Genomic DNA, 288,358 nt, shown 5'->3' on the forward strand with positions numbered 1-288,358 from the left:
GGCAAAATAGGTTTACAGCTGTGAGTATGTGAAATAGTTTATTCCTATATTATTATTTATTAATTGCTGTATTATTTTTCATATGAACAACTGTGACCCTATTTTTGCTCCACACCACATATGTATAATTCTAGAGGATGTCTTAGTGCCATTTGGACTGCTATAACAAAATATCATAGCTCAGATCAGTGATTTTAAATCTTTTCATCTTATGGCAAAGGTAAACTAATTATTAAAGTTATGTGGCACACCAAAAAAATATATTTTTTGCCAGTCTGACAAAATAATAGGTATAATTTTGATTTATTCAGACTGGATGGCCATTGTTGTATTGGCTGTTGTCATTTTTTTTTTTTTTACAAATATATTTTTATTGATTTCAGAGAGGAAGAGAGAGAGAGGGAGAAATATCAATGATGAGAGAATCATTGATCAGCTGCTTCCTGCACACCCCACACTGGGGATCGAGCTCGCAACCTGAGCATGTGCCCTGACCAGGAATTGAATCGTGACCTCCTGGTTCATAGGTCGACGCTCACCCACTGAGCCACATCAGCCAGGTTGTTGTCATTTTTTAATTTGATAATCTAAGGAAAAAGAGGCCAGAGCCCTGAAAAAAATAGTCAGTTACTAAGTGTTGGAAGAGTTGAACTTTGAATCGATCTGAGCTTGAGTGCTGACTGTTTCCTAGCCGGGCAGCCTTAGGAGGTTACTCAGCACAATTCCTTGCGTGTGATGACATGAACTGAGACAACCTTTGCATTGTTGTGATGAGTAAAGAAGGCAGGTTAAGAAATGTGGTAATAGCCTGGTGTCTGTGTTTGTTCTTCCCTTAGTCCATAGAGCTCTTTTCTATGTGAGCCTGAATTTAGCTCTCAGTTTCCTGGAAGCTAAGACAGAAACAAAAACAAATAAGTACCCACTTTTAAAAAGGTCAATATCCAATACGAGATCAAATAATTGTTCCCAAACACCTTGGCTTTGAACTCTAGAAAAACTGGCCTCATAGTTCCTTATATAAGAATACAAATGGATAATGTAATGGGCACCTACTATTAATATAGATTTATGGAAGACAAATTTGATAATTTCTCATATCGACCCTCTTTAAAAGCTGAGGGCATCACATTAAATCTTAATTCAGTGAAGGCGTTTCTAAAGGAAGCTGAGATAATTTACTCTGAATACATTGCTTCTCAACAGCACCACCTAATACAGGAATAAAATTAGAAATTCCAAAAATTGTGGATATTTAAAATCACCTTTAATTTTGTCTTGTATATTAGTTGTCTCAGTTTATCATTTTTTATTTTATTCTTTTCCATTTTTTAAATTAAGGTATTATATGTGTACATATCTTCCCATTGCCCCCCCCCACCCCACTCCCATACATGCCCTCACCCCCCAGTGTTTTGCGTCCATTGGTTATGCTTATATGTATGCATACAAGTCCTTCGGTTGATCTCTTATCTCCCCCACCCCTCCCTCAGTTTATCATTTTTTTAAAAATATATATATTTTATTGATTTTTTTTACAGAGGAAGGGAGAGGGATAGAGAGTTAGAAACATCGATGAGAGAGAAACATCAATCAGCTGCCTCCTGCACACCTCCTACTGGGGATGTGCCCACAACCAAGGTACATGCCCTTGACCGGAATCGAACCTGGGACCCATGAGTCTGCAGACTGACGCTCTATCCACTGAGCCAAACCGGTTAGGGCTCAGTTTATCATTTTTAAAGAGAGATCCACAGGCTCTCTGTGTCACAATCCTTTTGAAAACTTGTCAAAAGGCAGATTCCTGAGTCCATCATTTTTACTGGGTTATAATTTTTGAGGCAAGTCCAACAATAAAATGGTTCTCGTGTACATTACAATCTGAGCCTGGCTAGGCAGCATGGCTAGTTCAGGTGCATAAGTGAGCTGCGCGTAGGAGGAGGGGCTATAGGTGAGGGGAGGTATGTTTTTGATAGAGGTTTGAGTTGCTCAGTAAGTCGTTGTCCTGTTGTGTTCTTTATGAAGATTATATATAGAAACTATTTACAGTTGTAGGCTGCATTTGGCTGTAATCGCAAGGAGTGGGAGGTGTCTCTGGCTGGTTAGCTGAAAATGCAGTGGGGCTATTGCAGCCGTGGCAGAAGGGGAGAGGAGGTGCCTATGTTCACTTAGAAGCAAGTAGAGGGGAGGCCATGGAACCAGGCGGGGCCACATTTGGTTTATATGCAGCAACTGGCGCCCTGCCCAGTGAGGGGCACCAAACTCCACTCAGTCAAAACAGCTCACACATCCCAAGGGAGGGAGTTTGGGACCCTCATGGAAGGTGACCTGAGGAAGCAGCCCAGCTCCCAAAGTGGGCAGACACCCTTTTCATATTAAGGGCCACTGACATTGAACTTGGAAGGTCTTGTCAATCGCCAACTCTTGGCACTTCCTTGGAAATAACTTTGCATTTGTAGGGGCAGCTGTCTCCCCTGGTCACCATCATTCTAATTTCCTTATAAAACCAGACACACTGTGCTTTTTAGATTATTAACTACAAAAGCAGGTCTACATCTCAGCCCACAACTTCATGTACCAAATTTTAATTTTCCCCATTTTTTCTAACTCAACTGAGAAGTGTTCTGAGCCTCCATGCTGCCAGGTGCTGGCTCACCTGCTCCTCTTACGCCACGAGGTGTGGAGATCTTTCTGCGACCCTGAGACAGGCCTGCCTCTTCTAGGCTCTTACAGTCGTGGCAGTTCAGAGGTCCTCCCTGGCCTGCAGCCTTTCTGCTAGTGAACTTTCTCTCCTTCCAGCCCTGGGATTTCAGTTCTAGTCAAAGGAATTATTTCCTTCATGTTTCTACCCTAGAGAGCTTGTCTACACCCGCCCTATTGTAGGTACCCTTCCCTCAAAACCCACATAAAATAAAAAGAAACAGCCCTAACCAGTTTGGCTCAGTGGATAGAGCGTTGGCCTGCAGACTGAAGGGTCCCAGGTTCGATTCTGGTCAAGGGCATGTACCTTGGTTGCAGGCACATCCCCAGTAGGGGGTGTGCAGGAGGCAGCTGATGTTTCCCTCTCGTCGATGTTTCTAGCTCTCTATCCTTCTCCCTTCCTCTCTGTAAAAAATCAGTAAACTATATTTTAAAAAAGGAAAAGAAAAAAAGAAACAACACACAATAGTGTGTGTGTGTGTGTGTGTGTGTGTGTGTGCATGCGCACGCGCATGTGTGTAACTTAGGCTTTTGGCATATAAGAACTAGAGAATGTGACAGGCAATTTTTGGGTCATCCTGTCCCATCATATCCCTTCCTTGACACAGTGCACCCGAGAGCCAACTACCTACTTGAGTAAGGAGAAAGAAATGGGAAAAATACTTGGAGAAAAATAGGACATAGATTAATATCTCATGTACTTTTCAGCCATAGAAGTCTACTTAATGCTTTTGAGGAAACACTTGTACTGAAGAAAGATGGCCTGGTAGCATTCATCTCCCATCTCTGGGCCAGGGAGCTGGTCCTGGTCATTCATATTTGTGCCCATTCCTGAATATTGGCCAATCACATTTTCATGGAAGAGACAATGCTGGTTTTTCTGATAATTCTCGAATCCTGTGCATCTTTCCATGGCAGCCTCGACAACAACTCTGTGATTGTGCTAACCCCTTTCCACTGGATGCCTTGGAGGAGCAGGAGCAGGGAAGGGGTCACTCACTGATGTGCTCAGCAGAGTGGTGGGGGCAGGGAGGGCTGCTGCCTGGCTAAGGGCCGCAGGGGCTGACAGAGCCTCCTGGGAAGTAGGAGACATTATCTTCATTCCCATCCCACGCTCTAATCCCCAAAGGTTTTACAGACTTTTTTCTCCCAATGGAATAAATGCTCATTAAATCATATTTATCAATTCACCAATGTAAAATTTAACTCTGTAAATCTGTACTAATGTACATGGTGTCTGTGTCTCCAGCTGGGAGGGTTTAGAACAGATGTCAGATATGCTCAGAAATATGCCCAGTTTCCCATGAAGCCCATTTCTAAATGGTGTTGATCTGAGAGTCCGTAATAATATATATTCCTCCCATTTAAAATATAAATCTATTCTAAGCTACAGAAGGATGCTATTTTTGTAATCCACTGCTATATTAGAAAATCCATCAAGTATTTATAGTAGTGATTCGAAGGCCATCCTAGGAGTAGACTAAAACAAACCTTGGAGTATTGAACTTTTAGCTGTAATTGAACTTTTAGCCAAGAGTATCTTTTCCTTTGCAATTGGTGAGTTAATTTCAATATTCATATTTCTTTTCAAGTTGAGTTATAATGGAGCCTTCTGCATCACATTTAACATTTATTTTCTTGAAGGTTATTCTCTTCTAGAGATACTGGCAAAGAATGTTTGACTTCCTTACACCATTTGTACCATTTACAATAGCTCAGTATAGCGATTACCTGGGAGGCATTGTGGGTTCAGTTCCGAACACTGCAGTAAAGCGAATACTGTCGAAATAAAGCGAGCTGTAATCTTCTTGCTGGTGGAGGGTCTTGCCTTCAATTAGTAAAAACGAAATATCTGTGAAGCTTAGTAAAGTGAAGCACAATAAAATGAGGTATTGATATCAGGGAGACAAGGAAACTATATCTAATTCAACTGGAGTTCAGTACTTCAGTTCTCAGCTCTAAACTGTCGTGAATTTGATCCCTTCATGTTGAAATAGCACTTTTTTTATTAGTTGGAAAGTGCTTATAAACTTCGCTGGGATTTAATTATGTTGTTGCCATCTCTGAGTTCCGATGAGATCATTAAGCTGGGTAGTTTGTTTCTCTGACAACAAAACATTTTGTGCAACCAGATTAAGTTAACAGGGCAGGCTCAGGGCACCGATGGCTGGATGTTGTAACTAGGAATCTATAAATAAAAACAAACGAGGAAGAGATAAAAGGTATGCTTAGAGTGCCCTTTCAAAGGCTTGAGATAATGGGAATGTTGGTCAATATGTGAAAGCCACAATATTGCATTATGCTTCCATTTTATTTTCACTTGCTTATTGAACCTAGCTTTAAGCCAGATGGGAAAGTGAATTTTCTAATGAGTGATATGAAATATTTATCAAAGCTGAAATATAATGCAAGTTTTGATCATAAGCCAAACAATTAAAATGTGTTGTCTCTTCTTTAAAGAAATACATATAGCTTTAAGCACATATTATATTCATTGCTGGATATTAATATTGGAAGAATTGGCTATTGCCATAGATTTCCAAAATGTTTGCTTAAACTGATATGCATCTGAGCTGCTGACCTCCTAATATAAGATCTGCACTCCCCTGGCCGGCACGGCTCGATGGGTTGGAGCATTTCACATATGCCCAAGGGTCGTGGGCTCCATTCCCCATCAGGGCACAAACCTAGGTTGCGTGTTCCATCCTGGTCAGGGTGCCTACAGGAGGCAACCAACTGATGTTTCTCTCTCACAATGATGTTTCTCTCTCTTTCCCCCTCTTTCTTCCTTTCTCTAAAAATCAGTTTAAAAAATGATTGGTACCAAATGTTAAGCTTTCTGTGTTATAGTACATTCATGGATATGAATGTCAAGGATATGTATGCATTAGATCTCCACTATAAATCATCTTGCAAAATAGTGGGGCTATTTATGAAATGGGTTATCCATGGTAGCTAGCATTTATTAGGCACTAGCATGTACAAAGCACTGTAACATCGGGGCTCTCAGGTTACTTAACAACCCGCTGAGAGTTTAGATTCATTTTGCAGAGCAGGAACCTTGAGCTCTGTTCTCAAGGGTTGTCTGGGTTCCCCACTCCCAGGCAGGAGCAAAGCTTGGGATGTGCACTCTGCTTTTCTGGCAAAGGCCCCTGTCCTCTCTAGTCTGCACAGCTGTCTCCATCCATGAATGTGATTGGTCACTTATGTTTAGTAAGTTCGTGATGTGCTTATGAAAAGCATATTAGTGTCTATTTTAGTTTCATTTTGTCCACAAGATGTAAATGACTAAGTCTGAGTAATAGAACTGTGAGATTACCAATGTGTGATAGAATCACATCATTGTGATTTAAGGTCATATACACAGCGTCCATCTCTATGGTGTTTGTCTTTTATCCCTCTATTGGCCAAGCAGTAGTTTCCCACAATTTGGGCATGAGGATTCCTACGCTTATACTATTAATAGGCTTTTGAAACAGTTAATTTTAAACCAATAAAGTCATAAAGTTAAAAGTGGCTGTATTATATTCTGAATGTTCCCTTTTAATAATCATATTCCTATTAATTGAGTTAGTCATTTATGAACAAAAGATAATACTTGGTTTTTTAAATGAATTACATTAGTATTTATGATAATATGAATTTAATATCCATTCGTATGAAGACCAAAACAATATTGTAAAATAAGCCCTCTTTTTTTCAGAAAAGGAAACAACCACACACACACACACACACACACACACACACACACACACTTCTTCCAATGTATTTTCTAGGCATGTACCAAATTTTCATTCAGAGCTATGTAATGCCATGGAAAGGAACCTAGTTCTTTAGGCAGAATTCTGTAAACATAGTATATTTACATAAATTATTTTGATATATTTATTTGCTAAAAAAATTGTTCCACATATCAGAATTTTTAAATGCATTTGAATCTTTATTCTACAACACAAGCAACATAAATACAATATCTTTTAAAATATTTCTCTTTAGAATTTTCATTTTCACCTCAGATAAAATGTACACAAAATACACTTGCAAGCTTGCTTATAGAGACCTGTTAAACAATAGATTATATCAAATCAAACAGTTATATCAACATATAAAGGAGGGTAGCTTTCAGTTTTTTTTAATAAATGTGACCAAACTGACAAGATAAGAAGGCAAAACAAAACAAAAAACTGTACTTCCTTGACAAGTCCTTTGAAGTAAACGAAATGCTTCAAGGCTCCTGGTGAATAGAGTTGCAATGATGAATTCTGCATTTTGTAGATGAAATGGTACACTGACTCAAATCATTATGGCTATACCAAGCTTCATTTATTTATAATTTTCAATGAAAACAACTCGACTCTTTGGCATCATACAAGAAAGGATAAAAGGATCCTTACCACCCGTTGGCTTTGTTTAGAGTAGGGAAATGGTAGTAGGGGAATTGTTTATAATATAATTCACTTTTATTCCTTTAGAAAAGCATAAAAATAATATTGAATGATAATCGTTTGGCATGACTAGGGCAATATTTTTAGTTTCCTACCCCTACCCACCCACCAAAAACCAAATCAAGAAACATAAACAAAATCAGCCTTTCCCTCTAGGCACCTCCTCCTGCCCCTATCACGCCTTACCCGTATATTCTATCACCTGGTTTCAATTGAGGTGAAACCAGAATATCAAAAGCATTTCTCTTTGTACCATTTTGCCTATTTAGTGGGAAACTTGTTTTTATTAGAACCACTTCCAACAAAAGCCAGAAGAAAGAACAGAGGGAGGAATACAGACTCGCTTGCACATATTGTGAGGTAGCCATGGATGACCATGGGCGGGTGGTAGTGTCAGGGTTCGGAGCTTCCCTAACTTGAAGAGAAAACCTATTTTATGTGGTAGTTCAGAAGATCTCCCCTTTTGGCACCAGTTGGTAAAATAAATTGAAAACAAATTATTCCTAAAGATTAATTTTAAAATTTAATCTGAAAATAAATTATTATTAAAAGAATTAAATGCATGCATCATTTCCAGAAAAGGTTATAGAAAACAAAAGTAAAATTAAAAAAAACACCTTTATTTCTATCCACAGAGGCAAAGATTTGAATCCTTGATACTATTAACACTTTGATATACTTTCGGAACTCATTAATTCTAGTAAATATAGTCATTACTTTCTATACATACAAAAAGATAAAGTAATTTAAATGAAATCAGGGTATTTGAGAAGTATTTAGAGAAACTTTATTAAATCAATAAGAATTATGTGTAATTAAAATAGCTCACACACAGGTGATGATTTTAAGGTACTTAATTGTTTTCTCTTGAATTATTCCCTCTGTGTTCCTTCTTTCATGTAAAAAGAATTTCCAAGGCTAATTAATTTAATAAAGTCCTAAGAACTAAAATAAGGCCCAGCTATCTTTGAATTAACATGACATCACTGTATTCTCAATGCATATTGATGCATTTTTACATTTCTTTCATCATTTGGGAGATAATGAATATGGCCTCTATTGTACAGATATGAGTGCAAACCCAACATATTAACTGAGAAGTCTTTAAAACAGGCACATATACTGCTCAAAGGGGAGGTGGTTATGTTTGCAAATTTCCATGAAGCCATTTGGTAGACTGTTTGCAGGTCTACAGGAAATTAAAATATTAATTTACACCAGACACGTGAAAAATGAAGGCACATCAAGTAGTGTAATGTCATCTTGAAGTGCTGACATTTTGGTGACTAATGAGAGAGATAAAACTACTGGCAAGCAAGCAACTACTCAAAAACATCTGGAAGCCAGGAGCCAAGGTTATAATGGAGAAGACATGGAAACATTTCATTAAAACTGTATGGACAGAATAAAAACACAAACACCACATACTTTTAAACTTAAAATCACCTCAGTACAAGTCAAAGGGCCAACAGGATATAAATGATCGTCCACAGAATCAATGTTTCTAAATACAAAGACGAGAAGCTTATACTGATCTCACCGTTCCATAGAACTTATACATTCATTGTCCTCTAGCTTGTAAAAAAACACACAAAACAATTGTTGGTATAATAAACCATGGAAACTGGGAAGATTGAGCAGGAATGCTGTGGAGCAGGGGTGGGGAACCTTTTTTCTGCCAACGGCCATTTGGATCATCATTCTCGGGCGATACAAATTGATCAGCTTAAAAATTAGCCTGCTATATTTGGTCAAACACTTAAACCACCCATAATGCCTTGGCAGGACCAGACCAAATGATTTCTGGGGCCTCCTATGGCCCGAGGGCGAGACATTCTCCACCCCTGCTGTAGAGAATCCAATCCCAAGTTGTTTGCCAAGGTTAAGTTCAGTTTTCCTCTAGTGCTTGATAAGTCAAGCTGGTCTTAAAGGTAAGAGTTGGAGATTTTTTCAAGATAGTGGTTCTCAAAGTGTGGTCCCTAGACCAGCAGCATTGGGCTCCTCTAGGAACTTGTTAGAAATGCAGATTTGCAGCCCTACCCTGGGCCTGGCAATCTGTGTTTTAACCAGCCCTCCAGGTGATTCTGATGTGTGCCAATGTCTGAGAACCACTATTCTAAAGTCAGACGACACTAGACAACCATGACTTAAACCTTCAGGAGAGGAATGACAGTACAAATAATTCCCGGTGGTTGAACAGGCTGGAAGGACCATAACTGGATGGGATTCACCAACTGGTGAATCACGAAGATGTTCAACCAGTCTTTCCTCCCTGGAACCCCCTTGCATTAGTACACAGAGGGATGTTTTGCATGGTGCCAGAGGTGTGATAGTGGCTTTTCTTCAGTTACTAGTGGTGCCACTGTTTATAAAGAAATCGAGCATTGCTCTCAACTGAGTTTCTCTTAAACCATCCAGGAGATGTTTTTTTTTTTCTTTTTCTTTTCTTTTTTGGTCTGTCTTCCCTGAATAATTGTGTTTTGGAAATCTATATGGTGTTCTAGTCCAAAACTTTAATTATTAGTTCCACATCAAACATGAACATTACAATACAAGCACAGGAAGAAGATTTCACAGTTTTCTAGATTGGTCCACTAATGAACGAGGGAACACAGCTTGTTTTCTTGTTTTGTTTCTGATGAAGCATAATTATAAATGAGTTCTTTACCAATTTCATAAATCTTGCCCAAGAGCAGCTCATATTTCCAATAAAAAGTGCTTAAAATAGTCTCTTGTATTTTAAGGCCACACTAAAGCTCACTGGAATCACCTACGTGGAAGCCAAGCACATGTAAGTACTGAATCTGTCTTTTGCCGACAAAATAAGTAGGAATATTTAGGTTTATGGCACATGGTTACTGTGGATATTGACCTGATGCCCTCAGTACCTGGATCGTTAAACAATTTTGTCTAACCAGTACTTCCTCGTTAGAGTGCGCATTTGAAAGTGGTTATTTATTTTGTATATCCCCAAACTTAGATGAAGACCTACAGATTGAGTACAGTATACTTCCAGGCAAGCAAGCCGAGAGGCACTGTTGGCTGTGGTCATTAAAAAAGGCTCACAATTTGTGCATGTCGTTCCAGACGCAGACTGCCATGGTTTTCCTGCATAACAGCTGGCCATGAACAAGATTATTCCATCATTTCCACCTAATTGGCAAATTTTCTAAATTACCACTGAATGTCTGCTTTAAGATGGAAGTTTAGATTTTATTTCTGAACATTCAAAATGTTGTGTATGATCTTTCTGTATCGACCAGTAAACATGGTCCTTTTCTTTTTTAACCCTATTTAAAAATCCCCATAAAATTATGGATCCAGGACATCCATCAAGTATTTTTAACTCATTTTAACTGTAATTCCTTGAGACACTAAGGTGTTTACTTGGTGCATTTAGAGAATGGTGTAGTATAGAGAGCTCTTTTGCAACCAACTTTGCCATTTACTGGTTATTTTGGGCAAATTTCTTAACCTCTCTGGGTCTCTTCCTCATCTAAAAAAACGAGGAAAATACCTGTTTCACAAGGTTACTGTGAAAATAAAATATGGTAATGTAGATAAATGTACCTTGGCAGTAGCACTCAACAAATCTCACCTCCTCCTGCTGTTTATAACTTTCTTGCTGTTGTTACCAGCTCCAAACAAAGGTCTGTTCAGTTTGAAGGGACAGACATGCGTGAGCTTCCTTTCTGAGAAGTAGTATTGTGATGTATTTGGGGGAAGTCAAAGTTATCGCAGTTAAGGCTATATCACTCTCAACTGACTGTATAAGCCTTCTCCTTAAAACAAGAACAAAAAAACCTGGTGATGTTGTTATAAAGAAGTTTCCATTAAAGGTACTTTTGAATTCTACCACTCTGTCATGTCTGATTGAAAATACTTTAATTCGAATGTTGTGTATGCTAGCATCAGCCATGGCCAATCATGATATAGCATACAATGGTAAAAGGTGCCTAGTTTTGTGTTGATGGAGAAGGCTAGAGAATAACCTTAAGGAGAGAAAGAACAAGATGATATAGAGAGGCAGCCCAAGCATCTTTCAAAGCTGATCAGGAGAGGCAAGAACTAGGAGACCCTCCATCAAATCTGTGCCCTCCTGGCAAGGAGAAATCTGATGAAGACTGGGATATACTTGGCTGAGCTGTTCAGTCAGGAATTCTTTTACACTTTGAGTTTTTCAGGTGTTTATGATGTGCACTTTACCAAAAATATTAGAAAAAGAGAGTAACTCTCATCCTCAGGATAACACACATTTAGTAATAAATATCGGCAACTAAAAGTAACATGAAAAATCTTATTCTGCTTAGATCTGTAAGTATGTGGTAATAACCGTTTTAACTACGAAGGCTGCCGAGACCTTGGTCTATCAGTAACCTTGGGGAAAAGCAGAAACCGAGACACCAGGAAGAGTGTGAGGGACTCACTGGGCACTCTGGGAAGGGGCTCCTGTCTACCTCTACCACGGATTCCTAATTATCTCCTTTTCTTCCCCACCTGTGGGAGGATTCAACTGACTTTGTTGTGACTTGAAGTCTTGTTCATTAGAGAGATTGTTTGCATCAACTAATGTCATTTTTGAAAACTGCAAATACCTCTGGGAAATATTGCTGTGACAGTTAATTTTCTGGGTGAATTCTGATGTAGCTGCAGAGCAGAGTATGTAGGGAATGAAGGTGGGCTGAAGACCAGTGTGGGTCTCAGGTGGGCTACAGAAAGGGTGATGGGAAGGGACCAAAGCCTCTAACCAAATTATAAAGAGCTCTCTGTGTTCCCTCATCTCTTTATTCTTGGCACCCACAATCAGGTTAGTACTAGAGCAGTGTTTGGATAGAGTATGGGGTAAACCTATTTTCATAAACTAGCCTTGGATCCCATAATAGAGAATCTGTGGGGGAATGAATTCTTATTTCTAAATAATTAGTGGACATACTCTGGGCCATGGCATTGATAAACTGAAACTGGCTTCCTTTGCATTTTCATACTTTACAAAATGTTCATATGTAACAACCTTTTATAATTACTCTGATTTGATACTCTACTGAAGCACCCTTCCTCCCCTAACCCTCCCCCCCCGACCTCTCCAAGTAAATTTTATAGTACTCACTGGCTCACAAAAGAGAACTGAACTTAAGATAAGCTACAAAAAGAAAAAGAACAACCCTGATGTACTGTATTTGTTTAAAAAAAAAGTATCTACCTGATTTTCAATTCTACTTACAAATATAGAAATTCAAAAGCACTAACACAGCTCATTGCTATCCCAACAATTCATTGCTTGTTACAAATAGTTGATCTGTTTCTAAACTCAAATCATTAACTAATGAGTAAAAACTGAAGGCAAAGAGTGTGTTTTGGGTTTTGTGGAACTGAAAAAATGTCTTCTGGATTCCATGGTGATTTTTGGTGGCACACTGAACAATAAAAGTTCCTGCTTTTAGATTGCCTAAGTAAATCAGCTTTGTCTTTCTGGTAGCCTTGTGGATAAGTTTACATATACCAGCACTGAGAAAAGTTGTCAATTTCAAATCCTTATTTTAATATTGAAGAGTTGATGTTCTATTTTTAAAGATGGCACATTCAATTATGAATGCATTTTTAGGGGCTGGGAAAATTATAATGTATGTCATAGCAACTAACTCTACTAGAATATATATGAATGAGCATGACTGAGGAGTTTCAATCATTATTATAATTTAAGAAATATTAAATATATAATACATAATAAGATAAAGGTTCCAGATTAATTTTCTAGTAATATTTAAGAAAAATATTCACTTAAAATATTGGCCTAACTAAGAGGACCTCAGACATGGGGTAAATGGACTTGCCAGAGAGGAGAAATATTTTAAATTGAAAAAAACTAAATTTCCTAGACTTCATCCTGTGTCCCCTTCTCCTTTAGTTTTCTTCTGAGACTAGAGTTTGTGTAACAGAAGATTAAAATGATTTCATCATAATCTCCTTTCCCACCCCACCAGCTGTCTCCCTACCCCACACTGCCTGCCCCTTCCCTGAGAAGTCTGCTCACTGAATAGAGAACTCACTTCCTTTTCTCCAAGGGTGTAGATAGCAAATGAGTTGCATTTTAATGTTTTGTTTTCTTAAAAACCAAATGTTATACCTTATGTTGAGATAACTGTGGAGCATAGAAATGCCCGTGCAACAAGGGACTAAGGCACCATTTTTTCTTTTCTGCCTTGGGAGCAAAAGCAAAGACTAATGGGACCGCCAGGTGACTGGTCAGTCTTCTGAACCTTGGCAATATCTGTATCAGCAAATGTCACTGGGTACGGGGTGTCAAAGGCTGCCATGACACTGACTTAACACTCTGCCAGGAAATAATTTTCTTCCATTAGAAATAGGGAAATAAAGGCACAACAGTGCCTTATACAAAGAAGTTGGTGAGTACCAACCAGAAAATCTTGACAACTTGGGACAATTTTGAAATGTTGTGGAATATTTTACAGAGAAAGCCATCCTTTTCTTGATTATGACACCTAAGAATGTAACTTTCTAGCTGTTTTCTTCTCCACCAAATGCACAATCATGACACAAGTCTTTCTCCAATGACTAATGTTTGGTACTAGATATATGCATGTTTATACATCAGCTTGACTTACCAGCAAAAATACTATTTTCTTAGTAATTGCATTTAAAAAAAAATCAAATGGATCAATGTAGTTTTCAAAGGAGAGGTCTTTGAAAAGGGACCCATTTGGCAATAACATTGCAGGCAAAAACATTGGGAAATCAACTTCATGATTTAGGAATGTGTCAAGGAATGGAGAAACTTCTGAAATAAGGTGCAAAATCAGAGTATCAGTTGTCATCTTGATACAACCTTAGTATCCAGAATGGCCCCAATGCGATTAGTTAGGGAGCAGCTGATTGTTCTCTGAGACACTAGAGTCAGTGGAGCTGGTGGTGGGGAAAATGCTGTCAGACTGGCAGGCTTACTCTAACCCTCGCTACGGAATTTTTTCAATGTGAGTCTTCTACACAATGATGTCATAGACACGGCCCACTCTGCCGAGCCACTCTCTCACAGCCTGGCGAACTCTGATGTCCGTCACGTGACAGGTCAGCTGGCTGATGCATGGGAACACTGCTGGCTGGAGGGCTGTGAAGGTCGGGTCTGGAAGGATCTGAATCTGATTGAGAACTGTTAGCACCATGTTGGTCCACGCCTAAGAGAAAGGATTTAAGAGAATCATCAGCTTTCTCCTGTGGTTTCATTTGAACTCTCAGGTGGGGCTAAGCCCTGCCAATTTGCAAATGAGTTTTCTCAGGCTTTTAGGCTGTAAGAAATTAGTCTTTACTAATAAATTGTCATTTTAACTTCATATATACAGAGACTTATCTAACACTAGAGGCCCGGTGCACAAAATTTGTGCATGGGAGGGGGGTCCCCCTCAGCCAGACCTGCACCCTCTCCAATCCGGGACTCCTCAGGGGATGTCCGAAACTGGCAGTTGGACATCCCTCTCACAATCTGGGACCACTGGCTTCTAACTGCCCACCCCGAACCCTCCCTGCTGGCCTGGTCGCTCCATGCAGCCTGTTGTTCAGCTGTTTGGTCGTCCCTCACTAACCTCCCTGCCAGCCTGGTTGCCCCATGCAGCCTGCTGTTCATTTGGTCGTCCCTCATTAACCCCCCCCTGCTGGCCTTGTCTCCCCACACAGCCTGCTGTTCGATCGTTACAGTGACGGCATCCTTGACAATTTGCATATTCCTCTATTAGTATAGATTATGAATACCTTATTTTCAGCTTTCATAAACTATAAAAATCTTATTTAACCCTCAGTTTTAAAAACTCTCTTGCTTTTTCATAATGGGATTTCTATAGGCCATATAACACTTTTAATCAGCAGTCACTATAATGCCTAGAAAACGTGAAATAGATCTATTTTAATATAGGATAACTTTTAAAATCATAAGCAAATTTCCAAGACATGAAAAACAATAAGGTATGTTATTTGTCAAGAAGGTCATCTGTTAAAGAATAATCATACATCACAGTCTGACTGGACTTTTGCAAATCTAGTCTATGATTTTTGTGGATTCTGAGTTATGAAGTTGGGTTCAATATTCAAGGTACTTTAGTGGAAAATAACACATCTTACAAGAGATTCATACTAGTTCTAAATTTATGTTCATTCAAAGAATATATCTCTGTATAGGTTCATGAGATCCTAGGGCCCAAGATTGTCTAATTTATTATGCCCTTAGCAGGAGTCCACAATTTCAGGAAAACATCAGATTGTTTTTAAAGGGCTCTCTGTGACTCCAGATCCCCTCTACTTGTTTTCTCCCTCATCTCATCTATTCTTAAATTGAACAAAACGGAACCAACAATGTTTCCTTCTCAAGCTCATTTTTTTATGTATGATGGAATTACAAATATGCAATATATGAATGAGCAGGCACTCAGAGCCCTCTGAAGAATGAGAATTTTTATGTGCTCTGGATGGGTTAGGAAAACTTGAGATGAAAACAGTTCATCAGCATAACCACCTTTATATTATTCTTCCTAACTATGGAATTTCTTCAGTGCATCTTCAAATGATAAACTCAGGACTCCATACCAGCTAAAGTACACCCATTAAAAAACATATTTATTGTTGAAAGTATTACATAGGTCTCCTCTTTCCTCCATTAACCCCTTCTCGCCCATCACAGGCCTTCACCACACTATTGTCTGTGTCCACGGGTTATGCATAGATGCATACAAGTTCTTTGGTTGATCTCTTCCCACCTGCCTTCCCGCTGAGATTTGACAGTGTGTTGTATACTTTTATGTCTCTGGATCTATTTTGTTCATTATATTCCACATATGATTGAGATCATGTGGTATTTCTTTCTCTGACTGGCTTATTTCACTTCCGCCTGAAGTACACCCATTTTATAAGTTTTGGCTTCCATCTTCTCAATAATATCTGTTATAACCCATAAAAATAATTCCTGAAATTTTCTAATAATAAAACGTCAGTTTCACCATGACATCACTGATACAGACATATCCTAGTCTCAGCCTCGGCCAATCCCCTGCCTTTGGAGGGAAAGTGGGCCTCTTATACACTGTCCAAGATTTGAGGGACACCAATGAGTGCCCCGTGAGGGGGCGTGTGCATCGTTAGAAACCCAGCCTCCCCTGCATGGCTGGGGCAGTCCGCCCCGCACTGCCTGCCCTGCAGGGACCCACCTGGATCTGCGCCTCGGCGTCCCGCACGGACACGCTCAGGGAGCTCCCGGTGGAGCCGGAGCGGGGCCTCTTCTCCCGCAGCAGCTCGGGGCCTGCGCTGAAGGAATGCCGCATCTGCCCTTGGTCCATCAGGTGCTGGGGCCGCTGCAGCAGCGGGGAGTCCGGGCCCCGGGGGCCCAGGGCCTCTCCCTTCTTCTCCACTTTGACCTCTTTGGGGAAGGAGGGCAGGTTGTGCTGCTGTTTCCTCTTTTTGTACTCCGTCATCAGCTTGGAGATGGTTCTGTCGGCCGCCATGCTGTAGATTTTGTTGCCCGCGCTCTCCCACCACTCCTTCTTCCTGCCGGGGTCCTTCTTCTCCACCTTGGGGCTCGGGGGCAGCATCAGCGTCTCCCCGCTGCCGGCCCGCAGGCTCGGGGACTCGGCCCCGTGGTCCCGCGTCTGGCTGCGGTCGTCCTCGGAAGGCGTGTCCTTCCCCGAGAACCCGCCCGTGGACGGGGTGGAGGACTCGGACTGGAAGGAGGGCAGGATGAAGAACGGGTCGCTCTTGAGGGCGGGCGCCTCCTCCAGGCTGCTTTCCAGGTCCAGGTGCATCTGGATGTAGTGGTTGCACAGCTCCATGCACAGCTTGTGCAGCCGCTTGACCAGCCACACCCAGTCGGCGTTGCTGATGGGCTGCACGCTCAGCGAGGGCAGGCGGGCCCGCCACCGCCTCTTCTCCTTGCCCCTGGGCGGGCTCACCTGGGCAGTCTCCTCAAAGATGTCCTCGTCCTCGGAGGAGCACTGCTGGGAGGAGTCTGTGCTCCTCTCGTCGTCCTCGAAAAGGACTTTCTTCACCTGCTCGGCGGTGATGGTTTCTTGGTGGGTGAGCACTGCGCAGACCAGCGCGTGGAAGTAGATGTTGAAGCTCATGGCAGACTGGCGGTAGAGGTTGGCGGCGCCCCCAATGCCGGACACCTTCTTCAGCAGGCACTTCAGGCCCGGGCTGGTGTCAAACTCCCTGGCTGTCCGGTAGGAGTCCAGCAGCAGGTCGAAGATGACGGCCAGGTTCTGCATGGAGATGTAGCGGAGGAAGCCGGCCAGCTTGGTGTCGGGCACTTGGACGGTCTTCTCCTCTCCGGGAGAGGGGCCTTTGACGAACTCTTCCAACAAGATGTCATACAAGTTCTGGAGTAACACCTGATGAGACAGTAAGCTCACCACAATTTCCCTGAAAGAAACACTTCAAATGGAAAGAAAGGGACTGATGAGTAACCTCCTGCCTTGTATGAGATTTTAAAGGCATTACACATTTCAGAATGACATATGCAAAATCTAACTAAATTACTTGTATTTGAATGCCTTCTTTAAAAAAAAAGGGCATTACACAATAACCATTTTAATCATAATAATAAATGGAATTCCTGACACTTTTAAAATCTAGGAGCTATAGAACTAAGTTATGACACTAATTAACAATTATCTACAAGCCTTAGAAAAATAATAGAGTTTTATAACAACTGGTTTATATAGGCATAATTAGGACACATTTTATATCTGAGTAATGAACATATCAAATAAAAAATAGTTTCTGTTGCTTTATTAATTTTAACTGGAATTTTTTCTTAAACCCAATATTTTTAGCAATCTTATTGAAGTTTAGCTTTCTAAGGACCAAAACAGTTCAACTGTTAATACTTTAGATGTATATATGTAAAAAGTTCAGTGCTTCCAGCATGTGACATAGCCCAATATTTTCATTCTATTACTGTGAAAAATGCCATTGGGATTTTAATAGGGCTTGTATTGAATCTGTAGATTGCTTTAGGTAATATGAACATGGAATATCAATTTCTTTGTATCTCCTTCAATTTTTTCTTAAACAATATCTTCAGTTTTCAGAATACAGGTCTTTTACCTCCTTTGTTAAGTTTATTCCTAGGTATTTTATTCTTTTTGGTATGTTTGTAAATGGGCTTGTTTACTTCATTTCTCTTTCTGATAGCTTTTTTTTCTGATAGTCTTTAGGGTTTTCTGTATATAAAATCATTTAGTTAGCAAATAGTGACAGTTTTATTTCTTCCTTTCCAATTTAGATGCTTTTTATTTTTTACTTGCCTGGTTGCGGTGGCTAGGACTTCCAGTACTATGTTGAATAGAGTGGCAAGAGTGGGCATCCTTATCTTGGTCCTGATCTTAGAGGAAGAGCTTTTAGTTTTGCACCATTGAGTATGATGTTAGCTGTGGGTATGTAATATATGAACTTTATTATGTTGACGTACTATCCTTCTGAACCCATATTATCGAAAGTTTTTATAAATGGATGTTGTATCTTTTAAAATGCTTTTTCTAAATCTACTGAACAGATCATGATTTTTATCCTTTACTAGAGGCCCAGTGCATGAAAACTCATGCACTGGAGGGGGGGCGGTCCCTCAGCCCGGCCTGCCCCCTCTCACAATCTGGGAGCCCTCAGGGGCTGAGGGGACTGGGCGCTGCCATCTTTGATGGTGGGACAGTCAATTAGCATATTCCCTCCTTATTGGCTGTGGGTGCTGCCATCTTTGAGGGCGGGGCAGTCAATTAGCATATTCCTTCCTTATTGGCCGTGGGCGCCATCATCTTTGTGACGGTGTGAGTGTCAATTAGCTTATTCCCTCTTTATTAGATAGGATTCTGTCAATGTGGTATGTCACATTGATTTTCGGATGTTGAACCATACTTGAGCACCCCTGAAATGAATCCTGCTGGATGGTGGCGTATGATCCTTTTAACATATTGTTATATTTGATTTACTAGTGGTACACTTGAAAAATGAGTGACTGGGGGAAACCAGGCATAGAACTTGAGAGGAGCATGTGGGATATTGGTAAAGCTCTATTTCTGAAGGTGGGTGACAGGGTCATAGTTATATTTTGTATGTACCACACACTTGACTAAAAAAGTGTACCTGAAGTTTCACTGAATTGGTTGCATTAATCAAACTGCTGTATTAAGCATCTAACGTTTGGAAAAAATCACACACGCTCTCTAAAATGGAACTAGTTTTGATTCTGGCTCCATCACTTGGGAGAAGTGGCTCAGCCTCTCTGAATGTGTCCTCAGAGATGAATGGTAGTGGAAAGATCTAGCTACTGTCCTTCACATATTGTGCTCAAATATTTATCAGCATCACTTATAGTTTGTTGGAAGTTTAAATTGGAACACTTCAGTAGTTTCTTTCATCTTCAGAACAGTTGTTTTTAAGCAGGATGGTAGTACAGGCACTCCTCATTTTATTGCACTTCACAGAGCCTGTATTTAAAAAGATCAAGGTTCTCGTGGCAGGGCACATGTATTTTTTGTCTCCTGACAGCTGTGTTGCTCATAAGAACTTCATGTATTTCTCACTGATACAATATGAATCACACCTCAAAATTATTTTAAAAAAAGTTATATGTATTATGCTATAGACACACAGAGATGTGTCCCCAAAATCAGATGTTGAATCCTAACCTGCAGTACCTCAGAATGTGACTATCTTTGGAGAAAGGTCTTTAAATAAATAATTAGGTTAATAGATGAAGTCATTAGTGGGGACCCTAATCCACTAGGACTGGCATCCTTATAAGAATGGGAGATTAGGACACAGGCAGGTACAGAGAGAAGACATGTGAAGACGCAGGGAGGAAACATCCATCTAGGAACCTAGGAAAAAACCAAGCCAGGCGACACCTCAGTCTCCAACTCCAATTTCTGTTGTTTAAGCTACCCCATTGTGGCAGCCCTAGCAAATCTGAAATGTGGGAAAGTTAAAAGGCTAACAATTTTGTGTGAAAGCATTTGTTAAATGACTCTGCAAATATTTCAGTATTCCTAGAGAAAGCTTGGATTGTAATTAGCAAGGACTGGGTCTAAAGGAACTTCCCTATTTCTAAGACCCTAAGTGTTTAAGCTCCGCTGCTTACCTTTTCTTGGTGTGTCCGTTTGGCTTTTCATCAGGAGGCAGCTCAATAATGAGCTGACAGGACTGGGCGTGATCGAAGGTGTTTGGAGTCTTTGGTGAGCACTGGGTGTCCAACATAAACACCTGGAGGGCACACAAAGGCACAGTTCAGAGATCCACCTGACTCAAGAGATTAGCTGGCAAGTTGCTATTCTCTCTACCCATTTTCTCACCTATGAAATGAGGTTGATAATGGTTTCCTACCAGGTATATTTGTCAAGAGAATTAAATAAATTAACACATCTGTATTACATAAGAAAAATATTAGGTAAGAATAACAAATAAGAATAGCAAATATTCAATAAATGTTAGCTGCTGACACTAATAACACTACTACTTCTAGCACGTAATTCAACACTCTCCAAAGAGCCGGCACTGATGTTTAATATTAATTAAAAGTAAATAAAGGGGGGTGATGTTTGCAAAAGATCTTCTCTGCTTGTGACATCTGTTTGGTATCTTATTCTGTCCAATACAAAAAAAAACAAGTTAGGACTTCTCCGGCTGTCTAGTAGAGTAGTATGGCCACGTCGTTAGTCCTGACAGGAGAGAAGTAACTTCAGGACTAAGAGAAGGGTAACCACGTCCTACATTTTGACCCACGTGATTTCATTTTACATGATTTAACCTACTCCCTTTGAAAATATGAGTATTTTTAATGAACTTTTTCTTTCCAAAGTTTGTAAGCATTATCAGATTACTGGGTTATGTGAAGAGTGAATATAGGAGGAAGGTTTGGGACTGAAGAAGAAAGAAATATTATGAAGCGAAATGGTCTTGTCTGTTCTCCATGAATGATCTATTTCAGAACAGGATTCCATGGACACGTTCACTTCTTACTGTATGCACCTGGGAAAATTCTTTAGCTAGCTAGGTGTAACGGCTTTATATTTAGAGAAGCCACCCCTTTGGCTGCTCTAGTATTATAACTTTTGACATGTGCCAGAAGAAAAAGTCCATGGTGACACCTGCAAGGGTAAGTACAGCTTAACTTTACTGATCAGTTACGTTCAACTCTATTAAGAAAGAGAAAAATATCAAATAAGTGTGCCATCCTTAGGCACTCACAGTCTAGCAGTGACAAAAATACAACAAACAAGAGATGGTGGGGAGGACCATAAACGCTATCAATTGGATTCAAGTCATTTCTGGTGAAGAACCGTACTGGCACGAGGTCAAGGTCCCTAAGGGAGTGAAAGGCAGCTTGGGACTCCCAGCAATGCGTCAAGCTTCTAGAGCCACTGGGATCACGAGGCCCAGCCCTTGCCCTTACCTGCTGAGCCATGGCTCGGATGCGCCAGTACTCGGCTTCGGCACTGGGGGAGGAGGAGGGGGCTGCCACCCTCACCTGGCAGCCTTCCCCACTGAAGCCCTCGGTGCTGCTGCGGAAGCAGCCCAGCAGATCCTAGGGAGAAACGCAGCAGTCATTCACCGGCTGCCTCGGGGTTGATGGCACTAGGGTCTGACACTGTCACTGTGTCGGAGACCGCCTGCTACGAGAAAGGCAGAATCCAGGTGGCCAACTCGACAGGGAACTAAGTCGGACTGGACCCTGCTCTGGTTCTCTCCCAGCATTTTACCTTCACGGGCTTGAGTGTGGCAGAGAATGCGTCCTGCAGGGCACAGCAGGCCAGCCTCCACATCTCTTCCGTGAACACAGGGCCTGCTGTCACGAGAACGTACCTGCCAAAAGAAACCAGACGTCTTAAATCCATACATTTTACTGCTACACGACTTAGACCCTTACACACACACACACTTATTCCACGGTGTCCTTACAAGTTTTGCTATCTCATCACTCTTGCCTTCAGTCAATCTGGTGTTTCATGGTCATACTACTACTTCCAAAACCATTTCAATGTAAAAATATCAATGGATCCCTATTCCAAACAGGTCAATGTTTAAACTTAGGCTTGCATGCAAGAGTGTATACATTCAGTACTAATTTTTCCATCCTAGCCCTGTTGTCCATACTACTCCTTTACAAATAACAAACAAAACAAAATAAAAAACCCTTTTGTCACTTGTAATTCTTATCTCCATGCATTTGTTCATGCTGTTCTCCTGCCTGCAAAGTCCTGATCTGAGCCAGTATCATTACTAAAAGCCCCGTTGACCACCTGACTCCTGCCCTTTCTCAGCATTTATAGTTACTTCTTACTGTGATGATTCTTCACGGGACTCTCTGGTATGCCCTTTAGAATAGGCTCTCTGCTCCTCGAGGGCAGGGAACCTGTGTAATGCCTACATAATAAATATTTGCCAACTTAACACAGAAATGAAGAAATATTAGCATATAGTTATTTTTATAAAAAACAATCTAAAAAGTAGATTGTTACCACAAAGGATAATTAATTCCCTTGGATTTCATAATGAAAACTCCAGTTTTGTAGATAGCCAAGGAACCCTTTTCTCACCTAATGCAGGAGCAGCCCACTCTGGAGATGGTTTCCGTGGGCTTGGCCACACAGGCTACCAGTAACTCAAAGAGGTCCTTCAGCATGGTGTTGATCATGCTCTCATACCTAATGTCTGCAGGAAGAAGCACAGCAAGTTTCACTCAACACTATTGCAAAAGAAGGGGCTGCAAAGGAGGAAAGTCTGAGTGATAAGAAAATATCTGTGATAAAAATATATAACATCCATTTTTGATTTATCAAGATGAAATATGTGGTTTACTTCCATGTGCTCAAGAATATTTTTCATAGTTAAATATATCATTTATTTACTTAAGTAGAATATAATATACTAGAAGCCCGTTGCACGAAGATTTGTGCAATAGACCTTCATTCACCTGGCTGCCTGCACCAGTTTTCTGCCGGCACCGGGGACCCAGGCCTTGGCTCTGGCCATCGCCTTCCGCCTTCTTTCAGGGTCAGGGCTTGGCCCCGGGCGGCAGCGGCGGGAGGCCCCGGTGCCTCCCGCCAGCCCCGGTTCCCTCAGCAGCTCAGCGATGGGGGCCGCCATCTTTACTGGGTTAATTTGCATAGCGCCCTGATTGGCTGTGGGCATAGCGAAGGTATGGTCAATTAGCATATTACTGTTTTATTAGGTAGGATAGCCTGAATACTAGCTAGTAAAACATTTAAATTCTTAAAAAAGGCGGGGGTGAGGGTGGGTGGGGGGGGAGAGATAAAACACTTTCCTTACTGCTAATAGAATTAAATTGGATTAAAAGCTATTGATAAACAACAACAAAATCTCTCATCCTACCACTCCCTGAACCCATTGAGTCTGGTCTCCATTCTATCCCCAGGCTAAAGAAAATAAGACTTTCACAAATCACATTCTGTTTGCCCAGTTCAAGGAACACATCAGTATTCTTTTCTTCAAAGTCCTTGTGAGGCCACAGAAGCAGTTCTCAGTAGAATCCTCAAGGGCCCCATGCTGAACAAAGCAGCTGGTCAGGAGCAGCTACCCCTAGGGATACACTTGTCAGCCTACGTGTGCAAACACCCACTTCTTTTCTTTCTCAATTAAGTCCTCAAAGGGTAAATCTTTCTGCTAAGCTTAGTAGTGACACCTTCTTCTTACCTTTGCTTTTTGACTCTCCCTTGGGGTCAAGTTCTCATTCATTTCTCTAACCCCTCCTAAGAAGGGAGCCTCTCACACCTCTTCCTTTATACTTCTGCATGCCTTTCCCTTTTCTTTGCAACCACTAGAGCTAGCAGTGACATTCCTCCTCTCACATTTCCAGATCTTCCCTTAGCAAGAGTCATGAGCAAGAATCTATATTTCCCTAATGTTGCCTACTGGTACCACCGCAGTCAGATGTCCCCTGTGTCTGGCTCCCTCTCTACCTGCGGACTTCAACATACCCCACACTTCCAAGTCATTTTTCAAAGCCCCACAGATATTAAGAACCTTATTGTCACCCCTTAACCTGTTAAGCAACTTCTTGCCCATTATTTCAGCTTTTTCTAAAACCCTGCCTCCGTCACTTCGCCACCCCAGATGAAGCAGGACAGTAGAATGAACCCCTTCCTCACCTCCAGGCTGCAGGGATATTTCTCCCTTTTAAATGTATTGTATACTTGAACTTGCCTCCCCTCTCCTAATGCACAGATATCCTAGACCTTATTAGGTATCTTACCTTTGGTCGCACATATGTTTTAAGTATTCTGTTAGATAATTTTTAAAAATTAATTTATTGTCTAAAGTTTTACATATGTCTCCTTTTTTCCCCCGCTTGACTGCCCCCCCCTCGCCAGCCATTCCTGCCCCAGTGTCTGTGTCCACTGGTTATGCTAATATGCATGCATACCAGTCCTTTGGTTGCTTTCTAACCGCCCCCCGCCATTTGTCTCTCTGTTAGATAATTTTGTACAGGACACGTATGTAACAATTTTCTTTTTGACCGTTTACTATTAGAAGGCTGGCCTTGACCATGTAATTCTATGTTAATAATTCCCAGGACAAAAACCATGCTCTGGTGTTGCATTAGGGATTTAATAAGCTCTTTTAGACAGTGTTGCTGCCCGCTAGTGAAACATGCCATGCGAACTGCTCGGGCGCCACAGATACCTGAGTGTATAAAGCTCTGAATGTGCTCCACCACCAGCTCACAGGACAGACCGATGGCGTGCTTGAAGTTAGCCGAGGCCACATCCCAGTAAGAATGGTCTTTATGGCTCCGACGGAGCCAAAGGGACATCACAGGAAGGAGAAGATGAACAACGGCATAGATTCCAAACCCTGGTCCTGAAAAAGAAACGTCAGCATCAGAATCGTGATTTCAGCAACTCTCCTATAAAAAAGGAAGCTTTTGCCATCTCTCGGCATTGACGACCTCTTTTGAGGGAGCGCCCCATTCTCTGAGAAAGTGCAGGGAAAAACATTTACCACTGCTTACGGAATACAGATCTCCGACGGCAGTTTTCTTTTTTGTTTCTGCATGATTTTAGTTATGCAAGTAATACATGAATTCAAATAATCACTTGATCAACTACTTAGTCCCAAGATGTAAACATACAGATACATATATGCATATAAGAAAATACCCTTAAAATATAAGTATATGTATTTATATGAAACAGAAATATAGAGTTGTATTTGTTATTTATTACTTTTATATAAATGGGATAATGTAAACCTTGGTGTACATGTTGAATTTTTGCTCTTAATATGTGCTAGAGATCATTCTGTGTCAACAAATTTATGCAATCCTCATTTTTATTGCCACATACTATTATTCCATTGTATGTTTATGCAACAGTTTACTTATCCGTTCCCTTAAAATGGACACAGCTGCTGTTAGCTGCTCCAGCAGGATGATCCAGACTTCTATCAGACCTGGAATGCAAACGCCATTGAAGGCGTTTCTCTATTTTGCTTTATAGTCAATGCCATAATGAAAATCGGTGAGAAAGATGAATTGTAAAAATTCTGCTTACAAAAATGAGGCATCCTTTCTATAATCAACAGAGAAAACACATGAGAATACAAAGAAGAAAAAAGTACATTTTGAATGTATGTGTGTTTGGGGTGTATATATTTATAAATGTATAAAATTTCATAAAGTTGAGATTATATTTCATATTCTATATGTGTATATACACTGAGTGGCCAGATTATTATAATCTCTGAACACATAATAATCTGGCCACTCAGTGTACTTCTCTTGAGTACCTCATGTATTTGATATCAAAGATACTATAAATCGTGCACCTGCTCAGTTTTCCCCTTTGCACTGGCTGATAGAAAGCTCAGGGCAAATAGGTGGCTGATCTCCAGCAAAAGTCTAGAATACTTTTGGTACCCATTTGAGATACAAATACACTGAGTGGCCAGATTATGCGTTCAGAGATCATAATAATCTGACCACTCAGTGTATATTCTAACGTTATGCCTTATAAACAGTTATTCATGTCATTAAATATTATTCACAAATATTCATTTTAATGTCAATAGAATATATGCTTTTACCATACTTATTTTTTGTATTTAAGATGTTTTAGCATATATCATCATATATATGTTTTTGTCTTTATTACCGTTAATTTCCTTTGATGATAGATTTCTAGGAGTAGAATTACTGGGTTAAATTCACACACTTAGTAGCACTAAATGTGAAAGCAGAAAATGATAATGACCAATAAGAGAGATTTAGAAGCAGTGGCATATAATTCATTCTGTATAATACCTGCTTTGCCCTAGCCAGTTTGGCTCAGTGGATAGAGCATTGGCCTGCAGACTGAAGGGTCCCAGGTTCAACTCCAGCCAAGGGCACATGCCTGGGTTGCGGGCTCGATCCCCAGTAGGGAGCGTGCAGGAGGCAGACGATCAATGATTCTCATCATTGATGTTTCTATCTCTCTATCCCTCTCCCTTCCACTCTAAAATCAATAAAAATATATATTTTTAAAAAATGTTGACTAAAAAAAATACCTGCTTATTTTGGCATTTAACATTTTAACATGTGAGAGTAACTATTATGATTTTCTGGGGAAAAATTCCAATATAAAGTTTGCAATAGATTTAAAAACAGTATCAATTATCAAGTCTTCATCTGTTTATATTGAATACAAAACCCCTCTTCTTACTATAAACTAGTGGTTTCATTTGTGGTTATGATTCTGTTAATGAAAACTAAAATCTATAAAAATTTCTTTAATCTTAGGAAAATTTGGATAAGTGTATATACTAACCTTAATTCAGAATAAGAAATACATTTCTAAGGGACATTCTTTTCCTCTATCAGGGTACTAGGTGATCACTGTCATTTTACAAATCTAATTTCCTCTGACCTTTATACAATCAAGATGCTGCTGTCTTAATACTGCATATATGTTTGAACGGCTTGGTTATGTCAGCGGGAGACACTGTGAACCCTATCGACCGCTCTGGGGCCAATAACATGTGAGATACAAGGCTGGGTTTATGGAACAGAGTAAAGCCAGCTCGCTCACGGAGACATTGATACCACAGCCTGATTATTGTGGGGCTCCAACACATTCAACTAACTGGCCACCACACATTATTTGTAAATGGACTGGTGGGAAGATTTGTAAATAATCATAGGACATATCCTAAACATCATAGCCATTCCATAAATATTTATTGAGCATCTATTATGCTGTCTAGGGTTACAGCAGTAAAATAGGTAGGCCCTTTCTGATAAACATTATATGTATGACACCTGCCCCAAATGATAGACATAGAAATATTTACCAGGTGTTTTGGTGACATCTCTCAACAGCTCGAAGAGTAAATCCAAGGTTGGCGGCTGGTGCTGCCGTGGGCAGTTGGACACAGCTGCTGTTAGCTGCTCCAGCAGGATGATCCAGACTTCTATCAGACCTGGAATGCAAAACCAGACCTCTGTGACATTTGGTTAGACAGGATACAGAATCATTGCAAGGTCAACAGGTAAAGGAAGTCTCTTACTGGGAGGCATCCCCCAGTAAGGCAGCCCTCAGGGTCTACATATGGACAGATTATAATTTACATATTCTGACAAAGTCAAAGAAAAAAAGAACACTCAAATTTCTTCCTTATTCCTCTTCAGGAAGAAGGTGATGTGATTTGTAAATTCTATATGAAATGATTGTCATGTTTCTTGGGGGCTGATGATAGCAAAAGAATATAATGTCCTTTTAATTCTATCACCTTAGTCAATCATTAAGATATACATAAAAATGCAATTCTAACCATGTTTGTGTGTACAATTCAGTGGTACCAATTAAATGCACAGTGTTGTACAACCATCACTACTATCTATTTTCAAAACTTTTCATCACCTCAAACAGAAACTCTCTATAATCATTAAGCAATAACTCTCCATTCTCCCCTCACTCTAACACCTCCGGTAACCTCCGATCTACCTTCTGTCTCTCTTTGCCTCCTCTGGATATTTTGTGTAAGTAGAATCATAAAATATTTGCTGTTTTTGTGTCTGGCTTATTTTACTTAGCATAACACTTTCAAGGCACATCCATGTTGTAGCAGGTATCAAAATTTTGTTACTTTTTATGGATAAATAATATTCCATTGTATGTATATACCACATTTTGTCCATCATGTTGGACACGTGTTGTTTCTACCTTTTGGTTATTGTGAATAAGGCTGCAATGAACACTGGAGAATATGTTTGAGTCCCTCCTTTCAATTCTTTTAGTACATACGTAAGAGTGGCTTTCTATGGTAATTTTATTTAGTGTTTTGGAGAACTACCAAATTGTTTTCCATAAACAATTTTACATTCCCATGAGGGTTCCAATTTATCCACATCCTTCCTTACACTTATTTTCTTTTGTTTTTTTAACCTATAGCCATCCTATGAAGTGTAACTAATATTTCATCATGCTTTTGATTTACATTTTTCTAATGACTAGTATTACTGGGATTCTTTTCATACACTTACTGGTACTTATAGGCCATCTGTATATCTTTTATTTATTTTTGAGAAATAGCTATTCCTGTTCCTTGCCCATTTTTACAGTGGGTTATCTTTTTGTTGTTGAGTTTTAGGAATTATTTATAGATTCTGGATATTAAAACCATCCCAGATATATATGATTTACAAATATGTGCTCCCATTCTTTAGGTTGTCTTTTCACTTTCTTGATAATGTCCTTTGATGCACAAAAGTTTTCAATTTTGAAGTCTAAGTTATCTGTTTTTTCTCTCTTGTTGCTTGTGATAGTCTATCTTTGCTCTTCTTAGTGCCCCATTTTTTTCCAAAGGCCATTCATCTTTGTTTTCTTTTTTTTCTTTTTGTAATCTATAAATTATTTTAAATTTACCTGTCCACACGGTAAATTTAAAATAATTTATTTTAAAATAAACACAGTTTGCAATTCTGGCACCTTCTCACTCCTGTGTACATACAAATCACTGTGTATATTACTCATAGCTGGGAGAATGATGTTCCCAGTGTCAGTAGGTTCATCTGCCCTCAGTACACAACTCTCCTCTTTCTTCTCTTCTCAGAGTTTCACTTTTAAAATAACATACTAACTCTTAGTGCTGCTTATTACTAGGTGAGAGGAAAAAAATGAAATTTTTACTCGGTCCAAATAATTTTAGTTCTGTCATTTATGCAAGCACTGTATGAGCCAACATTTCAGCATATCACTGTCTGGAAATATGTGGACCTATAGCTCAGAAAGCTGTGCAGAAAATGACTAGAGTAGAATATAAAAAACAGTCCACTCTACATTTTAATTTCAACACTTCAAATTTTCCTACAAAATAAAACTGCATCAGAAGATGGCACTTCAAGAATGTTTCCATTGCCCTAGCTGGTTTGACTCAGTGGATAGAGCATTGGCCTGTGGACTGAAGGATCCCAGGTTTGATTCTAGTGAAGGACATATGCCTGGATTGTGGGATCGATCCCCAGTAGGGGGCATGCAGGAGGCAGCCAGTCAATGGATTCTCTCTCATCATTGATGTTTCTATCTCTCTTTCTCTCTCCCTTCCTCTCTTTGAAATCAATAAAAATGTATTTTAAAAAGTGTTTCCATTAAAAAAACCTATTTCCCCAGTTTTAAATATCCCTATTAATAGGAAGCAAAACCAAAATCATGGACAATAAAACTAGGTGACAAGAAATTCTTATGAACCTCAAAATATAGGTTGGGGCAAAAATAGATTTACAGTTGTGAGTACGTGCAACATGGAATTTATTCTTGTATTATTATTTATTACTAGAGGCCGGGTGCATGAATTTTGTGCATGGGTAGGGTCCCTAGGCCTGGCCGGCGATCAGGGCCAATCTGTGGGGCGACCAGTGGGGCCCCTGCTGGCACCCGTCTTGGCTGGCCTGGGGCCTGCAGGCAGCTCCTGCGTTGAGCGTCTTCCCCCTGGTGGTCAGTGCACGTCATAGCAACTGGTCATTCTGCCATTTGGTCGATTTGCATATTAGGCTTTTATTATATAGGATTGCATTTTTTCCCATATAAACAACTGTAAACCTACTCTTGCCCCACCCTGTAAGAGCAGGTGTGGACAAGCTAATTTATAGGAAATTCAGAGGACAGAAAAACATGTTACACAGCACTATGGGAAACTCTATAGGACAAAGTACCTCACTTCTTCAGCAAATAAATTGAAAAGGGGTTAAATAAAGTTGGAGAAGAAATCTATAGATTGAAAAGGATTTAAGAGACATGTCAGCCAAACATATAGTATGGATCTTATGTGAATCCTAAAAGTTAACTGACATCTATAAGACAATTGGAAAATTTTACACAATAGATATTTGATGTTAGTAAAGAGTGATAATTTTTAGGTGTGATAATAACTTTATGGTTGTTATCTTTAAAGAAAACATACTAATGTCTCAGGTTTGCTTTAAAATAATATGGAAAGGAGGGTAGGGGTGAGGGAGATGGAGAGGGAACATGTGTGTGTGTTTACATTATATGAGGCTGGCTATAAGTTTATATTTGAAGCTGGGTGATTGGTATAGTGAACCTTCATATACCTTTCTGTCTAATTTTATATATGTCTATGAAATTTCCATAGGGGGAAAATAATTATTTGCCTTTGAAAACTAGAGAAATATCTCAGAATATATATATGGTAAGAATTGCTAATACTAACTTAAAGCTTTTACTTTTATCCCTTTCTCTGATTTAGCTATATTTCCTATATAATTATAACTTTAAAACCCTCAATAAATTTATACTGTGGGAAACTTTATGTGGGTGCTTGGCTAAACTTTATCCATAAGAAGATGGACTGCCTAGAAAAACACAATGGACTAATGATTTGCATACATGGAAAGGGAATGCCCACTGTTACATACAGATGTCCCCCTCAAAATGTATAAATACTTTAATGCTGATAGCTCAATTTTGAAAATAAATGTATTTTAATAAAAACTGCCTTTATAATTAATTATTAAAAGTGGTGTATACATTTTTGGGACACCCTGAATACAAACTGTATTAAAGACTATATATATTATAGATAAGCAACATGAGCTTTTGCCTACAATTCTCTGATTTTGGAGGTTTACAATGCTAATCTAACCATTAAAATGAAACCTCTATTAAGCAACATGTAGCCAATTTCCAGTATTTTAATTTTTCCTTTACATCAGTTATTCCTATAGTTCTTTCTCATAAATAGCCTGAACTAGTGAGGTTTTATAATCTCTATGGAAAATTGTAAATCTTCTAGCTACCCCCATAACTGAATTTGTAATAGAACAATAAAACAAGAGAAAAATGTAAAACAAACACAAAAGCAAATTTAAGAAGCCTCCCCTAAAAAGTCTTTTGTGTGGGTTTGAAACAACCCATTCACAGATATCAGACCCCTTTAAGGATATCATTTCCATTTCTACATCCAGGACAGGGTCATCAAGTTGGAGCATGAGTTAGCCGTTCTGAAAATAAACCAAAGTTACTAGACGGAACTCCAATTCACAGAAAATTACATGGGAACTAATTTGGAACACATTCTTTAAAATTATTCTCTTAATGAGTCCTCTCTTCAGTAATGGCTTAATTTCCCCAGTCTCTAACCAAATAGTCCTTCAGGAAGTAATTATATAATGATTGTGCTTCCTAGAAGGAATTAAAGACAAATTACCAGCCAATTTTAGTACCAATGCAACCACATTCCAATGTGCTAAATTCAAGAGAGTCAAAGTTAGAAATTATATTTAGCAGAATCTGTACTGTTTTTAGATGGAGGCATCAACCGTGAAATGTGTTTGGAGAACGCATAGAAACTTTTAGGTAGACTTGTTAGAATCATAAACAGTAACAACATAAATGGATGATCATTCAAGATCTATAAGCTACTTAATTCATGGCTTAAACTTCTGAGAATACGTACATAGCCAATAACCTGATTTAGTCTAATCGATGAGCTTACCCGTGTCATCATCAAAATCAGACAGGACAGACTCAATGCCATCCTCACTGCTCGCTGACTGCTCCTGAAGTCTTCGAGGCAAGCTAGCAAGTCGCCCACTAAGGAATATTGGCTTCATCGGCATTTTGTAGATTTTGGCCAATAACTAAATAAAAAAACCAAATTTCAGTTATATATTGGAAAAAGCTACACTCTGGGCTTTAAAGAACAATAAAACTATATACTAGCTATAGAAAGGGGAGAGAAAACCAGAGAGGCTGCCACTGTATGAAAGGTTTAAAGCTGAGTGGTTGTGATTTGGCTTCATAAGCTAGCTCGCAGGAGGCATTTATCGCAGGGAGCAAATGAAATAGCATTCAATGGCAACAAAAAGGTAGAGGGGGGAAAACACAATGAATACTTTCCAGCATCTCAACTGCCTATGAGTTTTATAGATTCGTATGAACCTACTCAGGGAACCATGTCACATGTCAAGAATTTTTGCCTGTGGGAGAAGGTGTTCTGTGGGCATCGCTGAGAAGAGAGTCTGCAGGCAAATCAGATACCAGACTCCGATTTCCCCCTCACGTGACCCCACATCAAAGACACGGGGGGGGGGGGGGTGGCGGAGAGGGGCAATGGGGAAACGAGGAAACTCTGGGCAAGGTCAGCGACAGAAGACACGGCCCTGGGCTCTTTATTCCCCTCTCTCCACGAGAGCCCGGTCCCCTAGGGGGTCTCTGCTATGGAAACAAACTGCCAAGGATCCTTTATACCTTCACAAATTACAATCCGGCCTGCTGTGACCATCGTGCTCTAGAAACCAGGGAAACAGTTGTGAGAAAGATAGACAAAATTCCTTTCCTATGGGTCTTACAGACAAGAATCTTTGCAGAAATAATTAATAAAAAGTCTGGCGTAAATGTTATGGAGACATTAGACAGGTGTTACTACAGAGAGCGACCAAGGTGTGTGGGGCACATTGGCAGGGAGTCGGTAGATACCAAAGGCCTGGTTTCTCTGACAAGCGATGTTTCCGATGAGATCTGGAAGATAGGGGGTGTCATACAGAGATCTGAGGAGGAAACATTCTGGGCAGGGAGAGCAGCAAGGCCCTGGGTGTAATCAGTGGGGTGTATGTGAGGGGCAGAGGGGGAGAGTGGTTGGAGCACAGTGAGTGAGGGGAGGGGTTCTGAGGTGGAAATAGAGCTGGAGTCATGTCACGTGGGGCCTTGGGGACAGAAGCTGAGAAGACGGGAGAAAATCTGAGAGAGGTGTCACCGGAGCCCAGAGGAGGACGGGCTCAAGGACAGCGTGCCGTCTTGTTCCACAGGCACTGGGCATGGGTAAGGACAGAGCGTTATTGAACTGAGCAAAATTAAGGTCACTGCCCATATGACAGGTGATGTTTTACTGATTTGCCTTCTAGCCCTTGACTGAATACATCCCTATTACTTTTTCTGTGTCTCTCCTCACTGGCTGCACCCCCACTTTCCCCGTTTTGGTGTATAAGGAAGAACTCCCGGGACCTCATGGCTCCACCCTCTACAGCCTGACAAATACAGAGATGAGGGTAGTTCATCTGAGAATAAATGAGAAGCGCCAGAGATCTCGGGGTCCAGCTGTGTTCTAGTACACGGTTATTACTTTTTCTCTCTCCTTCGTGGAACGGGTGGGGACAAACATGTATGCTCCAAATGTTAAGTCCCAATAGCCTCAGAGACAGAAGACAGGGCTTCTCCTGGGCCTCAGCCAAAGACACCCACACGTGTCTTTTGACACAAGCATCTCCCGAGGCAGGTCCCAGGGCCTGGGACGTGGCGTGAGCAACCCCGTACCTGAGAGCAGCGCCTGAGGTAATCCAGGGCAGGGAGGCACAGGTCGGGGGCGGTGGCTCCTGGTCCGGGGACACAGTCTCCAATCTCCTTACAGTCCACCTCCCCTGGGGGACAGAGACAAAGTTACCCTTGTGTATGCCCTTACAGCAGAAGACCTGTTTACTCGCACAGCATTAACTCACCCAATAGCTACTAACACAGACCAAAAAATAAAATAAAGTTACTTAACGTGTACCTGAGAAAAATCCTTTCACTCATTCTGTCCCCTGCATGTATGTGTACATGTTAAACACAGCTGGGATCATACCGCACATCTTATGGGGTTGAGATTATTTTGTAACTCCCCTTTTTACTACACAATGGGCATTTTCTCTCTAGCCTGCCAGAGGACTGGCAGTGGCCCAACAGTGTTCTCTTGTCCCTGGGCACACGGACTCACTCCCTCGGCCCCGCTGCTGATGGTGCGACTTCTGAAGCTCTGATAAGGATGATCCCGGAGGCCAGCCGGGTGCTGGGCTGCGTGAAGCACCAGGCCTCTCTCCATTGGAAAAGGACCTCACGTTGCTGCCGGTGCTCAGCACTAAATAGCGATGATGAATGAAGCTCTGGGAAGATGTTGAACATCTGGGGTTTGGGGGTAGAGGCTATGTAACTGAGTTGAAATACAATTCTTATTTTTATTTTTTTTTACAGATCTGTAGAGGGTTTCTAGATTTTCTATAGGCAAACAATAGTTGAGAATGAATTTTCTTCTCATGTAATGAACCTATTTCTCGACTTTTAATAAAATCATTGCACAGTACTGTAATTGTTTCTAATTGTCTATAATTGTAGCAACTGGCACCCTCCCCTGTGAGTAAACAGACATAATTACTAGGCATTAGTTAAAATTCAGATGCAGACAAAGAGGCATGTTCTTCTTAGAAAAGACAAACATTTCTTCCGTTTTGGATATTGGCAAACGTTTTTGTACGGGGCCAGACAGGAAATACTCCAGGCTTTGCAGGTCAGACTGTCTTGGCTGCAGCTTCTCAACCCTGCCCCTGCTGCATAGAAACAGCCACAGACGAATGACCGTGGCCCGGCTCCAACAAAACTGTATTTGTAACAACTATCGGTGACTGGATTTGGCCTGTGGGCCAGAGTCTGCAAACTCCTGGTTTAGATGAACGCACCTCCCAGTATAAAAACACAGACTAGGTCAAATTCCTGTTGCAATAACCAAGTGGGAATTAAAAATAAATTCACTTCCTAGTTTGTTGATCACAGTGAGTATTTCAAAGTTGAAGGCTATACAGATGGCGCCCCCTGGAGCCGGGGGCAGTACCCAGCCAACATGCTGGGGGCTCAGACGGTCCTAGTACCCCCAAGCTCAATACTAGTAATTCCACCTTGTAATTCACAGAAAGAACTAGGACCTATCTGTTTTAAATATTCTCCATGTGCACACTGCTAATCCTGCATCTCTATTTTCAGGTCTCAACTCCCTAAGCTAAAATCTCAAATTTCTAACATGCAGAGAAGCATCTGCACTCGAATGTTTCACTGCAAGTCAACATGTCCAAATGTCCAGAGACAGACTTCATTACTTAGTCCTGTCCTCCACACCTGACCTGCTCTCCTCCTGGACATCCAGTTCTGGGTAACATCAGTCCTTGTAAGAAACTTGGAGCATGCCCAGTTCCTCCTCTCAGCTGCCTGTTCATTTCAGCTTAAATGGCTTTTATTTTTTTCTTTACGAGCCTCTGTGAAAGTATTCGTCTCACTAAACTGTAATTATTGATTTATGTGTCTGCTTCCCAGGGCGTCTCCTAGGCAGGAAGCATGTTTTATTCATCGTTATATCCCACAGTATGAACAGGCCGCCATGCCCAGGGAGCAGGCACTCCCCTCTTTACTGAACAATAGAATACCAAAACTAGAGCTTCTTAAATAAAACAGTGGTCTGTGAAGTAATAGGAAACATACTTCATTACAAGATTATTCCACGAACACAATGAAAAATGTCAGCCGTGGACAAAGTCACACACACCATCTGCTCCTGTCCCAGGTTGCTGGCTTGCTCCAGGCAGTCAGAGGGCCTGTCCCCGGGGCTTTCCATACAAGGCCAAGCAGGAAAGGGTCCCCAGCTGTCACCAGGCACGAAAGGAGGACTCCACTTACCCAGTCCTTTGACAAACTTCATAAGGCACATGATGTAACTAGTGGCTGCATTAGCAAAGACCTGGATGTTGTCGGTATTGAGAAAAGCTTCAAATACATCAAACACTGGAGCTTGGCCTTTTCCTGAGGGAGGAAGATGATAGAATTTTAAGGGAGTGAAGTCTCTACCCTTCAGGTAGCCCTTCCCCCCGCACCTTCCCCAGGGCCTTAGAAAACATCTGAAGAAAAGCCAGTGCCTTTTGAATGGACACCTGGCCTGGCTCCAATGCTGTGCTTCTTAGCGTTGCCTGCAGGGGGAGCTGCAGGAAAGCTACAAAGACAGCCCAGGGGAGAGAGGGGGCAAAGCGGGCTTTATGCAGGGCTGAGGCAATGTGCAGGTCTATAGGACAGTGAAACGTGGGCCCCTGCACATGCAATTATAGAGAAGGGAAGGTTTAGATAAACCCCCGACGGAGTATACTACTTTATTCATACCTGTGCAGAAAAGAATTAACATAGGAGGCCCGAGACTGCTGTCCTTTAAGGCCTGCTTGCAAGCTTGGCCCTTGGCTAAAGTCTGGGAACTTGATTCTCAGATTATTCCTGGGCAACACTTAACGAATAAAGGCAGTTCACTGTGCCTAGACAGTGCAAACAATGTGGTTTATTCTGAACACCTGCTCCCCTTCAGGGAGTCGGGGATTTTGGTGTATGCTAGGTGGAAGGTACCTCCGGGACCACCCTCAGCTGGGTTTCTAATGCACTTTCCTGGGCTGAAGCACTAGATCATATTGCTGCATTTTTCACTGTTGGGGTAAAAGTGTGCTCCGTGGGACCCCTCATGGGAGGGTGAGAGCCTGACAGGGGTTTCCCCAGATCCGGTCTGTCTTTCCCCCTTATAATCTGGCTTATCCTTCCTATGCTGCCATCCTGCTTCTTAGCTGTGAACAATGGAATAAATCTGGGCCATGTACTAAATCTCAGCATGATTATTTGCTGAGTCCTGCTGGTGGGTCTCTGAATGTGGGGGTGGTCTCAGGGACCCTGACACAATACCCCTGGTTGCTGGGCATGCCCTCGGGGTGCCCATCCATTTCCATCCAGACCCAGCCTCCTGGATTTGGCTTTGCCTGTGTTATGATAGTTTTCTGCTTCTTCCTAGCAAGTGGATAACATTTTTCTTTTTGGCTTTAGGCATTAGCTCAATACAGACCTGTTAAAGTGAAAACAATAGGAGTCTCTAGGTCTTTCATTCAACCTGCAAGAGCAGGGCCTGACAATGCTCGGGGCTCTCACCTGCTGGCAGATCTCAGAACTCGTGTCCCTGCAACACCCGTTTATTTCCTGCTGATACAGCACGGCTGAATGCCGGGCTTCCCTATTGTTCACTTTGCTTTGATAGCATGAAACTGGGCTTAGAGAACGAATGCTCTATAGCAAACGTCAGCCCCACATCCTTCCCACTATCACCACTCCTGCTCAAGTCCTCTCCAGAGCAATCAGGCAAGAAAGAGAAATAAAGGGCACCCAAATTGGAAAGGAAGAGGTAAAATTCTGTCTGCAGATGTCATGGTCTTCTATACAGAAAGTCTTAAAAGACTCGAACAAACGTTTGTTAGAACTAATAAAGGAATTCAGTAAAGTTTCAGGATATAATACCCACACACTATCTTACCCATGGAGTAATCGCCAACTAGGTACTCCTTCACCTCGGACTTGTTCCCGCTGTGCACCGTCTCCAGGGCACTGAACAAGGGCCTCCAGCCTGACTGGATTTGGGTGGAACACACTTCAACCAGCTCACCAATGGATGTGACGACCTGGCAGAGGCAAAGGAGGTGGCACATAAAACCCTTCTCTTAAAAGAAGCAGGAGAATTTCTGGGAAGGGTGATGTATGTCTGCTCTCTATTTCTGGGTTAATGTTAGTGAAAGAGAAAGAACAGAACCCAGGCAAACTCATGCAAAAATCACCTAAATAAGCAGTCATATTACATTAATGGGCATTTTACTAATGATTCATGTTGCTGAGCAACTTTTCACGAGCTTATTATTAGCCATTTATAAATATTTTACTGTGTTTTTTTTTAGATTGGGTCTGTGTCTTCTTACCCTTGTCTTTTTTTATTATTTTTAGAATTCTTTATGTATTCTAGATTCAGATCCTTCCTGAGGTCTATAATTTGCAAATACCTTTTCATAGCCTCGGGCTTGTCTTTATTTTTCAATGATGTTAGAAGAGCAAAAGTTTTAAGTTTTAATGAAGCCCAACTCATCAAAATTACTTTTGTATGTGTATCTGTGTTAATCGGCAAAGGGTGGTAAGGATGCTTGGGAACTGCACAAAACATGGACAGTTCCATGAATTTGCATGTCATCCTTGCGCAGGGGCTGTGCTAACCTTCTCTGTATTGTTGTAGTTTTCATATGTGCTGCTGCAGTGAACATCATCACATTTTCTTTTTTTTTTTTTTTTTTTTTAAAATACATTTTTATTGATTTTTACAGAGAGGAAGGGAGGGGGATAGAGAGTTAGAAACATCGATCAGCTGCCTCCTGCACACCTCCTACTGGGGATGTGCCCGCAACCAAGGTACATGCCCTTGACCGGAATCGAACCTGGGACCCTTCAGTCCGCAGGTCGGCGCTCTATCCACTGAACCAAACCGGTTAGGGCACACATTTTCTTTTTATGGATGATGCTGGTATCATTTCTAAGAAATCTTTGCCTAATCCAAGGTCTCAAAGATCATCTCCTACACTTTCTCCTAGAAATATTTATAGTTTTTGCTCTTACAGTTAAGCCTATTATCCATATTGAGATATTTTTTTGTATATGTTGAGGTAAAAGTGTACATTATTTTTATTGCATATGTTCAAACACTATTTGTTGAAAATAACATCCTCTCCATCGAATTCCAGTGGCATATTTGTAAAAAATTAATTGAATATAAATGTGAGATTTTTTTCTGTGCTCTATTAAGTTCCATCATTCTATAAGTCTATCCTTATACCAATAACACACTGTGTTGACTACTAAGGTTTCGAAATCGGGTAGTGTAAATTCTTCAAATTTGTTCTTCTTTTTCAAATCTGTTTTCCTTTAGTCCCGATCCCTTGAATATGCATATAAATTTAAGAATCATCTAGCCAATATCTTTAAAAAGCCTGCTTGGATTTTGATGGGAATTGCTCTGTACAGTGCCTGTGCAAAGTTTCTCTGACCACCAGGGGGTGCAATTTCACGCACTGACCCCCACAGAGTGGCTGGCTTGTGGTTTTAATCCTGGAGAGTTATTTTTTAATCTTTACTAAGTGCCAGTGTTAGAAACAGGCTGATCTTATCTTCAGGGAGGTTGGGTTCATTTCTAATGCAACCTTGGTCTGAATGAACACCAGTTTTAAAGATTTGCATTAAACATTTTTTTTTTTTCTGTTCTTGTGGCCTCAAGAATGTGATAGCAGAACTTAGTTTCACCTAGTGACAAATTCTGTCGAGGCAAACCCAGTCTTAGAGCTCTGCTCACTTCTGTGGCTCCCAGTTGTTACTTAGTTGTGGGCTCAGTATTAGTATTCTTATTAGTATTAGTATTAGTATCTAGTCTAGTATTAATATTAGTCTAGTATTAGTATTAGTATTAGTATTAGTATTAGTCTAGTATTAGTATTAGTATTAGTCTAGTATTAGTATTAGTATTAGTCTAGTATTAGTATTAGTCTAGTATTAGTATTAATATCTAGTCTAGTATTAGTATTAGTATTAGTCTAGTATTAGTATTAGTATTATTATTAGTATTAGTCTCAGTATTAGTATTAGTATTAGTATTCTCAGAATCTTAGTATTCTTCACTTTCTTGCCAGAGTGTCAATGTCTTTAAAAACAATTTTAAATCTTGCATCTTTTTTTTTTCTTTGTTTTTAATCCTCACCCGAGGGTATTTTCCATTGATTTTTTAGAAAGAGTGGAAGAGAGAGGGAAAGACTGAAAGAAATATTGCTGTGAGAGATACACATCGATTGGTTGCCTCCTGCAACCAGGACTCCGGCTGGGGAGGAGCCTGCAATCGAGGTACGTGCCTTTGACTGGAATCGAACCCGGACCCTTCAGTCTGCAGGCGGACACTCTATCCACTGAGCCAAATAGGCTAGGGCTTAAATCTTTATTTAACATATTTAGATTTCAAAGAGACAATCCATGTAGACTAGGTACAAGAGCATAGACCAGTATAGCCCGATTGCGTAGGTTCGAGTCCCACTTCCACCAAGCACTAACAATGTATCCTCAGCTAAATGGATTCACCTTTCTTTGTCACTGATTCCACATAGGATTAGTGGAAAGGTGAACATGCTAAGTTCATAGAACAATGCCTGCTAGTGCACTCAGTAAGAGCTAGCCACAATGATGATGGCAAAGCTGATTATCGGGACACGCTGACCTGGTCTTGGACATCCTCGTCACACAGCTCCAGCTGCATAATCCGCTCAAAGGGTCGGAAGAGGGCTTCATTGAAGTGGAAATGAGGTGGCTCGTTCCAGTCCGTGAGGACCTCTGTCAGTATGTCATGGATGAAGGAGACAGCCTTCTGGGACACATGTCTTTCCTTGTGGCAGGCAGCCTGCAAATTCACGAGAGAAGAGAACACCATCAGAACTCCAGGCAAGTACGAATCTGGTTTCCAAAGGGTTTCCTAACTCACCTCATTGCAGGGAGGTAGAGGCAGCAATTCTGTCACAGTAAAAAACATTTCAAGGGCCACGGACAGATGAACAGCACACTAAATTGTATTTTTAATAATTTAACGAACTGCTTAAACACAACTCCAATGTCACTAAAATGTTTCTAGGAAACTGAGAGTATCTAGTAATTTCTTCTTTTTTTAGGTAACGGGACAGTTTGCTCGGTGATGTAGAACATGCTGACTTTAAAGGCACCAGAGCTGCCCATGGGCTCATTGTTAGCTGTGCCCCAAACACATAAAGATCAGAGGAATCATCTGTCCCTCAGTGAGGGGGCCCAACTGCACCAATAATGCTCTAATTGGTCCAGAGCCCCTTGCATCGAGGCCCTGTAGTAGTCTCCTCCCTGTGCCCCCTGGGCTTGGATGTGTGGCTTGCTTTGAACAATATCAGATCTTTTACGAGTGGAGAGCTGTAAAAGATTTGATATTGTGATTTGGGATTTGCCCTCTTGCTTTCCTTGGGAATTCTAAAAAATGCCATGATGAGGCTAGTCCTCTGGAGGAGGAGAGAGCCCATTGTCCAGCCGTCCCAGTCAAGGCCATCACGGACCAGCTGGCCACAGGTGACATGTGAGGCCAGCTGAGATCTGCCCAGCCTGGCTGAGACCGGAGAAGCGCCAGCTGAGCCCAGCTCACAGATCTGACGCAGGGGATCCCGAGTTAACTAAATGGCTATTGTTTTAAGTCACTCGGTTTTGGGGATGCTTTATTAAAGTGTAATAGATAACTGAGGTACTGCTTCGCCATAACTAAGCTATTATTCTCTACTCCCTTCTCCTTACCAGAATGTTCTCAGGTTAATGAATTAAGCTCCCAAAATATCTCTACCAGATAAGACACCTCTACCAGATAGGCACTAAAGAGCTACTAAGAATAGTTATTATAAAACAGGGCAACATTTTTTCCCACCAACTTAGCAGAAGCCAGTCATCATGTACTGAGACGGTGAGTTGCCATAAAATGTATCACCTGAACTGCTTTCCTTTGGAGAGTGAAGGGGGTCCCAGTGTTAATTTTGTTGGAAAACTAGGTATGGTTCTCCTACCTAGAGGGTACTGCCCAGAATATAGTTAGCTATTAGAAGAGACTGACAGGAACAAAAGGCATTGTTATAGTCGTGTATAAAAATAAAGCTTCAGACTCAGGTCGACACCAGGTCGTAAAGAATGAAAGCTGGCTGTGTGAGGCACCTCGCCAAATGGTAAAGAGGGTCAGGATGAGTCCAGGGCAGTGCTGCCCTTTGGGGCGATTCTTCAGATGCCATGAGGTATAATCACAGAACTATGATGCTGTGACCAGAAGATCGGAGCCTTCTTATTGTGCTGTGGCCACAGCGCTCTGTGCCCCACACTGACTGGCGACCCCTGTGCTGGCTCTGCTGCAGGAGTCCCTGAGCTGCCCACTTCCCTGGCACTCACCTCCACCAGGTGCGGGGCCACCAGGCTCCAGCAGCGCATCACGTGGAGCAGCGGCCTGGACTTGCTGCGCACGATCCTCAGCATGGCGTCCCCGAGGCGGAACAGGTGGAGGGCACTTTTTCGGTCTTGGGTGGATTTCACTTCTCCTACGAGAAGAGAAGGCCATCGGAGCCATAAAGCCCAAACTCAGAAAGAGTTTGACTGTTCAAGCCCAGAGAGAGGGTGAAAAGGAAAGAACTGGACTCGGGCCAGCAGGAGTGTGCGGCGAGTGCTAGCCAAGAGAGGAGAGGAGCCTGGATGCCAGAGAGATGGAGGAGGTTCACTCCACCAACCCCGGGCGCACCTCTCCTGCTCACCGCTACCTTCCCAGTGCCGGCCATGACCGTGTGAGCAGTGCTTGTCGATTAGGGAGAATGACGTAGTGGGTGAGGATGAGGCTTGGGGAGTCAGGCTGCCTGGGCTCAAATCTTCTCTTCACCATTTAGTAGTTGGGTTACATTGGACCAGTGACTTATGTCTCCAGTCCACAGTTTCTCATTGTAGAAGTGGTGATAAAAGAACCTGTTTCTTAAGGTTATTTTAAGGATTAAAAGTAACAATACTCATAAAGTGCTAAATACAGACACATACCACCTGACCCACACTCATACCACCTGACCCACACTCTTGGCTATTCTCATGACTGTTGTGATCGTCCTTCTTCATGGTCATCGTTCACTTGGCCGACCCTTCGTGGCAACTCCGAAGCCCTTGCCAAGCAAGTCAGGCCCCTTGGCCACCCAACAACGTGCTGCGTAGCCTGTGTTTCACTTCAGTACCGTCCTTGCCCACTCTGATCGCTTGCTACTTCTTTGCCAGTTACCTTAGTCTTCCCCACGCCCTTCTTGCTCATGTCCTGTTGCTTCCCCTTTACTGCCTACAGAATGCCCATTATCAGGCTCTTCCAACCAAAATGCTTCTAATTAAGTCTTGCCATATCAAATAAACTTCAAAATGAGAGTAATAATAATCACTGACACTTATGGAATGCTTACTCTGCCTCAGACTTTGTGTTGGTTCGCTGCCTCTTTAACCATTTTAATTTTGAAAGCAAACCTCAAGCAGTAAATGGAATTACTGACATTTTACAGATTAGTAAACTGATGCCAGAAAGATGAGCTGACTTTTCTAAGGCGATGCATCTGATAAATAACGAAGGCAGCATTTGGACTTACATCTGATTGATTTAAAGGCCAGTGCTTCCTCTGCCTGGGTCAGCTGCCTCTTCCTGACCCTGCTCATTGCTTTTCGTAGGCTCAGTCTGCTGGTTTCTCCAAGGCAAAGGACTCAGAAGGTTTGCTCTGGAGGTCTGAGGTTCTAAAGATTTGTCACTTGTACAGCTAAGGTTTTCAAGTCTATAAAAAAACTAGTGGGGAAAGGATGGAGGTTCTCAAATTAGAATCTGCAGTAAGGATCAAAAGGCCAAATATATTACACTCAGAACGTCAGATTCCTAAAGAAGGAAGGGGCCTGAGGTTGTGCAGTCCAATCTGCCACAGGGCTCGGTGCCTCTGCCTGGACTCATCAGGACAAGGTGCTCGCTGTTTCAGCTCAACCACCCGGCCGCTGATGGACAGCTGTACTTAGGAGCAGCCTGCCAGCCATTTGAGACCAGGGGCCAATTCAGTGCCATTCTATCCCCTCTGCCACAGGTTGGCCTTCATCTGGTCTCTCCTGCGTGAAGACTGACAGCGACCCATCATTCAAAGGGTGTGCCCTGAGAGAGTTTTCCTAGGAGTGGTACGATGCTGCTGCTGATCCCTCTAGTTTCCTCTCCCACCGTCCAGTATGGAATCGGCAGTGGCTTCTGCACGTTGCCTGGATTGAGGCGAGTGGTGCGGTTTGTGATATGGAAAAGGGTTCCCACCCTCATGAGAGCTATCTGCACTCTGACTAGCCATATAATTTATCATCACAAGCCCAAAACTTAGCAGAACAACCCAGCCAGGTCCAGTGGCAATACCTGTAACAGCGGCAGCAGCGACACTGATATTCACAAAGAATAATCCCACCCGTCACTCACACACACACACATATCATGCCTTCATACTAGACGACAAGTTAGCCAGGTGGCCATGTGCTAAGGGACTGTGGAGTCATGTCTGCAGGCAGGGTGCTGGTATCAGAGGTCTGGGCTGTCTCCGGCTTATCTCGTGGCACAGTTTCCTCGGGGAAAGAATTACCTGGCATTGCCAGCGAGTAATCAACTGTGTCCGTCACAGAATGGAAAAGCTGGGACTGCGATGCTTTCTTCAGCTGGTAAAGAAAACCTCCCAAAGCCATGAGGTTCAACTTATCTATAGCATCTTCAAAGAGCCTGGGTGAAACAAAGAAACAAAAGGATTTGTCACTTGGAAACAGTCCGGCAACGCCTTTATGGCAGAATGATTATGGTAATTTTGTTAGATGTGATTAATAAAATGTGTGCTATTTTATTAATGACCGTGTACAAGTATGCTCTAACTCTGAGAGTTTAATTTGAAGGGCACAGAGCATATTTAAAAAAGAATCTTGGTACCCAAGGCATAGTTCAGACATCGGCAAGAAGTTGAAAGATGGCCAAGTATGGCTCCCAGAAAATGAACAACTGGGGATGGAATCCTTAGAATTAGCTTCAAGCTCATAAGCTCTGTTAAAGAAAAACCCAGCAAATGAATTAAGGCTTTTGATGGACTACCTTGATGAGTATAACACTGGGCATGGCTCCGAGGATACAAGAGGAGAAGATCCCTTCCTGTAAGCTCCCTGAGCGCAGGGACTGTCCTCATCCCCTCCAACTCAGACACCGGGGCCCAGGACACGGTGGGAGCTCCAGTATCACCTGGGATAATGAATATTCCCTAACATAACGGACCTTGAAGGCTCTCTTGTTTTCCACTCAGCCGGGCACAGACATTCCAGTTGGGGAGGAGGGGTGAACGCAGGCAGCAGGGCTGAGAGGAGGATCACTGATGATCGGAATGTTAGGACCAAATTCGGTCTGTGTGGCCACATGAAGAATGAGGCGAGCTGGCCTTCCACTGCACTGGGTCCCCCAATGCATACACTCCAATCCTGCGGTGACACCAGAGGGCAAGCAGCCACGTGGGGTGCCACGTGCTGGGTAAGGGACAGTGTCTCTAAGAGAAACCAAATAACAAGCCCCCTTTGAAGGAGTAATATGAGACACAAATCAGTGACTTCATCATTCACAAATCATTGTAGCAAACACTTTCCTCGCTGTTTTGTGATTCCAGTTTTAATACCATTTACGTTTTGTATCTCATGAACCACTTCTTTCTTTGTAAGAAACAACCGCGGTGAATGTTATATCCCACCTGACACCTGTATCCAGACCCCAAAATACTTGCACAGCCACCTTGTCGGATAAACAGGAAAAAGGGGGACTATTGTACTGAGTTAGTACATGTACTGGGTTAGCAGATGAAGTGGGAAATGGAGTCTCAGTGCAACTGTTTAGACAGGCATGACCTTGCAGTTGGTTGGTGTCAGGAAAGACCGGGGTGTTCGGAGCCCCAGCCAGTGGGTGCACTTCTCCCCTTCCACCCTCTTGCTGTCTGTCCTCACCCGATAAACCCCACTGCACCTGTACTGGTAGTCTGGGCACAACCACCACGTCTGGAGAGTGAAGTGAGGCGGTAGAACATGTGACTGGTGACCTAAAGCACTTTCAACATCAAAGTGTCAACACACAGTTGGACTTACTGTTGATTTTTCCCTCTCAAACTTAATGTGGTTTTTGGGCATCACTTAATAATATATCACACTCTGGGTGTGAGATTTTAAAATATTAATTATCATAAAAATAGTGGATTTTTACTATTTGCCAAGCTCTGTCCTCAGTGCTTCAAGTGTCCTGATTAATTGAACCTCGCGGCTACCCTGTGAGAGAGCTACTTCATGACCCGATTCCAAGATGAAGAGGTGAAGTTGCCTGGAGTCAGGGAGTCCGGGCAGCCTGCCTCCAGAGCCTCCAAGTAGTCATTAGACAGACAACAGTTCATTCTAAGTGTGGGGCGTGGCAGGAGACAGAAGCTATGTTTGGAAAAAAAAATTAAGAGGTTTAAATGACTGGTGAACAAATCAGGTTGTCCCGCGAGTGATTCTGAGACCAGAAGAGATGGATGTGATGTTGCCAGCAGCCTTTCTGGGGTGTGGTGAGGAGGGGTGTGCACACACCTGTCGGCCTGCGTGGACAGCGTGAGCACAGCCTTGGCGGCGCTGCTCCTGGTCATGAGGCTGCCCCCGCGGAAGTCGGAGGCCCGGCCGCGGCTGCCTTCCCTGATGAGTTCTTGGATGGAGAGGGGCTGGATGACCGGGGCGGTGCTCAGGGAGCTCTCCTGCTCCAGGCTCTGCTCCGGGGGCGAGCCTTCACACTCCAGGTCCCCAAGGAGTCCAGAGCCCCCGGGGGCCTTCTGAGGCTGGCTGATGGTCAGGGGGGGCTGAGAGGTGCCATCACGGAAGTGGGTGTGCTCCAGCGTGCCCACATACTCACACACCCTAGAGAATCACACACAAGCAGCTGGTAAAAGTCACAGCTCAACCGGACCAGCTCTGCAAATCCCACACTGAGACACCAAGGAAATTCAGCTAGTATTATAGTGCTCCCCAATTTCCTCCTTCCTCTGGGGATAGCCATCTCCCTGCCTCTCTCCCCTCTTGCATTTTGTGTCTCCATGTAAGCTATCCAACATCCTTCTTTAAATGGAGAAGACATTAACAAACATGCAGCAATGTTATATTGCTGACATATGACCATCTTTTAGATCCACATAGTATTCATTAACTGACATGGCTTTTATCATCTACTATTTAAGGAATTGGTTTTTCTTCCTCTGTAAAACACATTTGCCTCCCCTAGACAATGTCAATAATCTATTCACTATCTCCTGAATCCTATCACTTTGTTCCCTATGACATACATTCAATTGGGCCCCTAGTCCCTCTTCTCTTTTTAATCTCTCACTTGGGGTTTATCCAAACTCTGAACTATTCCCTCTGTTTAAGTGCTGCATACCCTGGAGTTTACCCCTTCCATCACCCCCAGGATCCCATGGCAGGGTGGGTGCCATGCAGGGTGGGGATCCCGCCATGCACCTGAACACGTGTGGCCAGCAGTCCGGGTTGTGACTTCCCATCTCCAGGCCTACACTGAGGATGGCGTCCATGCACAAGACGTGGGCTGTGTGCAGCCACACCCCCTGCAGCTTCCCGATCTGCTCCAGTTTCTGCTCCACTTTTAGTTTCACTGTGCCAGAAAGACATTCATTAAAATAGCATTCTGAGTGAGGGAGACAGAAAGGGAGAGAGAATGGATGGAGAGGAAGAAATGTGCTATCATGCAAGGGCAAAGGGAAACAGTAGACAACATCGGCAGCAAGTTCCTCAATGGCAGGTCCCTGTGGTTCATCATGCAAACTCCCTAACCCTCGGGCCCCACAGACACTGCAGACTCCAGCTCTGTGACATCAGAAGTTGGATGGAATCTGAGCTGGTAGGTGCAGTTCCTCCAGGCCCACACCTGGGCTCTGGATCAGGCACAGCAGTGGGGACAGGCTTCATGTGCTGACCCCAGCTAAAGCCATCTGAGCCCAGACCCTTCCCTGCCCCCGTGGACTCAAAGTAATAACACAGGAGAATTCTTGATGTTCTGCAAGTTCTGAGATTTAATGTTATGCCTTCATGATGATCACCTAAAACAACCTATGTGTTATACTCTGAATATCACGATGACTGCTTTATAACTGAAAATTACCATAGCATTTCATTCCCTGAGTTTACATTTATATTTGTGACCTTCAAGTAATAATTTTTTTATTGTAGAACATTAATGAGAAAGGATGCAGAAGGTGACTTAGAAGTCAATTATGCAAATGCTAAGACAAGGTCAAATGATGACATTCTCCATGAATAAGTGTGTCAAATTGTTGGAAGACAGCCCTGGTGGGACAATAAGTGATGAGCCAGAACCCAGAAATACAGCATGCTCACGTCAGAGGAAGACAAACAGTATTCCTGCTGCAAGGAGCAAATTGACTTTTAGCAAAGCATCATTCGTCACATGGATCTGATATTGATTTTTTATTTGTATATAATTTTAATATTAGTTTTCATTTTATAGTTGTAAAACTTTAAATGTAAGGATTTTTATATAATTTATGGTTGAACATATTAAGTACAATTGTGATACCCTTTTTCAGTTAATACTGGGATCTATGAGCACTGCTTTGCTTTCATATGGGTCTATATATAACGTTCAAGTTTGAGGAACAGTGCCCAGCCTGTTTTTCTCAGCTTTTAAAAATGTGCCCAATGTTCCTGTCACTAGCTTATTTTATATACCTGTTACATAGCATTTGCATACATTGGACCAAGCTTCCCATTTTTCCTTCTGTTGGCTGGTTGCCATTTATCTTTCTCATTAGGAAGGTCATCCTCTTTCCTTAGCCTATATAATAAAAGCTTAATATGCTAAGTGTCCGGTCATCCGGTCTTCCATTCAACCAATCAAAGAGTAATATGCTAATGATACGCTAAGGCCGCTCAACTGCTTGCTATGACGTGCACTGACCACCAGGGGGCACACTCTCTGACCGGTAGGTTAGCTTGCTGCTGGGGTCTGGCTGATTGGGACTGAGAGAGATGGGCTGGACACACCATGGAACCCTCTGTGCATCGGTGCGGCCCCTCGGCCTGGCCTGCACCCTCTCAAAATTCAGGACCCCTTGGGGAATGTCGGAGAGCTGGTTTCGGCCGATCCCGCAGGCCAGGCCGAGGGACCCACTGGTGCATGAATTCGTGCATCAGGCCTCTAGTACTTAGATAATCACCCACTTCATTAACTAACTGATTAAATAAAAAACAACTCTCTTCTGAGTTCACAAAGCTCAAGTTTTTCTCAAAAAAGCAGTCTTCGTGTGCCTCCTCTCAGGGAGTTCCTCCATCAGTTTAATTTCCCCCTTTAGGAAACTGGCCACTCCGCCGTAACCTACAGTGTCCTCAAATGTACACTCTGTGACGTGCCAAAGCCAGTGGCCAGATGATGATAGAGGTTTTACTAGCTCAGCTGGTGGACCTCTGGTGTCTTATGCAACACCTGTGAGCAGACAAGTGAACTTTCCTGATTTCCAGAGGCCATTATCTTTGGTATTCAGAGGGATCTCTGTAAGCCAGGGGTGGGGAACCTATTTTATGCCAAGGGCCATTTGGATATTTATAACATCATTCATGGGCCATACAAAATTATCAGCTTAAAAATTAGCCTGATATATTTGGTCATTTAATTAACTCACCCCTTTGGCCAGACCAAAGGACTTCGTGGGCCTTATACAGCCTGCCGGCCAGACGTTCCCCACCTCTGCTGTAAGCAGTCTGTTAGATCTGCTAAAACAGACTCAAGCCTACGACCCAGTGGGATCTCATGATTAGTGGTAAACCTATGCCATGTATCACACACGGAATGGGCACAGTGCCTGCTCTTGCACGTGCATGTGTGTGCACACTGCACGTAAGACACCAGGTGAACTCTGGCCTGTCAGCTGTTACCTTGTGCTATGGCATCACTGGGTTCTTGGACTTCCTTGTCCTCTTTCTCTTCCTGGACACAGGAGGCAGCTGCCATTTGGGCAAGGGCCGAGGCGCAGTTAGCTGCAACTCCTTTAGAGGAAACAAACAAGTTACCCCTTAATTGAGTCTGTTCTCTAGCCATCCACCTGGCAGAACTCCCCTAAAAGACTTGTTTCCCACTAGGCCATTTCCAATGTGTTCCACAGGTACACCCCTCAGGCCGTGGGTCACAAATTCTCCTCCCGCCAGTACCTAGAGCACAGCTCAGCCGCGCCGCTTTCCGCAGCCCATCCAGGCTCATGCAGATGGCATCGCGTTCTTTCTGGTTCTGCTCTTTGATGCCTTCAGCTCCTAGAATGAAGGCCAGCCCTTTGGAGCTCCCCGCCATGCGGCCAGTCAGGGGGGTTGATAAAGTATCGATCAAGTTCTTCCAGCAGCCAACCAGAATATAGCGAGCAAATGCCACACCTAGAATGTGAAGGGGAATGGGTCACTTTTTGGAGACAAAAACAACCTGGCAATGAATGACAGCACGGAATTCTTTGACCATCAAGATAGCAATGCTGAGCTGTGTGCGATTCTACTACAGGAAATAGAGTTTAATGGATTGCACTTTGTGTTTATAAATAATGAATGCTCCATCGTCAGCTGGATGATGCTAAGTAACTTCCACCAGGCACTTGTTCTGCAAAGACAAAACCTTAATTCATTTATGTCAGCACTGGAAACTACCAATAATGATTTAATTGCTAGTGCCACATGTGATGTATGTATATTCATAAACTCAAGGCCCTTACCTGCTACTGTGGAGTCATCGATCCTCCTGCTCTGGGTGAAAGGAGACTCTGTAGAAGCGGAGGCCATCAGCTGGCCCCCAATCGCGCTGCTCTCTAAGCCATCAATATCTGCCAAGGAAAAACAGCAACATTTTCCTTGAATAGCACAGTCCAGTCAAAAACAAGCGGCCACCACAATATTTATTTTTTTCCCCAATAAACATCCCTTGGATCTGTTATGTAACAAGTATGCAGCAACCTTTTATCAAAATATTAAAAATTTTGTTTCATTCAGTATAGTTTTCTTTCATTGCCAGAGCATTCTTCTTTAGGACGCTGTATATTTTTTTAGTTGAAAAGAAAAAAGATAGACTGCTATTTCTGTTGTTAAGAATTTATTTTTTTAGAATAGTATGATCTTTGAATATTTATATTCAAAACATTGGTATTATCCCCAAGTTTTATATATACATGATACCTCAACATGGATTTGTCTTTCAGAGCTTCCTCATAAATATGAATAATAAAATAAACCTCTTTGGTGAGATGATTGAATAACCTGATTTTATAGTACTATAATAACATCTTAACAATAATAATACTTTACAATTTTCAAAGTGTGAGGACGCAACATTTTTTTCATTAGATTTTTCCAACAACTTCAGGTATATGGGCAGAGTAGGTATTGCTTTTCCTATGTCAAAGAGGAGGAAATAAATACTCAAAGTAGATAAATTGCCCAAGCCAGGAGGCTGGTCAAGGAAGGATTTAGGTTCAGCAGTCACATCTTCTGACTCCCATCTAGGCCTCTTTCCATGACACCACACTCCAGCTCAATATGGGATCCTAATGCACCTTGTTTAAATTTTTGTTAAACTCTCATCTACAAAATCAGCTCAAAGAACCAATCCCTAACATGCTGGCAAGAAGAAACTGGCTTGGGATTGAGAATGCTGGGCTTCAGCCTTGGCTCTGAATTAAGTTAGCCTGGTAGCCTGGAGTCAGGTACTCCGTTCTCAGGGCCCCAAGTTCCTCAGTCAACAGGAAGTAAGCACTGGGGAAGTGACCGTGGAGTGGAAGCATATGTACCTGAATACAACTAACACAGCTGAACGCAATGGGAAAAGAGAGTAGCATAGGTTTATTCCTGGACTTCACCCTCAACCCAACAGGATGGTGTTTGAAAATGATTTAATTATATTTTTGAGTCTTACAGTGACTCCAAGAAGCCTACAGACTTCTGGCAACAAATCTCTTTGAAAGTTGCTAAGAGGGTAGATCTTAAAAGTTTCCATCACAAGAAAAAAAAAACTGTAACTGCATGAGGTGACTGATGTAAACTAAATTTATTACGGTGATCACTGTACAATATACACATATATCAAATCATTATGTGTACATCTTGGACTAATCCAGTATCATATGTGAATTATATCTCAATAAAATCAGGAGAGGAAGGCAGGGAAAAATCTACATTACAATCTAAGTGGGAACATACCAGTTTCACTGAAATTAATATGACGTGTGGTCAGTCTAATGACATTCACCAGAAATGGCCATTTATTAAAGTTACCATGTTTCCAATGTGCTAGGTAAAGGACTGATGAATTCAAGTAATGCCAAGTTGATCTGATCACCAAGATTCCACAATTATATAGGACACTTTGACATGACATCAGGAATGGCCACAGTTAGGACAGTGTTGATGATCAGATGGCTGCTACGGTAACCAAACTCTAGGTTAATTGCTGAATTCACTTGTCATTTTATAACTGGAATTTGCTACAAAGAATCACAGAGCCTAATTTTGTCTAATTCTTATGAAAAGTGCTTTTCTGTCATTAATCTAAGTTAGATAACTTTCCTATGGACATAGCAATTAAGCTTACTGTTCTATTATAAAAGAGATGGCTGATTAACAGTGATGACTGATGAATACAGTGACTATGAATAGCTTGTTATTTGTTCATTTCTACATCTGCTGAATGACTTCTTTTATTAAGGTTCAGGTAAGAGATTAATTTTGGCACAAACTATGGTCTTTTAAAATTAAACCTGGCAGGCTTAGGATCCCCACCCAAATTCCAAGGCACTTCTAAGCTCTGGGCAGTACATTTAATCCCCGCTGAAGGGAGTTTATGAAGCAGATGGAAACCAAGGACTGCTTATGGGTAGAATGAATAAATGTCTCACATATTGAAGATTTTGTATTTTTCAAGTGGATGTAAATGTTATCATGATTAATAAAACATAAATTGCTCCAGTGATCCTGAGCCTCATGGCTTAGGACCTAGCCTTGCTTCCCCCAAATTCCATCCTAGTTCTGGAATCAAAGTTCCAAATACCAGACAATGACCAGGACTCTGCTTGCTGCAGAGAGACCTCACTCTATGCTTTGATTCCCTAATTCCTAAATAGCCCCCAGATTTCTCATTGCTGGATTTCACCTGCCAGTAGTCAACTCCGCCACCTTTGTGAGAGCCTCCAATACCAACCACAGGCAACATAACACACACTTTAGACAACAGATCCTGCCTCCTAGCTGGACCGTGCTGCCCCAGCCCAGTCCTGCTCCTTCCTGTCAGTGTGCCCTGCCCGGTGCATAGCTACGGGAAGCTGTGTGAGGACATGTGGCACTACAGAGAGGGCAGGAAGGTGTCTATGTGGGGCCACACTCTACATAACCTATCAGCTGGAGCCAGGATGGCATCGCTCAGCTCAGAAACCAGTCTGGCAACTCAGGTCAAATATAGGACAAGCCTGGAGAGCCAATTTATCAAGGCTACTAAGGACTAGACCAAACTTTTGAGCCCTCCCTGACCTTTACCTGACATCATGGTCAGGCCATGCAATGACATGAATGGCTGCTTTTGCCAAAAATTTTCCTTATGACCATACCTCGCGATGCTCTCATGTGAAATTCCTGATAGTTAAGTAGGGTTTTAAAAACTCTGGACACTGAAGACAAAGATGCTGGGCAACTACCTGACATTAAATTTTTTTAAATCCTCACCCAAGGATATGTCTTACTGACTTTAGAGAGAGAGGAAGGGAGAAAGAGAGAGAGAAACATCTATGTGAGAGAAACATCAATCAGTTGCCTCCCATGTGTACCCCGCCCCAACTGGGGATCAAGCCCACAACCTTTTGGTGCACAGGACAATGCTTCAACCAACTGAGCCACTCCGGCCAGGGTACTTGACATTATTTTTAATTCTGGTACCATTGGGAAAAGAGGGGAGGACCTCTGATATGGACAAGAAATGGGAATGAAGCCAAGTTTAAAATCAATCATTTTACATTACTGGCAAATTTCCAGGAGCACTGAAGGATACAGCATAATACAGATAATAGTATCTACTAGTACATGAGAATTTCCAGGAATAATTCTGGGCTTTGTGCCCACAAAATATTTCATATCCCAGAAGAGGCCTATAGTTTCTCACCAACAGGCATAGGTGCTAAGTAAGTCCGTATCTAGAGTGGCACAGTGAGCTCCGCAGAGTCCCACATGGAAAGAGGACAGTACACTCTTGCGAGGTGAATTCATGACCCTTCTCTCAAACTGTCACCCTCTGCCCGGGCAGTCTTGTGGGTGCCATCTTAAGGTCTGATTGAATCAAACACCATTACTGCTCTGAAAGGGGATTTGAAGAGTGAGCCCTCCCACCCGAGTGGCATGGAGCTGTGTGAGGGGCCACTGACCGGTCAGCATGGTGATGAGCGGGAGGCTGTTGTCCTCGGGGCTGCCCCAGTAGCCAGCTTCTCCCAGCATGTTTCTGTCGAGCACCTGATGGTAGAGTTCCTCGATCCAGGCCTGGGAGAAGATCATCAGCACCCCGCTGGTCTGGACCTGCTTCATGAACTCCTTCTACAGAGAAGATCACAGGAGAAAATGACCAAATTGGACCCCCTTTAAGCAAACAGGCTCCTCCGCTGTCTCTTCACTCCCCACGTCCCCTGAACCAATGCTTTTGGAAAAACAAAGCCTTGTTGATTGAAGGTAGGAGACGGAGAAGTCCCAAACTTCATGAAGTTCCTTTCATTTGTATCTTTTTAAGAAAGCCTGTTGAAGGATTAGGAACACCGCATTTTATATTTTTCACTCTCTGATGTGTGGGAGGATGAGAAACTGCACAGAACAGGGCTTCTTCTTGCTGCCCAACAGCAGCAGCTGAGCTGGAATGAGCCCCCTGAAGATTCATGGGTGTTTCAACAGATACTTACACGCATGAAGCCACCACTGATCCTTGGGAACCTACACTTAATCAAGCAGACAAACGACCACTGATACCGTTCACACAGCTCCATGGATTAGGCTTAGGAACTGACATTAGGGTACACCACAGAGTGGCTTGCTGGGGCAGGAGATCCGACCACAGGATAAGCACCATCCTTCTCCCCCATACCTTACGGGAGGGGCTTTGTTGTTGACAATGAGTAAGCTTAGCTCCGGATCACCCGAGGAGGTCTAGGCACATTTTGGAAGACAATGAAAAGTTTTTGTAAAAGACATCTTCATTTTCTGACTTTAGAGAAAGTCAGCAAAGGGGACCATTCCCTGCACATCTTCTGCTGCTACTTAACCTGCTGATCATGTGTTTTGGAACATGTCTTATGTGTGTGTTGAATAGTGCCACCAGATGAAATTACCGGGCCACTGGCAGGCAGCTGTTTCCAGGCACTTGGGGTCCTGCACTCTCCGGAGCAAGGGGGTGCGTCTGCGCTCACTGCACTGTACAAACCTTCACATCGTTTTCTGCCCTCCACAGCGCCATCCCTCACAGGGCACTGGCGCTCGGCATTCCAGCCCAGAGGCCACTGCTTGTCCTCGCAGGGTCAGGGTGGACAGAGCACACTCACCATCATGCCAGGCGCCAGGGCTGGCCGCTTCCGGTAGTAGTCGCCATGGGAGAGCTTCAGGTTGAGGAGCAGAGCGCAGTGCGCTGCCGTGTACAGGCTGTCCGCGTTCATCAGCATCTGCAGGCTGAGGCTGCTGTTCCCGTCAAATCCGGGGGAGTGCATCATGCCTAAGGGAGAGGACCAAGAGACCTTAGGGGCTGCAAGCAGTGCACTTGCAAGCCTTGCTTACAGCCAGCCAGGAAGCAATCCTAGTGACAGGCACATGTATCGCGTAGGACATGTCTGTAAAACAATGACACCCAGCAAGGCATATTTCTGGGAACATTACATGCCCCAGCCTGGTGGGGCAGAGCATACAGTCTGGAGTCCATCTACCTGGGCAAATCTTTATGGGCTCCTCACCAGCTACTTTGGTAAAATCACTAAGACCCTCTAAATCTCAACTTTTTACCCAGAAATGGTCAGAGTATTTGACTACATGTAGCTCCTGCTCAAAGCCTTCAATGGCTTCCCATCACAATAAAATAAAACCCAACTTCCCTCTCCCCTCTCCCTCTACTCACTACAGCCACGCTGACCTGTGTTCCTTGACCTCACCAAGCCTGGGCTGGCCTCAGGGCCTTTGCATTTGTTTTCCCACCTCCCAGATTTGTCTCCCCACATCTCTAGATGACTTGCTCCCTCAGGTTTCAGAGACCTTCCCTTTCAACTCCATCTATAATAACAACTCCTCCACCTACTTCTCCCTGCAATATTCTTCCTCCTCACCCAGAATTTTTTTCAATGCCTCAATGGCATTTATTCTACCCAGCATTATATTAATATATAATTTGTTTATTGTCTGCCACCACTAGTGTTATCTACTGTTATGTAAGATCTGTGAGAGGGTGGGACTTTGTTAGTTTTGTTCACTAGAGAATGAATCTCCAGTGCCTAGAACAGCACCTGGCATATAGTAGAGCCTCAAAAATATTCACTGAATGAATGAATAAGAATGAATGAATAAGTTTGCTATGAGAACTAGATGCAATAATGCATGGAGGATGCTTAGTGCAGTAACTCATAATTATATACTTTTCTAAAAGTAATAGTAGTCCTCAAATTTGGGGTGACAAACTATAGGAACTACAACTTTCAGTTTATTCTGGCTATTGTTTTTTCCATTGTTCTATAAAGTTCATTCTCTCACTCCGTCATTCAGACATTCTTTACAAAAAGGGCTGAAAGGATGAAATAACTTTTAGTACTTCTGCAAGGGTATCTGTGGGATAAATTCCTAAGAACAGAATAAAGACATATATTGATAGATATGGACAACATACCTCCCAAATAGTTTTATACCAATCTTTTCTCCTACCCACTATGCATAAGAATATTCTTCTACCCACTCAACATACTGGGAACAATCAATTTTTTAAACCTTTGTAATCACATTATATGATTTTCTTGAGAACAAATTTCTTTAAGTCTATGATTCTAATTTTCTGATGATAAAAGTAATAAGAAAAATTTTTTTTTAGTTCTTTGGAAAAAGATACAAAGAAGAAAACGAAAATCATCTATAAAATACCATTCTGAGATAAAAATTAACATTTGATATTAATTTTGAATTCTTTAAAAAATTATATTATGAGCCGAAACCGGTTTGGCTCAGTGGATAGAGCATCGATCTGCGGACTGAAAGGTCCCAGGTTCGATTCCGGTCAAGGGCATGTACATTGGTTGCGGGCACATCCCCTGTGGGGGGTGTGCAGGAGGCAGCTGGTCGATGTATCTCTCTCATCGATGTTTCTAGCTCTCTATCCCTCTCCTTTTCTCTCTGTGAAAAATCAATAAAATATATTTTAAAAAATTATATTATGAGCATTATCCATATCATTAAATATTATTTGAAAACATAATTTTTAATGGCTACATAATATAAATGGGTGTACCCATTTAATTTTTCCCTTATTTGGGGGCATTTAGATTATTCCTAACATTTCTGCTGTGAAATGATACTATCATATACATTTTGGTATACCAGTCTCTACTGGAGTTTGTTTCTTTAGTGTAGATTTCCAGGGATCAATGACATGCTGGCTTCCCATGTGTACCCATCTGTCAGGACTTGGAAAACCATCTCACATTGGGTGAGCTACAGTTTTTCAGTCTGTGATTGATATTTCACCAGGACAAATCAACTGCAGAGGTTTTTGTGTTCTTAAACAGCATCTTTGATTTACCCAGCCATTCATCCACCCCTCCATCCACCCACGCTCCCTGGTGTGATACATGTGATGAGTAAGAGCATGGTCTCTGGAACCAGACTGTTGATATCCTGGTATCCCCACTTAGCAGCTATGTATCTTGGGTAACTTACCACTTAACCTCCCTCTGCCTCAGTTTTCTCATCTGTAAAATGAGGATAATACAACCTACCCTTTGGAGCTATTATAAGCACTACATTAATTAATACATGTAAAACTCTTAACATGGTGCATTCAGGAAGTGCTATGTTAGTGTGAGTTATTATTATTGCAGATACACATAAATGCTGGAAAATGACTCCAAGAAAGGACACCAATAGATTTCAGAGATAATCTCTGGATGTGTATTTTTTGGTTTTTAGTTTGTCTTTAGTTTGGTTTTTAGTTTATCATATTCTCCAAACTTCATATTCCACAAATGCCAGTGTGTTGGATGAAAATTTTGTTAGACTACTTATTCCCTAACCCTGCATCCAAAATATGCTCTTCCTTCCTTTACTAAAGCAAACATACAGACCCTTGAGGCTCATACCATCTGGCCATATGCCCACTCTCCCTTAAAACTCTCATTTGTGACATGCCAGACACAGCCTTAGTCACTGATGACTTTGATTTCTTCTTCACCCTGAAACTTCTTGCCAATATCCTGCACAACTTTAGCATCTAGATGGATAACTCACCCAACCACAGGTGCTCTTACACCCTTGATAATGGTTATCCATCATTCTGTCCCATAATTGATTCTCACAGTAATACTGTCTGAATCAAGTCACCCCACCCAATGTTCTACGACTCTGACAGCACTAGCTCAGATGGCCCACTCTCTGACTGGATCTTCCCACATGTACTACTGCCTTTAATCTTCAGAATACACAAGGTAAGTATCCCCATCATCCTGACATTACCGCTAGGGAATCTGATGCATAGAGAGTGTAAGGACTCGCCCTTGCTCACAGAGCTGTTAACTGGTACAGATGGAATCTGATGTCAGATGATGACTTCAGAGCCGGGGACTCAGGGAGACTCTTTGCCTTCTCCCCTTTTCTCCTCTTTTCACTTTCATAACTTTCTCTTGGGTGAACAAAGGAAATCTGTCATCTCCCTTGTCTCAAATGGGTACAGATGTTTCTTGCTTACGAATCTTCCATCTTGGAGGTGACACTTGCAAGGGGAGGGAGAGCACTGCCTCAGTTCAGAGGAGCACCAGGCTTTGGCTGACCCACAGTGCCAGTCAATGTGACCCATTAAACCACAGTGGGCACTGAGGAGCATTAGCCTATTGGCAGCAGGACCACAGAGTGATGAGTCTGTAATTTGGAAACAGACCAACTCCTAACGTGAAAACACTGTGGAGGTCACTACAGTTAAAAGACAAGTGACTAACATAGTTACAGACAATTACGAAAAACTCTATTTGCAAACAACCAGACTATTCTGATGTCTCTTTCCAATGTATTGATTTCTATGTATAAAAATTAATGTCACAACATATTGGGTGTGATGGGACATTTGGATAGGCCTCTAAAATTTGAGCAGTTTGCGACATGTATGGGACTACATTCTGGCCACAAAACTATTCACTCAAGCCCAGTTTTGCATGTACTGAAAGTATTGATTTGAAAGGCACAAAAACACAAATATAAAGATTTGCTCTGGCTTCACCTCAGTATTCTATGATCAAGGGACCCTTGAATTTTAGGGGGAGGTAGAGTTGACCACCCTGGGGTTGGACAATCCTTTATTTCTGCCATAACATTTTTGCCCCCTAATTGCTTTCTTTCTGTACTACCCTGAGATAATAGAAAATATATTGATTGGTCTTTGCCCACACTTCCTGGCACAGAGCTCCTAAAACCCTTGTATTTCCTAAGTGAGAAGAATACCAGGAGCTCCCTTATTCTAATACTTGTCGTTGATCCCCTCCTTGCCACAGGGCTCCTGAAACCCTTGTCAATTTCTAAGTGATAAGAGAACCAAGAGCATCTTTTGTTTAATGAGGTGACTCTGGCTGGATTCCTTGGTGGGGGGTGGCCACCATAAAGACCAAGACATAATCAGAAGCTTGGGATTTTCCATTCCACCCACTCCCCCATACTCCAGAAAGGGGCCAGGGGCCAGTATGCTCTGAATGTTCCTGGTGACTCTATAGCGAACATTGCTTACCAACCTGAGCAGAAGGTAGAGGCAAAGTCCTGGAGGGCCGAGTCCACCTCCTCCACGCTGGGCAGGGCCAGGAGGCGAGGAAGGAGGCCCTCAAGAGACTGCACAAACAGCCTGGCGCTGTGCTGGTCGGCCTCCTGGTTCTTCAACAGTTTGAGAGACAGAGCAGCCGTCCGCAGGGACCTGTGGCCCAGGCAATCCCGCGGGGTCTGCTCCTCATCGGCCAGTGAGCAGTTGTCCGACCCAATGTCCGACACGTCAGACCGCCCCGAGTCCTTTTCCGCGGCCATCGAGTACTGGTCGCAGGAATCAAATTCCGTCCTAGAGAGATCCTGGTCATCCACGCTAAAATTGCTCTCACTGTATCTAGATCCGTAGGACCTCATCCTGCAGTCCACTGACAGGAAGTTCGTGATGTCAGGGTAAGCGACCGTGTGGCTTCTCTGAACAACGTCTGGTTGGTCTACCGCTTCTGGTTCTGACACTTTGCTCAGCGTCTCCTTGCTCTCCTGGATGGCTGGGGACTTGAGGCTATTCTTGTGGTTTTCGGAGTGGTCCTCAGGTGTGGTCTGACCCAACTCTCCCTCCAAAGTGGTCTGGCCCGTGTCCGTGGTCACACTGATGCTGATGTCGGGGCTCCTCTCATTCCCCGACTCCCACGGCGTATGTTCCGAGGACAGGACTCGCCGCTGCCAGCGGAAGTCGGCCTCGTTGATCTCCATGGAGTCCCTGCTTGACTCGGCCCCGTCCTTCAGCTCCTCCAGGCGCTGGAGCAGCAGCTGGACCTGACCTTCACTCAAGCCCTTGCCCTGGCTGAGCTCGTCTAGGGCCCCGAGTAAGGTGCAGACGCAGGACACGGCGGCATAGCAAGCTTCGATGCCACCCTTGATGCACGCTTCGGTCATGCCATCCATGATGCTAAAAGTGTTCAAAGGAGAAAGCGGGATCAATACATGAAGCATGGAAAAATGCTCCAAAATGAACAAGGACTGTTGGACCGGTGAACAGTATAGTATTCAAAATATGTGCTCTAATTTACCCGAAATTAAACTGACACAAACATGCTCAAGATGGCAGGTGAAAACCTCCAGGTAAAGCAGCCTACCTTGAATCTCGCTCTCAAGGCAGCTGATTTACTTGGGTACAAGCAAAATTCCAGATGGGAATTTGTCAGTTTCATAGTGACAGACAATGAATAATCTCACTATTGTATTAGGTTCAGTTTTCAAACAGAAAATGGTTATAATGGCTATGATTATGATAGTGCGCACATCTTCTATAAAGTAAACATATTCCTGAGTAGATACATGTAAATATAGTTATTAGAAATCATATACTTTTTCGTTTTGTAGGGGGAAAAGGAAATCATCTCTAGCTCAAAGGAATCCTCAAGGAGAAATCCTATAGCCACTGTAATTAATTGAAAAAGATTTTCCTTAAAATAACCCCAATAAATAATGTTTGTACATTTCATTTTGTACACTGGGTTAAGTAAATATAAAATTATGGAAAGTTATAGTTATAATAAATTGGGATAAGAGTTCTCATATTGTCTGTGGATATGTTATTAAATAGTCACACTTCATATAGTGTACAATCATAAAATTTCAGGGATTTCAAAACAAGGTCAAGAGCAGTCAGAGAAGCAGGCTTTGCCAACCAATAGAGACCTAAAAAGGAGAATGTGTCATACAGTTTGAGAAGATCCAGATGAGACTTTCTTTTTGAAATTGATCTTTTTCTGGATTCGGGTTCAGTGGAGCTGGGTCCTGCCAAATCACAGAGACGCTGTGGGCTCCCAAGTAGCTAGAATAAAAAAAGTGGGGGGGGGGGGGGTGGAATAACAGAAAAGTGAATAACATAAAAAACGTTTTTAAAACTGTGAGATCAAATGAACATGTACTTTCTCTACTGAGTGAAACAGCCTAAGGAGAAGCACCACTATTTGGAAGTCAAATCTTCGAAGAAGTGATCTGGGTGTTCTTAACGTAGAGGGCACATGGATTCCCAGCTCCTCAGTTCAGGACTGGCTTAGACCAAGAAAATGCTTAAGGATTGTTTCAAGTTTTTTACAGCACAGAACAGTTCAGGACTGGCTTAGACCAAGAAAATGCTTAAGGATTGTTTCAAGTTTTTTACAGCACAGAACTAGAAAGCACTTGCATCAATGTTCTTTAGAGAGATTGGCCTGTAATTCAACTGTCCTATTCTCTCTTGGTCTTATTTTGCTATCATGTTGGCGAGCTTTAAAAACTGGGTTGAGCAGTACTCCATCTCTCTACTCTCTGGAAAAGTCCATGGATTAGAATTACCTGTTCCTTGAATGTTTCCAAAGCTGTATGCAGCCAGTAATTTTTTTCTAAATGGAATGATTTTAACTACTGATTCAACTACTTTAAAGATAATAGGACTATTTAGGTCCTCAATTTCTTCATGAGCCAACATTTAAAAAAAAATATATATATATCCTATATAATAAAAGCCTAATATGCTAAGTGTCCAGTCATCCGGTTGGCCATTCAACCAATCAAGGAGTAATATGCTAAGGCCACTCAACCGCTCGCTATGACATGCACTGACCACCAGGGGGCTGACGCTCAATGCAGGAGCTGCCCCCTGGTGGTCAGTGCGCTCCCACAGGGGAAGCGCTGCTCAGCCAGAAGCCGTGAGCCATGGTGAGCGCAGCATGGGTGGCAGGAGTCTCTCTTGCTTCCACAGCAGTGCTAAGGATGTCTGACTGACGGTTTAGGAGCAGGCCTAAGCCGGCAGTCAGACATCCCCCGAGGGCTCCCAGACTGTGAGAGGGTGCATGGCAGGCTGAGTGACCCCCCCCCCCCCGAGTGCACAAATTTTGTGCACCAGGCCTCTAATATATATATAATTGATTTCAGTGAGGGAGAGAGATAGAAACATCAATGATGAGAGAGAATCATTGATTGGCTGCCTCCTGTGCACTCCCTACTGGGGATCGGGCCCACAACCCAGGTATGTGCCTTTGACTGGAATCGAACCCAGGACCCTTCAGACCATAGGTGGACACTCTATCCACTGAGCCAAATCAGCTAGGGCATGAGCCAACTTTTCAAAGATTGAGTTGTTTCTTAGAAATTTATCGATTTTATCTAAGTTATCAAATGTAGTGTCCTAAGGTGTCTTAATACCTTCTTTAATGTTTACAACATCTATAGTTATGAGCATTTTTTTCATTCTTTTTTTTTTTTTTTAATTTCTTTATTGATTAAGGTGTCACATATTTGTCCTCATCCCCCCATTCCCATCCCCCCCATCCCCACGCATGCCCCAACCCCCTGTTGAACTTAACCGTTGGATAGGCTCATATGCATGCATACAAGTCCTTTGGTTGAACTCTCCCCCTCCCCCCACCCTCCCCTATCCTCCCTCTGAGGCCCGATAGTCCGATCGATGCCTCCTTGCTTCTGGTTCTGTTCTTGTTCCTCAGTCTATGTTGTTCATCATTTCCCCTAGATGAGCGAGATCATATGTCACTAGATATATACTTATGAGAACTGAATGTGAGACGAGCAATAATAGTTATGCTGACAGGCAAATGAATCAGTCTGTAGTGAGTTTCTTTCTGGACCAACAGTTCTTTTGAGACCCAATTTCAATGTCCACCAGTTCCTTATGTGTACATGTCAGCGCTGACTCCTCAGCTCTGGATGGTGGACAAATGGTGGTAACGGAGGTCCGACTCCCTCTGGTTTGGTCTCGGCCGGACCCAGGGGCACGGCTTCACCTGGACTAAGGGGCATGTGGCCTCACCCGGATCTAGGGACACATGGTCTCACCCGGACCCAGGGACGCTTGGCCTCTCCCAGACCCAGGGGCACGTGGCCTCACCCGGGCCTCGGTGCACGAGGCCTCACCTGGATCCAGGGACACATGGTCTCACCCGGACCCAGGGACGCTTGGCCTCTCCCAGACCCAGGGGCACGTGGCCTCACCCGGGCCTAGGTGCACGAGGCCTCACCCGGATCCAGGGACACATGGTCTCACCCGGACCCAGGGACGCTTGGCCTCTCCCAGACCCAGGGGCACGTGGCCTCACCCGGGCCTAGGTGTACGAGGCCTCACCCGGATCCAGGGACACATGGTCTCACCCGGACCCAGGGACGCTTGGCCTCTCCCAGACCCAGGGGCACGTGGCCTCACCCGGGCCTAGGTGCACGAGGCCTCACCTGGATCCAGGGACACATGGTCTCGCCCGGACCCAGGGGTGCGTGGCCTCTCTCAGACCCAGGGGCACGTGGCCTCACCCGGGCCTAGGTGCACGAGGCCTCATCCGGATCCAGGGACACATGGTCTCACCCGGACCCATGCGCGCTTGGCCTCCTCCAGACCCAGGGGCACGTGACCTCACCCGGGCCTAGGTGCATGAGGCCTCACCCAGATCCAGGGACACATGGTCTCACCCGGACCCAGGGACGCTTGGCCTCTCCCAGCCCCAGGGGCACGTGGCCTCACCCGGGCCTAGGTGCACGAGGCCTCACCTGGATCCAGGGACACATGGTCTCGCCCGGACCCAGGGGTGCGTGGCCTCTCCCAGACCCAGGGGCACGTGGCCTCACCCGGGTCTAGGTGCACGAGGCCTCACTCGGATCCAGGGACACATGGTCTCGCCCGGACCCAGGGACGCTTGGCCTCTCCCAGACCCATGGGCACGTGGCCTCACCCGGGCCTAGGTACACGAGGCCTCACCCAGATCCAGGGACTCATGGTCTCACCCGGACCCAGGGACGCTTGGCCTCTCCCAGACCCAGGGGCACGTGGCCTCACCCGGGCCTAGGTGCAGGAGGCCTCACCCGGATCCAGGGACACACGGTCTCACCTGGACCCAGGGACGCCTGGCCTCCCCCAGACCCAGGGGCACGTGGCCTCACCCGGGCCTAGGCGCACGAGGCCTCACCCGGATCCAGGGACACACGGTCTCACCCGGACCCAGGGACGCCTGGCCTCCCCCAGACCCAGGGGCACGCGGCCCCACCCAGGCCTAGGTGCACGAGGCCCCACCCGGATCCAGGGACACATGGTCTCGCCAGGACCTAGGGGTGCGTGGCCTCTCCCAGACCCAGGGGCACGTGGCCTCACCTGGACCTAGGTGCACGAGGCCTCACCCGGATCCAGGGACACATGGCCTCACCCGGACCCGGGGGCGCGTGGCCTCTCACAGACCCAGGGGCGCTTGGCCTCACCCGGACCTAGATGCGCGAGGCCTCTCCCGGATCCAGGGACACATGGCCTCACCCGGACCCAGGGGCGCGTGGCCTCTCCCAGACCCAGGGGCGCGTGGCCTCACCCGGACCCAGGACTCAGCCTCACCCGGATCCAGGGACACATGGCCTCACCCGGACCCAGGGGCGCGTGGCCTCTCCCAAACCCAGGGACGCATGGCCTCACCCGGACCCGGGACCCAGCCTCACCCGGATCCAGGGGCACATGGCCTCACCCGGACCCGGGATCTAGCTTCACCTAGACCCAGGGGCACGTGGCCTCACCCGGACCCAGGGGCGCGTTACCTCTCTCAGACCCCTGGTCGCGTGGTCTCACCCGGATCCAGGGGTGCACGGCCTCACCCGGATTCGGGACCCAGCCTTACCCGGATCCTGGGGCCCACGGCCTCACCTGGACCCAGGGTTCAGATTCACCCGGACCCAGGGGCACATGGCCTCACCCGAACCCGGAATCCAGCTTCACCTGGACCCAGGGGCGTGAGGCCTCACCTAGACCCAGAGGCGTGTGACCACACCTGAGCCCAGAGGCTCGCAGCCTCGCCTGGACTCGGGTCTCAGCGGGGTTTCGTCTTCTTGATCCCAATTCCTGTTGGTCAATTCCCTCTCAGCAATTCCTTCGGTCATTTTCTCAGAGCTCCAGGGCGGCTGCCCCAGAACTCGTTGGGCGGTGGGCTCGGCGAGGCTCCGGTGTGCCCGGTGCGCGGCGGCGGGCTGGTCCGGTGTCGCTGCGTCGGCCCTTGGGTCTGCAGCGGTGGCCGGTCGCCGAGCGTGCGCACCTGGCCGCTTCAGGGCATTGAGATTCTTGAAGGACTCGGAGGTCAGCAAGCACGGAGTCTCCCACCCCATGTCTCCCAGGGGCTCGTCTGTCCGTGCTCGGCAGCGAGTGGAGCCGTCCCCTCAGCCGGAGACCGCCGGGGGAACTGCGCCGAGCACGTTCCAGGCCGCCATTGTGTCGCCTGAGCCATAGTTCTTAAAGTGTGGACTTTGGGTCACCGGCATCAGCATCATCCCGTGTACCCCTCTCTTTTATTCTAGTTGTAGAGCATCTGCTCAGCCAGCCCCCCGGTGGTTCTGGCTGGTGTCTGCTCTGCTCTCCCGTCGTAGTCTCAATATTGTTGTGGTAGGCAACGATCAGGCTGCCGCCCTATGTCTCCATCTTGGTCCTCCTTTGTACAGTTAAGTCTTGATTGTTGTTGGTGTCACTGGGAGGAATTGTCCTCCAGGCCAATTGGCCGTGAGGACCCTCTTTGTCTATATAGGAAGAGTTGCTGTGCAGGAGACATGTTTATGGGCTGGGTCTTGATGCAGCAATGCCTTGGCGCTCACTGAGTCTGCCTCTAGAATGCCTCCCTTATGCGAGTGGTTGAAATCTGGTGTCATCTCACACCAACCACTAGATGCCCTCGTTTCTGGGTCTCCAATGTAGTGTGGGTCAGCCACTACCTGAGGCACTCAGCAGGAAAAAGCTTCTGCTCAGCTTGGCTGGGGCGGAGCTACAGGGTGGAGCCTACAACTTTGGCTTCCTGTCAGCCCCGCCCTAAGAGGCTCCTGCCTCTGTGTCCCTCTGTATTCCTTGCAAACACCTCTGAGAGAAACACGCCCTGGAGTTTCGCCCACTGCCAAACAGTCCAGTCCCTCCCCTAATGAATCTGGACTCCCAGATTCTCGCCTGGAACTGGGTTTCAGTGTAGTTGGAACTGGGTCTCAGCACAGTCTGGCGCCCCTGTCTCCTTCCCAGCAGGGCCACCCAGTGGCGCAGGCAAAAGTCCGTCCTCTGCAGGCCTTCCCGTGCGCGCGTCTGGAGCCGCCGCTCCTCTGTGCCTGCGCCCCACAGCCCAGATTCATTCCCCCAGCCTGCGCCTGGCTTCCCAGGGTTTCGCCCGGAACTGGCGCTCAGTGCAGTTGGAGCCGGCGCTCAGCGCAATCCGGAGCCTTTATCTCCTTCCTGCCAGTGAACGCCGGCCAGGCCTTCAGCCGCCCCTTCCTCTCCGGCTCCATCCTCCCCGCAGGCGCGCGTGCTCGTGTCTCCGCCCGTTTCTCCATACCTCAGGCTTTTACGGCTCCCCCGATTGTCCCCAAGGCCTTCTCCTTCCCCCCAGCTGTGGGCATTTCAGTCCGCCAGCTCTCCTGTGGTTCTGGACGATGTCCGTTCTGACCTCTAGTTGTGCCTTTGAAATTGTTGTGCCTGGCTGCAGGTTAGGTGTTTAACCTATGCCGCCATCTTGGTTTCTCCTTTTCATTCTTATTTTTGTTTGTTTTTAATGATTCTGGAATTTTTTTTTACTGCTTTTTCCAGGAGTTTTTAAAATTTCTTAGTCTTTTCAGAGTCCTGGGATTTTTCACTCTATTGATCTCTATATTATGTTTCCTATTTATCACATTACTTTCTGCTTTTATCCTTATTTTCCCTCCTTTCTGCTTTCTTTTAATTTAATCTGCTTTTCTCCTAACTACCTAAGTTGGAAAATTAGAACACTAAGTTTAGGCTGTTTTTTAATATAAGCAATTGAAGCTATAAATATCCTTCTGTGCACTGCTTGGTCTGCATCCTACAAGTTTTCGTGTATAGAATTTTCGTAATTGTTCAATATTAATTTTATTTCCATATGGTAGAAGTCTATGGAATATTTCAATTTGAGGCTAAACTAATTCAAGAAAAGGCTGGTTAATTAAGTGTACTGGAACAGACATCTTATCCCATGTCTATTATTTTCAAAGTGAATTATATTTGCATTCCTGGTATATTAAATAGAAAAAGTTATATCCTAAGGGGCACTCTTCTTCCCCTGTCTCCCTATTTTTTTTTACCCTAGAAATTGGGAGCTTCTGCTCTCTTGGAAGCACAGAAATGAAACTTCTACTTTTTTCTCCACATTCTATTTCTTTGAGATTGAAATCACCGCCCCCCCCCCCCCACCCACACACAACTAGGCCTGCATTCAAGTGAAGTGGTTATGCATATGGGCCTCTAGCTGCCCCATTTCTTGCTAGAAGGGTAAGTCATTTCAGGAGCAATGGAGTGGGAAATATCCCTTTCTCTTGGGATCCATTACATTCTCTAATCTAGATTTATCAGTAATAAATTAGATTACATATATTAATTCCCACATTAATCTTATATTTATTACTCAGCTGTTTCCAAATCTGAAGGGAAAGGAGACTGAATAATTAGGCCTCTGAAGAACCCTCAGTATGTTTAATGTCAGCTTCTTCAGGTGGGAATGAGGAATATGAAATCAGTGGTTGGGTGTCACAGGTCTGATGAAGATTAGGGAACTCCTAAAGCTGAACCATGGGAGAGAGAGAAGGAAGCAAGGTGTACTTTTTTGGGGGAAAGTGGACACGGAAAAGAAAATATACTTGGAAAAACAAACTGTCCTGCATGTCTTTGATGAATATGTACAGGGGGCATATGGCAGAGCGATAAATTATGAAGAGAACAGGAAATAACACCCCAGGGTTCAAACTCCAAAAGGCTAAGCAAACATCCTGGGTGCCCAGTGGTTTTGTGTGCATAAACCCAGCACATTTTGGTTTCTAGGTGACCAGCCTTCCCCGATTGTTGGCGCTGTCATAGTAAGTGGGGGCACCCAGTTACTTTACAGAGCAACCTGTGCCACGTCAGCCTGCGGTGCCCATGCGGCAGCATGGCCTGGACACGCTACGCTGCCCAGATGCTGGGCTCTAATTCCGTGCTTGCCCTGCAAAATAACCTTGGGAAACCAGGACATCTATGAACAAGGGGGAAACATAACTAATTTCCTTTGTAGTACTCAAGACGTTATTTTAAACGCATTTAGACACCTACATACCCTGTAGGCAAAGTATTTTTAGCATTCAGGTATCAAGTGGCTCTACCATGTGTAGTAACAACTCCAGGGCCTGTCAATTCCGAGGTTGCTGCTGCTCACAAAATACCCTCTTTGCATATGGTCTGTTTTCAGGCCCATCTGTTACAGTCAAAAGATATTAAACGCTTATTCTGACTCAATCGCTGCAGTGTCAGGTACTAGGAGGAACATACAAAAGCAACACATACAAAAATATATTTAGGAGATAATGCCGAAACCGGTTTGGCTCAGTGAATAGAGCGTCGGCCTGCGGACTGAAGGGTCGCAGGTTCGATTCCAGTCAAGGGCATGTACCTTGGTTGCGGGCACATCCCCAGTAGGGGGTGTGCAAGAGGCAGCTGATCGATGTTTCTCTCTCATCGATGTTTCTAACTCTCTATCCCTCTCTCTTCCTCTCTGTAATAAAATCAATAAAATATATTTAAAAAAATATATATATAAAAATATATTTAGGAGATAAGAAGTTTGTTCCACACTGAACTATGAAACAATCAGTGTATTGCCACATATAATCAATTGTAAATAGTGGGATGGGGTTTTAAGCAGAGCAAAACCAGTGGTTTGAGGAAGCAAAGCCATAGAGGAGGAGGATTTTGACAGCAAAGAGGCAGCTGTATTTAGAACATCTGAGTTCATGTTTTAACTCCACAACACACGAGGACGTGGGGAAAATAGCAACTTCTCATGGAGCCTCAGTTCTCCATCTGGAAACTGGGCATATCATCTTCCTCAGGGAGACTGTAAGTAACCCAATGTGAGGTGCCAGCAGTGTCTAGCCTATTGTAATCAACCACTGAAGTGGCAGTGGCCAATAGGACCGGGGGAGTCTGAATAGAGGCAGGAAGGTGGGAATTGAACAGAACGGGGTTGGTCAGATGGAATAAGGGTGATCCTGGAAAAAGATGGGAAATGAGAATGAAAACAGAACAGTCTAGACATTTGGCAGAGGAATTCAGACTGGAGAGACGATAAGGAGTTATTTGAGAGTGGGAAAATTGTCAACAGTGGTGATTTTGAACCTAAGTTCAGAAAGACAAAATGAAGATGAGCAGGAGACAAAGAGACCAGTGGGTACACTACTCCGGGCAGGAGGTAATGAGGACCAGTATTCCCATTCTTCATGCTTTGTTTTTCTCTTCCTTAGGTTAGCAATAAGTGCACCAAATATTTGTTTAGCATTTTATGCTTGCAACGTACTTATACAAACTTGATCACATTTTGAACTCACACCCTTTGGAATATTACTACTATGAACAGGTGAAAAATTGTAAGTTCAGAATTAAATGATTTTGCTACTATAATGTGGCTGGTGAGTGGCAGAGAGGATTTGAACCCTGACTTTTAAACGTAGTATTATGAGAGGGTCACTGAGCCAGCTCCGGCAAAGGAGCTCCTAGAATAATTTGCATTGCAATATCAAAGTTAAGTCCAGTAGTAAGTGTGGTATAGTGATCATAGGTTTAGGCTCAGCTAGACCAGCGTTTGCACCATTTCTGTCTCTTGGTGACCTTGGGCAAATCATTTGACCATGTGAAGACTTAGTTTCTTGGTAGGAGAGAAAATCCTTTTTCTTGACATCATGTTTCTATGGGAGGAACATCCAGTGGAATAAAATTCTGGGCCCCTCTTCTCTCTTTCTCTCACTTCTTCCCGGTGGTGAATTCAGGAGGAGCTGAGCATGCATGGCTTTTCTTGAAGACCTGCTATTCAGAAAATGTCCACTTCTACTGCCCACATTACCAGCTTAACGGGCAGGGCTGGGTCTGCAGGTGAGGGCCACTGCAGTTTGGGTGGTGACGAAGTAGTCTAGCCTCCCAAACTGTATCGGACTCACCAACCTAGTATTGGCTGGTTATTAAAGCTGACCCTTTGATCTCCATTGCCTGAAGCAATGATCTTCAACACTTCAAAGTTATCATGAATATCAAAAGCTAATGTATGTGAAGTGCCTGACATACAGTAGGTAAGAAAAAGATGTGGTTATCACCGTGTGCTCATCGATTTTCTTAACCAGCTTCCTGGCTCACTTTTTCACTTCTAGAAACACAGGGTCAGAACTTGCCATCATTCATTACAGTCTACTCTCATTAAAACAACACCAAGAAGCATTTCAAATTAAGCTTTTTAGAAATGGTGAGTAACAAATATTGCTTAGAATAAATGAGTCATCAACAAGGGAATTTTGCTACTCTGCTGTTTTGGTGTTAGGTACCAAAAGGAAGTGCAACTTGACCTTCACAAGCAAGTTTGCAAATACAAAAAAGTTGATTGCTTTTCTTTTTGGTTAGTTGAGAGAAACCAGAGGAATTCTTGTTTCAAGTACCTTTAAAATAACCCCAATTTCTCCTCAAAACCATGAAGAAGCACGCTGGGATGGCTAGTATAAGCTGGACAACCTTTATGTTCTCGCCAGGATCATGATGTTTGGCCTAAGAAGGGATGGGGCAAAGGGTTTCCTATTACTAATCAGAGATTAGTAATGCTCTTTTTTGGATAATGTACAACCTGAGTATAAAATTTTGAAATCCAATTTTGGCAAAGATGAGTAAATACACATATCTGCACAAACAGCGCCTAAGGGAGCAGAATAGAATCTCAGCCCAGGGCCCAATCAAATGCATGCAGCTCAGATTATCAAATGGCTTTATATCAGTGAGCACTTATCACCCCTCCTGACCCCTGCTCCACATGCATGCACGCACGCACACGCATGCACGCACACGCACACACACACCCCCCCCCCCAACCCTAAAGAGACTGTCTGTTACTGGATAGACTATCTGTTACTGGTAGCAATGAAATCCTAGCAGGTGACTGGCAAACATTTTCCAAGTGCTTCTTGCTTAAATATACTGTGCTCAGTCCCTGGCATGCGCAGTGGCATTCTTTAGTGCATCCCTACCTCTTTCATTACTTTGATGGCTTCCACCCGGTGCTGGGGTGGGGGGTAGAGCAGCATGCGGTGATAGAGGGACTGGAGCACGGGCTTCATGGAGTCCACCGACCCCACCAGCCGGACCAGCTCGGCTGCAATGTAGTAGATGGTCCGAGCCACAGGACCGCTCAGGGCAGGGGCGGTGGAGGAACAGCCCGAGCCCCGGCCGTGGTCGGAAACGCCTGGGGACGCAGAGTCCGACTCCATGCTGGCACTCGCGCTGCTGCTGTGAGCAGAGGTGATGGTTTTGTCATGGATTGGATTCCCCAGGATCACGATGAGAGCAGGGCAAAGGTTTTTCCTGGGAAGAGATGGAGAGAAAAATGAGTTTCACTACAAGCCAAAGGATTAAATGTGAATACTATCCTGAGTACAAACACCAGATGCCACACAAATGACTATAGAGTTGGGTTCTTTATTGCTCCTTCTTTTTGGCTACATCCTGCCTCAGTTTTCCATGTCTCGCCATCATTTCTGAGTATAAGAATAAAATACTTTTTCTCATAAGTCAAGCTAGGGTAAAGTTTCCTTTTCCTATAAGTAACAAAATTATTTTGAGAAGTTTATTTAAAATTCTGACACATATCATTCATATTCCTCCCTGTGGATAAGCCCAGAAACCCAGAGCAACGAGCTGGCTGCCTCCAGGCCCTGTCACTTGTGTGAATCTCTGACTATGACTAAGTGACTAGTATTTGGGTTGAGATGGAAAAAGTACCAGGGTAGGGCTAAGAATAATGTTCAGTATTTCTTGTTCCTCCCCCGCCACCCCGCATAACTTTCCAGAGCCTTTATATGCTTTTAGAACAAATGAATAACCTAGAAAATAATTTCCTCGTTTCTGAGTCTCACGATCCTATGATGCAAACAATCTGTAAGTGGGCCTTAGAGGCCTATTCTGCTGCAGGAACCATCAGTTTCGCTCCGGTGCATGTAAGCAAAGCAACTTCCCCACTTTCCCCGAGAGAACATTTTCACAGATGAAAGGCCTGGCAGGTCATGGAGGCCGTGGGAAGGGACCCACGGGCACAGGTGGAAAGAGCAAGCCCTCGGGCTGGCGTGGGGGCGGGGGGCGCTCACCAGGTCAGGTCTGTGAAGCCCCTGTGCAGGTGCATGGAGGAGGAACAGCTGCTGAGCATGGACAGGATGCACTCCAGGTACAGCAGCTGCAGCTGCTGACTGTCGCTGCAGAACAAAACCAACACAGAGGCACACAAAACCAAGGCAAGGTTAGAGGGGATGTGTGGGAAACACTTGGAAAAATGGTAGGCATTACAGAAATGTCAGTTGGGGGAAGGGGTTAGTGTTATGGGCTGAATATGTCCTCCTCTCAGTTCATATGTTTAAGTCCTAACCCCCAATGCCCCAGAATGTGACCTTTTTGGAGATGGTTCTTTGTAAAGGCAAGCGAGTTAAAGTGAGGTCATTAGACTGGGTCCAGACCCAATGGGACTGGTGTCCTTATAAAAAGAAGAAATTTGGAGACAGGGATACACAGAGGCAGGATAATGTGAAGAGACATGGGAAGAAGGTGGCCATCTATAAGCCAAGAAGAGAGGCTTGGAATAGGTCCCTCTGCCCTGAGTAGGAACCAACTCTGTGACGATGCTCCAACCGATGGAGCCGCAAGGCCAGGCCTGGGATGCACATTCTCATACCCAGACTAAGTTTGCTGCCTAACCCACCAGAATTAGGTAAGGAAGAATTTAATGTTCAAGGACACATTTGCTACAAGTACATAATACATTTTAAAGACAATTCATTCAGAAATCCTGAGTGGAATGAAAATGTTCAGTAAAAGGAAAAACTTGTTTTAAAAAATAATTTTAGTTGTCTCTCTTTTCTCCTGATTTAAAGTGAAAATATGCCCAAAGGAAGCTTAATGCCTTTAACAGTTCAAATAACTTCCAGGAGAAGGGGGCAAAAGGAAAAGGCAAGACCAGTGACAGGCAGACTTGAAACTTAAGGAGACAGGAAGGAAGGGAAGTTAATACCAGACCTCCCTCCCTGCCAAAGCCCAGGTCACATCCACACAATGGCCAGACTGAGCAGCTGTCAGACAAAGGATCGGAAGAAGGGGCTGGGGACCCTCACTTAAGTGCTAGGTTAAATACCTCAGTGATACGGCTCGGTAAAACTGACATTATCCTTTAAAACCAGTTGGAAAGCTACAGCCTGAGGGAGAAATCCTGCCATGGCCTATGAACTAAAAAAGATTTTTACATTTTTGAAGGGTTGTAAAACAAAACCAAACCAAAAATGAACAGGATACAGAGATAGCACGTGGCCCTTTACAGAAAATGTTTGCTGACTCGCAGATCTCCCTTGTCAAGAGAGAACTGTACAGCGATAAAGGTAATGCGATGATTTTGAAAAGGGAATTCCACTCCTGTTTGGATGTACTCCACAAAACCCTCTGAGGGTGGAAGGAGACAGGGGTCAAGGCTGAGTCTCCTCAAAAATAATTATCCTTTGCCAAGTGGTGGCTAGGGAAGAGGAAGAAAGACAAGACATGATTAGCCACTCTTGGGCCAGGGATGGACTTCCCGTGTCTGTACACGCACACCCACGAGCTTCCCTACACTTTTGAACAAAACATAGTTCCTGACTGTAAGCAGCACATTCTTCATTTTTGTGAGTCTAGAGAGATAAGTACACAAAGCACAGTGCAGGAAGTGCCATAAAAGAATAATTTAACACAAGGTTCTATGAGAGCAGATAGGAGTGGCATCTGACCCTCCTTAGAAAGACCCAGAAAGAATTCCCAAAGGAAATGTATCTCACTAGAGCCCTAAAGTTCAAGTAGGAGCCTCTAGTGCGTTTTGGTGTTGGGGAGAGGGTGTGTGCAAAGTGTGGGGTGGATGGGGTGGTTTGTGGTTGGAGCACAGCGTGTGACGATGTCACCAGCAGGACCTGGGCTGGAGAGGTGGGCAGGGGACAGCCCAGGAAGGCTCCTGTAGGCCGTGCTAAGATGTCTGGACTTTATTCTGCAAGTTGAAGAGTGACATGACCAGATTCATATTTCAGAATGATCATTCTGGATGCTGTACGAATGAACAGATTGGAGAAGGCAACACAGAAGGGCCACCACAGCAATTATAAGCCACATTTTGAAAATCAGTTCTGAAAAGAACTGCCTTTGCTATACTCCCAGGCTAATCTTTTTTACCAATCACCTGATTCCATGTTAAGAAAAATAATTATTAAATACCCCAATTTGAAAGTGTCTCTTTATCCCTTAGCTGTTAGACTAGCATCACAAAATTAAAATAGTTATAGACAACAAGGATGCTCAATTTCTGGAATCACTAGAAATAAACCTATAGAGAAACTATGAGCAGTCCAGGTTCCTATGAGTGTCTGTGAAGTGGCTGTGGCAACCCCCAGGCATCAGACTGGATGACAGGGAGAATGCATTGCCAAGGTAACTGGCCTGGGAGTCTCCTTGGAGACCAAATGTGGCAGCTTTTCTGTGGGTTGCAGCACCTGGAAAAACAGGTGCTAATGACCTTACACGAATCATGTCATTAGAGGGGCTGTTTGAAATGTAAGCACTGTCCATGCATGCCCCTCACTACACACACATAGGCATGTGCACAGCGTGTGTATGTGTGCTTCACATTTGTCTGACTCTAGACGGAAAAATGTGTAGGATGCACAAGGCAGCCAGGAGCCTAGAAACCAGCCAACTCTTTCAAAACACACTAGGGAAAAATCTGCCTGCGCAGGAGCGTGTGAGTCACGTTGCCTGGTCTTTTGTTTGAGCATTTCAGGGCTGGCAGGCTGAGTGTCTGCTGGCCTCATTTTCTGCTCATCTCTGAATTTCTTGCAGGTGCAGGACCCATAGAGGACAAGTCTCCTGAGTGGACCAGGAGCCCCTGAGGGCTAAGCAGCTGCCTGTCCTGGCAGGACTCGTGCCAGGCAATCAGGCGGCACGTTCTGGACCGCAGAGTTTTATCTCGAACCATTCTGACTTTGCTTCCCTTAAAAACAGTTCAGATTTAGTTAGACAAAGGAGAGAGGGATTTAAGCAACTGTGTGAGCAGTGGAATGGAATTAGAACACACGAGATGAACACTGAGCCAGGCCCTCATGGATTCCAAGACTGCTTCGGTGCAGATTCTTCCCTGACATTCTGTGTGGGGCGGAGAGGGTGGTGGGAGACGAACAGGGAGAGAATGAATACATATATTCCTAAGCCCAATTATCCTTCCAAAAGTTCTTGGATTGAAACATCATGTAACTCAACTTGCCTAATATGGAATTCTATTAATACTGTATCTCCAAGGCATTCGAGTTATTCTGAGTACCTGAATGCATTCTCTGGATCTTCCTGAGAGAATGAACATGTCATGGATACATATCTCTACAGAGCTAAAGTCCTAGGAGGTATTTTGGAGATGGTTGTTGAGGAGAAGTACTGACCATAGCGTGATTTCAGAGAAAGAAGATATTTAGAAGGTAAGAGAGGTGTCAAGTTTAGCTAACAGAAACACACGGAGTTATGAAAATAGAATCATGATGGGAAAGATCAGATTCAAACAAGGTAAACAGTAGCCAGAGGCAAAAGTGCATTGAAAAACCAAGCAAGGAAACTATTAAGCTGAATATAACAATATGCCTAAAGTATCTTTGGTCCAATGTCCAATCAGAAACCCTAGAAAAACATATACATGTCACATGAGTTACTTTCCCCACTTAAAGCCAATTCTCTAGTCATATGGTTCAGAAACATTTTTTTTAGTAACTGACAGAAATCTATGACTTTTAGTTTCTAATCTGTACGCATTTGCAATGAAGGTTTGTGCCATATGTTTTCCTAGTAATCTACAGTCAAATTTATGATGTAAGAAACTCAATGTTCCAAATGCATCATAAGCTAGAATTAGCACTGGCAATGCTGCAAGTAAAAAGACCATTTTAGAGCTAATATTTGTCAAGCCGTTACTATATGCTAGGCACTGTGCAGTTGAAAAATTCCACTTACACCAGAACTTCTTAGAAGATAGCAGCACTGAATGTTTATAATAATTACAACAGGCATGAACTTGGACGGTCCCAGGTAAACCAGGTCATATGGTCACTCTACACATGGGGAGTCCCTGTAGCTTATGTTAGAGCTATCAGGTTTTAAAGAACCATGAACTGAAAGCCCTTCCTGGACCTAGGTGAAGACTCTTTCCTGACCAATCAACAAAGACACACTTTAAATTTATCATTTGTAGACACGCAGACTCATTCTGACTTATCCTGATGGCTAGTTTTGGGTTATTAATGGCATAATTACCATGAGTTCCCCAACTTTTGTAGCATTTAAAAGCTTTTAGAGTTTTCCCTTAGTAAACTACTCAGAAAAAACAAAGTTTAGCTTATTGGTTTTCCCTTGCCTGCAAAGTAGTGAACATAGCCTTTGTACTTTTCGAAGTTTTGGTAGTCTTTGTTTTATTTCCCTAATAATGCTAAGACAGGGGCAGAGGGTACAGAAGAAGCATCCTTGACAGCTGATTAAATTAAACTGGCATAAAAATGACAAGTATATAAAAGTCAGAGTAACATGTCCTTTTTAAAGATATGCATGTGAGCTCAGAGGCTCAGGAAATGTTCGATAAAACAGAAAAAGACCACACAGTCCAACTCTGCCTGTAACAGGGGAGAAAGGTGCAACAGTTTGATGAGACTCAGGGTCACACTGGGATATGTCCAGGTGAGGAGTAGCCTTCACAGCTACTAGCTCTCAGCCAACATTCTTTCCATTCAGATCCATGCTTGAGGGACTGACTCTTCCTTGCATTTTCTCATCAGAAAGTTATATCCATCAGTAATAGTACTGGGTAATGCAGGCTTGCCCAAGGTCACTGAAACTATTTCTCAGAAATTAATACCAATGGGAGGAGCCATCAACCCTATGCTCCGCCATTTTGCATACTGTTAAAGACAAAAGTCACTTTGGTAATAGACTGGTAGTGAATAAGAGCCCGAATCTGAAGGCACTTACTTGATGGCGGCTTGTAGCTTCTCACACAGAACAGTGAGCACAGAGACGAGGTCGTCACACAGGGCCTCTACGGTCGACCCTGCAAACAGAGGAGGTATTAGACATCGCAGCGGCACTCGAAGGTCCCTCAACAGTCCTTCCCATCCTCCTTTTTATGTTTTCAGGACTAAAACGATGATTTTCAGATGCTGACTTCCTTAGGCCACCAAAATATAATACATTTCAATGTAATAACTCCTTTCTAAAGTAAAACACTCAAAAGATAGTCCAAAAAGAAAACAATAGGTTGTTTCTTATGAAATCCATTCACACTTAATGAAAAGATATTTAGTTAAGAATCACCACAACTGACAATGATTTTCTCAATATTTAGGCCAGTAGACTATATGTGTGTCCCTTATTCTGACCTCTTGTTTTTCTGGGTTTTGTGAGCAGAACTGTATCCCAACGAGATAAAATATGGCAGCATTTAAGAAAGGTGAGCTTCTCAAACTAGGAAGCCAGAGAAAGAGGGCAAAACAATTTGGTCACCATCTTCACCACTTTATTTGTCCAGCATCCTCAGAGCACCGGTCTTAATAGAGCAACAGCAAATTTCAGAAAAAAATAATAAAACATGTCCAAGTCATGAAACTAGCAATAAAACTCCCACAGAAGCACTGGAGTGCACTGGAAAAAGGCTGAAATTTGGAATTGGCTTAAGTCTGGTCCACAATTTGCTGACTGTATAAACTTCGTAAGCATCAGTTTTTCTTTTGGTAAGATGAGATAATACCCATTACACCAAATAATTGGGCCAAGGAAAGTAACAAGTGGGTGCATTTGTGTGTTTTTTTAAAAAAATAAAAAGCTGTAAAGATCTATACAAATGTGACTAAGTATTTGACGAATGTATAAATAAATGAATGAATGACCATGAAGTCAAGGAAGACAGAGGAAAAAATGGCCAGAGTGTAAGAGAGATATAAAAGTAAAGTTGGAAGAGGGCAGGGGAAAGAGAAATGCTGATCCTTAGAATCTATGATGTTAAATTCAGGGGGAGATGAGAGGAGAGGGAGAGGAGAGGGAGAGGAGAGGAGGGAGGAGAGACAGAGGGGAGACCGAGGGGAGAAGGAGGGGAGCGGGGGAGGGAAGAGGAGAGGAGAGAAAGGTAAATGATAAAACATAGTTTCAAATAAATAAAACTGCCCAGCTGGTGTGGCTCAGTAGCTGAGCATTGACCTATGAACCAGGAGGTCATGGTTTGATTCGAGGTCATGGTTTGATTCCCGGTCAGGGCACATGCCCTGGTTTCTGGCTCCATCCCCAGTAGGGGGCATGCAGGAGGCAGCTGATCAATGATTCTCTCTCATCATTGATGTTTCTATTTCTCTCTCTCCCTCTTTCTTCCTCTCTCTGAAAACCAATAAAAACATTAAAAAAAATAAAACCCATAAGTAGTCCTTAAACTCAATTTTAGATAAATTTCAAATGAGTCCATCAATTTTGTACTAATATATTTTTAAAGATGTATCTTTGACTAAGAGGACTTTGAACTCCTTTCCGGTTTATAAAATCACTCTACAATAAAGTGAAGATTTTATGGGAACTGCAATTGCCAAAAGAGAAGAAACAGGGGTAGAAAATGTTGGAGCCCATCACTGGGAGCATTAAAGGGAGAAGAGATTCTGTAGCACTTCCAGTCCACAGCCTGACAACATAGCGAGACGTGGCTAAAACAACCACTCCAGCAATGACTTAGAAAATGACTTCAGATACTTTTCTCTCGTTTCTTTTATTTACTCTCCTTCTCCTCATTGTGGCTGTGTGTAGCTCTCTCCCCCTTTCATTCCCTCTTTTCTATCATCTCACTACTCCACCCCTTCTCCCTGTTAACTGTCAAAAATACCAAAAAAGGCAGTATTTCCAATATTTTTAAATCACTGAATAAAATCTGATATAAAATGTACATTACCCTTTTTTTTACGATAAGATGATCTGAATTTTCCATCTCTTTCCGAAAACAATACTACCAAACATTTTTTAAAAAATCAAACTGCTTATTAATTACATGTGGACCTCTGTTTTTTCTTTTTCCTGTGGGGTCAGAATGGAAGTTCCTTACCTTGATTCCTGTCCTTCTGCAAGATTCCTTATGAGATGACTCGTTTTTCATATAAAAAAACTGGTACTTCACAAACATACTTCGGGTGCAATAGCACTTTGTACCAATCAGCGTTCTACCACCCTCCATCCCATTCTCATTTTAACAATTAATACACCTGATTCATAAAGAAGGAAGTAACTAAAAAACCAGCCTCCAACAGGAAGGTCCATGAAGAGTTCATTTCCCTCTCACTGTTGGAACAGGACCAGGTGTGGCTGGCATGAGAGTGTAGGATCAGAAGGAAGACAACAGCTGGTTTAATCATACCACGTAAGGCAAAGCTAAACAGAAGCTCCAAGGAGAGTGGTGGACTCCCCTGCGAGCTCTACTCATCCCTACATCCCCAACACCAAGCACACGGGAGGCATTCTAATACCCATGTTTTAAACTGAGAACTAGCAAAAATCAAATTCAATACCTTGATTCCCGAATTCCTGTGGGACATCCGGGTTTTCAATTATCTAGTAAGGGAGACACATACAGGACAATTAGTAGATTCAGGCAAGAAAAATCCGGACTTAAACAATGGAAAATTCTTAGAAACAAGATGTCGTTTTGAGTGCTCTGGGCTCAGCTAACTCACCTAAGCTCACCCTCCAGGTGTTGATAGCATGTCATTATTCATGGTATTTAGGAAAACATATGTCTGGAACTGAGCTTATCAATTGCAAAAATAATTCATTCAAGAGTCCATAAACTTCCTGGGAGTTTAAGCCCTGTGATACGCTATCTCATTCCAGGGTGCTGAGCTATGACTGGGGGCAATACCCACCTAAACAGCTGAGTTGCCTTTGCAGGGATAATGATATTTCCCAAGGTCACAGACTACACTCTGATTGGCACCTGGAGAATACAGAGTCTTAGTCATAGAAGGATCTGTTTCTGGACTTCAAAATCCAAGTCCAGAGATGACTGCTGGTCAGAAGTACCAGTTTCCTACTTGATGGGTGGCATATTAATTTCCAACTGTCTGACCAGACCAACCAGTCTAGGCTATTGGTTGGTAGATCCGGAACTATCAAGGTAGAGACATAACCTTGACGGAAGGGAGAATAGGAAGGGGAAGTTATTTACAAATAGTTACACTGACTTCCATTGCAGGGAGAATTCCATGACTGCTGAGCAGAGAATAGGAAATAGGCTCTACAGTTTCCCCAACTCTTAGCACAGGGAGATAGTAAGAGGGCATTTTCATACTAATCACCTACAAGACATATAAATCATCCTATGGCACTGTTTGTTTTTAAACTTGTTATAGGAACATATTTCTAGTATTCTCTGTTCCCTAATTTGCAAGCTCAGCTGCTTCTACACATTCTTTGTGAAATGCTAACCTGTACTGGGAGGTGGCGTGGGATGCAGGCAGACATTAGGTTGAAGGCACAGTTCATATTAGTGCTTTTGGCATTCTAGATTGATTTTCTTTCCATAGCATTTAAGTCTTCCTGATTCTGAGATGGCCTGCAATGTCTTTCCAGTGATGGGCCACGCTGCACACCACATAGCTTCCCCAGGTAATGCTCAGTGTCCCGAGGGAGAACACACAGCCTCCTTGGACCATTCCCTTTAATGGCTTTTTAAAATAACCGTTCTTAGGTGGCAAGACTTAGTCTCTCTAGTAGACATCACAAATGCTCTGAATATTAGCATACTGAGCGCTGAGTCTTTCTGGGACATGAAAACATCTCCAGGGACCGCATGAGTAACAGAAAGGCAATAATAGGAAACATTAATTTTCTACCTAGTTTGGGATCTTGCCTCCGGTTGGAGTGAGTCCAGATGGTCAGTGATGAGCAGGACCAGAAGGCTGATTAGCCACACAGGACAGAGGCAAATAACCCTTGGGTTTTATCCAGCTCTTACCAAATACACCTGTCACCATTCTTACAAAAGAGCAACATGAGCTGTAAGGCTGAGTCATCTGACACCTAATGACCTCCTACTTAAAATTTTAAAATTAAGATTAAATGACTAATATAACTGAAATCACTTTGAAACTACAAAGTTGTATTGAAATATTCCATCTCAAAACATTAAGATATCATTACTCTTCTAATATTTCATCATGTGGCCATTTAGAAAAGATGGAATATGACTGACTATATATGAACATGATAATTCTCAACATCTTGGGTTTATTTCCATTAAAAATACTTTTTTCTCTTAATGTTTTCTATTTATAGATTTGAACTTACTTTAAATTAATATTGTCACACCACTACATTCAAATCCTAGCATACATGAAATTATTTTAACAAAGAGTAAGCTAATATAATAAAAATACTTAAAATTTGCCCTAGCTGATTTGGCTCAGCGTTGGCCTGTGGACTGAAGCGTCCTGGGTTGGATTCCGGTCAAGGGCACATGCCCAGGTTGCTGGCTCAATCCCCAGGAGGGGGCATGTAGGAGGCAGCCAATCAATGATTCTCTCATCATTGATGTTTCTCTCTCTCTTCCTCTTCTTCCCTCTCTGAAATCAATAAAAATATATTTTTAAAAATTTAAAATTAAAACGATTACTTTTTAAATAGAAACTTGGACTTTGGACAGAGAAAACACAAAAGAAAAATATCAATATTAGTTTTTATCTGATTAGTGTTTGTTTTTCTCAACACTGGCTGCCAGAGCTCCTATTAATAACCTGAGCTGGGACTCAGGAGAGCAGGGGTTAGTTCTGGCTCTCTCACTGGCAAGCTCATTAATTTTAGATTTCAATTTCACCTCTTTGGGCTTCATGTCCTCATCTGTTTTTATGAGGAATGAAAAAATTTGACCAGATAATCTCAAAAGTTCCACTCAAGTCCATGATCTTCTAAAAATTACATAGTAATTGAAGTTAAAAGTTAGCAATATTTGAAGTTAAACATAAAATCTTAAATTCTAAAATTAATTTCTGAGATATTTCAGACTATGACTGACATTTCCCATTCTAAAAAAACAATAAAGTGGTCACTTCAGAATACTTTTTGCAGATTTTAGAAGAACTTTAACCTGAGTTCTTACAGAGGCAGATTTAAAAGACAAAACAACACCAATTTTGAAGAGGAATCATCTCCTCATTAATATTCCCGGAAGATAATTTATGCAAGAAGCCAATTACATTTACGTTTTCCCTGGAACACTCATGTTACACAATCTGTTCAAGTTCAGAGCAAAAAGCTCTAGGGTGTTTTGATGACAGAAAGACGACAAGTCCAGCCTCACGCCGCGGTGCCCGCAGGCGAAGGAGACCGCCAGCCACAATTCTTTAGTTAGCGAGAAACCCACAGATACAAACCTCAAAGCGTGGAATTAACTGCTATTAATTTTGAATTTACTTCTGGTATTTGTTAATATGTTATAATACTTTTATATAACATTTTTAATCTGATAAGGTTTTTTTTAAAAAAAAGGATTACAAAAGAAAAGTGAATTTCAAAATAATGACTAAAATAACGACAGAAACTGTAAGGAAAACATTCCCAAAGCTTTGGAGTGAAACAGGCAAATACATATTTAGGAGCTTAATTTATATAAATAAATATTCTTCAAAACCAAGCCAGCCCTTCCATTGTTTCCGTAGGGAGCAGCCCTGGCAGAGTATGGGGGTGGGGAGCTTGTGGGGTGGGGGGATATGTGGGGTGGGGGACACATACATGCGGTTACACACAGAGACACTGGCAAGGCTGTGATGAACGTGTGGATATGGCAAGGCTCACCGTATTCTCCTGCCTTTGTCGTAACTGTAAAGTCAAGTCACTCAGCATCTGACTGAGAGTGGCCCGCACAGCAGTGTTTATACTACGCTGGTGACAGCTACATGTGTATGTCTCAATGCACACCTGGTAAAGAGATAAGACAGCAACATACACACTCCATAGATATCAGTGTATTATCAACATGCTTTGGAATTAACCAGAGAGGATATGAAATTGCTCTTAAACAGAAAGTCAGCCTGATTTAGAACTAGCTATCAGTGAGTCCTACATATATTTTAAATCCTTGAGCATTTATGTTTTAAGCATGTAGGAGAGGCAGCTGAATGATGTTTCTCTCTCACCGATGTTTCTAACTCTTTATCCCTCTTCCTTCCTCTCTGTAAAAAAATCAATATTTTAAAAAAAAGATATGCCCAATAATTCTGTCTGGGACAAACTCAGGTGGCTGGAAATGACCAGGAAAAGCTCCCTTCAGGGCAAAATAGAGCAGAGTTACTAACTCCTGAGTTACCAGGTGTGGGGAGAGGATAACTGAAGCCCTTTCTTCTGCTCTATAAACAAGCCTGACCTTGGGTTAACTCTCTCTCCGTGTTCTCCTGGAAACCTGATAAAGGTGGACATCAGCTGTGTTACTAGGCAGCAGGGCTTATGGTAAAATGTCCCCCTGATTACCAAGCTGTATCTGAATTGGGAAACGAACTTTAAAAATCTTAGTAAGGAGTCACAGGTTTGAGCATCCCTGAGTGGCCCTTGCCATAGCTCATGTCCTCTGAGGGAACTCGGCAAGCTCCGACTAGGGAGGTACAGAGATGTTGGTTCCTATATAAGGTCGACCCTGAACAACACAGGCTTGTACTGCCTGGGTTCATTTACACATGAATTTTTAAAAACTTATGGTATTGATAAATATAGCACAGAGCTGCAAATGTATTTTCTCTTCCCTACGATTTTTATTAAGAACTAGTGGCCCAGTGCACGAAATTCGTGCATGGGGGTGGGGGGTGGGGTGGGGGGTATCACTCAGCCTGGCCTGCACCCTCTCCAATCTGGGACCCCTCGGAGGATGTCTGACTGCCGGCTTAGGCCCAATCCCTGTGGGCCTAAACCGGCAGTCAGACATCCCTCGCAACCCAGGACCACTGGCTCCTAATGGCTCACCTGCCTGCCTGATCACTCTTAACCACTCTGCCTGCCGGCCTGCTCGCCCCCAACTGCCCCCCCTGCTGGCCTTCTCATCCCCAACTGCCCCCACCCTGCCGGCCTGCTCGTCCCCCAACTGCCCCCCTTGCTGGCCTGATAGCCCCCAACTGCCCCGCCCACTGGCCTGATCACCCCCAACTGCCCTCCCCTCCTAGCCTGATTGCCTCTAACCACCTCTGCCCCGCCACCATGGCTCTGTCCGGAAGGTGTCCTGGTCTAATTAGCATATTACCCTTTTATTAGTATAGATATTTTATTTTCTCTAGCTTACTTTATTGTAAGAATACAGTATATAACATTAACATATGTCAATCAGTTGTTTATGTCATTGAGAAGGCTACCAGTCCATGGCAGCCTATTGGTAGTTAAGTTTTGGGGGAGTCAAAAGTTACACCTGAATTACCTATTGCATGAGTGGTGGTGCCCCTATCTCCTGTGTTGTTCAAGGGTCAAATTCAGTTGAAACATGGGGCTCCTAGGCCAAGGTGACTGCACCCACAAGGTGCTCTTATCTTCTTGCTCCTAAGCTGACATCTGAGAGCCAGAGGCTACCCTCAGTATTGGTGTTAGGATGCCTAGGAAAGACAAACACCTGCCATTGACCTGTGTCTGCTCCCTGTCCTATATCCTGCCTAGAGAATATAATGCCAGTTGTGGCCTATTTGTGTCTTGTGGGTCTGTATGTCCAGGGGAACCTGAGGAGGCTCCCTGATGACTGCAGCATGGAGAAATCCCAATTTTGGGGGGTGGGGGGCGGAGAATCTCTCACTTGAAGATGCTTCTGCTCAATGTCATGACTTTTTAGATTTTATTGCCTCTAATTTCTCTGAAAGGTATAGGAATGAGCATAACAATAAATGCATACTTTAAATTGGTCCACTTTTTTTCTCCCTAATGTATGCAATCCTTTCCATTTTACCAAGCATATTTAGTCCTACGAAAAGAAAAAGGGATGTAGTATGCCTAAATTATTTTCCTAGGAATAATTCCAAGATTATCTACAGTGAAAACACTAGGTTCTCACCTAAATGGCAAATTTAATTTGATGATTGATAACTGAGATGGGAGAGAGACGAAATGTTAACCTTTGTTGCTGCAATGCTTAAGCTCGGATTTTCTGTCAGGCCTCTCTGTAATTGCCTTTTCGGTAAAATTAACTAAGTACAAGTAAATATTTTCTAACAGTTACATTTATCTCCTGTTAAATGCTTAATATTCCAAATGAGCATTTAAAACTCAAAAGTATATTTGGAAGTTGGCTTGGATTTATTCATATCATGTGAAAAAAGTAAGAGCAAGTTTCAAAATATTTATTTTTCAAACTACCATTTAGGGCACGTTAACTTCAAACTCATTTTCTCAGATGATCATGGATTGTAATGTACTCGAAGGTACTATTTATACATACTTAGAAAAAAAGGTGTTTTAGTCCTGAAAGGCCTTTATTTCTGCACATGATAAAATAGTTTAAAAGCCTTGAAAATACATCTAAATGAGTGCACTGGTTCACTTTGATGAAACTGAATTCTCTATAGTGTAATTAGGCACTCTGGTACTATTTATACCTCAGAATTCAAGTTTTCTTTAAATCTTATATATTTTCCCAAGAAATATTTATAACTGTTGATCCTTCAGATTGCTAAGCTTAAATTTAAAGAGAAATTTGAAGTCTCAGAAGCATTAAAGATGAAAGAGTAGCTATTTTGAAAGCTGAACTACATACTTTATATCAATATAAACACAATTCTACTGAATACTAAGAGCCATACCCACTATAAAACCTTCCTTAAAAAATTATATCAGTCACTTTAAACCAGTGAAAGAAAGCACACAGGAGGACCTGGATTTTAAGTAACACAAACAGCACTGTATGCAGAAGACTTCCCAGATACCAAATGTATTTCTTCAACTTTTAATGTCACCACCGTTTTCAGTGTTTAGAGGTATAACAGTGGAAATGACTTACTGCAGGAGGCATTTTATTAAGGGAAGAGGTAAGCATATTTACTCTGCTTTTTTAGAAAAAGGATTAATCAAAGAAGCTCATTCTGCCCACGTTGGGATTATAAATACTCATGTGACCAAAGGGTATCTTTTTAAATGTAAAAATGAGCATGTGTATGATAACTTGCTATCTTTAGATGCCCAGGAAGAAATGCTTTCAGCTATCCTGACATCTTCTAAAGAAAAGTTTCTTACATTTGCTATAATAATAATAATAAATTGGTAAAGTGGTAAGATTCATAGAACTAGGGTTTCCATGATAAACCTGACCACTATATTAAAAGCCAATGAGTTTTCACATTGTGAATGGGTTTTTTGTGTGTTTTTTCTACTATGGGGCAGTGCTAAAATGAGCACATTGAATCAGGGAAGCTAAGAGAATACCAAGTCCAAATGCAGGCTGAGTTTCTGAAAAAGGGCTCATCAATTTCCTCTCTTTGTATCTCCAATGTCACTTCTACGTCCCATGCCCTTTGCTTTCGTAGTGTAGGATTGACGCTTAAAAAGCCTCAGTTCTGGACCTCTGCCAGAGGCTCAAGGGACCAAGTCCAATACCTTGTGAAAAGCCACAGGCCCCTGATCACCAGGGAACGCACGAAGACACAGGGCAGTGAGGAGTTTCATAATGGACATTTTGATCATTTCATGCAATTGTGGACATCCAGGTTTACGGCATGCTAAACACAACTGAGAGCAAAAACAAACTGTTAGTGAAGCAAATTAAACCCCGACAGCAGAAGGAAAAACAAAACAAAACAAAACAAAAACAAAAACAAAGCCAAGTCTGCAAGCCATATATAGCAATACGAGTTTTATGTCATTGAGTAAGTAGACTGATAAATAACAGTACTAGGTTAAACCCGGGGTGGACTCACTATGATTAAATATGAAGCAGCAGAGTGGAATGTAGCAGATATTCAACATTGGCCAAAGTGATAAGTTTTTAAAAAGCTTCCACAATAGAAATTTGCTTAACTTTGCAAAATGCATATGAGCTTCACTATGTTGAATTGTGCACTTACCTTCTCTTTCCTATCTGAAGGATTAGTGGTGCAGCTTTGTCAAAACAGTGCGTGGTACTGAGTAAGAAGTCCCATTAAAGAGAAGAGCTAGCAGGTTTCCAATTGGAAAATTTTTATGGAGATAAAAATAACTTATGGTGATACAAATAAAAGGATCAGAGATTAAACGGCAAGAAAGCAGAAGAACTGTCTTTTATGCAGGGAAGACTATGAGTGCTTGTTGATCATGTTAGAAACTAAGAAAATTTTGATTAACACTACAAGTCTAAACTCCGTTGAATCACATGGACAAGTCAGTGACCAGGCTGTTTCCAGCTGAATGGCAATAACAAGTAGGGGTGAAACAGGAGCACCTCAATAAACGCGTCCTGCTGATGCAAACCCACAGGCACACACACGTACACACACAGGGTGAACTGAAAGTCTGATCACCATGCTTGAGTAGGAATTTTGCTGGTTTTCCTTTTGGATCTCAGTTAAAAGGAACCTCTTAACATGCCCAGGCATACATGGACAACTCTGTTACTTCCCTCTTCCTCTTCCTCATTCTTCTTGGCTTAGCTGCCATGTTCAAATGGATTCAGATACCTCAGCCCATCCATCCCTGCACCTTCTCAGGCAGAGCCTTCTGCTTGGTCTACAAGGATCCACTGAACTCTAGCCTCTGCCCTCTGAGCCAGCCCAAAGGAAGTAGAGAGGAACTCTGCATTGCTCCGTGTCTTCTAATTCTAAGTTCTTCAAGAGCCATGCAAGTCAGAGAATTAAAGGCAAGTGTGGAAATTCCTTGCACAACAAACTAGTTTGCTCAAAGCCCATCTGGCAATAAGTTGCCAAAGAACAGAAACCTCAGAGGAGTCCAAACAGAGTCAGTACAGAGACTTACCCACAAAGAAGAAACTGTTTCCAGAAGGAAAAGTGGAGAAAGCAGTCTTTTAAAATGGGATTTCTTTACTCCAATGGCCTCAGCTGGTTTGAGACAATGGTTTGGGCTCCTTTGGCCATTTCTCTTGCCAGGAGGTAGGGTTACTCCCCCCAGCCTCATAAGAACATAGCAAATAAGATGCTTCAAAGAGAAATGGATCAGGTCACCTGTGTCATATCTGGAGACTATCTGCTCCTTAATTGTAGAATACTTTATTTGAAGTCTATCTCAGAAATAGACTTAGAAAAGGTACCACTGAACATTTCAAGGGTAGTAAGTCAGCTCAATTAAAAAAATACTTTAATGACAACCAGAATCATTACATTGAAATCTCTGGAGGCAGATCTTGGGCTTCAATGTTTTTGAAGGTCCCTGGGGTAACAAGTGGAACTAAACTACACTCCAAATCCTGTGATGGTAACAATGCTCAGAAAAGATAAACTGTGTATCAATATGTAAAGATACTCAAGAAAGTGGCATATGACTAATGGTCACTTGAATCCATGGTCTCACAAAGAAGGTGAAATTCATCAATACTTCTGCTTCACCTGTAAAAAGACCATAGAGCCATTATCGAATTAAATGCCTTGGTAAAGGTCTCAGGTGGGTAAGACTCCTAAGATTTTCAGTTGGTTGCCAATATTATTATGGCAAGATCCTACTTCTAAGACGAAGGTTACCAGAAAGCTATACTGCATAGTGGTCAACAGCACATATTTGCATATAAAGAGTCTGGATTTGAATGTCTAGCTAAAGAACCTCAGACAAGCAAATGAACTTCACTTTCCCTGGGATTCTTTATCTAGCTTGGTTGTGGTAAAGATTAAAAGAGAATGTATGGGAAATGCTACTACTGACATGCCCTAAGGACTCAACTATTATTAGCAAATATTACTAACCAGTGTTTTGGAATTGAAGGATGGAGAGTTGATAGATGGAAGTGAAAGAAGGTCCCTGAAAGTAAGAATCTTAAATAAAACAATAATCTTTGGGACAAACTCTGCTTGAACCTGACAGCATGCCACAGAATCAGAGACTAGAAGTTTCCAGTGAGTCAATAAGATCAAGCCAGAAAATACACATTTATGAACTCAGATAAATACACATTTTACTCACTGAGAAAATGCCATAAAGGAGCTTTCAGCAGGCGTGTTTTTCCCAGTGAAACATCATTAACCATCTTCAAATTAACTTCATAGACATTCTGGTTTGGGCACCACCTCTCTCTTTAACCCCAGGACCTGGGCAATGTTATTTCCACAGCTTTTCCTATTAAGTTAGCTAACCTGGAAAACTCAACATTATCTGCTAATTTGACCATAGCAAGAGAAATCTTGGGCCCAGCTTTCAATCAATAAAGAGAAGAATTATGTATCCATATAGAGTTTTAGAAATGATAATTCATAAAACTGAATAGAAAACACATGTTGGATATTTCATAATTGTCCATTTCTAAATTTGGTGATATTTCTAATTCCTTCTGTATCGTGGAAACCCTGTACTGAAAAAACTTTCTTTACTGCAGTTTAATTAAGCAAGTTAAGTTAGACACACAAAGGTGCCACCTTCCTATTTACATTTTAAATGCTTAACAATCCTTACAAAGTTTCAGCAGTGCCTTGGGGAAATAGCCTCATTTTCATACTTAGGTACACATCCCATTTCCTGATCCACAGGTTTCAGGATAAGCACTATCTTTGAGTAATGGTCACCAGAGTATGAAAGAAAAGAATGTTCCCAACATTTCCATAGCTGTTTTAATGGTTTATTTGAAAGCATTTTTATAACTTATTTCCCTAGCTATATCAAACATGACAAGAGAAGAAAATATCACTTTTTTCCTTTAAGTTAAAGACTTATCCTTTTTTAAAAATATTTTTTTTTATTGATTTCATAGAGGAAGAGAGAGAGAAATTATCATTAATGAGAGAGAATCATTGATTGGCTGCCTCCTGCACGCCCTACACTAGGGATCAAGCCTGCAACCCGGGCCCGTGCCCTGATAGGGAATAGAACCGTGACCTCCTGATTCATACGTTGACGCTCAACCACTGAGTCACACCAGCTGGGCAAGACTTATCTTTATGGAAAGTTCAGATACAACCAAGAAAGCTTCCTGGAGCTAAGTGGTAGTTAGGCTGAAATGTTCTGCTTTGAAAATAGAGATGCAGATTTTCAAAGGCTAAGTTAGCAGGTGAAAAGCACTTGAGTGCTTACAAAAATCATTGGGTATTAGTAAGTCTACAGAGCACTATTATTTTTGCATACTGTGTGTGGCAGTATAAGTCTCTTTTGTAATCCCCCCATTTTGGGGATGAAAAAGCATTTCTTAAATGATTGCCATAGTGAAAACCAAAAGACTGTAAGCTATTTTGCAAATTAAAAAAAAAACACACCCATAAAATGAAGGCCTTTAAGAAAGATGTGTATTTCTATCTCATGTATCTGAAGTAAACAATGATTTCAGATGATTCCACTATTATCCTTTCTAAAATTACCTATATATTATTCATTTGATAATCTAATATTTATAACTACTGATCTATATACTTACATTTATAAGTTGTTGCTATGTTTTCCTATAAATAGATCTACTCTGCTCTTTTTATGCCAGGTTACCTAAATATGGATTGAGTGGGGGCATTTCCCCTCTTTTTTAAAGGCTGACCCTGTGTCCTATTGGTGAAAACACATATTCAGATGGAACAGTAGGGTAACTCTGTAGCAGATTCAACTGTGAAAGCATTTAGGAAATATGTTTGAGCCATAGTTGGGTAGCTCAATTGGTTAGAGCCTCATCCTGATATGCCAAGGTTGGAGGTTCAATCTCTGGTCAGGGCACGTACAAGAAGCATAATCTTAAGTGTAGTACAATACAGAGACATCTGTAATACTATCAACAATAAAAAATATAAAAAATAAAGTGATAGATGTAAGGATTAGATTTTGTAGTAGCTTTTGGTTAAATCAAATATTCTACATAACATGAAATATAAACCTTTTGTAAAGAGGCTATCATTAGATGTTAGCATGCATATTCTCTAGGAGATTTCTTTAGGTTCTATTAGAATGCAAAAACAATAAACAGATATCTGAAATAAATAAAATAAAAGTAAAGGGGAATCTAAAATAGTCAAATTCTGAAAAACAGAGTAGAGTCGTGCTGCCAAGGGCCGGAAGGAGGGATAAATAGAGAAGAACTACTATTCAATGGGTATAAAGTTTCAGTCATATAAGATGAATAAGTTGTGGAGATCTGCTCTAGATCATTGTGCTTATAGTTAACACTAGAGGCCCGATGCACAAAATTCCTACAAGAGTAGGCCTTCCTTCCCCTGGCTGCTGGCACCCGCTTCTCTCTGGCACATGGGACCCGAGCTTCCCTCGCAGCCCCAGCTTCATCTGGAAGGTTTTCCAGTCTAATTAGCATATTATACTTTTATTATTATAGATTACTGTATTGTACTACACTTAAGATTATGTTAAGAGGGCAGATCTCATCCTAAGTGTTCTTACCACATTAGAAAAGAATGAACCTGCCAATAATGAGCACTCACAGGTAGCTCTCAAAATTCAGTTTAAAAAAATATTGACAGCTATTCTCTTTCTTTACCTGTATGGAGTAAAACATATAAATGTGTGAAAGAAAAGTGTTCTTTCCAACCATATAAATACACATTTGAGAACTGATTTATATTGTAGTGAGAGGTCAGCTAATTATCTGCTTCTTTTTATTTTGATAGACTCACAAAAATGTCCTGTGTGCTCAAAAATAATTTTCTCTTAATTTTCACCCTTTAATGGCACACAATACTGTAAAAGCCCATAAATCAGCCAATACAAATACTACCCATGACAATGTTACCTGGGTGAGGTGATGGATATGTTAATTAGCTTGGTTGTTGTGATTATTTCACAATATATACATATATCAAAACACCGAGTTGTACAGCTTAAATATATACATTTATTTGTCAATTATACCTCAACAATGATGAGAAAAATGATGAAAAAAGAAAACATGTCCAAAGTGTTTAGCAACTACCTAGTATACCCAATAAACGGTAATCATTATTATAAAAACAAAAACCCATGAGCACTGATAGGCTTTCGTTTTCTCCGTAATTTAAGAATTCGGAATATCAATGCCTCATTAAGGTCTGAAGGTGTACGCTTGTCAAAACATACAAATCCTGAAGATATTCTTTTCAAGAAATGGAAAGAAAATTATTCTAAGTACAGCTCTGGAATAACGAGGTCTCCAAAAGCCAAAGGTTTATGCCAGACAGTCAAAAGGCCCGGTTTCCTATGGGCACACTCATGGGAGTGCTGGAAGGTACTGATTGCTCCAGGCTGCAGTACAGATCAATACAGACAGAAAAGAGAAGGCTTTCCAGTGACAGCTACAAAATATACTCATCGGGGATTAGGAGACAGGAATAGAATTTAATCAATAAACATCTCTCTAAATCAAATACCTGGTTTCTTAAAAAAAAAAACATTTGAAGAAAAATCAAATGCTTTTCAATTGAGCTTAGGAAAAACAGACTAAGAATGCATTCTGAGTGAGGCAAGGTGGGGAGAACCAGTACTGTTATTTCTATGGTTAAAGACTCAAGTTAAGCAAATCAAAGCATGCAAAGCACCAGGACTTAGGACGATGGACCACCGAGCCTACTTCTCACAGATCCAATCCTTAGTGGAAGTTCCCCAGGGTCATGACCAGAGAAGGCCTTGCCCCACTGCTGGGCTCCCTCTACCCCAGTATGGATGCCAGCTGGGGTGAAGCAGCAGTGAGCAAGCAGCACAAGCGCAAGCAGCACCCGAGGGCTGGGGCAGCAGCGGGCACTCACCTCCGCGATCTTCAGTACCGCACTCCCGTTCAGGTCAAACGTTGGGGTGTAGGTTATGCAGAGTAAAACCTTTACCAACCAGGAGGTGAGGGAGAAAGGAAGAGAGAGGGGGTTAAAAATCTAGAAAGTGATTTTTATTCCACATGGCTTTTGTGCAGTCCTGTTGATGACTCCTTTGTTCTCTGCTTTATCGAATGTGTTGCTATTGCACTCACTGCTCTCTAATTGGTGGCCACGCATTGTCCAATAAAATAGAGATGAGTACTTTAAAAAGCAGAGGATGCTGCCCTCACCCCCAGGGAAGGACCACTGCAAGGCAAGCCAGAAAAGGCATTCCTCAACAACTCCAGGAAGTCTACCAGTATCTGATAATGAAACTAAATGGTCAGGCTTAGTGCTAGGCACTGTATGTGAATGATCTAGATTGCTTTTATAGTAACTGTCATTATGATTGTCTTTATTTTACTGATAAGGAAACTGATGCTCAGAACAATTGAATAAGATGCCCAAGATTACTCAGGTAACAAGTTGTGGAGCTGAGATTTGAAACCAAGTAATCTGACTCCATTCCCTAAACCCCTTGGCAATACTGTCTCTACTTCTTCCTAGATCCAAGCATCACTCAAATTTTCTGCTCCTGTCCCCCTCCCAGATCCACCTGGGATTAGGAATTCTTGCATGGTTACTTTCCTCTTCCCTCCTGTGATTTCCCTCAGAACGCTGCCTGGGATTTATTTATTAGTCCCACGTTCCCCTCATTCTCCAAGATATATAAGACAGCGAGTCGATGACATTTGCAAGATCTTTAGCGACCATTAAAAATCTCACTCTGTACTTGTAGAGCTATTAGAGAACAGATCCATAAAAGCCTGTGGCATTTTAAGAATTGCTTCTAATTTTGGAGATAAGACGCCAGACTCTCCCCTGTCCATTTGGCTCCTGACGCTGCAACTTTGCTAGCTGGTAGCCTCAGACATAAAAGCGCTGGTGTCTGCTCCTTGCTCCCAAACACAACAGCCAGGCCCTGCCTGCACCTTGTCAGTAGCAGCCTCCTGAGGGTGTTGCCCAGTTCATGGAAGAGCACTGAAGCCTAGCATCGAATACCGCATATACACCTCAGCAGCACACCCAAAGCACCATCGTCAGCTAGGACAAGGACTTTCCTAATCTCCCATTCTGAGTCACCAGCCAGGCCAGTCCTAGATGCAGTCACTCCTTCGGAGAAAGCAAATGCGTGCGCAATTTAAAAAGGAAAAGGGGATTTTTGCCAATTTTAGTCACAAGGTTAGATAAGTTCACTGTGGGTCTGCTCCTCAGTCTTTTAATCCTTAAGATGCCAGATACCCAAGCGTTGACTCCTGATAAAAATCATCTCAATACTATGCCGGCTGGAAGAGAGGGATAATGGAGCAACTGCTTTATGGCCTCATGGGAAAAAGGCTTTCTTTAATTTAAGGACTATCTTTGCGGGGTTGGTGTTTGGTGTGCAAGAAAGCTGTGGGCAGCAGTCACCAGGATCTATCTGGCCTGGGGAGAGGACACATCTAATACCTCTGTATCGGGTGTCCCTTTGTGTGAAACCCTCCTGTCCTTGACTCCTCCTATGCTTGTTCCTCATGTCACTCGTTTGGTTGGTTCTTTCAGGTCTCAATTCAACCTCTATGACACCTCCTTCAGAGCATGTACCAGTCTCATATATGAATGATGCATTTACTTATTTATGATCTTCCCATTAGACTATTACATCCGTTGAGCACCTGAAAGGCCCTCAGGCTTTCTCATACGATGCTTCCTTACTTTCGCTTTCTGCCATTTTGCACAGCTTCCTTTTCCTGTGTTCCCCGCAGCCCCCCATGGTTATGGCAGGTGGGTAGGAAGGTATGAGAAAATGGATGGCTGGTGGAGGTGGTGGTCTGTGAGGGTGGGGAGGTGAGCACTGGGCCAGCTGGGCCTTGGTTTTTTAGGTATTCATGATAAAGACTGACAACTGGCCATTCTTTATAATGTAAACACAATGATGGTTACTACCGTTTCTTAAAGGACTGACGATCGACTTTCTGCCTTCCATCCTGTGTACATTCATACTAAGTACACAAAAGCAAGTTTGAAAAGAAATGTTCAAAAACCCAACCCAGCTCTCTGTGAGCAAGGGCTGCGTTTTGGCGGCAGTGGCTGGAGGCAGTGGGAGCGGTGCCTCTGAGAGTCTTCATGAAGGGTGCCGAGGTGGCGGATTTGGTAATCAAGAGTCTCACGGGAACAGGGGAGGCTCGGCTCCCTCTGCCCAGGGAAGCCAGGGATTGCACAGGGAGGCCTTGCAGCCGGAGTCCACAGCAGACAGGCTCCCTGTACCCACCCGTTGCTGGTTTTATTCAAAACATCTTTGAAGAAAGGCTTTCCCCACCTGATGCCTGGCCACCAATACCAAAAGGCTCACTGAGCCATACGCAAAAACTAAGCACAACAGACAGGAACGAAAGGAAGAGTGAAGCACAGTAAGGAAGCCAGCTCCTTAAAATCACACACAGTTTGTTGTGTTGGTAGCAGAGCAGGTTTTAATTATAGCTCTGACAGTGCCCTGTTCCCCCGTGGCTCACAAGATATACAAAGGACACCCGTGTCTAGCAAGGATGATGAGGCAGACAGAAATGACTCACCCAAAGAAGTGCTAAGTGGAGAAACAGGTGATGTGCCCAATGCCTAGGAAGCATTAATTCAGCAAATTAAAACACAGAGTGAGTGAAAGGAAACTCAGAGCCACAGCAAATTAATTTAAAGTGTCTGACTTCCACTGCATAATGAGAGGGCAAAATTTTTAAATTCACATTCTGAGCATGCTGGCCTCGAGGAAAACAGGAACATCTAAATATCGAGGGCAACTCCATTAAAAATACAGCCCTCACGGGGTCACGGAAGCATACTGACTACATTATCACTGAACAGCAGGAACTTGAGGGATAGATAGGCAGCGTCTTGCATTCTAGCTGGAGGGCACTGCCTCTATAAATGATCTAAGAGGATAGGAAAAAAAGGCTTAAGCCCTGGCTGGTGTGAGTCAGTGGTTACAGCATTGGCCTGTGCCCCAAAGGGTCATGGGTTCAATTCCAGTCAAGGGCACATACCTGGGTTGCAGGTCCAATCCCTGGATCTGATCTGGGAGCGTGTGTGTGGGAGGCAACCAGTCGATGTGTCTCTCTCACATTGATGTATGTTTCTTTCTCTCTCTCTCTCTCTCTCTCTCCCTCCCTCCCTCCCTCCCTCTTTCTCTCCCTCCTTCCCTCCCTCCCTCCCTCTCTCCATCCCTCCTACTCTCCCTTCCTCTTCCTCTCTCTCTAAAAATCAATGATAAAATATCCTTGGGTGAGGATTTAAATAAAGAAAGGCTCAGTCTTCCATGAAAAGAGGAAAATCATTACAAAGGCTACAAAATTCCCAATCAACTCTGCAATTTAAAATGTGTACAGAAACCCCGGATTAAAAAAAAAAAAAAAAAAAAAAAAAAAAGCCTGGAAAGGAGAAAGTAAAGCTGACCTATTTTAAGAACTGGCACAAGTGAAAAGGATCTGGCAATTCAGAGATGCCCAAGAGAAGCCATAAAATGCTTCACTTAAGTGAAAAGGGATTCATGTATAGGAAAGAAACATACTATATAGAGGGCTCCGTACTATCCAAGGTTTCAGGCATCCACCAGGGCCTTGACACGTATCTCCCACATATACGTGGTGGTGGGGACTACTGCATATATTAACGCTGAAGGTTAGAAGACATCATAACTGGAGGAGAGACTTTGCAGATGAGATGACATATGAGCAAAGCACTGATGCAGGAGAGAAAAGGGAGAGGGATATGTACCGAGCACAGGAAATGCCATGAATAAGGGCATGGAAGTATGAGGTAGAGGCTAGAGATGATGCTAGAAAGTAGGTTGGAACCTTATTGTACTTCAATTTAAATGCCCTATGTTAAATGTCCTGCATGTATTATTTTAGGGTTGGTCAGGCCAACAAATCACATCAAAAACTAATTGTACTAAGGCAAAAGGGAAATTGAAGTGATAAAGCAGACACTTAATAAGATGTCAGTGAACTTAAAGACAGGTTACAGTCATTCCAATGGCTATGGACTGACTGGGGTGCATTTGGTAAAGGGATGCAGTGAATTCCCAACATAGAAGGCAAACATCTCTTTATTTAAAACCTGGGTATCATCCTACCACTGTTCTTCCCTCATACTCCCTCATGTCTGATCAGTCTGCTAAAATCTCTCCTGCTTCCTCCATTCCCAGAGCTTTATATTAGATATTAATGAAGTAACATATTTTGAAGAACAGTGATATCCCTTATTCAAAATGCTTAATGCAGGCAATACTGCTACAGATGTGACAATTACAGAACTGGCAGAAAATGTAAAAGGCTTTTTTCTACAGAACTTATTTGGAGCCGTTTAGATATAACCTAAATCTGTGTGTCCTCTTCACCCCCATTAGATTCATAGGCTTCTTAGTGGTAAGGCCTGACTTCCTGATGCCCACCTGTTTACAGCACCGTGCCAGGCCCTGGGAGGCATGGTGAGTCCTGGCCCAGGCTCAATCCCTCCTATGCACGGTCCACAGGAGAACCAACCTCAGAGAGCGTCAGTGGTCAGTGAGACTGCGCACCTATGTGCTTAATCATTATTGGAAAATGTGTAGACAATGTGGTAAGACAGCCCCGCTGTATAGAAGAAAACTGTCCTGGGAATCTGAATGTCACATCCAGGTGGTATAAGTGTCTAAAGGCAATTTTTGCAACCACGCACTGAAGTGTCAGGTGACTCGGTGAGGGCAACCGGAATTTAGTAAGCCTCCTTTCAGATGGCCAACCATCTGGCAGGACCTCACTCTGGAGAGTGACAAACTACCTCTGCTCACCAGAGGGCATCTCCCATGAGACTTATGGAACATTCTCTCTGCCTGACATCTGTTCTGCTCTGAACCTGTCTTTGGCACGTAACATAGTAAACGGCAGCTTGCCTAAGATTTATGTTTCAAAGACCTCGTTTCTGCTAAAGGACCATTTTCCAGAGTCGGCAACTGCTTGTCTACTTTATGTCTACCTGTGTTCTGCATTCCTTGGGCTCCCCTTCATTTATGCAACAAATATTTATTGAGGAGTTACCAAGGGTCAGATCTAGCACGAGGTGTTGGGCAGACAGTGACCAAAAAAAAAAAGACAACCTGATCGCTGATCTTGCAGGGCTAACATCTGGTTTTGAAGACAGTCATAAGTTAAGGAATTATAATAAGTTGCTATGAGCATTATGGTTGGAAAAATACACTGTATTCTGGGAAAGCTTAGCAGGGTCCAACACAATGCAGTCTTTATCTTTTCATGAAAGTCTAAACTTAATATGTTGGAACATATAATTAACAAATTAAACTTGGGGAAATAGTCAAGAAGCAAGCTGATTTGGGGGAGACAACCTACGCAAAGGCACATCGAGGACATGGGGGCACACGGAATGAGCAAGGAATTCTTCTTTTCCTCTTTCTTAAACTATTAAAATAATTTTTATTTATATATGAGTGCTTCTTGAGGTGATTGTAGTTTCATTTTTCCAAACACCAAATGATATTTGTAAGTCAAACCAAACAAAATAATCTACCAGAGCTCAAAAGGGTATCTAAGAATCGGAGTCCAGCCCACCGAAGGCCCGTCTTTCCTGGAGCAAGGAGAGAGCAGACTCTCTTGAAATCCTCAGTGCCAGGTGCACTTCAGACCCCAGCTCTAGTTCTGGCTGATACTTTAGCTTTGCTGCTTAATGCATATCCCCTTCTGCTCCCTGATATGTATTGGCTGGAAACTTCCTCAAATGGAAAGTAATCGCATCTTTCTTCTCTTTAGAAACATTCTGGTTCTTTTTTTTACTTGATCAAATTCAGCAGAAACCGAGGCAGAAAATGCAGTGACACGCCCTGAATACTGAGACACCACCTGCCTTTCTCTAGGAGGTATACATCATTATCATTTACAGTTTACAGCTTAGAACATTAAGGCACAGATAAATTAAAAAACTTTCCTGTGTTCACCAAGCATTCTAGCTCCAGAAGCTCTGTTTTTACCACTCTGCTACCAAATATTTTGAAAAGCAGAAAAAGTAACAAGAAATTCTAAAACGACAGCGTGCAATGATTGTTTGTTAGGACAGTTTCATCATGCCATTCTGCTACTCTTGCAGACACACTTGGCCACTTAAAGGTTTCTCAGTTAATTCCTATCTAAACGTGTTTCTCATTACGTTTCATTATTTTTCAGAAGCCATATTACTCACACTGACCTTGCAGTTAACTCAAACACAAGTCTAGAAAGTTTTCTTCTCCACCTACCCAATACCACACACCCAAAGACCAGGTCAACTCCTAGGGTTGCCACAAAGCCTCTCCAGAAATATTTAAATGGTTGAAAAAGCAAATCTGCTACCAACAACTGTGTAAGTCCTGCCAAGCAACTGAACCATTCCAACTTCAATTTTCCTATAAAAAGAAGGATCTGATGATGTTTGAGGTTACTTCAATTCTAAAGTCCAAATCCATGTTGTTCTTTCTCAGTTTTGAACTCACACAGATATTTATCTATAATCACAACTTGAGTTTTTGTTTCCGTTTATCCTGGTGGCCACTGAAAACTACCACATGTGTTTTCTTCTCCTCTCCATTAGTCAATAACTGAAGTAATAAGCAACTAGTAAGCCATATGCCAGATGCTCTGCCAGGCACCAAAGGGATACAAACAATACTGACAGGACGTAATTAGTTTTCGCTTAGTACCTAGTGAAATTTTGTAGTCATGCCTGAATCAAGAGTTTAGGGCTAACTAGTTGGAGAGATTATATCATGACGTTCCCCCTGAATAGGCCACGGTAGTCCACTAGGTCTCCCCTAACCTCACACCTCTCCAAATCCATTAAAATTCTTTTCTCCTGAGAAAAGTGCAGTAAAAAAAGGGCAGGAGATGGCAGAGGAGATGTGTCAGCTGCCTCTTGCTGGGGGAAAATAAACCAGACTGCGATTCTCATGTGATAAGGGATTGTGGCAGACTGCCAGTTCTCTCTCAGCACTATCCTCTTCTTTTTGAAGAAGAGAACTCTGGGCACACGCTGCCCAAAATAAAGACTACACTTCCCAGCCTTCCTTACAACTGAGTGTTGCCATATGACCAAGTCTGGCCAATGGGATGTGAGCAGAAATGTCCTGCCTATCCTTCCTTCTGCCAGTTGGCTGGAATGTGGACGTGATGACTGAGGATGGGGGGCCATCATGGACAATGAGGTGGGGAAACAAAATCCAAGAAACAAACATCTCTGATAATGTGGTTCAGCCAATACTAACCTAAATTTATGCAAAAGAAAAATAAACTTCTGCCTTGTTTCAGAGGAAATAAATCCTAACTAATACAGTAATTCTTCCTTCACTTTCTCCAATCCCAATCTTCTTGCTTGATTCTTTCTAATACTTTAGATCTATTTGCTTTAAGTATTACCTCTTAAGAATAGACTTCTCTGTTCTTCTCATCTGCCCACCCTCAGACCTTACTATAAATACACTTACAGTTTTCCTAGATTTTTCATTCATTGTATCTGTCACAGTTTATGTGTATTTAAGTATTTCATTGATTTCTTTATCACTGGCCTTCAGACAAAGACTCTGTTTTTGTTTCCTTCTAGTTTCATTTTCATTGCCATGGGATCATCTGTGCCTAGCATGGAGGAAGCAATAGATATTCGTTGACAACAGAATTGAAAAAATTGAGGATCTCCCCCGCTCTTCTTGGAACTCTAACACATCCACAGTAAATATAGAAAGCCTCTGCATCTCTGCTTGCTTAACAAAAACCATGGGGGAAAGGTTTAAAACACTTAGAGTTATTCTCAAATATATTCAAGTGGTATGGCACTTAAAAATAGTGGTGCATAAAAAAAAGAATAGATAATGCGAAAATACCTTTATCTCAAAAAGTAATGCATAAACTACTTAAAGAAAATCACATTTCTAAGTTTTCAATATTTCTTCTTACTTTTTCATATATTTTTATTATCTCTCTAATGCAGTCACACTAAGGGGTAGAGAAGCTTGGGGGGGAAACAGTACAAATTTTATCAATGTGTATACAAAGTAGAAAAAAGTGTCTTCAATTTTGGGAGCAGGAAGAGGGAGGGCTGTTGGGGAACTATTTTCTTAGCAAAACCACCTATTTTAGATGCTTCTGCATTAACCAAAGAAAGAATATGTTTGTAATCATGACATATCAACCTCTAACAATGTGCAACCTCTAATTGCACATTAGAAATTAAACATTTTTCATCAAACACTGGATTGTTCCTTAATACTAGAGATTGCTGTAAATCTTTAACGTGTCTCAATAGACTTAGCTGTAGACTAAGAAGGGATTTCTTCTTGTTATGAGAAGGCAAGACAATTTAGTCATTTTTCACCCTCAAACTTCACCAATGATCATTCCTCCCATAAGACACTCTAGAAGACCAAATGCCCAGAGTTAAGAGGCCAAAATATGAGACTCTGCCATTAAAATATTATTGAGAAGGGATGTAGAAATGGTCCTTCCATTTGGCCTGTTTCTTACTCCCAGACCAAGGCATGGACTGCAAAGCTGGTACATGTAAGACAAGAGTTCTACATGGACACCCTAAAGCTTAGGTCTACCAGTTCTACAGATAGTAAGCTTTTTCTCCATGAATCATTCACCTTTGTATTTTCTGTAGACATCTGGTTGGTTTTGGTACAAAATATGAAAACATGTCAAAATAGTAAACGACATTTTCTTTCTCTTCCCCTAACTTATAATCTCAGTATCTCCCTTCCTCTCCTTCCTGCTCCCTCTCCTTTCTTTTCTCCCTCCCTCCCTCCCTCCCTCCCTCCCTCCCTCCCTCCCTCCCTCCCTCCCTCCCTCCCTCCCTTCCTCCCCCCCTCTCTCTCTCCACACACACACACACACACACACACACACACACACCAGAACCATCAGCTAGTTTGGTGGGAAAATTACTTTGATTCTTTCTTCATATTTGAATCTAGCTAATTGAACTAGTAAATAAATACAATGTTATAATGTCATGGGAGGGTACAGAAAACACACAGTCACTCTAGCTTTGCCCCTTGTTAGCCTGTGACATAACTTTTCTATTCAATCGACTTTAAAATGTCTTTCAGATGAGTAAGAAGGCAATGTAACCCACTCTTTAAGAACACAGGCTTGACCTCAGGCTGAATTACAGCTCAAGTACTGGCTCCATCATTTAACTAGGTGTGTGATCTGAGTATGAATGTCAAGTACTTAGCAGAGTTTCTCATGCATAATAAATGCTAAATAATCAGCTCCTGTCATTTCCCCTTTGAAAACTGTAAATCCTTCCACGAATATTCATTTCTATTACCCAAAGATGCACATAAAATAAGATGTCCAATAACAGAACATTCATCAAATGCGTTCTCAGTATCCCATATCATATCTTGCCTTATCTACAGAGCTGGCCTGCCCTTCCCAGAGAGCATGCTCTCATCTCTGACCCGCTTACAGAGGCAGAAGGCCAGCCGTAATTTCCTGTAGTCTTTAAAGACTCAGCCAGCTGTATCAGTTAATAACCTCACTAAAGGTTATCCATCAGAAAGAAGGGGGGAAACGTCCCAACAGATCTACTATCTGACCCAGCAATTCCACTTTTGAGTATTTATCCAAAGATAATGAAAACACTAATTTGAAAAGATCTCTGCACTCCTATGTTCACTGCAGCATTAGTTACAATAGCCAAGATATGGAAGCAACCTAGGTGTCCACTGATAGACGAATGGATCAAGATGTGGTGTATATACACACAATAGAATATTACACAGCCAGAAAAAAAGAACGAACTCTTGCCATTTGCAACAACATGGATGGACCCAGAGTGTATTATGCTAAGTGAAATAAATCAGACAGATAAAGACAAATACTGTATGATTTTACTTATATATGGAATCAAAATAAACAAAAAATAAAACAAAACAAAAACAGACTCATAGAAACACAGACCTAACTGATGGCTGCCATAGTAGTGAAGGGAGTGGAGAAATGGGTAAAAAAAGGTGAAAGGGAATATAGTCAATAATATGGTGATTAGTTTGCAGGGTGACAGGTGAGTACTAGAATTAGTGGGGAGATCACCTTGTAAGGTATAAAAATGTCTAATCACTATGTTGTACACCTGAAACTAAGATAACTAACGTAGTATTGTGTACCAGCTATGGTTAAATAAAAAAAATACATTTTTCCCAATTCTAATATTGAACTAGTTAAAAATAATAGCATGCAACAAAAGCCCTTATCTTTTTTAAGCATTTTGGAAATCTACTTGTAAAGGATGGCAGCCCAGATTGTTGTTTTTCTTTTCTGACAATGTCTGATTTCTTTCCAGACATTAATTACAAGTACCACAGTCTATTGTGGTGTCATTAAACAGTCCATTAAGATGGCTTTCCAGGATTTCCAGTAGAGTTAACATGTGTCAACTCCTGTACTCAGCAAAGCTAGCAGAAGGCACTGCTGGGGTGTTATTTTTTAAAGCAAGTATAGGTTTTCAAAACAGGTGTTACTGTGGACATGACCATGAAACATCCTGCTTCTCCACAGCTCCTACAAAAACAGGTACTTTCTCATTTTAATGTTTAATACATATGTCTGTACTCTACAAAAAGCTATATGCCTGGGAGAATTTCCAGATAATATGAAATCTGTGACATGTGTCCATCAGTATGACCTCAGAGCTCAGCCTCCAGTACTTTGAGACTTAATAGGAGATGAAGGACTCAGCAGACTAGACTTGGAAGCAGCAAAAGCAATTAACACGGCCGCTAGCCTTGCTTCTCCCCCAATAGTGGCCAAGAGGGTAGTAGAGAAGTAAAACAAATCTAGAGGTGGTTATTGCTCGGTTCCTATGATTGCACAACTGACAAACATATGTCAAAGGACAGGGAAAACCTGTACAAGTATATTCCAGAAGCAAAGAGAGTTAAAGACAAATAAGCTCCTCAAGGCCATCCAGCTCAGAGATTCCCAGTGTTTACTGTGTACAGGACTAAGACCTACCACTAAGATTCTGACTCCGCAGAAGTAGGTAGCAGTAGCAGTAGGTAGCAGTAGCAGTAGGTAAAATTAGGAAGAGTGGTGGTAATATTTAACACTTTGAAAGCACTTGCTTTCTGCCAGATACTGTAATCCTCACAACAATCCTATTGGGTAGGCGCTACTATTATCCCCATTTCACAGATGAGAAGATCAAGCCAGAGTGGTTAAGGAATCTGTCCAAGGAAATGAATCTACTAGGAAATGAATGAGGATTCAAACCCAGATAGGCTGGCTTTGGAGTCTGAGCTCTTCATTAATCACTAAACTACCCACCAAAAGATTTAGGGTGAGTCCCAGGGCATTAAGAAAAGGCCATGACTGAAACCAAGCTTTTCTTTTCTGAGTAGAGAAACTGAAGCCCAGAGAAGTGAATCTCTTATCCAAGACAAAAATCCCTCAGTGCATTTCCAGGAAGAAATCACCTGTTCTATGACACTAGCTATTCTTAAACATTCCTCTAGGGAGAAAACGGGCAGAGACATTATTGAAAGCCAGTCTGGTTCCAGCTGTTACTCTGACCAAGAAGCTCTTCTGGGAAAGATTTCCATCCTTTCCTTCCCAACTCACTCTTCACTCTCAGGATATGACATACTGCAGAGTCAGTGTAAGGGGCTCCCAATCCTGGTGATTTTCAAGGAAGGGAAAGGGGAGGGAGAGATGTCACCCAGCAACCCCCCCCCCCCCGCCCCCAAATAGAGATGGTAGCTGGAATGTGGGAGATTAAAATCACATAATTTGAGCAGGGAAAAAAAAAGATGTGATTCTGATATGGTTCCAAATTATGTTTTCTTCCCTTAAACTGACTATTCTAAGACCTTAGTGAATGTTGAAACAGCATTAGAACTCTGCTTATTTTAACATAGACAGGCAGGCAGGATACCTAGAATGATCGGATCTGTCCCAATCTGCAACTGCTCACATACATGCACTCAAAAAGTGATAAATACATTTTCTAACATTTGACATGCACGAGTGGGCCAAAATCTTACAGATGTATTGAAATCATACCTTTTCACTTAATTGTCCTTTCTGTTCAATAATCAAGGTTACTCTGGGGGACCATAAGCAAGGATAATAACCATATATTCCAAGCAAAGGGTGAGCTAGCATGACCAATATGCAGAGGCATTTCCCAGAAAACAATAAGAGCTGGGGGGTTGGGGTGGGGAGAGTCAGAGTTTGTTCCTGTGCCAATGACGCAGACTGGTAGCCACATCAAACCAACCTTCATCACTTCCACCTGCAGGTCTTCATGAAGGGATGGCGTCACTTTCACGGCGTTCAGGATCTGATTGAGCAGCTGCTTCTCATCGGAGTCTGTTTCCATGGATACAAACCTCTCCTCTGACAGAAGCTTCTGTAAAGAGGCACAAGGCAGTGATCACAGAGAGGCTCTCCCCTGCTGCTTACTCTGTTGTAGCTCAGTACGTAAGGAGGATAATTTTTCTTGAGAGGCATGAAGCTGGAGGTCATTAGGAAAGAACTCCTGCTCCAGATGCCATTGGAAAGAAAACAACACGTCAAACTTTTGGTAAAGTTTTTTGGCAAAGTCTTCTTCCTGCGATTAGATAAATCATTATATACTAGAGGCCCGGTACACAAAAATTCATGCACTGGAGGGGAGGTCCCTCAGCCTGGCCTGCCCCCCTCTCACAGTCTGGGAGCCCTCAGGTGCGGGAGGCAACCAGGTGATCAGGGGAAGGTGATGCCCCATCTCACACCTCTGCTGCTGCCACTGCCGGCAGCGCAAGCCTCGGCCGGCCCTGGTTAACCGATCCTCGGGCGGCCCTGGGTGGCTGGGCAGCTGCCATCCGAGGCTTGCCTGCGCCTCGGGCCAGCCATGGGCGGCTGGGGGCTGAGGAGACTGGGGGACTCCGGAGACAGGCACCACATCTTGTGGCTGTGGGCGCTGCCATCTTTGGGTGTGGGGCAGTCAATTAGCATGTTCCCTCCTTGTGGGCTATGGGTGCCGCCATCTTTTGTGATGGTGTGAGGGTCAATTAGCATATTCCCTCTTTATTAGATAGGATTTTACCAAGTGAAATTCTAACATGGTGGGCACAAAGGTTATTTGGGTGATGGGGGTGGAGCATGATTGGGCCAAGGCAAATCAATCCTCACAACAGTCGTGCACACACGCACTCTTTCTGAATGGAGCTTGGTCACAGGAAAGGAGTCCTGTAGACAACAAGTTTCCTTTCTCAGATGTTTATTTGTTCACTTACTACTGTGAGCTATCATTTACCCAGGAATTTCTCATGAATCTACAAAACTTGGTGTATTTTCATTAGAAAATGAATCCTGCAAAAACCTAAACAAAAAGACATTCACTTTCACCCAGTTTCCCAGGAGTCATTACGCCCCACAGGACAGCCCTTTTTTCTTTCAGGACAACTCTTGAAATTTTCATGAAATTCTTTCTTAGATTGTACCCAAACCCAACTGCCTACAGCTTCTGCTCACTTATCCTTCCCCAGATTCACACGGACTAGGCTTCTGAAGTATCTGAAATCAGCTGTGATGTCCATCTAAGTTTTTTCTCCTCCATACTAACCCTCCTCGGGCGCCTTCAATGGCATAGTTTCACAGGTGCCCTCGGGCTTAACATGTGGCCTCCAGCGTGAATGCAGGACCTCATGAGTGGTCTGACACAAAAGAGTAGTGCACCCTAAGGTAAACTGTGGACTGTGGGTCAATATGGTGTATCAATGTAGGCTCCTCCTTGGTTAAAAAAAAGAAAAAAAGAATCATGAACCATTTTGGTGAGTGATGTTGACAATGGGGAGGCTATGCATGTATGGGACAGAGGTATATGGGAATTCCCTGAACCTTCCTCTCAATTTTACTGTAAATCAAAAACTGCTCTAAAATAATAAAGCCTTTTAAAAATTAAAAATAAAAAGATGGCAGAGGAAAACAAAGGAAAGAAATGGGGTCTTTGGTGGCACCACAGAGCTGGTACATCAAACCTAAAATGGCCCATCTCTAGAATTCTAGTTATGTAAAATAATTAAATGTGTTTATTGCCTAAACAAACACACAAACAAACGGTAATTCATAGCTTTAATCACATTCTCAGATCAAATTAGCTGTAAGTCATGGCATATTCTGTGCTGACTCACACTTGTGAATGAGAACCCTTAATTCTCATTCACAAGGACTGAAAGTGAGCTGTTCTCCCCCCATTCTGTCCCGGGGCAGTGGGTCTGTGAGACCCAGTGAAGGACTTTCTATTAATCCCTGTTCTATCTGTCCTTGGCCACTTCAGTGTAGAGTCGCTACTGTGAAGAGCTTTTGGCTTCTGATTGTCCAGAGCAATGACTCCCTCTTTTAGCTGAATGCCATGCAGATCAGAATAAGGATGGTGAACCTTCTTCTCAGAACTCTCTGACATTTTTGCCTGCATTCTCTCAAAAGAGATTTTTCACTATTATCTAGTGCACACAGGGCAGCCTAGAGTTCAAGTTAATATACGAACCTCTTACTAACTACAGTGATAAAGATTGGGAAGCCCAAAAATATTGCCTGAAGTTAATCTGAGGTAACAAGGAATGGTAAGAGAAAGCTCAATGCCCACCAGGTCAGTGATGCTATGATAATGAAATAAACCCTTGAAATCACAGTCCCCTAACTTAGAGTGTTGGAGGGTTAAGAAAATAGTAACTAAATGGAAAATCTATACAATACTTGAGAAAAAGGAACATCAGTGGCAGGTTAAAACAACCTTCCATTCATTTTCATGGTTGGCCCAATTACCTGGGAGAAGAGCAAATTTTTTAATAACTTTATGGATGATGTTTAAAAATGTCTAGTGCTATTGTATAATAAAACATACTTTATCTAATCCAGTGGGGGGGAAAAAGTAAGAAAAGGTATTAGGGGCCTCTTTGAACTTAGAGAGCTAACAATGAAATTATATATACGGATATGAAAAGACGTCCTACGAATGCTGCTGATCCATGGCTCTGCTGAATAAACCCCCGCAGGCTTGAACTCCACAGTGCTAGTCACTTAGATACCAAACCACTTAAAAAGTCAATGCATTTATATAGCCATCTCTCTTGCGCTCTTGCAATGGCTCTATTATGTAATGTGTAAAACACAAATGAACAAATGCTCAGAGAAGGAAATGTTCTCAAACAATCTAACTTTTCCTATTAGACCAAATTTATTTTTTCTTCTCAATCTTACTCTGAAAGACAAAACACATTATCCCACTTGCCAACGTAGAGTAGGAAACAAAACAAAATGGGTCAGGTTTACCACCAATTTTCATCCACAGAACCACAGACATTGAGTGTATACAAGATTTGAGTTGATATGGAACCTGGGGTGCCTCTCTTGGGATCCCTTATTCTCCTAAAAGTTGGACATCACATAAAATATTTCACTTTTGGCCCTACCCAGTTTTACTCAGTGGACAGAGTGTCAGCCTGCAGACTGAATGGTTGTAGGTTCGATTCCCGTCAAGGGCATGTACCTCGGTTACAGGCTCGATCCCCAGCCCCAGTTGGAGGGGGGGGGGGAGGGAGGGGAGGGCAACCAATTGATGTCTTCCTCTCACATTGATGTTTCTCTCTTTCTGCCTCTCCTCCTCCCTTCTACTCTCTCTATAAAAATAACAAATAAAAAAATCAATGAAAAACGTATCCTCCGGAAAGAATTAACAAAAAATAAATTTAAAAAAATTCACTTTTGTGTGGCTTAGCTGAGTCCTCGTGAATCAGTGTGTGAGGACAAAGGCTCAATAAGATAATGTGGTATACAAAGAAATGTTGACGAATATTTTTTAAAATCTTGTTATCCTCTCTGGTTATTACCTAGTTCAATCAAAATTCTGTCTGGGTCTTTAAACAGCTAGTATTTAAAATATTAACTATTTGCTCTTTCCATGCCAACGCGGCCTGTCAATTTCTGTCGTTCCCCAATGCACTCAGTGCTAGCCATACCTGTATTCCTGCCAAGGCATGTTGGGCCAGCTTCACATTCTTGGATTCCAAAGCCAACTGGAGAGGCAGGAGGCATTTCTCCCTGGCAAACATAAATAAGGACATGTGAGCCCCGCAAAGTTGGCAGTCAAGTGTTAGGAGCCTTATGGACAACCCCATCCCTCAAATGCTGCCACACACACATACAGAAACTATAACCAATCATAAAAATGCACATGGGCTTAAAAAAAAAACAAAAACACGACAAAAAGCTGTGCAGAAATTATAGCATAGCAGCAGCTTGCCTTCCTAGTATGGCTCCAGGAAGAGCAAACACAAGGACTCTCAAACAGCTGTTTTGGTGCATCAGTATTACCCGATGAGGCCCTCGCTAGCCCATGAACATGCCTTGCTCTCTCCCAAGTTAATAGAACTGCTTGTACCAGTATTCCTGGGATGAACAACTCTAGAAAGCACCATTGATACAGATTTCTATGACTTGCTCGTTCCTCTCCCTCACCCGGGAAGTGGTTGCACCAGGACCATTAACTTGCTTCATCAATATAAATTAAAATTCTATTAACTTGTCAATTTCTCTCCAAATCAAAGTGTTCAATAATCATTTGTGATTTTTAAAATTTTCTCTTTAGCCTCCAGTAAGGGGGTACACATGAATTTTCTGATGGGCTCTTAATAAACACATTTCCAAGACAGAAATACAAATTAATCACCACTAGCCTTGATGAATGAGAAGTACCTGGTGTCATGGAAGAAACAAATAAAATACATAGAGCTACTTGGATATTTTAAAGCTTAAAAAAGATAACTGGCCCTGGCTGGGTGCCTCAGTTGGTCGGAGCATTGTCCCGAACACCAAAACGTTTGTGGATTAGATTCCCAGTCAGGGCACATTCCCAGGTTGCTGACTCCATCCCCAGTCAGGGCATGTAAGGAACGCAACCAATCAATGCTTCTCTCTCACATAGATGTTTCTTTCTCTCTCTCCTTCCCCTCTCTCTAAAAGCAATCAAAACATATCCTCGGATGCAGAGAAAAAGGAACCCTCGTGCACTGCTGGTGGGATGCAGACTGGTGCAGCCACTGTGGAGAACAGTATGGAGTTTCCTCAAAAAACTGAAAATGGAACTCCCATTTGACCCAGTAATCCCACTCCTGGGAATATATCCAAAGAAACTAGAAACACCAATGAGAAAGGATATATGCACCCCTATGTTCATAACAGCACAATTTATAATAGCTAAGATTTGGAAACAGCCTAGGTGCCCGTCAGCAGATGACTGGATCAGAAAACTGTGGTACATCTACACAATGGAATACTATGCTGCCATAAAAAAGAAGGAATTCTCATCATTTGCAGCAATCTGGATAGAATTGGAGAACATTATGCTAAGTGAAATAAGCCAGTCAATGAAAGAAAAATACCACATGATCTCACTCATTTATGGATAATAAAGAACATTATAAACTGATGAACAAAAAGATAGATACAGAGACAGTAAAGCATCAAACAGACTTTCAAATTACAGGGGGAAAGTTAGGGAGAGGTGGGGGAGATAAGAAATCAAACGAAGGACTTGTATGCATGCATATAAGCATAAACAATGGACGCAAAACTCTGGGGGGTGAGGGCATGTATGGGTGTGGGGTGGGGGGGGCAATGGTAAGATATGTACATATATAATACCTCAATAAAAAAAAAAGTCAAAAAAAGAAAAAAAGAAAAAACGACTGGAAAAAACAAACAAACAAACAAAAACATATCCTCGGGTGAGGATTAAAAAGAATAAGTAACTGGACACTAAAACATGTCAGCAATAAACCAAAAGGACTACAAAGAGAAACATATCTGCTGGAAGCATTCATTCTAAATAATTAAACAACAGACCAAGAATTTTAATCAACCCATTATTTCCCCATAGAGTTACACTGGCACAACAAATGAAACATAACTTAATTCTACCAGGTTCTTCTATGCCCACTTAAACCAGAGCAGCCCCATTATTATGTTTTCTATTTTCACCATAGGCGGAAAGGGTCATTGACTTTACAGAGCATGACAGCCACAGGGTAAGACCACAGGATTTCGTCTTTGGAGAAATAAGGGCCACTGTTGTTGAAAACAATGACACAGAAGTTAATTATAGCTCTGATTCCTTCCTGTCCACTCTGCAGCTCTGGTGCTTTCCCACAGAATCCTCCGTCAGCAGCTCCATGACACATAAAGTGAGCGTCACAGGCAGTCCCTAATGCTGGTCACAAAGAACAAAATCAGGCTCCATCATGAAGAGCATTCACCCTTCTAATCCTTCTCACCTCTCCCCTCACTAACTGGATGTTACAATACCCATTTTTATGTGACAACTGATTATATACATGCTTTGACAGATGGATCAATTACCCAACTGTGTTATTTCCAGTTGGGTGGCTAAAATTTTGTCTCTGTTATTGTTATCGTCAGCATGTAACACTGCTATGTAGTCAATTAAAGCAGAATAGCTGATTTTTCCAATTTTGTTTTTTTTTATTTCATCATAACCAGTTTATAAGCTTGGAAAAATTAATTGGAAGGGTGAAGTCGAGTGAGAAGAAGACATAATGGGCAGATGGAATACTAACAGAAGAACTACAGAACTTTGTCTGTAAACCCTTGAAACAGTAAAATTTCCATCAGGATTAATTCACTGTGAAATAACTTGCATCTCAAATTTCGAGTCAGACCTGCCAATGAGGGCACAGTGCCAGTGAGCAAGCGTGCAGGTCCAAAGCTCTCCTAGTCTCACAGGGAGCAGGAAAAGTCTATGCCAGGTGGCTATGTGCTGAAAATGCACAAATATCACCTATTACTCACCAAGGGCACCAAACTAGAGTAGAAGCCACATCCAGCAGCAACAAGGACACTCCTGGGAATGCTGGACCTACTGTCCCTTGGGAAGCATATAAACAGGTGCTTACCCGTGTTGCTCTGCCATCTGCAGGATTAGTCCTTGAAATCCTCATCCACTCTCACCTACTTATTCCTACATCCACGTGATTTACACTGCAGACCTGAGCCAGGTTGTGGACAATCGCCAGGACCGCCAGGTTGCACCACGATTCCAGGGGGCATCACTGAATTGCTCCCCATGCCAGTCACAGTCACTGGGCAGGACTGGAAGATGTAACTGGTTCAGCTAGGTTTTGGCTGAGTTAAAAGCTATCAATGTTTAGTGGAAAGAACAGGGGCTGTGGAATCACACAGACCCGGATTCAAACCCTAACCATGTATATAAATTGTGTAATCCCAGTCACAATGTTGAACTCTGTTGGTCTTAGCTTTTCAATCCATAAAAAAAGCATCTTAATACCAATCCTGCAGAGTTATGGTAAGGAGGACAGATAATATACATCCAAGGTTGGCAAACTTTTCCCAGAAAGAGGCAGATAATAAATATTTTAGGCTTTGCAGTCCATATGGTCTCTATCCTAACTACTCTCCTCTGCCACAGTACAAAAAGCAATCATAGCTGATACATAGATCAATGAACGTGGCTATGTTTCAACAAAATGTTATTTATAAGAACAGACAACAGACCAGATTTGGGCTACTGGCTTTGCTCAGCCCTGATACAGACAAAGGTCCAGCAGAGATGACCACTTTCAGTATAGAAGAAGCAGATCTACCCTTGCCATAATATTCAGAAAGACTGTGCAAAGGACATGGGGCTAACTGTCCTGGGAGGGTTGTCTTAGCAAAACCAATCATAGCACCAAGATCTCCCTTAGAAAATACGTGCTTTGAGGAAGCAGGCTGAGAGATTTCATACGGGCACTAAACCAAGGCACTTGCTCCATCCACCCAACCAGCCATTCAAACACTTGAGCGCCTACAGTGTGCAAAGCATGATGGGTGCTCAGGAAAATCTGGCAAGGAATAAGGCAGAACAGATAGTTTCTTTAATTTTATTCATGAGATGAAAGAGAGAAAAAAGAAAATTAACATTTATCATTTCTCTACTTAGTCTATCTGTCACTATAATCTTTTTTTTTTAATTTAAATTCTTTATTGTTTAAAGTATTACATAAGTTCCTTTCTCCCCCATTAACCTCTCCCCAGCCCAGCACATGCCCTCACCCCGCTACTGTCTGTGTCCATTGGTTATGCTCATATGCATGCATACAAGTCCTGTGGTTGATCTCTTATCGCCCCACCCACCCCCGCCTTCCCCGCCTTCCCTCTTAGATTGGACAGTCTGTTCGATGCTTCTATGACTTTGGCTCTGTTTTTGTTCATCCGTTTATGTTGTTTATTATATTCCACACATGAGTTGAGATAATGTGATGTTTATCTTTCTCCGACTGGCTTATTTTGCTTAGCATATTGCTATAGGCATTCTGAACCTTGTTTAATAGTTCAGAAAATGGGGGTCAGAAAGGTTTCACAGCCTCTCTGGTCATGTCAAGGCCACACAGCTAAAATCCGTTGGAAACAATTCAAACCCAAATCCATCTGATACCCCAAACCAAATTCCTTCCAACACTCTTTGGTCTCAAAAGATCAGAGCAAAGCTAGAACATATCTGTTTCTTAAACTTTTTTGGATCATAAACACACAAAAATCTGGCAAAAGACTTTTCCTAGGAAATAATTTCAGGGGATTCACAGCTTCCCACCCCTCCCCCACCCCAAAATCCCAACTCCACATGTGTCCTATGTTAATATCCTCTGCTCTCAGGGCACAGGCCCCTGCCCAAGCTGGCAGAAACTTCAGCGTCTGCCTCAGAAAAGGCGGCCCTGTTCCCTGAGCTTAGGGGTCTGGTAGGATGGGCAGTAGCTTCGTGTGAGAGCATATGTGTGTGTAGGAGGTGAGAGGGATGCTAACTCTCCTCAGGATCCAAGGCCTCTCATCCCCTCAGACCCAGCAGTCCCAGGTCAGCATCAACACGCCTCAGATCCTGACTCTGACAGGAAAGGAGGGAAGCTCACGGGGCACAATTGATCTTGCTGCATGCTCTGTGACACCATAAAAAGCCTGCTGCCTAAGTTCTTGAAGGTGATTTTAATAGAAAACAATAGCAGGGCCTGTTAACTGGGTCTCAGAATGAAATTTATAATGAAGATGCAACGTGGAACACACTCAGTGCCCTTTGCCCATACTGAATTAGAATAAACCATTTTTTTGATCTTTCTAGATGCTGCCTCATTGGGAACAGGGAATACCAAAAACCAATATTCAATTACATTCAGCGATTGTTTCTTATGCACAGGCATGTACAAATCCACTCGTGCCTAATTAAATAAAGGCAGTGGCCCCAGGTTTCATGTCCTGACATGCCATTATGTCTTAAAGCAGAATAATTATCAGTGCTGCATATGCACGAGGGAGACATCATCCTGAGACCCAGTGTCTGGTCACGTCAAGGAGACGGAGCCGATTTCCTTAACTGCATTATCACGCTTCACAGACCAGCTTTATTGGGCTAGAAGATAACAACGGACAAAGGGAAATTAAAATAGATGAACAGGGGACAAGTTAGGATTTATCAAAAATTACCTTTTCAATACGTGCACAAACATGAACCTCAAGTAAAATCAAATGCATTCCTGAATGTTAGGCTGATTCCCCTTGGATGCACCTCATAGGAAGGAGCACAAAGGTACCTTAGATTTCTAAGGTCTGCTTACACTCTCCAATTCTAGGATTCTATAATCTAAGCCATTTATTCAATAACTGGATTCCTTCACATCATAACCATGACTCTCGTTGAAAACCAGTGGCTTCTATGTGCAAAGTACCATGCTACACACGTCTATACTTACTGTTTTATTGAACTATAACATTTGAAAGTAGAGATTTGTTAACAAAGCAAAGAGATTGCCTGTCCAAGGTCACATGTTTGTAAATGACAGAGTTGTGATTTAAACTTAGACCACCTGTCTTCAAAACCCATGATCTTAGGCCTCTACCACAGTATCTATTACCAGCAGACAGCTCCCCCAATACCCCCTGTCCCCGGGCCTATGGCACACTGCCTTAAAAAACAGCAATCCCAAGTAAACTGCAGCATAGTGAATAGCGTCAATAACATTGTACTAACTATGTAATGATGCCAGATGGGTATATAAATGTCTAACCACTATGTAATACACCTGAAACTACTAAAATATTGTATGTCAACTGTAATTGAAAAATAAATTTTAAAAATAAGTAAATAAAACAGCAATCCAAATGTCCACCAGGTAAAAAGATTGGGGACAGGCATCAAACAAGTCACGTAAATGATCTTATTTTGAGTGGTCCTTCATGAAGCAATGCATTACATTTGACAGCTGGTATGCAGCTGGGAACCTATAGGCAGTTTAGCAGGTGGGGAAAATGTGGCTCTGGAGACAGCTGCTGGACTCAAGCTACAGCCATCACTTTTCCTAGTAGTCACAACCTTTCCTAATTTGAATACAGAAGGTTTCTGCCCCCCTTGTTGTGACACTGCTGATGTTATTCATGCTTCTGAATACTGAAGCTTTAAACAGTTTGTATTAACATTGATGGATTTTCATTGACTAAGCTTTCCCAGAGCCATTCCATTGAGGTGATTGGAACTGAATTGGTTCCTTAGTTGATTTTCTCTGCAGTACAGTTAAAATATTTCCATTTTATTTCTATTTCCATAAAAATATTTTTATCAGTATCAAGTCTTTTCTATTTCATAACAAAGATTAGAGTCATCTTTCAGGAACTGTTTTAGACCCTAGAGATACAGCTGTGAACATAATATCCCTATTCTCCTTCAGGCCTTCAAGATTTCTTAGCAAGCCTATTGCAATTGTTAAGTTGAGCGAATGAAATTGCCATATTTGTAGATTGAAAAGGGTTGCATATCAGCAATTTATATGATTCAATCTATTAAAAAGAATCCAAAATAATATAATGCAGTTATGCTCATATTTTCCCTCAAGATATAAACTTTTATTATCTATCATTTTATTATAAAAGGCATGTATATACATAAAAAAGTCCAAACAATACAAAGGGACATACAGCAATGAAAATCAATTAGAACACTATTTAAGAAAGAGCTGGGTTGAATGTTGATGATAGGTATTTGCAGACAATGGCATGAGATAGCTTTTCTTTTTTTATACTTCCTATTTGTATCAATTTTTATATAATAACTCTAGAGAATATCAGCATAATCTTAAGAAAATATATTTTAAAGCTACAAAGCCATTGGCTCCTCTCAAAAATAGTCATTAATTGTGTTTCCTTATGCTCCGCTCAAAAAGGTGAGTGAACTTGTATGCATACAGACAAAATATTTGATATGAAACTCATTTTCTTCCATTTCTTTCTGGTACTTACATTGACAATCCTTGTTTTCCTTATATCTATTATACCTGCTGTTCTTTTCCATAAAGAAAACCAACCTTCAATTACATTATGAACCTCACTATTCTAATAGATTTGTTTTGTAACTAATGGACAACTACTGGCAAGTAAGTTTACCAATCGTCTTGAAAACATTTAAATACTATCTAGATGTTCTTTTCTATTTGAAAATAAGGTGCAAAAAATAGAAAGTAACAAATACAAAATCATTATCATAGGAGAATGGTTTTTCTATTTTAAAGTTTTCACCTAATATTCTTGCAATATTAAAAAATACAAAATACTATTAGACAAGAAAACAATTTATAAAGAAGAGTAAATTTTTACTCATTTTGAAAACTTTTTTCCAGATTTACTGAGTTATAATTGACATATAACATTGTATAAGTTCAAAGTGTACAATGTGATGATTTCATATATGCAATATTGCAAAATGAGCACCATAATAAGCTTAGTCAATATCTATCATCTCACAGTTATATTTTTTTCTTGTGATGAGAACTTTTAAGAGCAACTCTCTTAGTAACTTTCAAACACAGAATATAGTAATATTAAGTATAGTCACTAGGTTGTACATCCCCGGAACTTATTTATCTTTGAAAAAAATTAAAGATGGACCCCTTCATCACAAGAAGCTAAAAGCGGAAGGGAAAGGCATCCGGGAAAATTAGCCAAAGTAATAAAATTTTTAATCTTCCATCTGTCTTATGTTCTCCCCCAAAACAATGCAGCACACGAAAGCCAGTAGAAAAATCCCCACTTCTCTCAGAATAAATTTGCTTCTGTCTGAACAGCAAACTCAGATATAAAATGTGCAGGTCCATAGATCCCAGAAAATATGAGTCTGTATCTTTCTCCCTTTTATTGACTTTTTATTTACAGCAATAAAACATCAAGCATTAAATTGTCAAATTTAGCCCAAGATATAAAAGCTGAGCATCAGGCTAGTCTGAATACATGGAAAGGTTCCCCTTAAAGCCTAATCCTCAATGCTGAGATAAACTGTACTATTCAAGGCTAACAATCATTCATCAGACACATGCTCATGTCCTTTCTACTTACGCATCCATCCATCTTTACAACCACCACCCTCTTTCATGATTCTGCTTGACCCTACTAGCATTTTTAGAACCCCTCCTGGTAGGGTTAGAGCCTCCCCACCCCCATAACACAGGATGCAGTGGTTGGTTATGCAGGTGATTAGGAATATTGATAAATAACCATGGATGAAAATTTACTAACCCTCCTTGGTTCACAATGTCCTTGTGAAACCCTCTACTAAACAAGCAAACTACCCTACTAGTATTACAGTAGCATACTAAACTTAAAAACCAAGACCATACTTTCAAAGAGGAGATCTCCAGGATTTTATGCAATTTCTGACCAACTTTGGTAGAATCATAACTGTTAATGAGGAAGATGTTAACATTAGTTTATTTTTCTTATGGTACATTAATTTGATGGGATTTTAATGGCCTTTAAAATGTTCTTAAAAAACTCTTAATAAAAAAATTTATATCATAGTAAGTGAAATTAACAAGTTACAAAATATTAATACCACATGACCTAATTTTCATTGCATACACTCAGAAGAAAAGAAACCAAATATTAGAATTATCTCCAGGTGATCTGACTTTTACAATCAACTGTTAGGAGTTAGAGTTCAGACATTAACGAGTTAGTACTGGGCCTTCCACTCTTTAGGTCTCAATCTCCTCATCTACAAAGTAGAGATGTAATGACACCAACCACATAGTTCAAGTAACATGGCATTGTCAATAATTATATTTTCTAGGCTTTTTAATTTTCTACAGAAAGAACATACTCACTTCACAATGTAAAAGCATTACTTTGTTCTAGGAGGGTATCATTTGTGTATTCTCTTAAAAAACAGAATTTTTAAAACTTGTATTTTATATCATAGGCCAAATTATACTTTTCAGATCTCTATCTTATACCACTCACAAAAATTAACCTGAAATGAATTAAAGACTTAAATGTAAGACCTGACACTATTAAACTCCTAGAAGAAAGCATAGAGAAAGCTCCTTGACATTGGACTGGGTGATGATTTTTTTAAATATGACAACAAAGCACAGGCAACAAAAGCAAAAATAAACAAGTTGGGACTGTATCAAACTAAAAAGGCTGGGCACAGCAGAGTAATCAACAAAATGAAAAAGCAACCTACAGAATAGGAGAAATTATTTTCAAACCTTATATCTGATAGAGGTTAATATCCAAAATATAGGGTGTCCCCCCAAAAAAAGTATATAAACACTTTGAATAATTATAAAGGCAGTGTTTATTAAAAATACATTTCATTTTCAAAACTGAGCTACCAGCTGTTAAAGTGTGTATACATTTTTGGGGGATACACTGTATATCAGGAACTCATAAAACTCAATAGCAAAAAAACACAAATAATCTAATAAAAAATGGGCAAAGGCCCTGAATAGATATTTTTCCAAAGAAGATATCCAAATGGCCAATGGGTACATTAAAAAAAGTGTTCAACATCACTAATCATTGTGAAAATGCAAATAAAAACTACAACGAGATATCACCTCACATCTGTTTGGGTGGCTATTATCAAAACACAATAGAGAAGTTTTGGCAAGGATGTAGAGAAGAGGGAACTCTTGTGCACTGTTGGTGGGAATGTAAATTGGCATAGTCATTATGGAAAACAGTATAGAGGTTCCTCAAATAATTAAATATAGCACTCCCATTTCTGGGTATATACACAAAAGAAACGAAATCAGTATCTCAAAAAAAAAATCTACATTCCCATGTTTATCACAGCATTATTCACAATAGCTAACTTATGGAAACAAACTAAGTGCCCATTAGAAGATGAATGGACAAAGAAATGGGATATCTATCTATCTATCTATCTATCTATCTATCTATCTATCTATCTATCTGTCTATCTATCTCCCTATCTAGTTGATAGGTAGATTTACAATGCAATATTATTCAGCCATCATTTGCAACAACATCGAGGAACCCAGAAAACATTTTGATAAATGAAATGAGCCAGAGGCAGAAAGACAAATACTGCATAATCTCACTCATATGTGGAATCTAAAAAAGTCAAACTAAAGAGAGAGTAGAATAATGCTTGCCAGAGGCTGGTAACTCGTAGTACAGCCTTTCGTTATAAGATGAATAAGTCATGGGAGTGCATTGTATAGCATGGTGACTACAGTTAATAATACTTTATTGTATACTTAAAATTTGCTAAGGGAATAGATCTTAAGTGTCCTCGCCACACATGAAAAAAATCTAACCGTGTGAGGTGATGGATGTGTTAACTTACTGGTGGAAATCATTTTACAATGTATACATATATCAAATCATCACACTGTACACCTTAAATATGTACAATTTTCTTTGTCACTTACACCTCAATAAGGCTGAGGGAGAGAAGACCCCTGTTTATAGTCAAGTTTCAGTATCTGTCCTCTGTCCTCTGTCAAGAGCTCAGCAATTCTTTCTCCAGGGGCATCGAAAATCACTTTCAGGCATCCATGTATAAAGATCACTCCCCTTAAGCAATTCATTTTGGCAGTTTGCATCAGATAGACAACAATGATGTAAAATTTTATTTCCCCATAAACAGCAACTTTTCCCAGCAGAAATACATTTATGGTGTTTCAATGACTGAGTATCCCAATAGATTCTGCACTCCAAGCACATTTTAAAAACACGCCTTGGGTGAAAGCCAAAAAGGTTGCTTCGTTCCTTATGTGCTGTCTGCTTTCAACATATTACAGAATCTGAATTTCTCTCCGCCAGCCTGAAGAGTCAGATGAATAAGATCTACATTCATCTGCTACTCAGTCGCCTCAGGTCTGGCACTATCTGGTGTGAAGAGAAGGCTGCTTCCCAGGAGAAGCTGAGTTTGAAAGGTTGGGTTTGTGACTGAGCACTAGTTACCCTTCAGCCTGTTTTAAACTGCCTCAGAACCCAGTCACCCTGAAGGCAGTTGTACTTGTCACAATACATCAGCAACAGGCGCTTTATTCCACTCAAGATAATAGCAAATCCATTACATAAAACCATATGACACTCCTAAAGGAAACATGGACTGGAAAACAATATGGCCAATGTTTCTTATGCACCAAAGAGAAAAAACAGTTGAGGACTATCCTCTTAGTCACTTGGTGGGATGATTAAAGACTAAAAGATGGTAAAATTTGGACAGTAAAAGCTGCCTGACAACAAGTCAGTCCAGGGCATGAAAACGGGACAGCAAAGGACTGGGAGATCTGACCAGAAGGGCAGAGCCTCTGTCTTACGGGTGTTATCATAAATCGGCCTGATGTTATTATCCTCTGCATTCACATCCCTCAGAGACTACAAAGAGCAAATGCACCCAGCCAGCGTAGCTCAGTGGTTGATCATCGACCTGTGAACCAGGAAGTCACGGTTCGATTCCAGGTCAAGGCACATGCCCAGGTTGCAGGCTTGACCCCCAGTGTGGGACCTGCAGGAGGCAGCAGACAATCAATGATTCTCTCTCATCATTCTCTCTCTCTCTCTCTCTCTCCCTTCATATGGCTAATATGCTAAGTGTCCAACCATCCAACGTGCACTGACCACCAGGAGGCAGATGCTCAACACAGGAGTTGCCATAATGTACAAAGCCATTTACAGAAAAACGGCACCACAGACCTGGTGCCCACAAAGTAACACTCAGCTTCCCCCAAGTGGGACACAGGCCCCACCACCACCCCGGAGCAACACCCCACCAAATTGCAGCCAATGCTGCTGAGACCCCATGGTGCAAAATGCGGCCCACTGTCCATCCCAGCCCAAAACGATTGCTGTGGGCACCGGGTAATGACGTCACGTAGCAACACCTGGCTTCCTCTCCCTAGCAACTAGCCTCCTTGCAGTTTCTTCAGCCCAGGAACAGGACTTGCTTTATAGCCAGGTGGACACATTTTACACTTATACCAAATGTCTGTGAAGTATTTTCCCATGCCTCATCTCATTTGATCCTCACAGAAGTCCTGGAGTAGGTAGATAGGAGACTCAGTGGGATCCTATTTTCATTAGCCAGAAAACAGAGATTTAGAAAGCTTAGAAACTTGATCCGACTGAAAAGAAGTAAGAAATGGTGGACCTGAAAATGACTTCAGGTTTTCTCACTGCGCAGAACATAGTCAAACACTGATCCAATTAAATATTTTACCCTTTGTTCTCCCTGCCTGATCTACAATAATGATCTGCTTCATGTTGATATTTACTGCTGTGTTGCTGACAATTACCTGAAAGAGAAGTTGGAGTGCTTCCCTGGGCTGGAAAAAGGTTAGCTAAATCAGAAAGCAGGTCTAATTAAGCAAGTTTAAATATATAAAGCTCTCATTGGCGCCAATCGCATGTGTGTGTTTCAATCTGTCATTGTCAATTGTGAATTTGGTTGACACTTCTATTATAGAGAAAGGGCGAATAGCAATCCTTCCTATGTAATAAAGAGGTAATATGCAAATTGACCATCACTCCAACACACAAGATGGCTGCCCCTATGTGGTCAAAAATGGCTGCCCCCATGTGGACACAAGATGGCCAGCAGAGGAGGACAGTTGTGGGTGATCAGGCTAGCAGGGGAGGGCAGTTAGGAGGGACCAGGCCTGAAAGAGAGGGCAGTTGGGGGCGGCGAGGCCTGCAGGGGAGGCCAGTTGGGGAGGACCAGCCCTGCAGGGGAGCAGGTAGGCATCGATCAGGCTGGCAGTGGAGTGGTTAGGGGAAATCAGGCAGGCAGGCAGGTGAGCAGTTGGGAGCAAGCAGTCCTGGATTGTGAGAGGGCAGTCGGACATCCCTCGAGGGGTCCCAGATTGGAGAGGGTGCAGGCTTGGCTGAGGGACACACACTCCCCCATGCACAAATTTTGTGCACCAGGCCTCTAGGATTAAAATATTTCTTCTAATTAATTTCCTTTCAATGTGCATGAATTTGTGCACTGGGCCACTAGTATGTATGTAAAAGAGCAAATGCAACACAACCATTTTGCAACAGGCTTGGTTGTAAATGGCCTGAATCCAGAGACTTCATGAGTTTGCAAAAGTACATGTGTGGGTGGCCACAAAAATCAGTGAAGACAAGCTAAGATCCTGGAGGCTGATGAAAATGTTCACTTGGAAGAAAGGGAAATTTGTCAATAAAGGTATCAAGTATTCAAGCATTTGAAGCATTTTAATTGTAATTCTGCTATAATTACCTTTATTGGTAAAACCCCACTACATAGATACTTCTAGAGATAAAGAAAACGGTCTCTCCTTCTACAGGGTAAAAAAAAAGGAAAACCCACTCTTTTTCTATCCTAACATCCATGGGAGAGATTCTTATACTGCAGAAAAGGGAGCACTGACTGTCACCTAAACACTCCTTCGGCTACACAGATGCCTTGTTACCAGGGTGACGCGACACCCTGGTCACATCCAGGTGTTTTTTCCAATGTGTGAGAAGGCACCGGGCACTCTCAGTTCCAGCCTGGGAAGGCAGGGACACACTGTGCGGGATCAAGATGACCAGGAACACTGAGGCTGAACGACGGAGACTTGGTCAAAGCAACATGGGAAATGAATGTACTCAAGTTTAGGGGGGCTTACTCATCCCCACTATTCACAGCCACATTAGGTTGCTGTCCTGTCTCTCTGGAGACACAGAGGGACCCAACATCCCTATGCAGGCTGGGCTCTACCCAGTCATCCCTGGAAATCCACAGCCACCCTTGCTGGGTGCCAAGGCGGCTGGGCCTGGCCAACTGAAAGCTCAGGGCGCCTGAGCATGGAGACCCCCACTCTGGATAAGTGTGACAGCAACAAGGGAAGATCACGGTGTCACAGAAGGCACTGGGTCTACGAAGAGAACTCTGGCCCAACTTAGAGGTCTGTGGTTTCGTTTTGGCCAACAAATAAAGGGTACAACCCTGGGCATGTAAGTTACTTAGCTCTCTCTGGAGTATAGTTTCTACTCACAAGATACTAGGAAGCTTCTATTTTTCCTAGATACTTCAAAGGATGGGCAGGATAGACTGAGTAGGCATATTAAAGAGCTTCGAAAGCAAGCAGTTTAGAAATATGAGGGAGGCGCAGTGAGAAGAACAGTAGAGTCTGAGGGAATGAGCCCGCTTCTCTTGTCCTGGCTCAGACGCTTATGGTCTCCAGAAGTCTCAGCTGTCTTCCCCGCAGGTTGGGGGTCTCTGTAGCACCTCTTCAAATTCTAACAGCCTCTACTTTGAAATGGGTGGCTAGCAGTCTTAGCAGCCTTCTTAGCAGCAGCTAGAGTCCAGCTTTGTTTTAGCTGATAGTGTGGGCAGCCCTCAAGGGATAGATCAAGATTGGTCTAAGTCTTTCCCGACAATCCTATTTCCTGCTTTTCCAGCCTCTCTTGTGGCTCTGGAAAAACGTTTGCTTTCCTGATAAAAGGGACCAGATTTGTTTAGGTGGCACTGCCCTTCGGCCTTTTGTCTTTCTGCCTCCTGTCTTGGATGGGGATGTGATGACTGGAGCTGCAACAGCCATTTTGTGGTATGAAGAGTCAAATATAATGGAAGGCTAACAGAATCCTGGACAGACCAGTGCCTACCTCCTACTAATGAGAACATTAAGCCTCATCTTGTTCAAACCACTGTTAGGCTCTCTGTTATTTTCAGCTGGATGCATTCATAACCTATTCACCCTGTTAAATCTTATTTCTAGAAAAGAACCAACAGTCAAGTAATGACATATATGCCTTCGGCCCCAATACATTTCCCAAAGGTGAAAGTTGAAATGAAGGAATAGGGACAACAATAATTCCCATTCTAACACATCTAAAAGACAGGTGGGTATTCAGCAAATATGCATTAAAGACACAGAATATATTAGTCAAAAACAATTTTCAACTCAGACCTGTGTTTGAAACTCTATCATAGATTAGCCGTGTAACTTTAAGCAAATGAGTTTATCACTCCAGCCTCAGTTTTATTCTTACTAAAATATAAATTATGTTAGTACCCTATTGCACTTATTGTAAAATTTAATAAGACTATGCATGAAGTCATTAGTACAATTCCTGGCACAGATCAATGCTCTATAATTGGTAGCCCTCACTACTAAGGAGCAGGCGTATTACACCAGGCGCCCTGGGCATAGGACGATGGAGTTTAGAGTTGCAGGTGGGGTTAAACACACAAGTCAATCAGTTATTTATGGCAGCAGGACAAGGCCACAACATGCACCTGTGTGCCCAGGGTGTGGGAGAGAATGCCAAAGCCACATTTCCAGGAGCCCACACCTTGTAAACGCCACAGATGTCTCAGCTCTCCTCTCTTATCATTTCACTGAGAGTAACCAAATACTTAATGCAGAATTCCCTTATCCTTATCCTGCAGAAGAAATAAAGACAATGAAAGGGCCAAACGACAGCCAGACAAGAGGCATAGGATCCCACCAATAAATCTTCAGGTTTGTTTGGCTGCCACATTCACCTGGGCTACCCTCCGTCCCCGGGATCCTGAGGACTCACGTGGATTCCTTTCAGGAGAGAACATCAGTGAGGGTGCTTTCAGCTGCAAGTGACAGGAAATCCAACTCCCCTAAGTGGCTCAAACAAGGAGGCAGGCTGGCTCCAGGTTCAGGCCAAGAACCCAGGTCCTTTCCATCTCTCTGCTGACCCAACCTGCATGGTGTCAGCTTTACCCTCTGGCTGGCTCCCCTCACAGCTACGAAATAGTTGTCGCCCTTCTAACCATTATTTGAATGTGTTAAGTTTCAAAGGAAGAAGAACTTCACCTGCACAAACTGAGAAAGCATCCCTCTCACATTCCATTCAGAAACATGCGCCTGATGCAGGATAAGCCCAGGCCAGACAGCCATGCCTGCAATGGGGCAGCCTCCCCTGAGGCTCCAGGCTGATAACAAAGGCAGATGCTGATACCCAATTGGTCCTGTTAGGGTCACAGGATGGTTGGATGTTGAGCAGGAAACCAAAGGTTTCTGTTCCAGAGGAAAATGATCAAAGGTCCAAAACATTTACAAATACCAACAATTACCTCCTAAATTCAAAGAAAACCCCTTGCACTCTTGTTAACGACAAAACAAAAGCGTTACAAAGGAGGCCAACTAGAGAAAAGTGTTGAGTCGGTTCCCTCATTTTAGATGCCAGCATTTATTTTAAGGAACCTTTAGAACTGCCACCATGAAGTGTTCCAGATCCTGCCACTCAGGCTCATTTGTTTGATTCCCAAGGACCAATCAGGCCTCTTTGTATTCTTAGGAATCACAAATAACACTGCTTAAACCCAGATTCTTATATGCTCCTTAGTTCTCAGAACTTCTTTCTCCTATGTAAACTCACACTCTGAAACTGAAGGGGTAAAAAAAACAACAACCCTCAATCACAATGCAAAGTACCAGAACACTATGAGCTATTTGATCAGTGACATCTCACTTATGATTTGTTGCACATTCTGCAAAGTACCATCCCCATTATGTGGTATCTTAGTAATCTTCATAGGACCCCAGTAAGAAGTACATTATTTGCAGGACTATTATAGGGCTATTTCCATAGCGAGGGGGTGGTTGAAGCATAACATGACCCAGTTCCTGCAACAGGGAGAACAGAGAGCCACCTCCATCTAAGCATAGCAGCATGACTACTGTGTGGGCCTTAGGGTTTGGGAGTCCAAGACAAGGCCCGGAGAAGGCAGGGCTGAGGGCAGCTCCTGTTATCAGGTTAGAGGAAGACCTGCTGACGCTTAAGAAAGAGTTGAGATCCTGGCATTTAAATGGTTCTCAAAGTATAACCTAAGTACCCGAGACCCATGAAGTCAAAACTATTTTCATTCTCAGTCTCTCAGGAGTAAACTGTGGAGTTTATTAAAAAAGAATACCCATAATTATTTCAAAGGCAATTAAAATCCCCTTCCCATTTTAAACCACTGAATCTAGAGGCTGGATGTTCTCTACCCACTTCAACCAAAGCAGCAGACTGGAAGGGACTGATGGGGAAGCAGAGCTGAGAACCCAGCTGTTTTCTATTAAGCCACATCACAGAGATTTGAAAAAGAAAAGAAAGAAAAGTAAAGTTCTTCTAAGTTTTTTGTTTTGAAAGTAGTTACTTTTCATTAAAACGTCATTTATATGAACATGCAATAAACTTATTGGTTTTAATAAATTAGTAACTATTTGTAATTGTCTATTTTCACATTAAATGTGGTAACTATAATAAAAAAAAATTAAAGCTCTCTGAAGTCCTTAGTAATTTTCAAAAGTGTAAAAGGCCTTGAGAGCCAAATGTCTGAGAACTGCTGCATTCAAGTGACCAACAAATACGTAAAGAAAATGCGTGGTTAAAGGTGTTGTACACCCAATTCCAAAGTGGGGTATGGGCTCCCCACTACCAACCAGCAATTCCCCAACACCAGCTCAGTGCCCTACAATTCACCTCAAACACTATCTCCCTGGAGATAGCATCAGATTGCACAGGTTAAGGGCTCGGTTCCAGAAGACTGTCCCTGACCATTTCAGACTAGACTCCCAAGCCCAGGTTATCTATCACTTGCTTCAGCCTATTGGCTATATACCGAGTGTAGGTTCCAATGACCCCCCCTCCTTAGGTTAATTTGCTATAGCGGCTCACAGAACTCAGAAAAATGCTTTACTTACTAGATTACTGGTTTATTACAAAAGGATGTAACTCGGGAACAGCCAGGTGGACGAGAAGCACAGGACAAGACCAGAGGGAAGGTGGCATGAAACTTCCATGCCCTCTCCAGGCGGCCGCTCTCCCAGCACTGCACAAGTTTGCCAACCCAGGAACTCCCCAAACCCTGTCCTTCCGGGTTAATGGAGGCTTCATTACACAGGTAGACTGATTAAATCATTGGCTACAACGCCAACACCTATCCCTTCCCAGGTCAGGGGTCCCAGCCCTCTAATCACAGCGTTGGCTCCACTGACTCAGCCCCTAGCCAATCAGCTTTTCAGGTGTCACATCATTAATATAATACAAGACACCTTCTCAGCTCTCATCACTTAGAAAATTCCTAGAGTTTCAGGGGCTCTGTGTCAGCAGCGGGAACAAAGACCAAATATATATATTTCTTACTATAAATCACAACATCCAACATCACACCATATATATATGTATATGTATATATATATGTATATATATACACACACACGCACACACACACTAAGTGGCCAGATTATTATGATCTCTGAATGCATAATAATCTGGCTACTCAATGTATGTATGTGTGTGTGTGTGTGTGTGTGTGTGTGTGTGTGTGTGTGTGTGTGTGTGTATTAGAGGCCCGGTGCATGAATGTGTGCATGGGTGGGATCTAGTCAGCCTGGCCAAGGGGAGGGGACATGGGCAGTTGGCCGGGCTGCCTGCTGGTCGAACTCCTAGTCGAGGGGACAATTTGCATATTAGCCTTTTATTATATAGGATATACACTGAGTGGCCAGATTATTATGCATTCAGAGATCATAATAATCTGGTCACTCAGTGTATATATGGGAGATCTTGCCATTTATGACTATGGATGAGGCTTGAGGGTATTATGCTAAGTGAAAGAAGTCAGACAGAGAAAAACAAATGCAGTATAATCTAACTTAAATTTGGAATTTTTTAAAACAAGCAAATAGAAACAAGAAGTAGACTAATGGTTGTCATAGAAAGTCAAAGGATACAAACTTCCAATTATACCATGAATATGTTCTGGCAATCTAATATACAGCATAGTGGTTCTAGTTAATAATACTGCATTGTAAACCTAAAAGGTGCTAAGACAGTAAATCCTAAAAGTTCTCACCACACACAAAATGGTAACTACGTGAGCTGATGAAAGTGTTAACTAACCTTATTGTGGTAATCATTTCACAATACATACTTAAATCACCACATGTACACCTTAAACTTACAAAATGTTATATGTCAATCATACTCAATAAAGCTGATGCAGGAGGTGAAACAGAGGCTCCTCTAGACAGGAGGTGGCACGCAGGCATGCCGAGCCCTGCAGGGGAGACCCAGTTTGCCCCTGTGGCCCGCAATGGGGTCTCTCTAGCTCTATCTCCTCTGCATCTTCTGGTCCATCACTGACCACATTGGGGAAGCAGGGGCACCTCACCAGTGTTCATCTCCATTTATAGAAGCTGACAAGCGAAATGAGTAGCTCAGAGCCAACGTTCATACGTGGGAGAAGCAGAACTTAGTGTATTTCAATTATCTGTTACTTCCCGCAGCAAATGGTAGCTCTTGAAGGGGAGTTTGTGTCTTGTTCCCCACTGTGTTCCCAGTACAAAGAATGCTGCTTGCTTGGCTCCAACTCCAAACCCAGGACCCCGGTCCCCACTTGCCACTGCCTCCTCCATGAGAGCCCAGGTCCCCCTCCAGGCATCGCCAATGGAGATGTCGACATTCAAGACTGAGTATTCAAGAGGCCAACATTCAAGGCAATCATCATGAACAAATATTTATAAAGGCGTCCACCTTACTGCACGCTTGGGCGCACACACCTTAAACTAACAATCATTTTCTTTCATAATCAAATATCCTATTGACTCTAAATTACATCTATATTTTTACTATCTCTGAAATGCATGAGTGCCTACCTCCCCCTTTTCAGCAAAGTCATGTTACTGGTTCTGTTTCCCACATCCAGGCTTCGTTCAGAGTTGGAGTTAAGATCCTGTGGGATCACAGAGCAGCCCTCCCACAGCTCAGTCTTGGGGGGTGCCTCTGTGTCCAGGCCCCTCCCTCGGCCCTTTCAGCCGCAACCCATGCACAGCTGAGGATTTTCTTGGTTTCTTCTCTACCAACTGTCCCTGAAATTAGCATACAAAACCCCTTTTGTCTTTAAGGGATTTTTCCTCCCAGCTGGTAAATACAGAAAAACAAAATGGTGTTTACAAAATAAAGCAAGCATATGGGGAAGTTACAGTTGGGGGGCTGGGGAGGGGATAAAAATCTTTGAAATATAACAGTTCTCCTTGGACTTCATTAAATTAAAAATTAGGCCAGGTTTGCTCCTACTCTGAATATGATTTTTTCTAGATGCATCCCTTCAGGTTAGGCCTAAAAATGAAGCCTGCACAAAATCTTCTCTTGGTAATTCTGCCGGTTCGCTCATCTTAACCCTCCCTAACCTTAGCTGTTCCTTGGTCTTTTCCCTCAGTCATAAGCTTGGGGAGGAAAGAGTTAGTTATTTAATTACGTAATTGCTCAGGCTTCCCCACTGGGTATTCACTTCAATTCTAGGCTAGTGTCTCTTTTATCTTAAGGTCTCCTTCTGCCTTACAGACAGGAAAAGTCCATTTAGGTCATGTCTTGGCAAAGTCCTGTATGCACAGTAATCTCGATAGCTCTACTAATTCATGGCCCTCCCCTAAATCTGAGTACAGGACACTCCTTTCAAAAGCTCTGGCTCCTTGGAAATTACATTTACAGTTATTCCAACACAGGTGATCTTATCCACATTCCTACATTAGTAAGTTGCATTACTAAAAAGAATTCTTGAAAAATCTGCTATGTTAATGGTGCTTTATCAAATACTTTACTGCATGAAATTTAGCTTTATATTACCTTGGCTTTTTACATAAATTACAGGTAAGAAAAAATAAACTTCTGTGTTAAATTTGTATTGGGAAAGATACGACTCTGTTACGGGTTAAGAAAGGGAACTTCGGAGTCCACAGTTCTGACTCTCTCCTGGGTTGGCTTGAGGGGTCTCTACAAGCCTCAATGTTTCCCAGCCTCACAGAAGTGGTGTCAGGATTGAGACCAGCATGTATAACATCTAAGGGAGTTCTTGGCACACAGTAAAGGTTTAAAAAATGGAAGCTCATTATCCCAAACTTAGTTGGGAAAATGTGAATCATCAGGCTACTGCACATGCTAAGACTCATCATATTAACAAAGGAGTGGACTTTAGAATAGGTAAAGAGGTAAAGGGAGATCTCTTATGTCAAATTTATTGGCCTTAACTTGAAAAAGATACTACAGCAGGTGTTGTGTAGTTACATAAAGCTACTAATTAATACACAGTTCAACTACATATAAGTATGCAGTAAAATAAAAAATATAAAATACTGAATAAACAAAGATGTCCAAAGCAACTAAATGTAATGCTAGTCTTTGCACCATGCCTTCCCCAGGAGAAAAGTCCTAGAGGGTGAAAAAGAGATATACCAACACCACACTGAGCCATTTACAGCATGAATCAATGTGCTCAGGTCTCTATCCATCTCCTGGAATCCATTTTTATAACCCATCAATACAAACAAAATCTCAGAGGCATAGTTTGAAATGAAAGCAGAAAACCCAGCCTATGCCTTCAAGGCACAGTTTAATTATGAAAACCATGCACAAAATAACCAGCACATCAGAACTCCTACCTTCATTCCATTCAAGAAGAAGGAAAAGGCCTAAGAAAGGAAACTCATGATTGGATTGCTATACTTTTTCAAAATGGAGTTATGTTTCCTTCTAACTAACACTTCCATTTACAGCCATCCAAGTGTTATAAAATAAAGACACCAACTATTTGTCATAAAGGAAGGACAAGTGGCTGGTTTTTGAACATTAATATCTTGCTCACATCACAAACAACCCTCAAGCCCAATATCCCCCTACATCCTAGCTTGGGTGGGTTATGCACATCTTTAATTGACTGCATCATTTAAAAGTGCTTTTAGGTCAGGGGCTGCTAACAAGGAGAAGCTTTATAATTGAGAACTAATTGTAGATCTTCCTTATCAAAGGGAATAGAACATGAAAACCATTAGGGCTGGCTTACAGGCTGGTAGATAGCACACAGAAGCAGCTGCTTGTAAGTTAGGAAACAGTATAGCATTGTCACTTATACTATGTTAAAGGGTGAGAGAAATACTCTTTGTGTGCCATAGCAGTAGGGAGAAGAAAAAGAGAAACTAGACCTTCAGGACACCTTGATTCTAACATGGATCTTAACATCCCCACTGCTAAAGGCTACTCCACATTCTCCTTGGACACAACTGATCAAAACAGCCTCAGTAATTATTTATCAGAATGTTAATTTAACATGAGAAGTAATCAATCAATGGCAAAAGAAAACAATAAGAAAAACTGCACAGCCCAAGTACTTGTAATCTGAATTATTTTCTACTAGAGGCCCGGTGCACGAAAATTCGTGCACTGGGGAGGTGGGGGGAAGGGAGTCCCTCATCCCAGCTTGCCCCCTCTCACAGTCCGGGAGCCCACAGGGGATGTCCTAAGCTGCAGTCTGGCCTCCCTCTGTGGGAGGCAACTGGACCGATCAGGGGAAGGCGCCGCCCCCATCACCCCACTGCTGCTGCCCTCAGCCCTTGCAGCCACTGCAACTTTGTCCGGAAGGACATCCAGAAAAACGTCCGGAAGACATCCGGTCTGTCTGGTCTAATTAGCATATTACCCTTTTATTAGTATAGATAGCCCTTTCCAAAACCTGTAACAACAAAACCTGTAAATAATCACTTCTAGATGATTATGAAACAGAAATAGAAACAATCTGAATATACAATCAGAAGAACACAAGAAATAGTCTATGAATCTGGTTTCTTTCTCATATACTAAATGTAACTGAAGAAAATTTTTTAAATAATTGATATATCCAAATACTTTCTCATGAGCAGACAAATATTTACAGTGACTAGATTTTTTGAGCAGGTGCTCAAACAATAAGAAGGTGGCATGTTAAACATAATAACTGCCCAATAAATTTAATTAAAAAAACAACAACATAATGACTGGACAGAGTAAGAACTCTCTGGGCTTAAAAGTGCCAGGAAGATGAATCAAAGGACTGATTCACAACAGAAGGAGAAAAGCCCTTCCCCACTGAGATATACCAACACCACACTGAGCCATTTACAGCATGAATCAATTACAGTATATTTGCTTGTATCACTTTCCTGATAATTAAGTAAAATAATAAAGTTATTGATTCAATAACTAAATGCAGATTAAAAGGCTCCCAACTATTGCAAATCAGTCAAAATGAAACCTCCTTAAATGGGTAAAATTCTACAATAAACTTATACCTGCAACTTTTTAACAGTGTTTTCCAGCTAAATATATTTCATTCTCTTCCCTCACAACACAAAGTCTCTGAGTGCAGGCTCACATCTGCTGTCTCGTTCATATGGTTCCATTCTCTTATACAAATGCTTGACAGACACATTGCACACCTGGAATACAATAATACACATGCCTTTGTATACAAGGATGGCATCACCAGCTCTTTATCATAGAATAAAAACTCTGAATTAAATTTCTACTAATGGTGAAGATACGGAAGGACACCTGTATATATTCATCCACAGTTTCTCATCTGTATCCTTCCAACCAATTTTCTGCCTCCCTTCTATGGGTTATATAAGATAGCTAGCAGGCTTTGGAGTATATTGTAAGACTATGGACTATTATAAAGCTAAATGTCTAAACAGGGGACAAAACATACATCCGTAGGCCCATTAACACTGTTTTTTATCCAACTCATCTGGTCACACACATACACCAGGAGTTGGAAAACGCCAGTTGTCTCCTGATGAACAGTCCCACCCAATGGACCAGAAGACTCGCTGTAGGTTCGACAACTCTTTGGACTGGGAAACAAGCTACAGAGCAGTGTCATGAAACATTTCTGCTCTTGTAGCCTTTAAGAAAAGATTAACATTTTGGTTTTCACACATTTTAAGTTACCATTTAACATTTTAATTATAATTTTAATTAAATTGCAAAGGCTATAATTCTGGCATATTAAAATTATTAAAATGTTTAATTAAACCATAGCACTTATTTAATGTAATGAAATCTAAATACCACACCCATTTGAAAACCACCTTTACCCATCAAAAAATACATGAACAAACTCTCCTTTAACAACAAAAAAGCAGCATTGTTCTCTTTTTTCCTTGAACTTGTATTTCCATTCCTCTTCCCCACAGACTGTTCTCTCAAGATTATGTTTTCATGCTTAAGAGACTTTCATTTATCTTCACATCATATTTCTCTATAACAAAAAATATGTATAGAGTGATTTTTTAAAAATTTCCATAAAGCCAAAAGTGTTCAATTTTCTTCTGGTTTCAGCTATCATTCCTAATGCTCACAGCTGATGCAAAAATATTAATAATTACTTAATAGAAATGTTAATGTAGTTAACAAAGAAAGTATAATTTTATTAGAAATGCATTTGTTTCTATAGATATAGATATAGATATAGATATAGATATAGATATAGATATGGATATAAATATATATCTCCCTCTCTCTTTCTCTCTAAAATCAATAAATAAAAATTTGAGAAAAAGAAATGGATATTGCTAGTGTATTGTTCTCCTCTATTAGTTTATACACCTATGGATAAATATTCCTTATTGCTATAATAAGGTTGGGTTTACCATTAATTCCATACCTTTTTTTCCCCACTTTTATAGACATAAGCAGTAAAAAACCTTGTTTACATAAATAAAAACTAAATGGAGACTTATCAAAAAATATTTTTGCCTATTATCTTACGACTAGATTAAGTCCTTCTTCAATTTTGCTGAAGGCCAAGAAGTAAAAACTACCCCGCAAAAAGATGTGTGCCCTGGTCATTATACCCATCCCCTTTACCAACACAGACACTAATAGTTTCATAGTCCTTTGTTGGTGGGAAGAGAGTTTGTCCCCCAGGACAACACACCTCAGATTCAGGATGGGATGGGTAACAGCTGTGTCTCTCCTTCGTCAAGTAGGGGAAGGGTGACTGTAAGAGGTGAGATGGAAAAGAAGATGTGGCAAAATCAATTGGGAAGCAAATCAGTTTTAAGAAAGGGTGCCTCTAGAAGTTGGGGACCAGAAGTCATCTCCCTAAACTACCCAGGCTTTGTGTCTTGGAGAGTCATTCTCCCGTGAGCACAAACACCCAGCAGGCACTCCCCTCCTGCAAGCACGAATGCTGCCAGATGCCTGCCCATTTAGCACTATGCACACTCAATTTGATTAACACATAAATTCCCTTATAATAGATCAGCCAGTAGCAGATCAACACGAGACATAATAATTTTTTTAAAAAGACAGAAACATAAATCTTGTTCAATCTCCTTGAAAAGAGAGAAAATACCTAATAAATCATAGTGTCCTGAAAATACAGAAATTATACTCAACAATTCAATATTTTGAATAATCTCAAAGAAAATCTGGAAACAATCCAAATGTCCAATATGAAGAAAGCAACTACAATTATGTTACAACAGCCATATAATGGAAGAATATGCAATATTTTAATTTAAAGAACATATACTGACATTAGAAAATGTTCTTCACATAATGCTAACTAAAAAAACAAGCAGGAAACAAATTAGTAAATAAAATTTCACATGAATTTGTAAAGATATGTGTGTGAGGGGGAAAAAAAGCCTATTAAGAAATGTATTAAACTGTTTTCAGTGGTTCTCCTCGGCCTGTGTAAATATGAACTACTTTGTTATTTGTTCTTTCCAAATTTTCCACAAAGGGCATGTATTTCTGGTGATGAGAGGAAATTACAAAAAGGAGGGCAGTGAGGAAGGTAGGGAAAGCGGTTCACTGTCTCAGGGCTGCTGCCTGTGGCTGCCGTTTGTGAGATGGTGTCCAGCCAAGGAGCCAGTGACAGCTTGAGTCCATCCCACACGGTGAAGGACTACACACCACTACCCCCCCACACACACACACACACAAAGAGGGGCGCCATTTCCTAATCCACAGAAGACACTGTCCATGGTCCACATCCTCACTTAGGTTATAGTCATTTCTGCCCTCGACCATTATCCTCTCATCCCTGACTTCCATAGCTTGTTCCTTTGGCTTGAGATTTACCTTACTCCACAGACAGGTGGAAATCAGTGCAATCAATTCCTATCATGCCAACCTCATGAAACTTCCCAGTCCATGCATGCGAAAAAGCCAGCAGTCAGCAAGTATCATCCTACAAACCAACGAGGTTATCTGGGCTTTCAGGAAAACACGGTGGGCAATTGTTATGTTATACAATTCCAGTCTCCTTACCTCAGCAAGTGTGGAGGGATCTTGACAACGGTATCCACACCACCCAGGGTTTCTGCCAAAGGAAAATTACAGTTAAGAATAAATATGTACAAAGTTAGAATCTGCATTGTACATAATTTCACTGTTCGTATCTTCCTTTCCCCAGAAATTTATATAATTATAAAGTAGTCAATTCTCAATTCTCTGACTGCAAATCATCCATATTAAAAAATACTCCTCCCTGAATAGCCCCGGATATGTATTTCCCTATAGAGACATAGAATGAAAAGTTCAACTCCTAACCTGAATCAGAATGCCAATTTAATCTAGTTACAACTGATGAAGATACTATATTCTTACAATAGAGACAGAGAAAGAAAAGTGGTTTCCTTGAAACTATGGTTTTAATACCCTTCAATAATAACTTATACGTAAGAGGCTTTCAAGTTCACAAAGCATTTTATGTAAAATCTCATTATTCCCGCACACATTTATGACATGGTGGATTAAACCTTTTTAAATCACACTATAATTAGAAATACTGATTGGGAGGCTCACTCCAAATCTCATGAATTCAACTTGGATGTTCAATAGTTTATTTACCATTGTTGTGGATTGCTCGCACTATTGTGCTTCCAGTTGTAGAAATAATGAAAAGGTCACTATTCTCTCCCAAGAAAAAAACAAAAAAACTGTTCTATTTCAATAGCTCCAACTTGTCTTCAGTTCTTTAGCTCAAATTGTGTTGATGCACTCTTCACTGCTTAGAGCTAGCAAGCCCTGTCAACTTGAGCTATTTTCGCTGGGGAAGGAGAAACACCTCTCCCAACCTTGCTAAGAGAGCAGAGGGAACAATGGACACCAAATGTCTCCCTGAGACTCAGGAGTAAGAACAGGTGAAAGCATCATGATAGGATCTGGGCCTATGGTGGCCAGTGGGACGAAACATTGGTATAAGCAAGGCAATCCACAAAACAGAAAGATGGAAACAGCAGGGTCAGTGGCGCTGTGGCCAAGAGAGGAAGTGAAAGGAATGTCAGTCCTTAAGATGAGATAGGACAACAAGGAAACAAAGTCCTGAGCTTCAGGGCCAGGGAGCAGCTCAAAGGCTACATAGGTCAGCACGGCCCAGCAGGGCCAGTGTCCAGGACAACTTGATGCTGCTCCCCACATGACACCCAACAAGCAAATTGTCATGATTTTCCCCATCAGAGAGAGGGGTTTATATTTAATTCAGAATGTGCAATGGTGCCCAACTCTACAAATGCTAGAAGAAGGGGAAAGAGAAAGGGAAGTCACAGAGCAGCCATAAGGAGCCCATCCCTCAAGTAGAGATATTGAGTAGGTAGCTACATTGGGGTTTGGAGATCAGAGCACAGGTGTGGGCTGGTGATATAAACATGGACATCACATTGTCAGAAACTGAACTGACGCTGTGGGTATGGATGGATGTGTTCAATCCAGCAGGATTGGGAGTAAGAGACGAGGCTCAGGGCTAATTCTTGCAAAACTCAAACTCTTAGGCTGGGAAGAAGAGCTGGCAAAGGAGACAGAGCAGCACAAGAAGTATGATAAGATTGGTAGGGCATGGTCACGGGGGCCAAGGTAAAGTGGGTGCCCAGTATGCTCAGTATGGCCAAGAGGCCCTGTAAGGTGGGTGTGAGGATGGTCTGCTAGACTGAGGTCTGTGTATGTTATTCTTCACTGAGAGTTGGTGGAATGCTGGAGGAGAAAGTTGGATTGTAGTGAGTTGAAGAGTGAGTAGAGGATGTGGACACACTCACTATAGACACTCTTTTAGAAGTTTGGCTGGAAAGTAACAGAAACTGTGGCTAGAAGGAAAAGTAGGTGGGAAGATAGAGGGAAGGATGGTGGCTGGATAGACTATCCTTCCACTACTTGGTTTTCCAGTCTCTAACTTCCTTCTCCTTTCCTCCATTTTCTAAATCCATTCTATATGAGTCCCTGATATAAGTAAAAACGTTTCTAAAATAAGGGCATGGTCCCTTCCAGTATAATGTGCCATTCTACTTCACCCTGCCATTCCCAGCTCACAAGCTTCCAGGATTGCCAATTCTTGAAAGAGAATGCTAGTCTCTCAGGCTCTCCACAAGCTGAACCCTCTGGTCAGACTATTTCCATACTGATAAAAAAAAAAAAATCTATCAAACTAGATAGCTCAAAATAGACGAGAGATACATATATGTTTCTTGCCATTTATTATACCACTATTAAAAATACCAATTTTCATAGGTGTATTAATGACATAAAGTGCTAAAGTTAAAATATAAGTGGTAATCCAGCATATATGACACTAGAGGCCTGGTGTACGAATTTGTGCATAGGTGGGTTCTGGCTGGCTCACCCCAATGGGGGACCCATCAGGCCAGGCCAGCCGGGGGGAGGGGCTGAGGGCAGTTGGCCAGTAGGCCCCACCCCCGATCGAGGTGTTAGGGGCCAATTGGGGCCGGGTCGGCCAGGAGGGGGTGCCAATCAGGGCCCAGATCAGGCCGGGTGGCTGCCACAGTGCATGTCATAGCCACCAGTTGTTCCGGTCATTCTGGTTGTTCTGCCATTCCAGTCGCTGGGCTTTTATATACATAGATAGATATATCACACTTTGCAGAAGGGAAATACTCCAAAATGTGGTGTTATCTCTGGGTTGTGAGATTACAGGTGATTTTAATTTTTTTCTTTATACTGTTTGAGTATTTTTCAGTATTCAAAAATGAACATCTATAGGTCTTATAAATAGAAAAAATATTAATATTACTTAAAACTCAAACAAGTCATTACCATGTTGATTTATTAATTGAACATCTGCCTCTCATATTGTAGGAGCAAAAGCCACAAAAAAACACAAGCACCTGTCCCTTTGCTCAAGAAGCTCACGTCTACACTGTTGCTATTTGTTGTTTTGGTTGACCAGCATCCACTCCCCACCTTCTGAAGCAGCACCCTAATCTGGTTTTGAGGAAACCATCCTTCCCAGACTCTAGGATTTCACTGGGCCTTGTAGCCTAGGCCTAAGCCAGTTAGCCCATTCCATTCCTTAGCTAAAGGACTGCTTCAAGGATACATACAGGAAGTGGCATCAAGAGAAAACAAGTGAAACCAAGGACTGAACAGGAGTGACTGGAGATATTCCCCTCTCTTGAGATGATCCATGACACGCTAAGTGAGAGATGACTCCTCTCCCTTGTAATGGTCCAAGTGGGAGGTGACCCCTTTCTCTTGAGATGGGCTAAGTGTGGAGTTAACCCCTCTCGCCCATGATGGCCTAAGTGTGCTGATGCCCCTTCTTCATGAGATGGTCTAAATAGGATCATTCATGAGCCGAAGATATAGAGATACATGCAGAGCATGTGAGTTACCTCAAAAAGAGCAGAACAAGGTCTTTGAAACACTATCTAATTCCTGAACCAAACTCAACCCCCAGCCTTCCAAGGGCCATTTAATTAAAAATGAATACATTCTGTTTGAATTAGTTTTTTTGGTTTCTTGATCCCAACATACTTCTCAATACCCTGCCCCTAGAGGGTGGCTGTGCATACAGTTAACTATAATCCAAAGCAGCAGGTGCTTGAGGAAAGTCATGCGGACAGGGCTCTGAAGCCAGAGGGCCAAACGATTCACCTGAGGGGTTCAGGGAATAAATTCTTCCTGTGTGCGTTGGGTCTTAGGAGACTGGAAAGGGGATTCCTGGCAGGACCAGCATGAGCAAAGGCAGAGACATGTGCAGGGCACAGTGTGTTCAAGAAAGTAGTGCAGCTTCTGTTGAAGAAAGAAGACTGGGGCTAGATTCTGAAGAGAGTTCTAAGGAATTTATACCTTAATCATAAAGAAATTATGGGGTTGAGGAGTGAGAAGCGTTTTTAGTAAAAAAAAAAAAAAAGATGGAAAAGTCAAACATGGACAGAAGTAGGAAAGAGAATAGGGAAACCATATCTCTATGCCTTTTTTTAGGTTGCATTCTCCCTCCAACATGGCCTTCTAACAAACTTCTACAGGGAGGAAGTGTTTATTCATCTATTCATCCTTATATCTCACTGCTTAATAAAGGAATATTTGCTAAATAAATAAAGGAAGAAAAGAAGGAACCCACAGCTTACCCATTCATCAAGTCAAATCTACTTCAAAAGTCCCACCAGGTCACACCGATCCCCCCTCTCCCAGCACCCTTGCCCTCACAGTCAGCCCCTCTTCTTTGGTCTGTTTTTCTGGTTTACTCATGCCAGCCTACACAATGCATGCCCTGCACTATTATTAAACTATTCCATGCACTCACGTCTCATCTTGCTAACTACAGGAAGGAAACCCTGTTATTCTTACAGTCCGGCTGGACTCCAGGCTCTCAGCTTGGACAAGCTACCTGCTTCAGCTCTGGTCTTCCTGGGAGCTTCGAGGACCTAATCTCGGCAACGTGACAAGGAGCTGAGCATCAAACATTAAAAATACTAGAATGCTCTCCTCCTCCCTTTTATCTAAATCTGCGTAAGTTATAGCAAAGTAATAATGAATACAAGGAATGGCATGTTTAGAGTGCATTTGGGCCCTGCTTTATTATGTTACCCAGCCATCTGTGACCTTTCAATAGAGGCCTTTGGGAATCTAGGTCTGAATCACTCTGCTGAATGACAATGGCAATGCAAAACAGTACTGTGGCTTTAAGAGCCTTGCCGCTCACTCATTTATCTGGTCCATTTTTCTTTAACAGTAAACAAATGGTCAAGTTCTGGTTCGAACTACAAGATCAACTTCCTAGACAATATCCTAGAAAATACTGTGAAAATATGCAGGTGTAAAAAAAAAAGATGTTTCTATGAATGTCTGTACACACACACCCAAACATATGTGAATTAAGAGTCGCCTGAAATGCCACAAGAATTTTACATGTAGTGGGAAACATGCTAATGGCACTTCTCTCTCTTTAGGCTGTACCACAGGATAAGGTCTTGACAAGCACTGATGGTTTTTTGGTCGAGAGAGAAAGGATTTCCACTTCATATGTTAATGGAGTGGGAAAGGAGGAAGCACCTGCAGACGTGGGCAAAGCCAGGGCCCCACAGAGCTGCCCTGCGTTCTCTTCGGCCTTTCCTTTTTTAAAAGCACCCCCATCACCCACGGTATGTTCCTGATCTCTTTGTATTCCTATCCAGACTATCGTGATTGCCCAAATCCTTGCCTGATTACAATGTCTTTCCGATTTCTAGGAGGTTGAGTTCTGCAACCTGAGTCAGATGGGAAACACAAATTTGCCTGATTGCAATGTCTCTCCGCCTTCTCCGAGGTTGGGTTCTGAGTCAGATGGAACTTGCTTCAATGCCTGCACAGCTCACAAATCTGAATCCCACCTGCCTGGAGGGCGGACCACAATAGAATCGCAGGGGTAACACAATCCCACCTGGATGTTATTATTTTTTTTTATGTGCAATAAAAATGAAAGACGATACTTAACAAGCTGGCCTCTGCCAGGAAATGAAATTAAACATTCGACAATGTTTCGAGATCCGGGTTGATGGTCCAACTTCCCTCTTCCCACAGGCGCTCCGGAATCAGGCCCCTGGGTTCGCACCAGCCTTTTGTGGTCCTGTCTCCCTCAGGGACGGGTGACCACGGTCCACTGTGCTGGGGATCTGGAGGAGGGACCCTCCCGGCGTGGAGGACAGCGGCTCCCCGTTAATGTTTAGGAGAAGATAAACAGACCAGAAGGGAGACGAACGGATGTCCACACCCGAACCAAGATCCTCGCATCGTACCTCAATTCACCGAGGCAACTCTCCCAATTGCGCGAAATGCGTGCAAAACCGATGCTCGGCGAACGCCCCCCACGTCCAGAGGTTCCTGCCCCAGCCCTGGCAGGTGCCCCGCATCCCGCTCCGCGCGCTTACCCAGGGCCCAGGTGCAGCTCTCTTTGATGGCTTTGTACTTGCTCCCGGACGCTTCTTTCTGCAGCTTCCTCAGGATCTCTTCCATCTTGACCTTCTCAGGGGCCCGGCCGCCGACCGCGAAAGGAGCGCGAGGCCGGTCGGGGACGCCGCCGCCGCTGCTGCTGCCCGGCCCTGCGCGCCTGGGCGGCCGCCGCGCTCCCAGCCTCGGGCCCCGCGCGGCAGCTGATGAATCACGGCCGCTCCGCGCCGCGGGCCACGTCAGTCCCGTCGCCCCGCCCCGCCCGCCCGCCCGCCGGGGTCAGGTGCGCTCTGAGCGGGGCCGCGGCGACCGTGGGGTCGGGCCCCAGGCGGGATGACGCTCCCTTGGCCCCGCCACCAAGGGGGACCCCGGGGGCAGGGAGGCTTCGAGGAAAGGTGGAGGCGGGGGTCCTGAGCTGGCTCGCCGCCGGGCGTTGACAGCTCGGCCCCCAGGAGCGTCTGATCCGCGGCGCGGAGGCGGCGGGGAGGGGCCTCTCCGCGGTCCTCCCCGCGCCACCCCCTGCGCGGGGTTGGGACAGCCCAGCCCGGGTCGCGGGGTCCCCTGCGGGGTGTGGCGCCCCCCGCTGCATCCCCTGGCCCGTGCTTTCACCATTTAATGATCAGCTCTCTGGGTCCACTCTCGGTACCACTCTGGGTGCCCGGCCCAGGCGCTACCTGTGATTAGGGTTACTCTGTCCAGCGCGTATGCAACATTCTCTCTCTCTCTCTCTCTCTCTCTCTCTCTCTCTCTCTCTCTCTCTCTCTCTCTCTCTCTCTCTCCTCTCTCTCTCTCTCTCTCTCCCCCCTCCCTCTCCTCTCTCTCTCTCTCTCTCTCTCTCTCTCTCCCTCCCTCTCTCTTCTCTCTCTCTCTCTCTCTCTCTCTCTCTCTCTCTCTCTCTCCCCTCCCTCTCTCTTCTCTCTCTCTCTCTCTCTCTCTCTCTCTCTCTCTCTCTCTCTCTCTCTCTCTCTCTCTCTCTCTTTCCTCTCTCTCACCTAGCCCAGAGACACTGGCTTCCCAAACCAACAAGAGTTGGACTCAAAACATCTTATTAAATCCAAAACCCTTTCATGAAATATTTCTTCCCTCCCTTTCCCTTCCTTTCTTGTGCTGAATTGTTTTCCTCTGGAGGCGGGAGGGGGAAGGAAGGGGGCGCACTAGGGCCCAAGCAGCAGCAAAGGGCTATCTGACTTGGATGAGGGTGCAGGAGAGCGCCCAGGGACAGCTTCCCCAGGGAAGAACCTTTGGGCAGAACTTGGGAGGCGACCTGGGTGGCCACAGCGGGGAGGCAGTGTGAGCCAGGGACCCAAATATTGAGAGAATGCCCCGTGTTTCAGTAATCAAGTCATTCCCCGATGGAGGCCCTGGGATGGTTGTTGGAGGAAATGGACAGGAAAGCAGAAATCTCATTTGGAAACCTCATCCCTCCCCCGCCCCCACGCCCCCAAATCCCCGTCTCTGTTGTGAAAGCTGTGATTGGGAGGTAAGAGGATTTGAAGCATAATGTGTTTTCTTTGGAAATGTAGCTGTAGTGGTCAGTGAGGAGGATAAACTGCAGAGAGGTAGACTGGCCGCTGGGAGAACAGGAGATTCTGCAGTAACCTAGAAATCAGTTAACCCAATGGTGGGTGGAAAGAAATAGAGGAAAAAATAACAAGAGATCTGTAGGGAGCAGAAGCAGCAGGGTTTGCTGACTGGTGTGGTAGCATATGGGATGACTTCTGATTTTCTCGTTTGGGAAAACGGGAGGACGGTGGCCTGTCCTCCAAGATAAAGAAGAGAGGGAGAGAAGGGTTTGGAATCTGGGATTTTATGAGTTCAGTTTGCGCATGTTCGGGTTGAAATGATAATGATATAGCCATGGGGTGTTTTCCTTATCAGCAGAAACTCGGATCAGGGCTCTGTGATAGAAATGAGGATTTGAAAGCATCAAGTATTGAGAATTGTTGATGCCTAGGGTTTAGCAAAGGTTGCTGGGAGGCAGTGGAAGGAACGGGAGAAGCAGGATGGCAGGGAGGCAGCTGGGGATCAAATGGTGGGCAGAGGCACAGTGCCTGCAGAGGAGGCTGAGAAGAGGCAATCAGACCTCCTGGGTGTGGGAAGGCAGCCAGGAAAAGAAGTGTCACAGAAGGAGTCCAACCGATGGGGGGCGGAGGGGGGTGTTCATACTTCTCCTTAAGCCCTCTTGGTACCTGGGTACTAACAAGCAAACTTGCAAAGTCCCAGCCCCCCAAGGACCCTGCAACTCACCATCCACATCCCATGAAGCCAGCCTTTGAGAAAGGTTTCCAGTGCTGAAAAAAAAATGTATTATTATTATTAACATTATAGTCAATGATATAATTATGTTAGACTACATTCTTAACTATTTGGGAAAAATATAGGTCAAAACTTTATATGATATAGAAAATAAATTACAAATGTGTTAAAAAGTTAAATTTAATAACTGAACCATAAAAGGTTTTAAAGAAAATGTAAATGAATATACTTATCTTACTGCAACAAGATTATTTCTCACAACCAGCTAAGAAGAAACTGGAAAAAAAAAAGGAAAGGTAAATAGATTTGATTATTTCAATACTGTATGTAGAACCTGTATGTGTGTCAGAAGTTCCATTCAAAATTAAAAACCAGATGACACTCTGAGGGGTAGACTGAAGGAGGAAAGAGAGTAAATCACATTTTAATTTTGTGTATATTGCTATTTTTTACTTTTAAAAAATATTTGTTATCTTTATAATGAAAACAAATTTGCTTAAGATACAAACTAGAAAAAAATAACCATTTTAGAGATATAAACTTTGAATAACTTTATAAGAAGAGTTTTTACAAAGTATTAGAAAACAGATACACATCCTAAAAAAAGAAGCAATGAATATGAAGTCAGCTCACAGAGGAAGAAAAGAGCACAAACTTTTAAATAAAATAAGTTTTTTTTTTATATCAATGAAATTGGCTAAGAGATTTTAAATGGCATTGCTAGTTACTAAGGAGCTGGTCAATTAGGTCCTCTCATGTCAGGGGTGCTGGTGGAAGGGGGACTGGGTACCACATTCTGGGAGGGATTCTGAATGTGTATGCAGCATAGAGATGGCTCTGACCCAGCAATCTCACGTCTAGGAATTCATCCTAAGCAAGTGATTATGGAAGTGGGTAAAGATTTTCAACAAGGATTTTCATGTCATTCAATTATTTCTAAAAATTGAAAACTATTTAAGTAAATGTCCAACAATAGGGAAATGGAAAAATAACCTATGATGTATGTATCCATAAAGCAGCATGCTACATAGCCTTGAAGAATAGGTCTATGAAACTAATACAAAATAATATTGAATGTAAACTGATTAAAAATAAACTTGACAAAAAGAAATAATACGGCAGAGGAATTTTGAATAACATGAAAAGTGGTTTCTATATAGCTAACTAAGATTGTAAAATGCTATGTACTAAATGATTTCAATTTAATTATTTAAATATTTGATGTGGATGTACACATAACTTTAAATATACATGCATATATATAACTGGAAAACAAACATAAAATGTTAATAGTGTTTCTCTGTGGTGGTATCGGTGAGTTTATTTTTCCCTTAAACATGTTTACTTTTATAATTGCAAAGTGTTGGGGTTTTTTTTAGGTGGCACAAAAATGAAATTAAAATAATCAGGCAACAAGGTCAATGGCAATAGAATGGACAGAGATAAACACAGAAAAGAGTCTAATGGATGTGAGACTTGAGTTAGAAAGCCTGCCCCAGAATAATAACGAGGTCAGAGAGCCCGGTTGCAGAGGACTGAGCGCAGGTAGAAACACATTTATAAACAGCCCACTCCAGATGCTGACTGTGGAGAAAAGGGAGGGAAACATTAAAACACTTTTTTTTTAAAGGTCAACTCACAGAACATACCCTTTTTATCACCACCCAGTATACACATAGATAATGTATAAGTAGATTAAAAACAAACGAAAGTTTTATTTATAAAATAACATGTACTGTTAAATATGATAGAGTTACTATTAAATATGATTTTATTCATGATTGCAGGCACATTTGTCTAAATTTATTTCAGGCTGGAGACAGGAGGACAATGCTCCATGCACAGCCCAGGTGCTTGGTGCTGATGTCCATTTCTTCCCACTGTGTTTTAGTTACGTTGGTTAAAAAATCTGGTTCACACAAATAAATTGCTGTGGATGCTATTAATAACAATATACTTAGCAACTGAAATTGCAAATTTTAGCAAATTCTTTTAAAATCTTAATCTGAAATGGTGATGCGTTTATTATCACTCTTCAATGTATTTTAATAACAAAACATCAGTAATTGGTTTTCTTCTTTGGGCATCAACTTTAATTTATATGTGGATTTAGGATTTTGAAAAACAAATCGATCTTTTATACAAATGATTTTCCTTGGTATTCAAAATATTTTTTTTGGAAATGTTAGAAGTTTAAACAACATTAATATATTTACTTTTATTCGATTCAAAGTGTCTTCATTAAGAATGTTCTCTTCTGCCCAGCCAGTGTGGCTCAGCGGTTGAGTGTTGACCTATGAACCTGGAGATCATGATTTGATTCCTGGTCAGGGCAGGCAGCTGACCAATGATTCTCTCTCATCATTGATGTTTCTATCTCGCTCTCGCTCTCCTTTCCTCTCTTCCTGTCTTGCAAAATGTTGAGGACATATAGTACCATGGTGATTACTTAAAATGTATTTTGTAACTATCGAATATAGTCAACATCTTGAAATATATTGTGACTTTTCCCCTAAAAATCCAAATTCAGTTCATTAAAACTGAAAAAAAAACATATGCCAATTTTCTTGCTGAAATATTATCTCAAAAATGTTAGCTACATGAGATTTCTTTTAAACAGAAAAAAATGTAACTCCCATTCTTTAGTTCATAAAGCTTAATTAATATTTCCTCATAACAACAATAACTTCAGTATGATATAGTATTCATATATTAGATAATGGAAAGGCTAAGCTACTTTAACAAATATCCAAGGATATCCTAATATATAAAAACCCTGGGTTGTAATGACCAGTACTGAGGCTTGACCAACTGAAAGTCAGTCCTGCAGTCAGCCCTAGGTTGCTGTGGCAACCCAGTGTTGACTGCTTCCGCTGGAGGCTTGGTGCCCCAGCACTGACTGCTGAGGGGGCTGCAAATCAAGGCCAAAGAAAGGCCTTAAGAGAGAAGCAGGGACTGATCCGTTGCCTCTGAGGCAGCTTTTGATAAGCACTTGCCTCTCTCTTTCTCTCCCAGTCTGGCCAGCAGCCGAGCCTCCATTTCTCTCCAGGCCTCCACTGGGGCTGCTGATCAGCCCTGCCTTTCTGATCAGGACCCATTGATAGGCCCAGAGACGCTGACTGGCATAGGAACTGACTGATCAGAACCAAATGTGGGTGCTATGGGGAGCCAATGGCTGCCTAGGAGGTGGAGCTTCTGACGCTGACTGGCATAGAAACCAACCAATCAGAACCAAATCTGGGTGCTGTGGGGAGCCAATGGCTGCCTAGGAGGTGGAGCTTTTGATGCTGACTGGCATAGGAACTGACCAATCAGAACCAAATCTGGGTGCTGTGGGGAGCCAATGGTTGCCTAGGAGGTGGAGCTTTTGATGCTGACTGGCATAGAAACCAACCAATAAGAACCAAATCTGGGTGCTATGGGGAGCCAATGGCTGCCTAGGAGGTGGAGCTTTTGATGCTGACTGGCATAGAAACTGACCAATCAGAACCAAATGTGGGTGCTATGGGGAGCCAATGGCTGCCTAGGAGGCAGAGCTTCTGACACTGACTGGCATAGAAACCAACCAATCAGAACCAAATCTGGGTGCTGTGGGGAGCCAATGGCTGCCTAGGAGGTGGAGCTTTTGATGCTGACTGGCATAGAAACTGACCAATCAGAACCAAATCTGGGTGCTGTGGGGAGCCAATGGTTGCCTAGGAGGTGGAGCTTTTGATGCTGACTGGCATAGAAACCAACCAATAAGAACCAAATTGGCCAGCAGAGGAGGGCAGTTGGGAGCTACTAGGCCAGGAGGGGAGGGAAGTTAGGGGTGATCAGGCTGGTAGGCAGAGGCAGTTAGGGGCAATTGGGCAGGCAGGCAGGTGAGCAGTTAGAAGCCAGTGGTCCCAGATTGCGAGAGGGATGTCTGACTGCTGGTTTAGGCCCAATCCTTATGAGATCAGGCCTAAACTGGTAGTCGGACATCCCCCCAAGGGGTCCCTAATTGGAGAAGGTGCAGGCTGGGCTGAGGGACACCCCCCTCCCTCACGCACTGGGCCTCTAGTAGTACTATAAAGAACACAGACTTATTTCTGAATTAAATTAAGTCCTAAGTCAGTGGTCCATGTTGGTACAGCAGTTCCAGGAGATAACACCCCTTAGGGATTTGTTCCCATTAGTGTAATCAAAGGTGGGTGCTAGGCAGGCTATGTTGTATTTCTTAAGAAGAGGAAGAGAATAGATGAGCCTAGACCTCAGATGTAGAAGTCACACAAATCCCTTCTCCTGTTGGTGAAGACAGTTCCAGAGACACATCTGTGTAGTAGAGTCCATCTGGGTGGGGTCCACCTATCTCAGCCTCAGCTCCAATTTCTGAAAAAAGCATATCAAAAAGTAAACGTTTCTCTTAATGAAATTAAACAACTATCACTACTTTTGTTTTCAAGTTCAAGAAATTCTGTAGAATTCTTAGGATGCCAAATCTTTACAATGTATGAAAAGTGATTCCCAAGAGTAATGTAGGTGGTAGATTCTAGTAATGTTTTAAGTTACTCTATATTTCCTGGTCTTACTTACATCTAAATCACTTACAATTCCATTACAATTTACCAGTTTATGATTTTCAAATGATGTATTTTTTCAATTCTGTCAGGTTACTGAAACCTGTGCTGTGTTAGTTTAAATTTAAGCAACACAATAAATGCCTTATAAAAGTTATCTTGTCACATATCTTTGGCATAAATTAAAGGGTTAGTTATTTATGAGTAAACTAGAGGCCCAGTGCACAAAATTTGTGCATGGGGGGAGTAGGGGAACCCCTCAGTCCAGCCTGCAATCTCTCCAATCTGGCACCCCTCGGGGAATGTCCAACTGCTGGTTTGTGCCCACACTTTTAACAGATGACAGCTCCATTGTTGTTTCTTTCTTTTCATGCTTAAACCCATTGGAATTAGTAGGCATTCAAAGTGTGTATACATTTTGGGGAGACACCCTTTATATCTCTAGTCAGCAGTGAAAGGAACCAATGGCAGATTTGGAACCCCCAGACAGGGAACCTCACTCACTCCCCACATGTCTCCCCACTCTACTTTCCACCTTCACGGGCAGCGGGAGAATCGATGTTTTCTCTCATTAACTCGGAAAAGCACATCCTGTCACCCGCTGCCCAGCAGGAGTGCGCTAGGCTCCAAGTGAGAGAGGCTCAGTAGGGGCAGCCTTCACTCATGGGTGCCAGCACCCAAAGTGCACATTCCTCCTCTGCAGTCGCCCCGACTATCCAACCATTTCACTGAGAGGACGGAACTCCTCACCTACTCTGGGTTCCTGATCTTGAACGCTGACCAAAGGCACCTCAGTGAGGGCTGCCCGCGTCCACCAGGTGTGTCTGTCCGCACCTGCTCCCACCTCAGCACCTGGATTAGCCCCATGGAGGTGATCTCATTGCTGCACTGGCCTCTGCGGAAACAGGGCATCACCACTCCACCCTCTCACTGTCATCTCACAGGCACCCACCCTCAGCACCCAGAACACCCAGACACTCTCCAAAGGATATGAGCGTGTTGGAGGGGATGTGTGCATGTCCTGTGGGGGATGTAGGCATGCTGGGGTTGATGGAAGTGCAGTGAAGGGGTGGTGGGGGGGGTAATTGCATGTGCCATGGTCCGGAACTATTGCAGGCGCGCGTGGGTGACAGCGCGCTGGGGGACGTTCCCACGCCAGGGGGAGAGGAGAGGATGCGTGCACTGTAGGCCTGTGGCTGCACAGATCTGCAAACCCCGGTGGCACAGCCAGGAGGATGTCAATTTGACCTGCCACGGTGGCTGTCCCTGCGATCGCGCACCTTCTGGGCCAGGAGGCGGGACTTGCACAGCCACTCCTCGGCGCTGATGGCCTGCAGGCGCTACTTCAGCTCGGCCCACAGGCTCCACTTGGAGCGCTCACGGCTGCCACCACTGCCATGTGGGGAGTACAGGCCGCCCTTCCCAAGCCTGCCTCCCCCACCCAGAGGCTCTCCACACACGCTGCCCACCGGCCTGAAGCACGCTGCCCACCGGCTGCTCCAATGAAGCCAGGTGTCCCGCCCCGCCTACTGGCCGCTCCGCGCCTGTGCACACTGCCCACCGGCCCATAACGGGGTGCCTAGCTTTGTTGCCTTGGGCAGCACGCTCTGGGTGGGTGGGTGGGCAGTGCATTCTGGGCGGGTGGGCAGGCGTCCCACCCCGCCCCGCCCACTGGCTGCTCCATGCCTCCGCACGCTGCCCACCAGCCTGGAGCAGCCGGGGCGGGATGCCTGCCTTCGTTGCCTTGGTGACGAAGCCAGGCGTCCTGCCCTGCCCCGGCTGCTGTGTGCCTCCATGCCTGCATGCAAGCATGCTACCCATAGGCCCTCCGCGGGTGGGGTGGGGTGGGGCAGAACGTCTGTGTCATCGCTGTGGCGATGACGCAAGCATTCCAGCCCGGCCACCACCATCTTTGTCGTGGAATGACCCTCAATTTGCATATTCCCTCCTTATTGGCTATGGGTGTCGTCATCTTTGTCATGGAGTTACGGTCAATTTGCATATCCCCTTTTTATTAGATAGATACTATAAATATTAGTGGTCTCATTAAGTAGAATCATAAACCTGTATCTGTTCAATTCTGCCTAATTCTCTTTTGTATCTTCTGCAGAATTAAAATTTGTTAAGAGAATGTGTTATCACTTAAAAGCATAGTTTCACTGTTCTCAGCTGATCTATCATCAAGAATCATATTCACTGTACCCATGTCTGCAGACAATAACTTTTTTCAGCAACTATGTGAGTAATTTTGTCTTTTGATATACATATGCACCTAACTATGATAGTAATACTTTCTCATTAGCCTAATGAAATAGTGTTGATAAATTTATGGGAGGGGTTTCTTTCTTTGAAAATATTTGAGGGCCTTACCAACAAGCTTGACTTGCTATAAGTGCTTTTTAGGGGGTAAGATTTTAAGCTTTCACTTGCAAGACAATCATTGCAAATAATACATTAAAGTGACTTTGAGCATTTGAAAAGCTATAATTTTTATTTAAAAGGTTTACATTTTATTGTTTTGGAAATGGCTCAAATTTATAAATTTATTGGTTAGAAGAAACCTTTTTTTCTTAATGTTGTCATTATTATGGATCTAGCAACCAGAACATGCCTCTGGTTTTCACATCAGCATTATTTCTTCTAATAATTTAATGAGTTATTTTAAGGGTAATTTGTAGAAGTTTTATTAAAATGTACAATGATTGCAAATTCAGAAATGCCTAACAGTTATGCCTAATCCAGAAGCACATTGAAAGTTATTAACTTATAACGAAAACTTGATGGGAAATCTTACTGCCTTTGCCAACAGTGGATAAAATTCTTTTAAACTTCACTTCATGGTTAACTGTTTGTCATGTTGGCATAAATTAAACTGTAAAACATTAGCTCTCCTGATACAATTATGATCAAATCCAGAAAATCAAATGAGAAAAGGGTGAAGAGAAAAGTGAATGGCTGGCTGGCTCCCAGCCAATGTATAGTCATTACATCATCTCCACCAGCTGCCACTCAACTCAGTTGTCCGCAGTATTTGCTGCAATAGAGATAGCTCAAACTTACAATATATGCATTGCATTATGATATCCTAAGTTCCACATTACTTTATTTCCAAAAAGAATTTTCACAACACTCTAAAGCAGTGGTTCTCAACCTCTCTAATGCCGTGACCCTTTAATACAGTTCCTCATGTTGTGGTGACCCCCAATCATAGAATTATTTTCGTTGCTACTTCTTCATAACTGTAATTTTGCTATTGTTATGAATCGTAATGTAAATATCTGTATTTTCTGATGGTCTTAGGTGACTCTGCTAACAGTTCTCAACTTGTGGGTCGTGACTATAAAGCCTAAGACCATCGGAAAACACAGATATTTACATTACGATTCATTAACAGTAGCAAAATTGCAGTTATAAAGTAACAACGAAAATAATTTTATGATTGGGGATCACCGCAACATGAGGAACTGTATTAAAGGGTCGCGGCATTAGAAAGGTTGAGAACCACTGCTCTAAAGGGTAGAAAGTGAAATTTGACAAACACTAGACTAGTGGCAGATTTGAGATTAAAAAGCCTGTTGATAGGAAGTATCTACACTAATAAAAGAGAATCATGCAAATTGACCATCACTCCGCTACGCCCACCAGCCAATCAGGAGGGAATATGCAAATTAGAAGGACAAAGATGGCCACCGCCCAGTTACTCCAGGCTCAGAGTGGCCAGGCAGGGCAGGACGCCTGCTATGAGAGGGAGGGCGGGGGGCAAAGGGATCTACAGGAGCTGCACTTAGGCCACAGCGAACATGAAGACTGCAGACTCCAGAGTCTGCAGCGAAGATGAAAGACTCTGGCTGGAGTCTGCAGCAAAGACAAAGATGGAAGACTCCAGCCGGAGTCTGCAGCAAAGACAGCAGACTCTGGCCGGAGTCTCAGTGAAGACGAAGATGGCAGACTCTGGCCAGAGCCTGCATGCAGCAAAGACAAAGAAGGCAGACTCTGGCAAGAGTCTGCAGCAAAGGTGGCAGATTCCGGCCGGAGTGAAGGCCTGGGTCCTGGGTGCCGGAGGAAAACCGGTGCTGGAAGCCAAGGGTAGGAAGGCCTCTTGCACGAATCTCTTCGTGCAACAGGCCTCTAGTGTTTATATGAAAGAAATGAGACATAAAGGCAGAGGTTGAAGAGGTAGGAGGCAGCCAGACTAATGAGTGAAACAGGTATCCTAAGGAGATGGGAAAGATGGTATTTAGGTAAATAGCCCAGTTAGGGGATGAAGGCCATTCTACAAACAAGGAGGGGAAGATAGAAGGCTGAGTTTTGATAGTGTTCAGTTTGTTGATGTGGAAGAGGAATTTGTGGGAATTAAATCTGCTGGCTTCTGTTTTCCTTGTGAAACAGGAAGACACTTATGGAGTGTAAGAGGAGAAGAGACTAGAGGACTAAAACTTTGGAAATGGGAAAGAGAGGTGACTAAGGATGCACAGAAGACATCCTTGAAGTGTTGAGGGTCCAAGCAGTTCCCTGTTTATGAACATTAAGGAAGCAGTAACAATTCAGCAAAATCTCCAAATCTGATTTTTGGGAAAGATATACCCTGACCTATTGATAATAACTGTGTGGTTTGTCCAGGACATTTCCTGTTGAACTAGAATACTATTTGGAAAATAACATTTATATCTCCTTCCATTACTGTAGAAACATATTCTATAGGCATGGAGCCTAGAAAGTTGTGATTTAATAAGCACTCAGATGATGATAATTATTACCAATGTATATGGTTACTATAGAGTCTAGTATATAGTATTTGACTGATCAGGGCAATGATTTTTCCAAAAGCAAGGGACCTATTCTCTTTAAAACAGGAACAGTGCAAATATCATGAGATTATGCCTTTAATTAGAGCTTAAATTCATTGTCCACAGTTAGATTTATCCTACTACAGCAGGATTTATTTTATTATGAACACACACACACACACACACACACACACACACATACATACACATATATATATATATATATATATATATATATCTTCATATCTTGTTCTCTTTATTCCTAACAATTCCTTTCATTTCAAACCACAATGTGAATACAGCTGAAACTATTTATCTCTGTGTGGTCACCCCTACCATAAGCATCATCCCTTAAATAATTTACTTTCTATTGTGCCATAATGCTGCAGATGCTATGAAATTTTCAATGTAGCTATATCCCAGCATCATGTTAGCTTCAGGAAACCTTTAGTCCAGGAAACAAATTGTTCTGTCATGTATAACCAGTTCACTTCATAATTTGTGCCTGAATCATGAATAATCATGAATAATAATGTCTTCTTAGCAGCACTTTTTAATGAAAGAAACAGATACAGAGATTTTAAATCATTTTTATGTTATACGTTTGTGAGTTCTTCTCCTGACATTTATAATTAGTGGGCAGAGCAGATGGCAAAAGCTAAGTATCAGGTAATGTAATCATAAAACAACACCCCCCCCCCCCAAGAAAACCCAGAAATGTTCTATATTGGAGACTTATCACATTTACTGAAGGATTTTTTACTCCACTGGAATACATTGCAAGAAATTATGACATTAGATAAAAAGGTATTTCCATATCAGGAAGTTCAAAAGATTAAGATGCTACTGAAATTTAAGTTAAAGGAATTCATAAAATTTTCAGAATATATTATAGTAGAATTATTACTATAATTTGAGAAAGTCAGGCTTTGCAATAAAGTGAAATTCATTACAAAGCCAAAATATTTTTCAAACCTCTGACATATTCAGATAGAATTATCATGCCAAGACAAATAATTATGAGGTTTAAATATTGCTTGAAGGAATGTTTGGCATTTTATGCTAATAAGGACTTAATTTCAGAGGACTTTTTTCTCTGTGAAACTGTTAAGTTTTATAATTTCCTTCCAAGCTCTCAAGGTGTATACATGTGACAAAATTTCTGTAAGAAGTGAGGTAAGAGGAACTTACTGAAAATACTTATTTAAATGTTCTTTTTACTCGTTCATTTATCACGTCAGCAAATATGCATTGAGTCTCTGTGCCCAGCAATGGGCTAATTTCTGGGTGTGCAGCGGGAGGACACAGACAATGTTTTTCTGCCTTGGGACCATCTTCTCCTGGGGGAGATAGTCAACAGCAATGAGTCAGTAAACAAGGACATTGCAGACTGCACAGGAGAGGGTTAGCTCAGCAGGCCCAGGTGGTTCAAACCCTGCATATTCCAAAGAAAGGCATGTCTTCAGGAGAACTGGTAAAACCCTAGACACCAAGACTAGGTGCACTTCCTGGTTGGCCACACTTCCATCGTGTTGTTATACACTGTTGCTGGGAAAACTAAGGGCACCTCTGTGTGAGTTCATGGCGGGGGGGCGGTGGAGGGGTCGGGGGAGCACCTGGAAGCAAGCACCTGGTGTCTCCTGGGCTTCACCCATGTACCTTTTCCCTTGGTTGATTTTAATCTGTGTCCGTTCACTATAACTAACTACAATCATAACTATAACTACTACTTAAGCTCCATGGTTCCTTCTAGTACATCACTGAGTCTGAGTGTGGTCTTAGGGACGCTCAACCAAAGATCATGTTAGATGAAATAAACAGGGTGATATGTTAGAGTAACTGTGTTTGGGTTGCCTCATTAAGATGGGGAAAAAATTGATGCCTGAATGATAAGCTTGTGCTGAGCATGTGAAGAGATTAGGAACATGTGTTCCTGGCAGAGGGTACATTAACTGCAAAACCTTTGGCACAGTGAACTGCTTGGTGCATTGGAGGGACAGTAAAGAGGCCAGGAGGGAGCCTGGTAAGGAAGACAATGTGGCACCAGATGGGGTTAGCAAGATTAGCAAGGATCAGATCATGAGAAGCTTTGGGGCCTCAGAAAGAAGCTTGGATTTTATTATAAACAAACTAGAGGCTTGGTGCATGAAATTTGTGCATGGGGGGAGGCTTCCCTCAGCCCAGCCTGCACCCTCTCCAATCCGGGACCCCTTGGGGGATGTCCAACTGCCGGTTTAGGCCCGATCCTGCCTGCTCACCTGCCTGCCTGCCTGATTGCCCCTAACTGCCCCCCTCTGCTGGCCTGATTGTCCCTAACTGCCCCTCCCCCCCCCCACCCCAGCCTGCCTGGTCGCCCCATGCAGCCTGCTGTTCAGTCGTTTGGTTGTCCCTCACTAGCCCCCCTGGCTTTTTATATATTAGGATAAATCTTGTAACTGGGTAAGGTTACACCCAGTTCTGTTTCTGTTTTTACTATATACATAAACTTGAGGCATGTGAAGTCAGTTTTATGAAGGGGCTCATAGTCAGGTTGCAAAGACACACAAATCTTACAAGAAACAACCAGCAAATAATACTGGATACAAATTCAAAGAAGGGAGAGGTTACTTCTGCACACTTTCTGCTCTGAGTACCAGTCACCCTAAGTTCAGCACTGTGTAGAGTCTTAATTTTAATTTTTATTGATTTTTTACAGAGAGGAAGAGAGAGGGATAGAGAGTTAGAAACATCGATGAGAGAGAAACATTGATCAGCTGCCTCTTGCACACCCCCCACTGGGGATGTGCCCGCAACCAAGGTACATGCCCTTGACCGGAATCGAACCTAGGACCCTTGAGTCCGCAGGCCGACACTCTATCCACTGAGCCAAACCGGTTCCGGCTGTGTAGAGTCTTAATTTTAATTTGTTAAGAAATACAGATGTCCCATATCATTCAAAATGAGCTAGAAATCAAGTCAAGGTGATATCATATCTTTTCATTTAACAGACTGGCAAAAATGACATTGGTAAACTGCAGTCTTGACCAGCATTTGTTAGAACCCCTACACACTTTTAGTGCAAATGAAAATGAGTGCTACCTTTTTGGAGGGACATTTCTTAATATCCATCCATTAGTGTATCATATTTGATCCATTATTTTTTATTGCCGGAGATATATCTCAAGGAAATACTTGCAGAAATATACATGAGGATGTTTGTTGTGGTGTTGCCTATAACAGCGAAAAGCTGGTAACAACCTAAATATCCACTTGTAGGAGAATGGTTGACCTAATTATGGTTACCCTATATCTTGGAATTCTTATCTGTAATGACAAGAGCATGAGGTAGAACTGTGTTTACAAGAATAAAAAAAAAAAGTCATGAAAGCAAAGCTTTATGTCCCAGATCACAGCATTTGTGTGTTGCGTACTTGCATGTGCTTAAATAATCTTTGGAGAAAACATATGACTTGTGAGTATTTCTCTTAAATGAATTAAGACATTCATTGTAGAAAATATACATAAATTAAAAAGTGTAAAAATCAACTGTGATTTACTACCCTTATATAACCATTGCTAACATATATTCTATCTCATTCTAGTCCTTTCTCAGACACATAAAGATATTGCTTTAAATTTTAAACAAAATTCAGAAAACTTCCCCAGACTGAATTAAAAGGTACAATTAAGTGATGATGGCAGAACAGACTTCCTGAAACAAGGGAAGGGGAAGGTAGGAAAGGCTGACTCCCATAGGCTTGAGCTGAGAAGAGGATGGAAAGAGGCATGTGGGGCACAAGGAGGCGTGCGGGCCATCAGCCTCTCGGATAGTGTTTCCTTTGAGTACAGTGGGGCTCCGCAGGGCGTGTTCCACCATGTGCACAGGAGGCAAAGGTGTTCAGATGTCACTTCCATTGGAGACACTTGTCAGTCTGCTTCAAAGCTTTGCAGTCTCTGGCTTTCAAGGGTCCCACACTAGCCAGCCTTTGACTGTGCCCTCCCCACAGGACCTGGAATCCACAAGGCCAAGGGGACATGACCGTCCAGCGCCCTCTGGACCATGTTCTGGGTACCCACGTCCCACAAGTTCCCTGCTCATCAGCCCAAGCCCAAGCCCAACTCCGTCTTCCCAAGGTCCAAATGCACTGCTGGTGTGCGTCCTTCCAGGCCTATGTGGTCGCCAAGGGGCCTCAGTCGGCAGAGGATTTGACCAGGATGTGCCCACTGGGGTACCTGAGGTCCAGGCAGTACAGGAAGGAGCCAGAGGTGGGAAAAGAATCAGGATGGGTTGGAAGTCAACTTTCCCTGTTTTCTCAATTCCTACCTGCCCTTCCAGATTGTTAGAAAGGTCTACTTGTCAAGACAGGAGGACAGAACATATTTCATTTCGGAGTTTGTTGCCTTGGTTTATAACTTTTAAATATTTAGACATATGGTATTTGTCTTCCATTCCTGTTCTCACCCCAGGGTCTCTAAATATTCAGGGATAGATCTATTGGATATCATGTTTATTTTTCCATCAATAGAAACTTTATTGTATATTGGTTGTATATAAACACATCAGGATAAAAAGGGAAACTTATGAAATTGCCTAGAAAAGCCTCATGAATCATCTCCAACATGTTTGCCCTGATTTTCTTGATATCTCAGGGGAAGTGCTTCTCAGGCTCAGATTATCAAAGTAATTGGTTTCACTTTACACTCCATTTGCATAGCTCAGGTCAGCTAGTCCAACTCCTGCATCTTACAGATTGAAGAAAAGAATTCCAGCGAGACCTGGAGTCTTTTCCAAAGTCATAGATTTACTTGCAAAATCAAGCCCGAAACACCAGCTATTCCGTAGTCTGATTCTCTTACCAGGATGTTGTTTCAGAGATAAATGAAGGAAGCTGAGATCTGGGCTACTGCTCCAAGACTTTGGATAGAACTAAATTTGATGCATAGTCTGCATTTAAGGGGGACAGTGTCATCTAGACCCTTAGGAGGAGAACTTTAAATCCACTCTACCATTACTGACCAGGCACATTGAGAGATCCTCTTTCCCCCCTCCCCACCCCCACTTTCTCCTCTTGGCTTATCACTGTTCTCTAGTCTCTCTTCCCTTTGTTTACAGTTCTCACCTATCCAGAGAGATGCCCTGGAATGTCAGTGCTAAGCAGGTTCCTCAGAAGACTTCTGGCCTGAACCATTCTAATCCTCATGCACCATGGAGTAGCTGATGGTCAGGTCCCAGAACGTCCTAAATACTCTGGCTGAGAGAGCCAACAGCCAGTGTGCTAGAAACCCACCTGGGCTATATCCCAGATAACATAAGGGGCCCAATGCTTTGGTCCTGGTGTTTGCAAGACACAATATGGTCTAAGCACTGGAATTTCCTTTACCCCGTGTTATTTATATGATGCTCTGATTAGTAAAGGACTAACCATACCATCAAGGCAACTAATAGCATAGGTCCTGTGCTGTGTCATAGGTTTTTAGACATTCTGAAAAAATAGAAATTGTGATAAGCACATTTCAGCCTTTCTAAAAAGGATGATTTCAAGAGGCAGTGGTGCTTAATTTTAAAGATCACCTGAGCAAGTTTTAACAACCTTAGGTCTCTAGAAGAAAGGTTAAGTGTCTCTACTTCTTCCTTCCAGAGGCCACTGGGCTGCTTGTTAAAATTCTCTGCCTTGTCCTAAAAACCTTCAAACATCACATATCTAAGTTTTGTCTTATAAACACACCCATGTGACTCTGTATTACCTTTACCATGTATTATCTCTTTAGAGGGATTGTTTCTGTCCCCAAACTGTGGACCACTCCCTGTCCCTACACACAGTTCATGCAGTTCTGTCTGTGGTCAATTCTAAGCTTCATCAGGCGAGGATTTGTGTCTCCTTTGCTCATTTTAATCCTAATAATCAGATATCAATATATCAGTATCTACTGAATGAATACACTGTTTCTCGCTCTGGGATAAGATTCTTAGTAGATAAAATAAATTTATCTAGAACCTGTCCTTCCTTTCCGATGTGCTCTGGCCACGCCTTCTTTGTGGACTGTTCCCTGAATTCTAAAGTGGCCCCCAATAACCCTCACCCCTGGGTATCCTCCCCTTTGTGTGGGGTGGAACATGTAAATATGAGGAGCTGTCACCCCTGTGATCATGTTACATTATTGGCACAGTGGAGAGCGTCTGGCTGGGTGCACCCTAAGTACACAACCCCATTGAAAGCAGAGAGTTTTCTCCATCTGGCAGCAGAAGAGGAAGTTGGAGAGCTGTGGAGGGTGAGAAGATTCGGTGCACGGTTGCTGGCTTTGGAGATGGAGGAGGCTAAGGCATAGCGACAGCCCGATGGACCGCCAACAAGAAAGTGGGAGGCTCAGGTGTACAGTCACAGAAAACTATTGTGCCAACAACAAATGAGCTTGGAAGGGGATTCTTCCCCTGAGCTCCACGTAAGAGCCTACTCCACCAAGGTTGTGGGTTCGATATCTGGTCAGGACACATATCGGGGCCAACCAATGAATGCATAAATAAGTGGAACAACAGATCAATGCCTTTCTCTCTCCCTCTCTCTCTCTCTCTCTCTCTCTCTCTCTCTCTCTCTCTCTCTCTCTCTCTCCCTTCCTTTCTCAAATCAAGAAATAATTTTTTTTTAAAAGACCCTTATCCACCTGACCCTCTGATTTCACCTTGGGAGATACTGAGGAGAGCTGAGTCTGAATATCATCTGAGCCTGCCTGGACCTCAGAACTACAAGTCTGTGCGCTAACAACTGGGGGTTGTTTTAAGTCTCTAAGTCTGTGGTAATTTGTTACACAGCAATAGAAAACCAATACATCTGCCTGCTGCATAATTCTGCTTCCAGTTGCCCTTGAAATGTCTACTCAATTCATTTCCACTGAGCACTGAGTCATAAACACTTTTTTAAAAAATATATTTTATTGATTTTCCACAGAGAGGAAGGGAGAGGGATAGAGAGCTAGAAACATCGATGAGAGAGAAACATCGACCAGCTGCCTCCTGCACACCCCGCACCGGGGATGTGCCCGCAACCAATGTACATGCCCTTGACCGGAATCGAACCTGGGACCTTTCAGTCTGCAGACCGACTCTCTATCCACTGAGCCAAACCGGTTTCGGCCATAAACACTTTTTAATGCTACTTGTTTTCATGTATATTCCAGTCTGAGCTGCCCTCCATATTAACTTGTAAACTCAAAGGAACATAAATAAATAAATAAATAAATAAATAAATAAATAAACTCAAAGGGACCTGCGGGGTGTGTGTGTGTGTGTGTGTGTGTGTGTGTGTGTAGGGGCTGTGTGTGTCTATATTCCTTTCTAGTTGCCACAAATCCAACTGATTAAGTGCTTGATTAACTCATAGCTATTTTTTTTCATTCAATTCAGTGTTATTTTATTTTTTAAATTTGATTTTATCATTTAAAGTATTACAAATAGTAGTACATATGTCTCCTTTTTTTCCCCCATTGACTTTCCCCCAGCTATTTTATTTTATTTTTTATTTATTTTTTTTCTCTTTGGAAATCTTTACTTAGCTTATACAATATGCATCATAATCACAATACATACTCCCCCGGCTATTTTAAAAGAAACATTGCTTTAAATCTTTCAAAAAAATAAAAAAGTAATCCTCTTGTTATAAATAATTATAATCAATTATAAAATATTTTGTGACTAGAAGAGTGATTCATAAATATAGAAAAAGTAAAATCATAAAAATATCCCCTTTCATAATAAATAAGATTAATTTGTTTACCACTAGTATTCTCTATATGCCAAGATAATATGAGGTAAATGAATATTTCTACAAATTTAATAAATTATATATTCATAAATTTATTAAATTTCTCAAAGCCCAGCATTGTTATTTCACGTGTTGTGTATGTGTGAATACATACACGTGTGTATATACAGGACACTAGGATGAGAGAACGACTGAGAGCTCTGCTTCAGTTAGATAAGAGAAATTTTCATTTGAGTCTAATGAATGGAAACAGTGACAGCGATACAATAATGGACATGAAACGCCACATTCTGCTAAGTTCATCTCCAGGAAGAATGAATCTGAGAAGTTGTCAAAATGATTTGGAGATATTCCCGTGTTCTATTTAATAGTCTATGTGAGTCCTAAGAGCCAACACATTTCTTTCAATGCTCTCTGATTGAACATTATTAAACTAACTAGAGGCCCAGTGCACGAAGATTTGTGCAAGAATGGGCCTTCCTTCCCCTGGCTGCCAGCACCGCCTTCGCTCTGGCCCGGAGCCGCCTTTCTGCTTTTGCTCTGGCCTGGATCCACCTTTCCACCTTCCCATGCTGCCCAGAGGCCTGGAGCTGCTGGGTGGTGTGGAACGCCTGCGTTGTCACCATGGCTATGATGCAAGCATCCCGCTCCTGGCCGCTCAGCGCCTGCATATGCAAATTAACCCTCCATTTTTGTTGGGTTAATTTGCATCTCACTCCTGATTGGCTGGTGGGTGTCTCGAAGGTACGGTCAATTTTCATCTTTCTCTTTTATTAGTGTAGATAAGCCTCTGGACCAGTGCTCCATGCCCTCTCTCCCTGCTTGACAATGACAGCTGACTCAAGTGCAGATTTCCTGAGTTCACGATGACTGTTTTTCCCTCAATACAGGTGCTAAATATTGCACAACATTCATACATGTAAGAATATTTTTCTCTTTCTCATCTCTATCCAGATGGCAATCCAATCTATTATTTGGCAGATGCATTTTCTGAAATCAAGAGACATGGAGCCCAGCTGGTGTAGCTCAGTGGCTGAGCATCCACCCATGAACCAGAAGGTCATGGTTTGATTTCTGGTCAAGGCACATGCCAGGGTGGCAGGCTCAATCCCCAGTAGGGGGCATGCAGAAGGCAGTCCATTGATGATTCTCTTTCATCACTGATGTTTCTATCTCTCTCTCCCTCTCCCATCCTCTCTGAAATCAATAAAAAATATAAATTATAAAAGAGAGAGAGAGAGACATGGAGACTGGCTGATGAAGTCAATGCTGGAGGAACACAGATAATTCTGTATTCTCTGGAGGTGTTTAAGGTCAGTTTGGAAGAAAACATGGAGACCAGTGGAGAGGCAGGAGACAAGACCAAATGGTCTTAGAGAGGTCATTACGGGCCAGGTTGGGTGGCCTCACATAGCATTTCAGATGTAAGCAGGAAAGAACGTACGAAAGCTCCAAATAAAGCTCCAAATGGTCCATATCAGAAAATGACTGAAATGTTGAAATTTACATACATAAGTCTCCTAAACAGTCTTTTTAATTCATTAACAAAGCAAATTTCTGTATTTTTAAGATAACCTGGGCCTGTGTTTCCTCATCCCCTTCCCTATCTTGTGTGTTTATTTTTAAACAGTGTATTGGAAGGGCATATGTTTACACATTCAGGTCTCAGCTGAATATTTATTGGAAAATTTCCTGGCTGTAATCACCCTAGAATATACAACCTGAATTTCAGTGATCATCACAGGAGCACAATACTCACCTTTATGGTGGAGAGAGAGCGAGAGGGCGAGCCCCCTCTGGAACTGGTCTGCAGAGATAAGCAGTCTTAAAATATACACTGACAACTGGGTTTGGCTCTGCACACTGGAAATGGACTCCAATAAATTTAAGAATGTGCACATTAAAATTGAGTTTTAGGAGCTCATTGTACAGACCCTGCAGCTGAGATCTCCAGTTTTGAGGCCCAGCTCTGCCACTTACAAGCTGTGTTATCTATGAAAAGTCATTTAGCTTTTCTGTGCCTCAGTTTCCTCATCAGTAATAGAGAAGCAATAGTTGTACATTGCTCATGATACTGTGAGGATAAAAGAAATTAGTGTGCGTTTAAAATAGGGACTGGCACTTAGTAAGTGCTATATAAAGATTAAGCTGCTATTATTATTACCTGCATGGTGGTCTAGACTAAGAGGGTTGGTCTGAGCTCTAGTCCTAGCTCTAACACCAACTTATAGAGTGACTTTAACAAGTAAATTATCTGTGTCAGAGAAAAATGTCTAAAAAGGCTGTCAAAATATTACAGCAGTTTTCTCTGGTAAAAAAGAAAAGTGATCATCTATGGGTGACTCTTATTCTTCTTTATACTTTCTGTCTTCAATTTTTTAAAAAAATGAGTACATAATACATTTATAATGACAATAGAATAAAATGGTATTATTTATTTGTGTACTTAAACAAATAACCTTTATTTCTGGGTATCTAAAAACTTACTTTTAAAACTTGAAGATTTCCCTAGCTGGTTTGGTTCAGTGAATAGAGCTTCAGCCTGCAGACTGAAGGGTCCTGGGTTTGATTTTGGTCAAGAGCACATGCCCAGGTTGCAGGCTTGGTACCCAGTGGCGGGGGGGGGGGGGTAGGGGGGCAGGAGGCAGCCAATAAATGATTTTCTCTCATCATTGATATTTCTATCTCTCTCTCCCTCTTTGAAATATATATATATATATATATATACATATATACATATATATATATATATATGTATATATGTATATATATATAAAGAGCACATCATTACCTTAGATTGGAGGGACTATAGGGAACATATCAATATATATCTATATCTATATCTATATCTATATCTATATCTATATATATATATATACTAGCAGCCCATTTGCACAAAGATTCGTGCAATAGACCTTCATTCACCTGGCTGCTTGCACCAGTTTTCTGCCAGCACCGGGGACCCAGGCCTTGGCTGTGGCCACCGCCTTCTGCCTTCTTTCAGGGTCGGGGCTTGGCCCCGGGCGGCGGCCTTGGCTCTGCTGCATCCCAGCCTCCCTGCTACGGATCATAGGAGCCGACCCCTGGTGGTTGCCTGCGATCCATGCAGGCTCCCCACTGGTGCCCAAGGCTGGGAAAGCCTCTGCCCCAGGCTTTCCCGGCCTTGGGTTCAGCCACACCCAGCATCCCTGCTACAGATCTTAGGAGCTGACCCCCTGGTCGTTGCCTGCGATCTGTGCAGGCTCCCCGCTGCAGGCTCCCCCGCTCCCCTTGGGCGGAGGCTTTCCCGGCCTTGGGCTCCACCACACCCCAATGTCCCTGCAACGGTTTCCTGGTGGGCGTGTTTGGTGGGCGTGGCTTGTGGATGTAGCGAAGGTACGGTCAATTTGCATATTACTCTATTATTAGGTAGAATATATATATAAACTTGAAGATTAATTATTGATATTGAGGTTTTCATAATTAATTTTATACAAAGAAAATGATTGATATTGGAGTTTTTTTGGATAAGAAAATTAATATGCCAAGCACTGTAGAAGCATTTTAAAAAAGTAACTATTTTTTTAGAATAATTTCAAATTTACAGAAGACTTGTGGTGTAGAGTTCCTATACTGTACCCAGTGTCCCATATTACTAACAGCTTACATTAATATGGTACATATTCCACATTTAATCAACCAGTACGAACTCAGTGCTATCAACTAAAGTATCAAGGCATTTTTAAAGTTATACTATGTGGCTATGGGTTTTTCTATGAGTATTTGGTCAACTTTAATCTTGCAAAGGCTATGCTGAAAAACAACCTTCTGCTGCCATCTACTGTTCTAAATAAATTTATATTTTTTCAATTTTGATTCTTAGAATTTTCCTCAACAAACCAGTAAATACACTGAAGTTCAGAGAGGACACATTTCACAGGAGAAGAGCTATTGGCATAGCCATTCATTCATTCATTCATTCATTCATTCATATATTTAGCAAACAATTACTTAACACTGCATTGGAAAGGGTCCTGGGGATACAAAGATGAACAAGACATGGTAACTTTCTTCAAGGACCTTCATAGTCTAACAGAGACATAAAAAAATTATTAATAACAACGTGACTGGTACATACGCTTCAAGGGTCCTGGAAGCATAGAAAAAAGAGCACATCATTACCTTAGATTGGAGGGACTATAGGGAACATGCCAAGATTCAGGGAAGTTTCCTTGGGAGACATGAGTATGAAGCTGATCTTAAAAGATCAGTAGGAAGTAACTAGGTAAACATGACAGGGATTGGAAATAAAGGTATTCCAGAAATAACTTAAGAATAAAGGCAAAATGGGTAGCATGTATGAGAGAGATAGAGATAGAGAAAGAGATAGAGAGAGAGAGAGAGAGAGGAGAGTAAGGTAAGCAGAGGTGACAGATGACACTGGAGAGGCTACCAGGGGTCAGACCATGGAGGGATATGTGTGTCACTTTTAAGAATTTCATTCCTGTTGAGAGTAGTGATGAAGAATCAGTGAGGTGCGCAGAGGGGAGTGTCAGGGTCAGATGTACACTTAGCTGGATCATTTCAGTAGTCTCAGGGAAGATGGACTTGGGAGAGGGGGGAGGTGTTCACAACTGTAGACAAGGAGAGCAGTTGAGAAGCAGCTGGGCAGTTAAGGTAAATGACCCAAGGCAGGAGTAGCAGGGATGGAGCAGAGAGTCTGCACTGTAGGAACATTTGAGAAATAGGGTAGATGGCAAATCTTTCAACCACTGCATGTAAACTGGATAGAAGAGAAAGAGTCAAAGATAATCTTAGGTTCAATTTTGGTGAATAAGATTCTGAAGGTGCTATAGAGCCTTCAGGAAGAAGATGAAAAATGGTTTAGGAGAAGAGAGGGCAATTTCAACTCTGTACTGGCTGAGATTACAGTGTTTGAGGGAGAATCCAGGTGGTGCCATCTTGCAGGAAGTTGAATATAAAAGTTTGAAGCATAGAGGAAAAGTGTGGGCTAAAGACACATATCTGCAGGTCATGAGTATGTAAGCAGGACCTACATCGTGAAAGTGGATGGTGTAACACAAAGAAAATGTATAGAATGAACAGAAGAGTCGTAAAAGGATAGAAACCCAGAGAATACAATACTGGTGAGCCGGGGGGTGAGGGGAGGAGAAAGACTAGCACATTCAGGAGAAAGGGAAGGGATGGATGGAGAAAAAGAAAGAAAGAAAGAGAGAGAGAGAGAGAGAGAGAGAGAGGAGGGAAGGAGGGAGGGAGGGAGGAAGGGAGGGAGGTAGCGAGGGAGGGAGGGGAAAGAGAGAAAAAGAAAGAGGAAGAAAGAGAAAGAAAAAGAAAGGAAGGAAGGAAGAAACCAGGGACAATCCTTGACAGTTGGTAGTTGGCCTGGCAACCAATAGCTAGGCCATGATGATCCAATGTTGAGCATAAGTAATTTCACAGAATATGAACACCACACAAGATCACTCTTTAATTGCGATAGAACTAGACAAAACAAGACCACTCTCTCCAAAATCCATAAGCCTAAATCAGTGATGGGCAACCTTTTGAGCTTGGTGTGTCAAACTTCGCCAAAAAACTGAGCATAACTCGGGTAGTGTGTCACTTTGAGGAAAAAACATTATTTCGCAAATGTTTCATCCTCAGGAGCAGCAAATGTTTCATCCTCGGCATGCGGCCGCGTGTCATCAGAAATGGCTACGCGTGTCAGTGCTGACACGCGTGTCATAGGTTCACCATCACTGGCCTGAATCTTATTACTATGCCTCCCTAACGCCCTCTCACTGAGACATCCCGGAGTGCCTCATGGTTTTGTTTCCCTTGCTGCAGGCGTGTTCCTGGTGGCCCTTGGACACTGGGCTTTAGCATCTTTATAGAAGCCAAGAAGGTAGAAAGTTTATTGTAGGGAGACATCAAAGTTCCTGGTACAACAAAGAGGCCAATGATATTCATTGAATTTGGCAAATAGGAGCTTACTGGCGACCTTTGAAAAACAGAATAGTTTTGTAGGATATGGGGGTAGAGGCAGTGTAGTGCTCATACTAGCTTGAGACAGATGATTACACATATTTCTTCCTACTTCTGTATTCAGTGACATCAAGTTGGTAGCTGGAATCAGCCATTGGGGAGTATTTACACTATAGAAATTGGCAATGGCTATAAATCAAGGATTGTTTTCCCCTTCAGAAAGTTGGTTGTTAAGCTTTTTACCATCACTCATGAGTAAAAGAGAGATTACAGTCAGCTGGGGAAGGAATAAGGGGTGAGAAAGTAGAGATAATTAAACGTTTGCATGAGCAAGGGAGAGTGGACAATGATTGGAGGGAAAGTAATCACAGTGTCAGTGAGAACTAGAACTCAGAACGTCCGAGTTCTGTTCAGTGCTTGTTCTACTGCACTCCTGTCACTGGCTTACTACTGAGAGCACAGCAGCGTGTATGGGGGTCATTTCATTACAGCGTGGGAGAGAATTGGGAGTGGGTTGGCTGTTTTTGAGGTAAAGGAGAGAAAGAAGGAAACTTGTGGAGAACTATAACCCAAACTCTTATGAGTGGTTAGTGTAAATACTACTGTCTCTGGCGTCAAACTGCCTAAGGTGGAGTGTGGCTTTGCTATTCAGGGACTGTGCAGTCTTGAGCAAGCTGCTCCATTTCTGTGTGGCCAGTCTTGTCTATAAGAAGATCATAGCAGTGCATACCTCACGAGGTGGGTGTGAAACACATACTGGCACATAGTAAACTCCCAGAAAATGTTATTATTGTTACTTTCTCTGGATGGGAGAGCAATACAACTATGAATTTTTATTCTAAAATTATATATGTAGGCATTTTTGTCTGTACTATTCATTGGGTTTAGAACCATAAACCCCTAAAATTTATTGAAGTAAAAACTTTTTGCAGGTATAGTTTACATTGTCAAGTGCTGAGCAACCCCTATGTTATCCAGCAGGGGGAGCTATTTAACTGTCTTCTTTCTACCATAATCCATCATTTCAGGAGTATGGCTAGGATGAATGCTTGCATTGTCTAAAATAACTTAATGATTTACAGATGGTATTCATATATAGAATATACTCCTCAAAAACATGAAAAGGCCCCTTTCTGATCTTATTAAAGTGAGAAACCTATGTGAAAACTGTTACCATCATCAACCCTTATGTTTGGCTTACTATGTATAGGCATTATCCTGAGCAGGTTACATATATGTATTAGTTCTTTTAATACTCATTACAATACTATGGGGTGAGTACTATCCATTTTACATATGAGGAAACTGAGGCACAAAGAAATTAAGTGGACCAATGTCACACAGCTTATATGAGAAATAATCAGAACTTGAGCTATCTGATGTGATGTACCTCATTGTTGGAACCTGTGTTATGTACCTCATTGTTGGAACCTAAGCATGGTTGGTTTAGTCTCTTCCAGAAGTTCTAAATACTTTTCTTGCTTTCACCTCAGCATTAATGAGCCGTTTTCCTCAAATTCACTGAAATAACAAAGTTATATCTAGTCCAAAATTATTCAGAGATATTAAGATACCAACGAAACTTTCTTTTTATTTGAAACCACTTTTCTCATAGTCAGTATTCTATTTGTCTTGTAAGAATATGATTTGTCTTGCCCGGCCAGTGTGGTTCAGTGGTCAAGGCTTGCTTCCCAGCCAGCGTACATGCCAGGGTTGCAGGCTTGATCCCCAATAGAGGGGGGCATGCAGGAGGCAGCCAGTGGATGATTCTCTCTCATCATTGATGTTTCTGTCTCTCTCCCTCTCCCTTCCTTTCTCTAAAATCAATACCAACATATTTTTAAAAAGAGAATATGATTTATCTCATAACTGAATTATAGACAGCTAACTAAATAAATATTTTCATTACTTTTGAAAACCCTAAGAGCATATTTTCCTTACACAATCTCCACTGTAAACAGTTAATTCTCGCCAAAATACCCCTTGTGCTATTCTTTGAAACTGAAAAGATTTACCTCTAATGAAATTAAGTGAATTTGGTTTGTATAAATGAAGGCTGGGGAAGTTATTTTATGTGGTTTCAGATACTTTCTGTGCTTTTTTTCATTTGTCCTAAAAAATTACCAGAGAACTGCGTTAGATAAGAGTATTGTGTCTATTGAGAACACCAAATTCAATTTTAAACATTGCCATGTACTTCCCTCTTCTTTTCTATTAAATTAATAGAAAAAGTAAGGGAGTCAGAAGAAATCTTTGGAGGTACAAGGTAAGATGTGACTCTCATTGGATGTTTTTCATGATTTGCCCAACACCCAGACCTTGCTTCTCCTTTAGTGCCTCGTAAGCACTCCCAGCTGCCACCCACCCTCCCTGCCACACCTGAGGAGTCACGTGGTGAGGGAAGCAGAGCTAGGACACTGAGGTGGCGCTTTAGGTTCTGAGTGCCTATTGGCATGTGGTTTTTATTTGGAGAAACTTCAATAGTAAATGAAAAGAGTAGATAGAGTGGGGTTTGAATAGGCAGAGATCTGTGATAGGGAGGGGGCTGAGGCAAACAGGACGAGAAGGTATCTGAGAAGCCAGTGAAGTGAACATCCGAGGATGTGACGTTCAGTGTGTTCACGCATCCAGTGTCAACTGAGCTCCCTTAAGAGCCAGACACGGTGCTAGACACCAGGGACACACCGACAAATAACAAGCGTGGCCTCGCTGCCGCAGAGCTGGCAGCCGGGTGGGAAAGGCGGGCCTGTGCGCAGACAAGAGTCCAAGGTACAAGGTGGAGCCCAGGAGGAAGTGCCCTGGGCCTGCTCCGGGGCTCGCCAACCCGCGATCACACGGAGGGCCGCGTGGGCCCACAGGTACGTTCCAACACCCACCTCGAGCTGCCTGCAACTTAAAACGGTGTTGCTGAAAACCAGACCCTTATCCGACGTCGGGGGTTAAATAGTTAGCCAGTGCTGTGCAGATTAAAACGGGCACACGTCGAAGCAATGAGAATAATAATAATAATAATAATAATAATAATAATAATAATAATAAAACAACATTTACAGTGAGAGGATCCTGGAAGAGGAGAATAAGGTCGCGGGGAAGCCCAGAGGCGCGCCTGGTTGCAGCGGGGACCCGGGCCTTCGCCCCCCGGCCGGGCACCTCCAGGTGCGCCCCGGGCGGGGAAAGCGCACCCGCACGGGTGTAACCCGAGCCCGCCCCGCCTCTCCCGGTGCGGCCCCGCCCGCGCGACAGGTCCGGGCGGCGCGCTCCTCTGAGTCACCGGAGTCCGGGTGGGGCCGGGCGCCGCGCCCCCGCCGCCTCTTCCCTTTTGTCCCTCGGCCTGCGCTCGCGGGCCACTCTCCGCCGGCTCCCGAGCCCCGCGCGCCCCTCTCCTTCGCGCCCCGCCGTCGAGATGCTGCGCTGCGGCCTGGCCTGCGAGCGCTGCAGGTGGATCCTGCCCCTGCTCCTGCTCAGCGCCATCGCCTTCGACATCATCGCGCTGGCCGGCCGCGGCTGGCTGCAGTCGAGCGACCACATCCAGACGTCCTCGCTGTGGTGGCGATGCTTCCACGAGGGCGGCGGCAGCGGGTCCGAGGCGGATGGCTGCCAGAGCCTCATGGAATACGGTGAGTGCCGCCGGCCGCCGCCGCCGCCGGGAAGTCCTCCGGGTCGCGGCCGGGTGTGCGCCGGTGCAGTGGGAGTGCCCGGCCTTCGGAAGCCGCCCTTGGGGAAGGGACTGAACAGGGTTAGGAATAATGGGCGATTTAAAAAAAAAAAAAAAAATCTGTTCCGAGTTTAGCTTCCTGCCTCCGATCTGAGCAAGGAGCGGCACTGAGTGGCCCAAACCAGGCTCCACACTGGAAGGAAATGACCGCAGTTCAAACAGTGCTTTCTCGTAGGGTTTGTCGGTTCCGTGCAGAAGACGATTTCAATCATTTGGAAAGGCTCGATGAGTACATATAATGAACAAAGTCTATCTTTTTTGACACCTACTGAAATTTCCTCCCATTCCGCCTTCTCCTAGGGTTCTGATGATCAAAATAGACGCATTTTAAATACCGGCCTTCCCTAATGTTGGCGTAAAAGCTCCCTTGGTGGACATTTCAGCTGATACTGTACTAGTATTTAATGCTTCGGGCTAGTTCTTGTTACTTTTTGTCTTGGAGGAGGGGGGTGGTGTTTTTTCGGCTTAAGCACGGCCTTGCTGTTTAGAAAACTTTATTTGAATGTGATTTTTAAATCGAAAAAGCAAACACACTTCCACATCAGCGAAATGAAGCAGAGTTAACACACATATGTATATAGAGTGTCCCCCTCCAAAATGTATACACACACACTTTGAATAATTATAAAGGCGGTGTTTATTAAAATACATTGCATTTTAAAATGGAGCAATTGGCTGATAAAGTGTGTATACATGTTTTGGGGGGACACTGTATATTGAAGACGGAGTAGTTTATTTTTCCCGCGTGGAGGGAGCCTCCGTGCTTAACTTGTTGCTAGAACAGACCCCAGAGGAGCCTGGTTTTGCCTGATGCTGCGCCTGCTAACTGGTAGGTGTGAAGAACGGCCGGGTTTAAGCAGGAACATAATCAGAAGCTTAAAGCCAAATATTACTCACTGGGACCTTACCAACCAGGTGTAATAGTTTTAAACCGAGAAAGAGAAAGAAGGTCATCTACCTTTTTTCATTTCCTTCTGGGACCAGAGACTTGACCGGCCCCCTCCTCCTCCCCAGCCCTCAATGGCCCAGAGCTTCCAACCAAACTGTTTGTTTCTGGGGCCTCTATCAGGGGCTTGGTGCTGATTCTTATGGACTGTGGGATTGCTTGCAAGGTCCCACCGTGGCCTTTTCTCTTCTCCAAAAGGAGGCATGGTCCTCATTGGCAGGTCATAAAAGGTAAAAACTGAAGGGAATTCCTGCTTTCCTTAAAGTGTGTTTTTCTTTTCCTAAAACACAAACGGCAGGCCTGCCAGGGTTTGTATTATTGAAAGTCTGTTAGGTTTTTAAAGAGAATTCATTTCTTTGAAATAATATATCTGTATCTTATAATGCATTCGAATTTAGCAGCTTGTAGGGGACTTTAATAGGTCTGCTTAAATAGGTGTGTTTTTTAAACAGACTATGATAATCACTCCAAAGTCTCATACAGACCCCCAAAATACTCAGCAATACTTTACCTATGAGTTGGAAGTCAGTGCCCTGTGTGGGTTGGGGTGCTGGCAGAACCCCATCCGCACTATTGCTGGGACGTGACCTGACCTGCAAGGCTTTGCCTGTGATCACAGCCCTCCTGAGAAACACACACAATGCACTTTTTCTTTCCTTTAAATTGAATTGCACACTTTGTTTTTTATTGAATATATTGGGGTGACATTAGTTAATATAATTACATAGGTTTCAGGTGTACAATTCTATAATACGTCATCTGCTTATTGTGTGTTCACCCCAAGTCAGGTCTCCTTCCTTTTTTTCTTAACTTTCGGGATGAGCTCCCTTTCCTAGGGTGTGGCGCTTTGAATCTCAGGTTGATAGACTGCTTTGTATTTGAAAGGGAGTAAGCAGGTTTTGTTTCTTAGTTTAATTACTATTTTTTTAATTAGACAGAAGTGTAAAGCATTAACTCTTGATTGTAAAGAAAATATTGATCTAGTGTATATAGATCAATTTAAAAGTGAAACTGGTTTTTGGAAAGTTCAGTTTTCCAAGTGAGTCTTAAATCTATTGCTATAGATTAGGTGACTATGGGAAGGAGAAAATAGGTAGGAATTCACCAGGAGAGGTCCGTTTTGGGCTGTTGAAATCAAAGATGAGTGGGAGGGAGTGTTGATTATACTTCTGCTCCACTTTCTGGCAAGGACTGTTCATTAGTTTTGTCTCACAGATGCAGCCATTGTGCCTGCATTGTAGGGCGATGATTTAGGTATCTCTGAACCCTGGAGATTTTCAGATAGCCTTAATAAGGTCTTGCTGAAGACAGTGTGTTTATACTACTTTATCTAAAATGTAGTAAGCAGTTTACACACACTCCCACCTATGAATAAACACAATAAGGACTAAGGTTGATGACTAATTAAAATGGTATCTCAATATAAAGAATTGAGTAGGTACATCCATTTTTTTTAAAAAAAACTTCTTGATCTGTACTAGAAAATAAACATTGTGTTTACCACTGAAACTAATAAGTTTACCTTTTTATTATAAAGTGCTTGACCATCTCATTGATATTCATAATGTTTATTTTTTAATTTTTATATATTGATTTGAGAGAAAGGGAAACATTGATTTGTTGTTCCACTTATTTATGCATTCATTGGTTGATTCTTATATGTGCCCTTGACCGAGAATCAAACCCACAACCTTGGTGTATCGGAACAATGCTCTAACCAACTGAGCTAACCCGGCCAGGACCATAATATTAATACATTAATTTTGGTATTAAAGACAGGTTATTCTTGGCAAGTATTGGCATTAATACTAAATAATACAGACTTTTTAAATAGAGAGCTATGTAGTTCCTTAATATTATGTAAAAAGCAGAATATTATACTCTTCTCCGTTATTAACAGTTTCTTAAGAATTTCAGATTACCATATTACCTCATTTTTCCTATAAATGAACCAAATTATATGCTGAGTATGTTCTTTTCGTGATAGTAACAACTAAATAAATACCCAGCTTTACAGATACTTGTTTGAATTTTTAAAAACTCATGGTTTATATTTCTCAAAACCAGAAAAGAATATCTAGATTTAAACATTGAAATGATCATTCTTATTTCATCTATAAATAAAATGCAAAATTATATTTGAATGCATATTCACACATGCTATTTTTGCACTACTGGTACCTTCTTTTTCAGCTTTAAGAAAAAAATCCCTCAGGAGGATATTTTAAGCATCAGTGGTGTAGATTTCAAATCTCAAGCAAGCTCCAGCTTGTCAGGGTGGAGAAGAATAGAGAGGAATGTGTGCACCAAGAATGAAAGTGGGGAGTCGGTGCTGAAGAGCATTTTCCTTGGTCTGGACAGAAGTGCAGAGCCTCATTTTTACAAAGACGCCCTTTGATACCACAGAACGCACTGAATGTTTTTATTTTGTTGTGTGTGTGTTGTTCTTTTTAAAACATGACATCATTCTTGGGTAAGTCAAAGAATCAGAGTATTATCTGAAACATTTTTAGATCATTTAGCCCTATGGTTCTTAAATGTACAGGAAATGAGAAAAACAAATATGAAGCTAATAGGTTTACATCAGGCTAAATTCAACTTAAGGGACTGCATTTTGAGATGATGCTCTTGTGGCTTTTGGTGGGGGCAAGGTGAAATATTAAAACGTTCTTAGTTTTATGAAATTGGGCGTTAGTAGATAGATTACTCTTTGAGGGCATGTGTTTATATCCTTACCTGGCAAAATAAAATAATTGGCCACTCTCAATTGATTTTCATAGTTTAAAAAAATATGTATATTGATTTTTACAATCGTGAAGTCTAGGAACCAGTGATCTAGCCCAGTGCACGCCACATTTGCTGCATGTAGCATTAACCACCCGAGAGCCCCCCTCCCTCGTTAGTGACTGGACTTGTCTTCTCCCTGTAAACAGAACAGACTCCTAGACGAGTAGAATTAGAAGGGAATAAGAGTGCACCTATCCGAGCTTTCTCCGAGCGCTCTCATCAACACCACCCATGCCCCATCTGAGCTTCTTCCCTTTGTTCAGCAACTTAATTCAGTTCTCTTGTTGATGCTATTTGTTTAAAAGCACTTCTCTTCCACCCTCTTCTACCCACAGAGCTGAAATGTGCTTCCCTGTAAATTCTACTCTGTGGCCTTCTTCTGTCTGACAGACTTACTTGTATGTAAGGGTAGATCCTAAATTCGCTGCTGTTTATCTTGTGTGAATTCTGGGTACAATTCCTTGTTTTTGCATCTTCCTGTGTAGGAAGCTTTCACCATTCTGCCTTTAAAAGACCATGAGAGGGTAAAGTACCCTAGTTCTGTGAAAACACTGTGGAAAGTAGTTATCGGCTGGCTCTGCTGCAGGAGAAATGCAGAGCATGTTAGGAATCTCACACCAACTGTGGAGCTCTCCTGGGTGACCCTGTCATTCCTCCTTTAAAGCCACTCCTTCTGCCTTCCAAAACCTTGCTTCTTCCTATGCTGATGTTTTTGGAGGCCTGTTCGGTGTTGTCCTGTAATATTTGCTACTCACAATGTCGAAGAACAGCAGTATCAGCGTTATCTGGAGGTTATTGGACACGCAGTGACTCAGGCCCCACCTACTGAATTGGAATCTGTATTTGCACAAGAATCCCCAGGTGATTCCTAAGCACTGTTAAGTTTCAGAAGCACTGGCCTGTATTCCTGCAGATTGCTTCCTCATTGAACATGCAACAGTCTTTTTGAATATGTCATCCACCCATGCTTATATTTATTTATAGATAGGATCTTTTATTTTTTTAATTATGATTTTATCCAGTTTTCAGTTGGGCTTGTATATCATCTGAAGAATCCTATAGAAACAACACGAAGAGATCTGACAACATTCAGATTCAGTAGGTGGGGCCTTTGATATTATTAACAAATGAATCCTTTGTTCTGGAAAGGGAACCTACTCTAGTTGGGTAACAGGTTGGTGTCTGCAGGGCACTGAATAAGGGGCTAGATTACAGACTGTTTTGGTTAATGTGTAGTGTCCACTTGTAAAACTACTGAAGAATGCAGAAAACCATTAAAAAAAGTACTAACTTCAAGGGAAAAATTAGTGAGTCTCTAAAATATTGCCAACAATATTAAAAATATCAGCAATGTTCTCCTTGTCTTAAAATAAAAGTTTATTTTTTTATTTTCACAAACTTCAGTTTGGTTTATGATTTCTAGCTTGACATTCAAGGTATTTATTTTTACTTTGTTTGCTCTTTTCTTATCAGTTGACCTTACTGATCTTTTCCTAGTCTCATTTGCCTTGTAACATTGTGTTTTCGCATGTAATCTCTGGGAAAAGATATAGCAATTCATTTTCATGCAAAAAACGAAAAAACATTTCCTAGGAAAAGCTCAGAGTTTCTTTAGTGACCATAGAATCATTTCCATGTTGTTGATTTAATGTTGAATCTTAAAGCTAGAGAAAAATTTGATAAGCCATTCTTCATCTAAATGGATCGTTAATAAATCCTGTTTAAAATAGGATTTATAATGCTGCTGGTTTCTTTGATAATATGAACTTCTCCAAGTGGTATCTAGAAGATAAACTTATGACATAATAGATTATGTATATAAAACACCAGATGTATTTTCCCTTAAGGGTACAAAACATATAAACAAAAAGCTTTCCTACTGGAAACTGTTTACCTGGAGTATTGTATGCTTTTGTGTCTTCAATTCAGAGAATAATAATTGACAATGAGAGTCATGCCTGACTCCACACACACACACACACACACACACACACACACACACACACACACACACAATTAGGAAAGGCAATAACATTTAAAGTACATAAAGTAATAATGTCTTCAGAATAGATCAAGATGGACTGTCTGCCTTTGAAGAACTGAGAACCAGCTGTTGAATCATAGACAAATTAACTTGAGGACAAGTTTTAAAAGGGTTGGTAAATATGGTATAGTGACCATTATACACTACAAAAATGTAAATACTTCCCAAAAGAGTTGGGTAACTGTAGATATGAGGCTCATTCTGGGTAACTGAGACCAAAAGTACTTACGGTACATGTTTTTGAAATAAATGTCATGGGGAATTGCCATGTCCTAAGTATTCATAACAATCGGTCTCCTTTTAGGACAGATTATTGGCCTGGGAGTACCTTGCTCACATCTGGTAGGATCCATCTCATCATTTTACAGCAAAATAGTCATTGACATGAGAAGGCAGTTTGCCTTACTTGTCATTCATCAGTCAGAATAGAATCTTTAAAACCATGCCAAGATTTCTGTCTTAAGTGATAGTTAAGTGAGTCATTGTGGGCGTTTCCATCGGCAGGAGCAGGTTTTACAGGTCTACTGCCAAGGCAGCCTTTGTCAAAACAGAATGTCCTCAATTTTCCATTTTGATGATTCAGCATTATAAATAAGCAAGACATTAACTGAGTTGTTTTAACGTAACATAGGAAACGTTCTTAAAATGCTCTGTGTTTATACTTATGTTCACAGATTACATTCAGATTCCTGGACACTACGCCTCAAGCTCTGATTCAGTATTTCTGGAGGGAGGCACAGGAACCTGTATTTCTATGAGCTCCCCTGATGATTTTGACTCGTTGGTGTGTGGGCTAGACTTTGAGATGACCCGATTATTAATGCTCTTCTCAAAGCATGGTTCCTCTTCTATTGAAAGTTACCTTGCTTGAAGAACAAAGCAAAAGTGAGAAAAGAGACTTACTCAATTTCATTTTTTTTTACTTTATTCATTTCTATTTTAAAAGAAAACATTTCTATTTTACTTTTCCCCCAAATATCTCATTGATCTCACGGGAAGAGGAAGGAGACTTGGAGGGAATAAAAAGTGTAAAGATAAAACTAGGCGCACCTAGACCACTGTGCTAAGGGGTAGTTTGTATAAACACATGGTATTTGAGCATATAAAAATGTGTCTTCTCCTTCATTATCTGGGTCCCAGTCATTCATGAATCCAGAGGAAGATCTGGAGGGCACATGGGGCTCGCTCAAGGGAATAGGAGAACTTAGCTTGGGTTTGTCTATAACAGATGGAGATATGAAAATGCAGTGGGGGACTGAGGAACAGCCTTTATGTGACAGTGCGGAACCGTGTGAATGTAGAATAAAACGAAAACTTGAGTTCCTGGAGAAACATCATAGGAATACAGGAGGAACTTTCTGAGCTATGTGACTTTTCACACACACGCTGTTATCGTCTTACAATAATCTTGAAAGAAGGTATTTTTAGCCTTGGGCAGCAGATGCGCAGAGTGACAGTGGCTTATAGGTGGCAGAGGTAGTGTATATGTGAGACCCAGTTCTGTCTCCAAAGCCCTTGCTCTTTCTGCTATCCCACCCACATCTTTAACTTTGACCAGTCAAATGACCTAGAATGAAGTGAGGATGAATTTGTCAGCCGAGCTGTACTGCAGCTGGAGTAAAACCAGGGCAGAGGTGCACACGACTCTTCTTTTCAAATGCCACAAAGAGTAATCGATGAAGGATGCATGTTCGTCCATTAATGAATGAATGGATAACCAACCTGTGAGGTATCCATGCAATAGAATATATTTTGGCTATAAAAAAAGGAATGAAGTACTAATGCGTGCTACAACATAGATGCACCTTGAATACATTATTCTAAATGAGAGAAGGCAGTCAAAACAGCTGCATAGTGTATGATCCCATTTATCTGAAATGTCCACAATAGGCAAATTTATAGAGACAGAAAGTAGATTAGTGGTTGCCAGAAGCTGCAGGAAGGGGGAATGGAAGGACATGGAATTTCTTTTTGGGGTGATAAAAATGTTGGAATTGTAAGTGGTGATGGTTGCACAACTCTGTGAATATAAAAACCACTGAATTGTATACTTGAAAAGGGTGAATTTTATGGTGTGTAAATTATAGCTTTAAAAAACATTACGTTTTCGATTCAGGCAGGCTCTGAATCAAACTCTGCCGACATCACTTACTGGCTGTGTGGCTATAGCAGGCTATTTGAACTCTCGAAGCCTTAGTATATAGCTTCATTTCTAAAGAAATTGTATCAGTATGAACCCTAAAAAGTTATTGTGAGGATTCAGTGAGCTAAATATGTCCAGTTCCTAACCCAGTGCCTGCCACAGAGCAATTACTTCTAAAATGTTAGTTATTACCATTAGAGAGAAGGTTGTGTGTGAAGAAATCTTAAAAACCAGAGCAGGTTGAACAGTAAGAATACTGACTGGAACCACGAGCCTGGGTTCACGGCTCTCCACTTCCACGGGCGGAGGGTAGCATGACACGGGGCTGGAGGAGCCCCTGCAGATTTCCACACTCAGAGCTCATTTTAGGGCCAACATCGATGGTTAAGAACTCTTGTGCAGTAAGAGTTAAATTCTGGATACTCCAGCATTAAAATTTAGGCAAAAATCTAGAAATACTGTGCTTAACCGTGTTATTTTTTTAAAAAATCACAGCTACTTTACAATTAAATTGTTTTAGTTCACATCTCTGCCTACTCATAAGTTTATGTTTTCAAAGATTATTTTTGCACGGAACCAAGTATTGATATGAAACAAAGATCCTTTAAGAGGTGTTGGAAACATTTCCTAAAGAGATGGTACTTTGAATTGTTCAGTACCCCAAATGCTGCTTATTATGGTCGTGTTGTGTTAGAACTTGAGTGAACCTTTTAAATCTACTAGTTTCTATGGCCAGTTTATTAAACAAGAGATAATTTCATGAAATTTAACTTTCATCTCAGAGATAGAAACACTTGTCCTAAAAACGAAGGGACGAGGCATTATTGGGTATCAAGGTATTATTGTCCTACATACGGGTTGCCTAATTCCCCCCTGAGACATGGAGACGCTTGAGTCTTGTCAAAAGAAAAACTGTTCTTCCATCCAAATGTAATTAGTAGAAAGAAAAAACACTGCTACCCATACTTTGCTAAGTGGCTGTGGAATTTGGCACATCTGTCTGTTGATCACTGTTTCCTTCCGCCCGCAGCATGGGGAAGGGCAGCCGCTGCCACGCTCTTCTGCGGCTTCATCATCCTGTGCATCTGCTTCATCCTCTCCTTCTTTGCCCTCTGCGGACCCCAAATGCTCGTCTTCCTGAGAGTGATCGGAGGCCTCCTGGCCCTGGCGGGTAAGTGTGTGTGTCAGCAGTTCTTCATTCCACCTTCCCTGGACATGGTGCAGGTGCCCGGTCCGCAAAGAAGATCCCTGACAATTGCAGTTCCTGACCTGTTCTCAGAAAATGTGTCACCAAGGGCACAAGTCACGGAGGAGAGAGGTGTTTTAAGATCTAGAGCTGTGGGCAACCAATCGATGTGTCTCTTTCACATCGATGTTTCTCTCTCTCTCTCTCTCTCTCTCTCTCTCTCTCTCTCTCTCTTTCTTTCTCTGTCTCTCCCCCTCCTTTCCACTCTCTCTAAAAACCAGTGGAAAAGTATCCTTGGGTGAGGATTAACAACAAAAACCAGAAGAGCTAGAGCCCTTTCCTCCTGTGTCTCACCTGGTCCTCTTAGCTCCCCTTCCAAATGAGCAAGGTTGTCATTCTGTATACCAGGGGTGGGAACCTTTTTTCTGCCAAGGGCCATTTGGATATGTATAACATCACTCATGGGCCATACAAAATTATCAACTTAAAAATTAGCCTGCTGTATTTGGTCCAACATTTAATTAACTCACCCCTAATGCCTTGGCAGGGCCAGATCGAATGATTTGGTGGGCCTTATAAGGCCCTCAGGCTGGACATTCCCCACCCCTACTGAATACCATCTCTTGTAGGTGACGCCATGTCCAGTGGCACCCCTATCCTGAGGGATCGGGGCTGAGTCAGCCCTGCAAGGCAGTGTCCCCGCAGTGGGCCCAGTGCCTGCCTTCTGGGAGCCCCATGCTGGGGGGCGGTAATGTCCTTGAGCCATTTTACTTATTGAAGGAGTTTTGTGTCTTATGATGCGGAGGGTCGTGAAAGGGTTTTCTGTAGTGGGATGGGGGACCTGGAAGAGGCCAGCCCTGTAATCGCCTCATCACCAGTGCTGGGGAACCAGACATTTAGTTATGCAGGTGGTTGGGGCTCAGAGTAAATGTTAATTCATGGAATATAACAAGTAGGACTCTGGGAGCAAGAATAATTTGAAATTTTAGGAAGGCACCTGGCCCTAGGGAAGTCTGTCCAAGGGGCAGGACCCCAGCCACAGACCGGATTTAGATACAAAACTGGATTTCCTGAGGAGGGGAAAGGAGAAGGAGCTGATGATGGCAAAGCGAGGCCACAGGTCATTTCTCAAGATAACTTAGGCTCCTGGGAGCAAAGCAGAAGTCCAGCGACAGACCTGGAGTACAAACACAAAGTGAGCAGAAGCCTTGGACACAGGTCAGAAGCCTTGTGGCTGAAGGGGTCCATGAGATCAAGCATGAGCCCAGAGGGAGACCACTTTGTGCTGGGTTCCCACAGAGCCTCGGGCAGGACAAACGGCCCTGGCTGAGAGGCAGGGGGTGGCCTCAGGGAACTGGCCCATGCAGGCTCTGCCCTCGCCTGCATATTTAAAAATTCCTCTCGATTAGAGATAAAGTTTATTCTAGTGTTCCTCATGCTTGAAAGTTTGCTTTTGGAATAATATTTTAAAATCAGAAATTACTTGGAATCACCAAAGATAAGAGGAACCTTGTCAAATCCCACCTCTGCTTCTATTTGGCTTTTTGCAGTTCAAATTGTTTTTGAAATATTTTTAAATACTGAAGCAGAACTAAAATCTGCTCATACCCTTTGACTTGGCAATATACATATGAAATATTAAGTCAATAAAATGCAGAACATAGTACAGAATGGATATACTCATTATAGCTTTACTAGAGGCCCGATGCACGAAAATTCGTGCAAGAGTAGTCCTTCCTTCCCCCGGCTGCCAGCACCAGCTTATCTCCGGCACCCGGGACCCAGACTTCCCTCCTCCAGCACCGGCAGGCACCCGGAATGCCACCCGGAATGATGCCTGATCTAATTAGCATATTACCCTTTTATTATTATAGATAGAAGTATGCATGTTCACTGAAAAAAACTATACAAGAAGGTTATGTTCTTTCTACTTTTGCATTGCTTAAGATGTTAATCTGATTAGTAATGATTGTATTAATGTGACTCTTATGCCGAAAAGATTAGAAATTGACACGTTTCTTTTTTATTTCCTCTCTTACGCTTCCCCAAAGCCCGTCTTTCATTTCTGCTCCCTGAGCCTGAAATGCTCTTCGCCCTCCATCTATCCATTTCTGTTATTCTTTAGATTCTCACTTCCTTTTCTGGTGATTCTCTGCATTGATCATTTGCATCATTGGTTCGTCATTTCATTTAGGCATTCATTTACTGAAGGACTATTCCAACGGTATCTTTTGAACGGAGTGATAGATGAGTGTGTGTGCATGCACGTGTGTGTATGTGTATATATACATTATTTTTGCTAACACTGAAAATATTAACTATGTCTTTGGCACAGGAAATACAAAGGTGATAAAAATACTCTTCCTTACCATCCTGCTTTCTATTATATGCCACAGTTCGGGCTTTTACTTCAGTATATAATACTTGCACCTGAACTGTAGAGTGATTCTCTAGTTGTCTCCTGTTCGTATTTCTTTTCTCTCTCCTTTTTTTAAAAAAATATATTTTATTGATTTTTTTACAGAGAGGAAGGGAGAGGTATAGAGAGTTAGAAACATTGATGAGAGAGAAACATCGATAAGCTGCCTCCTGCACACGCCCTACTGGAGATGTGCCCGAAACCAAGGTACATGCCCTTGACCGGAATCGAACCTGGGACCTTTCAGTCTGCAGGCCAATGCTCTATCCACTGAGCCAAACCAGTTTCGGCTGTCCGTATTTCTTATATTGAGTATTCTGCTCAATGCCAGCTCTCTTAGATACACAACATTTAAAAATATTTTTTGGCTCACAATTAACTAGATACCCCAGCCCATTTCATTAGCATCATTTAGGTGGATTTAATACTTATTTAAAAGCAAATGCATGCATTCACACTTTGGGATTTTTTTTCCCCTTTCCTTTAGCTGTGTTCCAGATCATCTCCCTGGTAATTTACCCCGTGAGGTACACCCAGACCTTCACCCTTCATCTCAACCCCGCTGTCTATTACTACTATAACTGGGCCTACGGCTTTGGGTGGGCGGCCACGATTATCCTGATCGGCTGTTCCTTCTTCTTCTGCTGCCTCCCCAACTACGAAGACGACCTCCTGGGCAATGCCAAGCCCCGATACTTCTACTCCTCTGCCTAAGGTGGGGACGGATTCCTGCTGCCAGGATGGATTCCAGAAGAAGAAACTGTTTTTCCCAGAATACTTTGAACCTATTTGGCAGGGAGGAGAGCAGGGCACTGTCCATATCATTAGACTAGTCAAAGTGCTAAAATAATGTGCGAGAAACTATTTCTATAAATGGTGTTATAGTTTCATATTCGTCTTTTATATATATTTTATAGAGTAAAACAAAACTTACTTCTTTTAATGAATTACCTGTAATATGCCAATATTTTCTTAATATCTGTCCATACAATTCATACTGCATTTGTAAAAGAATATGAATATGAAACTTATCATTTTATAAGGTAAAAATAAGAAGGCTTAAAAGATTTAAGTAATCTGATCAAGTGTCTGTTTTTCCCAGATTACACTAGGTCTATTAAGGGAAAAGAAGAGGGAAATATTGGTAAAAAATTGTCAGGGACCAAATACTCTAAAAGAAATGTAAAAGATAAATATTTTTCCAGTCTTCTGCTAGTTAAGGAAGGCAAAAGAGTTTCCTAAATGCATATCATTTGTGAGAATTTCTAATTCACATCCTGAGTAATAGATTTTTTGCTAAGCTTCACATTAACTTGATATGTCATTTAGGACAGTATTCTTTCATGGCCAAAACCTGTTGTAGTAGTAAGGTCTTCTATGCAAGGAAATGCTAAGATGAAATTTTCTCTTTAAAAGTGGTTTGTAGGGGTGGGGTGTGGGAAAATGATATGTTAATCTGTACTGTTTTGTGTCTATATGTTAAAGACCAGAGTAGATTGCGTTGAAAGATGGGCTGGGTCTAAGTCATCGTGACTGACAGATATGATTAGGTTGTGTAGCAAAGCATTAGGAAGGCCGTTCCTATCACAAAAGAAACATTAAAACAACCTTGGGAGAAGAAATGACTTGAATTTCTCATCTCAGTTGAGCAGGCTCTACCCATATAGACACAGCTTCTGATAGATTGTAACTGTAAGTAAAAGCTTAAATATAGTAAAAAACCTGGTCTTCTTTGGTAAACTGATTTAAAATATCTGGTATAAAGCATGCAATAGGAGAATTCAGGGATATGAGATCTCTGAATGGGAAATATATGATATATCACATGGGTTATTATTTTTTTACCGTTTGTACTTACATAACGAAAACCAATTCAATTGATATATCGAATTATTATTTTGTAAATTGCAGGATAAGCAATTACAGTTTTTATTATGAATTTTTCCCAATAAACCAGATATTCTAATCTTGTTTCTAGTTTGCAGTTTTTAAAAACATTTTTCTTCAAATCTGGGGAAGGGAATTTTTAAAAAATACTTTGAGTTGAAGTAGTAGGAATCTATACCAGTGATGGCGAACCTATGGCACGCGTGTCAGCACTGACACGCGTAGCCACTTCTGATGACACGCGACCACTAAGGCGGCCGCATGCCGTGGATAAAACATTTGCTGCTCCTGAGGATGAAACATTTGCGAAATATGTTTTTTCCTCAAAGTGACACACTACCCGAGTTATGCTCAGTTTTTTGGCGAAGTTTGACACACCAAGCTCAAAAGGTTGCCCATCACTGATCTATAATAATAAAAGCATAATATGCTAATTAGACCGGACGTCCTTCCAGACGACCTTCCCGATGAAGCTGGGGCTGTGAGGGAAGCCCGGGTCCCGGGTGCCAGAGGGAAACCGGTGCTGGCAGCTGAGGGAAGGAAGGCCTACCCTTGCACGAATTTCGTGCATCAGGCCTCTGGTATTGATAAAATGAAAAGTTGCTTCTTCGTTGAGATGGAATCTCCTTCATTCAGGTGGTGGGACAGCAAGCAGTCTTTTCCTTTTTGATCCTGTTCATTTTCCCGTTTGGTGGTTTATTTTACCACCATGGATGGTACGATAATTCTGCTGTGGTGTATAATGTAAAGAAAGGTTGCAGTATGGCATGGTGGGAGAAGGGAAGTATTTCTTCTTAGTGCTGTTAGCCATTTGGTCCTTGACAGCTAATTTTCCTTCTATGCTTCTCAAAATATCAGGTGAATGTTTCTCATCATAAATTTAGAAGAATGTGGTCTGGGTTATTTACACCAAAAAAATTTCTTTTAATTCTGTGACTGCTGGAGGATTTGAAGTGGTAACAAACAGTGTTAAAAAAGTCATCTTCTAAAATAATAGCACAGCTAATTCAAGACGATAATGGATACCTAAACATTAAGGAACTGGGTCTCCCATTGTACATGAAAATGACTCTCAGATACAAGGTTCTCTAAGATATGTACTCTTGTTTTTTGATTTTTTCCACCACACAACTTTCTTTTTTCCCTCTTCAATAAATAACATGCTGTATTCAAAGAATGCACATTTAGGAAAAATATAGCTTCCTGGGACTAATGAGCTGATGTGATGCAAGCATTTTGACCTAAAGACACACTGTCATTACATTGGCTAAAGTGTTCTCCTTTCAGCCTCATTCAAGTGCAGAGATCCTCGTTCCTTGGTTCCCATTCACCAGGACAGATACCCTTGTGTCCTAAACAGCAAGAGAATTCCAGCGGATTCTGGAGAGTAATGAAGAATTTGACTGGAAGCCATCTGAAGATGAACAGTGCATTCTATGAGATTTCCCATGGTAAAGTGGATGTGGTTTTTGGCTCTGTAATTATATTAAGAGTCCCCACCCTTTAGTAAATAAACAGTTCTAGGTTCCCAAGCAATTATCTCATGCTCATACCACAAGTAGTCAGATATGCTAAGTGTCATTTACAGTAACAAAGAAGTAGTATGTCAAGGTCTTTCAGTTGTCACACATGGTATCTATGGAGTGTAATTATTTTTAGCTTCAAAACCATATACTGCTGGACTAACAAAGTTTGATAGGCCTTTTGTAAGGAAATGAAAACAATGGAAGAATATAGTCATAATAACTTAATTAGGTTGATTTTTGCTACAAGCTCCTGCTGGAAGTCGGTTCTATTAATATAACATACACGAATGCTGAATTGATTTATTTTGACTTGTTTCTAGGCAGACCTGAAAAGAGCATATTTGGGTCTCAACCAACGTCGTTTAATGGAGTAAAGATGAAGGTGGAGGGCCCATAGTGTGAATGACTAGGCCTGGGTGGGGACTGGTTCTACAGAGAGAGTGGGAATAAGAAAAGCAGCAGAAGAAAATTGGAAAGAAAAAAGGGTTAAAAACCACAGGATCTATGTATCTCACGGCACAGCATTTGAAAACAGTTCCCATAGTTTTGAGATTTTATGATTCGACTACCTTCTTTTGGAGCACTTTTCTGAGATTGGACCCTAAGAGTAATTACATCATAAGCATCAGAGGTAGAAGTCACTTTTCGAATCCTCCCAGGTGTGTAGTTAAAATTGGGAGTGTCTGGCCTCGGTTTGACGACCTCCTGGAGAGTGAACACCCAGCAGCATTCTTCCCGAAGCACTCACTGTTAGTCTAACATGCGCTGCTTTTCTGATTATAGGTTCCTGGTCCTGACTGAAGTACCATTTTTTCAGACATTAGAATCATCCATACACTATACAGAATGTTGTGTTCATTATTGTTTATAGGATATTTTGAAATATGTATTACAGTAAAAAACGAGGCAAACATGATATTCACATAGATGGAGCAGAGTACATAGATATACATACGTCATATTTTATCCTTTTGGCTCTTGTTATACAACAGAATATTCCTGATCAGAAATAGAACTTCATGGAAGAAGGGCTCCTTTTCACTCTTATGCATCATGTGTCTAGATCATGTTCATCCAGGTACTCTAAGCAGAGAAATGGGAATGCACAGCCCCCATATTTTGTCTTAAATCTTAGATATATAAATGTTTAATCTGAAGTATGGCCATGCTTGTTTTAACACAAAAGTGTTTAAAATCACCGGTTAATTATTTAACCCTCCACCTCTACCCCCATAAATCTTCAAATAAAATAGAGCAGACAAGCTGCCTCCTTAGCGCAGTAGGCAGCGCATCAGTCTCATGAAATAGAGCAGATATGAGGGAAGATTACCCAAACCTGCAACCAAGGCATGTGACCTGACTAGGAATCAAACCCCCAGCCTTTTGCTGTACAGGACGACACTCCAACCAACTGGGCCACCCAGCCAGGGCCAGGACATTCATAAAATGATGCAACAAGAATGTAGTGGGAAGTCCTGCCAATGCCTCCGCTGGCCAGGAGCAGAGCTTAGGGAAGTTGGGATGAAGAGGTTCAATGCCAGCTACTTCTTTTGAACGCTTTTCCTTGTTCTTTCTGCAATGGGTATTTCTGCAATGGACTGTTAAACACGGATCTTTGGGGGTCAATAGATTGCTTTGTCTTATCTCTGTAGAGTGGTTTCAGGTTTTAAAATGCCTGAAGACAGACTGGGCTTAGGACCCACCAGTGGGTGGTCAGAGCCCTTGGATTTTTGAGGTAATTCTTCCGTGAGATGGGCTTGCCTGCTCATACACATCATCCTTTGTTCCTGGGTTTTGCAATTCTGGTGAGTATCTGGGTGTGGCAGAGGGAGACTAACACACCTCAGGTGTGGGAAATTAAAGAAGGTGCAGAGCCTGTCACATTCATGGTGTTCCACGTATACTAGTCTGTGCTTTATGGTTACTCTCAACAACTTCCTCTCCTCAGCTGCAGAAATAAAGGAAAACTCAGAAATGTGTGTGTGTTTAAAGAGTTTTCTGGTGAAGAATTGGAACCTGTTGATGTAAATGGCCTAAGATTGTCTTTGTGATAATGAATCATCAAATAATTATAATAGATGGTTGTGTAATGGTTTGCCCAGCCAGTTTTTCCAGTATGAAGATTCACAGTAATTAACCTGTTATTATGAACTGTTTTTGAATAAGTTACTTTTAAGAGGGAACACTAGATTTGAAATCGGAACTAAATTTGATTACTAAAAGTAAATTGCCGTATGGGACTTTGAATTCCTAGGAATTTCCATATTAGAATCCTGTCTCTCTGTTCCATGCTTTCTATTCTGGTTACTCAGTGGATAGTCTTCATTTGAAATGCTTCAGTGAAAATTCATGTTTCCAAATGCTACCCCACCCAATTCCTAATCAAGCAACACCTCAATGCCTAACTCTTTCTTCAAGGAAAAGAAAAAGAAAACTACTTTCAGTGCAGATGTTGAAGATAGATGAACTGAAGTATGCATAGGAAGCTGGCATTTGCTATGGCTAATTTTATGCTGATGGAATTTACCATGGGAATCATCTCTTCTGAAGATGTCGAGTTTGACAGAAGTTGACTTCAACATTATAAAATGAATTCCTCATCAACCCCAAACAAATACAAATTCCTCCGTCTCTAAACAGTACATTAGCCATGCAGGATGCCTCCTGGCCCTCATTCTGGAGCGATCTTCCCAGTGGGGCTGTTCTAACTTAGGAAAGAATTAATGGAGCCTTCTGCTGGGAGCACCCTGGGCTGGGCGCCCTTGTGCAGGCGCAGCTGCACAGCCCCACCGGGCAGCCTGGCCGTGGGGTCAGGACATGCACACACTGTGTGGAACAGCCTGGCACCTAGAGGAGCCCTGGGACTGTTGAAGAAAGTCAAGCCTTCCATCCCCACTGCACACACCCCTATCCTGGCCTCCCCAGATTTTCTTCTATATGCTCAGAATATCAGGAATGTAGGATCTGGGTGAACACACTCCCAATTCCCCAACTTATGTCTTTAAAGAGTAAATTAAATATTCAGAAACACTACCAAATCATGTTTGCCTTTTCCTGTTCTCACACGCTACAAATACCCAGCACCTCAAGAGGAATTACACCCCGCCCTTTTTTTTTAAATGCCACCTTGAAGTTCTTCAGCATAGAATGCCAGGTCTGCACTTCCTGGCCAAGCAGATTAACAGTAAGCTTCCAGCTCCAACTGGCTAATGCATAGCCGCACTGTCCCACTGGGGTTAGCAAATCACTGGATGAGTTGTCTTCATCATGCTGTCCTCGGACCATGTTAAAGCTGAGTGGTTAAAGGAAAGCCATTCCCAACAGAGTGCGGCTTCCAGCCCTTCACCAGTCTATCTGGTCAGCTGACATATAAAACATGCCTAGTTGTTCACTTTCTTTTACATGATGGTGTTTGTTTTCCGAAGAAGAGGTAGGAAAAGTTTTCAGAATTTATAGCTGTGTAATCCTAAGGCTGCTCTTGGAAATAAGTGAGGAACGATATGATGCTACACACAGCCTTCCTGTTTCTGTGGTCTTTCTTTTAGGCAGGTTGTGGGTGAGAAAGCACTGTTTGGGCCCCAGGTTTGTTTTGGTAACAGCAGCCCAGACCTTCCTTCCACCTGGGGGTGAGTGAGTCAACAGGGCATGAGTTAGGACTGGCAGACAAAGTGTGGACAGCTACATGCTAAAACAGAACTTTCCCCTGGAACACCCTTTACACTGAACAAAGTTTGGAAAAACAGACAAAACGAGAATCTCCGGCGAAGCTTCAGAAGGCCTAGATTCTGCTCTGTGCCAAACACAGGTTTCTCATTCGCAGGAATTAACTGATAAGAATGCTTTTTTCTTTTGAGCTCTACAAATACCTTTAAGGCTTTTGAAAAAAGAAAGAAAAAAAGTCATTGTATAGAATTAGGACGTCATGTTCCTAGGACAAGACAAGAGGTCAGATTTTCTTCAGAGGGATGCATATGAAACGTTCCAAAAGTATTCACGTTCCAGATATTAGATGCTACTAAAAAGGTTCTATAGTCAAGTAATTAAAATAATATGTACCACTTATCATTCCCTTACTATGCTTCCAAATACAAAGTGTGTCTCCACAATAGACAAAACTGAACTTTGGCTACAGTTTGCAGCCATTCTCACTTTCAAAATATCGTGAAAGCCTTTGCAGGACAGCATTGTAAGTGCAAACACATTAGTAAATTTGTGTTTTTAAATGCAATGCCTACTAACTCGTTTTCTGACGCATTGAAAATATTTCCCTAAGTCTTTGTGTCCTTTTAAAAAACAAGCCAAAATGATTCAGAAGCTGAGTTCAAGTCGTGTAAACCATAAAGCTTACCATGGGAAGAGCAGGCCCTGCCCATTCTCTCTTCCCTCTTTGTGCCTGGGGTCCTGAAGCAACCATGGAAAAACGGTTTAGTCATGTCTTCTACTTATCTTTATCCTTCAAAGTAACGTGTCTTTTTTCCCTTGAGTTTTTAATTTTATATTTGCTTCTTGCCACTCACCCTTACATACGCAGATACACACGCATGCACTCACACATGCACAGGCATGCATGCACACATTCAGATACTTCTCTTTTTCCCAATTTCCCAGTGGTGTCATGTCACTATTTTTGGTTATATCAATATTCATATTTTGTATTATTATGTTCATGTAAGTATAGTTCTCAGCTGACTCTCATAATAATGACTTCATTTATTTTCTCTTACTTTCTGACTTGTTTTTCACTTGTTTAGAATTTTGGTTGGAAATACTAGTAACTGCTCTCAGAATTGGAAGGTATAAGTTATCTCAGGATTTTGAAGGCTTTCCTTCTAGGTTCCATATTGCTCTTGAGAAGCCGGATGCCATTCTGATTTCCAATCCTTTGCTTGTAACTTATTTCTTTGTCTCTGAAAGATTTTAGTATTTTTCTCTTTATTTTTATGTTTTTAAATTTATGATGTGTCATCATGCTGGTTTTTATCCACTCACAGCACTTCACTTCTTTTTTATCTCCTTCTGTAACTCCTGTCAGTCATATGTTGGACCTCATTAGTTCTTCTAATTTTCTGACCTTTTCTCTCCATTTTTCTTTTTCTTTTGTTTTACTTTCCCTGTCCATCTCTTTGTGTTTTTATGTTTTCTTTGCAGTGATTTTCTCAATATTAATCTTTCAGTCTTTTTGTTGAATCTAAACATAGTTCTTCTATCATATATTCAATTCTAAGAGCTTTTTCTTATTTTCTAATTATTCCTATTTTTTGGAAAATTATCAACCTGTTTTATTTTGTAGAAGCAAAATCTTCTCTCACTTCCCACAAAATGTTAACACATTTTTGAAGTTTATTTTGGGTTCCATGCATGTACCTTTTTGGTTGTTTATGTATATGTTTCAGATTATCTTTTACAATTTTGAGGCTTTTGTTGGCTGTTTGATGATCATTCATTTACATTTCAGAGTGAGACACCAAATAAAAAATTCTAGTTTGGAAGTTCCACATATGTTGATTGGGCTCATCTATTAGGCCTCACCACAGGTTAGGAAGGTGAATCTGGTTGTTGCTTTGGAAGGCTCTAAATTGCTAATGTAAGTCTTTTCTACTCAGTTTTCCTAAAGCAGAATTTTCCTATTTCTTGCCTAAAAGTGAGAGAGTGGGGTGGCTATCATTCTCAGAATCAGTGGGAAAATGACCAGCACTTGCACCATTGAGCATGTAGAGTTTTCAGCATGTGCTTTACTTTGCCCTCAGCTGTGATTTGTCCTCAGTACTTTCTGGGAGCGTTCCTAGTCTTCTGCTGAGGTTGAGGAGAAGTAGTGACTTAACTGCAGTAAAGAAGGGGAACTGGGCTTCTTTATGCTTCTTGTAAAGATGTTGAGTCCATCCTCCTGTGTTAAACCCCTCCCTGCGTCCTTGCCTTCAGAGATACGGTTTGTCTTTGATTCCTGAACTTCTCCAAAGCAGGAATCAGCTTGCTTCTTGTTGGCTTACCTCTCCCCACCCTGCAGCCATTTTAAAGATTAAAAAGCCCTTAAAAAATTCCAACATGTTCTGACATGGGAAGATCTCAATATATTCTCAAACTTAAAAAGGCAAGTTTGATTTCTCTGATCTTATTTTTTCACATTTACATATAGTTACATAAATATGTTATATAACATTAGTGTGTGTCCATATGAGAGGGAGTGGGGGAAGGGGGAGAGAGAGAGAGAAAGGAAGGGTTGAAAGAACAGAACTAAAAATGTATAAACAGTAGCTACCTCTAGATAATGAGGTAAACAATGTTTTTTAATGATCTATGTTTTACAAGTTTTCTATATTTGTTCATTTTGCCATTTTGTCATTCATTCCCTCAGCACACTTTTATTGCATGCCAGGTATTACTCTAGGTACTAAAGATCCAGAGGTGAATGAGACAGGTAAAGTTCCTACCCTCATGAAACTAACATTTGACAAGTAGAGACAGCCAGCAAACAAATAAAAAAGATGAGTTTAGACAGAAACAAGTGATATTTTTAAAAATCTGGGAAACAGGAAAGAGGATGGCAGGGCTGTGCTGGTTTCTTTTAGTTGACCAGGGAAGGTTCTCTTAGAAGCAGACATTTGGGCTGAGAAAACAATGCTGAGGAGAAGAGAGCCAAGAGAAAGGGGTTACTGGCAGAGGGAGTAGTAAGATGGGAATGAACCAGGCATGCTTGAGGGACAGAAAGAATTCCAGTGTAGCAGGGATATAACGAATAGGGAGGAAGTGGTAGGCTATGATTCAGCAAGATAACCAAAAGCCAGATCGTATACAGTTCATATTTTATTCTACTTGCAGTGGGAAGCACTGGAGGGGTCAGGGAATGATATATAATTTATATTTTTAGAACATCATCTGTCCGCTAACTGGAAAGTGGACTAGGATCAGAGGGGTGTGCTTGGGGCAAATTGAAATCAGAGGGACCCGCTAACAGACTGCTTCAGTAGTCCAGGACAAGGAAGGTGGAGGTGTGGACAAAGACAGTACTGGTGAAGGTGAAGAGAGTGACTGGAATCCAGATATATTTCAGAGGTAAAGTTGATAGTACTTGCTTGGATAGTTATGGATGGTGGGGATGGTAAGTGATGAGAAAAACTGTGTAATAAAAGATGACTCCTCCATTTCTGGCCTGAGAAACTAAATGTTTGGTGAGATGGGAAGTCTAAGGCAGAAGCAGATCTGGGGGTGAAAAACTAAACATTTCTTTTGGACATATTCCATTTGAAGAGCCACTAGACATCCAAGTAAAGAAGTTGAATAAGCAGGTGACTATATCTACCTGAAGTTCAGAAGAGCAATCAGGAATTATCAACATAAAAGTTTTGCTTAAAGCTATGGGACTGGATTAGATTCCATAGAAAAGGAGAGAGAGGGGAAGGGCGAGGACAAGACTTTGGAGTCTGACAACATCTAGAGGTATAAAGAAAGTTGAGAAGGAGCAACCAGTGAGGAAGGAAGAAAATTAAGTGAGCACAGTATCAGGGCAGCCAATTAAAATTTTTTGATATAATATGTGAAAAATAGTACCTAAGTGACTGTGTATTTGAAGGCTATGTAGCAAATGCTAATGAAGAATTTACAGATAATTGTTTAAAATCAAGGAAACAGCAGAGTAAAAAGAAACAGTTACTAATCTTGGAATCTGAATTTGGGTGGCATGCTTTGACGTTTATTCTGTGTTCTCTGGCCAAGCATTTCATCTCTATGGACCTGTATTTTACTCCTCTGTAAAACTAGAGATAATAAACACTGAGGCTATGTGAATAAGCTAATGATTGGTATATAAATGGAGAGTTGCTATTATCCTCTGGGCTGCCTTTGGGCAGGCAAAGAACAGTAGCAGAACAAAGAGTAGGACACGGGTATCACCTCTACTGCTTAAGGCCTTGTCCATCCATATTGGAGATGTTGCTGATGATTCTCTGTCTGTAACACATCCTAGACCAGAATATTATGACACCAAACTTCCCAATTCCCAATTATGCATGACTCCATTCTCCTGAGGAGCATAGAAGGACCCAACATGAAGTGGCCCAGGTTTTGGCTGAATCCATTAAGATACTCTGAGCAACATGCTCCCTACTCATTCATGAATCAAATGGCAGTCATTGTTTGGTCCTATTTATATCCTTTGCTTTAAAATGGTAATGCCTTCCACAGAAATGAGAACATTTAATCTTTTGATTAAATGTATGTAATGTCTTAGCTTAGTAAGGATGGGCAAAATATTCTTAGCGTCCAAGAAATACCTTCCCCGAAAGACTATATGGCATTGTAGTGCGCAGCTGGTATGCTAAGGCACACTGATGTGCCTCAATTCTGTCACTAGCTTGCAACCAGATATTGATAAATGCATAAGTTGTTGTTGGTTTGCTATAATTAATGACATTAAAATGCATTTATATCAGAGAAAGATCTTATATTGACTAAAACATGTATAAGCTTTAATTATAAGTTTTGAAGTGAATATCATTGGGGCAGTGAGCACTTTCAATAAGGGTGCAAAGACCACTCAATGGGGAAAGGATAGTCTCTTCAACAAATGGTACTGAGAAAACTGGATATCGCGTGCAAAAGAATGATATTGGACCCTTACCTTACACCACATGCAAAATATTAACTCAAAATGGAGTAAAAAAACCTAAATGCAAGACCTGAAATTATAAAGCTCCTAGAAGAAAACATAGGGGAAAAGCTTCATGGCATTGGATTTGGCATTAGTTTCTGGATATGACACCAAATACACAGTCAACAAAAGCAAAATTGATAAATAAGACTATATAAAAGAAAACTTCTGTGCTTCAAAGAACACAATTAACAGAGGGAAAAGGCAACCTACACAATGGTAGAAAATATTTGCAAGTCATATATCTGATACGGGGTTAATATCCAGAATATATAATGAAGTCCTACAAATCAATAACAAAAGTCAAATAAACCAATGAAAAATATACATTTCTCCTAAGATGATATACAAATGACCAACAAGCATATGAAAAGATGCTCAACATCACTAATCATTAGGGAAATATAAATCAAAACCACAGTGAAATATCACCTCACACACATTAGGATGGCTACTATAAAACACACAGACAAAAAATAATAAGTGTTAGTAAGGATGTGGAGAAATTGGAATCCTTGTGCACTGTTGATGTGAATGAAAATGATGCAGCCACTATGGAAAACAGTATGTTAGCTACTCAAAAAATAAAAAATAAGATTACCATATGATCTAGCAATTCCACTACTGGGTATATACCCCAAAGAATTGAAAGTAGGATCTCAAAAAGATATTGCACCATCATGTTCATGGCAGCATTGCTCATGATATCCAAAAGGAAAAAGCAATCTTAGTGTCCATCAACAGGTAAGTGGATAAACAAAATGTCACACACACACACACATACATACATACATAAAGGAATTATTTTGCCTTAAAGAAGAGGGAAATACTGTCACATGCTACAATATGGACAAACCTTAAAGATTTTATGCTAAGTGAAATATACTGTAAAATCCTACTTATATGAGGTATCTAATGTAGTCAAACTCATAAAAACAGAAAATAGAATGGTGGTTGCCATGGGGGAAGGGGAAATGAGTTATTTAATGATACATTTTAGTTTTGCAAATAAAAGAAGTTCTGAAGATCTGTTGCACAACAATGTGAGTACACCCAATACTATGAAACTGTACGCTTAAAAATGGTTATGTTGGCGATTATATGTTATATATTTTACTAACATTTTTTAAAAAGATGTAAAGAGCCTGCTATAACCCCCCAAAGTTTGAAAACCAATGATGGGGAACACTAAGAGGTCCAGTTTTCACTTCTTGTACCACCACTTGCAGCCGTGCTGTTTGGGGAAAGAAATGTAACTTACCTAGGCCTCAGTTATTTGTAGTCTAGGATGGGGATCTCTGTAGAATAATTAACTTTACTTAATAAGGGGAAAAAAGGTCAAAACTCTAAATTGGTTGGTTTCCTACCATTTCCTGATGGGGAGGCCCAGTTGGACTTTCCCACTTTTGTTCTGTATCCTGAGAGTTACACTCCCCATCAAGCTTCATTTACCACAGCCCCTGCCTCTGAAGAAGTCCCTCCTCTCTGATTCATCAGTTAGTGTGGACATCCGACCCTTCCCTGCAGCCCCTGAAGCTTGGCTGAGTCAGGCTGGAACAGTCAAATACAGCTGTACTGACACTAGGGGATAACATGTGGGAAATAGACACATGGGTGGGTCTATAGGCCTAGATAACCTGGCTTATAAAATAAACTGAACTGGTTTGAAAACACGCCTTTTCTTGTGGGATGAGTAGGAAAGATGGATCCTGGATTGTACCCTTCCTTTCCAGCTCCCAGTCTGAGTGCATATGGCAGATACTATATTATTATCCAATCTTTTAGGAATGCAATCCTTAATATTTAGATCCAACTAAGAGATGTCTTTGATAGAGATACTTTCATAGTGGGGGTTGGAGGGATGATACATTATTGTTCAAGACACCTCTTTTTCAGAATTAAACTAATCAGGACCTAATCTCTCAGCAGATACCACTAATCGAATTAATGCAACACATACTATTACTAAAATTCAATAATCAGATTAACTAATAAAATACATTTATAGCCGAAACCGGTTTGGCTCAGTGGATAGAGCGTCGGCCTGCGGACTCAAGGGTCCCAGGTTCGATTCCGATCAAGGGCATGTACCTTGGTTGCGGGCACATCCCCAGTAGGGGGTGTGCAAGAGGCAGCTGATAGATGTTTCTCTCTCATCGATGTTTCTAACTCTCTATCCCTCTCTCTTCCTCTCTGTAAAAAATCAATAAAAAAATATATTAAAAAAAAAACAAAACAAAATAATAATAAAATACATTTATATCTCCCCATAGAGCAAGGGAAATCATACTTTGAACAAACGTGTTTTGAATGTTTCTCCTGACTTTGGTGTGAGACCAGCATGTTTACAGTCAGCACCACTGAGGAGACAGTAGCACAGAGCAAGAGAAATAAAGTCTACATTTGATATTGCTGGTTTGTGATGTATTCTAGCTTTCCATTCCCCACATACTTTCTGGCTTCTGGGAAATCAATGAACAGGAGGAGCAGTATATTAGTATGCCTCTGAGAGCAGGTAACGAACTTTCATCTTCCTTTCTTATTTGTGGTACATTTCAATTTTACCTGTTAGGGATAACCAGGAGGGTGAGTGTTAAAAGGGATGTGTCAGTGTGTGCACTGGGTGGTATTCCTCTGCTTGGTTTTTAAAGAAAACACAGGGATTGGTCAAAAGTCAATTTTTCAATCTTAAACTCTCATCAGTAGATGCTAGATAATAGTTGTTCATCTTTATGGAGTCTTATTTGCAACAATATGGATGGCTATTATGCTAAGTGAAACGAGTCAGACATAGAAAGACAAATACCGTATGATTCCCCTTATATATGAAATTTAAAAATAAAATAATGAACAAGCAAGATAGATGTAAACTCATAGATGTAGAAAACAAACTGATGATTGCCATTGGGGGGGGGGGCGCAGAGATGGGTGAAGAAGATGAAGGGATGAAGAAGTACATTTTGGCAGTTACAAAATAATCATGGGGATGTAAACTACAGCACAGAGAACACAGTCAATAATGTTGTAATAACTATGTATGGTGCCAGGTGGGTACTAAACTTATTGGGGTGATTACATTGTAAGTCATAGAAATGTCTAACCACTCTACTATACACCTAAAACTAATATAATATTGAATGTCAAATGTAATTGAAAAATAAAAATAAAAAAAAACTCATCCAAGTGCACATCTAAGGTATAATTTTACTGTATTTTCTTTGAATTCGGGTATATTTTTACATTTCCATAATAAAAGACTTTAAAAAGAAAAAAATTAGTTGTTCATCTTTTATAAAAATTAAACCTTGAAAAAAATTACATTTTGGCTGAAACCGGTTTGGCTCAGTGGATAGAGCGTCGGCCTGCAGACTCAAGGGTCCCAGGTTCGATTCCGGTCAAGGGCATGTACCTTGGTTGCAGGCACATCCCCAGTAGGGGGTGTGCAAGAGGCAGCTGATCGATGTTTCTCTCTCATCGATGTTTCTAACTCTCTATCCCTCTCTCTTCCTCTCTGTAAAAAATCAATAAAATATATTTTTAAAAAATTACATTTTGATAATAGATCTGGAACCAATAGAAGGGAGTGCAATACAGAGTGCTTTCTGGAACCTACTGTTTTTACATCAGAGCTCTGTCTATGCTGATCTTCAAAATTACCTGTAACTCTCGGTTCCTAACCACATTGCTTTTAGTTTCAGCTTCCCATCTGGGGCCCCCCTTCCCTACTTAAAGAGTGACACCAAATGAGCTTCTTAGAGCAAAAATAGTTTGGGATATCCTATTTATGAGAAGCTTCTGAAAGCCACGGCAAAGATAATTAGTCATTATATTATGCTCAGAAAGGGCACCCAACATGCTTTTGGCAAAATGCCTTCATCAGATGACACTAGGGACATTGCACAGTGGAAGAGGCTTTCAGCGTGGAAGGACAATTAGTGTTGGGTATTTAGGCAGATGTTTTGTTGTACCGTTGAGTGAAGACACTAATAGATCCTGCAGGAAGCAGTTCTTATTAATGTGGGATTTATGTATGATGGAGAATGCTTAATGGAGTTGTGATCAATGTATGCCTGCCAATCTGTGTTGTTTTTATTTAGTTGCTACTATTCCGTGAGGTCTATAGCAGTGCCTATTGAGCCCATGGACTTGTGCAGCAAGACAGTCCTTGCAACCACAGTGGAAACAAAGTACAGCTCTGAACGCCAACCCAGTGCACAGCTGGTGGCTCTCATGATGCCTCTTGACCGTGAGAAAGAAATGGTACAAGAATGGCCCCAAATCAGTCACAGCAATTGAACAGAGCCACATTTTACTAGGGGGTTAGGGTCTAAACTCAGCACACAAGGAAGAACACTGGATAGTCAAATTGCTCTTGAACAGTTCTTACATTATCCTAACACCAAAACTCCACAGCAAACTTTTGGTCTCTCCTAGTATTTAATTGTAGCCTTCATTTCCCTATGGTGGTACAGGCCATGGTCAAATTTAAATGGAGAGAACTACAGAAAAGGGTAGGAGAAGATAACTATTAGTGTTTTCTCTGAAATTTTTATTCTGTTTTTCCTAGTTCAGACAGTTTAATTCATACTGGTTATATATTCCATTCACATATTATTCTTCCCTTTGTCTCAGTTTTCTTGTTCTCTGCTTTTGGAGCAGCATATCACTTAACTACATAATTCTTGGAGTCAAGCTTCTTGAGTTCAAATCCAGGTTCTACAAATTATCAACTTCTAGTGGCCTGGTGCACAAAACTCGTGTACATTAAAAGGAAATTAATTAGAGAAAATATTTTAATATTGCTATTTTGTTTCCATCTCTCCATCCCAGTCTCTCCCAGTCTCTGTCTCTCTTTGTTTTTCTCAGCAGTCCTCCAGGCCTTCCTGCCTCCCTCTCTCCCTCTTCCTCTTTCCCTCTGCCCACCCTGGGGCCTCATTCTGAGAGAGGCTCCTAGAGCGAGCTGGGAGGGAGGGAGGGAAAGAAAGGGAGAAAAGGCTGTGAGCTGGTGGGTGCTGTGTGTGTCTGTGGGTGTGTAGTTGTGAGTGAGTGTGAGTGCCAGGCACTGTCTCTCCTGGTGCCCCCGCAAAGAGGCCTATGCCGCAGGCGCCAGGGTGACCCAGGACTCACTGCTGCCATGGTGCAGAGAGGAAGAGGGACTTGTGACACCTTTGGGAGGCAGTTTGAAGACACTGGGAGTCTCCAGAAGGGAGGGCACCCTTCTCCATCCCTGCCTGTGGCTTTGGCTCCCCTGCGCACTTCTGAGTGAGTTGGGGAGGGGTTGGTGAAACATTTCAGTTCCTGGCCCCCACAGGCCTCCCTTCCATCCAGGCCTCTTCAGGCCCAGTCTGTTTTGTTTCCATCTCTCCATCCCAGTCTCTCCTAGTCTCTGTCTCTCTTTGTCTTTCTCAGCAGTCCTCCAGGCCTCCCTGCCTCCCTCTCTCCCTCTTCCGCTTTCCTGGCTGGGAGGGGGCGGGGCCAGTGGGGGCAGCTCCACCCTCTGCCCACCCAGGGGCCTCATTCTGAGAGAGGCTCTGGGAGGGTGGGAAAGAAAGGGAGAAAAGGCTGTGAGCTGGTGGGCGCTGTGTGTGTCTGTGTGTGGGGGGGGGTTGTGAGTGAGTGTGAGTGCCAGCCCCACCTCCTCCAGCCCCATCCCCTCAGTCGCAAGTCCCCACACACCAGAGCCTGCTACTGGTGCAGCCTGGGTGTTAGGTTGAGTGACAGACCCTGGCTCTTTATATATGTAGATAACCTGGGGCAAACTACTTAATATGCCCAAGCCTCAGTTTCCTTGTTTGTCAAAAGAAACAGTAAATGTGCCTACATCATCAGATTCTGGGAACTCAATGAGTCAATACATGGGAGCCCTAACCACAGTGCCTGCTAAGAGCAAGTGCTCCAAGACCTAAGTTATTAATACTTGGTGGTGACAGTGGGGGTTGGGTGGCAAGGCAGTGTTCAAACTTAGAGACTCCTAAGTGCTTCATTAATATAGGTATTTTCTTTAGGCTATAGAGTACAAATATTTCTCATATGGCTCTAGTTATTGTTACTTGAATATTACCCTAATGCAGCCCACATAGCCATGACACCAGCCTCCGACTCAAGGAACCCAGAGTGAGCGACTGTTTACTCTTTCCATAGACAAAGTTGATTGTGAAGAAGACATGTGGCTAGAGTCACAGAGCCTCTTGCAGGGCATTTCAAGACCTCTTTGTCATCCTTCCCTCCTGGATGATATACAGGCCGACATGTTTTCATTAGAGGGAGTAAGTAGCACTTACTGTAATTATTTTCAGGAAGTAGCACTTACTGTAATTGTTTCCAGGAAAATAATGTGTTCTAGTGCATAACACATGTAAGTGTTGTTTGAGCTTCTTACGTGACAGTGACGTGGTCTAGAAAGTACATAAATACTCATTTGTGTAACTGCATACAAATCAGCTGATGAGAAATCAAGTGAACTGACTCCTTAAACAAAGGCCACCTCATCTGTTAGAACAATAGAGTAAGTGATTAACAACCCCAGGAACAAATGGGTGGCTCATTCAAGTACAAGACCAGGGTTTTGTCTCGCAGAGTCCCTGCTCTTATAAGATTTCTGTGGAAATTTTGTTACTTGAGACCAATCTACATGTCCTCCAAATTAGCAATAATGTCAACTTCGGAAGGCCTCTCTTTGATGTTGGGAAATCAGTTGGCTAGGTAAATGGAGCCAGACTGAGGAGGGCCTCAAACGCCAGGGAAAGGGATGATATCCATCAAAGCAGGGCCATGTGTAAATGTTTATGTTGGGTTCATAATCCCACAGCTCTCATAGCTTTTCTGCCTCATCTGGAGTCCTCTCCGTTGCTTTTATAGTACATAGCTCCCACACCCAGCCTCCAGTCTAAGAGAAGAATTGTGAGAACTAAATAAACCTGCACACACAGAAGCTGAAATGACTCCTCCCCACCCTACCTCACCCTTCCCCACCCAGGTTTTGACAGCGTTCCCACTCTTCACTTCGGGCCCTCCACATGGGCCACACCCTTGAGCTGACTCAGGAAGGATGGCCTCAGAAATATCTGGAGGCCTGGGAGTATGGCGGCCCCCCTGCCCAGGGCTCTGTGCCCTCTGCCCAAACAAGTGAGGCAGTGAAACATAGCTCACTGGCATGCTAACTGTCTTGAGATGATTTCTCAGAGGCAAGATGAGGATCATGCAAATGGTAGTTTTCAGACTCTTGGGGATGTAAGAAGATACAAAGACATCTTGCATAAGCCCAGCGAGGCAGAGCTGCTCTCAGAATAGCTGCAGTAATTTACCAAGTCACAAAATATTTGCTGAGCACCCTCTGTGTGCCAGGCAGGTACTGTGTTAAAGCCTGAACAAAGATGAATAAGATGTGATCTTTGCTCAATAGAGGAGGCACAGGCTACTTGCTGCACACCTCTGACATCCAGGTGGAAGTGCCTTGACCCCTGCTTCACGACTGGGAAGCCCTACTTCTCCCCAAGATATTATCTCTTAGAGATAGCCTATATAATAAAAGAGTAATATGCAAATTAACCATCACTCTGACACAAAGATGGCAGTGCCCATAGCTACAAGATGGCGGCACCCAGTCCTCTCAGCCCCGCTGGAGACCTCCAGTCCCGGGGGCGGCTGCTGAGAGCAGGGCCTGCTTGGTTGTCGCCTATGGCGACCCGGGAGAGGCCAAGCGGGCTCCACAGACAGCAGAGAACCACGGGGAGCAGGCCTAAGCCGTCAGTAGGACATCCCCTGAGGGCTCCCGGATTGGAGAGGGTGCAGGTTGGGCTGAGGGACCCCCCCCCCCCCCCCGCTCCCACCCCCGTGCATGAATTTCGTGCACTGGGCCTCTAGTATAGATATAAAAAGATATGTTTATATATGCAAATATCCAAAAGGGCTCGCAATTCCACTATTCCTCTGTCTCTGGGTCCATGTCTACCCATGTTGCTTAAAATTCCTTTCAATTATACCTAGATGCAAACCCAAACTCATTGCTGCTTTTCTACAATAATATACTTATTATCAGGCTGGTAGGCTTTTCCAGAGGAAAGAAAAATAGATTGTGTGGCCTTTTGTATTTTGATGGTTCCACACTCTCCTGGCCCATGTTTCTCCTTCCTTTATTCTCCCCTCTTGCCCTGAGGATCAAACAAATGCCTCTCTTTGTCTGATATCATCTTGACCTTTTCACTAAAGCCTTAGGACTAGGCTATACTTATTTCAGGAACACATTCAATCCAAGGGATCTTAAGAAATTTTTTTCCCAACAGAAATGGTTCTTGCCCAAAGAGAAATCTCATGCCTGCTAGTAGGGAAGAGAATATTCTCCACCCTGACATATATATCCTCACTTGAGGATATGTTTTTTATTGATTGGAGAGAGAGAGAAAGGGAAAGAGAGAGGAGAGAGAAACATCGATCAGTTGCCTCCCATAAGCGCCCTGACAGGGGACCAAACCTAGGTATGTGCCCTGACTGGGAATCAAACCTGCTACCTTTTGGTGTATAGGAAAACACTCCAACCAACTAAGCCACCCAGTATACTAGTATATATTTTAAAGTTATTATAGTGACAGGTGTCTTCATAGAGATCTATCCAGTGTACTCTGGGTTCACCAAGGATGATAGTCAACTTGTCCTGGGGAATGTAGGAAAACCTTCACAACTGTAAGGCAGTAACACAACTCTACATAGGGTGGAGGATAGAAGTGCAGTTTGCTGACCTCAACATGGATCAAGCTTTTGTTCTAAGCAGTCGCATAGGTGATATTTCAGCTCTCAGGAGGTGTTTGCTCCAGACAGACCAGAAAGAGAATCTGGAGATGGGGCACACCCATCCCAGTGGGTAGGGCAGAGTCTGGAGCAGATACAGCTGCAAGCAGTGGGAAGCACAGGCCGGTGGAGCATGGCATGTGTAAAGGATGGGAACTCATGCCAGGTAGTAGTTCAGGCAGGTGATGGCAACAGGAAGGTCTAGCCAGGCAGGTTAGAGAGCAGAGTGTGGAGATGCAGTCGCTGAGCTAAGACAACCTGTAGAGATGTGGTTAGGCAGATGATCTGACAGAAGCTAACTAGATATGACTGAAACAGGGGATTCAGGAAGAAAGATCTCATACTGGGAGGGAGAAAAGGGACTGACAGAAGCTAAGGAGGTTATTGGCTTGGAGCAACTGGGATGCGGCTGGAGTTATTTGGAGCACAGAGTCAGGAGAAACCTGACATTCAGGTCAACATCTAAGTAAGCTGAGTTGCTTGAAGCAGGGCCCCTCATCTCTCTGATGAGGTTCAGAGCACAACTGAGTTGGTGGAGTGGGTGCTGAGGGGGAGGAGACTCTGGCTGATGGTAAAATTTGAAGGTGCAGGAAGCTGGGTGGGGAGCCGGGCAAATCATTGCTGTCTCCTAACCCACTCATCTGTCACCTCCCAGCATCAAAGGCTCCTCTAGTTCCTCCAGAACATGGGGGTATTTCAACTCCTTCCTTTTCTGGACTTGCATCTTTATCATAATTTCAGGGCTTGATTCTAGGCCAAGGGGTACTTTCCTATTTTCTGTTGTCAGGGATATTCGTCACTGGCGCTGTGTGAGACACAGCAGTGCTCTATCCATGTATATGGTCTTCCCTGGGGAAAATGGTGCCACCTTTACCTAAGACTGCCTGGGTTTTAATCCTGGCTCTACTGCTTACTAGTCATGTGACCTTGGACAAGTTACTTAACTGTCCTTTGCCTCATTCTCCTCATCTGTAAAATGGGGATAATAATAGTGCCGACTTCGTAAAGTGGTTGTGAGGAGTAATTCAAATAATTTAGATATTATAAGCATTTGGAATAGTTCTTAGCACTTAATAAACAAGAAATGTCAGCTGTTAATTCTTCAATGGGGAGGAGGCCTGGGGAGAACTCTGGGTTGATCTGAGGCTGTTAATTACTTCATAAATCTATTTTGAATGCCTTTAATATGCTAAACATTATTCCAGAAACTTGGGGTGTATCAGTTGACAAAACAGACATTTACCCCTGCCCCACAGTGTCAGCTTTTTCTGTTGACTCTGAAACAAACAAAAAAAAGGTCTTTTCAGAATTGTTCTCTAGGGGAGCAGCAAGAATTCCTTTCCATTCATTTTTTCTGAATAAATAAGGATTGAAGTAGCAGATAGTAGGCACAATGCAAAGGCCTCCACCAGGACAGAGCCAACCACATTAAGACTACCTCCCTCCTTTGGGGAGCACTGACCCCTGACAAACTTCCTGGGGAAGCGCTCTGCTTCCTTGAGAGCCGGTGATTGCTTTGTGATCTTCTCTTCCTCCCTTCGCTCAGTGTGGGGGTGGGGCGTTCTCTAGAGCAGGGTGTCTCAACCTTGGCATCATTGACACTTTGTGCCCGGTGAGTCCTGGTTGAGGGGGCTGCCCTGTGTGCTGTAGGACATTTAGCAGCATCCCTGGCCTCTCTACCCACTGGGCTCCAGGAGCATTCTCCGAGTTGTGACAACCGAACAACTCCAGATATTGCCAAACGTCTCCTGGGGGTAAAAGTGTCCCCGGTTGAGATTCACCGCAGTCGGATTTCACAGTGGACAAGCCTGCCTCACGCAGCCTCAGGGACCACCTGTTTTGGTCTCCATCGCTAGTGAAGCTTCTCTGGCGCCCCAATCTGAGCACCTCTCCTGGCCCAGGATATCCTGTGCTGTCTGCTCGTGGCTTCTATGCGCTTACCACCCAAAGGGGCAATGCCAGGAGCTCTCTAACTCTGCTTCACTCATGACACGAGGGTGGGTTTGTAAATGGGAAGATAGAAAGAGGGAGAGACAGCCATTCTTTCCCCTGTGTTTTTTTATGGGTCTGGACCGTACTTTCGCAGGGCAGGCCACAGCAAGAGTAGTATCCAGACCTTCCCTACATGGATACTGAGCTCAACACACCTGGGCAGAGTCAGGTATAAGCAGAGGCACTTTTTTTCCTTTATATTGTTTCTTCTCCATGTTACAATCCTGCCTAGGCTGGATTCGACTTGCCTGGGTGTGTTCTGAGTGGTTTGATCTGCCTCAGGGGCCCTCATCTAGCCAGTTCTGAAGTTCCTAACAACATTTGCTGAGAGAGGACAACCCCAGGAGCTCTGGCTTAAGGCAGGGCTCGCCAGACTGCTGGCTCTGAGGTACATTGGAGGGTCCAGGGAGCCCTGCATTCACCAACACGTCTCCAAGGTTATCCACTGACCCTTCCATAGAAGTGTCTCATTCCATTTGCATTTCTGAATGATGTCTATTCTTCTAAGGTGACCACCACATGACTGAGTTATTTGAGAGTCAGAATTGAATCTGATATTTGTTAGGATATTAATTTTGAGGGTCCACCTTTTTTATTTTTTAAGTCAAATCTTGATTCTTTGTAAATTGTCCTTTGAATGCTGCAGGCGTGCAAAGCTTGAGGGACTCACTTCTTGCAAGTTTGTAAAATAATTTCCCAGCTCGGCTCTATTTTGCTCTAGCGCTGTCTTTGACATCTCTGCTCTTGAGCCAGTTCCCAGTGCTTTCAGTTCTTTAATGAGCTCAACCTCTTTAAAGGGCTCCATCACAAACCATTATTATAGGGTGTTTTAAATATATGGTTCCAATATTAAACGAGTGAAACCAAGGAAGCCACATTGAAAAGATACAGTAAGGAAGAGCAATAGTGGAGGGTTTTGAAATGATGGGTGTCTGAAAGCCAGCACCTGCTGGGAAGCCACTGTGTGACTTGCTGCATGGTGGCATTCTTGCCTGACTTGGTCACAGCTATAGATACCTTAGTGGAACAATTTCATGCCAAAACTTGTTTCCTCTTGAAAACGTCATTCATTATCTCTCATTGTAGTTCGCTCTGAGTTGTCCAGCTCAGTTAGTAGAAATGTGAAGAAACCCTGAGTTTGTGGCTTGCTCACAGTTGCTCAAATCTGAGTCTCACAATACGTGAGTCTTTCTATCCTGGAAACTGTCCTTCAAGTCGCCTGAATGTGGCCTCCAGTCCTGTCCCAGCTCGGCAAAGTTTGTGCTTTAAACTTGACAGAGTTAAACATAAAATTTTTTTCATTCACATAGAATGTGCTGGTTTCGATTTGAAGTTATCTGGCATTATCACTGCCCAAGACCTAGGGAGCCGAGGGAATGGAAGGTTTTAGACAATTCTTCGGAGACCTTTTTTTCTTCCTTTCTCCAAATAGCACTGCTCTCAGCTATGCTTTTTCAACAGCGTCTTCCTTCTGGGAACTTTCTGTTCCTACTGGTAAATGGTGGTATGGACCTGCCCAAACTTGCTCCACTGTATCTGTCCACATCACTCAGGAATTCAAAATTAGTGCACTGTAAGCAAGACTTACATTGTAATGTTTCACTAATTCAGGCCAAATAGAGAGCTGGGCTCTAGGAGACACTCTACAGCTTGATTTTTCCTTCTTTGACATGAAATTCACAGGAAGGGCTATTTTCAAAACCCACGTTTTCAGACTTTTGGGTTGTGCACTGGTGAGCGAATGGATTGCAGAACAGCCAGGTACAAAAAGGAGCTAATTGAGCCAGAAGGAAGTGAATCGTTCAGCTAAGAAAAATAGTTCAGCTAAGAAAAATAGTCTCATGACATTATGGAAAGAATAGAAAAGTGGTTTCAGAATTATCCTCTAACCGGGGTGGGGAACCTTTTTTCTGCCAAGGGCCATTTGGATATTTATAACATCATTCGAGGGCCATACATAATTATCAACTTAAAAATCAAACATTTAATTAACTTACCTCTAAGGCCTTGACAGGGCCAGACCAAAGGATTTCATGGGCCTTCTATGGCCTGCAGGCTGGGCATTCCCCACCCTTGCTTTAGAATAAGCATGCTACTGGCTAATCATTGCAGAAATTTAAAAAGTGCAAGTTTTTATCAATAATTCTGCATGTGGGCAAAAGAGGTCCGTCACTCAGCTGACAAATTCCAAATGGCAGTAACCACATCCTTTGCAGCTCAGCTTTGCCCTCCTGCCCCAGTCTCCTCCTCTCCCCATCACACACTACCTCACATAGTGCCATCCAGGCTGGCCTTAGCCCTCCAAACACCCAGCCAAAAACCCTAACTTTCCTTCCTTCCTTCCTTCCTTCCTTCCTTCCTTCCTTCCTTCCTTCCTTCCTTTCTTTCTTTCTTTCTTTCTTTCTTTCTTTCTTTCTTTCTTTTTTTGTACTTTGAAATTAATTTTCCCATGAAGCTAGCTACTGGAGATCCTCTATGGAAAGAGAATATATAAAATCCCAAATGCAACAGGGAATGTTGGTGGCTGAGCGAGGGTCCTTCTTCCTTCTCCACGCCCTCTCCTTTTCCCATACCTATTTTTCGCCAGATACACATGAGAGATTTCATTTTGTAACTCAAGGTGGAGGGAAGAGATTTTCTTGGGATAGGGTTTGGTTGGAGAGCATGGGGATGAGGTCTGTGCTTCCTCTAATTCTGAGCTGAAACTAAAATGATAGTACTTTTCTTATGTGAGACTTCAGATTCTAGCAAGGGGCACTGGCTGTGTGATCAGAGACTTTGGAGAGCTGGGCACAGCGGAGAGCAGCTTGGGGGCCAGATAGACCGTGTGGCACCGAGTGAGGGCTGCAGTGTGCAGCAGGGGTTTTTGAACTGCGCTGAATTGGACTTGATGACTTTTAGGGGCTCCTCCAATTCTAACAATGTTCCTTAACATTGAGTTTTCTTAGTAAGTTCATAGTTTTTGTTATTAAAAACACATCATAAGGTAATATTTCCTTTTTAAAGCAGGATTTTTTTTCTTGGAGTTAATTTGGTTAAAGGTTCTCTTCCATTCCAATTATGTTCTTTCCATCTTTAGATGTTAAAATGTCCTTTCATTGAAGAAACAATGGTGAGGCTAAATGACAGGGCCTTTGTTTATTTGTTTTTAATGCTTATACTTGATAAAATAAACCCTGCCATTCCTTAAAGTTTTGTTTTGGTTTTGAAATGTTACTAGCCTGGGAATTACTATTATAGAGGTAGTTGCCCACTAGATTTTGGGGGAGCAAGTCTTAAAGTTTACCATTCTATTGGACCCTGGGCTATGAGCTGGTCACTGCCAACCTTTGAAAGGCCTTCTGATGCCTGTAGTGCTGTGCTAAAAATAATAATTAAGTTATATTCACACCTCTCTTCCCTCCAAAGCATCATTTTCACTTAACTTCATTTTTTTTCACTGTTTTCATTATGGGAAACAAAGAGGAATGGGGGTAGGATTTCTCTAGGATTCATGTAGAGAGTTAAGCTGATAAGAAATGCAAAGTTCAGAACTGCACTCATATGGCCCACCTGAAATAAATCATGAGGAGTAGAATTGCCTGGCACTCATTCCAGATGAAACAAGGAGTGGCCCCTAGGGAGTGGTGCTATGTGATAGGTGGGGCTGCTGGATGGGATTGGGTCACTGGCTCCGGGGCTGGGAAGCACCGCTTGCTGTGCTACAGGCATTACCTGTCCGATAGCTCAGGGAGTCTGGGAGCTCACGGAGGATCCTTGTCTAGCCATCAGAACCAAGTGTACCAAGAGAAAACCTGAATTAAGATCAAGCAAAGCCAGAGCTGGAAGAAAAAGAATACTGAAAGGCTGCCCACAATGTAGAAGATTGAGGGAAGATTTATATTGGCTCTTTGGGGGAGAGTCTATTAGACACTCCCCTTAGCTAGAAAGGACTTACATGCTAAGGTCTCTTGCTTGATCCAGCCTTGCCAGGGGGCTTTGGTAGGTGTGGAGTATTGGAGTCTGTTAAGTACCATTGTGCTCTGATGTAATTACCATAATTATTTGGGGCACAAAGAGACAGGCCACTGAGGATGCACTGGGTGGTGGGGAAGTCATCTGGGATTTCTCCTCAGGTGAGTGACATGATCAGTATCAATTGTTGGAGTAGATGGGGTTTAGGGGATGGAGATAGTCTTCAAGAAGACTGTGAAGAACTTATTCACTCAGGTCACTTTTACCTTTGATTACATGTTGGTCCTATGGGACATTAATTCTCCTAAATTTCTGGGTCATGATTGCATGAGTCCCCTGCGAAGTTCTCTTGGTGCTTGTTGACTCAGCCTCATCAGGAAAGCCAGGGCAGAAAGCAAAAAGTATGTGGCACTGACATGAGACAAGTACTGCTTGACATTGTTCAGGGCACACGCATAGATGTGAAAAACTTGGTAAAGCTCTCAGAGATAGATGAGGCCAAAGGATCCAAAGTAGCACCTAAGAAGTGTTTGATACAGCCCATGAATTGCACTACTCAGACTCAGTTGTGCACAATATTTTCTCACTTATTCAAGAAAAGAAGTATAAGGTCAATGCGCCTTAGTGTCTATTTCAAGGAGGTAGCCAGTTATGTCTCTGAGAAGACTGAAAGCAGGAGGATCAGTGAAAGGAATCATAGTTTCTAAAGATGCAACAGGTTCTATGGCCATAATTGATTTTCATCATCTTCTTGCATCACCATCCATTCTAGAATTCCCTTTTACTCAACCTCTATTAAACTGGCCTGAACGATTTGCCTGATTATTGACCCAGATCTTTATCTTCAAGGGATATGAGTCTTTAGGTTGTCTTGCTTCCATTGCCTTATAATAGCTGCAATTGCCCATTTATCATTCTCTAAGGCATGGAATAACCAAGAGATGCTCCAATATACCTCCTAGATTCTAAACGTATTCTTTCCTGACCTATGTGTAGAAGAAACCCCAGAACTTCATGTTAATCATAGTCAATTACTTCCATGATAGCATGATTCCTTTATATGGTTGCTATCTGGGGTTATAGCTCCAAGTTCAATGGAATCTTTATTGTGTACTCTGCCTAAAGATTTCTCCCAAAGAAACTAACATAGCAGAGCCAAAGGCTACAAGGAAGGGAAAGATAGATTCTGCAAGTGAGATACCAGGAGAGATGGTAAGAAGGCCAAATTCTACTTATACCACTGGGTTTCAGGACCCATGCATTCTAACCATTGGGGATGTAGCACTCTATATCAATCTTTGTTTGAGTGTGTCTACCACATCCCAGAAGGGAGTATCCCCAAACCTTTGGGGTTTTAACCCTGAACTGGCTCCTTGCCTGAATCTTTAACAGATTACCATTCTGTAAAGCCAAATGCTGTAGAATGATGGTGCACATGGTAAGAACAGTGGATACTGTATTCATGTAGCTATATTCTTGTGCCTCTTTTACTGTTAGAAAGATTCCTTGATCTAAGGCCGTGGTCGGCAAACTGCGGCTCGCGAGCCACATGCAGCTCTTTGGCCCCTTGAGTGTGGCTCTTCCACAAAATACCACGGCCTGGCCGAAACTGGTTTGGCTCAGTGGATAGAGCGTCGGCCTGCGGACTCAAGGGTCCCAGGTTCGATTCCGGTCAAAGGCATGTACCTTGGTTGCAGGCACATCCCCAGTATGGAGTGTGCAGGAGGCAGCTGATCGATGTTTCTCTCTCGTCAATGTTTCTAACTCTCTATCCCTCTCTCTTCCTCTCTGTAAAAAATCAATAAAATATATATATTTAAAAAAAAAAAAATACCACGGCCTGGGTGAGTCTGTTTTGAAGAAGTGGCATTAGAAGAAATTTAAGTTTAAAAAATTTGGCTCTCCAAACAAATTTTAATCGTTGTATTGTTGATATTTGGCTCTGTTGACTAATGAGTTTTCCAATCACTGATCTAAGGCAATGTTGTACAGGGTATCAAGTTAATAATTCAGCTCTTTGCTATGCTCTTGGTTCGTGATGCTGAAAGCAGAGAAAGCAAATGCATATCTGGTGTTGGTATAAATTCTGGTAAGAATTTTCAAGTATGGGATATAATCTTACCCTATTTTTTAAAAACATAATTTTATTGAATTCAGAGAGGAAGGGAGAGGGGAGAGAGAGATAGAAACATCAATGATGAGAGAGAATCATTGATTGGCTGCCTCCTGCACATTCCCTACTGGGGATAGAGCCCTCAACCCAGGCATGTGCTTTGACCGGAATCGAACCTGGGAACCTTCGGTCTGCAGACCAACACTCTATCCACTGAGCCAAACCAGCGAGGGCTTATCCTATTTTTAAGCTAATAAATTAACTTGTTACTATTTTATGGAATCTGTCAGAAGTCATAAGACTCTTAGATCAGAGACAAAAACTTTTCACTCTCAACACAGCAAGCAGCAGGATGTAAGTCAATTCCCTTTGTCTTCAAAGGAGGTGTAATTGAAGGCCCTGATAGATACAGTAGATTTACATCACAATTGAGGAGTATTCAGCTTGGGGAACCTGTTGCCTTAGCAACCTTCTCTTAGTCCTGGAGGGAGACATGACTTATTCCTCAAGGCTGATTGCTGCAAATACTACCCAGAGAAATGGCCAGGGTTAAGTGCTATGAGGGCATTGCAACCTTGGCATATGCCCAAAAAGAATGTGCAAGGATGCTCAAGGCTCATGGCAGATTTTCTCTTCACTCAAGGATGAATCCTTGCTTCCTCCAAGGCCAAAGGGGCTCATGGTATCAGCTTGCCATCAAGTGGCTTGGTGGGCTCCTTGAGGAAAGTTCCCACCTTGAGGGTTCAGCATCCATTACTGCTGCTGGAAGGTTAGGCATTCATTAGCAGCAGAAGCTAGGTCAAACTTTGTGGACACAATGAAAGACTCTCTTTCCCTGTCCCTTTATAGTTAGTGAGGATTTGCAACTGAATTCTGGCCAAGGAAATGTAGATGAACAAATCTAAGGTACCACTTTCTTCCAGACCTGGCCTCTAAACCTCACACACACTTTCTCCCCACATCAACCCCCATGCATGCACACACAGACACATATGCAAGCATGGTTCTGTTTTATATTAGTAAACATATAAACACTAGATGAGAGAAATACAAGTTAAAACAACAGGGATATGTCATTTTGGGCTAAACATTGGCAAAATAAAATGCTGAGAAAGTGTGTGGGGGAAAAAGGTTCTCTCACATACTGCTAGTGGTATTATAGCAGAAACATGATTGGGGACAATTTATCAGTATTCGTTACAATCAAAATAAAATATGCTTTTTTTCAACATTTACTCTTTCTTGAATATACCCACTTGAAATCAGAATAACACATAGAAAAGGAAGTTTATACACAGCAGCATTTTCAGTATCAGAAAGTTGGGAACTGACCCACGGCAAACAATAGAAAAAATGATTAAATAAAATATTATATTATGATACCGCATAGCAATTTAAAAGAAGAGGTACATCTCTGGATGGCAGAAAGCTAAGTAAAAAATAGGCAAGTTTCTAAATAATAGGTAAAATGTTTGAGATACCTGTATATGTAGATATCTAAGTCTATATCTCTATATACATATATGCACATTTTTTACAACTGTGTATTGATATTTTTAAATAATTCATAAATTCATTTTTTACAATAGTCCATATGTATGTATTACTTGAGGACTTAAAATTATAATGAGAAGTACCAGGCAATTTCTCTCCATTTGTTTGAGAAAAGAGAGGAATGAGTACTCGTGCCATTTCTTGGTAACTCTAATAAGTCCTGGTTCTACTGTTGTTGGGTCACTCTGAGAGGAAGGCTTTGATGTCCATAGATCTGGCAATGTCACACTGGTTCTTTTGTTCTCCAGCCTCACATGACACCTTCCCCATGATCTTAAACAGAGTGGCAGGAAGCCAGCATGGTCTGACTGCATACTTCTCAGCAAAGACTAACTTTTGTGGTAAAGATAAACAAGGTGTTGGGTCCATCAGCGTACATTCTAGCTTATCTTGTAGAATCTCTGGGTGTCTATTGATACAAGTCTTAAAACATCAGTAATCCCAATGGAATTGACTCCTGCTACTGAATAATGCCAAGTCTCAGCCATCCCCTTTAGCCATCTCTTTTGGAACAGCTTTACCTGTTTATATTACACTTCAGTCTGAGTGGTTATGTGAGAATAGAGATGTATGACTGGGGTGACTTGGATAAGGCTTTAATTTTCTTAAATTCAACTACAGACTCACTCTCAGAAATTATAATACCAGGTAGTTTGCCTTATAAATGCTAGCTTGAAGCTGTGGTTTTCAAGTGGAGTTTTGATCATATAGGAGCATGTTGAACCATTTTAGGAACTATATAGCCTAATCAATTTTTTAAATATGTGTTTATTGATTTTAGAGAGAGACGAAAGGAGAGGGAGAAAAACATCGATGAGAGAGAAACATTGATCAGCTGCCTCCTGCACACCCCCTACTCAGGATCGAGCCTGCAACCTGGGCATGTGCCCTGACCAGGAATTGAACTGAAAACCTCTTGGTGCATGGGATGAAGCACAACCAACTGAGCCACACCAGCCAGGGCTAGCCTAATAAATTTTTTTTACAGAGTTAATCTTATAAAAACCATATTAATCATGGAATAAAGATACTTTATCACTTTCTGCAACCTCATTCTCTGGCCTCCCCTTAAATATTAGTGTCAAGAATTTTGTTCTCAGTCTTCTTCTCAATGGGAAAACCACAGATCCAAATATTACTAATAATACTTATTGTTCCTAAATTTCTGTTTAATTTATTATTTCCTTCTATAGCTTCATATTGGATCCAGACCTGGATGTCCTTAATGAACATTTTTTTTTATTATGGAGAATAACACTGTCATTTTTTTGATGACCCAGGCAGAAGCCTAAAACATAATTTTTCTCTCCTGCCCTTTCCTTATATCCTCTGTCACCCACACTCCCTGTTCAGTCATATCCATTCTATCCTTCTACTTACCTCTCATATTTATCTTCTATCTATCACATGTGAGCTAATACTGAATAATCAGTAAGGGCAGGTGTTGCATCATATATCTTTTTATCCCTAGTGTATAGGATCCTGGCACAATTTCAATATGTTATGTGGTCCTTTCGGACAAAGCCACGGTGGCAGGGGCTGAGGCAGAGGCAGTTAGGGGTGATCAGGCAGGCAGGGGAGAGTGGTTAGGGGCAATCAGGCCAGCAAGGGAGCAGTTAGGGGCATCAGGCAGGCAGGTAGAGTGGTTAGGGGCGATCAGGCAGGCAGGCAGGTGAGCGGTTAGGAGCCAGTGATCCCGGATTTTGAGAGGGATATCTGACAGTAGTCGGACATCCCCTGAGGGGTCCCAGATTGGAGAGGGTGCAGGCTGGGCTGAGGGACCCCCCCTCCTGTGCACAAATTTCATGCACTGGGCCTCTGTTAAGTCAAAGTACAAAGCAAGGGGGGCATTAGGGTTTATTCTTATAGGACAATGAGCTAAAATGAAAAATAACAAAAGAGTAGATCAGCCACTATCTGTTAAGGCAACAACTAGCTGGAGTTCCTGAGACTTCACTCTAATTAACCTCCATTATGCAGATCTGCTATTTTCCAGGGTTTGCTCTGTTCACCTGTCACTTTTCCCCTCTACTTTGCACACCTTTCTCCTACATCACTGAATCTGCCTAGTCATAGTTTCTGCTTTCTCATGACTGGTTGGCCATGACTTATTATGACCACGGCCTTTCCTCCTGGCTTCATCCAGGCATCCCTTCAACTTTAGTGCTTGCTAACTGCTTGTTCTCTCTGTACCTCCCAATTCAAGTTCCTGAGGGAAGAACCTGAAGGGTCTGGCTCAGGTGTAGGCTCACTGATTAACTTCTCTTGACTAGGTGCCCAATCTAGTCACTGCAGTCCAACTACTACCATTCATGGGTAATAAAGAGTCCCATGATACAAAACCATGGCTGTCCAGGGCTGCACTTGGCAGAAGCTGTGGTCAGAGCAGAAACAGTGACAAACATGTGATCACATTGATCCTGAGGATATAATAAAAGTACAAATCCTTACCCCCAAGGCAAGTTCAAGATGGAGGCCTACCCAAGGCAGTGGGAAAGCTGGAGCTGCAAAATGGAAGTTCAATTAGGAGTGGAGATTGTACTTAACAGCATGGGATCCCAGAAGATCAAGAAATCTTGATGGGGGGTCATAGTAGGTTATTAGGTAGGTCCAGGGAATTTCCTGGAACACTGCTTTCCAACTTTGAGTTGCCCAGCACAAAGACTCAGAAACCAAATAGACACTTAATGGCAACTAACCGATTTTTCTGCTTTTGGTCTAGATGCTGGTCTTACATTTTAGGTAACAGTTTACCCCTGATTATAAAAATGCTTACATAGAAATTTTGGAAAATAAGAATTATAAAAGAAGAAAATAAAAAATCAGTGGCTTTTTACTACCTACCAAGAACTGCTATTATTATTTCATAATTTCTTTTTCTAGACTTTCCTTCTATGGTTTTTTTTTTTTCTGAAAAAAGGACGTTTTATACTGTCCATTTTTCTTTAGTTATTATGTCACTAGTATAATAATACATTCCCTAAAAAGATGGTTGCAAAATAGTTCCATCATAGGGTGATATCATAATTTATGTTACCATGTCCTATTGGTGACATTTGGATTGTTTCTGATTTTTCCCTATCATAAAATTAAAAGGAATTGAATAAAAAATTTCTAGGAGTAACATCTTACATTAAAGGGCCATATTATCCTTTTAAAATATCAATTTGATCATGCACCTTCTCAGCCTAAAATTCTCCTAAATGTGCCCTCGTCTTTAGGATAAAGTTCTAATTCCTTTAGTTTCCACAGAGGATGCTTGAGGAGCTGGTGTGTGCCTCCTTCTGCAGCTGCACCTCCTCTAAGCCCTCAGATGTGGGTATTCCCCCAACATATTCCCCAGCTCCTGTCAGCCTCTGTTGCCTGTGGTTTCCCAAATGTGCCCTGCTCTGTTCCTCCGCTTAGAACCCTTTCCTCCCGCATTGTCTCATCTTAGCTCAGTCATTACTTATTCTAGTGTGCGTACGTAGTAGTGGTACCAGTTTGCCAGGTTAGCTTTACATGCGGCCGCTCATCAGAGAAAACTTGACTTACGAGCCTGTCTACATATAGCGAAAGCCTCTGTCTGGTATTAGTTTAGCGACTAAAAGAGGCTAGAGCGACGGTATCTGTGATTCTTTTGGCATTTAACTCATGGTTACAAAATGGCTGTGGCAGCCTTGGGGTCCAGATAGAAATAAGACAGGCTGTGGTCTTTTGTTATTTTAATAGAAAAAGAGAAAACCTTTTTGGAGTCCAGTAGATTTGGGCTTATATCTCTCTCACCGGGTGGAAGCGTCTCATTGCCGCGCCTGGCTTCCAGGGAGGCCGGGGAGAGAACGCTTAGTGTTCCAGCCACTGTGCCTGGTGCAGCAGGGGTGGGCCGGCTGCGGGCTAGCCCAGGAGCAGGTCAGCCCCAGCCCTCTCTGTGCTCCTCACCCCCTCTCCAGCCCAGCTACTGACACCGCCCCCTCCAGACTACACGCCTTTTTTTTTTTTTTTTTAAATTTCAGAGAGGAAGGAAGATATATATATATACATACACCAATGATGAGAGAGAATCACTACTTGGCTGCCTCCTGCACGACCCCCCCTGGGGATCAAGCCCGCAACCCAGGCATGTGCCCTTGACCGGAATCGAACCCAGGACTCTTCAGTCCGAAGGCTGAAGCTCTATACACTGAGCCAGTTTACACGCCTCTTGAAGTTAGAAAATGGTTGTCAACCTACCTGCGGGCCCAGCACATGCCTCGAACTCATTATTTAACACCTGATTTTGACTAAACAGACTTTTAGACACCATTCACGACGCGCCTCCAATGAGCACCTAACGTGGGCGAGCAGGAGAAGCTTCCCCCGAGCACATTATCTAACCTGGCGACCGTATTTTACTTTAATCCTCACCCGAGGATATGTTTCCATTGACTTTCAGGGAGAGTGGAAGAGAGAGGGAAAGACAGAGAGAAACACTGATGAGAGAGAAACACATCAATTGGTTGCCTCCTGCGGGAGCCCCGACCAGGGCCAGGCCGGGGAGAATCCTGCAACCGAGGTACGTGCCCTTGACCAGAATCGAACCGGGGCCCTTAGGGTCTGCAGACGGTCGCTCTATCTGCGGAGCCAAACCGGCTAGGCCTGGCGACAATATTTTAAAAGTAATGCACTGACCTGTCACTGGTAAGCGGGTGGTGAAAAGGTGCTAGCAGAAGCCGCCAGACAGGAAGCCACGTGGACAGGTGCGGGGCTCTCAAACATGGATGCACATTAGAATCACCTGGGCTTGGTTTCCCACGCCCCCCTGCTCAGGCCTCACCCCTCCCCACTTAAAATCCCCAGTGAGGCCCAGTCACTTCGGTGGCTGGAGCTGGGGGGTCCCCTCGGGGCTTCTCTTCCCAACTCTGTGTTCAGTGACATGATGTTGGTGGTTTAAAATCGGACCCACCCTGTAGCATTTCCCCCATAGCAACGGGCAAATAGCACAAATCACAGATCAGCCCTTCCCCAAGGACTGGCTTACAAGCACACCACTGTGGTGGTTTAAACAACCCCTCAGATGTTTCCAATGGGCAGCCACGTTTAAGAACTACTGTACTGGTCACAATAAGCTCAGCTTGTGGCCTATAGTTTCCTAGCAAAGAGCATCTTGGGTTCCTCCTTTTGCCTATTCCAGCCTGGGGGTTAGCACCCCTGCATGGTGACCCTGGGCTACAGTGAAGTACAGAAGACAGAGGAGAACTCTAGTTCCATTTTTAGCTGTTATCGAGTTTCTTTGCATACCACTTGATTTCTTTTTAAATCCAGCCAAATCTCTTCCAGTATACCTTTAGGGCTGGATTGGCAGAGGCATGCTAATTCATCGAAGGAGGGGCGGGGGGGGGGCTCTGAATGGTGTTGTGCAATTAGGGACCTTAATTACCTCCTCCTGAGATTATAATTTCTTGTTTAGAGACCTAATTGTCTGTGGTGTAATTTGCTAGGTCTGACTCCTTTGGCTGGATCTGATTTGAGCAAAGTGGGCCCCACCCCACCCTAGGGTAGTTTCACTAGAGCTACTACACATCACACTATATATATATTTCCCTGTCAATTTATAGGTAGAACACTAGACATAGAGAGGTTTTGTAGATTTCCTAATGTAAGTAAATGGATTCAAACCCAGGTAGTCCATCTCCAGAACCCGAGTTTCCAAGCATATTACCATACTATCACAGTGGAAGAACAACTCAGAATGACTCTTCTGCATCATAAAGACACACTGCAAAATGCCCATTCATTCCTCTCTCATAGGTCACAGTGGTCATCTTCCGTGGGTGGAGTAGACTGCAGTGTTCCTTTAAATGAAACCAACACTATGTGATGTACAGATCTGGGTGGAGAAACTTGGATTCAGCAAACTTACAATGGCCCATGGTAACCTGGAAATTCCAGGGACAGAGAGGACCCGTGAAGCCAGGAAGTGCTCTCTTCAAAAAGTGATGTGGGGACCATAACGAACACTCAGTGGTGGTTGTTGCCCAAGGAGGCAGAAGATGCTGGAGGGCTGTTCTTCACGGCATGCAATCGAGATGGGGGTCTTAGCAGGATCTATTCCCGGGACAGGACTGGGGCAGTCCAACTGTCCCACTTCAGGTGCAGACCTGGGCTCTTTGGGGGAGCTGGGCTGCCACTGGAGATGATTTCAAATGCTCTACATAGATTTCTGTCTAAGCTTTGTTGCTCAAACACCACCCTGAATAGCAAGAGGAAATTCCTCTTCAAATGTTTTTCTTATCTGAAAACATATTGTGATTAGGAAGAATGAAAAATAATAAACTTATGAATTAAAATACAGCGTGTCCCCCCAAAATGTATACACATTTAAACAGCCGATAGCTCGATTTTGAAAATGAGATGTATTCTAAGAAACTCTGCCTTTATAATTATTCAAAGTGTGTGTATACATTTTTTTGGGACACCCTATACACTGTGCAGGGGGGCGGGGGGAATTTTAAGAAGAGACTTCTAAAGAATGTTTTTGTGACAATAATGGAATAGATCCAGACACTGGCTAAATTATGGATGTGAGGGAAGTTTCTAATATGCAGTCTTAACGCTTTAATGAATGGTTTCTAGTGCCTTGTGAATGTTATCACCTCCCTCTCATCAGTGTGTAGGCAGAGGGCCAAGAACTGACCAAATAACAGCCTGTTGCGAGATGGGCCCCCAGGGAAACATGTCCTTTCTGTCCTGTCTGCGTGCCATCAAATACCATTAATTTCTGATTGTATTTTTTTATTGTTTGTTTCTGGGCTGTTCTTACCCCCCTCCCCCAGCCTTTCTGTTCTCTGTAACAAAATGAAACACATTTGAGCTATTATCTCTAGATGTATTTTAGCAATGATTTTGTACTGTTACAGTCTCCATTAATTTCTCTAAGAGAATATCTTATGTTAGTTAAATTTCATAAGTGAACTTTCTCATTAGTCAGCTGTGTAGGGGAAGAAAAAAATCTTTCTCCTCTACCCATGTTAGGTTCTCTGTTGGGGCCCCATAAACCAGACAAAGAAAAGGCAGATGAACAAGTTTATTACCACGGGCAGCATGAGAGCACTCAGATGAGTAACTCAAAGGGGTGTTAGGACTGGGGCTTGTAGAGCTTCTCTACAAAAGGACATTAAATTTGCAGAGACAAGAAAGACAAAGAAAAAGGACTTGGAGTTTCTAGAGCAGCAAATTGCCAGAAGGTAAATGTATGGGAGAATCCATGGCGGATGAGCACTAGTTAATCAAGTTTGTTATGGCGGTTCCCAGGGTGCTGTCTCTGAGCTGATAAGGATCTAGAGTTGTCTCTGGTGATTAATGTCTGTCCTTCTTGTAGGGAGGAGATGGGAGATACCTTTATAAGTTTACGTCCTACTTTTAGGCACATGGGGGAGGGCAGAGAGCTTCTCTTGTATCGGCTTTTTCTTATTTACCTTTAGCTCAAAATAAACAATATGCTAGGGTGGCATACTCCCAATTACTATATATAGAGGCAAAAGTTGAACAGTGAAGAAGGCTGATAGGAAAGAAATGATTTATTTGAAATATGGTGTTAGAGAAGAGCTCTATGGATACCCTGGAATGCCAGAACGAGTGGGAACTGGCCTACTTAGGGCTCCTCAGGAGAAGGTAGGGCTCTTTGGAAAAGATAATAATGCTGGGAAAATACAAGGCTGCAGGACAGGAGGAAGAGCAATTATGAGATGGGTTGATTCCATAAAAGAAGCCATAGGCCTGAGTCTACAGGAGCTGAGCAGGGCTGCTGAGACAGGACATGGGGGACCTCACTCATTCACAGGGTCACCAGGAGTAGAGCCTAGTGTGTGGTAATATCAGCATGACATAAGTGCTACCCTTCAACTGGATAAACCTTTCATTTCTTCTTGTTCTAATCTTCTGGCCGGAGTAGGTTACTAAAATGAAATCTTGGGAAGAAAATATTACCAATAAAATGAAGGTTACCATTTTTTTTGCTTTTCTTGGGTTTTACTTGACAGTGTCCTTCCCTCGCAGTGATGTGCCCGCAGCCTTTCATCCCTCCATCCACTAGGTCTAGGCAGAACCTGGAGGTTTTGTTTCTGTGGTCATTTTTCTCCTTTCTCACCTCCTAACCCTAACCATCCATGTGAGACATTGAATATGCTTGGGCAGAGTTTCTTTTATATGGGTGTTTCCCCACTCTCTGTTGGCAGCAGTGTCAAAATCTGCTGACACTACCTTTCTGAAGACGTTCAAGTTCACCATTTATTGTGGAAGTAGCTCTGTCATTCAATGGCACTCATGAGGAAAAAGTCAAGACGAAATTGTGAATCTGGGAAGTTTCGATTTTAACTTTCTCAGACTGTTTTCTTCTCTTTAATAATTTACCTTTCAAACACCTCTATCTTCCTAAACCATTTGCATGTCAAAAACAAAATGACATCACAAAATCATCCGCAGTCTGGTTTAAACTATGTCATCAGGTGAGTGACAACATGACTGTGTACTGGGAGAAAAATGACCAAATGAGAAGAGGAAATCTATAGATGTGATGTGAATAAAAGCAATATTAATTATGGCAATGGTGTGGCCTATTTGCCATGCAGTGCATTATTGATGATGCATTGTGAAATGATAGCTCATTTTGCTGCAAGTTTTATTTGATTACAGTAGTGTCCTGAAAAATGCCTATTCAGCCTTCAGAGTTTATTGCCCAACAAGCAAATCCACAATGTGAAAAAGTCCAAGTAGGGACATATTTCAGTGTCACATTAGGTAGGATGAGGTTTTCTCCAGTGGGATGATGGGGGGGGGGTAGGGTAGGGAGTGGGGGTAGTAGTGTGCGGGGGGAGGCCTGGGCCAAATTCTGTAAAAGGTCACAGATTTCCTGCCCCAAACCCTTGTTACTCAAAGCGTGGTCTGAGGACCAGTAGCATCAGCACCACCTGGGAGCTTGTTGGAAATGCAGAAGCGTAGGCCCCACCCCAGACCAATGAAACCAGTGATTCCCCAGTGATTCAGTTCGCAATAACGTTTGAGAAGCACCCTTACAAATCCCTCCTCCCTTTGTCAGGGGCAGTTGACAGAGGAATGAGAGGAGGAGGAAAAACAGGCTGCTGCTCCACTAGTACTTAGACGTGGGAAGTGAGCCTGTGGCTTGTTCAGAATGGAGACCCCCCGCCCCACGCCCAGAGCTTCCCCTTCAGAGGTCTCAGGTGGGCCCAGTCATGGGGTCTCTGACAAGTGCCTCCCAATGTCTGAGACCCATTGTCTGTGCTCCCTGAGAAAGGGGCGGGTGGGAAAGGCTGGGAGTGATATCGAAAACAACCCCAGAGGCTATGGCAGGAAGAAGGCTTCGGCGGTGCCTGTGCTCGCTAGAAACCTCTGCGTTTGCACTTGCATCCTAATGACCAATGTAAAAACTCTCTCAGGCAAAGAATACATATTTTTACTAATCAGGCTTTCGGTGACCCTGAATCTTAAAGGAAAACCACATATTCTGGACGAAGTGCCCACAGTACACAGATGACCTCACCCGTCACTCCTGCTTAAGAAGCTGAGCTCTAATTAACCAAGTCCCTCCACCAATAGGTGTCCGTCTTTCCCCAGCATTTTCAACACCATTTATCCTCATGTGTGTAATATCCTTGCTTGGGGAGGAGCAGGATGATTTGTGGGAGAGGTGCCTTTTGAAAAACTCCGTGAAACTGGCTTCATTTCAAGCAGGACTTACTTTTCTTTAAAATCAAGACTATAAAACAATAATAAAAGACTGTATAATTAATATTAAAATAGCAAATTAAACAGGAAGAAAGGCTGGTTAGAGAATATATTCTATACATCTTTTTATATGAGTTTATCTGAATTTGACTGCATTGTTTAGGGATTTCCTGAAATAACCAAAATAAGAATAGTGTTTCAATATTTAAAGGCAGGATGGCTCAATAGTCTATTCATTTCTCTCATTTATGATGCATTTCTCTCCAGGAGCCACCAATGCCTTCCCATAGCCCCACCCAATGCAATTTCAGGTTTAAAGCACTCCATCATTGCATCCCCACCCACCCCAAATCTCATGGAAACCTTACTCATTCGGTTTTGAACCTGTGTGACCAAGAAGCACCACTGGTCAACAGTGCTTCTTAAGGTTCCATCCCAGAGGATAAGTATTTAATATGTGAAGGCAGCTGCCTCCATATTTGCTGAATACAGCTTAAATCTCAGTTTGCTGTGGAAAGAAAAGCTCAGCTAACTTGAGCCCAGAGTCTGATTCATAGTTTATTAAATGATTAACCGCACGCCCTTCCCCACCCTAGCTGGCCAGTAGCGAATCATCTTTTAGGGATTTAATGAGTTAAGAGAACATGTTCAACATAAAGGAATATATCATGAATAGTTGTAAATGCGCTTGGTCAGATATAACATGTTTAAATACAGTTTCACATACAGTGAGTGTAATTTATGTTTGCATAATTTGTTAAACTGTGAATTTTTTATAATACACTCTGATATACAGCAAAAATTATTCTTTGAAATGTAGTCCTGAATTTTTCAAAAGTCTCATTAATTATATGACCTGTTGAGAAGATATGAACCACTTGAAAGAAAAAAGTATGAAACTTTTGGGTGAATGTGATCTATATAAAGAGAGACATTAGGTAATGTAAGAAAAAAATTTGGAAATGTAAATAAATAGATTAGTATATATAACAATGCATAAGGAAACACACCTGGCAACTTGTTTAAAGGCTCACCACTTCCTGCAGATTGGTGCAGCCACTGTGGGAAGTAGTAATGATTTAACTCAAAAAGTTAAAAATGGAACTGCCTTATGACTCAACAATTCTAATTCTGGGAATATATCCAAATAAACCTGAAATACTAACTCAAAAAAAATATATATATCCCTATGTTCATTGCAGTTTTATTCACAATAGCCAAGATTTAAAAGTAGCCTAATTGTCCAGTAGATGAGTGGATAAAAAAAGCTGTGGTACATTTACACAATGGAATACTACTTGGCCATAAAAAAGAAGGAAATCTTACCTTTTGTGACAGCATGGATGGACCTGGAGAGTATTATACTAAGTGAAATAAGCCAGTCAGAGAAAGAGAAGTATCATATGATCTCACTCATATGTGGAATCTAATGTACAAAATAAACTAAAACAAAATAGAAACAGATTCTTAGATACAGAGAACAGATTGACAGCTGTCAGAGGGGAGGAGATAGGAGGCTGGGTGGAAAAGGTAAAGGGATTAAGTAAAAACAAACAAACAAAAAAAGCAGCCTGATAGACAGACAATAGTGTGGTGATTACCAGAGGGCAAGGGGGTGGGGGGAAGTAAGAGAGGGTAAAGGGATAAATGGGGATGGAAGGAGACACAACACAATATACAGATGATGTATTATAGAATTATACGCCTTAAATCAACATAATTTTATTAACCAATATCACCCCAATAAATTCGATAAAAAAATTGATCATATATAAAATATATTTTTTAAAAAGACCACTTCCTAATTGAAACTGACATTGAAGACTTTTAAAAAAATATATATTTTATTGATTTTTTTACAGAGAGGAAGGGAGAGGGATAGAGAGTTAGAAATATCAATGAGAGAGAAACATTGATCTCTCTCATCAAAATAAACTAAAACAAAATAATGTACAAAATAAACTAAAACAAAATAGAAACAGATTCTTAGATACTGGGGATGTGCCCACAACAAGGTACATGCCCTTGACCAGAATCAAACCCGGGACCCTTCAGTCCGCAGGCCGACGCTCTATCTACTGAGCCAAACCGGTCAGGGCAAGACTTCCTTTTTAAAAAAAATATTTTTTATTGATTTCAGAGAGAAAGGGAGAGGGTGAGGAGGGTGAGAGAGATAGAAACATCAATGATGAGAGAGAATCATTGATTGGCTGCCTCCTGCATGCCCCCTACTAGGGATTGAGCCTGCAACCTGGGCATGTGCCCTTGACTGGAATCGACCCTGGGACTCTTCAGTCCGAAGGCCGACACTCTATCCACTGAGCCAAAACAGCTGGGGCTGAAGACTTTATCACTCAACCATCTACTCAGTACAGAGGATCTGCTCTACACTGCACACTGTTGGGGTATAATGCGTGGGATGTACATACTCTGGATTTCTGCTGTCAATTGGAAAGTGAACTCCTAGAAGCGCTGGGGAGACATTTTTGCTATAAAAATAGCATTTTGAAATGAAGTACAATGACCACCACCACGTCAAGGGCATTTTAAATTACACAATTCCATTTACACATTTCAAATTCATTAGGTAACCTCTGCCCTGCATTTCACTCTGCTGTAGTTTCAATAATCACAAAAGCCCCTGGCTTTTCAGTTTTAAATTGTGATGCATCATTTTTCTGCATTGTTTTAAAACTTATCAAGGACTTCTGGGCATTTACTGTATTTAGCCAGGAGCTGGGTAAATACACAAAGAGAAATGGAACCTGCCCCCAAGGAGCTTGTATTTTAACTTGGACTATAAGAAATCGCGTGTGAAAGCTGATACAGAAAGTTAGGGCCAGATTATTGAATATATTAAAATGCAATTTTTAAAGATGGTGAAAATAAAACAGAGATGAGCAAGCCACAATCTACGTCTGTATGTACTCACTGCACTCCATGCACCGCCCATGTCAGGAAAACCCATTTTGTTTCCTCTTGCTTTACTTGTTGGTAGAAATCTGCGGTACTCTGGCGCCACCTGGAGGCAGTCTGACACCAAGCTGAGAAGGACAAAAAGAGTTTCAACTGCAATTGGAGCAACTGTTTTTACTTTTGTTCCTTCACAAATCACTTTCTCAAAAAACAATAGAGAGTTGTGATCTAGACTTATTAAACAACATTTTTATTTTTTCCTAAAGTACATATTTTCCGAAGAGAGAAGAGTTAGTAGATGAGAACTTTAAGGGAGGTCATGGATTTTTCTAAATGCACTTGGGCAGCTATGCCTAAACAGTTTCACATACAGCATAATTGACATACTTGCATAATTTGTAAATATACTTGAAATTTTTATGATGTACTCTAAAATATAGTGTTACCTATATCTTTTTTTTAAAATATTTTTATTGAGGTATTATATGTGTACATATCTTACTATTACCCCCCCACCCCACACCCACACATGCCCTCCCCCCCCAACCTATATCTTGATAAAAATAAAATACAGCAAAACTTGCTGTTAAATAAATGGATGAATAAATGAATTGCCATGTTTTAGTGTTCCATGAAGAGAATATATTCATTAATTATGCATTTCTAGTACTTTCTTGGAAACTCTCCATTCACAAGGACTTGGCACACTTTTGTTTGAATGCAGTTTCTGATCTTAGTTAATGTTCACTGATGGACGGAGAGGAAACAGGGATGTGTGAGTCCTTTGTAAATGACCATGAACCTTTATATCTGGTTGAGAGCTTTTCTTGGCCTCAGAAGAAAATTCCTTTAATGACATAATACATAATACACATATTAATTTAAACAAAGTGGTTTTGGGAAGGAATAAATTCTGGCCTCAAATTCATCAGCTAATTTGAATGTGTGGATCCCAGGCCACTACAGATGCTATCTGCTTTAGATCAAGAAAGTTCCTGGGCCTCCTTTCTTAAGAGGGAAAATGGAACTCATCATTACCTGTGACACAATAATGTCATCAGCTTCAACTTCATTATGCACTGGAGGCATTGAACTTGGTTTTCTAATATGATCAGAAAATCAGCATTTTAGTTTGTTGAATCTTATGGTTAATAAACATTTATCATTCAAACACATACGGCATACCAATTTTCAAAGAATCAGGATACAGCAAATATAATTGGTGGGGTATTAAGTATGTGTAACACATTCTTAGTTTAGAAGATGTACTGAAAGTTCAATGGGCTATTATGATCTGAAAGCTTTCAATTGAGATCAGCTATTATAGAAAAGGAAGAATGTAAATAAGCATATTTATGAGTTCTTATATTAATTATAACTACTTCTACAAGGCTAAACTGAAGAAATATTTTAAATCATAAAGATATTTCCCACTCTTCCCTACTGTAACTATGTATATATTGGTTTGAAGATGGATCTAAATTTGATGGTAAATGCTCACCCCTGGGTAGAGGGAGGCCAACCCTTTTATACAATCCAGCAGTCATGCTTCTTGGTATTTACCCAAAGGAGTTAAAAAGTTATGTTCACACAAAAGCCTGCACATAGATGTTTATAGCAAGCTTTATCCATAATTGTCAAAACTCAGAAGTAACCAAAATGTCCTTCAAGAGAAGAATGGATAAAATAAACTGTGGTATATCCAGCCAATGGAATATTATTCAGTGCTAAGAAGAAATAAGCTGTCAAGCCATGAAAACAGGGATAGTTATAGGGAGGAAACTTAAATGCACATAACTAAGTGACAGAAGCCAATTCGAGAGGCTACATACTGTATGTATGTATCCAATTACATGATATGTATCCAATTACATGATAGTCTGGAAAAGGCAAAACTGTGGAGATAGTAAAATGATCATGGGTTGCCTGGTTGGAGGGAGGAAGGGATGAATAAGCAAAGCACAGAGGATTTTTAGGGCAATGAAAATATTCTGTATGATACCATAATGATGGATACATGTCATTGTACATTTGTCAAAACCCATAGAATGTACAACACCAAGAGTAAACCGAATGTGAACTGTGCACTCCAGGGGACTATGATGTGTCAATGGTGGTTCACCAATTGTAACAAATGTACCACTCTGGCGGGGGATGTTGATGGTGGAGGAGACTGTGCATGTGTGTGGAGACTGTACTTTCAGTTCAATCTTGCTGTGAACCTTAGATAAACTGCTCTAAAAACATAAATTGAAATTTAATTTAAATTTAAAAAATCATCATGTGGTATATAACTATCCCTATTACTGATTTGCACCTATAAATACATTAAGAACTTATACAGGTGCATGCCTAGTAAGTCACAGAACTGGGATTTAGACACAGCTACTCAAGGTGCAGTCTTAACTCTCATGCTGTACTCTTCTCTACTTGTAAGGTCGAGTGTCAATCATCCCCATTTTAAAGACGAGGAACATGAACTCACGATAGTTCCATAGACTGCCCAAGGTTGCCCAGCTAATGATTGATGAAACCTATATTCAAACCCAAGTCCTTTTGATTCTAAAGCTTATGCTCGTTTTAGCAAAAGACTCGGCCAATAAAGCAATTTTGGACGTGACATTTCAGTCCAGAGCACCAGGGACAGCACCTGAGGAAATTTCCTCCCCCTCATCCAGGGCGGTGTGATCTCACAGCACTGACCCCATCACATCAACATGACCGCTTCATGTTCATTCTCACATCTCATTTCTAATATATCCCTGTCCAATGCACTCAACGTGAGTAGTGACTGCTCACTGAACCAGACAGAATCATTGAACTAGACATCTACTTCTCCCGTTCTTTCCATCCCTCGCCCCCTCCCTACCAAAACCTAGACTCAAAGTCATGTTCACGTTACAGTTATGACTATCATCCTTCTGAAACAAAGATTGAAGACCTTCAGCTGACAAATATGGGAATGATGGGAGAGGATATTTAAAACCTGTGCTACTCATATGAATCCTTGACCTTAACTGAAATGTAAGCTGGGTTTTCCAATGGGAGACTAATTTAACTGAAAAAAAAAAAATAGCACTCGGCATTTCTGGCATCAGCACCTGGGTGCCTACATAAAGCTGGACCTCTCTAGATTTGCAGCTTCCTATTGTAATTTCAGGATCCTTTAACACTCAGTTAGTTACCAACTCAGTGTCGAGAGATATTCATGGTTCTGTATACAAAGTCATTCTCAAGGGATGTCTATATTCCTCCGGCTTTTTCACTGACTTATTTCAGACCCTGTTTTGGGTACTAAATGCTTGGGAATCCATTTGTGACTATGAGATCACTTTGAAACAGGGACAACATTGAGTGTTTGAGTATCCACTCCCTGGGCACCTACCAGGGACCCCAAACTATTCTAGGTTCTGGGGATTGGGCAATGAACAAAACAGGTGATGGCATCACTCTTGGGGCTGAGATTCTGGTGAGGAAGAGTGACAAGAAATAACCCACCGAATAAGTAAATAGTGTGTCAGGAGGTGATAAGTGCTGTGGAGAACAGTAAAGCAGGGTGAAGGGAATCAGCGGTGCCAGGGGTTGAGCACAGACTGTAAGAAGCCAGGGGCCAGCATGTGTGTATTGAGGAAGGAGATCTGGGAGGGGTAACAGCTAGAACAAAACTCAAGACAGGGACATGCCTGGTGTGTCTGAGGAGATAACCACGATGTTCTGTAAATAAGGTTGTCCTCAGGTTGACACCTGAACTCCTTTCCTCACTTTCCAGGTGTCCTCTACTGACCATAAATGTAACTGAAAGGCTCCCGCATTGATTTCAGAGCCCAGATTCTGTGCACCCAGCCACCTGCCTAACACAGAAAGAGAGGTGTTCCTAGCTTGGGATTCTTTATTTGAGAGGCAGGTATAAATGACCACATGGATAGTATTTTCCTGAAGAATAAGTTTTAGAATCTGGTCAGCCTGCTTCCTCAATTACAGAAAGGTGCCAGGGAGAGTTGAGTCACAGAGTAAATACTCTCAAATGTTTTATACAGAGAAGTGAGTAGATGGGTTGTGTAAATTGTGACATGCCTGGCCTTGGCCAAGAAGATGGGAGGGTCTTGCAGAAAGACCTGAGAGAGACAATGTGGGGTACACTGAGGCAAGCTTAATCAAGATTAATGAGCCTCCCCCCTATCTTTCTCTCTGATACGTGAGCTAGAAGTCCTGTCTAGAATTTCCTGAAGTCTGGAGGAAGCTGTATGGTGTCTGGTGGTTAGCTCCTATTGCTAAGTTGCAAGGTCAATGAAGGTCACTCTAAACTAGTGAATGACTTTTCTCAGCAACATCGTGAGTTTACAGAGCTTTGCACGGGGTAGTCTTCATAAATGCTTAGTAGGAGAAACTGAAGACTCTGCTGAAAATCTTTTAAACAAGTACCTCTGAACTTTGTAAACAGTAAAATACCTTGTAGAAGAAAAATGTCCAATAAATCATAGTCAATAACATCACTTGCACTTATATTTTAATAGAGTGAATTTATCATATAAGTATTTATGCAGCTATTCAGGAGAACAAACTGACTGACAATCTGGAATTCTATAGGTAAACCAATACATGACTTACAGAATTGAGTTATTTCAGACAGGTGAATGTATGTAAGTGTTGAGTCCCAAGTAACTTAAATGTTTGAGAAATGACAAGAATAAAACTTTCACAGTCAGATACAAACGTCAGGAATATTCAGGTTCTTACCCCAGCCCCTGTATTACCTAACTGTACATTCTTGGACATTTGTGTTTTAGATAATATAATATTTATTGGGTATTTACCATGAGCCAGGCACTGTTCTAAGTTCTTTATGTGTATTAACTCATCTAATCCTCCCAACAGCCCTTGAGTTGGATGCCATTATTATTCCAATTTACAGATGAGGAACCCAAAGCACACAAAGATGAAGTGATTTGTCCAGAGATACTTGTGTGCTGGGCGTCTCTGAGACTGCCCCAGGTTCAATGATTTGCTAGAACGACTCTCTCACAGGACTCAGCATGTAGTCATAGTTATGGCTGTGACTTATTATAATGAAAAGACACAAAGCACATGAACAAAGGGAAAAGGCAAGGGAAACCAGGCACAAGCTTCCAAGAGTCATCTTCCAGGGCAGTCACCAGGAGGTACTTAATTTCCTCAGCAACGAGTTGTGACAACACATGCGAAAAGTGACTGCCAGGGAATCTCGTTAGAGACTCAGTGCCCAGGTTTTGTATGGAGGCAGGTCACATAGGCAGCCTCTGCCCAGCCTGTATCAAAATCCCAACTCCCAGAGGAAAGAAGGGGTTCAGCATAAAATAATATTGTTTGCACAGTTGAGGCACCAGGAGCCACTCTTATCAGTTTGGGAAATGGAGGGAACCCTCTTGAAGTTTAAGTTTTCAGATGCCAACTGGGGGGTCAACCTTACAGGGCGGCCTTTCTAAGAATAGAAGTCAGGCTTCATATGTCCACCTGCTTCTCCACATATGTCTACTAAGCTGGTCTTCCCTCACAGATGGATTCTGGAGGCCAAACACAGAACTACTATGATCCATGGGTTATGCGAGATGTCCAGCAGACATATTTAGGGGGCTGGAATTCAGAAGAGCGGTCTGGCTGGCGATGTCACTGCGGGAGTTCCTGGCTTATAGTGACATTGGAAGCTAAGTTCACATAGGAAGTGAATGCAGCCTGAAAATAACAGAGGTCAGAGGACTGTGTCCCGGGGCACTCCAACATCCAGAGGTCAGATATGTGAGGATGAGCTCAGTGGACACACAAAGGAGATGCCAGTGAGTTCAGAAGAGAACCAGTAGGAAGTTGTGTCCTATATGCCAAGTTAAGTGTTTCAAAAAGGCAGAAATGAAGAGTAGAAAATGTTGGTAGATCACCAAGCAGACTGTGACCACTGAGCTTAACCACATGGAGGTTGCTGACCTTAACAAGGACTGTTTCAGTGGAATGGTCAGGCAAGAGCCCAATTGGAGTGTGTACAAGAGAGCATGAGAGGAGAGGAAGTGGAGATCATCAATTTATTAAAAACTCTTAAGGGTTTTTGATGCAGGAGGAGCAAGAGACATGGGATGTGTGAGTGTGCGTGTGTGTGCGTGTGTGCGTGTGTAACGGTGGGGGTATTGCAGGATATATGGGACTGGTCCCGTAGAGGAGGGAAAATAATGGTGTATGAGATAAAGGGGATAATGGTGTCCTGGAGGAGGTGAAAAGGAGGGGACATGGTGGACAAGTTGGCCATAGACTAGACCATAGACTGTTCATCCAGAGTTGTAGAATGGAAGGCAAATTATTTGAGCACAGATGTAGGTGGGTGGGTGGATGTGGCAGTGGCTTTGTGTGGCATTTCTTTTCTGTTGCTTCAACTTTTGTTGTGAAATGGAAAGCAAAGCTTTCAGCTGAAAGTGAGGAAGGGGAAGAAAATAAGGAAGATTGGAGAGAGAAGGAGGTATATGACACTCATCTAAACAGTTACAAGAATGAGCTGATTAGGGAAATGTGGTATAACTGCTTGGGCTACTATGGGCTGAGAGATACTTAGACGTTTGCTGCCATCAATTTAAAAGAAGAACATTTGCCATGGTTGGGCAGTTTTTCCAGCCACGGGCAGCTGCAGGGTTGCAGGCAGAGGGTGACAGAGGGTTGGATTTCACTGGGATTGGATTTTGCCAGGCAAATGTGAGGAAGAGAGAAAACCACTCAGGCATTGCGGCAGATGCAAGGAAGTTTATTTACAGAGGGAGTAAGATTGTTGTGGACAAATTCGAATTCTTTCCTGGAGGTTGCTGTAGCAGAAAGGTTGGTACTGGAGTGCTTTAACAGTTACTTCCCTTTAATGCACAAGTGTATTGTGCAATAAATACCCAAAACGTACAAGATTAATCTGTGAAATACAGTCTATTGCTTTTGCTGACGGTGACTCACCTTTGAGTCAGTTGCACAGTCTGATGGCCACCAGTCTTCAGTTTTGAAGACAAAGAACTGGTGACAGGTGCCACTTTATCAGATGCCACTGTCCATGTGGCCCTAAATAAGGGCACTGTACTTTCAAATGACCTGGACCCTTTACAATCAGTACACCACTCACAGAGCAAACCTGGCATCTGCCAGCCCTTCCTGTATGGGAAACAGGTTTTAAGAGGTTTGGTCGTGTTCGCACCCAGGTGTGAACCCCAGTTCGGCCCTCTCCAGCCCTGCACCTGTCAGAAAACTTTGTACAGCTTCTCTCCTTCTTACTCATTCCAGGGCCTCTTTTCAAGCACACACCTCTGGGTTCTTCCTTTACTGCAGGCTCTAGTGACTCAGCCACTTCCCGACCTTTACTGTCCCCTGAGGGCCAGGCCCTCTTCGCCCCTCCCCAGCTTCCCTTTCTAGTCATCTCTGAAGACAAGTTCTCAAGCCCTTTTGATTTTAAATTATTTATTGCATTCCACGAATATATAAGACAAATAGCAAATATATCACAGATACCTAAAATTGACATAATACAGAACTTCTAGAGTTCCAAGAGAATTTATATAACTATGTCCAATTTATGGTTTGGGCTCCTGCCTGTGATGGTGAATTAGAATACCACCCAGTCTTCCCTTCTGTGTTTCTCTCCTTCGCTCTCATATAACTATCACACTCAAAGCACTTCTGACACTTCTGGTCAACAAATGTGTGCGGGGTTTTCCCACACAGAGCAATTCTCTGTGACACCAGCCGAGTATTCTACAATTCTTCCCCCCCCCCCAATTTAATTCAGTTCTGACACTGTCTTCCCGGAGGTAGCATCAGATCCCAGAGGTTAAGGGCTGTCCCATGAGACTGTCCCTCTGCCATTGCAGATGCCAATTGCAAGTAATAATGTCCCCAGGTTACCCACAACTTCTTTCCAACTTTGCTACACAACAGAAGTTCCCATGATTCCCTCCCTCTTGGATTGGATTATTTGCCAAACTAGCTTATTGAACTCAAGAAAACACTTACGTTTACCAGTTTATTGAAAGATATGATAAAGGATACAGATGACCAGCCAAATGAAGAGATACATAGGGTAAGGTCAGATAGGGTCTCAAACACAGGAGCTTCTGTCCCATAGAGTTGGGGTATATCACCCTCCTAGTACATGGATATGTTCACCAACCTAGAAGCTCTATGAACCTCAAAATTTGAGTTTTTATAGAGGCTTCATCATGTAGGCATAGTGAATTGTTAACTCAATTTCTAGCCCCTCTCTCCTCTGTAGATAAATGTTGGGGGTGGGTGGAGTGGGGCTCAAAACTCCAAGCTTCTAAACATGGCTTGGTCTTGCCATTTTTTATGTCCTCCCTCCATCTTCATAGTGAGTGGGAACATGGTCCAGATGCTCTGGCTGACCTGCCAATGCCCACAGCAGCTCCAGCCATCTCCTATGGGTGACCCCATTGTGGATTTCTCAGGAAACCCCCTGTCTTGCACCTGATCCAATTATCCCACCAAGGAGGCTCTAACACTGTGCATCCTGGGAGCTTCCCCAACCCACCTCCCATTTGTGCCTGTTCCAGCTCCATCTGGTCTGCCAAAGCCAACTGGCACACTATCTACCCAATGGTTGTTCCTATAGAAGGCCACTCCTTCATGAGCAGAAGAGGGGGCTGTTTTGCCTACTTCATAGAAACAAACACAGAACTGAAATAAAATGAGGAGACACAAGAATATGTCCTAAATGAAAAAACAAAACAAAACAACAAAAAACAAGATAAAGCCTCTGAAAAATCCCCAATGAAACAATGATAAATAATTTACCTGACAAAGAGTTCAAAGTAATGATCAAAAAGATGCTCACTGAACTTGGGAGAAAAATGGAGGAACACAGTAAGAACTTCAACAAAAAGTTAGAGATTAAAAACGAAAAACAATTAGAGCTGAAGAATAAAATTACTAAAAAGAGGAAAGAAATATGCACTAGAGGAAATCAATACCTATTAGATGCTATAGAAGAATGGATCAACCATCTGGAAGACAGACTAGAGAAACACCACCCAATCAGAACAGCAACAACAAAATTTAAAAACATAAGGAGAGTTTAAGGGGTCTCTAGGACAACATCAAGCACATCAAGCTTACTAACTAACAGTCACATTATAGGAATCTCAGAAGATGAAGAGAGAAAAGGGCATTAAACTTATTTAAAGAAATAATGGCTGAAAACTTCCTTAACATCCATGTCCTGGAAGCACAAAAAGTCCCAAAGAAGAGGAACCCAAAGAAATTCACACCAAAACATATTATAATTAAAATGGCAAAATTTAAAGACAAGAAGAGGATCTTAAAGACATCAAGAAAAAAAACAGCCCTAGCCAGTTTGGCTCAGTGGATAGAGTGTTGGCCTGCAGACCAAAGGGTCCCGGGTTCAATTCCAGTTAAGGCCACGTACCACAGTTGCATGCAGGAGGTAACCAATCCATGTGTTTCTCTCACATCAGTATTTCTCTCTGTTTCCCTCTCTCTTTCACTCTCTAAATATCAATGAAAAAATATCCTTGGGTGAGGATAAACAACAACAACAACAACAACAACAACAACAAAACAAAGAAAAGAAAGAAAAAAACCAAAAAACAACTAGTCATATACAAGGGAAACCCCATAAGACTAGCAGCTGATTTTTCAACAGAAACTTCGCAGGCCAGAAGGGAGTAGCAAGATATACTTAAAATGCTAAAATGAAAAAAAATTAAAACTGTGAATATTTTACCCAGCAAAGTTATTACTCAGAATTGAAATAAATAAAGAGTTTCCCAGATAAGCAAAAACCAATGGAGTTTACAAGTGTTGGGAGGCTGTAAAGAAAAGGGAACCCTCTTACACTGTTGGTGGGGATGTAAAATGGTGCAGCCACTATGGAAAACACTGTTGGTGGGAATGTAAAATGGTTCAGCCACTATGGAAAATTTTCTGGAGTTTCCTCAGAAAATTAAGAATAGAACTACCATATGATCCAGCATTCCACTTCTGTGTATTTATCTGAAGCATATTTATTGTAGCATTATTTACAAAGCCAAGATATGGAAGCAACCTAAATGTTCATCAATAAAGCAGTAAAGATATAACCTATATAAATAAAAGCCTAACCAACTTACAACTGAACAGCCAGAACTAATGGAACGACCAGTGGACCAGTTGCTATGACATGCACTAATCACCAGGGGGTAGACACTCAATGCAGGAGCTTCCCCCTGGTGGTCAGTGTGCTCCCATAGCCAACCTCCCATGGCCTCTCCCCCCGATTGGCCCCCCAATTGGCCCTGATTGGGGGGACTGGCCAGCCAACCTCCTGGGGTCCCTCCCCCTGGCCAGCCGGCCCCCCGATAGGCCTTGATCACCAGCCAGGCTGAAGGACCCCACCCATTCACAAATTCATGCACCGGGCCTCTAGTATATAATAAAATAAGTAAGTCTTGGGGATGTAATAGTATAGGGAATCTATATATATAAAAGCCTAAGCAACCGAATGACCAAATGACTGGTTGACAGGTTGCTGTGATGTGCACTGACTACCAGGGAACAGACGCTCAACACACAGGATTGGGCTCCCTCCTACCTGGATTGGGCCTGCGGGGATCGGACTGAAACCAGCTATCAGGCTGAGGGGTCCCGGATTGCGAGAGGGCACAGGCTAGGCTGAGGGACCCCACTGGTGCACAAATCTGTGCACTGGGCCTCTAGTATAATAAATAATACTGTAATGACTTTATATGGTGACAGATGGTAACTCGACTTAATGTGGGGATCATTTTATAATATATCCTATATAATAAAAGCCTAATATGCAAATTGTCCCCTCCACTGGGAGTTTGACCAGTTCGACTGCTCGCTATGATGTGTGCTGACCACCAGGGGGTGGCGCGGAACATGGCGGGTGTCAGTGATGTGGTGTTGGCAGTGGGTGGCAGTGGAGGCGCTGCCATCTCCAATGGGCCCCAACGACAGCGGGACTGTGGTGGGATTGTGGAGCAGGTGAGTGGGCAGCGGCAGGCCAAGGTGGGTGTGAGTGGGGCCCGATTGCCCCGCCGATCGCCCCACAGATGGCGACCAGTGGCAGCGGCGGGGGGCGGGGGCCCAATCGCCCCACTGATGGCCCTGCAGACGTCTACCAGTCCATTACAGAGAAAGGGCAAATAGCAATATTAAAATATTTCTTCTAATTATTTTCCTTTCAATGTGCACGAATCCGTGCCCTGGGCCACTAGTATAAATATAGAATCACTATGATGCACACCTGAAATTAATAGGATATTGTATGCCAATTATGCATCAATTACAGAAAAAGATAGTGATATGACCAGATCTGTATTTTTGAGGGTAATTCTGGCTGCAGCCAGAGACCATAGTGTGTGTGTGTGTGTGTGTGTGTGTGTGTGTGTGTGTGTGTATGTGTGGTGATGAGAAAATGGATGAGTCAATTCTACTCTGGACTTGCTGAGTTTGAGGTCTAGTATTACCTGAGGGATCTAGACTGTCTAGAGCTTTCATTAAATATCAACTTTGTATTTTCTGTAACTCACCTGCCACAATAAGGGAATAGACATTTGTATTATTTTATTGACAAATGTTATTTTGACCTTTAAAAATATTATGCTTTTTGTGTCATTTTCTGCCTTTTCCAAAGTATTTACTTTTGGTTACTAATTTAGGTTAACATCAACATCATGATTTAAGTGGGCAATTCCCCTATGCTAATATAAGTAGATCTAACATGTTAGTTAATATAGTCGTATTGATCCCCAATGTTAATCAGTAGGTCTTCAGGGCTGACTTGAGAGAAAGTAATTTGGAATACTCAAAATCTGAGAAGTTTCTTCTAAAGACATAAAACATGTCATAGACCTGTGACAAAAGATTTCCTATACTCAAGTGTTTTCTATACTCATGTTGTAATCAATAAGTTTGCCTCCTTCAGAAATCACTGGCTTTGGGAGGGAGGAAGAATGTGGAGCTTGAGGGACCCTGAGATCTAGGTCTTGGCTCTTAAACCATGAAGTGAGATAACATCAATTCTTCCTTAACTAGGGTCCCAACTGCATGGTTGTGCATTTTGAGGTGTTTCAATAATTTTGAACTCTGCATTCATTTGACCATTTGAATATCTCAGTTTACCACAAGATGGCAGCACAATGTTGTTTAAAAATGTAGATGATACATTAATTTCTAGAGCTCAGATGGATGTGTGGGGGAGTAAGGGGGAAGGGGAACCATAATTAAGAAATTTTCTTCTTGTCCCTATAATTGGAAAGAAAGAGAGAGAGAGAGAGAGAAAGAAAGAGAGGAATACAGTAAGGAAAGAAACAACAAAGGAAGGAAAGGAGGGACAAAAGGCAAAGAAAAAAGAAAGTAAAAGAATAAAGAAAAAAATTCACAAACATTCAGCTAGATGGTATTTAACTAGAAAAAAGAAAATAACCAAGCCACTGATGTAGGAAATTTCCGAGAGAGAAGACCAGTGCTATAACCACATTTATTCACAGCCTTGATGTGTGAGTGTAAGATAGACATTTGACCTTATAAAAGCAGTTGTCTCTGGAAAACTATGAGAATAAGTTTACATTTACAAAGGGTTCTAGTCCCTTTAAGCCTTAAATTAGCATAATTATCATCTGGGATTCCAGACTTATTTTACTCAGTGTCCTTCAGAGAGGTCATTCACATTGGTTTCAATTTTTATTTATTTATTTATTTAAATATATTTTATTGATTTTTTACAGAGAGAATTAGAAACATCAATGAGAGAGAAACATCAATCAGCTGCCTCTTGCACACCCCCTACTGGGGATGTGCCCACAACCAAGGTACATGCCCTTGACTGGAATCGAACCTGGGACCCTTGAGTCCGAAGGCCGACGCTCTATCCACTGAGCCAAACCGGTTAGGTCTGGTTTCAATATTTAATTGTGTGGGGCAATAAGAGAAATTATTTGAGAAGAGAATAAACTGTATTCAGTCACACACTGACAGTGATAACCTTGGTATGATGGAAATGAAAGGGTTGACATTGGTTCAGTGCGCCTTGAACTGAGGAGAATTCTTCCAGAGTTGGCTCTTTGATTCTCTGATCACCCACCACTTACTTGGCCAATACTTGCTCTCTGTCTGATGAATTTGGCATAATAGAGAGCTGTGCAAAGGGAGAGATCTTAGGATGGTGATGACCTCAGGCTTAGAGAATCTTTAGATTGAGATTTTTCAACTTTGGCCAGATAATTATTTTCTGGGGGTTGGGGACCAGGGCTCTTCTTTCCATTGAAGGATATTGGGGAGCCTCCCTGACATGCACCTACCAGATTCCAGTAACATCTATCAGTTGTGATATTCAAAAATATCTCCAGACATTGCCAAATGTCCCCTGGGAGCAAACTTGCCCCTACCTCCCTATCTGAGGACCACTGCTTTAGATAAATTATTACAGGAGTGAGGGAAATCCTGAAATTTTTCTTTACTTACTGTCTTGGTCATAGGCAAAACTCATAACTGAATTATCAGAGAATTGTGTATTCCCAAGTCTCTGTTAGAAATTTCCAAGTATTAAATCCAGGCATAAAATGTCTTTTTCTTTCATCATTTCTCTTTCTTTCTCTTTCTTTCTTTCTTTCTTTCTTTCTTTCTTTCTTTCTTTCTTTCTTTCTTTCTTTCTTTCTTTCTTCCTTGCCAGGATAATCTTCCATATATGAAACAAATAAACAAATATTTACTGTGAATATCCTATTAAGCATAAATCTACAACCAGGCACTGTAGGGCACACAAAAGAGTTTTTATAGAAATAAAATCAATAAATGCTGGTTGAACCTTTATTATGTGCCAGACACTTTCTATCCATTAACAATGTCCATTTTATATTTATCTCATTTAAACTTTACATCCTTTCTATGAAGAAATATTATTTATATTTTATAGATGAAGAAACAGAGGCTGAGAAAAGTTCAGTCACTAGCTCAATGTCACATTAATAATAGATGGCAAAGGCCAGATTAAAACTTGAACTTTCTATCACCAAGGCCTGTGTGTGCTCTAGTACCAGCCACTAACTTTTGAGAATCTTACAATTTAGTTGGGGGAACAATGCTTATGCATAGGAAACATATCTAATTTCATAAAGCAGTATTACAAAAGCCATAAAAATTACAAGACACATCACTTAGACTAGCGTGAACTGAGAAATTGTTAGGACATGATAGGTCTTGATCTGTGTGTCTTTAAAGAATGGAAGATTAGAGAGATGGGTTAGAAAGATGGGCAGGATGGGTTCTATGTTATAAAGGGAAATACTAGGACTGCATAGGAGTGTGGAGAGAACAGGGTAGAGATGGCTAAAAGGAGTGGAAGATGCATGCTGAGAAAGAGGTAATACAGGTTGGAAAGGGAGGATGGTAACAGATGATAGAGTCTTGAGTAGAATTCAGGTGCAATAAACTGGCAGGCCAAATGAATGGATTTTGTTTAGCTCAGAGTTTTATATACTGAGAAATTAAAAAAAAAAAAAGGATTCTGGCTGAGCTGGGTGTGGCTCAGTGGTTGAGCACTGACCCAGGAACCAAGAGGTCACTGGTTCTATTTCTGGTTACATGCCCTGGTTGCGGGCTTGATCCCCAGTAGTGGGTATGCAAGAGGCAGCCAATCAATGATTCTCTCTCATCATTGAAATTTCTATCTCTCTCTCCCTCTTCATTCCTCTCTGAAATCAATAAAAACATATTTTAAAATATAGATTCTGAACACTCTTGAATGTGGCAACATTGGGCTTACAATTTTGTATATCTCAACTCTAGGCCAAGGAAGGGTTGCTATGGAGTATGGGTTCTCCAAATTCACCAAAATCCACATCTTTCCCTGTTCTTTACCCTCTTCTTGTTTCCTTTAATTATCTGCTTAGTCCCTGTTTATTCCCTTAAGCAGTGGAATTTGAAACTAAGTTTAGAAAGAGGTTTTTTCAAAAACTTAATCTGATAACACCAATTAAAAAATCTACAATTTCTTCTAATAGTCCACTAGAAATGGAAGACAAGAAGTAAGTTTCCATTTAATAATTCTCCATATATCTAGAGATTGTTCTTAGATTTTCCTTTCTGAAATTATCCCTGGTAGTTTAGCCTTTTCTGGGGCTGTGCACTTTTCATCATTGCTTCTCAGCACTGAGGCTGGTGTTGATTTTCATGTCTTTGTAAACTCTGACTACCAGCCTGTATACACCAGCACTTAGACCATTTCCTTTACTCATGCCCGGTTTGTGACAACTCAACACAACGATAAAAATTGTCTAGTGCCTACCATGGTTCAGGCACTGTTTTATGAATGGGAGCTATTACTGAATAACAGACAAAGAGAGAGAGGATTTATATTTCTAGAGGGAGAGACAGACAATAAACAATGAACATAACAAATAAGTAAATTACAAATGTAGGAAAATGTTGTCTGGGAAGGATAAGGAGGATAGAGTGGAGTAAGGGTGCTAGTAATGGGGGCTGCAGTTTTAAGTAGAGTGGTCAGGGTAGGCTCCACTGAGAAGGTGACATTTAAACAAAGCTTTGAAAGAGATTGTTGTGGGAAATGATCTTGATGCAATGGGAACCTCCAAGCCCCAGGCAAACTGTTCTGTAATGGAACAGAAAGGCTAACAGACCAAATTAAAATACTCAAATCATGTAGATTATTGCACCAACCTAAAACACATGGAGAGCATCAATAGGGAAGAAATAGTATACGTTAACATACTTAAGATAATGAATAAGCAAGTAGAAGGCTATATGAATCCTGGGTTATGCAATCTATATATATAAAAGCCTAAGCGACCGGCCGACTGTATGATTCACTGGCCAGTAGCTATGACATGCACTGACCACCAGGGGCAGATGCACAAGGCAGGAGTGGAAACCACAGGCATGGAAACATGGAACAGATTGATGAATCTCAGAGGGAAGGGGGTTAGGAGGGCAGGAAGAGATTAACCAAAGATCTTATATGCATACTAAAGGCCTGGTGCACGGGTTCATGCACTGGTGGAGTCCCTCGGCCTGACCTGTGGGGATTGGGCTAAAACTGGCCCTCTGACATCCCCCAAGAGGTCCTGGATTGCGAGGGGGTGCAGGCCAGGCCAAGGGACCCCACTGGTGCACAAATCCGTGCACCGGGCCTCTAGTGTTAATCTCTCTCTCTCTCTCTCTCTCTCTCTCTCTCTCTCTCTCACACACACACACACACACACACACACACACACACACACACAAAGTACACACCAGCCTTCTCACTGATAGTGATATTGTAAGGACCACTTGAAATTAACCCAGGGACTCAGCAGACAAAAGGTATCTGGGGCCAACATACACTTGCTCTATCTGAGAGACTCAGGGCCAAGTACTCTTGGCTAACAACTGTGGCTCATCTATTAATCTGTTGAGCAGCTATGAGCTGTTTCTTATTCTCTTGGGCAGAATACACGTTGAACCAGAGTGGGGACCATAATATGTATCACCATAGGATGGCCGATTTGAGATGACATAGCTGTCAACCTGGAGATGTTAGGATCTGTACCTTACTTGGTTCTTCCACTCCTTTCTTTGTTGAAATAACTGTCTTGGTTATTCCATGAGTTTTAAATCCTATATCTCACGTATTATGTCTATCTTTAATATGTCTCATAGGATGCTTACTATTTTTAACTTATCTTAGAAGTTTTACCCATCTCATTGTTTTTCTCACCTTTCAGAGCAGACTTGAATATTCTCAAATAACATCTTAAACCCATATTACAGAGGTGAAGGAGTTAACATGAGGATATCAGAGGGAGGATCACACCAGGCACAGTATGGCAAAGGCAAGAGTGTACCCGTTGTGTTTCCAGGCCAGCAAGAAGAGCGTGGCTGGGTGGATGGAGTGAGTGGGTGAGTGGAGATTAGCAGGAAAGGGGGTTAGGTTTTACAGGACCTTATGGCCATTACGGGAACTTGTATTACTAACACAACTCCATCCTTCACTGAGTTATACTGTCAACTTCATTTTTCCATCCTCTAGGAATTACCCCTTACTCATGAGTAGGAGGAAAATCACAGTAGTGCAGTGTCATGGACGCCAGAGAGAGTTTCAAAAAGAGGTCAACTGTGGCAGCTGTCACTGAAATGACTTTGATAAACAATCGACTATGGGGGTTGATGAGAACCGGGTGAAAGAAAAGGCCATTTGAATTAGCAATAACGATGTCATTGGTGACCTTCAAGGGACAAGTTTTGATGAAGCAGTCGGCAGGAGACTGAGTGCTAGTGTTATAGAGGAAACATGTGGGGGAGGAAATGGATGTATCGCTTCCTCAGGCCCGGTGACCTTTGTGCCTCATGGTTGCTGATATGAGAAAGCCCCCCTCCCCTGGAGGACTGTGCCCAGGCAGCAAGCACTTCCCATCAGAGCCGCACAGACCCAGTTCCCATGCATTAGGCTGCTGATTAAAGTATTTCCAGTAAAGTCTACCAGATTCTTTGAAAGGCCTTTGAGGTTGCTCACTCAAGTGAATCCTTTTACTCACTATTTTTTTTCGTATGAATGGAGGGAAGGATGAGATTAATACTTCTATCTGCTAATTGATCATTTCTAATATTTAAAAACCTATAATTCTGGTTCCAGAGTTTATCTGCATATCCATCCACCCATCCATCCATCCATCCATCCATTCTCTTCTTGATTGCAATCTCTATGAAAGACAGACATGCTTTCTTTACAAGTCTAGTTTGTCTACCTGTACTGTGTTTCCAATCCCCTCCCTACTCTATCCCTTCCCTCCTCCCTCAATCAACCACCCCCCCCAGAGAACTTGTAGGTGAGTGAATCCCTTTTTATTTCTGAACTCCAATCTTTCCCTTTCCTGAATAAACCTAAGTTGTTTCCATCTTTCTACATAAACAACACCTCTCCCCACCCCATATCCATCTGTAGTTATCACCCAGGTCTGTTGTTTTCTGAGAACCAGGTTCCTTGAATATGACATCTACGCAAGCTTGTACCTGCCCTGGTCACTGAATGTGCTGCTGTCCCTTAAGCCCAGCCATACTCATGCTATCTCATAACACCTTCATTTATTCCTTATATATTATATTGTAATTGCTTATTTTCTTTTTTTTAATATATATTTTATTGATTTTTTTACAGAGAGGAAGGGAGAGAAATAGAGAGCTAGAAACATCAATGAGAGAGAAACACCGACCAGCTGCCTCCTGCACACCCCCCACTGGGGATGTGCCAGCAACCAAGGCACATGCCCTTGACCGGAATCGAACCTGGGACCCTTCAGTTCGCAGGCTGACGCTCTATCCACTGAGCCAAACTGGCCAGGGCTATTTTCTTTTGTCTTACTCAATAAATTAAGTTCCCTGGGAGAAAGATGGTTCATATTTACCTATGTCCCTAGCAACTAGAATAATCACAGACACATATTAGACATTCAATATTTGTTGAATGAATGAAGCCATGAATGAATGAATGAATACTGCTTTTGACCCCTTTTACATTTGACTCAGCCATGTCTTTCTTTAAAAAAAAACCACTCTTTTACTAGTTGCTCAGATAATAAGATAATATTCTCTCTGGTTTTTATTCTAATCATTTGTCAATTCTTTTGTGGCTTTTTATCTTTAAATGATGTAATTTCCTAGGCATCTGTCTTTGTACTTTTCTCAACACTATCTACTCTACCTGGCAAGCTTATCAATAGCCAGAAGCTTTAATTACAATAATATCTCTATCTGCAGCTCAGATCTCACTCCTGTTCTTCAAACCCATTTATCCAGCTAACTGCTGACCATCTCCATTGAACTATGTCATGGGGACTTCAACTATGAAAGTTAAAAAACTGAACTCCTAACACCTGTCTCAGTAACTATACACTGACTGGCCAGATTATTATGACCACCCCATCAGTACTTCGTTGGGCCACCTTTTGTCTTCAATACTGTGGCGATTCTTCTTGGCATTGACTCCACGAGATGTTGAAAGGTGATGCGAGGAATCTGACACCATGCCTGATGAATAGCATTGTCCAGTTCTGTGATATTTGGTGGTTGTGGAACCAGCTGCCTGATGGCTCTTTTAACTTCGTCCCACAAATGCTCAATTGGATTGAGATCTGGTGATTGTGGGGGCCACCTAAGCAAGGTAAAGTCTCCCTCATGTTCTTGAAACCACTCCTGCACAATACGAGCACCGTGGCATGGCACATTGTCTTGTTGGAAGAAGCCATCTCCATTGGGATACGCCAATCAACATGATAGGATGAACTTGATTAGCAACGATACTTAGGTATGTTGTGCTATTCAGACATTGTTCCACACGAATTAAAGGGCCCAAATCATGCCAGGAAAACATGCCCCAAACCATAACACTGCCCCCACCAGCTTGAAGGGTTGTACTCTTGCATGTGGGGTGCATGCTTTCATGCTGTTTCCGCGAAATTCTCACTCTGCCATCTGCACGATGCAACTGAAAACGTGATTCATCGGACCATATGACTTTTTTTCCAATGCTTGACTGTCCAATCCTTGTGTTCCTGTGCGAATTGGAGATGTTTTATCTTGGTAAATGCAGACAGGAAAGGTGTTTGAACAGGCCTTCGGCTTCCATATTCCATACGATGCAGTGTACGGCTAATTTGCCTACAAATGTCAGGTGGTCATAATAATCTGATCTGGCCACTCAGTGTATAGCTATCCATTCAGTCAGCAGAGCCAGAGATAAGGGAATTTTCCTAGATATCTCTTTTCCTCTCGTCTGTCTCATTTCATCAGACATTAATTCCTTTAGACCAGACTCCTAAGATGTTTCTGAAATGTGTCCCCTACCTCTCCATTTTTGTTGTTATAGTTAATAAATAATAAATAACCTTCCTCCAGCGACCTCTCTCTCTCTACACACACACACACACACACACACACACACACACACATACACACACCCGTGCCTGAGCATACACACAGAGTGTCAGGACATTACAAATACTAGGTTCCAGGCACTCTTGCTACCCGTGAACATAGCTATTAGCCAGGGGTCCTCAAACTTTTTAAACAGGGGGCCAGTTCACTGTCCCTCAGACCGTTGGAGGGCCGGACTATAGTTTAAAAAAAACTATGAACAAATTCCTACGCACACTGCACATATCTTATTTTGAAGTAAAAAAAACAAAACGGCAAAAACACCTGCATGTGGCACGCGGGCCGTAGTTTGAGGATGCCTGCTATTAGCCCTCTCTCTGCCAGCAGAGAGAAGAAACTGGGAGGGTAGTGTTGAAAAGACCGGTTAAGGCTAATGATAATGGTTGTCCCTCCCAACCTTCCCACTTCCATTGGAAAAACTTCTCCTTTAAATAGTGTAAAATAAAATTAGAAAAAAATGGCAGTAAAAAGGAACTAAAAGATATTTTGGTTGGGGCAATTCCAACCACATATTTCAAAATCACTTGTTAACTTCCCTCTATTTCACTGTACTGGGTATTCCTCAATGAAGACTTGTCATTTCAGAATAGGACTATGTTGCCTCTTTTTGCATCATTTTCAAATGAAATCATCAAATGTCTGACACCCCCAGGCATTGACTGTACTGCAGGAGCATAAGACTGGGGACAGCAGACACATTGTGAGGGGACCGAGCTGGGACTGGGACAGCAGACAGTGGCGGTAGCGGGGGGAGGCGGGAGAGGGACACATCATTTGTTCAACTTCTCACAGATAATAAGAGTAGAGCTGGGACCCAAGTTCATTTCAACCATCACCCTGGGACCCAAGTTCATTTCAACCATCACCCTGAGCCCAGAACCTTGGAAATTAATCAGATGGTATTGCTAGGGTAGGTTATTTTCCCATATGTGAATCTCTGCTATCCTTCTTGCTCTCTTTTTTCACCATTTGCCTGTGTTTAAGCTGCATGACAGTCACAGTCAAATACTCCAGGCTGTCTCTTGCCTCTGGGCCTTGGCACATGCTGGTCCCCCTCAGGGAAGTTCTTCCCCTCTCCAGCATGGCAGCCACCCCCCATCCTCAAGACTGCTCGGTCCCCACCTCCTCCAGTCCACATTCTGGCTACCCCTTCCCGTTCCCTGGCCCAATCCTAGGGATTGACGTAGGTGTTCCCCCTCTTCCAGTACTGATCTTCAAACCTCTTCACTTTGATCCCCTAAAATCATTTTAAAAACTTTGTAGTGCCTAGTGTATTTTCAGCTCGATCTTCTGAAATTTGTCACCATAAGCTTAAATAGTGGCAAAGGGTTAATTTCTTAACATATTGTCAACCATAGATTTTTGTTGTTGTTATTAATCCTCACCAGAGGATATTCTTCCATTGGTTTATAGAGAGAATGGAAGGGAGGGGGAGAGACAGAGAAAAAGAAACATCGATATGAGACACATCGGTTGGTTGCCTCCCACATGTGCCCAATCTGGGCCAAGGATTGAGCCTGCAACTGAGGTACGTGCCCTTGACTGGAATTGAACCCAAGACCCTTCAGTCCGTGGGCTGACCCTCCATCCACTGAGCCAAAATGACCATGGCAACAATAGACTTTTAAATAAAATGTCACATCACTTTTTAAAATGTATCCAATGGAAAATAAGTGCTATATCATTGGACATTCATCATCATCCATTGAAAAATGATACATGGGCAAGGTTTTCTTTAACAATTGGGTTCTAACTGGAATGCTTGTGTTGACTCCAGCATGAAAATCCCTTAACCACTAGAGAGAGATCATGTCTTGAGGGGGGCAAAGTTCTAATACAAGGATTGGCCAATGTTTCGGTAAAGAGCCAGATTGTAAGTATGTTTGGCTTTGTGGGCCACAAGGTGTCTGTCCCACTTATTGTTGTCAAATGAAAGCAGTCAGAGATGATTTGTAAACAAATGGGTGTGGCTGTGTTCTAATAAAACTGCCTTCACAGAAACAGGATAATGGCCTGTTCTAATAGAAGACTCAAAAACGGTAAAAGTACTTTACAGCCAAAATGACACTTTGAATCACAGATGTTCTTGCAAGGAGGAGAAAAACCTTTAACAATACAGGGATGGGCAAAAGGAGGTTAAATTACCAGCCATCATTACCTAAAAGATAAATCATAACCAAGGATACAAAATAATAATAATAATAATTAGAAGGCAAAAAATACAATGACTAATAAATAAATAATAATACAAGAATAAACTCTGTGTTTCACATACATTACCACCAGAGCACATTTACTTTGTCATGTTGATTGCCATAACAGTAGCTCCCTCAGAATATTGGGCAGGTAAGAGAGAGAAAGAGAGAGATACCTTCCTTGCTCCCTGAGGAGAAATGGGGATGATGTATATATGGTTCAGGCAGGAGAGGTGGGCTTAGGCCAGAGGCATACCTGGGTTCCAGACCTGATTTTGCTACTTTCAGCTTTTGGGATATTAACTTAGGAATTAATTCTCTGGGCCTCAGGTTCCATTTACATAAAAAGGTGGGAAGTAATTCTACCAGCTCTCTAAAGCAGTAGCCGGAATATGGTAAGGAGAGAATAAATGAGTACATGATACATGACACCTACCTTATGTGGGACCCAACACATTGTAGCTCTTCTTACTAATGATGGGTTACAAGAGGCTTGGGAACCAGGTGGGATTTCAGTACCCTAGGGAAGAAGGCATCAACAGGTGGCAGGTGGTCCTTAGAAAGAGAGATAGAAGAGGATCAATGACAATTGATCACTTCACAATTTTACTCTACATCATTGTCAAAATATTTTGGTTACACTAAAGCTTTCTGTTGTTTTTTTTTTTTTCCTTTTTATTATAATCTGGACATATAGGAGAGTGATGGCTTTTTATGCTTTGGATTCAGCCTAGTGCAAACTGAACTCAAATCTGATGAAAAGGTGTACACAGCTGGGTCAGAGCTCTGGAGGAGGCTGGCAGGCGAAGGTCCTTCTCCACTCAGTGGGGGCATGGATGCTGGGGGAGGTGACTTGTGGGGGTACAGTGTGAGTGTGTGAGTGTGCAGCGAGGGTGCCATTTGAGGTTAAATGTTAATATACACCATGACTCATGCCATAAAAATAAAAAGAAAACAACAGACAAAAATACCTCGTTCCAAAGAAGAAACCAGCTTAAAAGAAATCATGCTGTAAATTATGGAAACTTAGAATGGTCTTGCTCGGGCTCATGGCCCTGCTGTTTGTCACATTTTCAATGAAAACAACCTCGTGCCTCAAAGAACACAGCATTATTTCCCAAGTTAATACATTTACATGGTTCAAAATTCAAAATGATATAGAAGGGCACATGCAAAGAAGTCTCCCTCCTCCCCTGTCCCCATCTACCTTATCCTCTCTCCCTCTCTACTCTCAGTGTTAGTTCTGGTTTATTGGCTTATCTGTCTACCCTTTCAATATTTCTTCATGCTTATGCAAAGAGATAAAAACAGAACTTATTCTTACCCACTTTCCTCGTTACACAGGATGGAGCACACACTACACACTGGTTTGCATGTTGTTTTTGTTGCCTGACAAGTTAGACTGAACTTCTCTCTATATCAGTACAGAAAATGTCCCCAGCATTTTTGTACATTAAGTATGTACAAAATGGTTAATTTGGGTCCGACCATCACAATAAGTAGACTTGTACATTTTCATTTACCATGCGTGCATCTATCATTGTAGGAAAGATGCCCAGATATGGGACTGCTGGGTTCAAAGACCACTGAACCTGTCACTTTGGCAGATATTGTGAGGTTCCCCTCCACATGGGCTGGACCATTTTAGCCTTTGTGGTAAAGTAATGTCATTTTAATTTGTATTTCTCATATTCATTTATTTTTTATTTGTCCATGAATATTTCTTTTTTAAAAAAAATATATTTTATTGATTTTTTTACAGAGAGGAAGGGAGAGGGATAGAGAGTTAGAAACATCGATGAGAGAGAAACATTGATCAGCTGCCTCTTGCACACCTCCTACTGGGGATGTGCCTGCAACCAAGGTACATGCCTTTGACTGGAATCGAACCTGGGACCTTTCAGTCCGCAGGCCGACGCTTTATCCACTGAGCCAAACTGGTTAGGGCCATGAATATTTCTTTTTCTGTGAAATGTCTGTTCATGTTCTCTGCTCATTGTTCTATTAGGATATTTCTTAATTCCTGGGAGTGCTTTAGGAATCCATTATCTATTTGGGAGAACAGTATTTGTCATTGATACAATTTTCAAATTTTTTCCAGTTTATCATTTTATCATTTACTTTGTGTATGGTGTATTTGCCATGCTAACAATTTTTTAAAAGATTATGTAATTTAATATACCTTCTATAATTTTATGATTTCTGAATTTTAAGTCATAAAAGGCTTTCCCTACTCCAAGTTTAGCGAAGAATTCACCTATACTTTCTTCTACAATTTTTATTTATTTACTTATTTATTTGTATTTTTAAATATTTGCTATAATTGGATTCTTATACTGATGTACAATGTGAAGTATAGATCCAATTTTATACGTTCTTCAAATGGACAATGGGTTGTTCCATTAATCTAAATATCCATCTTTACTGATATGAGATGTCATCTTTATTATATACCAAATTTCTGAATGTATTTGTATCCTTTAAAATTTTTTTCTATTCCTCTGGTCTTTCTATTCATGTATCAACACCAGACATTTAATTATGAAGTCTCTGTGGTATTTTTAATATCTGGTAAACTGAGTCTCTCATATTCCTTTTTATCGTTTAAGTTTCTTTTTCAAGCTATTTAAATTCGTTTATTTTTTCCACATATATTTTATGGTATTGTTTTTATTGGGACAATACTACACTTAGAAGTTAACTGACACTTTTTTGGTTATCAAGTCTTCCTAAACATGATATCCAAGATATGTCTTTATAGTCATTGAAGCTCTAGGGAAAGAAAATACTTCCCCTTTATTCTTCCAGGTTCCTCAGCTGGGACACTGCCAATTAGACTGGCAAAAGGCAGATTAATAAGAGAAAAACCAGCTGTTTATTAACACTTGCTGAGCTCACCACGTGGGAGGAACCTCAGCGATGAGTAACTTGAAAAGGTGGTTAGAATGTGAATTTCTATAGTAGCAACAAAAAAACAATACATTTATCAAAAAGTTACAGAAGAAAGGTAAAGGGGTTTAGGCTTTTAGAGGTGGCAAAGGGTGGGAAGGTAGAAACTAATGGAAGATAAGGGCTAGTTAGTAAGGTTTGTTATGTAGATTCTCTGGGCTGATAAGAGTCTAGTGTTGTCTCTGGTGATTAAGAATTGTCTTGCTTTTCCTGGTAGAAGGGGGAGGGCAGAGAGTTTTTGTGTGTTTGCTTCTTTTCAATTGCCTTTAGCCCCAAATAATCCTTACGTCACTGTACTGTATCATATTTTGGAGTGGCATACTCTGAACTCTTCAAAGTCTATTGTTCTGTTCTTTGAGAGGGCTTTAAAATTTTTCTCAGCCCGGCCAGGGTGTGGCTCAGTGGTTGAGCATCGACCTATGAACCAGGAGGTCAAGGTTTTATTCCTGGTCAGGGCACATTCCTGGGTTGTGGGCACCATCCTGAGTCTAGGGCATGCAGGAGGCAGCCAATCAATGATTCTCTCTCATATTGAGGTTCCTATCTCTCTCTCCTTCTCCCTTCCTCACTGAAATAAATAAAAATAAAAAATTCTCTCATAAATTTGCACAAATTTTAAAATTATATGAATGACAAATAAAATAAAATGATATTGTTGTAATTAGCTGGTTATTAATAATAGAAAAGGAATAAAAGGGAGGTCAGACATTATAGGCATATCATTTGGGCAGCTTCACCAGGAAGTTGCAACTTTACACTCACTCCCAGCAACCACTGAGCCATCCCCTGCAGATCATGGGGAAAGAGGTCCAACAAAGGGGAGACAGACCCATGCTCAGTGAAGTTGGGGTGACTAGGGAAGGTGCTTGCCAGTCACACCTGGAAGCAGATCATTGGCCAGAATGGGTGTGGCCACTGCATGAGGGTGAAAATTTGGGAATACATAATCCCTGAGACCAAGGAATTCTCTCTCCTGGCTCTTTGCTCTTGGTTCGTGGGGCTCTCTTATTCCTGCTTCCTTGCATTCGCCTGTGTTTCCTCCATAGCCGTGTGACCCTGTGGACCCCACATGCAATAGACGGATGGACTGCAGTGGGGGAACACTAATTAAGCTAGCCTGATGCTGGATTGGACTATGCAGACAAGGAACAGAAACTCTGGACACTGGCTTTGATTTTTAACCCCCTTGAAGCTCCAGCTATACTTCTTCCTTGGTGGGCCAACAGGAAATGGGATTTTGGAAATTCAGGCACATAATTCCACAGAAATAAAAATCACTCATTCTCCTGTGTGAGTCTCAGAAAATTATTTTTCTTGGGATATTGCAAGAATTCCACTCGCACGAGCAACAGGTGGGAACGAGGACCTCTCCTCACCAGTAACAAAACACTAGGAAGTACCATGAGACAAACTATATATTACCAATAAGTAACTTATAAGGTCAGTCAAAGAAAGGCAAAATGAATCAGCTTCAGAACCGATTTAATCAACAGAACTTGTACAGACGCTTGGGATAACCATGAAGTTACTGTAACTCATGCTATGCATGTAGCTTCTAAACTCTTAACAGCACAAAGAAACTATTGTTACTGCACATGGTAGAATGCCAAGCACAACCGGAGGTATAATTACAAAAAGGTTTTGTTCTTATTTTTAATGCCTCACTGCCTTCTAATGGGTATCTTAATATGTGAAGGGCCCTCGGTTTTGCTGAGAGTCTAGGTGTGAGCATTCCTCTTTTGGAATTAAGTGACTTGTCAGCTTCTCGGATGACAATGCCTTCTTCTGGAAAACCTTCTGAAGAGCCTGCCTGTGTCTCTTCTTGAGGAGGTGTAACTCTTTTCAGAACTATGTCCATGGTGGTTTGCTTCTTTTTTCCATCATAGATTTGCTTGTAAGCAGACAACGCACCATGAACATTCCTCCCTATTAAAGAAACCTTTTGGTGCTGGGCCCATGTTTTCAAACTTTTTAAGGAGCTTGTTGAGGTCTGCATAAGTTTCTTCACTGTTAATTTTCTTGGTGTTTCGTCTTCTTATGGGACCACAGTTGTGTATATGATCTGTCCTTCACCGAAATGCCACTATGTGGTCTCCATGACTGTATTTGGAGGTGAGGTTCTTAGGAGATCATGAGGGTGGAGCCCATATGATGAAATTCATATCCTTAAAGAAGAGGAAGAGAGCTAGCCCTTTCTTCCTTTCTTTATCCTCTCTTTAAGAAGACTGGTCATCTGAAAATTAGGAAGAAGTACTTCACCAAGAACCTGGCCATGCAGGCACCCTGATCTCAGACTTCTAGCCTCCAGAGATGCTAGAAATAAATGTTCATTGGGTAAGCCACCCAGCCAATGTATTCTGTTATAGAAGCCCAAACTAAGACAGTGCAAGACCAGGAGTGTTTAGTGTATTTGTTGGGAGGGCTGTGGGGAACCATCCTCTAGGGTACAGGCAAGCTGGCCTGGTGAGTGGGTGCACAGAGAGGGTGCACAGCGGGAGCTGGCCTCCTCTGTGGACGTGAGGCCTGGAGCATGCAGTGCCTAGGTTGGAGGGCTATGTGAAGGTGGTCACAGGCCAGGCTAGGGCTGCACAGTGGCTGAGAGACTGAACCTCTGGACATGTGGCAGGGGCAGGACAAAACTGGAAGGCCCTAGGCAAAGCATCATTGACTAATCATGAAGAAAGAACAAGAAAAAGCAAAACGGGGCACATCAGAAATAGGAAGAGAAGCTCCTGTCCTCTTGCAAAATCATTCCAATGCATGGCCTCACAGACAAAGCTTCCATTGTGCTCACCGAAAAGGAGAACTGCTTCATGGGTCCAGTCCACGTGTGCAGAGCAGCTATAAAAGGAATTTGGAACTGAGGGGCAGTGCATTGAAATCAGTCAGGTAGAAGTTCATTTCAAAGCGTCAGTGATTCCTAGTTGATCTTTATCGTTACATATTTCTCAACTGAGAGATACCAAGAGGTCAACAATTAGCACTGGGACCTTCAAAATATTTTGATGTTCAACATGGGTCCTCCTCCTTTACAAGTTGGGAATATGCTGCTCCAGCGAGCTGTCAACAGTGAATCCCAGGTGATGCCCACCTGGTGGTTCTAAAATAGCATCCTCCCTGTCAGGCTGTCAGGTGTCTGCAAATCTTGTGCTATTCATTCTAGTGTGAATCATTTGGATAAATTATGATGGAGATGTCTGAGTCTCTTGTGCATCACTTTTTGACCTTCTGAGCCCCAGGATGCAATCAGCCTCTGTAGATACCTGCTTTTCCTCAAATGGCCTGTCCATTTGACTCCAGGGGCGGTTTGGCCTTTTGGTCCGCTCACGAGATAGGACAGCTAACTGAATGAATGAGTGAGTGAATGAATGACTGTTCAATCAGCTCCTGCACAGTCTGAGCATTACTATGAAGAACACATACTCAGCACGTGTGGAAGCATATGGAATAGTATAAATCATCATTATTGCTCTTGCTAGTAATAACATAACTTTTAAATATGGGTTCCTTTGCATTTCAGTAGATTTCACTTACAAATTAGCGGGATGTATATATACATACAGATAACATATTTTTATAACCAAGTCCATTGGTAACTAAGCACCTCAACATTTCTGTGGTGTCTGCATTATATAGAAAATTCTGTGCATTAGACTCTTCTCTCTCGTAAACCTGTGTCTAAACATTACAGCCACAGTCCCGTGCAGTCCCAAATGCTGCAGCACCTGGTTAGGAAGATAAAAACTGTCTCAAGTTGTATCTGAGAACTCTGAACTGAATGACATTTCCAGGAAGCAGGCAAGAGTAGGGGAGAGGAGAGGAGGAGAGAGAATAAAGAGCAAAGGTTAGTTTCATTTAAAATGAAACAAGTGGGCCAGCTGGCAGTGTACTAGATGAGCCCGATCGCTTAGCAGGTTAAAGTTTACCTTACACTCAACTTTTCAGTAAAAAAAGAAGAAGAAGAAAACTCTAGGATACAAATTGTGAAACTTGTAATGATAATGTGATACCTTAATTTGGTTAAAATACCTGATAATATAAGGCAGTACAACTTTTGGCTGATACAAATGAGGAGTTTTGCTTCAGTGCACAAGAGCTTTCCCATGAGCCACTGGTTTTTGGTTTTAATAAGGCTCCATCTCACTAAGTGGATTACCAGTAAATTCGTGTGCTAGTTTAATGCTAGGAAACAAATGGGAACCTTGAGGTGTTTTCCCCTCAGGATGCCCATTTCTAATATTAAGATTGCTATAGCCATTTGGGGTATGGGAAAATAGAGGCAAGAGAGGACAGAAAACGTGTTTGGGGATGGAGAAGGAACAGGAAGAAACTTATGCTAAGGAGGAATATTTTTCCAGGTTGATGATACTAGTATATGCAACTAAGTAACCTAACAAGCTGATGTAGTGATTCAGGAATACAAGTCCTGAGAAGTTATCTAGGCAGTCCCTTCCTAGTGTAAATGATGACACTGAGTCCTGGAGCTCTACCGAGGAACTTGCTTAAAATCTCATAGCTGGTTGTTGGCAGAGCTATGTCTAGTCATTAATCTAAGAATTTGTGTCTATTGTTCATTTTACCAAACTTCATTGAACTTTAGTGGCAACATGGTACTTGTATATTTTTATTTTTAAATTGCAGTTTACATTCAACATTATTTTGTATTAGTTTCAGGTGTACAGCATGGTGGTTAGACAATCATGTACATGACAAAGTGGTCCCCCCTGTGGTACTTGCATTTTTAATATTTTTATTAAAATATTAATAAAAGTTATAGAGCCCAAAGGATTATTTTCCATTTGGGATCTCAGTTGTGAGTGTTCCTTTCTTTAATCACAACATCCTTCTTGATCTTCTCTCCCACTTTCCAAATCTACTCAACTTGTTTCCTAACCAACCATAGCACAACACTGGTCTCCATGGTCAACTGACTTCCTCTTTCTTTGACCTTCCTGAACCCAACCCAACTGTGGATCACCCCCTGTCAGCGTTCTCTACATCTCCATCTGTCTATGAAGCACAGCTATAAGAGGATCAGTGTGAAGTCCTGGCTCAATGAAGACTCAGACACAACAATGTCATTTCCCCTTCACGTTGCCTATCATTTCTCTGCTGAGGGAGCCTCTTTAGTGTTCTCCCAGTAGCTCTTTGAGGGGCCTCTGTCTTTAAACTTCATCCTTCCCTCTTCATAGATAATCAAACCACCTATCTAATTATTTTTACCAAGATGACTCAAGCCACCATGTGTGAGCTTCATCAATTAAACTTGTCTTCAATTTAAATGATCTCTCTCTACATCCTCTCCTTTGTTCTTATTTTCACATTTCAGGAAGAGGTGGTCTCTCTGTGTCCCACATCAGTGAGTCTCAAACTTGGGTGCATGTTGGGACAAGTAGGGAATATTACTTATTTTGATGCCCAGGCACTCCCAGACCAATGAAATCAGAAACTGGAGGTGGGATCTAGGCACCAATTGTTTTTAAAGTCCCCACTTAATTCCATTTATGCATTCAAATGTAAGAACCATGTCTCTAGGTCTCTTTTGTTTCAGCTCAGCATATGCACCTGTTGTTACTCTCCCCCCTTGCCACATCTTCACTCTCTTCTCACCCCATTTGCATTCTATCCTTCAATATTTACAGGTTTTCCAAATGGAGTAAATGTTCCCCTTTACTTGCTGTCTTCTCTAGAAATCATATTTGCCTACTCCTGTGTGCTATCAAATGTGTGGAAGAGACTGTATACCTTCAGTTTACACTTAATTACATATTTTGCTAGAAACCCAGCTTCTAAATTATCTACTATCTTATAACATGTCTCTGAAGTCATATGTGAACCTAATTTTCTTTCCCCAATTTAAGAGGCTTTTGATTCTGTTGACTTCCTCCTCCTTCTTGAGGTTTTTGATTTCTAGGACACTACATTATCTATATTCTCCTGTTGGTCAGTCTTTTAGTCTTCATTCTGTCTCTTTTATTTATCAGCTTTCTCTTCCTTATTCCCCAAAAGTAACCTTTTCCAGCTCTTTACTCAACTGTTTGGTTTCTCTTCCCAATTTTACCATTTATTTTCAGGAACTCAGGCATAATATTTATATGTTTGTGGCAGAATAGCTTTCTCTAACACTCTTTTCTCTCTCCTTCTCACCTCAGATGGAAAGTGGGTCTTTGGAGAGATGAGTGGAGGGACAGAGCCTGTGCAACCTAATGCCTTAGAACAACAATGCTAAAACCCTACTGATGGGTAGAACCCCGGCTCTCCTCAGTGGTTTGTGACATTAGAAAAGTTACTTAGCCACTCTGTCTAAATCTCCACTGTAAACTAGAGAAAATAATGACCTATACCTCATAGAGTTGTTATAAGGAACAACTTAGTTAATTAGTGGCTGGCATATGATAAGTCCTATATGAAACTTATCTATTTTTAGAGATATCAGTATAAGAGGAGAAGGGGTTTTTGTTGTTGGAGTTTGTTTTGTTGTTTCATTCTAAAAAATTCACAGCACCAAGCATGATCCTACATTAGAGAGTACAGACATACTTTAGAGTCCTGAAGTCTGTCACATGCTTGAGGAACTCACAGTGAGCCTCCAAAATGGATATGGGATACTGCCAGGAAGGGCCTAGGAATAGAAGATATTGAAGGAAATTTCAGTGGGCAGTGGGGTGGATTAAAGGGTGGATAGATTAGAGAGAGGGAGAGGCCCATTTGAGGAGGATGCACCACCTTTTGGCCTCAATGAGTGTGTGTGTGTGTGTGTGTGTGTGTGTGTGTGTGTGTGTGTGTGTGTTTCTGCTAACACACTGTAATTGCACAGCTTTCTAGATATGGTGTTGTGATCACAATGGAGAGGTTATATTTTTTGATGCTCAAATCTTAAACTCCTGACTTCTCATCTGAGTAAAGTTCTGTATCTTGAATAGTTTATTATATCTCACTTTAGACTTCCAGCTACCACTCAGCATAACACATCTTCCCTGTGGAGCCAACTCTGTCCAGAACTTACTTATGCCATTGGGAACACCTTTCTTCCAATTGCTCAGGCTTGAGATCTGTAGTCATTTCCAACTCTTCACTCTTAAAATTCAAGCTTTAATGTGTACTAAGAGATCTAGAGTAAGCTATTTACATTTCTGATCTTCATTTCCTTACATGCCTATCGTAGTTAATTTTAACTACCCCTAAGGGTTTTTTAAAAGAATAATGGTACTACTATTATGACTAATACTACTAGTCGTAATAATATGGGAGAATATTATTAGTAATAATAATAGTGACTAAATGATCTCTTAATATTTTATCATTTAATCTTCATAACATCTCTTTGAAGCAGGTTGTAATTTTATCTTTAGGTTACAGAATAAGATAAGGAGGCCCACAAAGTCTCATTCATTTACTCAACAAATGTTTACTAAATGCCTAGTCTGTACCAAGCACTTTTTTAAGAGATTCACCAGTATAAAAGACAGGGCCTTTGAACTTACATTCTCACTGGGGATAACCACGTCAACAAATAAAATACAGTAATTACAGGCTGTAGAAGAGTCCTGTGAAGTAAACCACAGTCTTGTCTGAGAGAGAATAGGTAGATGGCCTACTCTGGATAGAGTAATTAAAGAAGGCATCTCAAACTATGTGATAGTAAGCTAAGACATAAAGGATGAGAAAGGAGTCAGTCATGAAGGGACTGAGGGGAAAGTGCACAGCTCTTAAAACTAAACAGGAGCTGGCATGTTTAAGATTAAAGACAGTCAGGGCTGCAGCACAGTAGGGGTGGAGAAGTTGGGGGCAGTGTGGTGGGAGAGGCCCAGAAGATTGAGATCCCTATGCACCGTAGCAAGGAATTTGGAGTTTGTTGTAATGCGATAGGAGGGCTGAAAAGAGTTAAAGCAGAGTGGTGAAAAGACTGATCTAAGTTAAAACTTAAAATGCCACTGTGGCTTCCGTGTGGTGAAAGGCTTACAAGGGGGCAAGAGTGGAACATGGGAGAGTAGATGGGTGGCCACTGTGGCAGTCAAGTCAGAGATGATGGGGCCTTGGGCTACAGGAATGAGTAGAGATGGAAGCTTTTTGTTGTCTTTGTGCCCTGCTGGTAGATGTGGAGGAAATTGAAGACAAGGAAGGGTCCAAAAAGTGGGTTTTAGCTTAAGCAACTGGGCAAATGGCAGGACCAATAACTGAGTTGGGAGAACCAGAGTAGAAGCAGATTTTGAGAAATAGAAATGGAACATGAAGTCAAGAGTTAGATTTTGGCCACGTTAAAAAAAAAAAAAAAAAAAAGCAGGCATCCAAATGAAGAGGTTATTTAGGCAGTTGGATAATGAATCCAACGAGAGATATAAATATAGGGTTATCTACATCTGTGTGGTTTTTAGAGCCACTGGCCTGGAGGAGAAAATATGCATAGAGAAGAGAAAGCGGTTTAGATCTGAGCACTGAGGAAATGTAACATTTATAATTTATAGGTCAGGTAGAGAAGAATCCAGAGATAAGAGAAGAGACACTTGCCCCAACTCACCCAGTTAGTAAGGAGCTGAGCTATATGATTACTGATACAACATTTGGGAGGAGTCCTGCAGAGTCTGGCACATTGAAAGCCCCCTCCCCACAATCTGAATTACTGCAATAGCCTTTTCCACTTCAAAACTCCTCGTTAGGCATTCAAAGCCAACCTTCATGGATTCATTCTTACTTCTCCCACCTATCTCTGGCACCACAGATGTTCCTAAATATTTGTTGGCTAAGAAGCATTCTACAACTCACAAAGTTGTAGATACTTGTAGGGTACTGTTTTAGGTAACAGTAACCACTGCAACAATAACATTCATTCGTCCCACAAATGAGCTTGCTGTGTGTCAGGCCCTGATCAAGCCCCTGAGAAGATGCCAGAAGACAAAATAGGTAAGTCTCTGTTCTTGTGGAACTGACATGGGGGAGAGGAGCCTCTCTAATCCAGGTTTCTCATACTGTCCCCTAGGAGTCATATCCATTCCCCTTCCACAAATGTTCCTTCTTCCTCCTTGCCCTCTTTCCTCCCCTTCACTTATTCAAATCCTACATTTCCATAGAAGCCAGTCTAAAAATAGCATCTGTTATGTTCCTACATGTGAGCACTGATGTATCTGAATGTAAACATCATCTTCTCACCTCCACTCCTCCCCTCAGAAATACACACCCACCTACAGAGCTCCTGCTCCAAACAGAGACATCAACAGAGAAGTCTCTGCAGAAATAATCAGATCTCCAAGTGCAAACTGATATAAACAGAGAAACCTAGAGTAACAGATCCTCTGAGGAGGCGGGAGAGGAATTTAAGGAGAATAATGGGTGTTGTAGAGAAAATGAATGTTAATAGAGGAGATGGATGAGAGGGTAAATGAGGGGTCAGAAATACAAGTTTAGGCTACACAGATGGAATGCTAAACTCAAAAGGCCCACTAAAGAGCTTTTGGTAGTATTCTGTGCTCTTATGCTCAGCTCACTACCTATTGCCAAGACTGAGAGGCAATGATAGCCACATTCAGGGATTTTCTCAGGAGCCCAGAGGTGTTAGCCTATTTACTACTAAAGTCTTTTCAACCATGTAGATTAGGCTAATGCTCTCTGGTGGGGCTACATAGATAATTCTCTCATATGCTTACTTACATCTAACAACCAAATCTTCCATGAGCACAAGTGACATGGCCAAACAGCGGATTATGATTTAATACACACAAAAGATCATCTATATTAAAGAACTGGCTAATTTCCTTTTATTCCAGCAGATGGAGCTATAGCCTGGAGGGTCTCAATATGCTTCAATGGCTGATGCCCACCTCTCAAAAATAAAAATAAAAAAATAAAAAAATCAATAACAAGAAGAGATACCGGGAAAGAGAAGGAGAATTACAAAAAGCAAACAAGAAATAAAACCCAGATTACTTTGTATAGAACTATTCTGTGGTTGCACAAGTACCTGTACCCGTGTCTGACCTACAGCAAGCTCTCAATAACTAATGAATGAATAGATGTAACATAATCTGGTGACCAGATTGCAGCTGGAGCATTCTTTGAGTAACAAATTTCTCCTCATTCAGCTTTGTTTTCCCCTCCAATCCTTTTGATTATTTGCATATGTGCACCCTCTGGACACCCATTTCCCATCAGAATGTCATGGAAAAATTCTGTGAAACTTGACTGCAGGGTCAAACTAATGTCAAATGGAGGTGTCAGGCATGTGATAAAAATAGCCCCGTTGAGGTTCCCACCTGTTTCCCATGCTCTATCGCTGAGCTCCAGTCAGGGTTTCTCAAAGTGTGTTTCCTCAGCGATCTACATCGGTATCATCTGGATTGTTTGTCAAAAATTCCAATTCCCAGGCTACACCCCAAAGAATCTGATTCAGTGCTTCAGGGCAAGGGCACCCCAAGTGGTTCTTCTGCATACCAAGCTAGAGAATCTCTCTTGTAGATAAAGGAGAGCTGACAATCCCTTTTCCCTAATCCAAAGAGGACCGACAACTCTGAAAACTAAGTTTTTCATAACTCATTTTGGAGGCAAAAATCTGACCCATGAAGTGCCATGAAGCTATGCATGATCCTTACTTATTGCACATAATTGTGAATATTCATATGCTTCATTGCAGAAATATTAATGTGTTTGATGAGAAGGTGCTGCCTCAACCCAACTGAGGAAGGTATGGGATGTATGGAATGTGCACTGCATTGTCTTTCTAAAAGCCAAGAGCTTTCTGAATTCAGAAACATATGGCTTCAAGGATTTCAGGTAAAGGGCACCTGTCCTGTGCGCTCATGTTCCATCTGTAGGTGGTGTTTGAAGCAGTAATATATGGGTTTGACAAGAATGAGAAAGCGTACTAGAAAGATGACTGGATAGGGAGCTGGGAGATTTCATCTTTCTTGGCCTTCATTCTCTCTCCTGGAAATGACGGAGGAGATGACATTTAAGGCCTTCTGTCTCTAAAATTTCGATGATCGCACCTTCTTGCTCTCTCAATAATGTTGAGCCATTACTGCCACAAAGATTGGATTGTGGTGTCTTGTTATTTTCATTAAGAAAAATTTAAAAGGCAAAAACTTTTCTCTGCTATTTTGAGTTTCCAGACAGATTTTTGACTGACATTTCTCTCAGTGGTGTGAAAGGGCATTTACCCAAATTCTATGGATATTTTAAATCATTATTGCACCCAGCAGAAACTGCTAGGAAACTACTAGAATACAGAAGTCATCATGAACACCAGAAAGGGCAATGGAACATGGTGAAAAAAAGTATGTTAGTTATAGAGGAGGTGAAAAGAGATACAGAAATAAGAGACCTGAAAAAGCAGCTATTACCAGCAGCTCTTGGAGCTTAATTCATCCAAGGGGCAGCAAACCTACATGACCGGGGCCTCTGTCTAGCCTGCTATGCAGTAACTAATGTTTAAATCATCATCCTGCGACACTGTCAAGTCCTAAAGCAAGATTTTGAAAAATTAAAAATGCATAAAACACAAAATGAAACAAAACGACAAGCTCCAAGTTTGTTCATTGGAAGTCATGTGTTATGGGTTGAATTGTGTCCCCTTAAAATACATGTATAATACATGTATTCAAGTCCTAACCCCCTTGTACCTCAGAATGCGATCTTATTTGAAGATAGAGTCTTCATAGAGGCAATCACATTAAAGTGAGGTCTGTAGGGTGGGCCCAATCCAATATGACTGTTGTCCTTATAAGACAGGGAAATGTGTACCCACACATACAGAGAGAAGATCAGATGGACAAGAAGATGGTTAATAAGAGGAGAGAGGCCTAGAATAGATTCTTCCCTCACAGGCCTCAGAAGGAACCAACTCTGCCAACGCCTTGATCTCAGACTTCTCACCTCCAGAACTGTGAGACAATAAATTTCTGTTGTTCAAGTCACCTAATTTTTGGTCTTTTTTTTATGGCAACCCTAGCAAAATATTATACAATGTTAAGTCCAATGGCAGAGGGAGGGTCTCTGAGCTCTGGGAGGTGCATTTGAGCATTCCTTTCACATCTGGCTTTATTTATATTTCATTCTTTGTTTTCCATTTATTTCATTTAAAACATTTCTTCTTTTAATTATTTTTTAATCTTATTGTACTAGATGTTTCTTTATAAGCTGCCTGAAATTCCTTTCATTTTAAAATTGTTAAGTAATTATTATCTTGCCTCAGCATACTCAGGTCATACACATTTGTCATGAGACAATTAAGTGGCAAAATCCAGCTCTCCTGTAATCAGTGGGGAAGGAAATGTAAGAAATGACAAGGTTTAAGTTTCATAGAGCAAATGATTTGTGTACTCTGGGAAAGAATTCTTTGGACAATAGGCTACTTTTAAAGTGGTGATTGAATCACCAAAAAGTCAGGGCTGTCTAACTCTTCATGATACAGAGCAGAGAGAGTGGGCAATGATTTCTAAATGAAGGGCTATGGCAGGAATTTTATGAAGTGTGTTAAGAAGTGAAGCAAAAAGAATGACCATTTACTGAGCACCTGCTACATAGCAGGCACTGTGCTCTTATAATCAATAAAGAGTGGTTCTGATATTAGCCTCCAATCCCTTCTCACTAAGGAATTGGTGAAAAACATAGTCTGGAGTTATTTTAATCCTTGGAAAGTAGATTGTGGCAGGAGTTAATAGTTACCCTCCTGTATCTATTCTCTCCTTTTAAAAGGGTTTGGGGAGCCCAGCCAGTGTGGTTCAGTGGTTGAGCGTCAACCTATGAATCAGGAGGTCATGGTTCCATACCTGATCAGGGCACATGTTCAGGTTGCAGGCTCAATTCCCATTAGGAGTTAGCTGATCAATGATTCTCTCTCATCATTGATGTTTCTATCTCTCTCTCTCCCTCTGCCTTCCTCTCTGATGTCTATTAAAAAATATATATTTAAAAACAGAGTTTGTGGATATCCAGCTAAAGTTTTAACTTTGCAGCCTTTCTTTTTTTAAAAAACAAAAACAAAACTTTTTATTGTTGATAGTATTACAGGCATTTCTCCTTCCCCTGCCCCTTTTCTTGAAGACAGGTGTACCTAGGGACTCAGTGTTGCCCGGGGGAATGAACAGAAGTTCTGTGTGCCACTGCTCTCTGTGCCTTCCATGCTCTGTCCTCCTTTCTTTGGCTGGGAGGCAGGTGTGGTGAGGAGAGCTGAATGGGCCATTGTGGATCTTCACATGGAAACCAGATTTTGATGGCGAAAGAGCTACAAAAAGAAGAGCCTCAAGATTGGGAGGCACATCACTAGCCCAGATTGCCAACCTGCACTTTATATTGGAGAGACACAGAAAGTCTGTGTCTTCAAAGCCACTGTTATTTTGAATCTCAATGTTACTGCAGCCAAGCCAATATTCTAACTAATAAGCTATAGTCTAATAATTAAAAAGAACCCTTCATTTTCCAAATCTTCTGAATATGAATATATGTGAAAACTTTCCCTATACAATTATCTACCATAGCTCAGCCTCCCTCTTGTGGCCCAATGCTTCCAACAAAGAGAAGCTTTTAAATACAGATGCTCCTTGACTTACAATGGGGTGATGTCTTTATAAACCATTGTAAGATGAAAAATCGTTGAGTCAAAAATGCGTTTAATGAACCTAACCTACCGAACATCATAGCTTAGCCTAGCCTACCTTAAACATGCTCAGAACACTTACATTAGCTACAGTTGGGAAAAATCATCTAACAATGAATCCACTGTAGAGTATCAGTTGTTTACTCTCATGACTGTGCGGCTGATTGGAAGCAGCAACTGTCCAACATCCTTCAGGGCATTAAACTGAATTTATTGCTAGCCCAGGAAAAAAACAAAACTCAAATTACACTTTGTACTGAATGCCATCACTTTCACACCACCATAAAGTTAAAAAATCGTAAGTCGAATCATCATTAATTCAGGACCATCTGTCCTGGGAGCACTTCATTTCCTTGGTTCCTGTCTTTAGGAAAGTCTCCCGAGGGGGTCCTGGCTTCTCAGGTTTTCTTAGGAGAAGCTGAACTGGGCCTAGAAACCAGGCTTATTTCTTTTTAGTTCAGGATGGGAGCAACTGTGAAAGTGAAGGCACTTGAGGATGATCTGATAATTATTAGTGATTTCTGCCATGATTTGACCTATAGAAGCCCTTTGAAGCCATGGCAGGGTGTGGGATCAGGGTTTTCTCAGACTTGTCTGAGGTTTTTAGAGATAGTACATTGGCTGCTTCCGGGAGAGATTGGGGAGGGGTGTTATAATGAGAATTCCCCTGTAATCCCCTTTTCTAAAATAGGGTGTAGGGAAGATGTGGGAGGTGTCCCCCTCAACCACTAAGAAGTCTCGGTTGTAAAACTGATGACTTATTGATGAGTACATGGGGTCAATTGCTTCAAGTTCTATGATCCATTGCAAGGAGAGGAAAAGTGACAGGGCATTTACCCTATTTCTATAGATATTCTAATAGGCAATTGCACTCAGGAAACCCACTAGGAAAGTTATTATAGAATTTAAAGCAGAGGTAATTTTAGGGAAGATCAGGAATTGAATATAAGCCTATTGAATTTTTGTCTTCACTTTGTATAGGTTATAGCAGAACACAAGGGGCCAGACTTACATAAGGGGTGCTAGAGACGGGATGGGTGGGGTGGGGAAGGCAGGAAGACCACCTAGGTATATTAGCTAGTTCCAAAAAGATGGGCCTGATCTTGGTTAAAAATCCTCCCTGGAAATGAAGATATTAGATTTATGGATTTTTGTTTTGCTTTGCGTAAAAGAAGAAAAAAAGTGAGAAGGAGAAACTCATGAGGCTCATTAAATAAGAAAAAGTCAGTAAAGAATATTGGGAGGGAATTATATTGTATTAGGCTAAAGAATAATGGAATTCACCATTCCATTATTCTTTTGCCTAATACAAGAAGTCTATTAATGAATTTGATAAAGCAAAAAGCACTATGGTTGAATATTCAAATAATGTTATCACATATTATCTCCAAATCCTGGGCAGATCTCAAGTGAAAAAAAAAATTAAACAGATATGGTCTCTGCCTTAGCCAGTAAAATCCTAGACAGATAACAGTGACCTAGACTGAGGAAAGCTATAAATCTATAAACAACAAAGTTGGTTTTAGACTACTATTATTGCCATCCTTCTTGCCATGCTATCACCCCAAAGGAATTTCTGCTGACTGGGACTAGCATTGAATTCAGCTACAATTCAGAAATATGTGGGTTAACAAATTTTCTCCAGAAGAAAAACAAGTTATGCAAGAAGAAGGCTATTTTAATAAAAAGTGACCATAGGCATCCTAAGAAAAACTCTACAAATCTTTTTTATTTTCTTGGTAGGATGTTACTGTTAGAAAAATGGATATTCTAGAACAAATCCGCATGAGCAAGTATCATATGTGGTTTTAAGCCAAAAGTCCCCTGTTCATTTATGGCACAAGAAAATCACTGTAATTCTCTAAACTTCTCCCTCAGATGGCTTTAAGTCCTTTTCTCATTGGCACGAGGCAATGTTGACATGAGTTAGTCTCCAGACTGAGGTCAATAAGCAGCCTGGCTGGCCAGCTCTCTTATTGGCACACGAAGGTCTTCTCATGTCTCAGACAAAATACTAAGGAAGTGACCAAGGCCAGAAATAAGGGGAAAGTTGGTGCCTCTGCTGAGTTCATAACTCAAGGTAATGAAACACAAACGCTGAAACATAGAAATCAAAAACCGAGAAGCAAAAATAGGAAAGGTTGAATGGTGTGGTAAGTCAGCCAAGACTTGACAAAAACAGAATTTGGAAGCAGATGGCGTAAAAGATTAAAAATATCCGGCACAAACTGGATTAATTAAGAATGGCAGGGGCCAGCTGAGTGAGGAACATGTGGGTGGATATGGATTTAAGCTTGGTTTGTAAAGCTAACGGAGTCCAAAATGTTTCAGAGTATATAAACAAGCCCTCCCTTAGAAATATGTATTGCAGCCTACATGCAGATCACAGGGGGTGTTGACACCTCACTGGGACTATTTGTAAAGGTAAATTTATGTTTAGCTCCATTATGGTCTCTACTATGACTTCCCTAAGAAGAAAATAGAAGTATAGAAAATAGGATTGCCATATAAATTTGAATGTAATTCAAGAGCTTTCAAATACATTTATAGGCTTCATTTTGTATTCTCATATACTTTTAAAATAAAAATGCACTGATTACTATCTAAAAAGTTGTTGATATTTAAAAAAATATTTTTATTGAATTCAGAGAGGAAGGAGAGGATGAGAGAGATAGAAATATCAATGATGAGAGAGACCACTGGGGATTGAGCCCACAACCTGGGTATGTGCCATTGACTGGAATAGAACTCAGGGCCCTTCAGTCCATATTCTGACACTCTATCCACTGAGCCAAACCAGCTAGGGCTGTTGATATTCTTTTATATCTTTTAAAAAATTTCTTCAACCTACCAACCCAAAGTGAATGTATTGGGTATGAGGCCCTCAAAATGTAAGAGATCCTATATAATAAAGAGGTGATATGCAAATTAACCCTCACACCCTCACAAGATGGCTGCCTACAATCAGGCCGGCAGGGGGGTTAGTGAGGGACAACCAAACTACTGAACAGCAGGCTGCATGGGGCGACTAGGCCAGTGGGGGATCTGTGAGGGGCAACCAGGCAGACAGGGCAGGGGGTGCAGTTGTGGGCAACCAGGCTGGCAGGGGGGCAGTTGGGGGCAATTAGGCTGGCAGGGGGGTCAGTAAGGGGTGACCAGGCCGGCAGGGAGGGGGCAGTTGGGGGCAACCTGGCCGGCAGCGGGTGGCAGTTAGGGGCAACCAGGCTGATGGGGGGGCGGGCGGGGGGGGGGCAGTTAGGGGCGACCAGGCAGGTAGGCAGGTGAGCGATTAGGAGCCAGAGGTCCAGGATTGTGAGAGAAATGTCTGACTGCTGGTTATCGGGGCTAAACCGGCAATTGGACATCCCCCAAGGGGTCTGGGATTGGAGAGGGTGTAGGCTGCACTGAGGGGGACCCGACCCCCCATGCACGAATTTCATGCACCGGGCCTCTAGTTACAAAATAATATAATAATATTTCCCAGAAGCCTTTTTCTTTTGACTCTGTTGACTTGTATGTATACTGTGAATGGTAAGTACTGACCCGGGGCAGCAATAGGCACCAGGTAAATGTCAGTGTTTTTTATAAGACAGGAGAAGATGCACAAGAACTTAAAAGTTTTCATTAAAACAAAAAGAGAAATTTATTTTTAGGCCCAACTTGTTCAATTTAATTTCTAATATAATTTTCTTTTAACACTTTATTTACTAAAACTCAGTTGAGTAGGAAATCCTTCACGTGGTCTGACTCTCTCATGGACTCAGCATGGGATCCTGGTTGCCAGAGTTAGAGTTTATGAACTTCTGATTTTCTTTTCTGTAAGATGGTTTTGTTTTTGAGGATCAAATCAAATAATATTTATGAAAGCACATTGAAAGAGTAAGTCATCATACAAATAAAATGTATTATTTAATAAAGCTGTTATTCTTTGCTTACAGAATCATGCCTTGGTTTATCCTGGAACTAACCGGGTTTCTTGTTTTACTAAAAAAGAAAGGCAAAAACCAACAATAAAATTGTTTCTTCTTACTGACTATAAAGAGTTGTCCTATAGGTCAAATGATTAAAAAACCTAGCCTAGCAATTATCTTTCTTTTTCCTGAGAGGCAAGACTTTGTGCAAAGTCATCTGCTGACAGTTTCCTATCCTTGCTATGAACTACAACTGCAATTTAAGAGCCTTGATCCCTGGAAATAATCCTTTCCTGCAAACAGACATCGTAAAGTTTGGCTATAAAATAAATACCTTTGTTTCATCTAGAATTCTAGATAATAAAAGGGAATATTCATATTCTTACATTTCTTTGAACAGAAAAGTATCTAAATGCTTCAGGTCAAAATTTTAAAAGATAAAGAGAATGGAATAAGATATTTAGACTATATCCAATATATAAAGGGTTAAGTTTATTTATAAAAGAGATGCTTAACTTAATAAAAAGACAATCCAAAGTAAACGTGGCCAAATGATATAAACAGGCAATTTCTAGAAGTAAAAATGCAAATGATTAATAAATATGTGAAATTTTAAAAGACCAATGAAGTATATTTGCCTCTGACAAGTAGCCCACAATTAAAAATGTTATATATGAGAATGCTTATTTCCCCACATTTTTATTAACATGCAATGTTAGTAAAAATGTGGGGAAATAAGCATTCTCATATATTACTAGTTGGGAGTACAAATTACTGCAATCTCTTTGAAGAGAGTCTGTGGACCACAGGAGTAATTCTAAATACTAGTGTCAAAAAGGATGGTTGTCCATCTTAATTCACTTATTCATGAAACATATTTATTGTGTGCCTATCCTATGCCAGGGGTGCAGACATGCATAAGACAGAAATAAATCTCTGTTCTTATGAAGTTCACAGTTTATTGGGAGAGAGACAGACAATAGGCATAATAAATAAGTCAATTGCATAGTATATAAGCAAGTGATACATACAATTGAAAAAAAAAAACAACACAGCAGAGTAAGGAAAATCTACAAAATTGAGATGACAGTGTAAACTGCAGCTTAAATGTAGGTCTGGACCAGAAAGTGAAATGTGAGCAAAGACTTGATGGATGTGAAGGAGTGGCTAGTCACATGTTTACAGGGGAAGAAAGTTTCAGGCAAAGGAAAGAGCCAGTATAAATATAAATAATATAAATAGATAAAAATACAGTAGTTGTTGAATATAAATATAAAAAAAGCAGAACTCATAAAAACAGAGTAAAATGCTGTTACTAGGGGTTGAGGGTGGGGGGATAGGAGAGATGTTTTAAGTATAAATTTGCCACTAGTAGATGAATAAGTCCTGGAGCTCTAATGCACAATATAGTGATCATAGGTGATATTATAATCATCTAATTTGCTGAGAGACTGGATTTAATTATTCCCACCACATAAAAAGAAACGATCATTATGTGATGTGATAGAGGTGCTAGCTAAGTCTACAGTGGCAATCATACTGCAATAGGCAAAGGTATCAGACCAAATGTTGCACGCCTTAAACTTACACAACATTATATGTCAACTATATTTCAATAATGAAAAAGAAGTTGATAAGATGAATGCAGATTGCGCCTTTCTCTCCCAAGGTTTATAGTTTCCTTTCTGCTGACTTTCTTCATTCATATATTTGATTCATGGAACCCTCTGTCTATAACATCTGGGAGGCTGCGTGGTCCTGTCACTGATCAGAAAGGTAGTTTTACTTTTGATCTATCTTGCATGCTCACACAGTTCAGAGATTTGAGCAGCTAATTTCTTTATTTTTTCCATAAAATCACGCAGAGTCCATACAGATCTGCCTGGAAGACAGCAGTTTGAGAGGCACCAACGAAGCCTCTCCTCAGATCTCCCTTCCTTGTCCCCTTCGTGCTTTTTCTCCTCCTCTGCCTGCCCTCCGAGTCCTCCCTAGGCAGCCTCTGAGCCCAGGGATTTTGCCCACTCCTGGAGCAGGCTCTAGGCCCTTCATTTTGTTCAGTGAAGAACATTCACAAGGCAAATAAACTTATCTCTTGCTAATGTGACCTCCTTTCATTGGATTCATGTTGTTCCATTACTTTTGCTAACAAAACATAGTCATTTTGCCGGGCTTGGTTTGGCTCAGTGGATTGAGTGTAGGCCTCCAGACTGAAGGGTCCCAGGTTCGACTCCGGTCAAGGGCACATGCCCGGGTTGTGGACTCAATTCCCAGTGGGGGCGTGCAGGAGGCAGCTGATCAATGATTCTCTCTCATCATTGATGTTTCTATCTATCTCTCCCTCCCCCTTCCTCTCTGAAATCAATAAAAAATATGTTAAAAAACAACAACAAAAACATAGTTACTTTATTCTAATCAGAGACCTCTCTCATAATATAGTGGGAACCTTCATATCTGACTATAGCATGGTAAATTATTTTCTGTACTCCTTTTAATAGCTCTTTGGACAATTTATGATATTTTACAATTTTTCTTAAAAATTTTTTTTGAGATTTAACATACTTTCAAGTGTAGCATTTGATGGATTTTAAAATATTTAACTACCCCCCTGAATAAGATATAAAAGACTGCCAGCTCCCCGAAGTCTCTCTGTACCTCCTTCCGGTCTATTCTGACATCTGTCACTATAGATTAATTTTGGACTGTTGTTCTTGGACTTTATGCAAATGCATCATTTTGTAGATACTCTCTCGCATCTGCTTCCTTTCACTCAATATTACGTGTGAGATATATCTATGTTGCATTACAGGTAGCAAGTTTTTTATTATTATTATTTTATAGTATTTCATTGTATAAATATACCAACATTTATTTGTTCTATTATTGTAGACATTTGGGTGGGTTTCAGTTTTGGGAAATTGTGTATAAAACTGCTATAAATATTCATGTGCATGTCCTTTTGTGACTACGTGCATTTTTCCTCTTAGGTAGGAGCATAACACTTTTTCTGTAGAGGGCCAGATAGTAAATACTTGAGGTCACATGATCTTTGACACGGTTGCTCAATTATGCTATCGTAGGGCCAAAGCAGCCCTGTATAATGCATAAACAAATGTGTGTGGCTGTGTTTCAACAAAGCTTTATTTACAAAGACCGGATTTGGCCTGCACACCATGGTCTGTTGAACCTTGCCTTGCTCTTAGGTGTATACCTAGGATGGGAAATACTGGGTGTTAGGATGGTGGCATTTTAATTATGTTTTACCTTTTTGCAAAGGAGTGGCACCAATTTATACTTCACCAGCAATGGATAAGAATTCTACATCTTCACCAACTTTTCCCAAATATCTTTAAATTCCTGAAAACATTGTATTTTCTCTCACAGCCATCATCATTCTAACCATTAACTTTTATCTAGTTTTTTCTTCTCCAAGAAGTCACTATAGTAACTACCTATTATTAATGCCACTAATCCTTGCAAAAGAATGTTAATGAAACCTCAGTTTGTGCTTTCCTGTCCTTTTAATTTGATGTAGAAGAGCACTATATTGGCAGTTGGGAGACCTAAGCTGAGCTGCTCTATATCTTTAATATAGTCACCTCTGTGCCTCATTTTTCTAATCTGTAAAATGGGACTAATAACTGCCTTGGTTATTTTTCTGGGTTTTTATAATAACAAATAAAACAACAGATACACAAAATTAATGATAAGAAAATGATTATAATATAGCAAGTGAAAAGAAGTGTGTTATAAAACAGTACGACTACCATGATCCTAACTAGAGAAGAGGGGATTGGCAAAGTGTGCGTATAGGCACAGAAAAAATCAACAAAAGAATATTTCCCAAAACGTTTAGAGTGACAATTTTCGGGAGATAATCTATGTTGGTAATTTCATTTGCTTCTTTTCAATATTTCCCCAAATTTCCAAAATTTTGAACTTCTGACACAGACAAGAAAAAAACTTCAATTTTTAAAAGTACTTAATATGGAATGAGGGGCTGCATCTCCTTTGTGGGGTCACCTCAGTTCTATGTTTTTCAGTCTTTGGCTGAATAAGTCAGCAACTCAATCTAACAGCAACAGGCGTACACAGCACATTACAGAGTGAGGGATGGCCATAATGGATATGAATAAGCAGCAGGAGTCCTCTGTTTTCAGTTATGTAAAAGGTGATCTTCATTTGTTTTCTCTTAATACTTAGGGCTTTTGAGATATTATGATATCGTGTCAGGGCTTAGCAGTGAAAATAAATGAAGAAAAGCTGTTTCAATTCTGCCTGGAAAATGTATGGGAAATAGCTATAAATTCCTCTCAAATTTGTTGTAAGCCTAAAACTGCTCTAAAAAAAATAAAGTCTTTAAAAAAAAAGTCTGTAAATATGAAAGGAAAGCAGTTTGCTTTGATGGGGTCCCGTGCCCATCCCCTGTCACTCATGGGGCTACGGAGTGGGGGAAGGCACCAGCTTTGCTGTAGAGGGTGTGTGTGTGTGTGTGTGTGGTGGGTGGGGGGGGGGGGGGGAGGGGAGGGACTGTCTGAAAACCATTTTCTGCAGATGATGCCTTGAACATCAAGAATGCAGAAATGTCTTGGGCAGGCTATTTGACACCCTAAATATAGCCTGAGTCAAACTGAGCATGAGAATGAACTTTGAGGGAGCGTGTAAGGATGAGGACAAACTTGGCTTTCTTGACAAAGTGACTGATATCTCGCCTCTCTTCACCGTTTACAAAAAGCTGCCGCCACATTTCTCCTTCAGGCCATGTTAAAGGTTAGAGACACGGATGAAGTGTATTTTCCAAAATATAAGCCCTTTAAAAGAAATGCCAAGCAAATACAAGCTGTTTCATGGAGAAGTTTTGGCAAAAGTCCAGAAACGAGTATAGAACAGAAATGAGGGTTGAAAAGAAGTGTTTGAAAGGGAACACCCCCTTTAAGTGGAGCCACAGCAGCACAAGGAGTGGGGTCCCACGGGAGGCAGCCCGTGGGCACCAGGTGTCACGTTTCACTTGGCGCTTGTCCCTGACCCCGTGGGTGACAGGAAGGAAGAGGAGGGACCGTGGCATTCACCGAAGGACCAGCTTGTCCTGTCGCCGGCATACAAGTCGAATTCTTAGATGGCTCGACCACTGAGCTGTGTGGTGAAAGAGGGGATTTCCAATTTCAAAAATAGTACGGCTTCAGTGAGGTTGAAGATTGCCTTTTTGGGAAGTTTGTTAAATTTAGAAGCTCCCTCCCCTCCCCTCATGGCTTTTACAGTCCATCTGCAACATGGCCCACACGTCTTCACATTTCAGATGGCTCAGTTAACCCCCGGGGTTCCATTTGAAATCAAGAGGTTTTCTTAAAATGTAGGAAGCCACCATTGCACTGACAAAAAAAAAAAAATGTATTTTCATCAAAATGCTAAAAGTGGTGAAATGATCAGGGACTTTTTTTCTTCTTTAGGCTTCTCTGTACTTTTCAAAATTTCTAGACTGTGGTTTTCACCCAGGAGATGTCCCAGATGTGGGCAGTGGTTTCTCAGGGGCTCTCGCTTGGGGAGCTGCGCTCTGGTTACACTGTTGGGAGCTGTGGAGACTCAGTCTGGAGCCAGCAGCCCACAGGAGTCTCCATGTAACCTAGAGTCTAGGTTACTCATAATGCAAAAATAGCACCAAGAAAAAATGGATTCTACTATGAGCATTTTTTTCTTAAAAAGTAAAAAGACACTTACTTTTAAAAAGCTAAAAAAAAAAAAAAAGCCCTTTAAAATGCAAAGCCTCCTAAGGAAAGGCTGGTTTTTAAAGATGGGCTTTGCGCAGAGGCTCCATGATAGCTCACATGTAGTTCAGCCAGAGTTATTTGGTGTATTCTAGTTACCCCAAAAGGCGAGAAGCAGAGACCATGCATGGTTGATTTAATTTTGGATATGGGAGGCACATGGTCAGCCCAATTCAGTTTCCATTTTATTTCCTATCTTCTCTGCAAACGGCTTTCTGTACAACTGTAATGTTCTGTGCGTCCCAAGCGAGGAGCTGATGGGATAAGATCAGGACTGAGGGGAAGTTCTTTCTCACTGTACCCTAGAGCCGTGGTCGGCAAACTGCAGCTTGCGAGCCACATGAGGCTCTTTGGCCCCTTGAGTGTGGCTCATTCCACAAAATACCACGGCCTGGGCGAGTCTATTTTGAAGAAGTGGTGTTAGAAGAAGTTTAACTTTAAAAAATTTGGCTCTCAAAAGAAATTTCAATCGTACTGTTGATATTTGGCTCTGTTGACTAATGAGTTTGTCTAGAGGATTCACAGAAACTGATTCTTTGCCTCCATTGAAAAAGTGGGAGGAAGATAATGCAGTCTCACTCACCTTCTGTCTGCTCTCTTGGAGCAGTGTCACCAAATTCACAGGTTGGTGGTTAGAGTTTTCCATCAAATATTTTAAAGTGTCACCTTGAGCACTATCCATTTGAAATGATCAATTCCTCCTATGTTGGTCCAATTCCCCCAACCCCTGCAAGTTTCTACAGAATGTTTTATAACAAGTTTTCTGGTTCTTTTCTCCTAATTTATTAATCATTTGCAGAACAAGTAGGAACATTCCCAGTGGACAGCCTTTTTGAGTAAACCTCATACTACCTTTCCCTATAGATGGAATTTGGGAGCCATCAGTAGCAATGCAGCAACTGAGCCTGCCAACCTCTAAGGAGAGTCAGGTCATTTCGGGCTACCTTAGACTTTGAATTCCTCTCACTTCATGGAAACTTCCTTTCATCTAGTCTATTCTTTCCTAGGCACATTCTTTTTTTCTAAAATATATTTTTATTGATTTCAGACAGAGGAATGGAGAGGGAAAGAGAGAGAGAAATATCAATGATGAGAGAGAATCATTGATCGCTGCCTCCTGCACGCCCCACACTGGGGATCGAGCCTACAACACGGGCATGTGCTCAACCATTGAACCACACCAGTTGGGCAAGGGATTTGAACTCTTGAAATCCCTTATCTGCTTAAAAGCAGAGCTTCCGAAAAGAAATCAATTGTCATAAATCTCCTTCTGGGGTAACTCGACTCCTCTTTTCTGGGAGGCAGAGTTGGCACCACACTCAGACAAACATCTCACAAATTATAGTATCTCCCACCTATTTTCCTAAGAGCCAATTTATCTTAAAAATAATCATTTGCTTTGCCTTTCCCCTACTGAGGTAGAAACTTAGGTCCCACATTCTAACCACCCCTTTGAGTCCCTCAGCCCTGAATGATCCCATATGTAGGTGTGATGCACATGTTAATATACTTCTGCTTATTTCTCTCTTGTTAACCTGTCTTTGTAAGTCCAATGTACCGGGCCTCAGCTGGACAATATAAGATAGGTAGAAGGAAAAGATTTTTATTTTTCTCCTAAACAAGGCCCAGACCCATCTAAAGAATAACAATAGCAAGAAGAGAAGGAAACGTGTGCCTTTTCTACTGACTGTGGAAGAAAGTCAGAAAATAAGAAATACCATGTTTTCCCTATCCCAGTACCCACTTGTTATAAGGAGAATCTAGGCCCTTAAAGCAGAGGAAGAAAAATAACAAGAGCACGATGAACGCAAGCCTTTATTTAGAATGCCAGGCATGGAAGTTGTCAAAGAAGCCTACCAACTTGGAGAAGGGAAGTGGACTGTGTTAGGGGCTTATCCAGGAGGAGGTAGGCTAGTTGGTCAAGGATAATTCTCTGAAGAAGGGATTGTTCTTATGGAGTAACAGCTATTGGGCAATTTGGGTTTTATCAAGAGAGCTGGAGAGGAATAGTTAGAGGCTACATTATGTGCAAAAGTGGATGTGGAGGAATATCTGTGAAGGATAAGGACGGGCAAAGGCCACTGTGGATGATGTCTAGGCCTTCAGGGTCCCTCATACATGTGTCCTGGGCATTTACAAGTAGCAGGTCTAGCAGTCCTGGGCAGGTAGTACAACATTTTCAAAGAGGCTCTGATTATTTCCTTATAGCTTGGGGGCTCAGACAGGGGAGGGAATGGATAGCTTAAAGTATCTTGGAAAGGTGAGATTCCCTTGGACCCTCATCTGTTCTCTCAAGAGACAATAGCACCACCATTCACAGTTAAAATTACAGGCAACATGGGCAATCACCCATTACCAATGCCTACTTCCAGGTCCTGGCCTAGATCTGAGGGCACCTAAGTGACTGAAGTATGAGCAGTGCTTTGTTATCTGTATCACTTTGTGTAGCAACAAAGAGTTTCACAATAAAGAGGTTTTACAGGTATTGCCTAGTTTTTGTTTTCACTACTACATTGTGGGCAATGATTTTTAGCTATTCCTATTATGGATGAAAAGACTAACCCATAGATGGTTAAGCAACTTACCCAAGATCACTCCAGCTGGCTAATGAGAAGACAAGAGACTGAGTCTCCAAAGTCTCATTCTTCAGTTAGTTCTCAGAGACCACACATTAGAAGAATTTGCAGCTAGGGACACCTCTGACCCCATAAGAGCTCTCCTTCTTTTAAACTTTTGATATTGGCTGACCTCCCTAATGCAGGCTGGGAAAAGGCCAGTACCCTGAGCCCACCAGCCTATCCTTAGGGGCCAATGCCCACCAAAGCTCTCTTTTGCCCTTCTCTTTTCTTTTTATCTCAGGAACATATAAACATCTAAGTTATCCCAAGATTGGCCACCAAGTATGTTTCTGGCTGGACTCTGTGGTCTAATCCTGGTTCTTTCCCTAGTTCAGAGGAAATTCAGTGGAGGAAAATCCCCAATGAGTTCCAGACAGTATACAAACTTATTCATTAAATGATAAAATATTGTTTCTATGCCAGGGACATCATTATCATCATCATTATCATGGGTGCTTGGAATTACAAGAAAAAACACAGACTCTGTGTCTTTAGGGAATTTTATGTAAAAGGAGGAGACAGGGAGACATTTACAAACAGATCATCTCTACGCTCTATGATTGCTGAGTGATGAAACAGGTTCAAGGTGGAAGATGCCTCAGTTTCTCTGGGGGTGTGATGAAAAGAAATTCCCTAAATACTGACCCCTTATGAGACTGAAGCCACATGGGCATGTGTGTGTGTGTTGGGGAACATTCCGAAGGAGGTTCATTATATGTAAATAAACCTTAGTAATATTTTAGAATTATGCTTGGGACTATAGGGTCATCCACAGTTCTATGGCCAGGACTGACCAGAGAATTAAGTAATCAAATAAGAAATTCAGCAACAATTTTAACTTTACTTATGTCCCCAGGGCAGTGCTCTGATCTGCTTTATAATCATGGTCTTCCCAAATATAATTTATTGAGTGCCTATTATGTGTCAGATATTCTGGGCACTAGGGTAATTTCAGTGAACAAAAGAGGAAAATAGGGCTCGTAGTCTAGTGGTGTATATTGAATATGCTTCTCAAATGACATCTGTTTCTCTTGAGCAGTGGTTCCCAAACTCTGCTCATTAGAATCACAGGGGACATTTAAAATTTTTCCAAAGCCTGGCCCAACCTAGATCAAATTCAGGTGATTCTCATGTGTGAGGAGAGTTGAAAACTACTGCACTAAAATTTTGATGTATTTCTCTAGGGAGGCAGGTCATCCCTTCTCCACCTCCCACCCACCTTCTGAAGGTCATTTATATAATTCACAGATGAGGAAACTCAGAATCAAAGGCTCAGAGTGACATGTCCAAGGTAAATGGCACATTTAGAGAGTCAGAGGACCAGAACTTGAACCTGGGTCTTCTGATTTTAAGTCTAGTGTGGTTTCCGCAATGTTGAAATAGTTGAGAAAACAGTGAATATTGTTACTGCTTATGGAAAAAGTCCTAGGGGCTCCCCAGGGCATGAGAAGATTGTCTGCAAGTCTTCTGGTCAAGTCGTCTTGCTCACTGAAGACTTTAGCACCTGGACCAGCATTTGTCCTAAGAAACGTAAGTATCCAGAGGCCAAGTCAACATAGAGTTCATTTGATAGGCTCTTTTCTATGATCTCCTCATTGCCAATACATTTTTCCAGCACTTCACCTCAGCCATCCATTCCTATTGCCATCTCCCGGATGCCACCTCAATGAATAGTTAAAAAAAAATTATCTAAGGAGAAAATTATATCCTTTGAGCATGTAGGCTAGAGTTCTTTCATTCCAACAGCTCTCAATCTCATAAGCTGCGGGCCACTGTACAGATCACCAATGTACCACTTGCTCTTTTTGCTTTCAGTACCTCTCTCTTTCATTTCCTTCATTAATGCCTTAGAACCCTGGGGTCATTTTCATCATTGTGAGGCAAATCTTTGTAACTCCCATGCCCACTTCTCCAACTCTCCCTTGTGCACCATCTTTCACACCTGCTGGTATCCAACTCTGGTACTCCCCTTTCCACCCATTTTGTCTGAATCCTAATTATTCTTTAGGTCTAAGATTAATTACTTAGATAGATCTTCCCTGACCCCTCATGCCAACAGAGGGACCCCCTTGATATACAATTCTTTCCCAATTCTTATCATAAGTTGTATTTCTACATGTATCTGTGTGATGGTTTGTTTCATGTACATTTCCCCACCAGGCAAGGACATAGGGCTCTCTGTTGCATCCCAAGCTATTGACACACCTTTTGGCAGATAATAGGTACTTTATAAGTCATGAATAAATGAATGAATTGATTAATATCCCTAAAGTCATATAGGGTTATTTAGTGGCAGATCCACAACTCATCCATCAGATTATGTTCCCACCACAATTAAATTTAGCAGTTGAACTCTCAAGGGGCCCATTTATGTGGCCCAGTTGCACAGGACTCCACCAGAGGCACAGTTTGTCCAGTAGAGAGTCCTAAAGCTGCAACGTTGAAAACTGTATCTTCTACAGGACAGCATCAAGAGGCTGTCCGTGCATCATGGGGTTCTGAACCCCAGAGGTCAAGTACATCATGGGGCAGGCTAAGAGTAGCACATTTTAAGCAGATATTCTGTCTGGTTCTACTGTAACCTTGAGATTTGGCACCTTCAGTTCTTTACTAGTCCAGGTCAAAGGGATCTTGCTTAATATGCAATTTCTGTAATTCAATTTTAAATGAATCTTCTTAAAAATTTAAAACTTTCTTCATATAGAATACTTGTTTAAATAGAAGGACCTTTTAAATTCTGAATGTGCTTAAGGTCTCCCTAAAAAGGTCACCTTCTGGCAGGGCTTTGCCAGGTTTCATACATATAAGCTGTTATGAGAGCTAATTTTTCCCATAGGAGATTATTTTAAATCCCTCAAGGAGTTCATTTTGTTGCCTCTTCTAATATTTATTCAGGGTCCGATGGAGAAGGGTAACCCAGGGACTCAGAGAATAGAATAATTATCTACCACTTTAATTGGTTAATATATTAAGCACAAAGAAGAGGCTGACAGTGATAATAGTTTTATAGAGAGTAAGATATATGAGCTGGGAAGTTTGAGGCAATTGGCCATCCAAGGTGAACTAAGGAAGAAAGGCACACTTTGTTCTCTGCATGGTGTCTTGACCTGGGGCAGGGCATGACATGTGCTTCTGTTACTCACCAGGAGTCCAAATGGAACACACAGTTGGGTGACCTTCTGTAACTACTGTTTTTACATACCCTACGTAATATTGGCTTCCAACCTCAAATTACCTTTGATGCTTGAACTTTACCCCAAGAGATCTGATGAAAAGGAGTTGGAGCAGACGGTGGGTGTCCTAGTATTAAAAAATTCCACAGGTATTCTGATGCTTGGCCAGAGTTGGCCGCTGTTACCACCTTCATAGAAATAGCCGAGGAGAAGTCTTTTGGTGATAAAAATGACTTATAGTATGTACTTCTTTAGTGTGAGAATCATCCTTGCCCTGCTCTTTAGTGAGCCCAGTGTTTCACAAGCACACAAAAGATAAGTTTATTGAAGAACACATAGGTGGCTCTGTGGCCTAAGGTCTGTTGCCTAGTGCTGGCCTAGAATACAAAAATTCATTTATTTATTTATTTAATTTAGAGAGAGAGGCAGGGAGACAGAGAGAGAGAGAGAGAGAGAGAGAGAGAGAGAGAGAGAGAGAGAGGAACATCGATTTGCTGTTCCATTTATTTAGGCATTGATTGGTTGCTTATTGCATGTGTCCTGATTGGAGATCAAATCTGCAACCTTAGCCTATCGGGTTGATGTGCTAACGAACTGAGCTATCCAGCCAGGGCAACCCTAAACACTTGTAACAACTGACGCCATTCAAGTCCCACGGAAGCTTAGCAATGTTGGGAGTGGGCCTGTTGGTTGCACAAGAACTGTCTTCTCTGAAGATGGAGCCAGCTGGGCCCCCTTCTCACACATGTCCTATCTTCTGCCCACCCTCTCCTCTTTCCCCAAACTAGCCAGAGTATCTTTTGGCTATGCTAGGAAGTTTTGGTGAAAAGGAATGATTCATTTGAAGTTCATTCTTAGAAGTCCTGTTTTCCTTTGATAACAAATCCAGAGAAACAAGTATGAGCCCTGTCTGGGTTGTTAGTCTTTATTGAACCGTGAATTCCCCTGGACTGGTGCCTGTTGCCGAAATCCCTGTTTCTTTACATAAATAAACAAATAAATAAAATCTTTTGGCTGGTACCTAATAAAAACTCATACAGGCAAATCAAGTTTAGCACATCTCCTGGAAACTCCCAGCTTTCAAACTTCAATAAGATAGTCATAGGGTATCCGACCCAATTAAGGTACACACATAAAATCCCCTTTTAGCCAAATAAATAATAAACAACGGGGTCTTTTGCTTTTCTCCAGACCCTTTGATTGCGGTTTAGTGGCTAAGACTGAGATTAGTGAAGAAAAATATTACTAATCTGAAAACCTTTTTCTTGGGAGGAAAATACCATGATGTATCAAAATGTCCTAAGTAGTTATTTTAACAAAACAAACAAAAAATAAACTAGGCTGAAAGTGATCTTTTGGCAAAGGGCTTTGCCACTCTTGGCTCCTGTGCTTATTTCAAAAGAAATGAAGGGGGAAAGGTGAGCGTCATATCCCCGCTCTGGCCATATGGTTTTAGTTTTATTTAGATCAGTTTGGACAGAAACTTCCAAAGGCAGAGACTGATGAGCTTCCCAGCTTTCAAATAATGCGAAACCAGGATCTGTCCCCAGCCTATTTTGGTCTCAAGGCCAAAATCATGCAATGAAAAATTCCCAGCAGATATAATTTATTTCCAGTGGCATGCGTTTCACATTAGGAGTTTGGGAATTCTCCTCTAATGGGACAGAAGTAAAGATCACCATCGTTGGAGCCCCTTTGCTTTCCTTCAACAGCACTTAATGCAATGGTTCTCAGTGGGGGCATTTGTTCCCCTCAGGGGCATTTGACAATGTCTGAAGACATTTTTGTTACAGAATATGGATGGGTGTGGGAAGCAGGTTCTCTATAGTTGGAAGGGAACAGACGCTGCTAAAGTCCTTGGAGGCACAGGACAGCTTTCCACAGTAAAACGTTATCTATCTAGTCCAAAATGCCAATAGTCCCGAAGTTGAGAAACTCTAACATAATGGGTCCCCTTAGCCAGCTATAAAATAGTTATGTCAGGGACATACTCACAAGGGAGATGGTGAGTAATAATAGCTGTTATTCATTGAGTGTTCCCTGGGTTCCAGACACTCCATGTATTTTTAGAGCGCTTTTAGGTGGATAGAAAAATTGAGCAGGAACTACAGAGAGTTTTCACATGCTCCCTCATCCACCCTCTAGTTTCCCCTTTTATTAACATTTTGCATTAGTGTGGTATATGTGTTATAATTGATGAGCCAATGTTGATACATTATTATTAACTTGCGTTGTACATTCTATGGATTTTGACAAATGTGTAATGATGTGTACCCACCATTATACTTTCATATAGAAAGAATAGTTTCCCTAAAAATCCTCTGTGCTCCTATTCATCTTTTTCTTCCTCCCCGCAAATGTCTGGTAACCACTGATCTTTTTTACTGTCTCCATAGTTTTCCTTGTACTCCTGCAGATTGATTCCTTTCACTTAACAATATGCATTTAAGTTTCCGCCATATCTTTTCATGACTTGATAAGACTTATTTTTAGAACTGAATAATGTTGCATTGTATGACTGTACCGCAGTTTACCCACTCACCTACTGAAGGACATCTTAGCTGCTTCCTAGTTTTAGCAATCTTACCTTATAATAGACAAATATGCAAATTGACCGCACCTTCGCTATGCCCAAGCCACGCCCACCAACCACGCCCACCAGGAAACCGTTGTAGGGACGTTGGGGTGTTGTGGAGCCCAAGGCCGGGAAAGCCGCCTGAGGCTTTCCCGGCCTTGGGCGCCAGCAGGGAGCCAGCGCCGATCGCAGGAGACCACTGGGGGTCGGCTCCTGCGATCGGTAGCAGGAACGCTGGGTGCAGCTGAGCCCAAGGCCACTGCCCGGGGCCAAGCCCGGACCCTGAAAGAAGGCAGAAGGCGGTGGCCACAGCCAAGGCCTGGGTCCCCGGTGCCGGCAGAAAACTGGTGCAGGCAGCCAGGTGAATGAAGGTCTATTGCACGAATCTTCGTGCAAACGGGCTACTAGTACTATATAATAAAAGCTTAATATGCTAAGTGTCCAGTTGTCCGGTCAGCCATTCAACCAATCAGAGTGTAATATGCTAATGATATGCTAAGGCTGCTCAACCTCTTGCTATGATATGCACTGACCACCAGGGGGCAGATGCTCTGACTGGTAGGTTAGCTTGCTGCTGGGGTCTGGCCGATTGGGATTGAGCAAGATGGGCTGGACACACCCTGGAGCCCTCCCGCGGTCCCTCCTTGGCTGGCCAACCTCCCGTGTCCCTCCCCAGCCCTGAATGTGCCTGGTGGGGTCCCTCGGCCTGGCCTGTGCCCTCTTGCAATCTGGGCTGAGGGACCCCCCCCCCCCCCCCAAGTTCACGAATTTCATTCACCAGGCCTCTAGTTATAAATAAAACTGCTATAAAGATCTTCGTGCAGATTTTTGGTAGACATAAGTTTTCAACTCATGGGTGAATACCAAGAAGCATGATTGCTAGATAGCATGGTAAGAGTATTTTTAATTTTTTAAGAAACTGCCAAACTATCTTCTAGAATGGCATTTCCACCAGCAATGAATTAGTGTTTTCACAGAGCAGAAGTTTTTAATTTTAATAAAATCCACCTTAGCAGTGTTTTCTTTCATGAATCATGATGTTGGTATAGTATTTTAAAAAGTTATTGCTAGCTCAGGCCAGGTATCTCAGTTGGTTTTAGGTTCGATCTTCAGTCAGGGCACATATAAGAATCAACCAATGAATGCATAAAAAAGTGGAACAACAAATAAATGTTTCTCTCTCTCTCTCTCTCTCTCAATCAATCAATCAATAAAAATTTTTTAGAAAGTAATTGCCAATCCCAAGGTCACCTAAATTTTCTTCTATGTTTATCTTCTAGAAGCTTTATAGTTTTTGTGTTTTACATTTAGGTCTATGATTCATTTTGAGTTAATTTTTTTGAACAGTATAAGATTTGTGTTTAGATTCATTTTGTGAGTACTATTTGTATACCATACTCTTCATAGACATTATTTTTAATCCTCATAATTAATTTTCAAGGTTGGTACTATCCCCACTCTAAACTTAAGGAAATGGAGGCTCACAAGGTTAACTATTGTGCCCAATTTTATTATGTACTAAGTGGCAGGGAGAGATTTGAATTTAGGTGTGTCTTGGGTCTGGTTCTCAAAACCATTATCTTTCTGAGACACTGTGCTCCTTTTCAAATTGAAATGAAGATGTTTTGGGGGAAGGTTTTGCAAAGTCTATCTTCCACTCCAAAATCCATGTTGGGGTATAATTTATTTTGAAATTAAATAGCTATATAAGGGAGAATAAAATATTGAGACTCACAATGATATAACAGAAGCACAGGGCTTGACTTTTGCAAGCAGGCTACTAAATCTGCCATGAATAAGTGAAGAAGACATCATAAAATCAGTGCTGACCCCAGAAAAAGTTATGAATGAGGCACTGTTTTAATAATAAGCCCACATTAAATTATGTCACATAACAAGAGCCTGGAGATATGGAATCATTATCGAAGACATCATCAAAGACACTGGCTCTCTCTAGCTTTGAGTGCCATAATTTTTAGGGGGCTACCTTCTGGTCCTCATGCTGGTTGACTCATGATGGAAATATGGCCAGGCTGATCACCACCTCTCAGTCCAGAAAGAAAGAAGGAAGAGAGGCTGGCACCTGCCACATCTAGTCCTCTTATTAGGAAAGAGGCAGAGGCCCTGTCACAGACTTCCCTTTACATCTCATTGGCTATGGCTATGTGACTTGGATACTCCTACATGTTCCAGACATATAGTGGAGGGCTGAAATGGTGTTGGGAGAAAGGGGCTGGGAAATGGTGTTGAATATATCCATTCAAAACTTGTTTGTCTTAGGAACCTCTTATAAAGATATCATCTTATCTTTTGCCCCACCTCTTCCTGTGTGTAAAACCTTCCATATAGTGACTGCTTAACCTTTCATCTCCAGTTCTGCCCCACCCTGATCATTAACTCCATTTTTCTCAGGACAATACGTATTATACTTAGGAGACCACTGGAACTGTCCACAGTAAAGAAGCTAGATTGTAAAATGGGCATTGATACTTTGAAGAAAGAGGCCCTGCCCTTTGGCTTTCTCAAATCCTGGTTAATATACACTTAGTCCAACAAATTCATAAGCATTGCATCAGTAACAGGGACAAAGAAGGGAAAAGTATACTAAGGGAAAAGGGACCCAATTTTTATATTAAATCTCCAATAAATCTTTTAATTTCTCTGTGGTCATCCTCAATAGTCAAATAGAGTACACACTCAAGAAATGCATTTCAGCCCTAATCGGTTTGGCTCAGTGGATAGAGCATCAGCCTGTGGACTGAAAGGTCCCAGGTTCGATTCCGGTCAAGGGCATGTATCTTGGTTGCGGGCACATCCCCAGTAGGAGGTGTGCAGGAGGCAGCTGATCGATGTTTCTCTCTCATCGATGTTTCTAATTCTCTATCCCTCTCCCTTCCTCTCTGTAAAAAATCAATAAAATATATTTTTTAAAAAGAAATGCATTTCAATTGTCTGACATGATATATATGTATATATTTTATATTCTAACGGACAGTTAGTAGTACTCAGTGTTTACAACATGTGAGACCAAAGTCAGGACTGGTCTATGAGAGGATCAGGGTAAATCCATTGCAGGATCATTATTTGCATATACCAATAGAATGGTGAGTGCATTAGTGGGAGAACAATACTGTCAAGTAGAAGGATTTAAAAAAAAAAATTTACAGAACACAACACAGTGCTTTTCTTAAGAAGCCAACTTCCTAATGGGGGAGATGGCTCTCTTGACTAAATAAAAAGCTGAAGGAGAACACTGGGAATATAAATGCTAAGAAGATACATTGAAGGGTGATCATAAAGTTGGGGTGGATTAATTAAACGAGCCTTTCAGCAGGAGACACCTTTTCAACTCTCCTGATGAACACTGACTGCTTTTGGATTTAGTTCAATTTGATTTCAAAGAATTTGATTAAGAGAGAGTTAAAAATGATAGAGGATGGGGTAGGCTGACAAAAAAGGAAGCAATTGTGCTTGCTGGACAGGTTCGTTAGGAAGTCCTAGGGCCTGCCCGTGAAGAATCTCTAAATAGGAAATGAATTAAAATGAAAAGAATGGCCACCAAAGAAGAAGAGCTTAAGGGGGCAGGAGAGAGACAATTTGGCTCCAGGATTCTGTTGTTTCCCTAACACATTCCCCGCCTGTCCTCCTGCCAATGGACCTGGTTTGTAGCATAAAGGTGTTTCCCCAGAACAAATGAGCTGTGAAGATGCCAAAAGGAGTACAGCTTTAGCCATCAATCCTCACTTTCATTCATTTCCTAAATCTGCTTATTTTTCTCTTTGACTTGATGGGAGGGGAGTTTTTTTGTTTTTTGGGTTTTTTTTTTTTTTTTTTTTTTTTTTTTTTTGATGTAGAACAGTCTGGCGAGAGACTGTGGCTGACTGAAGCTACAGAGGGACTTCCTTTATAGACTAGTGCCTGATCTGGGCATGTCAGCTGCAACCAGCTGAAAGTCAGATGGCCAGATGTACCATTTCAGATCCTTTCACTTCACTTCAGTGAATCGGCATTTATCCAGTGTCGATGCAGAAGTCCCACTCTGCTCTGGAGGTTATGCTGGGCTCAGGGGATTACGAGGTGACTGCAGCATATTTTCACTGTGGCATCTATAATACACATGTCTGAGCGATGGGAACATGGGAAACTGTGAGAACACAGTGAGGGCACAGGGCCCAGTTTTCAACCCTTCTGAGCCTTCTAGCCCTTGGGGGGTCAGGGAAGACTTCTTAGTGGGCATTGAGTGCCCATAAAGGGTGCCTTTGAGAAATAAAAACAACTGGGTTTTTGTTTATTGATAGGAAAATAAAAAAGGAATAGAAAATTCCCTATCGCTAAAAAAAATTATTGTTGGGGTGGAGGGAGATTTGGAAGAAGTTAGAGAATTTTTAGAAACATAACTTAACTGATGAAAGCAATAAATAATCCTCCAATGACTTGTTCATACCTGCTGCAAGAATAGCTACAGCCATGCTATACCCGAAGCCTGGCATTTCAAAGGTGGTAGTTGCCAAGGAAGGGGCAAGGGACCTGGGAAACCTATTAAGTAAGTATTACCCCCAGGAAACATCGTATGGGTATTATAAACCATACTTTAAAAATACATATAGATGTGCTTTATTTCAATTGGTGGAAATTCCATAGGTTTGTGTTTCCATAAAAGGAACACACTTTGGAAATGGTGCTGGAAGGAGTGGCAGAGGAGAGGAGCATAGAAAGGGACACCAGCCAAAGGAGGGATGAGGGTGTGGAAGTCCCTCTGGTTTGGCTTCCCCAAACCATCCTCATCCTCCTTCTCCTGTTTCTCTTTATATTATGGGAGCAGAACAGGCACAGTCTCTTTCCCACACTCCCTTGGAACTGAGAGTGGCTATTTGACCCATTTCTGGTGAAGAGGCATTAAGTAGATTTGCAGGGGGACTTTTGGGGAAGATATTTTGCTTTCTGATTAAAAGGACAGAAAGTTTCCCTTGGCCCCGATTCCTGCTTGAGATGCTGAACTGAAGATAAAATCTTATAACCCTGAAACAAAACCAGAAGGATGAAGACAACAACCTTGAGGTTAGCTGAGCAGAAAGACACAGCTTGGGAGCATAAAAAGTATTGAACAAAGTAATGAACTCTGGAGTACCTACACCAGACATCTCATAAACAATACAACTGAAAACTTGGGTTTTCCTATATATGCCATTCTTAATTCATGAGGAAGGATTAAGGAAGATGCCAGCTTGTAGAAGCAAGATTTTCTCCTATTGGCTTTTTCCCTAATACACACCTTCTCTTTCACCACTTGAGGTAAGGTGGATGGAAGTTATAGGAAAAATACTTAAATATATGCTAATCTATCTATCTATCTATCTATCTATCTATCTATCTATCTATCTAAAATAGAGAAATATGCTAATTAACCAGGATGCCCTATTGGGTTGACCGGACGGGAGGAGGTTGTGCACGCAGTGTCGGGAGTGGGCGGCAGGGGTCTCCTCTCCGCATGCCTGTGCTGGGGGAGGGCCTGGTCAGCAGCTGCCGAGGCTGCTTCAAGGGCCAGGGAGCCAGGCAGGGCCAGACCGGCAACTCCAGGGTGGGCAGAGCAGCTGGACCTTCCCCCAGGTGGGTCCGGCCATGCAGTTTGACAGCAGACAGCAGGGCCTTCTTGCCCATTGCCATGGTGTGGAGCAGGCAGGCCCTGCAGAGAGCAGAGAACCACGGGGAGCGGGCCTAAGCCATCAGTAGGACATCCTCTGAGAGCTCCCAGATTGGAGAGGGTGCAGGTTGGGCTGAGGGGACTGCCCCCTGCCCCCCCCCCACGTGCATGAATTTCGTGCACCAGGCCTCTAGTGTGGTATAAAAGGA

The 288,358-nt window shown here is 42.1% G+C and overlaps 2 protein-coding genes, 1 long non-coding RNA gene and 1 other non-coding gene across 4 annotated transcripts; 2 read left to right on the plus strand and 2 right to left on the minus strand.

The window, feature by feature from the left end:
• Positions 1–14,123: 14,123 nt before the first annotated feature.
• Positions 14,124–142,260, minus strand: ARFGEF3 (ARFGEF family member 3). Its single transcript, XM_008161981.3, has 34 exons — positions 142,176–142,260; positions 136,306–136,357; positions 109,890–109,971; positions 106,166–106,297; positions 93,788–93,856; positions 83,787–83,909; positions 80,507–80,549; positions 77,943–78,021; positions 73,028–73,132; positions 71,915–72,248; positions 61,603–61,715; positions 59,917–60,827; positions 55,501–55,667; positions 54,343–54,508; positions 50,659–50,766; positions 50,114–50,329; positions 49,841–49,951; positions 47,393–47,543; positions 46,475–46,795; positions 44,479–44,612; positions 42,257–42,402; positions 40,536–40,715; positions 37,776–37,920; positions 36,122–36,244; positions 33,959–34,062; positions 32,142–32,286; positions 27,480–27,608; positions 24,834–25,010; positions 22,727–22,841; positions 21,890–21,992; positions 21,583–21,714; positions 20,272–20,393; positions 16,349–17,567; positions 14,124–14,332 (listed from the first exon to the last, which is right to left on the minus strand). Exons 1-34 carry the CDS (start codon positions 142,258–142,260, stop codon positions 14,141–14,143), a joined length of 6,534 nt encoding a protein of 2,177 aa, XP_008160203.2. The 3' UTR covers positions 14,124–14,140.
• Positions 14,252–27,686, plus strand: LOC129150634 (uncharacterized). The gene is made up of 3 exons (XR_008557356.1): positions 14,252–14,393; positions 25,649–25,778; positions 27,508–27,686. It is a non-coding gene; the product is annotated as an uncharacterized LOC129150634 (long non-coding RNA).
• Positions 38,443–38,545, minus strand: LOC114231252 (U6 spliceosomal RNA). Its single transcript, XR_003617219.2, has one exon. It is a non-coding gene; the product is annotated as a U6 spliceosomal RNA (small nuclear RNA).
• Positions 142,261–170,780: 28,520 nt separating the features above from the next.
• Positions 170,781–184,684, plus strand: PERP (p53 apoptosis effector related to PMP22). The gene is made up of 3 exons (XM_008161992.3): positions 170,781–171,095; positions 180,144–180,284; positions 183,206–184,684. The coding sequence occupies exons 1-3, from the start codon at positions 170,882–170,884 to the stop codon at positions 183,430–183,432; spliced, it is 582 nt and encodes a 193-aa protein (XP_008160214.1). The 5' UTR covers positions 170,781–170,881; the 3' UTR covers positions 183,433–184,684.
• Positions 184,685–288,358: the final 103,674 nt, after the last annotated feature.

The sequence above is a fragment of the Eptesicus fuscus genome, chromosome 10 (assembly GCF_027574615.1).
Source record: "Eptesicus fuscus isolate TK198812 chromosome 10, DD_ASM_mEF_20220401, whole genome shotgun sequence".
NCBI classification, from domain to species: Eukaryota; Metazoa; Chordata; class Mammalia; order Chiroptera; family Vespertilionidae; genus Eptesicus; species Eptesicus fuscus.

Excerpts from the sequence above, each read along its gene's own strand:
- ARFGEF3 (XM_008161981.3), bottom strand. The coding sequence starts at position 142,260 with ATGGAAGAGATCCTGAGGAAGCTGCAGAAAGAAGCGTCCGGGAGCAAG. Across the intron at positions 80,550-83,786 it reads GACAAAGGCAGGAGAATACG|ATAATTGAAAACCCGGATGT; the intron begins GTGAGCCTTGCC and ends CTCCCTTACTAG. Across the intron at positions 50,330-50,658 it reads CGATGACTCCACAGTAGCAG|GTGTGGCATTTGCTCGCTAT; the intron begins GTAAGGGCCTTG and ends TTCACATTCTAG.
- PERP (XM_008161992.3), top strand. The coding sequence starts at position 170,882 with ATGCTGCGCTGCGGCCTGGCCTGCGAGCGCTGCAGGTGGATCCTGCCC. Across the intron at positions 171,096-180,143 it reads CCAGAGCCTCATGGAATACG|CATGGGGAAGGGCAGCCGCT; the intron begins GTGAGTGCCGCC and ends TTCCGCCCGCAG. Across the intron at positions 180,285-183,205 it reads AGGCCTCCTGGCCCTGGCGG|CTGTGTTCCAGATCATCTCC; the intron begins GTAAGTGTGTGT and ends CCTTTCCTTTAG.